Source organism: Hemicordylus capensis, chromosome 1, assembly GCF_027244095.1.
Source record: "Hemicordylus capensis ecotype Gifberg chromosome 1, rHemCap1.1.pri, whole genome shotgun sequence".
NCBI lineage: Eukaryota > Metazoa > Chordata > Lepidosauria > Squamata > Cordylidae > Hemicordylus > Hemicordylus capensis.
In genome coordinates this window covers 193,843,983-194,132,340 of record NC_069657.1, presented here as the reverse complement: position 1 = coordinate 194,132,340, position 288,358 = coordinate 193,843,983, and the positions used below count along the sequence as shown (strand labels likewise).

General features: G+C 43.9%; 1 protein-coding gene, 1 long non-coding RNA gene and 1 pseudogene across 6 annotated transcripts; all 3 read left to right on the top strand.

The window, feature by feature from the left end:
• Positions 1 to 13,243, top strand: part of LOC128330842 (uncharacterized) — a 13,693-nt pseudogene extending 450 nt beyond the window's left edge.
• Positions 13,244 to 39,731: 26,488 nt separating this feature from the next.
• On the top strand, positions 39,732 to 53,271 carry LOC128331444 (uncharacterized). The gene is made up of 4 exons (XR_008310304.1): positions 39,732 to 39,856; positions 42,991 to 43,172; positions 50,427 to 50,539; positions 52,197 to 53,271. It is a non-coding gene; the product is annotated as an uncharacterized LOC128331444 (long non-coding RNA).
• Positions 53,272 to 56,926: 3,655 nt separating this feature from the next.
• Positions 56,927 to 255,277, top strand: STK39 (serine/threonine kinase 39). Of its 5 annotated transcripts, none has more exons than XM_053264741.1 (18): positions 56,927 to 57,226; positions 120,413 to 120,525; positions 128,728 to 128,836; positions 129,938 to 130,079; positions 130,843 to 130,898; positions 139,004 to 139,113; positions 139,210 to 139,311; positions 140,816 to 140,949; positions 143,889 to 143,937; positions 144,047 to 144,112; positions 180,171 to 180,293; positions 180,389 to 180,421; positions 180,990 to 181,052; positions 182,519 to 182,586; positions 217,418 to 217,470; positions 222,764 to 222,832; positions 249,004 to 249,068; positions 253,720 to 255,277. In XM_053264741.1, exons 1-18 carry the CDS (start codon positions 57,067 to 57,069, stop codon positions 253,792 to 253,794), a joined length of 1,590 nt encoding a protein of 529 aa, XP_053120716.1. In that variant the 5' UTR covers positions 56,927 to 57,066; the 3' UTR covers positions 253,795 to 255,277. The 5 variants fall into 5 exon arrangements, with proteins under 5 accessions (XP_053120716.1, XP_053120733.1, XP_053120740.1 ...); XM_053264765.1 differs by having other exon boundaries at positions 57,086 to 57,219; XM_053264774.1 differs by lacking the exon at positions 56,927 to 57,226 and adding an exon at positions 57,247 to 57,268.
• Positions 255,278 to 288,358: the final 33,081 nt, after the last annotated feature.

Genomic DNA, 288,358 nt, shown 5'->3' with positions numbered 1-288,358 from the left:
CATTGTGCACTGGAAACTGCTGCAGTGGAACTGGTGGAGGTGTAGGATTGAAGTTCTGGGACGGCTCTCCGTATTGTGGCTGTTGGTTGCCTTGGTAACTTTGTCTGCCTTGTGTGTGGAAGGAGAGATTGGGGACCCCCTCAGAACTTTTGGGGTTAAAAGTGACGCTTTGGCTTCTATACAATGCGCAGGTGCAAAATCTGTTGATTACTCAGTATGAAAAGACTGATGAACTGGCAGGGGGGCTAGCAATAAATAAAGCTCTGTTTGAAACCTTGATACTGGTGTCCGATGAAATTACCTAACCAAGAAAACGAGCAACAGGGAGAATCTCTCCCTTCTAACATCTGATTTTATTCGATTCATTGAACCTGTTTTGTTGTAACTATACATTTGCTTTGTTATATCCTATGGTAGGTTCTATGCATGTTTACTCATATATTCCTAATGCATGTTTACTCATAAATGAGCCACAGTGAATTCTATGAGAATTACTCCCAAGTAAGTACATACAAGATTGTAGCTTTACTTGATTATAAAACAAAAACGCAAGAGAAACAAAAGGAAATAATTACATATTTAAGGCAATTTTGACAGTGATTCAAAAACATAATCCAATACTGAAAAAATATGTATGGTGTTCTGGTTATTTTTGGCATTTTTAAAGCATTATTTCCTTGATTTTCAGATGTTTTCACAATTGCGACTCCCCTAACCCCAATGGTTTCAATGCCTCACCAACCGAGAATTTGCCAGCCATGGGGTTTTGCTGGAATGTAACCCTAGCGGTTGGAAAGGGATGACTGTAACCAAATCCAGCTCCGAACTTTAAAAAAAGAAAAAGAAACACCTTGACAAAAATTTTAAGTACTGTAGATAATATGCACAGATGTGTGCTGTTCCATTGATCATTCCGATATGCAATTCTAGACAAACTTGTTGAATAGTTAGCTGACATACCTTACTAAAAAGTATCATTTAACTGAGACTATCTTCCCAAATTCTATTATACCAATAAGGTAAAGTTGAGATTATGCCTGCTTTTTCTTCTAATGATCATGGCTACTTCAGCAGTATATGAATTCTAGGTCACACATTTCAATATTCCCTTTCAAAAAGCTTAGCAGGTCATTTACTGGGTCCAATGGATTTCTTATTCTGTTTGGCTAGTATATTCTAAGTTTGCTGTTGGCTAAGGGATGGGATATAAATATTTCAAATGACTAAATATTTGAATTATCAAACTTAACTAGGCCAGCGTAATGTTTTACGGAGCCCTCAACAAACTGCCTTGCATGGCTCCCCATCTACCTGGGTAGACCCTGATATTCATTCTGTTGCCACCACATGAAGGCTCTGGGCACAAAGGTAGTGCCCAAAGGTGGTGTTTGCAATCAGCAGCGGATAGTGGGCCCTTGGCAGCTGCCCCACATTGCTGACCCCTGACACCAGACCTGCACTTCAATACCAAAAATGTGCTTATGATCTCCCTGTACAAATGCATATTTGCATTTGTAAATGTATGGCTCCTTCTCTTGTATGCATCTTCTCACACAAAGATATAGCCATCTCTTCAAACATCTTCCGCTACAGATAGCAACAAAATATTCCCCCAGCATGCCCCTAGAGAACTTCACATGAGAACAGCCCTGCTGGATCAGGCCCAAGGCCCATCTAGTACAGCATCCTGTTTCGCACAGTGGCCCACCAGATGCCGCTGGAAGCCACAGACAGGAGTTGAGGGCGTGCCCTCTCTCCTGCCATTACTCCCCTGCAACTGGTACTCAGAGACATCCTGCCTTTGAGGCTGGAGGTGGCCCACAGCCCTCCGACTAGTAGCCATTGATAGACCTCTCCTCCATGAAGTCGTCCAAACCCCTCTTAAAGCTATCCAGGTTGATGGCTGTCACCACATCCTGTGGCAGAGAGTTCCACAAGTAGATCATGCGTTGTGTGAAAAAGTACTTCTGTTTCTTGGTCCTAGCCCTCCTGGCAATCAATTTCATGGAGTGACCCCTGGTTCTAGTGTTGTGTGAGAGGGAAAAGAATTTCTCTCTCTCCACTTTCTCCACATCATGCATGATTTTATAGACCTCTATCATGTCTCCCCGCAGTCATCTTTTTTCTAAACTAAAAAGCCCCAGGTATTGTAGTCTTGCCTCATAAGAAAGGTGCTCTAGGCCCCTGATCATCTTGGTTGCCCTCTTCTGTACCTTCTCCAGTTCAGCAATGTCCTTTTTAAGATGTAGTGACCAGAATTGTACTCAGTACACCAAGTGTGGTCACACCATAGTTCTGTATGAGGGCATTATAATATTAGCAGTTTTATTTTCAATCCCCTTCCTAATGGTCCCTAGCATGGAATTGGCCTTTTTCACAGCTGCCGCACATTGAGTCGACACTTTCAACGAGCTGTCCACCACGACCCCAAGATCCCTCTCCTGGTCCGTCACCGACAGATCGGATCCCATCAGCATATACTTGAAGTTGGGGTTTTATGTCCCAATGTACATCACTTTACTAGGGATGTGCCCGGACCAGTTCAGAGGCCATTCTAAAGGCCTCCAGACCGGTCCGGACATGAGTGGTTCGGGTTCGGATAGATTGGGTGGGGGGTTGCTTTAAGGGTGGGGGAGCATTTACTTACCCCTCCCGTGCTTTCCAACCGCGGCGGCCATATTTCTTTTAGCTATGGGGCGGCAGGATATCTCCCTGCCACCCCTTCCCTGAACGGAGCTGTTGCTGCTTCAAAAGGCTTTAAGAAGCATTTTCCCCGCCGCCCCTTCCCCAAACGGAGCTGCTGCTGCAGCAAAAGACTTTAAGAAGCCTTTTCCCTGCCGCCCCTTCCCCGAATGGAGCTGCAAAGCCAACTATGTTGGGGAGCTGCAAAGCCAGCTACGTTTAGCTGCCGCCCCTTCCCCGAATGGAGCTGCTGCAGTAAAAGGCTTTAAGAAGCCTTTTCCCTGCCGCCCGCTCCCCGAACATAGCTGGCTTTGCAGCTACGTTCGGGGAAGGGGTGGCAGGGAAAAGGCTTCTTAAAGTCTTTTGCTGAAGCAGCAGCAGCTCCGTTTGGGGAAGGGACGGCAGCCAAAGGCTTCTTAAAGCCTTTTGAAGCAGCAACAGCTCCGTTTAGGGAAGGGGCGGCAGGGAGATATCCTGCCGCCCCATAGCTAAAAGAAATACAGCCGCCGCGGTTGGAAAGTGCGGGAGGGGTAAGTAAATGCTCCCCCACCCTTAAAGCAACCCCCCACCCCAGTGATGGACCACAGCTCCGCGGTTCCGTGCACACCCCTACACTTTACACTTGCCAACACTGAACCTCATTTGCCATTTTGTTGTCCACTCCCCCAGTTTGGAGAGATCCTTTTGGAGCTGCTCACAATCCATTTTGGATTTCACTATCCGGAAGAGTTTGGTATCATCTGCAAATCTGGCCACATCGCTGCTTACCCCTGCTTCTAGATCATTTATGAATAAATTTAAAAGCACCGGTCCCAGTACAGATCCCTGGGGGACCCCACTTCTTACCTCCCTCCATTGTGAAAACTCTCCATTTATCCCTACCCTCTGTTTCCTGTCTTTCAACCAGTTAACAATCCACACATGTACTTGTCCCCTTATCCCATGACTGCTAGGTTTCCTCAGGAGTCTTTGATGAGGAACTTTGTCGAAAGCTTTTTGGAAGTCCAGGTATACTATGTCAGCTGGAACATCTTGATCCACATACTTGTTGACACTCTCAGAGAAGTCCAAAAGGTTTGTGAGGCAAGATTTACCTTTGCGGAAGCCATGCTGGCTCACTCCCAGCAGGGCCTGTTCTTCTAGGTGCTTTAAAATTTTATCCTTCAGGATGCTTTCCATCAATTTGCCTGGAACGGACGTTAGGCTAATCGGCCTGTAATTTCCTGGATCGCCCCTGGATCCCTTTTTGAAAATCGGTGTTACATTTGCTACTCTCCAGTCCTCTGGTACAGAGCCCGATTTCAGGGATAAGTTAAATATTTTAGCAAGGATGTCGGCAATTTCACATTTGAGTTCTTTGAGGACTCTTGGATGGATGCCATCTGGCCCCGATGATTTGTTAGCTTTCAGTTTTTCCAGACAGTTTAGAACATCATCCCTTGTCACTTCCATCTGACTCAGCTCTCTAGCCTCCATCCCTAAAAAGGCTGGTTCAGGAACAGGTATATGCTCAGTATCCTCTGCCGTGAAGACAGATGCAATGAACTCATTCAGCTTCTCTGCAACCTCCATCTCCTCCTTAATAATCCCATTCACTCCCTCATTGTCTAATGGTCCAACCACCATTGGTCCCTGGCAGGTTTCCTGCTTCTGATATACTTAAAGAAGTTTTTGTTATTCCCCTTGATACTTTTGGCTAAATGTTCCTCAAACTCTCTTTTTGCCTCCCTTATTGTCACCTTGCATTTCTTTTGCCAGGTTTTGTGTTCCTTTCTGTTCTATTCATTTGGAAAGGCCTTCCAATTTTGGAAGGAAGTCTTCTTCCCTTTTATGGCTTCCTTGACGGTTCCTGTTAGCCATGCTGGCATCCTCTTGGACTCAATGGTACCTTTCCTCCTTTTGGGTATACAGTCTAACTGGGCTTCTAGTATTGTGGTTTTGAGTAAACCCCATGCACTCTGGAGCAAAATGACTCTCCTGATTTTCCCTTTCAGCTTTCTTTTCACTATACTCCTCATTATGGAGAAGTTTCCTCTTCTGAAATTCAAAATGTCCGTGTTAGACGTCCTTGGAGATTCTCTCCCCGCATGTATGCTGAATTTGATGGCACTGTGGTCACTGTTCCCTAAAGGGTCGATGACACTGACATCACGCACCAGGTCCTGGGTGTCACTCAAAATTAGGTCCAAGGTTGCCTTCTCTCTGGTTGGTTCCATGACCAACACAGTCATTTAGCGTATCTAGAAATTTGACCTCTTTGTCCTGACCTGAATGTGAATTTACCCAGTCTATGTGTGGGTTATTGAAGTCACCCATAATTACAGCCCTGCCTCTCCTTGACGCCTCCCTGATTTCCTCCTGCAACTCCCAGTCACTGTTGGCATTTTGATCCGGAGGGCGATAGCATGTCCCCAGTAGCACGTTCCCTTTCTGGCCTTGTATAGTCACCCACAGGATTTCTGTGGAGGACTCCAGTCCACCTAAGTTTTCTAGCTTGTTAGATTCTATCCCTTCTTTAACATACAGTGCTACCCCTCCTCCAAGGCACCCCTCCCTGTCCTTTCTATAGAGTTTATACCCAGGGATAACAGTGTCCCACTGGTTCTCACTGTTCCACCATGTTTCTGTTATGCCCACTATATCTATTTCTGCATTAGCAACCAAGCACTCCAGCTCACCCATCTTGGCTTGCAGGCTTCTGGCATTGGCATATAAGCACCTATACACTGAATCTCTCCCCTGATGTATGCTATTCTTTTGACTCTTTGACCTGCTGCCACAGGCTCCCGTCTGCTCTTTATGCATTCTGCTCTGTCCCCTTCTGTTTTATCTGAATTCTTTGCAGCCTCACACTTTAAAGGATGGCTTTTGCCAAACGGGATACTGCCCAGCTCCCATCGGCTGTTCCCCAGGTGTCATTTCACTTGCACTTCATTTGTATGTATGAATAAGCCGTGTCCACTCCTTTGCTCCCTTCTATCATATTCTACATTGATCCTAAACTATTTATTCTGTTAGGGTTACCACTTTTTATTTTCCTGATAAAAGTTCCTGATCCTTTAACTGCTGGCTGACAGCCAGACATTCAGTAGGCTCAGCTTTTCTTATTACTATCTCCTGGCCAGGAGATTCTTCACCAGTTAAGTGTCTACCTATCTCACAGCAACTATAAAAGTCACAATGCTTCTTTGGGGGCAGGGAGTGGCAGTCCTACCTAGAGTATAGTGTTTATTTGGCTCCTTATCTTGCCTCAGCTAAAGTCATAGCTTTCTTATAGGTACAAACATGGTCACTGTTCCCCATCTTGCAAAGATGGAGGATAATCCGCCATAGCTGCAGGAATTATTCAAAAAGTTTATGGTAAAATTCACAGGGTGACCTTGGGCCAATCACTTTCTCTCAGCCTAAATTACCTTAGAGGGTTATTGTCGTAAGGATAAAATTGGCTAGGGGAGATGGACATTGCCCTGCGTAACTTGACAGAAGGGCGGGATAAAAGTGCAATCCATGAACCGGTCAATCGTTTACATTTTAAAGCTATGAAATAATTACACCAAAATAGAGACATAATTTGCCCAGGGGGCCCGGTTATGTGGAGTATTTGTTATAATGGTTAATGTAGCTTTGAGGAGGGCACTAAGTACTGGTAGTATAGGAATCTAGACTTTTCCCAAATTCATCACTGTGTTCTCCCCATTTTTTTTTGGCTAAGTGCTCTCTTCTCCCCTCCCTCTTCACAATTCAAATTGTGAACAGTAAGGACAGCTCCACAACATGTTTGTTGTATGTACATTGGTGCTTCAGCAGGGTTTCCCTCAATGAATAATTACCATGTGAATGACATGTAGGTGTGTATCTGCACCATTAAACATCTGTATTTGTGCGCTTACTATCTCTAGCCCAGATGTGCATTACAGAGTTTAAAAGGGCATGCCTATACATGTATCTCATCCATGCTTAAAATCTCAAGTTTGGAGTTGCTTTGATTGAAACCAGGGCACTTTCCTGGCATAAACAATAGGGATATCAAGACTGTACTTTAAGCAAGTCTAGCATCCTGCCACAGGAGGTCACTGTGGTAAGCTAATACTCTAATCATTTCTAGAGGCATGCATTCTGCTGTTGTGGGTCTTTGAATCATACTCTTGCTGAGTTCAGGGGAGTCAATGTTTGCCGTTACTACATCAAAAGTAGGAGTAGGGCTCCTTGAAATCCAGTAACTTCAGTTCAGAGATGAACAGCACTGAATATTCTCATGTGTGAATTGCTTCCATTATAATTATATTATATATTCTGTTGTGAGTTGTGAGTTGTTATATAGTCTGTTATTCCATTATATTCACATATTATGTTGAATGCACATACAGGGGCTATTCTGACGATCAGCAAAAATCGGGCTAGCCTCCGCTAGCCTGATTTTTGCCGATCGTCAGAACCACCGGGCTCGGCTGCAAGCCCAGTGGTTCTTGAGCGGGTAACCCGCTCCAGAACTCCTGTCCCAAAACCAGGTTTGCGGAGTGAGTGCTCCGCAAACCTGGTTTTTAGAATTGTGAGTAGCCATGGCTACTCACGAGTAGACCCCCAGAGGGGAGGCAAAAAGCTGCCTCCCGGCTCCAGGGGTCTCCCCAGTATGCCCTGCGCGCTCGTACAGGGCATACTGGGGCTTCCGGGGGCCATGCGGCCCCCAAGCTCCCCAGCCCCTGCCAGCTCCGTCTTGGAGCCGGCAATCATGTGGGCGGCCGATGCAGCTGCCCAGGGCTCCCTCCCTGCTCATGCTCCCTGCTCCTTCCCACTCACCTCCCCAAACCGGGTCTCACGGATAGTGAGACCTGGTCCACAGTCTGTGTACGGTGTATGCAAATTAGCTCTATATGCATTAAGAGTTACTCATACATTATGCTCAATACATGTACAGTGGTACTCTTCCTATCTGTATCCTGCATTTGAAGGGACTATACCTAGATTTACATTTAAAATGATTGCACATACTGTTGTTCACACAATAACATGTACATGTGTACAGATATGTATGTACACAGTCAAAAAACAGATAACATCTTTGGATGGAAGACTGCTAGCAAACCCTGTGGATGCTGCCTTGAGTTCCATCCTGGAAGAAAAGTGGCTTAAAAGATAAAATCAAGTCAAAGATAACATTAATCTGAACTACAATAGGGAGCGAGTTACAAACTGAAATGCAGTTCTGAAAAAAACAAGGTACATCTACCAAATGCAGATGAACATTTCAGAATTGCAAAGTGAGATACCTAGATTCAAATATGCTGTTTCAGGGCATTCTTCACAGTTCAGGTTTGTCTCAAAGATTATACTAGATGGCGGGGGGGGGGGAGTATAGTAGTCTATGCTCCCCCATTTTTCTCTCAAAGTCTTTTCAGGTTTTGCTGAGAAAATTTGATTTTTGTGAAGAATAGTTCATGCAGTTTTCTAGGTGAGAGATGAAAGTTTTTCTGCCACACCCTGCAGAGAGAGAGAGAGAGAGAGAGCGCAAGAGAGAGAGGGCACAGTTGAAGGGTCTCGTTTTGTTTTTGTGCCCAGTTGTGAAGATATCTAAAGACTCTAAACCCCTGCTAACTGGGCAAAGAGACATCTTTCAAAGTAGCTTCAATTAAAAATATTAAGCCAAGGGAGAACAACTGTCCTTATTCAGCCCTCCAGTAGCTGTTGCTGCTGCCTCCCTTGCATTTCTTTTTAGACTGTGAGCTGTTTGGGAACAAGGAACTATCTATCTATCTATATTATTAATTCTCCAAGACGGGCCATGCGTGGGGACGTGGTAGAAAGGAGGGGATTGGCTGACAGAGTTTGCAAGCAGACGCACCTGATTGGGCAGTGGGGATTCCATATGCAGATAGGGAGGAGGAGCCTGTGGCACTGTGATGTTTGGGCAGTGGGGATTCCCTATGCAGCTAAGGAGGAGGAGCCTGTGATGGTTAAGGTCAGTTAGAATGCAACTGTTACTGGTTGGAAGATGTTCTTGATTGTAGAGGAGAGGAATCTCTCTCTATAAAAAGACAGCAGGCAGGGGTCTGCAAAAAGACGGGTTGTGAGGGAGGAAAGAGCCCCTTCAGGAGAAGAAGGATGCCTTTGTGTGAATTAAATGAGGAAACAAGATGAACAAAATCTGTTTACTCAGGGAGGGAGGGAGGGAGAGAAAAACATGAAGGGAGGAGGAAGAAAGAGTGGGGAAGAGCGAGTGGAGGAGAGAGAAAGAGAAAAATAAGGGAGGGGAAAGAGAGACAGAAGGAAGGGCAAGGGACGGGCCTGAGCCTGTCAGCAGCCTGAGGGGAGTGAGTGGCCATGGCAGCACTGGCAGCAAGGAAGGGCCCAGTAAACCACTGCTGCTGTTTGGGGCTACCAAGGTCATTGTCAGAGGGAGGCAGGCAAGGGACGGGCCGCGAGCCTGTCAGCGGCCTGAGGGAAACGAGCGGCCATGGTGGTGGCAGCAGTGAGGAACGGCCTGGTGAACCACTGCTGCTGCTCCTGGAGAAAGGAGCAGGAGCAGGGTTCAGGTGAGGGTGGGGACGAGGTCTCTGGGGATAGGGGGCTGCAGCTTGGCCAATAGGCAGCAGCAATGCTGAAGCCACGACCAAGAAGGGTGAGGGGGGTGGAAGCAACAGGACGAAGGAAGAGCAGGAGTTCAGCTCAGGTGAGGATGGGGAGATCTCTGAGGTGAGGGAAGTAATCAAGTGTTCCACGCAGATACCGTGCAGATGCTCTAGAGTGTGCAAGAGTTCCAGCATTGATGTGGAGAGAAATAATGGCAGCGGCCAGGATGCATAGGTGGAGGGCCGGCAGGCGAAGCCCCTCCGGCCAGAAGAGGTGAATGAACGGCGGGCGAAGCCCAGCCAGCCAGGAAGAAGAGCCGGTGGCAGGGAGAAATAATGGGGGCAGCAAGGAGGTGGGCAGATGGCGGGCAAAGCCCTACCAGCCAGGAGAAGGAGGTGGGATATGGCGGCGGGATGGCTTAGCCGTGGCCCACCCAATGGGGAGAGCTGCAGGGGGCGCTGCGGGGGGCGAGCGAGCGGGGGCGCTGCGGGGGGCAGAGCGAGCGGGGGCACTGCGGGGGGGCAGAGCGAGCGGGGGCGCTGCGGGGGGGCAGAGCGAGCGGGGGCGCTGCGGGGGGGCAGAGCGAGCGGCAGAGCGAGCAGGGGCACTGCGGGGGGCAGAGCGAGCGGGGGCGCTGCGGGCGGATGCCACAGGCTCTGTGCACAACTGCACAGATGCTCTGTGCAGGGTCAGCTAGTTTTCTTATTATTTTCCTATGTAAACTGCTTTGAAAACTTTTTTTAAAAAAGCACCATATAAACAATAATTTAAAAGCTGGCATTGAGACAAATGGAGGGGCAGGCACTGATGCTGCTACAGGTTTCCTGGTTCTATCCCAGCAGTTAAAAACCAGGGAGACTTTTCAGATACAGCAGAATGATGCTTTGTGAGTAACACAGACTATACAGCTTCCTTAGATGAACAGATCTCATGATTACACCAATATAAAGACATTTAACTATAAACATAAACAGGCATTTAACGGATCACATTCCAATCTGACACCCCCACAGTTTGTTCATGTTTAAGACCAACAGCCTGTCAGCCACTATGTTTCTGTGGGATGCAGCAGCAATTCTATAGCTGCTTATGTTCTGTAGTGGTGCTTTAAGTGCCTTTGGAACCATCCATTTGCTAACAGTGAACTATGGTGACAGAGCAGAAGCACTATGGTGATTGGGCAGTGGGGATTCCATATGTAGATAGGGAGGAGGAGCCTGTGATGGTTATGGTCAGTTGGAATGCAACTGTTACAAGTTGGAAGATGTGCTTGATTGTAGAGGAGAGAAGAATCTATCTATCTATCGATCTATCTGGATAGTGGGCAGGGGACTGAGGGAGGAAAGAGTCCCTTCAGGAGAAGGAGGCTGCCACTGTGCGAATTAGATGAGGAAACAAGATGAACAAGATCTGTTAACTCAGGAAAGGAGAGAGAGAGCCGGGTGGGGGGGAGAGCAAGTGGAGGAGAGAAAAAGAGAGAGAGAGAGAGAGAAGGGAGGGGAAGAGAGAAAGAAGGAAGGGCGAGGGATGGGCCCGGGCCTATCAGTGGCCTGAAGGGAACGAGCAGCCATGGCAGTGGCAGTGAGGAAGGGCCTTGTCAACCACCTCCGCTGCTGTTTGGGGCTACCAAGGCCATTGGCAGAGAGAGGGAGGCCAGCGAGGGAGTACAGGCCTGTCAGCATCCTGACGGGAATGAGCAGGAGGAGAAGCGCAACTCATGTAAGGGTGGAGAGATCTCTGAGGTGAGGAGGCTGTGGTGGTGGGGTGTGTGTGAAGGGAGCAATCGAGTACTAGCTCTGCGCAGGTTAAGCTAGTCCTCATGATTCCTTTTGAAAGGAGAAAGTGGGCTCCCTCGGTGGGTGGGGCTAGAATGCGGAGTGCTTCTACAGGCAGGCTTGGCCAGGCAGCTTGGCATTATTCAGAGCTCCAAAACATCACTGAGTGGCCAAAATCATAGTAGACCCAAATTGAGGCAGTTGTTAGACTACTTAATCATTATTGACTTTGAGTCTACATGCTGGAACGATGGCAGAAAACATACTCAAGAAATAATTGAATTTCCAGCAGTTCTGCTAAACACCTCAGATGGAGAGAGAATCTGAATCCCATGTGTATGTCCAGCCTCAGGAGCATCCATTTCTCTCTGAATTCTGCACCCTGACCCAGCTAATTGGCATAAAACAGAATCAAGTTGATGGAGTTCCTTTGCATATATGCCTATCTTGGTTTTCTGAATGGATTCAAAAACTACAAAAGGATAAGAACATTGTTTTCAGTTCAGTTCTCTCAAGCTGCACTGCTTCTGAAAGAAAACTATGTTCCTTTGTGACCAGACTAGGACCGGGGGACTTGTCTACAGTATGAATGTAAAAGCAAACAGCTGTAGAAACCAGATATTTTTAATTCCTGGATAGATCTCAGGGCAACTTACAAGCTCTTTTACTTTGGAAAGCCAAAAGGGTTAAATGGTGTTTTGCAAGACTTGTGAGTCATATTTGCAGGATGGGAGTATTCTGGGCTCCCGGAATACTGCTCACCTTGCCTGCAGGATAAGACACTTCCAGCACAGAATTCTGTTGCCAGATTTTTTAGTGTGAAGCCTTCTGATGGCAGCCCATTGGGAAGCAATGATGGTACAAAAACATCATATTTGGATGTCGCCAGGCATGGTGAAGCTGCCCCTGTAATTAAAAATAAATGAAAAACAGGAGTTCACATGGAAATACTCATTTATGTATTTATGTGGAAATACTCATGTTGCATTAAGAAACCCAAAAAAGGCTGATGCATCTGGCAGAGTCAAAAGTTGCTTGACCACATGCACCAGATGCCTCAGTTCCCCTCTTGGCTATCCTCAGCCTTCCTTCTTTGGGCCTCTAGAATGGACTCAGCAATGGATCTCTGATTTCTAAGTCCTCTCTGCATAACACAGCTGGTTCTGGTCTCTACTACTCTTCCTTCCATCAGTACTTCTGAGACATACATAAGTACAGTGGTCCCTCGACTTACGAAGTTAATCCGTTCCGAATGCACGTTCGGAGGTCGAAAATTTCGTAAGTCGAAAAGCGCACCCACGGAGGTTTAAAAAAATTCGTAAGTCGAGTAAGCCGCATCTAAAAATTCGTAAGTCGAGGAAACCGCATCTAAACCGCCAACGGTTTCCGTTCGTAGCTCAAAAAATTCGTAAGCGTGCGGCCATTTTTGTCGTTCGTAAGTCGAAAACATCGGATGTCGAGTAGTTCGTAAGTCGAGGGTCCACTGTATAAGCACCTTTCTTGTTGTTTATCAGTGCTGGCTGATTGGGAGGATGTAGCATTAATACCAGAATCACAAGATGATCAAAGTTCAGGATTTCTGCATTCTAAGGATGATCCAGTCAAAAAAAGTTGATTGACATTTGGAGAGACAGATGACATGAATGAATCTAATGTGATGGATTTGGGATCTGAAAATGTAAAAAAAAATTGAACATGGATCTCTCCAAGTCTTTTTTGTGCAAAAAACCCAATACAACAACTACTACTAACAAAAAATGATAACCCCAAGTACATTTTCAAGCATTCCTGTGTTTAAGCTTCCCACTGCAAAGAAATATGTGCCTTCCACTGAAGTGTTAAATGGAAATAATGTCACCTCTTCATCTCAAGCTCCTAAGAGGAAGTTTTGCAGTCCAAAACCTCTTCCTTCTGGGGGGGGGGGAGTGATGATATGATGATAAAGGTACATGACCTAGCAACCCCCTACTTTTCAGAAGCTCAGAAACACACTGTGTACCTTCCGGTATCTTAAACATCTCCAGCTTAAAACAATCTACTGAAACACAAAAAGTGACCTGTCTATGCAAATGTGGTCAAAATATTAGAAGGATTAAGGTTAGGATGATGGCAAAGCATTCTACAGCTGTTCGGGCAAAAAGCAAGAAGGGAACAGAAGGGGTTGTGGTTATTTCATGCAGAGCTGGAGGCCAATTGATTTTATGGAACTCTTAATGTAAAGTGGCTGAAGAGAATCATTGCACATCAGTGACCTGAAAGGATTTGACAATGCTATATGTGCTAATCTGAATGACGCCTCTCTTATGTTTGCCATCTTCCTTTTTTATGTTTCATGCTTTTTAATGGCTGTACACACTATATTGATACCATTAGAGAACTGCAAATAGATGCAAGGCTCTGTAAAAATCAGGTATATAAACCCTCCTGACCTTGTGCTATTTTAAGAAACGATACATAAACTATCATAAACTTTTACAAATCTTGATTCTTCATTAATTAAATAAAAGCATGATTCCCTTTGGAATCCTTTTCCATTGCTTTATTTCTATGAGAGATGCAAACTCTCATAGAAATTAGGGAATGGGGCCATAGCTCAGTAGTAGCGAACCTGCCTTGCATGCAGAAGGTCCCAGGTTCAATCCCTGGCATGGGACAGACTCCTGCCGGAAACCCTGGCGAGCTGCTGCCAGTCAGTGCCGGAAGTTTTGAATTTGAGAGGGTCTGACTCAATATAAAGGCTGTTTCCTATGTTCCTTTATTTCTAGACACTTGTTTGGTGTTAGGGCTGAACTGTCAGCTGTGGTCATCAGGGAGCCAGGGACCTCCTGGATCCAAGAGCTGTGCCAGGCAGTCAGAGAGCCCCAAAAGTTGGTAACATTTTTCAGACATTCATTGTCCCCTGCCAGTAATGGAGAGGTGCAAAAAAGGGCAGCCCCTATAAACAGACACATCAGGAGGCATACCACCTGTAGACAGGCTTGGGGTCATATCTAGAACTATTGCCTACATTAGCTGAGGAACACTCTCCAAAGTTTCTTAGGGTCACCATCCAAAGGTTTGGCCGGGGAAGAGGTGCAGACAAGAACAGCTGTGCCCAAGCTGTGCTTGAGAGGGCCCAGCAGACACTGAAGTTGTCACAGTGAGTCCTGCCCAGTGTAGTAAAGTATATTCAACAACAGGGTGGGAAGGAACTTAAAAGTTAAGAGTTGAAGGAAGGGCTTATAACACCTGGGTATAACAGTTCTCTTGTTGTCCTGGGAAGAACCAGGACCGTAGCCAGCGGGGTAGCTGACTTATTCAAACCAATTGCTGAAAATATCTGTGATGGTTAAAAATTTATTTCATAATTTTATGGACTTCTTTCCAGGTTGGGTAGGGATTTTCCAAGTTAAAAACCACTGTAATCCAAAGAGTAATCCCAATACTTCATGGTAAATGAAAAAAATACTTTTATCTAGCAAATACAAAGATGTATAGATAACAAAAGCAGATAACAAAAACAACAGAAGACAATCTTCATTTGCAGAAATGGGTTTGAAAATCATAAAGAAATGCAAAGCAAGGCCTAAGATAAACACATAAAAAACAATGCAAGGGAAGGAACATCACGTGTTGCACTTGCCTCGAAAAAGTGGAAAGCAGCGTAGATCACCCACCATCATGAAGGTAAGTCTTTAGCATGTTTTTATTGCCAAAGAAAGCAGATAATCATTTTTCCTAGCTGGCTGGGCTTTTCATACTAATTATTGAAAACATCTGTGGTGGTAAACATTTATTTGTTAATTCCTGAGCAGGGGCGTAACGATAGGGGGGACAGGCAGGGCACGTGCCCTGGGTACCACTTTGGTGGGTCACGTGGGGGGGCAAAAAGTGCCACAACCCCCCGATCCCCCCCTGGATCGGACGGCGGTGGCGGGCGGTGGCAGATCGTCATTGTGTGCCCCTGGGATCATGGCTTGTGGCGGTGAGCGTGGCGGTGGCGGGCGGCGGCGGATCGCACGGCGGCGGCGGGCGGCGGGGGGAGTGAACACGGCGGTGGCAGGCGGCGGCGGATCGCCGAGTGCAGCAGAGCGATGCCGAGGCCTGCTGTCTGTTGGGAAGCGACGCCGGGCCAGACGGCAGGCCTCGGTGTCGCTCTGCTGCACTCAGCGATCTGCCGCCGCCGTGCTCACTCCCGCCGCCGCCTGCCACCGCTACGCGATCCGCCGCCGCCCATCACCGCCGCGCTCATCGCCACAAGCCATGATCCCAGGGGCACACGATGATGATCCGCCGCCGCCCGCCGCCGCCGTGCGATCTGCTGCTGCCTGCCACTGCCACGCTCACTCCCACGCCGCCACAAGCCATGATCCCAGGGGCACACAATGACGATCCGCCGCCGCCTGCCACCACCGCGCTCACTCCAGCCAGGGCGCAGGTATGTGGGGAGGGGGCAGGGGGAGGGCGCAATTTCAGGGGCAGAGCTTGTCCTGGGCGCCGTTTTCCCCAGCTATGCCTCTGTTCCTGAGTCTTCTCTTTTGCAGATTGAAAGTGAAATTTCCAAGTTAAAAAGTCTATTATCTAATGATGCCTCTCCATTCTCTAAAGCTGTTACCAATTTCAGTGTTTAATATGCAATTAGTACACAACTTGGAGGCAAAGATTAGATTTGTATCTCTTAGGTGATTCCCCTAAAAATCAATTCAGCTTTCTTATGAAGTCAAGTGATTGTTTATCTTCAGACATGTTAACCACACAGGTTAACCTCTGCAGATGCCAGAGTTCAGGCTGAGGTAGAGCGCTGATGGGGCTTAGAGGAGCCGCTGCACCACTAATGAAGCCTGTAAGGTGCCCTTTTGCCGCTGCCCCACTGCCCTTAGAACACTTTTAAAGGATTCCCCCACCCTTTGCCTGTAAAGGGGAATCCTCACTGTGATGTGAATTCGGTTCATCCTGGGTCCGCCTTTTTGCCAATCAAACAGACTCAGTGGGAATCAATTAGAGGCATTTTATTGCACTGCAGTTGCAACAGGTAATCAGTGGATTTTGGCACTACACTGAATACAAATTGGTTATAGGTGCATCTTACATTTATACAGACAATCTGAATGGTGCTGACACCCTAGACATAGTATACATGGCAATAAAATGGTGGACTAAGTATCTAGTACGCATGCGAATGATTCATTGTTCATCTGGTGATTACTCCTTATTTGGTTACATCCTGTTTTCTTAATTGTCAGCAAAGAACAGTGAGAATCCTGTGAGAACCAAGTTTCCTTAGATACAATTTAGTGGAGAGAGATAATGATGTTGATCATGAGCGGCAGTAATGTCCCTGAGCTCAGCTGGGGTTACTTTGAGTTAGAATGTGGTATTCTGGGCAAACATGGAGTTTCTTTGGTTTTCTAAACACATCAACTGGATTCCCCTTTACAAGCATAGCCCTCGAACCAGGTTGAACTGGTCTGTATCAGACTGGGCCTGGTCCAGTTCAAACTTGGACCAGCCACCTTTTTTCTTTTCCTTTTAGGACAGTCTGGTTTGAGTGAGAACTGGTCAAACCAGGCTGATTCAAATTGAATCCTATTGGATTCAAACCAGTTCTGCAAACTCCTGTTACCTGTAAGATAGCATTAGTAACACCATTTTAGATTTCCTGCTACACAGAGCAAGGGTTACTCCTGCCATTTTGTGAATTGTTTGTCAGCACGTAGAAAGCATTTGGTTGGCATTTGTTTAGGTTCTCACCCTCTCCTGTTACAGCCTTGGAACTTGCAACAAATTGTTAATTGCCACACCTCCCTGTGTATGCTCAGTGATCAGAGGCAGGGACGAATTCTGATAAGGGCTAGCTCTGTAGGGAACCAACAGTTTAGGGTACTAACAAAGCCAGTATTGTGATCTTCAAAGAACTAATATGGTGATGTATCGCTGGACTACCTGTCAAGGTTGTTGTTGTTGCTGAATGTGCTAAATGTGTACCCATTTTGTATATAAACCCAGGGCAGTCTCCATTTTGCCCTGGTCTGCTTTGTGAAGCAATTCCCAGGGTTGCTCTTTCCTCTGCAGAGTCAAATAAAGCTTTTAAACCATCTCCACCTGGTGAGTTCAATTGGCTATTGAACACCAGGCTAATAACCCGGAATTTCAGTATCATTCCTAACAGGGATCACTTTATAGGTTTGTTGACATGTTCATATAAATCAATCAATTAAGGATCAATATATACATCAGAAATCTTGATTCGGTCTGTATTAGGATCTGTAGTTCTGTGTTTCAGTTTCTAATGGTTGGCACAAAGAACCTCTTATCCACAACATTCCATAATGCTGAGAGCTAGATTCTATTTAAGGCTGCAATCATGCTGTTAGTATAATATATGGGAAATAAGTCCCATTGAAATTGATACCTTACTTCTGAGTAAATTAGGATTGGGCTCTAAAGCTGCAATCCTATCTGCATTTCATGGAGAGTAAATTCTGTTGGAGTAAATTGGATGTACTTCTGAATAAACCTTCTTAGGATTGGCCACCATGGTTGTCATTACATCCATACTTTGAGAGTAAACCCCCACAATGAAATCAATAGGATGAACTCTCAGGTGGGTATGCAGTGTGAATAGGGCAACAGCTGAAATCTTACCTCAGCCAACCTGGAGAACTTTTCATCTTCTTCAAACTATAGCTAAGCACTATAAGTTAAGAGAGGGGTGTGGGGGAGGCTACTATCCGGCTGTCAGGGGCTCAGTATCTGGAAGAAAAGCAAGTACTTCCCCCAATACTTAAAATTCCAGTTTGCACATTAATTGAACAAATGCAGAGCCATCTCCCTCTCCCCCAGCTCTCAATCTCTCTTTTTGCCCTGTGTTGGTTAGGGAAACTAGTTAGACCACCTTGCACAGCTTCAGTTAAAGCTGGGGCAGGGTGGGGAGAGAGAGAGAGAGAGAGAGATGCAGCTGCAGCCTGCCATCTACCTGACCAGCCCTGACCTCTGCCCCTCCCCGCCCATCCAAGTGTTACCACCTGCCACTGTACTACAAGATGATGCTACTATTGTACTACAAACACTTATAGGCCCCATATCAACATAAATTCTCAGAGCAGTTTACCTAGGGGTGGGGGGAGATGTGAATCACAAACTAAAAAGAAACATAAGGTAGACACCAGCAACAGCCACTGGTGGGGTGGGGGGAGAGACACTCTGCTGGGTTGGATAAGGACAGTTGCTCCCCCTCGCTAAATATAAGAGAATCGTCACTTTAAAAGGTGCCTCTGCTCAGTTAGCAGGGGTAAACAGTGGAGAAACAGAAACGGGAGGATGTGAGGGAGAGGCAAGGTCAAGAGCCCCTGGTGGCGCAGTGGTAAAACTGCCGCCCTGTAACCAGAAGGTTACAAGTTCGATCCTGACCAGGGGCTCAAGGTTGACTCAGCCTTCCATCCTTCCAAGGTCGGTAAAATGAGTACCCAGAATGTTGGGGGCAATATGCTAAATCATTGTAAACCGCTTAGAGAGCTCCGGCTATAGAGCGGTATATAAATGTAAGTGCTATTGCTATTGCTATTGCTAAATGCCATTACACGTACTTCAAACTTGACCTGTAACTTGTGGCTTGAATACATTTCTTTTCAATTACCTCTGTTGACTCTGAGATTTCTGCCATGGACTTGCTGATTGTCCTTTATTTATTTATTTAGACTATTTATACCCCACCCCTTGAGTACCCTACTGCTTGGGGCAGCTCACAACATTTATAATATAGATACAATGTAAAATAAAAGATTAATCAATTCAAACTAGTTAAAAGACCAGGCTCAAAGGAGATCTAAAATTACAATTTCTTTAAAAAAAAAAAAAAAAACAGTTTCAAGTTAAAAATTATTAATAAAAAGCTAAAAGCTGAGGACTATAAAAACTAGTCCTTTGGACTAGGAACTTTCAGCCTCACTGTATTCAGTTTATTAAAATGGATCATTCTTGACCAGGGCCGGACTGGGGGCACTGAGAAGGCGGTGGAATGTATGTGGGGAGGGCGCTGGGTTTTGAGCAGAATGGTTACTTAAGGGTGGGAGTATTCACTGCTGCTGAGTGCGGCAGGGCACAGGGGCACTCTGCAGGTGGGGCGCACCGGGAATATGCCCTGTGGGCCAGTCCAAGCCCATTCTTGACCTGATATAATATATGGACATTCTGCTTGGTGGCAGGGGACTTGTAAGCACATGGAACTGTGCCGAACACTTTTTATGAACAAAGTGTTTCCCCAGGGGTATAATCTCTGTCCTGATGCTCTGCCAAGTCCTATCAGTTTACCCCATGGGGCTCTAATCTGCTGCATGATTCTCCTGGGCACCCCCCCCCCTCTGTGTTTCACCTCCAGCGCCCCAACAGGGTACCAGAATTTTGTTACAATGTTGATGTTGTACAATGTTGATGTGTAAATGTCCCATGCCAGGGGCATTCTATCATATGTGGTGGACGTGTAGTAAAGTGTAACAATTCGGGGGGGGGGGGGATCACCGTAAGATGCAAGAAATTTTGAACATAAAATTCTCTTATTCACCAGAGGGTTTTTCATTTGTTTGTTACATATGAGTAAATTTTATACTCCTACCAAATATACAGAGTTGTCTTTGTACAAGATTACTGCAGTTAAGATTTTATATGCTGCTAATTGGAGACAACAAATAATCCCGACTTTAGATGACTGGTTACTAAAGCTATGGGAATATGCCTCTATGGCTAAGATTACTGCTTATTGATGGGATATTCCAGACAAAACATTTGCTTTAATCTGGGAACCTTTTATAACTTACAATTTGGCACAGGGTCAACACCCACATCCAACATTTGGGTTTTCTTTTTAGAGCAGATGATTAATTAAAGCATTATTTCTGCTTTCTTATAATACTTGGTTTAAGGGTGGTCATTTGGAGGGTTGATAATGGAGGGCTGTTGAATTCCCGATTTATGTATGTGATTATGAGATGTTCAGGAGATGTGAATGTACGATAACTGCGAAGTTACTTTTATCTTCTTTCTCTTTCTATGTTCTTTTTCTATTTTTGTTGTCTTGTTGGAAAAATAATAAAAATATATTTTTGAAAAACCAATGTTGATGTTGTTGCTTTATACAGAGCTCGGCTTCTTTACACTTAGTTCTTGATACTTAAACCCAGTTCCTTCCTAGAACTATCCTTTTTACCCATTCCTTATCAGAGACTGCTTCTCACCAAGTCTTTGTTTTAGACTGTCCTAGTCCCCATCTTTATTGCAGACTGTCTTCACCTAGTCTTTACTATGGACTGTCCTAGTCCCCATCTTTATTGCAGACTGTCTTAAACCTTTGTCTCTTAGAGCATCTCCCTTTCAGATTGCTTCTCACAAGACTCAAAGATCCACTCCTCCTCTCTCCATAGTAACTCCCAACTCCCCAACTGTCACTCTCTAACTGCCACTTGTGATTGACAGCTCCACTGTGTTCTGCTCCATGTATCATTTCATCACAGGTGCCAACATCAAATTTCACTTAGGGGCCCCCAAATCCTAGGGCTGGCCCTGCTTAGATGCTACTACCCACATGGTTCACTAACACATGCAAGATAGGCTTTACATTTGAATAAGCCAGTAGAATTAATTAATACCCACTGGTGGCCCCGAACTAGATGGCAGTTCAAGCGAACAACACCAGGACTGGTCATCGCCTCTTGATAGGGCAGGTTGTTCTTGTACGGTTCACTCCCTATTTTCTAATATTGAAAGGCCTCATTATTAAGTCTGAACAAGTACTGCTATACTCATACTGTTACAACACAAAGCAGCATCTGAAACCTACTGACTTCATTTATTAAAATAGAAACTAAGCCCAAGACTCCTGATAGGTAGTCATCAGTTACAATAATGAGATGGATTTATGCATGAGCTTGACTCAGTCTAGGTAGGCTGATGAAAGAAACAAGTAAAGCAGAGTTCTGAGATAAAAAGTCAAGGCTTGCCTTTGAATTTCTGCCTCTGACATTCTCATCACTGTTTTGTTTTAATACGTTACGTAGTACTTTCTCTTGCACAGTAGGGTTTTCTTTTTTAAAATACTTATCATTGACTTCTTGGACTGCAAAAACACCAAAAATGTTATGGTGACCCATAGGCCAGGTTCACATGTAACGCCAAACCGGAGTTTAAAGTGGCAGAGGTATAACTTCAGTACATTTGAGCATGTGAAACTGCAGTTCCGGGAGGCTGAAAGCTAACTCAGGTTTGCCTCAGCAAACTCTAATTTGAACCCTCAGTTTGCCCAAAGGTTCACCACTGAGACCTGAGGTTTGGCCACCAAAGTATTGTGTCCAACTCCGGATGCCGCCATAACTGCAGTTTTGTGATGATTTCTAAACCACAATCATAGAGGCAGCGGTGCAGACCTGCCCAAGGATGTTCCAGCTCCATGCCTTTGGTACTTCTTGCTAGGGGTGTGCATGGAACCGGTTGATCCGGTTCAAATCCGGACCAGACCTGAACTGGACCAGGCCAGTTTGGTCTGGCACCCCTCAGAAACCCCTCCCCCCAGTTTGGTTCAGTCGGGGGGGGGGCATTGTGAACATTTAAATTTTTTTTTTACTTACCCCCTTGGGGGGAGTTGTTGGAGGTGGCGAGGGGGTGTTTCTGCAGAGTCCCCCCTCCCCCTTCTGGCTTCCCTTCATGCCTATACTGGCTGTTCAGCCGGCTCTTAGACCTGTTCAGGCCTTCCCCCTCTGGCACAGCGGCCATTTTGAAGCCACCATGTCTGTGCAATTGGCCTCTGTGTGACTCTGCATGACCTGATATAGGCATGAAGGGAGGATGGGGGGGGAGTGGGAACCTCCTCTGACCCCCCCCCCTCCACCTCCAACAACTCCCCTGAAGGGGGTAAGTTAAAATGTTATTTTATTTTATTTTTAAAAAAATGTCCATGAACCCCCCGAACAGTCATCAGGTGTTCGGTCCGGGGTTGGACCGAACAGGGGATGGTTCAACGTCAAACACGTTTGATATCGAACCTGTTTGCATATCCCTATTTCTCGCTGGCTGCCTTGGTTGGGGTTTATAAATTTTTTCTCTAGGCAGTTTTGCGAAAAGCTGCCACTAGGGGGAGCACCGTTGCGCAAACGACAATTCCTTGATTGCCTCTTGCCAGCCCTGGATTAACCATTAAGGGAAGGGGACCACAGAGTTTCCCCCCTAGCTATCATGCCCTTAACTCTTTCACTGCCACACTCAACTTTAGTCGATTTTTTGTAATTGTTTTTATCTGCTGTGTTCAACTTTACTCTGCATTGTTTTAAAAAAAAGTTTTCTTTGGCTCGGTGAGCGACTAAAATTTTGAGAAACTACTAAACTATGTATCTGAAGTAAAAACTCATTGATTTGCGAAAGATTACTGTAAAGAGCAGTACAAAATATTGATAAAACTTCACGGACTGCTCCGTTGCCTTGTAGTAAACATATGGGGCTGCACAGAAGTAAATGATCTAGTTCAATGGGGAAGCACAGCTCCTTCTGTGAAATGGGGCAGAAATATATTTTTTAGAAAAACATATGCCCTTACATATCAACAGATCCTTGATCTCCTGAATGATCCCGCCATGGGAGTTGCTAGGCAGTAGGGATGCCATGATGCCCCACTGCAGCCTTGTCATCCCTGCCCCATTTCCATCCCTTGTCCGCCCCCACCCCCCCCACACACCTGGCAAGCAAGAGGGAAAGGGGACAGGTTGACAGGACAGGCAGGACAGGCACTAAGTGCTTTGCTCCCCGATAAGGAAGCAACAGTGGTGTATGCCCACAAGCACAAAACACTCCAGGTGGGAACATATAATGAGAGATTATACACAACAAATGAGTGCCCCCCCCACTCCATCACAGTGGGGGGCACCCCATCACAGCACTGGGCGGGGAGCATAGGGCAAGGGGGATGCCCAGCTAAAAAAGGCAACAGCAGGCAGGAATTCTTGAGCAGCCGAGTTCTACTTTTATAACAGAAAAGTTGGGGAAGGGCAGCCCAGCCCCTTCCCCTTGAGTCCCTAGGCTTAGTTATGAGAAGAGCCATCTGGGAGAGAAAGAAGAGGGTAATCGGAAGTACCTTACACCTACAGACTGCTCTCTCACTTGAGCAGCCGACTTTGGGGATTCAATATGGACCCTGGATGTTCTACGCAGGAAAGCTGCAGGGACGGGTACTCAGGCAGCTGCTGTCATGGTCTTGCCAACTGCTGCCAAGTTGCTGTCAAACTGTGTGCCCTGTCAGTCTGTGCACCCACGTCAGGTTGTTCATAGAGCAGAGGGAATAGCATAGGGCAGTGGGGTTGCCCAGGTTTGGCTCCAAACGGCAACAGCAGGCAGGGATTCTTGATCAGCCGAGTTACATTTTTATAAAAGAAAGGTTGGGGAAGGGATAGCAGTGTGCCCGAACCGGTCCGGCGGCCATTCCAAAGAATGGCCGAACTGCCGGACCGGTCCGGCCCTGCCTGGTTCGGGTCCGGGTGGGGGGTATGCCTTTAAGGGCGGGAGGGCTTGCTTAGCCCTCCCGCCTCCTTGCCCCCGCCAGCGCCCGTATTGAACAGTATAGGGGCGCTGGAAACCAGCCGCCCCCCCCGCCGCGGCGAAATAACCCCCAAAGTCAGCCAGCCAGCCAGCCCTCCCTCCCTCCCAGCTAGCTGCCCTCCCACCCACCCACCCACCCACCCACCTGCTCGCTCACCCGCTCGAACACTGGATAAAAAACGAGAGGAGCTCCGGCACAGAGCTCCTCTCATTCGGAAGGCCTCCTGAAGAATGGCGGCTTGCGCGCGCGCGCGCATGTGCGCACCGCAAAGCACGCTGTTCTCCGGAGGCCCGGTCTACCCGGTGGGAAAGGGCCGGGTAGACCGGGCCTCCGATCGCTGAGTAGACCGGGCCTCCGATCGCCGGAGGCCCGGTCTACCCAGCGATCGGAGGCCCGGTCTACCCGGCGGGAAAGGGCCGGGTAGACCGGGCCTCCGATCGCTGGGTAGACCGGGCCTCCGGCGATTGGAGGCCCGGTCTACTCAGCGATCGGAGGCCCGGTCTACCCGGCCCTTTCCCGCCGGGTAGACCGGGCCTCCGGAGAATGGCGTGCTTTGCAGTGCGCGCATGCGCGCGCGCGCAAGCCGCCATTCTTCAGGAGGCCTTCCGAACGAGAGGAGCTCTGTGCCGGAACTCCTCTCGTTTTTTATCCAGTGTTCGAGCGGGTGAGCGAGCGGGTGGGTGGGTGGGTGGGAGGGCAGCTAGCTGGGAGGGAGGGAGGGCTGGCTGGCTGGCTGACCTTGGGGGTTATTTCGCCCGCGGCGGCGGCGGGGGGGGGTGGCTGGTTTCCAGCGCCCCTATACTGTTCAATACGGGCGCTGGCGGGGGCAAGGAGGCGGGAGGGCTAAGCAAGCCGTCCCCGCCCTAGAAACAAGGCCCCCCTTCGGTGCCGGTCCGGACTTCTCCGGACCGTGCACATCACTAGGAAGGGACCCCCAACCCCTTCCCCTTGGGGGTTTATCAGTCCCTAGGCTTGCTCATGAGAAGAACCATCTTGAGGAGAAGGCACTACCTTGTGGCATGCCTATACTCCCATGGACTGCTCTCTCACGAGAGTGGCAAACTTTGGGAATTTGCTATCGAGCCAGGATGCTCTATGCAGGAAAGCTATGGGGATGGGTACTGTGGCAACAACTGTCATGGTCTTGCCTAATGCCACCAAATAGTTGTCAAACTGTGCACCCTGCCAGCCCTGAAAGGTTGGGGAAGGGGGGGCAGCCCATTCCCTTTTGGGGGTTTGTCGTCCTTAGGCTTACTCATGAGCAGGGCCAGTTACCGAGGTTAGTAGTGCCCCAGTAGGCAGGAAGACCACTTCTGCTGCAAAGATAGGGCCACCCGATCAAGGGTGAACTGCTCAATAATGAGTATGAAAGGCCATGGGGACACCCCCTTCAGGATGATGAGAAGAAGCACCAGAGGGGAGGAGAGAGAATTGCTGAGCAAATTCCGTCATAATGCCCAATGGCAAAATATCCCCTTCTCCCACCAATCACTCCCTCATGAGAGTGCCAGGACACTTGGGCTCTATATCGAGCAAGATTGTTGTGTGGAGGCAAGCTGTGGGGAGGGGTACCCCAGTGACTGCTTCCTCTGTCTTAGCAACTGCCAACGAATGGAGAATGCCCCTGCCAGCCCATCTGCCCAGGTGGACATGTGCACCCATGTTCTCAAACGGCAATCCCATTGTTCTGGGGTAGCTTCAAAATGGGGTCCCTGGAATCCGCACGCCAGCAGATCTGCATATGGCACGATGCAGGACTGGGACCTTGGATTCAGAATGGGTAAAAAGGTCCATCCCAGTGTCTCCCCTCTGCATAAGCGGCCAGGCCATGGCACATGGAGTATCTACTGTAGATGTCCTTTGGGTGCATGAAAGTCTCCAAGGGGAGTGACGGTGGGGAGTTTTAGGGGCATCTGTTCTATCTTTTACCAGTAAGAGTTGCGGGCCCCACACAAGCATGGACCCCAGGGGGGTGGGGAGGGGGTCTGGCTAAACCCGTGAGCTCACAGTCTGTGGGTGGGGCAGTGCCCTTACTTGGCCACAGCCTTTCCCACTGGCCTTCGCATGAGAATGCAAGCCTGCTCAGCAGCAAGCTGCCAGCCAACAGGATTTCAGTTGGCTCTACCTGGACTGCTTTGCCAGGGTCACCCCTCATGACATTTCCCCAGGTTATGGTGAGGCAGACCCCCCAGCATTCTTTGCCCTCTTTCATCTACATATTCCCTCTTAGGACTTCTCCACCCCCACCCCCCGTAACAGCAGAATATCAACTCCCCACATCCCCCACCCCACCCCAACCCAGATTTGGTGCTTTTGTGGGAATATTAGGATACGGGACTTCTTGAGGGGTGGTGGTGCCATCTCTTGTTGCATAAGTGCTGCTGTGGCATGGCATGGTATTTCAGGGCATTTACTTAAATGCCCTTTCCATGCTGAGCGCGCTCAGAAAATGCACGATTGCGCTCGGCACACCCCCTTCAAGGTTGTGGCCAATAGCGTCCATCTTGCTGACATACCACAGTCTAGCCATGGAGCTTGCTGGGATTTGGCTCGGCTGCCGAACAGCAGGGAGGGGCTCTCCTCTCCGGGAACTGGAGTTTGGCAGGCTGTGGTTTGACAAACATCTGCGACTCGATTTGAAGTTACAAACTGAAACTGCGGCTTCTCGTTATGTGTGAATCTGGCCATAGACGGATAGTACAGTTTGTTTATTTGTTTTAAAAGGTATTGATGTGAAATGGACAGACTTAAAATTTAATGACTATAAAAATTAAGCATTTCGATATTGAGAACATAGAAGCCCTATTCACACATTAAGTTCAACATGGGTACTACAGGTATGCAGTGTACACAGATACAGATCTGTACACTGCTACAGTTATTCTCACATTATGTTGAACACAGGTATAATAGTACAGTTCCTGTCTGTGCCATGGATTTGAGGGGCCTGTATGCAGGTTCACTTTTAAAATGAATGTAGACATTCACACAAAAATATGAGAATGAAATGTATTTGAACTCTTTTGTTTGTGAGGGCTTAGTAATCTAGTGGCCAAGAGAACTGGATCCCAGCTCATGTGAGCAGAAGTTTCCACAAGCAATATTTCTGGCCCGCTTCTCTGCAGAGTCCTCGTACCTCCTGAAAATCCACTCCTGAGGGTTGGGGGACTCTCTGAAACCTAATTGTATGGAGTGTGGAGTGCTGCAGAGGGAGGGGGATTGGCCAAATGCACTACCCTCTTGTGCAAACAAAAGTCCAAGAATTCCTTAGGGCCCAACTCCCATAATACAATGCAGGAAAACCACGAATATCGACCCATTGGGGGCAATGGGGATTGGGGGTTAGGTTTTTGGAGGTGGTGGAGCCTTTTCAAATGGCCCATTTGAAATGGGCCATTTGTGGTGTGGTGGGGATGGCTTCGGAGGTGACCACAGTGATGGGGAAGGCAGCAGAGGCAGCAATGGGGACTCCTTCTCCCTCTCCAGTACAGTACCCTTTAAAGCCACCGTTGTGTGGCAAGGATGGCTGCGGAGGTGGCCGCAGCAGCAGGGATGGTGACGGAGGCAGCAGCGTGGACTCTTTCTCCCTCCCAACTGACTGTGCAGGCCAGCCTGCCTCCCATTTGGGGCCTTCTCTGAGCATGCTGAGTGACCCCCAGCGCTGTCACTTCCATTCTGCCATTTCATGCCATTCTCATTCTTATGTAGCACAAATGTTTTGAAGAATAATATTTGTACACAGGTGGAAAAATTCTTCTTTACAAAATGAAATACCACCATGCAAAGGCCCAAGAGGGACCTCTACATATCCTTTGAGCCTGTAGAGCAGGGATGTCAAACTTAGGCCCTCCTGCTGTTGTTGGTCTACAACTCCCATCATACCTGGCTATTGGCCGCTGTGACTGGGGATGCTGGGAGTTGTAGGCCAACAACAGTTGGAGGACTACGGTTATACATCTCTGCTGTAGAGGTTCTGCAGAATGCTGCATTCCCAGAAAGCAACACTGCGTTTCTAAGCAGACGTGTGGCAATTTCTGTTAAAATGAAGGAGGTTTCTGCTTAATGGTCATAACCCAGAGGGAATTAACTTATTTGAGAGATTAGTTCAATTCATTTGGAACCCTCTGTGTGAAGAAGGATCCTGCTGAGAGCTCCAGCAGATGGAGCTCCAGAGGTACTTCCCCGTTATAATTGACAATGGGAAGAGCCCACTTGTGTTCATAGGAGTTCTGTTCTCTTAATAATTTGTTCCCCACGCTGTTTAACATCTACGTGAAACCACTGGGAGAGTTCATCTGTAGGTATGGGCTATGGTGCCATCAGTATGCTGGTGATACCCAGCTCTACCTATCATTTAAGTCAGCTAACACCAGGGAAGCAGTGGATGTCCTGAACCAGTGTCTGAAGGCTGTTCTGGATTGGATGGAGGCAAACAAATTGAAACTTAACCCAGATAAGCCGGAAGTGCTCTGGGTTGGTAAAACTGATTCTCCGAGTGGTGAGGTAAATCTGGTCCCAGAAGGGTTCACACTTCCCCAGAAAGATCAAGTTCACAGCTTAGGAGTGCTTCTGCACCTGATGCTGTCCTTGGAGGCACAGATTATGGTGGTGTGTAGGATTGCCTTTCCCCCGCTATGGTTGATATGCCAACTGTGACCCTACTTAGAGAAGTCAGACCTGATCTCAGTCAATCATGCAAAGGTAACATCCAGATTGGGTTACTGCAGTGCACTGTACATGGGGCTGCCCTTGAAGATGGTTCCGAAGCTTCAGCTGGTCCAGATGCTGTCGCAAGGATGCTCGTGGGTGCTAGTCACTCCTTGAGGATCACACCTAGCCTGCAGCAGCTTCACTAGTTGCCAGTTTCCTTCCAGGTCTGATTCAAAGTGCTGGCCTTGACCTTTAAAGCCCTATATGTTTTGGGGCTGGGGTATCTGTTGGACTTCATTCACCCATACAAATCTGGCGGGGCTCATTTCGAGCCCTGTGGCCCCATCATTGACTGAGATTCGGTTAGTGGGGACAAGAGACGGGGCTTTCTTGTTTGTGGCCCCTCAGCTCTGTAAAGCCATCCCAGAAGAACTTTGTCATGCTCCCTCCCTTAGGGTTTTTAAAAAAGATATCTAAAAACTAGGGATGTGCATAGAACCGGAAGCCGACGCACGCGCGCTGGTCATTTCCGGGACACCGCTGACTGGGGTTGCAGGGAGGCATGCTGCAGCCCCACACACCCACTTTTTACAAGAGCGCTGGCAGGGGAATGTGGCGTGGCAGGGGCTGGCAGGTGGGCAGCACCTCCCCTGCCCCTTAATGGACTCCCCTGCCCTCCGAACTGGCTCAGACGTAGTGCACGGAACCGGTTCGGTGCTCCCAGAATGGAGTGCTGAACAGTTCCATGCACAACCCTACTCAAAACCCATCTATTTAGACTAGAGACTTTTAAAATCTTTTAACGATAAATTGATGGATCTGCCTGTTTTTAATTGCGTTTGTTTACATTGATTTTATTCTATACTGTGTTTTATTTGTTTTAAACTTTATATTAATTTTACTGTTGTGAGCCACCCCAAGCAGTATAGTACTGGAGGGACAGGGTGTAAATATTTTAAATAGATAGATAGATAGATAGATAGATAGATAGATAGATAGATAGATAGATAGATGTTTGATTTTTAAAAAATAAAATAAAATAAAATAATAATAATAGAAGTAGAAGTATTACTATGGTGGTCATGTATTTATGATCAGAGTGTAAGAAAGGTATTAATGCGCTATGAAAAATCCTTTTAATTAATATTAACCTTCTCATATAAGGTCCATAAATTTTAGGTGCATAAAAGGTGCTACAGGTGCTTCTACTTGTTACTGGTCTGTGTAACTGGACTATTCTCCAGTGTCCTTTCTGAATTTCTCTCTTCCTCTCCTTGTTTTCAGAAATTTTGCAAAGCACAGCAGGGCCAGGGTGGAGATGTTAGTGGACAAATATGAATGAAATAAATGAAATTCAAATATTAACTCAGCAGTCCTTTTTAATTAAAAAGCATTTGAGTGGAGGTTAAGCAATGACTGATTATTCATAGGCAGAGCTGTAGAAGAAACAGACAACGTATTCAAATTGATTAAAATGTAGGAAACATCTGCCCCCTCATTACAATTCCATTTGATATTAGCTATTAACAAAGTTATTAGCAAATATGAACACATGTATATGTGTTAAGATCTCACGGCAACCACCAGTGCAGGTGCCAGGTGTGTAGGGCCCTCAGTCAAGTTTCTTTGTGGGTCCCCTTAGCAGCAGTGCGGCAGCTAAAAAACTGACAGCTGCCATTGTTTTTTACCCATAATTCAGTGCAGCTGCTGAGAAGTGTCCCAAGCTGCTGCCTCCACCAGCACAGCTAAGCTAAGTTCCCACAAGAGTCTGCGGCTTACCTTGACAGTAGTAGTAGCAGCAGCAGCTTGGAGCGCTTCTCACCATTCTTTTTCACCAGGCCTCAGAGATCAGTCATGGGCCTTTGGGCGGGCCCTCAGCCAATGTCTAAGATGACCACTTCCTGACACTGGCCCTGGCAACCACTCCCATTCTGAGATGTGGCTGGGTACTGACTACACATCTATCCAAATTGTTAAGTCTCTGCATTCCCTGACTCATATTCTATCTCATGTCTGGAGGACAACATTTTCCGCAGCCTCTTTGTCTTTTGCATGGAAATTAGCCAACATCCCTTGGACTGAGCTGACCTTTCCTGCTGACAAAGTGTATATAACAATCATCACAGCAGTCAGAAGCTGAGGAGACCTACTTAGTAACCAGCTCCAACCCTCTCCAAAGCCAGACTACAATTCTGCAGTCCTGGCAGGTATGTCAGGGGAAACCAACTGGTCGAGAAACTGGGGGGCTGCAGAAACAGAACTGTGCTGGGACCACACAAGAATATCTGTTTTGAGTCTGTGAGAGAGCTGACAAGACTAGGCAATTGTTGAAAATCCCAAAGGCTCGTAACAAAACCATTTAATAGTTTTGTCATCTGTTTACTGTAAACAGGATTATCAAATCATTCTTCCTGAAAGCTATGCCTGATCAGAGTCTATTATTTGGCCAAAATAAAAATAAAAATGATAGCATTCCATAATGGTGAGATGTTTCTTCATCCAAGTTAAATGTTAGGAGATGGAGCCTGGGTACAAAGATCTCTCTGCATGTCTGGGATAGGAAAAGCCATTGGATTTTAGAAAAGATACACCCCACTCCAGCCTCCAGCTAAGGTGAGGGGGCTCATGTAAGAGGTGTGTGTGTGTGTGTGTGTGTGTGTGTGTGTGTGTGTGTGAGAGAGAGAGAGAGAGAGAGAGAGAGAGAGAGAGAGAGAGAGAGAGAGAGGTGGGGGCAGGCAGTCTTGGAATGAAGGGACCAGACTGAGAGAGAAGGCACCTTGGGTTGTAGGATCTCTCTTGGTCCTACAACCAGTGGATCTGCCATGGGGCAGCACATCTGGATCTGCCATGGGTAGATCTGCCATGGGGTAGCACATTTGCTCCCTGGTACAGGTACACATGATGTTTGCTGCTATTCATGATCCACTTGTATATTTGTAAATAAACCATGTGTTACAAAAGTACTATAAACTTCTAGTGTTCTCCCTTCCCCAAAGGGGGCCTAACCCAGGTAGTGCTGCCCTTGGACCTTTCCACCACTTGACGATGTGGGGAATGCATGACTGTATATACACCACCCTCTACATTGGAGACATGGTATGTGGAAATGCTGCATGTATATACAGTGATGCTGTTGATTTTCACACTCTTAAGTATTTGGCAGATGTGATGGGTTCACATCTTGACTAATGAAGCACTGGTGCAACAGGAGAGGCATCAATGTAGCACCAATGCTTCTGGAATGTTCCAGACTAATGCTGCACCAGTGCTAGTGTGTGTGGGTGATGTTTAATCCAGGCCTACAAATACGTGTATAAAAGTTTTGTTCAGGATTCTAAACAGAATGTAAGGCTAGTAGGCCTGAACAAGATTGTTTAAAAATGTGAGGCCCCTCGGCCAAGAGGTAGCAAATACCAGAGCCTGACAAGAGATATTGTATGTAGCCAAGGTCATGAGACAAATTCCCCACTCGGCAGAAAAAGAAACATAACTAGCACCAGAAGATACCGATAAGAAGTAGGGAGGGTGGATAGGCCAAACAGTAGCTCATGTCAAGGCTAATTGGCACCACATTAAAACATCTGTTTAATTACAAAGAAATGTATTGAAGCATTACTGATTCACTTGCTTTTAAAAAAATCTATATAAACTAGCAACTGCGTACCTTCGGGGCGCTGTGCTTCTCAGACTTATTTTTACTTGTACTCTGCCTTCATGATCATGAATAAAAGCTAATCTGAGCACACACCCTTGTTGAATATGACTCAATTCTGTCAGGTAACGAGCTCTATTGCGGGAACCTTGCCTAATCCTCTTTAATTCAGTAAGATGCCCCATTCTCTGTCAAATCTAATGGAAAGATGAATGCAAGGGGCTTAATTAAACAGGAGGGAAAGGTTCCAGAGGATTTTCTCACAACATGGGGATTTCAATGATCTCTCCTTTCCCTGGAAGCCCTCTGTGTCACCCAAAAATATGTCCCTGAGGGCAAAGCAACCCCCAGTTTGCACCATGCATATTAGAATTATTACCTAATACTCATCCAGGTTCTAGGATTCCACAGGACATTGCAATTGCCAAAACATATTCAAGAATTCCTAGGGGTGTGGCAAAACTGGTTTATAAGCAATATAGAAACGGAATTACAAACTATTAAAACTAAGGTCCAGTTCAGATGCTCAGCATCTTATCACAAGAACATAAGAACAACCCTGCTGGATCAGGCCCAAGGCCCATCTAGTCCAGCATCCTCTTTCACACAGTGGCCCACCAGATGCCACTGGAAGCCAGAGGTAGGAGTTGAGGGCATGCCCTCTCTCCTGCTGTTACTCCCCTGCAACTGGTACTCAGAGGCATCCTGCCTTTGAGGCTGGAGGTGGCCTACAGCCCAACTATTAGCCGTTGATAGACCGCTCCTCCATGAAGTTATCCAAACCCCTCTGAAAGCCTTCCAGGTTGTTGGCTGACACCACATCTTGTGGCAGAGAATTCCACAAGTGGATCACGCGTTGTGTGAAAAAGTACTTCTGTTTGTTGCTCCTAGATTTCCCGGCAATCAATTTCATGGGATGACCCCTGGTTCTAGTGTTATGGGAGAGGGAGAAGAATTTCTCTCTCTCCACTTTCTCCACACCATGCATGATTTTATAGATCTCTTTCATGTCTCCCCGCACTTGTCTTTTTTCTAAACTAAAAAGCCCCAGGTGTTGTAGCCTTGCCTCATAAGAAAGGTGCTCTAGGTGCCTGATCATCTTGGTTGTCCTCTTCTGCACCTTTTCCAGTTCTACAATGTCCTTTTTTAGATGTGGTGACCAGAATTATACGCAGTACTCCAAGTGTGGTCGCACCACAGTTTTGTATAAGGGCATTATAATATTAGCAGTTTTATTTTCAACCCCCTTCCTAATGATTCCTAGCACAGAATTGGCCTTTTTCACAGCTGCCACACATTGATTCAACACTTTCAATGAGCTGTCCACCATGACCCCAAGATCCCTCTTCTGGTCAGTCACTGACAGCTCAGATCCCACCAGCGTATACCTGAAGTTGGGGTTTTTTGTCCCAATGTGCATCACTTTACTTTTGCCAACATTGAACCGCATTTGCCATTTTGTCGCCCACTCAGCCAGTTTGGAGAGATCCTTTTGGAGCTGCTCACAATCTGTTTTGGATTTCACTACCCGAAAGAGTTTAGTATCATCTGCAAATCTGGCAACCTAACTGCTTACTCCTGCTTCTAGATCATTTATGAATAAATTAAAAAGCACCAGTCCTAGTACAGATCCCTGGGGGACCCCACTTCTTACCTCCCTCCATTGTGAAAACTCTCCATTTATCCCTACCTTCTGTTTCCTGTCTTTCAACCAGTTAACAATCCACACATGTACTTGTCCCCTTATCTCAAGACTGCTAAGTTTCCTCAGGAGTCTTTGATGAGGAACTTTGCCGAAAGCCTTTTGGAAGTCCAGGTATACTATGTCAACTGGAACACCTTGATCTACACACTTGTTGACACTCTCAAAGAACTCCAAAAGGTTTGTGAAGCAAGATTGACCTTTGCAGAAGCCATGCTGGTTCACTCCCAGCAGGGCCTGTTCTTCTATGTGCATTACAATTTTATCCTTGAGGATGCTTTCCATCAATTTGCCTGGAACGGACGTTAAGCTAACCGGCCTGTAATTTCCCAGATCGCCCCTGGATCCCTTTTTGAAAATCGGTGTTACATTTGCTACTCTCCAGTCCTCTGGTACAGAGCCCGATTTCAGGGATAAGTTAAATATTTTAGCAAGGAGGTCGGCAGTTCACATTTGAGTTGTTTGAGGACTCTTGGATGGATGCCATCCAGCCCTGGTGATTTGTTAGTTTTCAGTTCTTCCAGACAGTTTAGGACATCATCTCTTGTCAACTTCTATCTGATTCACTTCTTTAGCCTTCATCCCTAAAAAGCCTGGTTCAGGAACAGGTATATGCTCACTATCCTCTGCCGTGTAGACGGACACAAATAACTCATTTAGCTTCTCTGCAACCTCCATATCCTCCTTAATAATCCCTTTCACTCCCTCATTGTCTCATGGTCCAACCGCCTCCCTACAGTCGAGTCTACAGTAGCTCCTATTCTGGGGATTGTTATATGTATATAAAGATTACATGACACACAATTTGCCCATTTTCCACTTTCCTTTCCTCTTTGGGGAGATGGATCACAGAAATCAAGCATAGTATGCATACATTTGCACACAGACATTTACATGCATGTAGTGCAGATCTGAAAATGTTTGCTAGAATATGGTGGTGGGCATGGAATTCTTAAAGTTTTGTTGGGATGGGTCTTACTCCTGGTTAGTCACAGTGCATGTCCATTTTTATTTTTAAAAAACTATTTTATGTTGAGCCTCTGTGGGAAGCAGCAGTAGCACTGGAAACATGGGAGCTGTTCCTGATGGCTGGCTCCTAGAAGGGGAGCACTCTCTAAAAATGTAGAGCTTGAAACACTACAAAATGCAGACCTCCCCAGTCTTTCCAAAGGAGGTATTTAAAAAAAAATTGAAGAAGTAAAAAAAGAAAAGAAAATCAGCACAGCAGGTAAGAGGTTTAAGGTTCTAAAATACAAGATAGCATCAAGGAGAAGATTGACAAGGCAAAAGGGAAAAAAGAGTGGAGAACACCGTCCATGTATTGACACTTTAAGCACATCGAAAATCAAATTAAAATATTTGGAAGTTCCTATGTGCATCATTCAAAATCCATATCTAGTGGGCTAACCCTTTCCAAGTCACCACTTGCAATTGGAAAATAAGTGTTGCCAGGAAAGCCAGCATGGTGTAGTGGTTAGAGTGCTGGACTAGGACTGGGGAGACCCGAATTCAAATCCCCATTCAGCCATGAGACTTGCTGGGTGACTCTGGGCCAGTCACTTCTCTCTCAGCCTAATCTACTTCACAGGGTTGTTGTGAGGAGAAACTTAAGTATGTAGTACACCGCTCTGAACTCCTTGGAGGACGAGAGGGATATAAAATGTAAAATAATAAATAATTTAGACATATTGGACACCCTTCATAATGCAATGCTACACGTATATTTTTAATCTGTTTCAAGTTCAAAATATATCATGAAGCCTCCATTATAGTGCAGGAGGAAGCAAGAAAAGGAGCGCTGCTCCTGGAAATATTTATCTCAACCATGTACCTTATTATTATTTCAACAGGTTTACACAAGCAATTACAAGGCTTGCAAAGTCCACAGGTTAGTGTATAAATTGTTTTGATCAATGGACTCTGGCTCTGGATGTGATGATATTAAAAGCCATAAACAATGTTAAGTCAACACATTACGAGGAAATGCTACTGTAACATACATTACTGAGCCTGGTGTCTCGTTGAAAAGTGTCTCTATTTATGCTGCCAGTGAGCAGAGACATTCACATTGTGTTACAGGGTTCACAATTTCTCTTCACAGACAGAGGGTTTTATTAACTCGCAGTTACAAAACAGATAACCGCTTCAGCCCCGTCATCTAATTGAATCAGTTAGTTTGCTAGAGGGATATAGGTGCAGCCTCAGGAAAATGAATCACACTCGAAAAACGATCAATAATGGGTAGCTACGAAGGATGTCTTGATCCTGATTTGGAAGGCTTGTTGACACAAACCAGGGAGTTCGGGGGAACGAAAAAGATGTGTTCACTGCTTGGTGGTGCAGTTGGACCCAGTTTTACTCCTGAATTCCAAGGTGACAACTGTGACCCTGTGTGTCTTGGACCAACTTCAGCTGGTCTGACAGCTGCACTTTTTGCTGGAAGACAGAGACCTGACTATTGTCACCCATGCCTTAGTAACCTCAAAATTAGTTGACTGTGATGCACTCCACATGGGGCTGCCCATGAAGACAGTTTGGAAGCTGCAACAGGTACAAAATGCCAGTGTCTGACAGGTGTAGAATGTGAATCAGCGCCACCTTGAATAGCAGGTTTGAATGCTCCAGTTCTAAAACCGCTTAGGTGATTTGAAGGAGGCTCTCTTTGGGGACAATTGACTGAAAGGCAATTGGAGCTGGTCCAAGAGAATATTGAGCATTACCACTTTCCACAACAATGGGGGTTTCCCAACCTGGGTCTGCAGTGTGGCTGGTGAAGGATGGAGTTGTCATCCAAGAGCACCTGGGGACTCAAGTTTGAGAGCCCATGCAGGGGGGTGGGATCAGAATTTCTCTCCTTCTCTCTGCATGTAGGTCTGGGGAATTCTGATGTTCTTTCTTCACACCAAGGTTCTCATGCCATTTCATGCTGACCAGATTAAATTTGCCCTGATTAAAGCAGTGGTATCTGGGTATAATTTGCCTGCCTAAGGCTGCCAATTACTAAATAAAGAAGGCAAGTATAGGCACATGTACCAACAAAGAGAAAAAACCCTATATTTTAAGGTAAGTATTTCAAGTATAAATAACTTCACAATATATAATGTATGGAATTTCACTGCCACAAGATAGGATGGTGGCCATTGACTTTAAAAAGGGATCAGACAAATTCATGGAGGGGAGAGAGCTAACAATGGCTATTAGTCATGATTACTACATGGAACCTGCATGTTCAGAGATAGTAAACCTCTTAATACCAGTGTTGGGAGGGCAAACAGCAGGGAAGGACAATTGCCCTTATGTTCCGCTTGTGCATTTGCTGGAGTCATCTGGTTGGCCTTTGTTTGAAATAAGATGGACTAAATTGACCTTGTGTCCTTAAGTGAAAGATCTGGTTGAAAGCTAGGTTTTGTATACTAAAATGAGACGGAAGGTGTACTGGCACTTGTCTTAATGCATGAGTGCGGTAATAAAACTGGCATTTAAGCCTGCCTTGGCTGGCTGGTCTAAATGATCTGGTTCTATTCCTAAGACCAGGCCTGGTGGCTCTTAAGTGACTTGAGGGAGGACTTGGTTGAGCAGCTGGCCTGAAAAGGTACTTTCCAGCAGCTCTGGAAAGCTTGCAAGTAAACATCTACAGTATTGATGTAAAGAAGCCTCTCTGGACCTGAATTTCTCAACCAATCCACAGAACTATGTATTCATTTGGTAGAAAAGGATCCTCAAAATGAGCAATAGGAAGAGGAGGAGGTGCTGTGCAGCTGCAGCAAAAATGGCACTCATAGTGCCCCCAAAAGTGAACAGGGTGTGTGAAGGTGTTTGGAGAGGACCTCCCTGTATGCCAATAAAACCCGTTCTTCTCTTCTCTCTTCCATGGAGTTCTACCATGTGCACAAATGCAGGTGTCAGGGTCTCGACCGGACTTGGCTGCACGCTGTCAACATATAGTGACGAATGTTGTTTTTCAGCAGGGAGTAGCCGACTGACGACGTGATATATAGTGCAAGCCACGAGAGCTCCCAGCTGGCAGGGATTTAAGGCTTATCAGCCCTCTGCAATAGGCGTTCGCTTTCCCTAAGAGTCTTGTGACATGCCGCTGTTGGGGGGTCAGCGGGGGTTGGTTGCATAGCTCTTCTTCCGATTGGTCTTTCACGATTTCTGCTGCCTCAGGTTGTTGTGCCTGCTCAGAGTCATTATCCACAGCTGTTTCATGAATACTGACAGCCGGGCTCTGCCCCTCAGACACTCCTGCATCGCCTGGAAAGTTGACAGCTTCCCCTTCCTCCTCGCTGTTGGAGATCGAGGGCGTGACAGCAGAGAACCTGCTGCCAGTTATGGCTTCCCAGCCGGCATGCACATAGTCAATCTGAAGTTTGCATAGACTAGTGTATATTTTTACATAATATACTGGTACATATTTTAAGATAATATAAATTTAATATATTTAGAATACTGGTGCATATACTGGTATATACCTTTAAAACTTTTAAAACTACATTGAAAATACTTTAGTTTTAATCATTATTAATGTTGGGTTTTAAATTATTTTAATGTTTTATTTATTTTTAATTTGTACTGTTTTTGTTGTACACCACCCAGAGATGCAGGTTTTGGACGGTATATAAATATGTTGAATAAATAAATAAAAATTATAGTTGTGCAGGTAAAATGCCAGCTGTGAGAAAGTAGCTCACAGCTGCCATCTTAAAGTTTGCCAAGAGCTAACATAAGACTGAAAATTTGGGCAAAAAGAAGGCACAGAGATTTCTCCCTATCAGTGTTTTGACATATACACCTTAGCAAAACATTGTTCTAGAGCAGGAGAAAAACAATATCTGAAATACTGAATTTCATTAGTCTGGATCTTTGATATATGATATCACACATTTGGTTCTGACTTGATCCAGATAATTCCAATGCAAAGAATTATCCTTTGAGCAGAAGCTCAAAAGAAGGAAAGAAAAGACCCTCTTCAGGGTAGGGCAGAGACTGAGTAAGCTCCTGGAGCTTGCTGCATTATCTTCCAGTGTCGAAATGCTTCATCAGGAGAGTAAAGTAAAATAAAGTGTGCTGTCAAGTTGATGTCATCTCCTGGCAACCACAGAGCCCTGTGGTTGTCTTTGGTAGAATACAGGAGGGGTTTACCATTGCCATCTCCCACTTAGTATGAGATGATGCCTTTCAGCATCTTCCTATATCGCTGCTGCCCGATATAGGTATATCCCATAGTCTGGGAAACATACCAGCGGGAATTCAAACCGGCAACCTCTGGCTTGCTAGTCAAGTCATTTCCCCACTGCACCATTAGGTGACAAACTGCTTTTTAAAACTCTATATTCTTATTGAATAAGTTCAGCACATAAATGGTTCATAGAATCTTAGAACTGGAAGGGGCTTTGGAGGAATTCTGGTCCAACCCTACTGCTTAGTGCAAGAAACTGCTACCACATCTCTGACAGATAGCCATCCATAGGAACACAGGAAGCTGCTGTATACTGAGTCAGACCATTGGTCTATCTAGCTCAGTACTGTCTTCACAGACTGGCAGCGGCTTCTCCAAGGTTGCAGGCAGGAATCTCTCTCAGCCCTATCTTGGAGATGCCAGGGAGGGAACTTGGAACCTTCTGCTCTTTCCAGAGCGGCCCCATCCTCTGAGAGGAATATCTTACAGTGCGCACATGTGATCTCCCATTCAAATGCAACCAGGATGGACCCTGCTTAGCTAAGGGGACAAGTCATGCTTGCTACCACAAGATCCGCTCTCTTCTTCCAGCCTGCTTGAAAAAACTTTTCATGAAGGAGATCCCATCACAGCACCAAGGCAGAAAGTTCCATGGCCAAACTGCTATTACAGTTAGAAAATTATTCTTGTCTATCCTAAATCTCCTTTCTTGTAATGTCAAAACATGGGTTGTAGTCCACAGAAACAACTGAGGAAAAAGTGTTATAAATGCCTCCAGATTAGGGCCACACATCCGAGCACCCTATCCCAATGAATCTATAGGGATTCATTCTTCTCCCGCCCTCTGGTGCCACATGGAGGCAGCTACTCCCAGTATGGCCATCACCATGTACTTCCTCTCATTTCCAGCAGGGGGCCCTTTTCTACAGGAGCATGTGGGGATACTAGGAGGGCATGCACATAAGCCACATGAGGGCACCTGGGAACTGTAGTTCCTCCCAGAGTTATCCCCAGGGTACACGGTTCCCAAATGCTTTTCTGTTCTAAACAGGAACTGTAGAGCAGGAGGCAGATCCAGGTCAAAACCACTGCATAGGTAAGAGGGGTTTCAACCTGTTGTCCCCACTGTGGTCCCAGTCTGGATTGTGTCCCCTCTGTGGCTGCTATTTAATATAAAAGAGTGAAGCACATCCGCTCTAATAATGGGATTTGTAGTATGGCCTTAGATTGGGTTAAGGGCCAGCATTGGACTCATATTACCCACCCACCCCGCTTCTCCCCAGAGTCATCCAACATCATTCCACCCAAGGTAACGTTCTCAGTGGATCAGAGACAGGTAAAATGCTCATGCTAAAGAAATATTACAAAGTACGGACAGAAGTCAGTAGGTGGGGCCTCCATTTGAGTATCCTCTCGCATGCACGTAATGTGCTTCATCTCCAGGCCACAGACATTCCTGTGGCAGTGCGGTCTGAAGCAACAGACATCATGACATTTCCACTCTCAGTATTTACTGCAGTCGGATAAACCAGAATTGTTGCAGTTGATATTAATAACTGGAGGTTCCTAATGTTTTAAAGCAAATTGACAAGGAAGAGAATTGAGAGGGGAAAGGAAGGAAGAGGTTTAGTTTTCAGATCAGCGAATTTGACATCAGCCACAAAAGAACAACTGAGACTTGGCCTGGCCGGATCGTACTACTTTCTTTTACACTTTACAAATAAAAGAATTATTTGAAAGAAACTGGTTTGTTAAGTACACGCTCACAAAAGACTTAAATGTGTAATTTGTTGACAGAGGAAATGCCACCTGAAACTTGCTGAGAAATGCCAACAGTGCTATAAATCAATACCGCATATTTCTGTGATTAATGGTGTACGTGTCAAACTCTTGGTGCAAGGTCTGAATATAGCTTATTTAATGTCTCTGTCTGATGTGGATAAATGGAAAATTCAGAGTGGAAATCTGTACAAGATCCCTAATTTAGAACTATGCTCAGAATGTGTTAATTTTGTGGCTTAACGCTTCCAAAGCTCTCTCTTAATGGCATTTTGGTGCACTGTAAAGTTTGGATCCTGCACAAGGTTATCATTCCACAGAAATTAGGCTCTCCATTTTAAAGTTTCAGTTTAAATCTAGAAATAAGATTCTTTCAGATCAATCCAAAGACATCCCGTTCTGAATGTAAATGCCTCAGGTAACAGCTACACTCGCAGCATGGAAGGGAGGAGGATTATATTTGTATTGAAGGCCAATACATCACGGAAAATGGTTGGGATTATCTGTCAGTGTATATGAATTGTTAAGTAAAATGTTGGGTAATCTGTCATTTGCAAGATTTCAATCTAAGTTAAATAAAACATAACATGTAACTGCTGCAGATGTGATGCTTTTCCTGTGCACATATTGCTTATGCATAGGAAAAGAGCATGCAATCAGCATGTTGATTGCCATAAATACCAATTGCACATGTCTGTCTGTATCACTACAGTACTTGTATGGATGGCAAGGCACACATGATTGATGTGTATGTTTCACAGTAAACCACTAGAGGGCTCCAGTCCATGAATCAGCTCAGAGCAATCAATCAAAATAAAATGTCTGCCTAGTGAAATGCACCACTTTACTTCAGAGACGTGTCTGCCTTCTGGGTTAATGAAAGAGGACTAAAAATATGCAATCTGAGGACTAAAAGAGGACTAAAAATATGTGTTAAAACATGCAATATCATACATGCAAATAGCTATAGGTAGAAGAAAATGTCATTTTAAGAGACCCTGATATATTTTCAAGGATTCTCTTCTTGATTCTGACACAGGCAATCTGTAATGTTAAAAAAGCCCCCAAACCCACACCTAATAAACATTAAGATTTGCATATATAATCTTGACAGTGTAGCCGACAGTGTAGCCAATCACTGGGAATTTAAAAAATAAAAATCTGAAATATACTGGATCATCATCATTCAGATACAGAAGAAGCAGTATCAATTACAAACCCAAATTCTATGTAGCAAGGCCAGTAAAAAACTGCGGTCCCCTAAGGATGAACACACCAAGTGCCACTTTCTTTAGGACCGTATGGGTAAATATTTAGTTTGTGTTATTTATAGATCATCTTTCTACACAATAGTGCATGCAAAGTAGTCTATAAGTCAATAATAATAATTTGCCCCCTGCTAACTATGCAAAGAGGCACCTTTTAAAGTGGTCTTTTATACTGAGCAGAGGGACAGCACCTGTCCCTAATCATCCCAGCCAAACATCCCTCCAGTGGTTGCTGCTGGGGTTTCCCTTGCGATTCTCATTAGACTGTGAGCCCCTTTGGGACACAGAATCACCTTCTCTTTCCTTTTCCTATGTAAACTGCTTTGAGAAGTTTGCTGTTGGAATATAGAATAGAAATACTCTAAATAATTAAATAATAAAACATTTAAGCAAATTAATTAAAATTGCACAATAAAATAAAGAATAAATGGCAGCATGCAAGAAAACAATGATGAGGCGGCTTAACAACACTAAAATTAATTGCCCAAACTATGAATAAACAAGTCTTAATAGTTTGCTGGGTGGTGGACAAGGAAGGAGGACCAACTGATCTCTCTTGAATGATGGAATTCCCTCCTTGTGCCTCTCATGCTCGTTAGCTGTATGCCATGGTTTCCTGTATCACTCAGCAAAAGGTGCAAAAATTCTCATACTAAACAGAAAAGGGAAGAAAAGTGGGCAATAACTAGCACATCTTCTCTGAGTAAACTAATTGACTGTGCAGGAGTGTGAATGCAGGGGCAGAGGCAAGGATGCCATGCAAATATTGGAAGGAGCAAGGGAGGAAGCACAGGAGAGGAGATTCACCCATTCAGTCCATCTCCATGACCACATTTATATATACACATTCCCATTATTTAGTGAGTACCTCTCATTTCATTCTAACAAGGTCACAGGGACTGATTTCACAGTTTTGTGCATTCTTAACATCCAATACTTCCTCGCTGCATCTCCCTGAATTTTCTTTGCTGCCATAACTTTGCTTTTTTTTTTTTTTGCACATTGAGTGTGCATCTTTTTTTAGTAAACCACTTTCTCACACACACTGTTCAGTGAGCTCCATTCTGTGCTAAATAAATTCAGTGGCAAAAGGCTTTGGAAGAGGAGACCATTGATCACGAGTGTGATATTTCCCCATGCCATTAAAAATACACCCATCATCACTTCTTTCTTTTTCTTTCAGAGAGTGACAAGAATGACTGATCACCTGGATTATAGTCCATGCAGTGGGGAATGGTTAAAAACGGAGGAGTTATCTGGTTTGTTCACTCTGCAAAGTAGGAGTATGCCCAATTTTTGAGAGAAGAAATCTTTAACTGAACAGTGATTTTAAAAGCGAGAGGCTACAGTGCATCCCTGAGATAGGTGTGCTTAATACATTAATGGGATGTTGCAGGAGAATGCCGTCTGGCACCATTAAAATAATTGGGAGTTTTGTCACTGACTGCAGCTGAAGCAGAATTACACCTGATAGTATTAACCTAAGTATGCTTGGCCCACTGAATTAATGGGAGTAAGCATTCTTACAATTTCAGCTGTGGAAGCTATTCAACTTCTACTGTTAATGTTTTGAACAGTAGCAAAAATAGTTGAGCAGCATAGCTGCCCACTCTTCACTGTGGAGTGTTCTGGGTTCCTGATGTGAATGACTTCCACCCCCTGCCCCACCCACCCCCGCACATTAAAGCTTCAATGTATATGCGTGTTTTCAGACATGCATCTCACCTCCTCCATACCTTATTGTGGACAAACAGGAAGCGATTTTTCCTACAATATATGAATAATAAAATAATAACTTTATTTGTTGGCTGCCCCATAACAAATTGTTCTCTCGGTGACTCACCAATACAAAGCGGTCTTCAGGAGCCCTTACGGGCCAAATCAAACATTATGTAAAATGAATTGTTGGCCCTAGGTATGTGGGCTTAAAAAACACACTATGTAAATGGCAGCTGTGGGATGTGTGACTCAGATCTGAACTGTAATGGGAACATAGGAAGCTGTCATATACTGAGTCAGTCCATTGGTCTATCTAGCTCAGTATTGTCTACATAGTCTGGCAGTGGCTTCTCCAAGGTTGCAGGCAGGAATCTCTTGTCTTCAAAATGGCAGGAAGGGAACTTGGAACCTTCTGCTCTTCCCAGAGTGGCTCCATCCCCTGAGGGGAATATTTTACAGTGCTTACACATGTGGTCCCATTCAAATGCAACCAGGGCAGACCCTGCTTAGTTAAGGAGACAAGTCATGCTTGCTACTACAAGCAGGACTGCTCAACATAGCCCCCCCCCCGCTGATTTTGGACTTCAACTCCCAAAATCCCCAGTCAGTGGCCAATAGCCAGGGATTATGGGAATTGTAGGCTAACATCCACAGGAGGGCCGAAGTTGAGCAGGCCTGGGCTAAAGCCTCCTTCCCCAGTGTTCTGGTCCCGATTGCTATTTACATTGAGGGAAAACATACACATGCATGCAGCAGGGTCAAACTATGTGTTTCATGTAACATGTTAGCTCTGATCTAGAGCCTTTGGTGTGATTGGATGTACACATGCAGCAACCCCATTTACCAGAGCTGCACCATTTATTTCAATGGAGAGAGCCTTTACAGGTAAAGGGAACAAGTATGTGTGGTGCTCTCCCTCCATTGAAGTGACTGAGGCCTGGTCTACACATTCGGCAGAATGAGATGCTAGAATCGGTGGTAGAGTGGGCTGCTTCCACTGATATGACAACTGCAACCATACCTGGAGAGAGATAGCTTGGCCACAGTTACTCATGCTTGAGTAAACCTCTCACTTCGATTACTGCAATGCACTGTACGTGGGGGGCCTTTGAAAATGATCAGGAAACTGCAGCTGGTACAAAATAGGGCGGTACGATTATTAACTAGGGCTGGATGTTTTGGTCATATTATGCCAGTGCTTTGTCAGCTGCACTGGCTCCCAGTCCATTTCCAGGCCCAATTCAATGTGCTAGTTTTAACCTTTAAAGTCCTAAATGGCTTGGGACTGGGCTACCTGAGAGAGTGCCTTGCCCCATATGTCCCAACTTGGGCCTTAAGATCTTTTTTTGGAGGCCCCTGGCCAAAAGAGGGGAAGTGGGTGGCTACAAGGGATAGGGCCTTTTTGGTGCTTGCACCCAAAAATAGCTTCCTCAGTGAGGTTCACTTGGCTTCATCACTTTGTTCTTTTAGACACCAGGTAAAGATATTTTTGTTCACTCAAGCCTTTAAATTTTTTATTTTTAAATTTGATTTTAAAAACTGATTTTTTAAAAAAAGTTTCAATTGTTTTGTATTTTGTATCCTCCCCCCCCCCACCAGTGTGTTATGATTTTATGTATTCTGTGTTTTTATTTGATGTTTAATGCTGTCTTGTGGGCCACCCAGAGAACAATTTGTTATTGGGGTGGCTAACAAAGTTTATTTATTATATTACTACTACGACGACTACTACTACACCAGCTTCAGGCTGCAGGTGGATGGGTAAAAAACATAACCAAATTGGAAAAACAAATTCCCTGTAAATAAAATCTAGCATATCAGGGAGGAATGTTCCCTGCAAATAAAATCTAGCGTAGTCGGCATTCCGCTTTGCCGGTTTTCTATGTATAGAGTTGTTTTTTCAATGCAGCATTAAAAAAAGTGATCACACACCTTGAGTCTGGAGTGGCCCTGCCCATTGTACCACCTCAGAGTCAGGACTGTACCTCAGTCCACTACATGCATAGCCTAGGCCTTAAGCAGCCCTGACCATCTTGGAAAGCCATTGGACATAAGTGGTTTGTAATATCAAAAGGCAAATATTAGGGGTTGAAGAAACATTTTCAAGAGATATATTCAAAATGTAAAGCTTGTTTATGGTGGTGTTACTATTTAATATTTTACTGCATGGCGCACCTTAATTACAAAATATAATTCACTTTTTTTCTATATGAAGTCGGTTTGTCATATGATGTGCAGTATATAGAAGACAGAACTTGAATATAAAATATATTCTTCGTTTTTCTAATTGTTATCCATATACCATTTATTTAATTGGGATATAAAATGTAAAAAAAAATTGTTCAATATCTTGCTCCTTTCAAACAATGAATTATGAAGGAAGATTAATATATAAGCAGTCCATGCAAACAGCAGTCTTCTAAGCGCAGATACTTGAATGCATGCCAAGCAGCTAGGAAAGTGCCATCCATAAATCTAGAATTGTATGTAGCAGAAGAAAGAGGGAAACAACCCAAAGACTGACGTGACAAAATCGATCCTAGTACATTCAGGTTAGAATTTTTGGAATAAGTATTGTCTTAGGAAACTGCCATATACTGAGTCAGACCATTGGTCTATCTAGCTCAGTATTGTCTTCACAGACTGGCAGCGGCTTCTCCAAGGTTGCAGGCAGGAATCTCTCTCAGCCCTATCTTGGAGATGCTGCCAGGGAGAGAACTTGGAACCTAGATGCTCTTCCCAGAGCGGCTTCATCCCCTAAGGGGAATATCTTGCAGTGCTCACACATCAAGTCTCCCATTCATATGCAACCAGGGCAGACCCTGCTTAGCTATGGGGACAAGTCATGCTTGCTACCACAAGACCATGCATGGAGTCTCACAAAGGTACACCCAAGTCTCTTCTCGTCTCTTCAACAGTATGGCATTGCTGTCTTGGCCTCTGCCGATTACAAGTCCTCACACCCACAGCACACCACATCAAATCCTAGGCATTTTTATTTAAAAATAAGCCATATTGATTTAAGTGGAATGTATACCTTAGTAAGTATGAATAGGACCAACCCTCTCTGGAAATGCCTGGTACGGCATGGATGTCAGGGAACCATCCAAAAGTCCAGATAGAACGGGAAAGGGCGCTATCTGGGAATATCTTCCAGTACTCCACATCATCATAATTAATTAATTAATTAATTAAAGAAATTAAATAAAAAAGTAATTTCTTTATTTGATTTCTTTAAAATATTTCTATACCGCCTAAAACGTGTGTCTCTGGGTGGTTTAGTCTTTCTTAATTTAATTTGCTCTTTATTTCTTAACCCCACTTGCTCTCCTTTCAGTTTATAAGCCTTCCATGGTCTTTCCCACTAGTTCTTTCTTGCAATTTCTGGTTTGTGGAGATACAAGTCCTATTCACACATTATGTACAACAATTGTACAATCTGTGTACATGGGTGCACAAGTACAGTTATTCACATGTTATGTTGAACCAGGTAGTACAGTAGACTTCCTATCTGTAACATGCATTTGAGGGGCCTGTATCCAAATTTACCTTTAAAATGAATGCAGGTACACACAAACATGCATGAGTGTACAGATGTCTGTACACTCGTACAACATAATGTCTGAATGTCTATCAACAAGGCCACTTCTGAATTCTACCTGAGCCACAGATACCATTTCAGTGCATCTCAGCACAGCTCAACATCTGTTGACAGTCGAACTAAATGAGGTGCAGGAAATGTGCAAGGAACCATGGGAGCCCCTGACTTGGATCTGGGCTTTGGCAGGTTTGAGTTTTTTTGGGGGGACGACAGTCCTTTCCCACCTTATCATTTTACCAATCTAAAGCAGAAGTACTCAAAGCTATTTGCCCCCCTGTAAACACATACACAGGTATCCATATATTTCCCCCAGTGGGGGAACCTTCAGCAGGAACTACTGAAAGGGAGAGAAAAGTGTGTGTGTGTGTGTGTTGGGGGGGGGGTAACACCTCCTTCGCAGTGCTGTAGACCTGATTCAATTTATTCCAGCCCCAAGTCACTTTTTAAAAGAAAATACTTAGAGAGATCCAATTAGGGATCTCATCTCTTCTGGGCCAAAATAAACAAACTTCCTTGGGATTATTTTTGATGAATAAAACAAACATAATAAATAAGTCCCAGTATGTATCTTGGGGCCAAACTAGACAAGATACCATAGTTACCCACATCTAAGGCTAGGGTTTCCCCCCAGTTCTTGCACATTAAATATGGGTGGAGGTGGAGAGGTCATCTTGGATTCAGAGTCCTGTAGCTTTTATTTAACCTCTATCTTTTAAGGCACTGTCTTACATTCAAAGTCAATGAGCCAGGTCTCACGATCAGTGAGACCCGGTTTGGGAAGGGAAGCGGAGAGGGAGCCCTGGGTGGCTGCCCACACGATTACCCGCTCCATGACAGAGCCGGCGGGGGCTGGGGAGGCTGGGGGCCGCGCAGCCCCTGGAAGCTCCAGTATGCCCTGCATGAGTGCGCAGGGCATACTGGGGAGACCCCCCGGAGCCGGGAGGCAGCTTTTTGCCTGCCCGCTGGGGGTCTACTCATGAGTAGCTGTGGCACGGAGCCATGCCACGGCTACTCATGATCAGAAAAACTGGGTTTGCGGAGCACTCGCTCTGCAAATGCGGTTTAAGGGGAGGGGTATTTAGGTAGGTTAACCGCCGGGAGGCAACTGGGCTCAGCTGCGAGCCCGGTGGCTCCCATGATCATCCGAAATTGGGCTAGGCTCCCCTAGCCCGATTTCGGCTGATCGTGAGAATAGCCTCAGAGTCTATTTGGGTAAATATGGTAATCAACATCTAATCAGTGTAGGGGAGGGTTGGGACAGTCATGATCTCAACTGTGGCATGAGTGGAAAAGGATTTTAGTCTTTTGCTCCCCAGCCCAATTTGCCCCATTGATAACTGCTCCCTTGAAATGGCTGTGTGCCTCTGAAGGTGCCATGTGCTGCGATGGCACCTTCAGGAATAGCTACTTTGATGGGTGGGTTCTTAGTGAGAAAATGGGGTGGGGGGAAAAGGAGTTGAAGCCCCTTCCACTTGCACTGTGGTCACAATCCAAAATCCCCACCCCCACCCCCTGATTGCTATTCATTCATTCAATTTATATACCACCCTTCCTAAAGTGGCTCAGGTTGATTTTACATTAAAATCAAACACACATAAAACAATTTTTAAAAACACTTAAACCAGATATTTAAGGAGAAAAAGATACACAAGCAGAATATGATATTGTGCTAAACATCTCGTCTGGATTGGAGCTCAGAGTGCTAGATCACCTACTACACTGGCTCCTTTATAGCACATGACCTTAGTAAACACAAGTACAAATTGTCCCCACACCCCAGTCCCAAGGAGCATTCAGACCCAATAAGCTTGGGTAAAGGGGGCCAAATTTTATTGATGTGGTATAATCAGCAAACTGTGAGCAGCAACTCCACACACCCCCGTAGTGCGGTGAGGCCGGTTTGTGACATTGCTGTCCTCACCCAGGCCCCCTAATGAGCGACACACCCTGATTCAGGATAGAAGCGGGACTAAGCCTGCTTCATCCCCTTCCTTGTCAACCTGTCCAGGTCAGGGCAACTCCTAGGGTTTCCAGCACCCCAAGCCGTGCAGCCTTTGAGGCGTAGGAACCCCTGAAGCATGTTTTCTGGCAAATCAAGATCCCTGAGTCACCAAGCCTCTTGAGACTGATTGCCCAACCCACCTTTTTCCAAACTGCCCAAGGGTGCTCACCATTCTCAAGTCCATGAGTATCTCCACCCAGCCTGCACTGTACCTGCCTTGCCTGGCTAAGGCTGCTACTGAGCCCAGAAAGGCGCAGAACGGAGTAGACAAGTAAGACCCCTCAGCCCAAGCCAATATGCCAAGGGGACAAAAAATTCTTACTCGGCCCCCAAAAGGACGACCAGCAGAAGCTCATTCTGTGCTTAGGTGAGGAAAGGAGGGAAGCTGGCCGGAGCCCAAAGAGGAAGGGGAAGCGAGGAAGCCACGTGAAGAGCACACGGTCCCCACCCCCTTCACAGCCCCGACCAATCGGGGCTCTTCTTGAGCCTGTGCTTGGGGGTGGGACAAAAAGCCTGTCCCCCAGCACAGGGCTGCGACTGGGCCAATTCCAGAAGAGTAGCCATGTTAGTTTTTTGCAGAAAAAACAAGAAGGAGCCCATTGGCACCTTAAAAGACTCACTCATTAATTGTAAGCAAGAGTCTATTTGTTAGATGCATAAAGTGGGCAATGAAGGTGTTGGATCTCTCTCTCACACTCACTCAGCCAGTGAATGAGCCAGGCGACTTTATGCAAGGCAAGATTAAAAGCAAGTGTTATGAAACATGAATCCATTGATAAATGAGGGGGAGAAATGGTGACTGCATGTGAAGAAAGGGCTGTAGCTCAGTAGTAGAGCACCTGCTTTCCCCCATAAGTCTTTGCAGGTTCTCTGTCTCTCCATCTCCAGGTAGGGCAGAGAGAGATTCCTGCCTTAAACCTTGGAGAGCCATTGCCGGTCAGTCTAGACTAGGGGGAGGCAACCTGGACACTCTCCAGCTGTTCCTGAACTGCAACTTGCATCACCCCCAGCCAGAATTTATTGCGACTGGGGATGATGGGAGCTGCCATTCAACTCCAGATGGAGTGCCAAGGTTATCTAGCACTGGTGTAGACAATACTGGACTTCTGTAGCAGAAGGCAGCTTCCTGTGTTCCTGTGGCTAGAATCACGTCCCACAAATGTCTGTGGCCACCTCTCTGCTAGGCTTATCCAAGCCACTTCACTTGGAACAGTGGATAAACAAAGCAAGCCAGCCCAATCCAAACAAGCTCACAATATGGCATGACCTGCATAATAATTTATAGTTTTCTTTTAAGAAGTCTGAATGAAGATGGAGGAGCTGGCTGGTGTCCACTAAGCAGCGTAACCCACGTTTTTTCTACACTGATTGATTGTCCTGCTCTGTAGAGGCCTTGTGTAGTTTCTCCAGGTACCTCATTGGCAGAAAAGTATTATTTGGTTAAAACTGAGAATTGTGGATAGCTTCAATATGCACTTGTACAACATTTTAGCAGCCATGCTGCAATTTCTTACAGCCTTGTTCTGTACCAATGAAAGGGTTGGTATCTTGCAAACATTCCCTCTGTGCCACAAAATGACCATGCAGTTTCCCTTCGCTTCTTGCTAGTTGATGAGCAGGAGAGGTACTTTGTTGTGGATGTAATAGTGTTGCAATATTTTGATTTCTTTTGCAATTTTAGTGGAAATCCGATACAACCAGAAATTCAGAGAACTGGGGGAAAAAACATAACTTGTTTGTTTCTTTGTTATTCTGTTGAAGTCCAGACTTTCTGTCTCTAAAAGTACCCAACAAACTGCCAATGTTTGTTGGAAGGTATCATTCCCCATGCATTTCAAATGGGAGAGCAGAGTTTTTCTGCATTTCCTGGAAAATTAAGTACTTTTTCTGGAATTTTTGATTTTTCTGGTAGTTTGGGTGAGGTCTAGAACCTACCTGTGAAAATGGCATGTTTCTATCTCTTGTGGTTTGTTATGGGTGTTTTATGTCATTGAGTGAGGCCCAAGCAGCTTTATATATACAGACAGATATAGTTATGCAAGAGTCAATCCTACTGAGCTGAGTGGGGACTTATTCCCAGGAAAATGGCATAAGATTGCACTGGTCAACTTGTGTTACCTTTTGCTTATTTGTATTGGCTAGCATTCCTGATTCACATGTTTTAAAAAAATTGTCAGGGGATCCATATTATATTATATGAGATTTATAATGCGCTCTTTGGGGAGCTGCCTTTGTACGTAGTCCAGAAGCTACAATTAGTCCAGAATGTGGCGGCCAGATTGGTCTCTGGGTCATCTCGGAGAGACCATATCACTCCTATCTTAAAAGATCTACACTGGCTGCTGGTAAGTTTCCGGGCAGAGTACAAGGTGTTGGTTATAACCTATAAAGCCCTAAACAGCTTGGGCCCTGGGTATTTAAGAGAACGTCTTCTTTGCTATGAACCACACCACCCATTGAGATCATCTGGAGAGGTTCGTCTGCAGTTGCCACCGGCTCGTCTGGTGGCTACTCAGGGATGGGCCTTCTCCATTGCTGCCCCAAGGCTTTGGAACACACTTCCTGCTGAATTAAGAGCCTCCCCATCTCTTACATCTTTTAAAAGGACAGTCAAGCCGCATTTGTTCACCCAGGCTTTTAATTAAATAATGCTTTTATTATTTTAATTGCGTTTTAATAGTTTTAACTTTTTAATTTTAATTGTTGAAATGTTTTAATCTTTTTTGGCTATTTTTATTGTTTTGTAAACCGCCCAGAGAACTTGCATTTTGGGCGGTATAGAAATGTATTAAATAAATAAATATATCAGGTGGTATAAAAATATGATAGATAGATAGATAAATAATACTGCATTTATTCAAATAGTAGACAACCCTGAATTTAAGATGACCCCCTTAAAATATAGCTTATACTTGTATTTACTGAAATGAAACAGGACTCTGAATTGAAGATGATTCCCCAATGTTTAACACTGAAGAACTTGGAAGAAACCTAGTCTTGGATTCAGGTAAATACAGTATGTTTGTTTTTAACATGATATTTTTACTTCACCTTTCTATCTCTACAGGCCCCTCCAGACTACCAACTAAGTAAAAAACAGATAATACTTTCAACATCTTTATAAACAAACAATCTTCAGATGAATTCAGCAGAAAGAACAAAAAAACCAAAAAGGACCACATAAGAGGATCAAAGTCAACAAGCATTTTCCACCTAGGTCAAAAGAAAAGAATGTTGAAATGTCAGTGTTAGTGGTCTTAGTACGTATAATATACAAGAACTAAGGAAAACCATTGACTTGGTAAATCATGACTCTCCCTGAATGTGGTTTAGAATTGAACCTGCAATTCTGTAATCTCTGTGTGATGGAGAACACTCATGTTCTTGAAAACTCTGCAGATGAATATGCAGCTGGGCTCTTGGGGGGGGGGGATGGAAAATAAAGGGCACTAGTTCAGGTGCCTCCTTTCATCCTGACTGTGGTTGTATGCTCTCATTGCTCCTTCATTGCAACACCACATTTTAGAAATGCCATCTAATATTTGCTTTCATGCCCACCCCCTATTTATTTTTAATGTTCCTTAAGGCCACTGAAAACTCCACAAATGGGTAAACCTGAATTTTTGCCTGTCATGTAGCTGATAAAGGTATAAACTAGTCTCTGTCAAGAAAAACAAGATGGCGACCCAAGGACCATCAGAGCATAAACCACACAGGATATGAGTCAGTGGTGCCAAACTAAGACTCTCTTATGCACACACAGAAACAGAAGCATGGAGGTAGAAAAAAATTATTTCTTCACAGAAGCCCTCAAAGGTTTCTTAGAAAGGGTTCTCTTGTTTGAAGACTCAATAAAGTTTTGCTCTACCTCAAAACTTGACATACTTATGCAGAAATGTTATTTTTTTCTTTTCACCATCCTATTTATTTTTTCGTAGCACTCGTAGGCACTGCTTTAACATAGCCTTCCCTGTGCTTGATCTGTTTTATTAGAAACCGATATTCTATTATCATTTGTTCTCATCAGTGTCTCCATTTTGCTGTTGAGTCTCCTGATCCCTGCATTACGTCCAGGATTATTTTGATATTACTGACAGATTTTTGAAGGTTAGAAGTCAAATTAAAGCATTTGTCTTTCAACACATGGTTTGTATTACATTTTTAATAAGTGAATGTGATGCAGTAGAAGTCCATTAAGAAACAGAAAGAGATTTAAGAAATGTAGAACCGACAACGCATATTTCAACTTCCAATGGCTTTGAGGAATTATTAAGGTGAAAGGCTAATGTTCCTTACTAATAATCCTACAAACCCAATGTAACAGAAAAAGGACACCGAGAAGCTATTCCTTGAATTTAAATACACTATTGGAAGCCTTGTAGTAGAGCTTTAATCTTTCAAAAACCGTAGCTACACTTTTACCATCACACTCTCTCTCAAGTACTGGAGCACTCTTAGGCCCAGCAGTTAAAGGGTAAAGTGTGCTGTCGAGTTGGTGTTGACTCTTGGCGACCACAGAGCCCTGTGGTTGTCTTTGGTAGAATACAGGAGGGGCTTGCCATAACCATCTCCCGCACAGTATGAGATGATGCCTTTCAGCATCTTCCTATATCACTGCTGTCCGATATAGGTGTTTCCCATAGTCTGGGAGACATACCAGTGGGGATTCAAACCAGCAACCTCTGGCTTGCTAGTCAAGTCATTTCCCATCAGTTAACAGAGGGCTATATCTGTTACAGAGCACGAGTACTTCAGGAAGTACATATGTTGCACTATCTATTCTAAAATCTGTTTAAATGAAAGAACATTTCCTTGATGTGCACAAACCCATTTGATTAGGCTGGCATGAAAAAGCAAATACTGTATACAGGCTGAAGTAGAATGTCAAGACTACATTCACCTCCCAGGAAACGGGCCAGTTCTCAGCTTTCCATGCATGTGGCCCTTTTATCAAGGGCTAAGTTACAGCTACAACAGCAGCAAAATCGTGGCTCCAACCTTAAGTGTTGTCCCCCTGAAGCTATTGAAGTTGTTTTTGCAAATGTAAACATGGATGATATTGGTACATAGCTTGGAATGGCTGTGCTTGGTTTTATTTATTTCAATTTATTTGTTCAATTGGGTTCAACATTCAAAATTGGGGAAGATGCACCAATTGGATTTCATGGCTGTGGAAAGTATGAGAACCACACTGAAAGTAAGAGATGGCAACACTATTAAAAAATCAAGCTGTACTTTCAGATGTTCTGTTGTGCATCAAGACCTTCATCACCTGAATCCAGCTCTGGTAATGTATGGGAGCACCTCAGCTATAAAATAAAATCTGCAGGAATCTGCAGAGGATAGTTTCCCTACAGCATTGAAAACTGCTTACCCACAGCATTGCTGGACTCTCTAGGCTGCAATCCTATGGGCAGTTTCTGGAGATGAAGGATGCAACCCTAAACATACATCCTAGCAAGCAAATCCCATTGGATGCCGTGAACATATATGCTTAGGATTGCACTGCCAGTCCTACTGAATGCTCTTGGCCTTACTTCTGAATAAACATGTATAGGATTGGATTGCCAGAGTACAAGTGCCCACCTAAGTCATATGTCCACACATGGATGGAACCGATGGCAAGGCTGCTATGAACAAACAAAGCCAGATGCAGGGCATGATGTAACAAACGACATTGTATCATAATCATCATCATCGACTTGATTACATTTTTATCCCACACACCCTCTAAGAAGCTCAGGGCTTCTTTGGTCCCCACAACAAGCCTGAGAGAGAATGATGGGGCCCAAGTCATCCAGTGAGTTTCATGGCGGAATGGGAACTTAATCCTAGGTCTCCCGAATCCTGGTCAGTTCTCTATTTGCAACACCACACTGCCATTCTGCTTCTTGTGCTTGGGAGCTAATATAGGCAATTACTCCTCACCTGATCATGACCTTGTCTCCCCTGTCATGTGATACTGGAACAGCTACCCTATACTGGGGCTATGGCCTAATTTTAATTTACAGGCTGCTACAGAATTGCACCATACTAGGTCTCCCAATTTCTCCAGTAATCTTTACTGTAGCATTCTTAGCATAATAATTAATTCAGGCCTGCCAATAAGTAGATTTGAATGAAAACTGGTGGGGAATGAAGATGGAAGAATGGGCACATATAAATTACAAGAAAATTAAAGATTAGACTGGGTTTTTTAGAAAGAAATGAACACAATGTAAAGTGAACCATCACTTTCCAAAAAACTATTTTTAAAATAATGGTTCTGATTCATCCTGGAATAGACATGTTTTGCTCAAAGGGAAAAAGAAAAAGAGAAACCTTGTTCTATCTTCCAGTCTTAAGTGGAATGCAGGGGCTTCACAAATAGCAGGAAAAACACTTTTTGAATGACCACACCTCCAAAGTGACAGAGAGCAGAATGTGTGTTTGATTTAAAAATGGTCTTGGTCCTATGACACATTGACACCACTCACAAGTGATGCTACCCAGACTAAAAAGGGTGTTCTCTTGGCATCACTCATGAAAACATTGTCAAAAAATGCTTTTTACAAATGTGGCATGGGCTTTGAACTTCACAGTTACCAGATTGTCAGGTAATCAGGCTAATTGTCATATTGTATGGATCTAGAAATTCAACATAACATAAGGATTATTGGCACTGAATCACTTAGAAATTCACATCATGCAACATTCTCCTTTTTCCTACAATGTGTGTATCAATAACAAGCAAAATGATTGTGCAAACCTGGTGGTGGGGGCACTAATACAGGAACAAACCCTGCAAAATTCTGCACACACAGCTGTATGCTAAGGGAAATGTGCCATGTAAATCACATGATGTAACACTGCCCAGCTTCAGAAACTATCCCTTATAATACCACCAGCATCTTCCTCTATACTAACATGCCCGAAGCAGGGGTGGGGAGGACCGTCACCTAAGGCTATCGCACCCTCCCTTTTGAGTATTTTATGTCACACAGAATCAAGCTCTTGTGTTCCACATAACCTGAGAAGGAACAACCATCCTTTGGCTCCCTGCATGCAAACACGAATGGAGATTAAACCTCTCTACTGTAGTACTTCACTTGAATTGAGAGGCCAGCTCCACCCTTTTACCGCCCTACAACGGAACGATGAAAAGAAGTTCGAAGCGTTCTGACTGAGGAAATCTGAAATAAGCAATACTGAGTATCCATACTATTCCTAGAGTCCTACTACCGGTATATTCCTAATAATAGGGAAGTGGATGCTATTTGTGGAGCCTATTTTCCTTTCTCTAAACGAGTTACACACTGCGTAACAACATACGCTGTCCATTCATTTCTTTATGCAGTATCATCCTACGCATGTTTATTCAGAAGTAAGCCCTACCACAACTTGATAAGGCTGCCCGCTGGCGTGAGTTTCCTCCATCGCACTATGGGACTTGCTCCCGAGTAAACACATATTGAGAACAGGGAGTTGCTACACGACCCTCTAGGCGTTTGCTCGGAAGTAAGTCTCATTCTCTTCAATGGGGCTTACTCCTCGGTAAACATGCACAGACTTGTCGCCCCTCACGCTTTTAAATGTTCCCTCCTCACCATTCTGATCAAGAGTATTTGGCAAACCGAAATTTGCCCTTCTTTCCGGGGTCATTGTTACCTAATGCTTAAGGACTGTTCACTTGCTTAATTCGTTCTGTTCATTGCGTGCGGCTACTTCTCCTTCTAACGCTCTCGGGCTCGGCGGCCGCGTGTAGCAACAGCGGCAGCACAGCTCCCAGCCCAGCCTCCGCCCCCTCGGTGCGCTCCCTCCCCCGCCGTGTGGCCGGCTGGCAGGAAGGATGGGAGAGAGGGAGGGAGTGAATGAGCGAGCTGCGGATGAGGGTTAAAGGTGCTGCTGGCAGGGAAGTTTGAAGAAGGTCGCCGCTGCTTGTGCGCTCCAGCAGCATCATGGCGGAGCAGAGCGACTCGCCTATTCACGTTCAGGAGGAGACGCCCGCCGCCGCCGCTGTACCGGCGCCTCCGACTCCGGCTCCAGCTCCTGCTCCCACACCTCAAGCCATCGGCTGGCCCATTTGCCGGGACGCCTATGAACTGCAGGAGGTGATCGGTTAGTGGCATTCGAGGGAGCGGCTCCTACCGCCTTGGAGGGGTGGGTGACTAAGGGGAGAAGAGGGAGAGATGCTTCGTCAGCCGGCGTTGGGGCCTACCGGCGTTTTGCGTTTCTGAAGCCCAGAGGCGCTCATTGCGGCGGATGCGCCCGGCACTGCAGTGTCCGCTGCTGCAAACTTGACTTCCTTCTCCAGGCACCGGCGGCTGCGGCTTCGTTCGCACCTATTTCTCTTCCTCTGTTGCAACGTTCCATCCGTGGGGGGCTGGGCTTGTTCTAGAACACTCAGGGCCAGCTGCTTTTGCTTGCCTGCCTCACACCGGAGGGGCGCGGCATCAGCACCCGAGTATCCCCCACGCTCTCCCAGCCCTCTTTCTCGGCTCTCCCTTTTCACATGAGTATTGTGGTTCGTCGTACAACTAGCCAGATCGTCCCAAAGTTGCTAGGGCACTTTTGGTCTTTCTGGCGGAGTCCTGTGGGCTCCAAACTCTCTCTTTCTCTCTACTCTTAACATGCTTGAGTGGGGAGCTGTAATTAACCACTGGCCTTTCCTAATCTATTTTCCTCCTCCTCTGCCCACTCTCACGCCGCGCCCCTCTTTACATCGCCTGTTGTACAGCTGCAGTGTCTCGCTTATATTCAAAAGCATATATCTATTTTAGATTACAATGTTCTGTAAATCTCCCTACTTCTGCTGTGGCTCTCCTGTTTCCCCCCCTCAAATCTTTTAATCCCTGTCCTACCCTCTTTGGCTTAATTTTATGTTATTTCACTTATTAATAGGTTTCTTTTTGAATAGCATCCTTACTGCCATTATAGTTTATAGCTTAATTTGTAGAATTTCTCATTGCCATGCAACTCGCCCCCCCCCCATCACTGGTATACTCCTCTACTCTAATTTACTTCAAAGTAATATTAACAAAGTATGCTAAGCTTAGTTCGTGTTTGTTCTGTATTGCTCAGAGGTGACATGATGGACGTTGCTTAAAATAAGCCGGGTGGGGGGCAGGGTTATTTGGATGCTATCAGTTGGGCATTAGTTGGTTTGCAAGCAAGCTTATAGGCAACTCAGCTAAAAACCTGCAAATACAGCAGAAACTCAAGGCTAAATCCAGGACTACAGTTGCTTTGTAAGCTAGGCCACAACCAGCAGCTGTAACTCCAGCTGAGTGGTGGTGCTGCCTCAGGTTCACCTTGCTCTTTTGATATTGACGGCCACCAATTGCTGAAACTCTGAAAACGGCATACATGAGAACTAGAGCTGTCTTCTCCTTCTGCTGCTTTGACCTGGGCACGTATACTTTCCCTGTAGTCTTGGGAGACACAGCTGTCCTTACTCTTACACTAACAGCTAAGGGAGAAGCCCTGCCTTGCTCTCTCTTGTATTCCTTAGCATTGTAGCTGGGTCTGTTGTCATTCTTTTTATTTGTCTTCCCACGGTGACACTAAAATAGCTGAACGATGCTATGCAAGGTGTCTCGACTATCCTGCTTTCTGCTCTGATAGAAATCTAAAGCAAATGCCTTACTCTGAGTGTGCCAATCTGCGCTTATGAAGAATGGTAAATGAAGAATAACGGCAGAACACCTTGTAAACTGTGTGTGCCCACTTCTTTTGGCCTGACACTGAATTCACAGAATAAGTATTTGATGCATCCATACATAAACTTGTCTTTCAGATCAATGTAGAGGGAGAATTCACAGGCACAATGAGATATCATCTTGGTTGGGACTAACCAATGCTCACAAAGCAAGGTTGTGTGCAGCTCTTCCTTGGGCAGGAGTGGCGTTTTATTTCTAAATAAACTTAAAGGTCTTGTTTCAGTCTTAAAATGGTCATGGAGAAAGTTGTTGTAGACTAATTGGATTAGAACTGCTTCAGATCTCCCCATGCTGGAAGGCATCCCTGGAAAGAAAAGTAATCGGAGGACCTACCTTTTGGAAAAACAAATGCCAGAAGTTACTTTTCTCTAGCCCTTACAGGTTTCTTGTAGGGAAGAGAATGGTGGCTATATGTTGGGAGGAGTTAAAACTAATTACATTTATGCCAGTGTAATTTTAAACCGTTGAGATTGCATCACTCCAAGGAATTGGTCAGTGCTGTGTAGTGCAGTCTTAAGCATGTTTACTCAGAAGTATGTGCCATTGAGTTTAGTCATGCTAACTCCCTAGCAGGTGTGCTTGGGACTGCAACCATAGTTCCCCAGTGATGATCATTCCCAATCATTTGAGAAAGCTAAGCATGCCCAAGTCTTACTGATCTAAATAATTTGCAGATATTAACTTAAATCAAGGTGATCTTAAACTTGGTGACTTTCAGTCATCAGGGAAAAGGATAAATCCATGTATATACTGAACAAACATGCATATTAACTGGTGTGATCGCAATTAAAGCACATCCGTTTATAACGGAATAGAAGCTTTGTACCACCTAGGCGCATAAACCCAAAGCTCTTGTTCTTCAGCCCACAAGCCTGTTGCACTACAGCATTTGTACCTGCTTAGCGGAGGCAGTAGTTGTGAAACTACACATGTAAGGACACTCTGCAAGATCATTTACTTGAAGACTAAGTGCCCAGAGTTTTCCAGAAGCAAGATCTGATACAGTGAGATAGAAATCGAATTCTCATGCTTTCTAGTTGAGCCTTATATTTGTAGTAATATAATGCATAGCTATTGTGTTATTGCATCTAGTTCTATTACAGAGAAAAGCAAGCTTTTACTCATGCTAGAGGGTCATGAGTTTAGTGTTAAGACTCAGCATAGATTTAAACATGTTGGTTTGTATTAAACCCAGATGGTGGCTTGTGTTTTTTTTTTAAGGTATACTTACTGTAAATGAGCGTCTTTAAAAACACATACACAACCAAGCCTTATCTTTCACAGTTCTGTAACAATCCTGATGAATTGTGCCCTGTTCTGTGCCTTGCAGACAATGAAGGTGAGACTAGTCATGTTAAAAGCTCCCCCTCCCCCGGCATAAGGGGTTCTATAATGCATATCTTCAACTTTCAAAGAAGGATAAACTAGCACAGTGCAAGAAGTTCTGAACTCCTATTGATTTCAGGAATTTCCATCATGATGATTCTTCTAAATGCTATATTGTACCATGCTGATGTTATGATAGGCACTGAGGCTGAAAGCATTAATTGGTATAATTAATCAGTTCATTAACTGCAGATCAGACATGTGGATTTTTAATTTGAGCTTGATTGAAAGTGTCTTTTGAAAGAATGTTTGGTACTAAATAGCATGTTCGTGTAAATGATCCATGTCTATCTTTGTAGGTCCTGTATTTGAAAGGATCTTAATCTAGTTCAGAGCCATGGTGCCTAGATTAGGATATTCTGAGGTAATTTAATAAAATCTGTATTTGTCCCATGAAGCCCTGCTTCTGTTCTGGTATGTTGCTTTAAAGGGAATAAAAATAAGCCAATTTATGCTCCCCACCCCCCACAATGTCTGTCACTAAGTCCAGTAATTTTGTCAAGTGTTAATTGTCTTTTTTCGCTCGCTCCTAGATCCAAATAAAATTAGTCGGGGCTTGTTGTAGATAAGTACAAATTACTCACAAAGTTTACTCGCACAGAACGATGCATCACAAAGTAGTTGAACAGTTAATATGGCAGGTTACCAGGACGTAACAAGAGGTTTGCTCTAAAAGCACGATTTGAGTAAAGCAATCATGACTCTAAAAGTAAGTATATTTGACAGAAAAATGTGCAAGAAGTATGGCATCTTACTCTTTCAGGAGGCACTTGGTATACTGACAGCTTTTTGTTCTCCTTATGCAAGGGCTTGTAACTGCTAGCATTGACATGCACTCGTATTGACATCGTCCTGTGCTGGGGATAATGGTGATCATGGGCACTTGAACGGGCTCTTAAAAAAAAAAAAACCTTTTATAGCTGAAAACTAGAGTGCAGCTTACATACAATGTGAGGGACAACTTCTGACCATTAATCCTTTCTGGGTAGTCCTCAGTGTGACAAAGGCACCTGTGCCTATCACTGCTGACTCCTGGAATTAGTACATGTTATTGTCAAATGGTGGGCAGGGGTGGGTGCAGAAAAGACCAGTACAGTCAGAGTGGGGATCCACAGCACTGGTCCTACAACCCCCTCAGTTGCAAAGTGCTGCTCAAGAGGCTCAATAGCTCCTCCTCATAAGATCAGGACCTCAGTAGTTCAATCAACAGCTATGAAATTGAATATCTCAGTCTATAAAGGACTTGTTGATCTGGCCAAGTCCAGCACTTCTGTGAGAACTGCACTGGTTTTTGTATGAGATTCTATTTCATGTTTAGGAACCATGGGAAGCGATACAGGATCTGCTATAACTCTTTCCTCTCTCCACCCCACATGGTGGTCCAGGTAGTATGTAAGTTCTATGAAATTGTACTCCCAGAAAATTGTGCTGTTGCATCAGACTTGAGCATAGGTGCTCGAGTAGCTTCCTCTTAGAAGTTAGGTTAGACTTGCTGCCTGTAGTTCACTATAGCTACTTGAAGAGTTAGTGATCTCTCTTGTGGATTATTAAAACACATCTCCTAGGAGCTGTTAATACAGTTAGCAGACTGGTAGGTTACTTGTAGCTCAAAGAGGAGAAAAAGGCACTTTTCTATTAATAGGTTTCGTTAAACACACAGGAGTGACTTTGGGAGGAGGAAGAATCACTTGCAGCCTGGGGCTAGAAGATTACCTCTCAACCAGTGTATTATACCTTATTATATACCCCAGACGATATCCTTCACAGTTAGCATTAGGGTTCCAGCCCTGCAAGTAACATTTGTTCATCTCTTAAACAAGTGAGTAGTCATGGGGATTTTTCTCATGTTTGTAAAATTAAGCAAATAACTTTTATTAAGGTGGAGCTCAAGTGAGCTTCTTGATAATGTCAGCTTGTTAGTAAGTATAGAACACATTGCTGTAACTAATGGGATCTGATATTTACAGAGGACTTCCCTAGTCTTTTGTGTTTTGTATGGAGTTGTTCTCCCGAGTTGGTTACATCCTCTTCATAAGCTCAAAGGGAAATGGCATGATGTACTCCTAGAAGAGTGATTCAGGGGAGATGTTCTTAACCTTACATTGTTTGTACTCTACTATTGAACATATACTAGTCTCCTCCCCTGCCCTGCAACACCAAAAGAGGATAGGGACTGGTTTGGATGATGTTTTCCCTGACTGGCCCACCCCATGCAATAAAGTCATGAGTGTGTTGTGAGTACTCATCTCCCAGTATGCTTCTTTGTGTGGGAGGTGGTGCATCCATATCTTTCCTCTGCACACAGCCTAAATCAGGGCTGCATGACTTTGGCCCTCCAGTGGCCTATAGTCAGAGGGATGATGGGAGTTGTAGTCCAACAATATCTGGAGGGTTGAAGTTGTGCAGTCCTGCTGGTCTAAATGCTTTACAGAACAGAACAGAACATACTTTATTTCGGTCATTGACCAGAAACATTATCACACACAACAGAACGTAATTTGCATAAAATATAACAAAACTTAGCCACTGTGTCGGTGTATTTATGATTAAAATTTGACAATAAAATTTTTAAGAGTGACTCATCTGGATAACCAGGAAACATCACAAGATACGGCAAGATAAGTGTTGATCGATCATTCTTGTAGAGGTCACAATGTAAAATAACATGTTCAGTAGTCTCAATATTGCCTGAACCACAAGGGCAAAGTCGGGATGCGTAAGGAACCCCCCTAAACCTCCCTTGGAGCACCGCTATAGGGAGCGCATCTAAATGCTTTAAAGTAGTATTTGGACTGCATGTAGAGGTTTAGACCAGGGATTCTCAACGTTGGGTCCCTAGATGTTATTGGACTTCAACTCCCATAATCCCCAACCAAAGGCCACTGGGACTAGGGATTATGGGAGTTGAAGTCCAGTAACATCTGAGGACCCAACGTTGAGAATCCCTGGTTTAGACAACCCCATGCAATTAAGCACAATTAAGAATGGTGGGTGGATGGTGGTGGTGAGATGTGATAAGACTCATGTCTTTTATCATGTGGGTTCAGGCTCATCAGGCACAGTATTGTCTGAACTGGCCTTACATTAAAGCAGGGGTGGGGAACCTTGGCCCTCCAGCTGTTTTTGAACTACAACTCCCACCATCCCCAGCCACAATTGTGGCACAATTGTGGCTGGGGATGGTGGGAGTTGTAGTTCAAAAACAGCTGGAGGGCCAAGGTTCCTCACCCCTGCATTAAAGAATGAAGCCACATAGATTCCCAGAATTCTTCTCTGCTTTCTACAGAGAATGTAGGCTGCCTTTTATAATTGACAGAGGCAGCCTGGGAAGAGATGGGGTAGGCTTGGTGCTGGTAAAGACCTCATGAACAAATGAAGAGGTATGTGCTGATTAATTGGAGAAAATCTGTGCAGGCTTGGGTTGAGAACTGCAGTGTGTTTCCTTAGTTTAATTATTCACATTTACTCTGAGTCTTGTGATAGCAGCTGTTGCTATTAAAGACCTATCTCTTTGGTGCCTCAGCATCAGATAATGGCCTTAAAATGATACTCTGGCTATGCAAAAATTGAAGTACAATTTTGTGACACCAGCATTTCAATTTGCTTCGCAAGACGCCACTGTGCTCTGGGCTGCTGCCACTCCCTTTCCCCTGCTGGTTATCACTAGGGATGTGCATGAACGGGTTCATGCATTCCTGGGAGGCAGGGGTGTGTGTTATCTTTTATGGCACAAGGAGGGTGCTCATCTCTGCCCCACTGCATTTCCTCTGCCGGCGCTCTCCCCAAGATGGTGCAGGGCAGTAGCGCACCTCCTTGCCGCCCCAGTCAGCATTGTACCAGAAGTGGCTGGTGTGCATGTGTGATATGCACATGTGCACTGGCCACTTCCAGCACGAAGCTGACTGAGGCTGCAAGGAGGTATGTTGCTGCCCTTCGTCAGCAATTTTGGGGAGAGTGTTGGTGGAGGAAATGCAGTGGAGCGGGGATGAGCACCCTCCCTGCGCCTTAAAGGTAAGGCCCCTGCCTCCAACCCAATCTGAATGCTGGACCGCCAACCTGGTTCATGCACATCCCTAGTTATCACTCCAAATGGCAAGAGAGTTGTAAGTGCAGTGGCCACAATACTGTGTCAAATTCTCTTGCTGGAGGAAACAGCACTACCATGGCTTGAATGACAGTATGGGTGTAAAAGGGTAGGCAGGGACAAATGCAGTCTGCTAGCTGGCTGCCAAAGTTTCTCTCTCTCTCTCTAGATGCTAAAATGTAGGAAAAAGAGCTTACCTTGAGAAATACATCAACCTCTAAAATTGTCGTAATATAGAAAAACTTCTCTTGTTATTGATTTCTTTATCTTGTCTTAAAAAAGAAGCTGCTCATTGTTCTAGGTGATTTTGTGGTGGTATTGCAGTTCCTGTTCCTGCATCTATAGCTGGCAGTGTTGTGATGCAAAAGATGCACCTGGGAATTTGGAATAGAAGGAGAACGAGTCTAAAGTAGGCCTTGACCAATCTTGTTTGGGTTTAGGAGCCAGACTGCCCTCTGCACCATGGGGTGGGGAGTGCTGACTCTCTGCTTACCCCTAGCAATGCCCTTTGCTCCCTGCCTTGCTTACTCATCCTCATGTCCATCCATTGCTTGCTCAGACAATATGCTTAAATTTTCAGGCCCCATGGTGGTCTGGTGCCTGGGGATTACCAAGCCTTCCTCTAAAGTTTACTTGTGATATAAAAATTTGCTCTTGTCTAGTGCAACTTTCTAAAGGGAGTTGGCATTTCCTAATGTGTGAATTGTTGTTGACTCTTTCTCTTCTGCCCTTCTTCTTTCCTTAATGTTAGCAAGAAGACTAATTGTTGCTGTACAGTACAGGAACTAGTTTACCAACCCAAGACCTAGTCTTCCCTTCTGAGATTTGGACTTTTGTCCCATGTATCTTGGTCCCTTTTTAGTGGCTTGGATTATCTAGACTTATGAAAGTACATTTCCCAGTGTGAGGATTATACAAATCACCAGAGTTGCTCTTCCTTATAGCTCCTGAGTCTTGGTGCAAACTGAAACCATGGTATGTAGCTCAAAACCCTCTTTTCCCAGGCCATTAGATTCACTTAGGAAATACTGTACTTGCTATTTAATGGTAGATGTGGAAATGTAGTTAAGTTGAAGAAAAATGTATTTAAGGAAGTTCTACTGTAGATTTAACCTTTGAAAGGTTGTGCTCCTTGAGTGGTGTAACTTAGATCCATAGATGGCAGGCACCAATATCTGATGGCATAATTAACAATATTAAAATATAGTCATTGGAGAAAGGCCTGGGTTTCTGTTTTGAAATGCTTATTGGTGAGGGTTCAAACAGTACTGGGCTTTGCAAGGTTTGGCACTGGATAATGCCACAGGATTCTTCCTGACAGCTGCATCTGTAACCAGCTGCAGTGTCCTTGCTAATTACATTGTTTGAGGAAATGGCGGCCAGATGGAACTGGGTTTGGAAGGGCAATTGAATATTCAGTGATATTCTGGAGGGGAAGGATTAGCTGTCCTAAGATAATGACCTTCCTGAATGCACTTGGCCTCCGATGGGTTTAGTTACTAGTCAATTAGTAAACTATAAGCATACTTGGCATTTTATCTAGCACTTGAGTGTTCAAAAGACATTTATATTCCCAGTAATCTTTGTGACAGCCCCAAAGGCAGGCCAGTGTTTAGAATATTTATATACTGCTTTTCAACAATAACAAAAAATTACCAAGCAGTTTGCATAGCAAAAAGAATGAGAAGATAGTTTACTGTCCCAAAGAGGCTTGCAATATAAAGAGAGAGAGAGACAGTAAAGTCATTCACACAGTCAAAAACTGTGTTCTACCCTTCTTTGGGAGTTGTGTGTGCTCCCAATCTTCAGTTGTGTGGAAGCAAGGTAGGAGGAGAAGCTACCCAGGGTTTCCTCCTCCCTTGCTTCCACACAATCATTTCTACCCAGGTTTCTACCCATTTCTATCCATTTCTACCCAGAGCTCTGTGTGTGTGTGTGTGTGTGTGTGTGTTTAAAAAAGATCAGGTTTATATATATTTTTAGCTCAATATTTTAATGTATCTTTTTTATAATCTTGTTTTTACATTTTATTGTGAGCTGCCTTGGGATTTTCTTAATGAAAGGCAGGTTATAAATGTAACAATAAATAATAAAATTAAATTAAATAAAAGCTGGGTAGAACACAGTTTTGATTGTGTGGATTACCGCAGTGACAGCAATCACTGGAAGGAGTGATAAGATGCGATAAGAGTGATAAGATGAGATGAACAGGGACAGTGGCTCTCCCCTTGCTATATATGAGAGTGCCCCCATTTGAAAAGGTGCCTTTTTGCTCAGTTAGAACTGAGGTTATACTCCTATTGTAGGTGAGCTGTGGGTGGCTTGTTAAAGTGGGTAAGATTTGAACTGGGGAGCTTCCTGGTTCACAGCTCAGATGATTGGCTACTATGCTGCACTGGCTAAGCTCAGGGTTCATACAGACTGCAAACAGGAGCAAGTGCCTGCTCTTTTGCGGTACCATGAGCTCTGCTTCTAGCTCTGAGATCAGACTTTACTTCTCAAATGATGCACACGTTACCTCTGAACTGAATGCAAATTTCCTCTCTTGCCCCTCCCTTCAGGTGGGACACTTTTAAACCAGCAGCAAATACCTTACATTATGTCTGATCAAAACCTTCTTTGGAGCTTTGTTCTATTTTTGTTTTTGTGTTCCTTAATATTGGGGAAACTGCTGTGATAAAGGGACCAATGTTCCCTCTAAGGTCTGCGCTCAGAAGTTTTTTTTTTTAAAATGTCCGGTCAGTTAATTTTAGATCCCGCTCAGGTTGAATCAGGAAGGCCCTATTCTGAATGCACATGCGCACACACTGCCTTGATCCTCCTGCCCAGAACGAATCTCATTCCGCACACAGATGAAACAATTTAGAGAACACACCGAAAGGGACAAGAGTTGGTTGCCATTGGCCCAGTTAGAAAGGCAATGAGCTCTGTGCACAGCCTCTTGGGCTGCAAAGTGAAGGAACAGGTTTTGCCCTGAACTTTGTGTTCAGGGGCAGGACTTTGTGTCTGACTCAGACATGAGAGCACCCTTTCGTAGCAAGCTCATCGCTAAAATGATGTACATCTGAAGACACCCTTAATTAAGTTAACCATCCTTTGCAGTATCAGTGCGGTTAGCTTGTCTCCTTTTCTCATCCCATGCCAAGTCATTGTGATCAGTGGGTGAAGTTCACAGTTCTCTAAAAAGAACCTACTTGTGAGCAATCCAGAGTAGAGGGTGTGGATATAGGCCACTCGGATCCCACGTAACATGTTTATGTTCACAGATGGATACTGGTATACAAAATACTTGTACCTCATGCCAGTGGATGGCATGTGTATGCTAAAATATTTGCTGCTGCTCTTGACAAAATGCATTGAAGCAGGGGATCCCGGTCTCTTCTTGAATGCTTCAGTGTCTCCTGCTGAGGAAAAGGAGTGGGGTTTGTTGTTGTTGTTTTTTTGTAGAATTCACAGTTGATGCAAGGAGAAGTCAGGGGTTGCACTGAGAGCATGCCGATCATGATGTTGGCAGAGGATGTTGCAAATCACTCATGGGTGTGTGTGTGTGCGTGCGTGCACACCAGGTAACTTGCAGCTCATATAGAACGGCAATTCAACAATAATATCCGAACAGCCCCCCCCCCCCCCCGCCAATTAAAGGGATGTGCTTGCATATCCTCTGTTGATGTCATGGCGAGCCTGCTCTTGGTGTAACCCCTTTCTTCTTATTGTGTGTGCTGGGGTGGCATAATTCACACTGGCCCTATATATTTTTGTACTCCGATATCTGGATGCGAAATGTCAAGGAAGGAGCCCTAGAATTCAGTGATGTAGGTAAGCGTTTACTTAATCATGTCCCTTTCTTACTAAGTTGTTATCAGGATGAATTGTAGATCAGAGCATTTGGGTGAGGGGTAAAGGCAAATCTGGACCTGGGCAGTAGTGACAGCAGTAGCGCCAGTGGCAGCGTGAAGAAGGCAACGGAGGTGGTAGGGAGAAGCGACAGCAGGCCTAGGACAGGGGAAGGAAGCTCTGATGCTCTTATGCCTATCTCCAAATAAACGTTGAGTAGCTGTTGGAAATGATGCTAAAGAGCACAATGACCGGTTTCATTCAGAGGTTGTTGTTTGTTAACAAGCATGGCCAACTGGCAATGTTATGGTGACGAGTGATGATGGCCGGGAGCATCCAGCATAGAAGTCCAGGGGGAAACGCAGAGGATGTTGACACACACCACGCTTGCTGCCAGCAGAGTTGGTGCACAGCTGCCTTGCTGCCCTTGTTAACATCTGAATCAGCTGCTTGATGCTTCCCCTATATGTTTGGGAGAAGTGCTCTAGCGTTCCCTTTTCTGCTTTGGTAGAAGCTCTGGAAAGGTGGGGCTAGTTTCCTTTCAGAAGCTCTGAATCTGGGTGAAAACGTCAGTTATCAGATTAACTTGTATGGCATAGGTGGGGTTAACACTTCCAAACTCGATTCCCTGGGTATTTGACCTGACATGACTAGTCACAGTGCCCTGTATGCTGAATTAATATTGGCTTTATTCCTGTCGGATGATTAGTACCAACTTGTGAATCATCTCATTAGACTAATTACACCTCAATACTTTGTGGACAGATGCTGCCTTGTGAACCTTCTGATAGGATATAAATAGCAGCAGATTCAGGAGAGGGATGTTTTGGCTGGAAGGAAGTTACCTCCAGGGCTTTTCCAGACAATGGGGAAATGACTTCTGTCTTGGGGGGGGGGGCGTGTTGGAAATATACCTCACTGCCCCACATACTTGGTTATTGTTGGGCTCATTCTGACCTGGTGCCAGTAGCTCACTGGCCCCATATAATAAACTGGGAGGTGGGGAGGAGCAGAAGTGACGCTTCTTCTGTGAGGCAGTTATTTGCCCTCAAGCACCAGGTGTTTCAGAATGGCAGTGGGCAGTGTTCCCTCTAATTTATTTCATCTGTGCGCAGAATGAGTTTTGTCCTGGGTGGCAGTATCAACAGTGTGTACGCATGTGCATTCATACTGGGGCCTTCGTGATTCAGCGTGAGTGAGATTTAAAACTAACTGAGCAGACATAGAAAAACCTGTGAGCACACGTACATGTGCATACCTTGGAGGGAACACTGGCGCTGGGTGTGGGTGTGGGTATGCGTGCGCAGAAGCAATCTGTCACGAAATTATCCTGTGCAAGGCTCTCTGAAATGAATGGAATGTGCTCAGAAGCACCACACGGCACCTTTTCCCATTGCTCTCATGTAGCTCAGCAGTACTGGTGCAGAAGAACTTCATGAGGGCTTGTTCCCCTTCCTAACCAGCAGGGAGGATATGGCTATTTGGGTTGCTGTCTCTGCTACCTGTGCTGGAGCAGCCTCACTACCACAGGACATGGTTCTACTTTTCCCTTTCTCCCTATCAGTCTTGGCCATCTGACTTAGGCCCATACCACTCCTATATTCTGTACTGGGGTGGACAAACTTAAGGCTTCCAGGAGTTACTCTGTCTGTCTCTCTCTTTTTAGCTAGAGCCTTGGGAGCTACAAGCACTAAATAGCAGTTTGGGGAGTTGAAGTCCGTCACAAAATGTTGCCTTGAAGAGGAAGAGCTAGTACACAACTACAAAAACTCACACTGACAGAACAAGGGATGTTAACATCAAAACCCCTGAGTTTCTTGAGAATGTTGCTAGTGGATAGGAGGTGAGCAAGACAGATTAATTTGTAGTGGAAGAAACTGGAGAGAAGCTCACAGTAATCCTGAACTGGAGAGGGGGGAGACAGAAAGTGACATAGCCATGCTTCCACTCAGTCAACCAATCAGATTTGCTCTAGTGGCAGGCAGGGAGGGAGAAGAAAGTCCCCAAACCCTTGGAGAGCTCTTTCAGGTAAGCTGGGAAGCTGCCAGTAGTTTGTGAGCTACGTAATCCAACCCTAGCACAGCATCCTTCCAGTGGCTGTTGCTGCTGTCTTAAGTTTCTTTTTACATTGTGAGCCCTTTGAGCATAGGGAGCCATCTTCTTCTGTATTTCTTATTTCTCTATGTAAACCGCTTTTGGTATTTTTGTTGAAAAGCGGCATATAAAGATTCATAATAATAGTAATGCCCACTGCTGTTCTGTGCCATGTCTGTGATAAGTTTTACACTTACTAATAGTACTGCTGCTACAAGCAACAAAACTTGCATGGGAGGTTGCTGTGTCTGTGTAGGATCATAACATAAGATGTGATGGTGTATTAGATGTGTCACTGTAAATATGCAGGAGCAAGGGTGTAAGACAGATATTTAGTTGGGTTGTAACCCTTCCCACACCCAACAGTTCAATCTGGTGCATGTTTGTTCAAACATATGCATTATACACACACACACACACACACACACACACACACACACACACACTCTGAAATAACTTATTTATGTTTTATTTTACATTTATATCCTGCTTTTCCTCTAAGGAGCCCAGAGCGGTGTACATGGTTATGTTTATCCTCACAACAACCCTGTGAAGCAGGTTAGGCTGAGAGAGGAGCGAGTGGCCCAGAGTCACCCGGTGAGCTTCATGGCTGAAAATAAATTGGAGACAACACAATTTTCAGCAAAGCCTTCAAAATGTTAAACATGTTTTTCTTTCTCTGGGCTTCTCCCTCCCCCTTTTAAATGCATCCCAGAGATATTCTGGCTTCTCATTAAGAAGCAATGAGTCTAGAATTATTATAGTCTTGTGCTGTATTTGAATATTTTACAATACTCAAGTGAAAATCATTTGAGAATTGCAAGATGAAAGCATTTCTTTTTTCTTTTTAAAAAAAATTCTAATTTAAGTGTTTTTTTTAAAAAAATATGCAATACTTTTAAGATCTGTGAATCACCAGCACTTTAAAGAACTGATGTCTTGTGATGCCTACAATTATTTAGATGTCTCTTGATAATTCCTATAACTTGAAAAGTCTCTCTAGAAGACAAAAGTATATTTTTGGTACACTTACTCTAGCATAGTTAATCCTTAACTTATCTGCTGGTTTAAGTGGCTTGACGCATGCTGTCATAGTTGCTAAGGCCTCCTGTATTTGTCATTTGAAAGCTTTGAGTTTGGGTGGAAATGAAGCAAAACTGTGACTGTTTTCAGTACCTTGGGGGTTTCCCTCTTGTACAGAAGTCTTGTCTTCCCTGTCTCCAGTGGAGTTAATGTTTGTCTTTATGCATCAGTTTCCAGGGCCTCACTTTCACACTCCAGAAATTAACTATATCAGGACTTGACAAATCCCAAATGTCAGGGAGCCATGTCAGCTAGAAATTTAGCTGTGGCTCCTAGACTAGGATATTCAGAGGTAGTTTAATAAAATATGTATCTGTCCCAGGCAGTCCAGTTTTTGTTCTAAGTACAGTACGTTACTTGTAAAGCAGATAAAGAGAAGCCCATTTACCCTCCCTTTCCACAATGTTTGAGTCTGGTAATTTTGTCATTGTCTGGCTTCTCAATTTTTTGGGCTGGCTCCTGGTTCTAAAGAAAACGTGGCAAGGCCTTTGTACATCCTGCCACTGAAATTAGCTGAATGCACTACCTTTTACACTGGGGGAAAGGTTTTAATTTGTGTGTGTGTGAGTTCAGAATAAAGTTTGAATATAATGCATATATTATATTTATACAACAGCAGATTTTTAACTGTTCTCAACAGATTTTTAAGTAAATTAATTTAAAGTTAAATAGTTCAGTAATCAGATCAGTAATTTAAAAACATCATGCCCAAGAGAAGCATAAGATGTTTCTCAGATTCAGATTTCCTTTGATTCAAATGTAGCATATATGGTAATTATTCAGTTAAATGAATAATGCTTGAAGTGTATATTCTGCAACTTTCAACTGTTCTTTTACAGTACTTCCCTTTTTCAAGTACATTAATAAAATTTCTCTATCAGTGTAATCAATGCAAAATGACTTTGCTGGGAAAACAATGGGCCTCACCTGATTAAGTGCCGTCAAGTCTATATCGGCTCTTAGTGACCACATAGATTCTCTCCAGGATGATCTGTCCTCAGCTTGGCCTTTAAGGTCTCTTAGGCCTCACCTACTAGTATATAAATAAACTGAATGTATTCTGGATGTTTTCAGGTTGGCAGGAAAGCAACTTCTGTGTATAAAGATCTTGTGTCTCATACAGAACTGATCTATGCTGGAAAATACAATGGGTGAATTGACCTTTGGGCTGTTCATGGAGTGAGAACTTCTACCTTTCTGACTCTGTTCTTATCCTCTGCTGCACAGTGGCAGCACAAGAGAGCATTATGTGCTACCTGGGCTGGCAAATGGAGAGATCATGTGACATTGTCCTGCTGGATGCCAGGGGCAATGATTTTTTTGTGGCTGCTTGGAGAAGCACCAGTGTTGGAAACTTAAGGACTCGGGGGATGGAGCCACTCCATCCCTCAGGGGATGGAGCCGCTCTGGGAAGAGCAGAAGGTTCCAAGTTCCCTCCCTGGCTTCTTCAAGAGAGGGCTGAGAGAGATTCCTGCCTGCAACCTTGGAGAAGCCGCTGCCAGTCTGTGAAGACAATACTGAGCTAGATAGACCCATGGTCTGACTCAGTATATGGCAGCTTCCTATGTTCCTATGAAGTGCCCCCTACCTCTGTAGCAAAAGAGTAGGAAAATAGCTTTAAGAAGCAAGCTATACCACTCTAACTACCTCTGCTTACATCTAGATATGTAACCTGTACAATGATACATGCCAGCTTTGGAGTTGTACAATCCATCCTCTTGAAATTTTGCTCCTTCATTCTAGGCTCATGTATATGGGCAGCGGTGGCTTCATGACAGAGAGCTCTACGATGTACTTTTCCTTCCTTCTGTTTTGGCCCTGGCTGGTACATTGATTCATAGATAAGTGTGTAGCACAACAGCAACTGGAGGAAATATGTTCAGGCTGCCAACACTCCTACTTCACTTTCTGTTCCATTATTACTTCATGGCTTTTTTCAGGGTTGCTTGTATCTTATTAAAAACTTGCTGTTTTCCCTACCATGTACTTAATGTGGAAAGTGTTTAGCCCTGGCCCCTGGGAGATGAAGGTCAGGCAGGTAACTTCTGATCTATTGGACAGTTGGTAGGTCTGTCTGAAGCAGAACTGATAGTACTTCATATTTCTCTCTCAGTGCTCTTGAATAGAGTAATTTGGGGAGACTTTGGACTCTAAGCCTAATCTAGAATCTTAAAGGGGTCTGTGATTATGTGGTTCCTTTCCCCTTCCATTGGTGATGGGGCTGTGGCTCATGGGAGAGCATCTGCTTTGCATGCTGAAGGTCCCAGGTCCAGTCAATTGCAGCTGCAAGTAAGGCTGGGAAAGACTGCAACCTTGGAGAAGCCACTGCCAGTCAGTGTAGGCAATATTGAGCTAGATGGGCCAGTGGTTTGACTCGGTATAGGGCAGCTTCCTATGTTCTTCTTTTGACGGGGGACTGAGGCAACCCTTGTACTGTGTGGAAGACTGTCTCACTCTTTAAAAATCCACTGAGATAAACAGAAAAAGGCCAACTTCTCATTTTCAGGATGTAGTCCCTTGCCTTCTTAATAGTGCGTTTTATACTCGGTAAGCAGTGCCTGTGAAAAAAGACAGGAGGCTTCTACTGGCAGTAAGCCTAGAAGGCTAATTAACTAGAGGCGGGGCTAGTATTTTTCCAGTACCTCTCTCTCAGGGGAGTGGGCAGAGAGCTACATTTAGTATAAATGTTATAAAAGAAACATTATTTCAAGATTGTTTTCCCATGAAAGCTCCTCCTCTTCCTTGCACCTAGTGAAAAGACTTTGCTGCAAATAAGTGAGGCATGGATGTTCTGAAAAAGATTAGCATTTACTATGTAATATGTTTTAGATCATTATTCAGATGTCATACAGTTAAAGGGTATCTGTTTTAATAAGCACAGTACTTATTTAGCTCTCTGTGTACCAGCTACAAGGGTGTGCCTGATTTGTACCGATTACTGGAGCATATCGTCCAAAATTAAGTTGAATATCAGATTTTTTTTTTGTCCCCCTTGGGCGTGAGTCTAATAACTTTGCTAGTCTGCACTGAGGCTTGACAACTGGCAAATCATAAGTGCTGGGGGTTAGATATGTGTGATGTGTTGAACAGGGTGTATGTGTTCTCTTTTCGTTCTGCATGCGTGTTTCAAATTCTGGGTGCCAGGACAAGATATCTATTGCTTGAAGCTGATGTTTCAGGAAGCTGAGGTCTTGAGGCATTCCAGTTTTCAGAATTAATGGAAGCAGATTGTTCACACCATTTGTTTTTGTAGATAACCTGGAGAAGTGCACATTAAAAAAGGAGTTTTCATTTGACAAATACTGGATGGTATGATCTTCAAGCATCCCTCACCAAAAATCGGCATTGCTAATAAGTGAAAGTAGTCATCTATAATATAACTAGTTCAAATCAAACACAATTTTTAAAGATGAATATTAAAGGGGCCAGACTGGGGCATAGCCATAATAGTGCCCATATTTTAAAAAGGGGGTAGAAGTGATCCTGCCAACTATCACCCAGTTAGTCTGCTGCATGTTGTGAATAAGCTTTACGTGAGGCATTTAGATTGGAAGTTGCAAGACTGGATGGAGAATGAAGGTATTTGGGGTGATGAACAGGCTGGGTTTAAACAGGGCAACCATGGACCACTATGCCCTGGCATTATGCCACCTGATTGAGAAATATAGCAACAAACCCAAGTCCTTGTATGTGGTCTCTGTAGATTTCAAAGCAGCTTTTCATTCAATCTTGAGGATAAGCCTCTGGGGAAAACTCAGATACTAGTATTGATAGGCGTTTACTCTTTCTTATTCAGAAGCTCTACAATAACACCAGGGTAGGAGTGAGATGTGGCCCTCGCGGCTCACTTTCACATTTAATAACCACTAGTGAAGGAGTTAAAACAAGGGTGCATTTTGGCACCCTCCGTGTTCAATCTTTACATAAATACCCTAGCTAATAATCTCTCCGATCCAGTGCTACATTCCCCAACTATTGCGGGTGCAGCTTTCCCAATGCTGCTGTATACAGATGATACTGCTATCTCATGAACTCCTGTGGGCCTTAGGAGAACACTTGGGCTTTTGGCCACTTACTGCAAGGGCAATCACTTGGTAAATAACTTCCAGAAATCCAAAGTGATGTTCTTTGCAAAGAGGCCTAAGAGATTTAACTGGCATATAGAAGGTCATCATATAGAGCACGTCAATAGTTGTAAGTATCTGGGTGAGGTTTTTCATGCCACTGGGTCATGGAAGGCCCATGTAGACTACATTTCCAACAGGCACAAAGAAGCGCTGCAGCAACATTAAGATTCTTTCAATCCAAAGGTGGAGAGGTTATCCCTGCAGGGTTAGTTATTTGCTGCTAAATCATTGTCTCAACTTTTTTATGGTGCACGATTTGGCCCCTACCCTAATTATAAGCCGCTAGAGATAATCCAATTTAAGTTTATTAGAGCAGCATTCAGGGCCCCTTGATGTATCTCCAACACAGCATTGAGATTGGAAATGGGCCTTCGGAATGTGGAAACAAATGCATGGATTTTAATCCTCAGTTTTTGGCTTAGGATCCATTTCTCCCCTGTGAGATTGATCCCTCTTATAGGTTTCAGTCCACCTAGACACAAGCACTGATGGGTAAACTGTCACCACCTGGCCTTTTTGCTGAACATTTGTCATTACTAGGTTACAGTCAAGCCAAGGAGATCCTCAAACAGAGGGTCTTGGACATTGGACATCAGAACAATTTAAGCTCCATCCTGGAGACCATAAGAGGGTGCCTTGGTGACTTTAAGTGGGAACCTGCTATCTATCTATTGTCCCTTGCTTCACTGAGCCATCACAGGGTATTCCTCAGAACAAGATGCAATGCCTTACCGTCAGCAGTTTTATCTGGAAGGTTTTTGAAAACCCCTCTGGCCAGTTGGTTATGCCCCTGTGGCTCAAGTGAGGTAGAATCTGTCCACCATGTGCTGCTGTCTTGTCCTTTTTATAATGATAGCCAGTGCAGTCTTATTTCTCCCTTGCTATCATGCTTTCCCGGCCTGACTGCTGAATTTTACACCACACTCCTCCTTGCAGATAAGAAACCTTCTACTCCCTACAAGGTTGCCAAATTTTGTGCAGCTGCTGTTAAGATCCATTAACAGCTAATTTCCAGCCCTTCCTTTTAGATGCTGTTACAAGCGGTTTCTATGTTGGTGTATTCTGTATGATTTAATTCTTACCTGAATTCAGTATCATCTCTTTGCATATATAACTGATCAGTGATCGTAATAAAGACATTCATTCATTCATTCATTCATTCATTCATATGTCTTAATCGTCTGTTGTGAGCCATCCAAAGAACAACTTGTTATGGAGCAGCTAACAAATAAAGTTGGTTATTATTATTATTATTATTATTATTATTAAATCATGAATCCATCCATACTTTAGAACCTAACAAGCAGTGGGAAAACAGTAGTTGTGATGAGATTAAGCAGAATGAAAATGGGAGCTCTCCCCTTGTCCACCTGCTTCCGTATATTTAGGGAAATGTGCTTGCAATCTTGTTAGTTTGTAGTTTACTTAAAGGATTGACAAAACTTATAGAAGTTTAGAGTTGAAGACTTCAAAGGCTCCTTCTAGTCCAACAGGAAACTGCTCAGCATCCCTGATAGATGGATGTCATGCTTCTGAAAACCTCTAGTGAAGGAAGCTCATGACTGCATGAAGCAGATGGCTCCACTGTAAAACAGCTCTTGTGCACCTTGTGTGCTTCTGCTTGAGGTAGAAAGTGGATATTCTATCCTAGTAAGTGTGTGTGAGATTTCATGTCCTAACCACTCTACATGACCATGGAAATATTACTTTAATGTGGATTACTTAACCATAGTGCACCTAAAGCACCACTTTGTGCTCTGTGAGGGTGCTGAAATGCTATAATATTTTTCCCTTAAGCATATGGTTAGTGACTAGGTGAGTGGAATTTGGTGAGTAAGGGCTTAAACTATTTGAATTAATTACTATGGTAATGAAAGTGACTTTGTTTCCTTTGACTCCTTGGCCCCAGAATGAAGTATGATGGAGGAGCCATGGTCTTCATATATAAAGTGTGTGTATGTCCCTGATTTTTTAACAACCAAAAAGTATGTGTGGGTAGAGAATTCTGTCTGCTACCTCCATCACTGCCTTTCCTACCTCACTGCACTTTGTTGCTTGAAGTGCTTCCCCATGTGGAGAAAAGTACTCCAAGTAATAGAGCACAGCAATAGGAGCATTTGTTTGGTTTTGTACTGTGCCTATTCACACTCACCTTGCTTATGAAGTAAAAAAAATTAAGCAGCCAAGCAGCGATAACAAAACAAAAACCCAGTTGAGAAGCAGTCAAAAACCATTTAACGGCAATTAAAAAAACCAAAAAAAAAACCAAGCTGGCAAAATAGAGACCACCAAAGACCTGGGTGAACAAACCCCCTTAAAAAGTAGAGGTTAAATAGAGGCGATACCTGCATTTACTTGAAACCCCTGCTAACTGGGTAAAGAGGCACCTTTTTAACATGGTGATTCTCTTTATTTAGCAGGGGGAGAGTAACTGGCCCTCTCCACCCCCAGCACAGCATTCCTCCAGTGGCTGTTGCTGGTATCTGTCTTATGTTTCTTTTTAGACTGAGCCCTTTGGGGACAGGGATCCATCTTATTTATTTATTATTTATCTATGTGAACCGCTTTGGAAACTTTTGTTGAAAAGCGGTATATAAATATTTGTTGAAAGGAACAGGACTCTGAATTTAAGATGATCTCCTGATTTCTAATATCAAAGGGCTTGGATTCAGGTAAATACAGTAGATAACTTACACAAGTGCCTGAGGAAGGTATTCCATCACTAGGTAGGTCCTATTGGCTGAAATCACTCACCTGGCTAATGAAGGTGAAGATATGGGAATAGGGTCTCAGTATATAGGGCTGGTTCTTATGAGAGCAATATGTCCATGAGAAACTTCTGCCTCAGACCATTGGACCTAATATTTGGAAACTAATTAGTGGTCGGTTTAGTCAAACTGTGAGATAAGCTATCAGTTCTGTGTGATCCAGACAACAATCTATGCTTTAAACTATGCTTTAAACTATCTTTCTAAGTGGCTGCGTAAGACAACCACTTGGAAACCTCAATTAGCTCCATGTACAATACACTGGAATAGAATCTAACTTGAAGTTTACTAAACCATGGGTAAGATAAATATTGAAGATTTAATTTTTTAAATTTAAATCAGGTTTTTGGTTTTTTAAACTACTAAATTTTCATTTACATATTAACATAGCTAGAACTAAATCTCATCACCAACATGTTACACCTACATTTCTCTTAAAAATGAATTGGTGGGTCTCATACGCATATTGAGCTGCCTACCAATCAAACATAGGCATTCATTTTAGATTTTTCATCTCATGAAAATGGCCCAGCACTGCCTAGTAACTACCAGCTCTTTCTTCTGGAAAATTCTGGGCTTCTAATTTCTTTTAGCAGAAATTAGAATTAATTTCTGAAAGCAGACTAAAGTCCAAAGACACAAACTGGATAGTAGGGTTGTTTGTGGTGGGTCTGGGCTAAAACAGAAAAATTACTCAAGAAAGTAGGTATTATGTACAATTTCCTAAATTAATAACATTTTAAAACTAAAAAAATTACACAAAGTATACCCTCTCAGACATTGTAAATGCTCTATTGAGCTGTAAATTGACATGTTTTAATTGTTTTATTCTTTCTTTCTTTCTTTCTTTCTTTTCATTCATTCATTCATTCATTCATTCAACATATCTTTATAATGCCCAAAACTTACATCTCTGGGCGGTTTACAACAAAATGAAAAAGTAAAAAATTAGTTAAAAACAAAAAGTGTAAAACATTACAACAACTTAAAAATTTTAAAACAATATTTTAAAACCACATTAAAAAAATATTAATTAAAAGCCTGGGTGAACAGATGCATCTTTAAAGACTTTTAAAAAGCTGTCAGAGATGGGGAGGCTCTTATCTTGATCAGATTTGCATTTGGTCAAGAGATATGTGAAGGTGATGTATCAATGGGAAACATGATTTAAATAAATGATTTAAATTGGGGTTTTTCATTAGTGATTTTAAATAACTAATCAAACAGTCTTGAATTGAATTAAGCCACTCTGGTAGCAAGATCAACCCCCATCCCCTGGACACAAACCAAAACTTGTTGGATCATCTCCCATAACCCATGTGTACCATTCTTGGGATGGTGGGGGTGGGGAAAGACCCTTCTGCTTTATGTAAACTGAGCAGGTGTTTGAAGAACAATTGTGGCTGTCTCCATGTCTGGTTTGATCCTGAAAGGCAGATGGAAATTTTCTAAGAGTTTGGCATTTTAATTCATCATGCGAATTCTCTTCCATCAGGGAATGCAAGAATTCATGGAAATGAATCTTATCAAAATGTGTTGAATTTAAGCTTACAATTTCATGGTAAAGCAAAACTGAGTCTTGACAAAAATTATTTATTATGTTAATCTTACGTTAAGATTATATTAAGTTAACACACTTATAGTCACCCTTCTAAAAATGTATTTCCAAAGTGGCTAATATCCCCGCCCCCCATTACGTGTGTATGTGTGTGTATGTGCATGCGTACTATACACACGTCTGCTATAGAAAACGCCAAGTCTTAATCTACAAGTGGTGCTGTATGGGAGTTGGCACATTGGAGTAGATGGTAAACTTGTGAACCAGTCTTTTAAACACATGGACGATGGCGTAGGAAGGATGGCACACTTGAAGATTAGGTTGTAGCATTTCTGGAAAGAGAAGAATGAAACTGTTGCTGCAGCAAAGGATTTCATATTGGGGAAATCCTATTTCCAAACACTGCAAATGGGATGACTGGCTGTATTCTAATGCTTTTCAAAGCGTTCTTGAGTTTAAAAGGATGAGGGGTTGTGGGTTTTTTTTGGTTTTTTTAAAAAGTGGGATGTGGGTTTAAGTGTGGGTGATGAGGGATTTAATCCAAGTGTTCAAAGGCTTTGTTCTTCAATCAAACAGATAATGGGCTCACAACCTTAATCTACATAAATGAGGGGAATTTCAGGGTATTTCACTTGCATCACTACTGACTATCCTGAGTCATTCACAGGTCATGATATTTATTTGTGGAACAATGAGCTATATCGCCCAAGAACCCTGCTATTAAAGCAGTTGCATTATCTTTCCATCCTAGAATGAGTCAAGAGCATTTGATCTTGCCTGAGTGGGTGGTTGTCTTTCAGCTCATTTTTTATTACCCAGTTTACCCCTTGAATACATAAAAAGGCTGAAGCAAGTTGAGAATAATAATTGAGGGATAATTAAATATTTGTGTGTACAAAGGGAGTGACATAGAGGGACTCAGACTTGTTACTTTGAAGTTCCTGGGGCCACAGCTCAGTGATAGAGCATCTTCTGTGCATGGTGAAGGTCCCAGGTAGGGATGAAAAAGACTCCGGCTTGAAACCTTGGAGGGATGCTGCCATTGGTGTAGAAGCCAGTTCTCAGCTGGATTGGATCTCAGTCAGATTCTCAGTCTGACTTGGTATAAGGCAGCTTCCTATGTTCCTAATATTGCACCATGGGAAAAGCATAGAGGTCCTTTCCATTTTTACCCTTGGATTTACAGCACTTGTTACCAGTAGTGCCTTGATACATTGTAGGTAAGTACAGGTGGGCCTTGATATTTGCGGGGGTTCCGTTCCCAGATGTAGCCGTGGATATGGAAACTGCAAATATCGAAACATGAAAACAATGGGTTTGCAGGGCTTAGGTTCTCAGTTGGCCAAAAATCGGCTGATTTCCGGGGGGGGGGATATGTGGGGGGGAGCTCCTTACCCTGCTTTGCTGCTGTCTTGAGTTGTGCTGTGTCCTGGAATGCTCCCAAATCGTCTGAAAAGCACCAATTTTTTTCCTTTAAAAAAACCCACCTAAATGGAGCCATCTTGTGGCTCCAGTGAACAAAATGGTGGCCAGAAATGACCTTCCATGGTCATTTTTGGCCACCCCTGACCTGCGGATGTCTGTGGTCAATGTGTTTTCCCTTCTTCACGTGTATGCCAAGGTTGGGTGCCTTTTACCCGACCGCGGATATGCAAATCCCCGGATATGGAGGCTGTCCTGTATTTGGAATATTATCGACATGAGCCAAAGCCAGAGGCATATATTATAGCAAAGAGAGTAGGAGCCAATAGCCGGAGGCACTGATACAAAATTTTACAGTATTTATCTTGCATTTCCATGCTGGGGTTGCCATTAAGAATAGATCACATGGTTTACTTAAATTAGGATACTAGTAAAGTACAGTGGCTGAGAGACCTTGTTTACTTCTAGTCCTCTTGAGAAAGGGTAGAGATCTACTTTGAACACGAAATGTAAAATGAACCTGCGCATTCAGCTTCTTGTTCCAATCTCTCAACATAAATACTGTTGTAGGTTTGCATTTTTTTCTGACTTACTTTTAAACTGATTGATAAGCTTTGAAAACAGAATACTGAATGGGCCACTTTAAACCAAAAACCTTGCTTTGCTCAGCCAACAAATACCCAGAGGCAAGAAACCAGTGCACTCTTGACTAATTTCAGTGTTGTCTTGATGTGTGTTTGGAGCAAAGGAAACTTTTTATTTTGCAGTCATAGGTGCTACCTATTTTGGCTGGTGATAAGTTAGTAGGTTTCCTGTTGCACCAAGAACTTATGCCGTCTGTTAAACAGGCTGTGCATGTGAGAAATTAAGCGATTTCCCTGCAGATTAGAAGTCTGGAGAAAGACTGTGCACAGAGGCCCTATGTAGCCCAATTCACTGAGGCAGAGTGGAATTTTTCATATTGGCCAGCTTAAACAGGAAGGGGGCTTCATAAGGAAGATGATCTGAGAGAGCATCAAAGGCAAACTTAAAATGCATCTTTGCTCTGGTCTTTAAAATACAGGCATGTATTTGAAAGCACTTCTTGCATGTTGTGGCTTATGTCAGCAAATACTCCTCACTTTAGTACCAAACACAGTGGCAACATTGAATCTCAAATTCATATCTTTGTGCCATGGAGGAGTGGTGTTTTCCCCTGCTTTCCCTTTCCCTGTGAAGTTCTTACGTTTTTATCTGTGCAGCCATCCTAATTGTCTAGAGAAGACGGCGGCAGTGACTCAGCAGGCAACTCATAACAATAGTATTGTATTGTAACCAAGTCTTAGAGAACACCACCGAAGTAGTAATGTGTTGCTGAAACCAGAAGTCAGAAATGACTACAAGTCTGAAGGAACCAGTTTCAGGTCCACACAGCATGGCAGTTTTCTTGAGTGGCTTGCCTGTGGGCCGCTTCTGCGTCTGCATTAGGGTTGCCAACCCTCCAAGATGGGCTTGGAGTCTTCAGGAATCCGCTTAAATCTCCAGGTGACTATTGAAATCAGTTCTGGAGATCTTAATAGCTTGGTACCATGAAAAATATTGGGGGAGGAATCTGTAGAAATAGCTTCAGAGTTGGCAGCGCCAGTCTGCATACTGCTCCCCATGATAAGAGGCACATTCCTTCTTTTTTAACTTACATGTTTCAGTGTATGGAATCTACAGTAGCTTGTTCTGTGGTTAAAAGTGGAGCATGAGAGAGGGTTTATTAATCTTACTCAGTGTTCTCTCTAATTTTTTTTGTCTGTGTGCAGAGTGAGTTTTGTTCTGGGCAGTAGTATCAAGTAGGGATGTGCCTGAAAGTACTTCAGTGCCGGTGGGGGTGGTTCTTTAAGGGTGGGGGAGGGTGCACTTACCCCTCCCGCCACATTTTCCCCGCCGGCGCTCCGTTATTTTCAATCCCCTGGGTGTGTGTGTGTGCGTTCTTCCCTGCCGCCCTGTTGCCCTCATCGGCCGGAAGTACCGATCGCGTGTGCACCCATCTGCCATGCACGCGTGTGACGGGCGTACATGCGATCGGTACTTCTGGCCACTTCCGGCTGATGAGGGCAATGGGGCGGCAGGGAGGAATTCTGCTGCCCTGAAGGGGTTGAAAATAACGGAGCGCCAGTGGAGGAAATGCAGCAGGAGGGATGAGTACACCCTCCCTCGCCCTTAAAGAACCACCCCCACCGGCGCCGAAATGGCCTCCGGAGCTGAAATGTTTTGGAGGCCTTTATAATGGCCTCCGAAACATTTCGGGCTCAAGCCTAGTATCAAGACAGTGGGGGTGCACCTGCATTCAGAGTGGGACCTTCCTGATTAAACCTGAGCAGGATCTAAAATTAACTGAATGGACATCAAAAACCATGTGAGTGCGCATGCACACACATGTACGTCTTAGAGGGAATACTGATCTCACTCATTTCTCAGCCAGTTAACCTTAGCCTGTAACATTTTGCTCTTCAGCAAAACTCTCCACCTTTAGGGAATTGGAACACCAGAGTGGTGGCCTAGTTCAACTTGCTCAATCCTATTTCTGTTCAGTCCTGCCTCTAGTACGGTTTCCTTCCTTTCTTCATCTTCATTACTGTGTCTTCATTTCCCCCCATTACTTTTTAAATCTTGAGAGCAGTGGATTGCTTTCTACTGAGACATATAATTGTTGTTGTTGGTTACATTTTCTTTTTCTTTCTTTAAACTTAACAGTTGTATTCAGGTTTTCTCCATGTTTTTTTCATATGAAAATAAATCATTACAACAAAAAGGTGGAGGTATGATATAAAAACAGGAACAAAAAAGGGGGGGGGATGGAGGGGTTAAAACTATTATCAGTCTGAAATAAATAGAAGAAATAGCACAAATCTAAATGGCCTTTCCACATCTTGCCATGAGCGTTCCTTATAAAAGAAACATACAGGTGTCCACTAGGTACAGAATACCAATTTCTGCTGGATGAGGCTCGGTTTAAGATGTAGGGTGGAGGATTTTCTGTTGCTGGTTACATTTCTGCTCCAGCCTTCCTTGAAGGCGTTCAGAGTGGCATACAGAATTTGCCTTCCACCGTATTTTATCCCCACAGCAACTCTGTAAGTTAGGTTAGGCTGAAAGATGCTGATTGGCTCAGAATCACCCAGTGAACACCATGACGAAGCAGGGATTTGAATTTGAGTGTCTCTGGTCCTAGTCTAACCATTACATTACACTGTTTCAGCCTTTGATTAGGCAGGAAAGCTACACACACTCTCTCTCTCTCTCTCATTGGAAGATTTGGCTCCTCCCTCTTTTGTGCCACAAATGGCTGACTTGGACAGGTGGGCGAGCAAATCTCTTTGAACTTATTTGCAAGGTTGATGCATTCCTCCACTTAAAATTGTAGTTTCCTTCTGTCAGCCACTCCTTTGCATCCTGCTAAATGTAGTACCACACCTGTTCCTAGTACATGTGTTGTGACGCTTGGAACCATTTGTTCTAAGGCTACAGGAATCCACCAGGAAGTCTACTTATGGGCTATGCTGAGATAAGTTTTTGTAATTGCTCACAAACTCTGTTCTTGCCATACTTCATATAAGGGAGCTATTATTTATTTATTTATTTGTTCATTCATTAATCACATTTATATACTGCCCAAACATTTGTCTCTGGGCAGTTAACATAAAACAATTAAAACACATATAAAAAGTTAAAACAATTCAACAATTTAAAATCAATCACAAAATTAAAACCAACAAATTTTAAAAGGCTGAGAAAGCTTGGTTAAAAAGATGGGTTTTTAGATGTTTTTTAAAAATTGCCAGAGATGGGGAGGATCGTATATTAGTGGGGAGTGCATTTCACAATCTTAGGGCAGCAACCGAGAATGCCCATCTCAGATGAGTTGGCAGTAACTGGAGACTGACCTCAGATGACTTCAGTGGGCTGTGGGGCTCATAGTGAAGAAGACGCTCTCTTAAATACCGAGGGGGCCTAAGTCGTTTAGGGCTTTAAGTTATAACTAGCACTTTGTATTTTGCCTGGAAACCTATTGGCAGCCAGTGTAACTCCATCAGCAAAGGTGTAATATGGTCTTTCCAAGATGACCCAGAGACCAACCTGGTTGCCGCATTCTGAACCAACTGAAGTTTCCGGACTACATACAAAGGCAGCCCCACATAGAGCACATTACAAAAGTCAAGTCTGGAGGTCACCAACAGATGTGGGAGGAGAGCTGGTCTTGTGGTAGCAAGCATGACTTGTCCCCATAGCTAAGCAGGGTCTGCCCTGGTTGCATCTGAATGGGAGACTTGATTTGTGAGCACTGCAAGATATTCCCCTCAGTGGATGAAGCCACTCTGGGAAGAGCAGAAGGTTTCAAGTTCCCTCCCTGGCTTCTCCAAGATAGGGCTGAGGGAGATTCCTGCCTGCAACCTTGGAGAAGCTGTTGCCAGTCTGTGAAGACAATACTGAGCTAGATAGACCAATGGTCTGACTCAGTATATGGCAGTTTCCTATGTTTCCTATGTACCACTGTTTTGAGGTAATTGATCTTGAGAAACAGACGCAGCTGGCGTATCAGCCAAAGCTGATAGAAAGCACGCCTGGCCACAGCCTCAACCTGAGAAACCAGGGAGAGGTGTGGATACAGAAGTAATCCCAGACTCCGAACCTGTTCCTTTTGGGGAAGTGTGACCCCATCTAGAACAGGTAGATCAAAATTGTCTCTGGAGTTCTGACCCCGCACAATAAGTACCGCCATCTTATCTGGATTCAGCTTCAGTTTATTCTCCCTCATCTAGCTTCAGATAAATTTTATAGAAAAGCATGCTACTTGTGCAGAGTAGCATTTTTTAATTTTTATTTTGGCAATGTCTAGGTTCATCCATAACAAAATTTAATAGACTTGAGATTACCATGTCCTCCTGCTCTGTAACTTGCACAGGAAATGGGGCAGCTGAACTATTCCCAGGAGAGAGATTTAAACAATCCTATCTCTGACCAATAGGTTACTCTTTTTCCTTCCCCTCCTCTGTCCCCTGCAGTCAGCTTGTTATTTAAAATCATTTTTAAGACCAGAGATGGGGTAGTATCTAATATGCAAGCATTTTAGATACAACATACAGAAGTATTGAAAAGACGTATCTAAAATACTTTCCAGAAAAGACGTATCTAAAATACTTTTCATTTGCTCAGGTATCTTGTATTTTTAAAATACATTGCTGAAACCAAAATACATCTTAGCCAATCATTGCTTTGCTTTCTTGCTTCAGGAGCTGCCTTTTTATTGCAAGCAGGCAGCCCATTGGTTTCCAAGCATCCTCGTGTGTGTTCCCCACTCCCTGAAGTTTGGATGGTTTTACTCTGCTGCTGACTGGTCAGCCAGCCAAGTTTGAAAATCAAAGGGGAGAAAGAGAGAGACTGACCCTGTGAGTAAAATGGGAAATGTGGGGTGAGGGTGGCATGGGAGTCTGGGAAGAGGGGCAAGAGGAAGCAGCCCCCAGATTTTGGATGCAAGAGATCTCCCCACCTCTCAACTTACTTGCTTTAATGTTTGTTTGTCCCTCTAGCTGCAACTAGAAACCTGACCTCACTTGAAGAGGCTGAAGTTCTTCTAGTCCAGTCTTCTGAGTAAATCTGCAACTTGCCTAAGATTTAGGCTGGTTGTTTTGCATAGTAGTTTCAGATATCTCCCTGTCTGTGTTCTCTATTGTTTATTGTGGCTGACTGATAGTTGCAAATATCCCTTTCTTCTCTCTCTGTGAAACAAAGCATCAGCATACTTTTGTCTGAAGTTTACCTTAGAGAGCTTTGTGTTCAGATTGCTGGAGGACATGCAGAGTGCTTAGCTGGCTTTCCAGATTACCTGGCTGTAGTGGGACTGGGACACATGGAGGCTATTTTCATGATCGATGAGAGTGGGTAAGAAGGGCACAGGGGGAAGTCTGCTTTTAACTCACTCCCCCGTCCCCAGACAACCAAGTCCTGGGTTTTTGGCACACCTTCCCATGTGCCCAGATGAGCAGCGTTCCACGGGGAAGCGTGGAGTGATATGTGGCTGGAACTCACTGTGTCTCCCATCTCTGTGCCTCCTTGGGCTGCATGCAGCAAGGTTAAGGGTGTGTTTGCACCCTTAAGCTCGGCTAACAGGTGTCAGGCTGCACGGGAGCACCAGGATTCGCGAGTGGGTCGGGCTGCATGGGAGCACTAGGATCTGCGAGGATCCCGATGCTTCACACAACCAGCCTAACTCGGGCTGAGCTGCCTTATTCTGGGTTAAGCTGGTCGAGAGAATAGCCCTGATATCATTGTGGGACACACAGAACAATACAGGAAATCAAGCAGCCATGCTTAGACTGGATTAAAAGCTTCTCACGTTTAATAGCCACCTTTTCCCTCAGCCTGTAAAGTTGGTCACATTGAGAGACGGAGAAAGAAAGACTGCTTCACATGTACAGTATCCCAAGTTTATTTCCCCCCATTTTATCCTTGCAACAATCCTTTAAGGTAGGCTAGGCTGAGAAATAGTGAGTGATCACCCAGTGATCTGTCCGAGTGAGCGTTTCATGACTGAGTGAGGGCTTCAATTTGGGTCTCCCAGTCCTCATCCAGCAAACTAAGTTAAAATGTTCTTTGTTTTCTGACTTGTAGGAGGATAGGCAAATCAACCCTATTGTATATAAACTAGAAGCTTTCTTTAGCTTACTGAGTTAACAGCTTGGGATTAGAGGAATCCTTCTGAGTCACTCCTGTTTAAAACAACAACAATGAAACACCCCAAATTACATTACATTCTGCTTCAAGAATAGCAGAGAGAGGAGGAGGAGAGTGGATTACTTGAGGTAACTGTTCTCCGCATATGATTTGACCATATGACTGCTTCACTAGAAATACAACTCACTGCTCATTTGACTATGCCACAGGTATAGGATTACAGCCTTTGTCATGACTAACTATCACTTATTTCAGTGGGTCTACCCTAAGCAGGATTAACATTGGATACATCCTATTGTGTTTTGATTTCTTTTTACATACTTTGTGTATATTTTGCCCACTCTCCCCCTAAAAAGCCTGCAGATGCCCATGGTGGGTGGTAAGAATGGAGAAACATAGCAAAAAGAAATGGGGTATTATATTTGGAATTATGGATCTAATTGTTGAAAAACCAGTATGTTGTATGGGTCCGATGGCTTTCTTTTTTTAAGATATAATACAAATCTAACCGCAAGTGCTCCCATAGAACAGTTATTTCCCTTTGCTGGGAAGATTCCGAGCTTCAGAAGGCACAACTTGAGTGACTTAATCTTTGAAAAACTTGTTTCTCTCACCGTACGGTCATCTTGCAACAGAGATGTCTGAAATTTATATTATTGTACACATATGCCAAAGTGGTGCAAAGATTTCATACAAACGAAGCCATACAAATGCAGGCATGTTTGACTAGTAAACAATACTATTTAATTTAACTGTAAAGGATTGTAAAGAGGAGATTCCAAATTCTGTTATATTTGTGGTGTTATTCAGAATGAAGTTGTTAATTCTAAATGATTTTATTTTTGTAATTCTGGTCATTGGTTGTACTAATAAAGACTGACTGACTGACTGACTGACTGACTAGTAAACAATAGCTGTGGTGCTAATAAAGTCTTAATCAGAGATGGGCAAAATACTTCTTAAAAGTATTTTAGAAACAATACACAAAATACCTGAGCAAATTTATTTTAGATACAAAATAATGGTATACAAAATAGTTTTTTTCAAATACAAAATACAGTGCCTGAAAAGGCGGGGGGGGGGGGGGGCAATTTTGAGATGTTATTTACTTTACTTATCCAAGCTTGTTTCCATTTCATTTAAGCAATATGATCATATGGATTGATCCAATGAAGAACACCAAGTAGTGGAAAGGCAAAGAGATCAAGAAACCAAGTATAGATATTGAAGTATTGTGAAAGAATCATGCTGGGAATCTGTGGGGCAATTTAGGAAGTAGTGATACTGATATTGACAAAAGGGGAGGAATGATCGAATGCTGGAATACTTGGAAGTCTGCTGTATTATGTCAAAGATGACATACAGATGTGAGGCTTGGAATGTGGTGGCTAATCTTTTTGATGACAGCTAAAATAGCAGAACATTGAAACGCAACAAAATTCCTTCAGCCTTGGATTAACTAAAGTTTGCAGAGCAATTCACAGATCAATTTTTCACTGACTGTGAACACGACATAAGAATGAATACTTGTGCTGTCGAATAGATCTTCGAATAGGAAAACACTGCTTCACATATATGATTGCACTTGTTTATGTTATATATATTGGCAATATTGTGTGCTTAAACATCTACAGAATATAGCACCAGCAGTAAAAAAAAATTTAAAAAAAATTGCACCATGTGTTTATACTGGAAACCAAAAGCTTTCAGCTAAAGAACTGGCTGGTTAGTTCAAAGTATGTATGAACACCTTCTGCTTTGCAGCCCATTGTCTGCTTTGTTCAGTTGCTTTTAGATGCTCTGTGTTATGACAAACATCTCTAGTATGCTTAGTTTTTCTCCTTCTCCTTTCCCAACATTGACTACTCTGTACCTGCTTCCTCTGTAGTCCTATTCAAACATTATGTTGTACATGTACTTATGTGTGTGTGTTGGGTGAATGTTGTACATGCGGTCAACTTAAAATGAATCTGACTACGGTAGTTAATGTGCTACTACATGTGCATTTGAACATAATGTACGGATAATTGTACGTGAGTGTGTGTGTGTGTGTGTGTGTACGTACACAGATCCTGTGTGAATAGGGCCTGTGCCCCTCTCCCCCCCCCCCCCCCGCTTCAGGAAAGTTCCATACTATCACACCAGCTCAGCCAAATGGTTTTAGAAGCTTTATTAGTACCTCTACTATAAGATTAATGTCCTTGTCAACACAAGTTAATCCTCTTCCTTCCCACCTCACCCTCCCTCCCCCCGTAGCTTCAGTGTAAGGCAGAGTTCAGCTGCAGTATAAGGCAGGGCACAACTCTTTTTGTCTCAGTTGTGGCACTTTCTTTTCTATCTGCTGCAGGGTTAGGAGATGTCAATGGACTGAGGTGGTGTTCATGCTCCGCTCAGTGGGTGCAACCATGGCTTTGACCATGGTGCATCAGCCAAGCCGATATTGTTTGAAAAGGAGAGGGCCAACCTTCCTAATGCAGCGGCAGCCAACTCAAGGCTTTCTGGCTCTTTTTGGACTACAACTGCAGTTTATTGCAGCTGGGTGTGATAGGAGTTGTTGTCAAACAGCCAAAAAGCCTCAGGTTGGCCACAGCTGTTATAAAGGCTCCCTCACATCTTCACTCCTTTCCTTACTTCATCTGCTTGGGCTATTGGAAGGCAGAGTCATTGTTTCCTACCTGCTGTAGAACACCTTATGCAGAAACCATTATTGGGGTAGCAGGGCGTGTGTGTGAAGTGAAAGCTGTGAATCCAGGCTAGTTTTTGTGTTGCAGACTAGGTAGGTAGACTGCTTAGAGTATGGGATGGATTTACAGACTTCTGTATGTGGAAGCTCTTCTGTTCCTCCTCCAAAACAAACTAAACCCCTTTTAATGTTTATCTGCTGCAGGCTTTGATTCTCAATTTTAAAGCGGCACAGGGCTGCATGCCGAAAACAATCGCCAGACCCTGCCTAACCTGCACGCTCTTCCTGTCTGAGGAGGAGGTCTGGGAGAGAGATCTCCACAGTGAACACGCAGGCTAGCAAGAGCTTGAAACAAGCTGTAACTGTCTCTTTGTTTTTTCCAAAATTGATAAAGCAGCCTATTTAGGATGGTTTGGGGATTTATTTATTTTTTTTTGCAAGAGCACTAACTGTTAGACAAATGGGCTTTGTCTGCATGCTTTAGAACTGAAAGAACAGAATGTGACGGAATCTGAGCACCAGCCTCACTCTCTGCCTTCTAGAACTTCAAAAGCTTCCTGCCCTGATAGGCACTGCCTGGTCTTTTAGGTTGAGTGAAAGCTTTTACTTGTCTTGACATTCACGAGCAAACTGTGCAGGGGTTGGTCCAGGAGGGCGTGTCTGTCTTCTCTCCCATAAATATTTTAACACCTGTTTTAAGAATAGGAGTGCCAGTCTTGTGGTAGCAAGCATGCATTGTCCGCTTAGCTAAGCAGGGTCCACCCTGGTTTTCATTTAAATGGGAGACTACATGTGAGCACTGAAAGATAATTCCTCTCAGGAGATGGGGCCGCTTTGGGAAGAGAATCTACATGTAGAAGGTTCCAGGTTCCCTCCCTGGCTTCTCCAAGGTAGGGCCTAGGGAGAATCCTGCCTGCAACCTTGGAGAAGCTGCTGCCAGTCTGTGTAGGCAATAGTGAGCTAGGTGACCGATGGATGACTCGGTATAAGGCAGCTTCCTATGTTCCTATAATTATTTCTTTTCTCTTTCCCTATTCTCCCGCCGCCCCATCATAATAGGTGAAAACATGGGGTATCCCAGAATTCCTCTTGGTTCAGCTTACTATCATCTCTTGGAGACATGGCCATCCTGGAGAAGAGCTGTATTATCCCTCCCCGCCCCCCTTTCTCTTTAAAAGAAGCCTCCACTTCCTTTATTATTGCAAATTGCTTTCTGTAACAAACACAGTTACTGGAGAATGTTGAGGTGTTAAATGATAAGCAGCTGTTTATGTAAATGGTATGAAACTCTCCTAAATAGAGTTAGGCCATTGCTCCATCTGATTCAATATTGTTTACCCCAACTAGCAGCTGTTCTCCAGGATCATAGTCAGAGGTCCTTCGTTCTAATTAAATTGTTAAAAATGCAATGCGAGGTGCTGCATCCACTGTGCATGGGGATGTACCGCAGCAGCAGCAGAGCAAATAGAGTGAGGGATAGGTAGCTTCTGCCCGAGAACCGCTCTTGCCCAGTGCATTGCTAACCTTGTAGTAACCTACAGGAAGGGAGTACTCCACCCCAAAAAACTCACACAGCTAAGCAGAAAATAGAGCTCAAGTTTGTGTTAGATGGAGGATAAATTAAGCTGAATTCAAATGTCCAATACATTTTGAACCAATGTTGCCTTCCAGGGCAACTGTAAATGAAAAGATCCATACAATAAAACAAATGCAAAATCAAACGCTAGTATTAATATACACACACACACACACACACATACACATATACTAGTAGAAACTGTTTCATTCAAAAATAAAACTAAGTTCTAATAATATTGGTAGTCACAGGGGCCATTAATTTCATAGTTCTTTTTGTTCCTGGGCCACTTTGTTTAGAAGTACCTTGTTTCTTTCTTGACAAAGATGGCCCTGGATGAAACCAACTACTTGAATTACTAAACAACTGATTATGATGAACTGGATTAGTAACTGACTACTTAGCAGATACCAGGGAGAAGGTGGGTGTCCTAAACTAGATTTTGGAGGGTGTTCTGGCCTAGATAGGGTTAAACAAACTGAAATTTGATCCAGATCAGATGGAGATGCTCTGAGTTGATAACACAGATTATTTATTGTTAAATTTTCTATACCGCCTTTCATTAAAACAGTCTCAAAACAGTTCACACAAGTTAGAACAAGACTACAAAAATTACACATTTAAAATATCAGCTAGAATATAAAAATACAGATCTGATTAAAAAACAAACACAATATAACCATAAAAGATACAAAGCAGCAGCAATAGGGACAATCATATAAAAGCCTGGGTAAAAAGCCAAGCTTTCACATACTTTCTAAGAACTCTTTGCCCTGGGATGTGGTGATAGCCACCAGCTTGGACGGCTTTAAAAGGGGCTTAGACAGATTCCTGGAGGACAGGTCTATCAATGGCTACTAGTCTGGTGGCTGTGGGTCATCTCCAGCCTCAGAGGCATGATGCCTCTCAATACCAGTTGCAGGGGAGCAACAGCAGGAGAGAGGGCATGCACATACCTCTTGCCTGTGGGCTCCTCCCCAGAGGCATCTGGTGGGCTGCTGTGTGAAACAGGATGCTGGACTAGATGGGCCTTGTGCCTGATCCAGCAGGGCTGTTCTTAAGTTCTTATGTGATGGAGACTACCCCAATGGAATGGTGGGTTAAATCTGGTTTTGAATGGGGTCGTATGAAGCCAATGCAACCTCTGCTGGACCTTGTTGCAGGTAGCTCCGAAACAACAACAGGAAGCACCTGCCAGTTGGAACACAATGCCATAGCCCATGGAAGGGCTTTTTCTGTTGCCGCCCCTTCACTTTGGAATTCTCTCCCCCCCGCCGCCCCAGATTCGGTCTGCCTCCTCCCTCTCAGCCTTTAAGATCTTATTGAAGACGTTTCTTTTACGCCAGGTGTTTGCCATTTAAATCTCTCCCCCCCCTTCTTTTAAAATCTTTTAAAAATCTCAGATGCTGTCCCTGAGTCTGTGGATTGGGCGGCATATTAAATCTCTTAATAAATAAGTAAATAAATAAATAGTGACAGCTTCAAAAAACAAACAAACCCCAATTACTACAAATGGGTGGGGGGTCTGAAAGAAATGTTGGATTTCTAACCACATACAATACAACGTGACAGTTGGGAGGGGCCGACAGTGTTGCATCATATCGGGACCGAACATTGTGAGACATGCTTAGGCCTAGCAGGCCGAGAAACTATAAAGCTTTGTTATAGCTTTATAATAGACCCACTGGTGGCTTGTGTATATAGCAGCAACGTTTTGTCTGTGTGTGTGTGCGCGCAATATGGGAAATGACGTGCAAACTGAAAAGTGGTTGTATGAATCGGCTGCTAAGAGCTGACTGGCAGGAAGAAAAGGTGTGCTCTTGACACCAGAATTAGTGTGTTTTGTGGGTGAAATGGAGCCAGGAGTCTTCCAGCATGTTTCATTCTCCATTTTTCTTTTCCATTTTTTAGAAGGAAAGAACTGTGTGCTCTTCTTAATCTTGGAGGCAAATAGTGGAAAGCAAACACTGGATGCAGGATGTTTACTGCTTAAGTGAAACTTCAAGAAACACAAGTGGCTGTTATGCCAGTGTCTTCGTGATGGATCACTGCAAGACAAATTTCACTTTCTAAGAATGTTCCGGCATGTGTGCTAGTATAATGGTCTATTCTTTTTGCTTCAACCTGTTTAAGAAGTTGACTTGGCAAAAGTTCTCTTCTGCCAGCCTTACCCAAGGAAAGGGCCTTATGTTTGAAGGGCAGAGTTCCCGGTAGACAAGTCGAGTCACTTTTTTTGTATTTAGGAATAGGCCATTTCAGTGAGATGCACATTCTACGGGTAAAATACAAGGCAAAATTATTGGTTTCAGTAGACAATAGGATATTAAATCAGTCACTTAAAGAGTTTAGCAGCCTCTATTCAAAAGTTTTGCCAGACATGTCTCTCTTTTTGCCATACTGCAAAAAGCAGTACTCTGTGTGATATAGATATCTTTGTCTGATAATGAGATACAAATGATACCGAATGTAGGCCAACCTACTGAGTTACTGTATATGCTTCTGCTAAAAGAAAATGGCTGGCCAGTGTTGCAATCACATTGACATAAGTGAGTGATGTTCCGGTGCTCCTGTAAGACAGTGGTTCTGTTCAGCCATAACACTAAACCTTGGTTTAGCACTGTCACCCTGGAGAGTCACTGACTTGCACACTCCTCACTCACTCACGTGCAAAGAGAGTAAAAGCTTTTGCTTTAGGCTTTCCAGTAGGGGAAAACCTGAAGGATGAAGTGGTGGCAGGTAGAGGAAATATGTTGGTAGTAGTACAGGGTGACATAAATAAGATGGGACCAGCTCTCGTTTAAAAAGTCCTTTAATAAGACATGTATTGTTCATTAGTAACTTCTATTACAGTTGTTGCAATGAGTTACAAAAAATGTTGGAAATGTCCTTCATTAGTTTCCATGCATGATTCAACTCCTTTAACTAAGCTTCCAGAGAACTTCTCCAAAATTTGTGGATTTATTTTGTGTATAGCACTGGAGTTATTGTGGAGTTCATTTTTGGCACTCCAATAAAGATTGTTTTGAAATGAACATAGCCCGATAAATGGAAACAAGTTTCAGCAGTGAAGAATGTTGGGTCCATCAGATTTTGCTGAATCCAGCAGCAAAATGCCATGCGTTTTGCAAAGCCAGGCAGTCTTAATTCATGGACGACACTTATCTTGTATAGCTTTAACTTGAGTTGCTGAAGTGTTCTTCTGCAAATCTCCCTATTTACACTTGTTTTGCTAATTGTCAAGCAGATGTCTTCAGACTGCATATGATATACTCACATTTAATTTCTCTTTGTTCACACACCTCTTTTAGGATAATTCTGTTTCGGCAGGATAACTGATCCTGTGGTATGAAATCTTCTAACAAAGCTGGGTCTATCTAATTTGTGTTGCCCTGTAGAATGATGCTTTTCTGCAGTGTTCATAGCCCTTTGTGTACAGTGTATCAGTAGTCCTTAACTATCCTATGAAGTAAGTCAGTATGTATTTATTAAAACATTTATAGCTTTCTTTTCTGCCTCACTAGAAGCACCCAAGACCAGCTATCTACATTCATTGAAAAACTATGTTAAAATAAACCAGAATTGGACAGCATGGTTTGATTTGAAAGCCTGTTGCAAACCCAGGTTTTTTTTAGCTGGCATTGAAACACCATCAAGGTGGTTGACAGGTGGCTCTCCCTGGGCAGGGAGTTCCACAGTTTGGATGCTCAGGCAAAAAGGCCCCCCTCGTGTTCTTGCCAGCTGAACCACAGATGGTGGTAGGACTCACAGCAAGTTCTCCCCATCTGATCTTGGCAGATGAACAGGATAGTGTGGAAGGAGACACTTCTTGAAGTCTCCTGGTTTTAAGCAGTTTAAGGCTTTAAATAAGATAAACAACACTTTTAATGGAGCTTGGATATGGTTCAGTGCTATCACATTGCAGATGTGGGCCCTGAAACTGAGAGAAGGTAGCATAACAAGGACAACTTGGTGGGCTCATGGCAGTGATTACTTAGACTCTCACCTTTGGCCCTTGTACTGCAGTGACTCCCACTTTCTTCTCCCCCCCACATGTTGCATAATATAATCTTTTATTCAAAGAGGGCCCCTCCTGGCCATTTAGTTCAGGAATGGATTCCAAGTTATAGCAGCTCCACAACTTTGGAAAATCTCTTGTCTGGCTGGCTGGTGCACCAAGCACCTTCTCACTATAGAGTGTTTTGGTCTCTTTGGTTCATCGCTCAGCTTCACTTGTTCATGACTGGCAGTTGTTTGTGTTGCTTTGAAACAATTAGCAAAATAGCGAATTCCTTGTTTTGTGTGCAGTCGGGAGACATGAATACGAAGTTTCCAGCTGTGCTCCGTAGATTGTTATAGGTGTTGACAGCAGCAGATTTCAATGTGCCCAAGTGATAGTGTTAAGGAATTAATATGAAAATATCCTGTTCCACCCCCACCCCCCATTGAATTGGCTGAGAAGCTGACTTTAATTAGTATCTTGGGGGGAAAAATTCCACAGGGAAAGGAAGAAATCTCTGCTTGATTGCAATTATTTGGGTAAGAGACTAGTTCTGTATTGTGTCCGAATTCCTTCTGATCAGAAGAGTGCAAGCTAAATGTTTTAGCACATTGATTGAGAATGGAGGCGGCTTTTATTTTGATCTGAAAAATTTGTCACATATATTTTCCTCGAGCCTTTACAGTCTCCTTTCCCCTCCCTGCTATAGTGTCTTATATATATCATTTGGCAAGGTGGAAGATTACGCTTTTGAAATCTACCAGAAGAAAAGTTGTGCTGTATCAGGATAGGAATAAAAATATTAAGGATGCTTTTTGCGCAGAAGACCCCAGATCTGTTCTCTTGTATCTCCAGTTCAAGGGCCAAGTGGGAGGTGATGAGAGAGACCTCTTCCTTTTGATCCTGGAGAGCTGTTGCCAGCCAGAGTAGCTGGTACTGGGCTGGGTGAACCAGTGGTCTGACTCTGTACAGGGCAGCTCCATGTGTTCATGCAATGACCTTGCGGGGTGTGTGTGTTGCTCAGGCTTTTGATGTCTGACTGCTAGTAGCTAGCTTTCCTCCGAGATGCTGCAGACTGATCCGAAGATAGAAAATTTGCTTCGTTGCCTGATTTCCGTCCTCCCCTCCCCACCCCCACCCCTTGCAAGCTGGAGATCCATAATACTGTTTCAAATCTAGCTGACTCTGGATGCTAACACAAGCCTATTAATATTAAAACAGCATCAGTTCTCTGGTGGGGGAGCTAGCCAGCTAATGCAGGTAAATGAGAAGAGCTTCTGTTCCTCTTTCATAGCACTGTTGTATCCTTTTACAGCTGGAAGATCTCCTGTGTAAATGCCTTTGGGGTTGAACAGGAAGAACACTATTGTCTTTGCCAATGGATCATATGTTCCTCCTGTCAATACTACCTTCAGTTAGCAGGAAAAGAAGACAAAGAGCTACTGCAGAAGTTGGCTGGTGTATGCAAAATCGGAACACTGTGATGAGTGGCTGGCTCTGAGTCTGTGCTGTGCTTTCTCCACCAAGCTAAGCAGCGTCCTGGCCAAGATGGTGGTTGTACAGCCTGTCTCTGTTGCCGCAGGGCCAGAGAGCTGGACACTGAGTGTTCCTCATGTGGTGGTTTTGAGGATGTAATTGCCCATATGGAAGCTACGCTGAGAGGTGACTTGTATCTTTCTGTTTATGACTGGAGCAGAAAAATGGTGATTGGCATGTGTGAATGTAACTCTTCCACATTCAGTTTTCCCCTCCTTGGTGCTCACTGAACACAGGAAGATGGGATATGGGAGGATGCCAACTAATTATGCTCCCTGTCTCAACATGCTCACTGGCCATGCACCTAGACCACTGTATGTTGAGCACTTGTCTTAGGGTTGCCATATTCTGGCTTTCCAAATCCGGGTGCCTAATTTGCATATTCTGTAAAATGGCTTGAAAATAATTTTTGAGCAGAATAGGGACTGCATGTTTTGCTCCATAACTCTGCTTCTACGAGAGCCAGAGCTTAGCTTTTTTTTTTTTTTTTTTACAATGCAGGCTGAAATCCGGGCGAATCTGGCTGGGCTAAGCAATCTGGGTGAGATGCTTAAAATCCGGGTGAAACCTGAAATTCCAGGGGGCCTGACAACTCTAACTTAGTGCAGTTCTGAACTTGGAGGGTTCCACATGACAACTCTCCCAAGCGTTGCTGCTGCTCTCTGCAGACTACTGTTGAATGTGCAGAAGCCCGCGCAACCTAAATGAGCACAGTGGGGCTGGCTGCACGGTTTCCTCTAAGGCATGCACATGTGTGTGCACTCACAAGTTTTGGGATGTCAGCTCAGTTCAATTTAGATTTTGCTCAGGCTGAATCAGGAAGGCCCCATTCTGAATGCAGGTGTGCGTACACTGCCTTGATACTGCTGCCCAGAACAAAACTAATTCCCCACAGATATGAAAAAAAATTAGAGGGACCACTGCTGGCTAGCTGGTGTGCTCCCACTCTCCCACATTCATTGAAGGTGGGGGAGCTACTGATTCAGTAGGGCTAATATCCCAAGGTGCTTTTTTCATTGGAGTCCACTCACATGTTCAGATGTCGGTCATCATGACTAGAGAAAGCATGTACATGCATGGATGAACCACACATACTAAGTGCAATGAACTGAGCACATGTATAGTTGAAAGATCATTGTATTTGTGTGCTTCTGTGCTGTAGGAACCAGGGGCGTAGCAAGGTTGGAGTGGGCCCAGAGACAAGATTCTAAAATGGGCCCCTCGCTGATATACACACACAAGTGTGCTGATCCCCCACTCAAATCCCATGGAGGCTGACTGAGAATGGTTTGCAAAAGGAGGCTTGTGCAGCACAGTGTACGTTAGGAGCCACTTTGCGGCAAGACTGCAAGAGAAACTGAGATTCAGAGTGAGGCAGGGAACCAAGTCCCCACCTTTTTTAAAGGTGGTTTCCAAAGATGATCACCACCTCCTCCTCTTATCTCTTGGTTGTTGCCTCTTCTCCTCCTCATAACAGACAAGACTCCCCTGCAAAATCCCAGGGGGGCTGCAAATGACTCTCATCCAGAAAGGATTGAAAAAGGAAACTCACACAATGCAAACTAAGAGACAGCCACTTTGCAGCAGCCAGTAGTACTGCAGGAGAAGTTGGGAGTCGAGGGGAAACCATGTCTGCCTCTTTTTAAACAAGTTTCCCCAAAAGATGACCTGACCAACAGCTGTTTTTCCTGGGTTGCTGCCTCTTCTCAGTTAACAGCCTTTAGCACCCCCACCTGGGGGGGCTGAAAAGAGCTCAGAGGGGTTGCCAGAAGATCGGGCAATAACCATTTTCCAGTGGGGCTGTAGGAAAGCTGCACTTGTATTTGCTAACTTAAAACAACAACAACAACCCAGGCTTCGTTAACGTTGCTACGCTCCCTGGTCACATTTTAGCACCCACCCCCACACAGTCACAACATGGCAAAAAAATCAGAAGGAAACACACAAACAGTTTTTTGCTCTAGCAAAATTGAGAACAAAAGAAAGAAAGAAAGAAAGAAAGAAAGGGAAGCATCCAATGAAAAAGCAATAAGAAAGTAGAAGTCTTAGGATGCTGGGAATTGTGTGCAATCTTCTTTATCAATGTAGTAATAAATTATGTGCCCAACACATTTCCACTATAAACTTTCTTTAGGGACATTTATACAACCATCTTAGAGGAGATCAATTGAAAAAACAAAGCAAAACCCATCCCCAACAGTGGCTTCCAAATGAGGGAGAAAAGAAAATCTCTCTCGAAGAAAGGCACACAGAGATTAACTCAAACATGGGGGAGGGGGGAAAAACCCCATACATTCAGAAATCACACACAGAGAGAAATCACTCACACACACTCACACCACCAGGGAGAAAGTGATCTTATTACTTTCAGATACTAAGCAGTTTAGTATCTTCAGACCCAACAGCCAGTGCGTCCAACAATCTTTTTCTCAGTTTCTCGAGTGTCTAATCTCCTCTAGAATGACTCTGTTCTGTTGCAATGCAGATTTGCAGTTGCCCGCTCTCCCGCTCTGGCTCCGCCCCCTGGAGCACATGTGCCTCCAGCAGCCAATGAGAGAGAGCCTCTGGAAGGGGAGGAGGAGAGCCTACTGTTGTTCACACGGCAAAAGGGTGGTGGAGGGAGAGGAACGGCACGGCGAGACTTTTGGAAAGAAAAAATAATGAATGGAAGGCTAGGGAGAGTCGTGTGGGGGCCCCCAGGTAACCACCTCCCCTTGCCTAATTAAAGTTGCGCCCCTGGTAGGAACATATATTGGTGATGGGGAGGAAATCACAAAATAGGATCTCTTCTTCTTTTTTTCCCCTTCTTTTTTTTTGCATAGTCAGGCTTTCCATCATGGTGTCAAGAAGTGACTTTGGCACCCTAGTTTACAAGAACCATTGATTTTTGGTGGGGTGTGTGTGTGTGTGTGTGTGTGTACGTACGTACATACATACACACTCTCTTAATCTTTGGGGTATTTGCATCTTTCCCCAGCATGGCTTGCTTTTTCAATGTTTACTCTAACATTCTATATAACATTCTATTCATGGGCGGAACTACCATTAGGCAAGGGGAGACAGTTGTCTGGGGGCCCCACTGCCTTGGGGGCCTCCCCAGAGACATCTCACATGACTCCCCATTGCCCCCTGCCCAGCCCAGCCCAGCCCAGCCCCTTCAGCCACTTGCCCTGTTTGCCTTCTCTCCTGCTTGTCTTCCTGGCCGGCAATCTAAGCAGCAGGCAAGCTGCAAAGAGCTCCTTTCCTCCCCGCCTCTCAGCTGATTGGTGGGTGGGCCGTGCTTCTAGGGAGGCCTTCGTGTAGGCCTCAGTGAAGCCTGAACTGGAGTAGGCTTACAGGGAGGCCCCAAGCAAGCAAGGAAGGAGGCAGGCAGGCAGGCAGAGTGGCCCCCACAGCTCTCTGCAGCAGACCCTCTGCCCAGCCGAGCCAGCCCAGTATTTGCCAGGTAGCATGTGAACTCCTTTTTGTGGTCAGCACCCACCCCACAGATATATAGGGATCTGCTTGCCATAGGGCTTTGATACGGCGGGGGTGGGGGGGTGGAGACTGAGAAGTCTCTGAATATTTAATTTGAAACAGCTTGGAAAATTTGCTGGCTTTAAAAACTATCTAAAAAGTCCTATAAGTGGCTTGTTCCATGGCAGAAAATTATAAAAACTTCTGGAACAAACAATATTATATTTATTTTATTTATTCATTCATTCTTTTATAAATGCACTTATGTTCAAGTTGTTTTGCAACCCAGAAGGTCTGAGTGAGAACTGTGAAGCATGTGTGTTGTGCTTTTATTTTATTTTATTTTATTTTATTTTATTTTATTTTATTTTATTTTATTTTTCTTGTGTGTGAATTGCTCCCCAATAACTGGCAGGGACTTCAGGGTCAATCTGTCCAACATGTGAATGCAGCACCTCCATTCCAGAGGAGATGTGTGTTAAAGGGCTTTAAAAGCCTCGTGTGAAAAACCTCCTGGGATCGAACTTGACTGAATTTGTTCAGAATTCTGAGAAAACAAACATAGGCTCACCCTGCATGGTTGAAAGTCTCCTTTGCTAATCTGCAGCGAGGGTCCCATTTTAATAATTAGTGTTTCTAGTGTGTTCTAGGTATTAAAAGTAGCACAAATAAATAGTACTCAATGTATATCACTATATATTGTGAAGTGTGTGTGTATTCAGTGAAATGTATTTCTAGGCAGCATAATAAAGTGGTGGCCCACGACCTCTGTGCATCTGAGACATGGTACCAAATACCACCCTCCATCGTTCACATCTTCCACCCCACTCTCTCTCCCCCCCCCCAATTTTTAATTTTGCAAGCACATACCTTTGTTACTTCCTTCTCTGGAGCAATGGTAGCTGCACATATGTGCCTTCCACTTTTGTCCACTGCTAGACTAGTTATGAAAAGGAAGAAGAAACAATGAAAGGGCAGTATAGTCCTGGACACTGTATAGAGCATCTACTACACTAGTGCCTTTTCCACAAAGTACTGGAGATGCTTCGTGTCTCCAGTACTCTTGCCTTTTCCTCACTTCCTCTTCTGCTTCATCACCCTTTTCATAACCAATTCAGTGGTGCATAGAGGAGGAGGAGGTGCATGTGCCTTGCGCTAAGGCAGGCAGCAGAGAGGAAGAGGAGGAGGTCAGGAGGAGAGAAGTGAAGCAGCTCTTTGCTTAGTTCAGACTCTGTGCCACCAGCCAAGAGCTGCTCTGGTGGTAAGGAATAAAAGAGGAAGGCATGCTTATGCCCCCCCCCAATGGTCACTTCAGGAGGTTGCCTCGCCTCAGCTTGTGGAAGGACACCCCTGAAACTATACATGTAAAGAGCTGGGAAATCGCTGGTGGTGAGATATTTGATGTTTGCATCTTGTGTGATAGAGCGTCTGTATTGCTTTATCTGCTCATGAAATGTAATAAAGATGTTGATGACTGGAAGACCAGGATCACTTGAGGGATTTGCTTTCTGGGAGAGGAGGTGTGTAGTGCAATCCTGACTCCCCACGGAGTGAGCTTAACCTCCTAGTCCTCATAAAGGCATGAACCTTTGTTGTAGCTTCCATCCTCCTTCCAATCCACCCACCTTCCAGATCCCCTGCTCTGCTGAAGATAAAGTTATCAGGTGTAATGGTTTGACTGGAACTGGTGTTGCCCGTTGTCTTATGGTCTTGGAGAGGACGTTATGAATAACATCCGGCCATGTCTTGCAAGTGTTAGTGTTCTAGGTTGGCTCTGAAATGGTCCTTTCTGATAGCATTTCATATGCCGCTTGGCACCATCCCAAAGTTACAAGAAAGCTAGAGATACAGTTATAAACCAGTGGTGTGCAATATGTAGAACTGAAGAATAGTGGAGGAAAATTCTGGAGGATAGAAACAGTATTTTATGTATACTCCACTCTTCTGAAACAAGCTGCACCCAAAGTAGATTGCAAAACACAGAACCAACAGCACTATAAATACAGGCTACAGTAAAACAACAACAGTATAGTAATGCTTGGAGTACAGTCTCAAAGTCAAAGCAAGCTGGAAAGAGGATAAACCTGGCTACCATATTGATATGTTTTTTTTAATACCTTGTGTAAGATATTAGCTAATGACACTGCAATGAGGCCACAGTGAAAATTAAACGGCTAATACACTTTAAATCAGGGTTTCTTAACCTTGGGCCCCCAGATGATGTTGGACTACAACTCCCAGAATCCCCAGACATGGCCTTTGTGCTTGGGGATTTTGGGAGTTGTAGTCCAACAACATCTGGGGGCCCAAGGTTAAGAAACCCTACTTTAAACGGTTCCTTGAAGTGTGTGCTGCAGAATGCTATGAATTTGGTGGAGAAATGGCAGGGAGGAGGGGTCTTTAAGCCTTCCCCTCTCTCCAAGCACCCCTTTACCCTGTGGTTCCTCCAAGTCAAATTCTAAATCAAATTCACAGCTGTTCTTGTTGTGTGGTGTGTGTGTGTGTGTGTGTATTATTTATATAATATATGAATTCATAAAATATAGATTTAAAAGACCCTCAGGAGTTTTAAACCTCTCCCCTGTAACCTCTAGCTGGATCCCAAAGTTAGACAGGAGATTGCTTGGCTCTTCAAATATTTATCCCATTACTTATTAAGTGGAACTTCTGTGTATATATTGGCAAACAGATTGACTCTTGTTGTACTTAAGGTTACCCAAAGCACTTCCTTCTTCTTACATTAAATCCTGGCAACATGCACAAGATCTCTCAATGGACAATAGCATCTACTGACAAGATAGACAAAACTTACCCATCTTCATTCAGAATGGGCCTGGGCTTTCTGAACTCCCTGCCCCCTGGGAATTCCTGGAAAAGAATAGTGTTGAGGAGTGCTCTAGCATCCTTCTCTGCCCCAGTCTCTGCCTACTCACCCCCTTTCACAAGCGTGTGGAGAGTCCTTCTGACTGAATCAACTGAACTACGAGGCATTTACAGCAGCATCTCTCAGTGTTCTGGGTAGCATTTAGAAGTTTGGGTAAGTTTGGAAGCCTCCATTTTGTTACCAGGAACACAATGGAACTTTAAAACTGGGCCTCCTCTGTTGCTGGTTCATCCTCCCGCCCTCCCTGACTTTGGAAGGTTTGTCTTGGAAAGGGCAAAGAGGGGATAGGTGGCTGGCCCTGAGCTAACCTAACCCCAAGTCAAACCTTTTTTTTTTTAATTTAATAAGAATTTTTATTAAGAAGTAAACCAAAGGAGACGGAAACAAATCACCATAAAGACAATATAAAACCAATCATTTTTCATAATGAAAAACTTCATTTTTCTAATTAATTACATCAGTAAAGAAAAGATATCTAGTACAAGATAAAGCAAAAGAAATTCAGACTCTTAAAGTTGTAAAATCTGATCAGCTTCTTGTAAGTTACCTATCGAGAACACTATAAGTCAAATCCAGAAAACAGGAACAAAGTTTGACCATAATGGATATTATAATTTATAAAGGGTTCCCAAACAGACATGAATGATTCAGTAGATATACCATGTACATAAGCAGAGACTTTTGAAATTGAAACATAGTCCCACACTTTCAAAAAGCAATCGATTAAGGAAGGGATTTCCAAAATACGCCAGTTAGAAGCATATATAATCCTAGCCGCTGTAATCACATATAAGCGCAATTCATTTAATTTGGCAGGAATATAAGGTTTTATCATACTTAAAAGAAAAATTTCTGGAAGAAAGGGAATCTTAACTTCTAAGACTTGTTCAATTTTCATTCCCCTGCTAACTTGGCAAAGAGGCACCTTTTAACGTGGTCATTCTCTTTATTGAGCAGGGGGAGAGTAACTGGCCCTATCCACCTCCAGCACAGTACTTCCAGTGACTGTTGCTAGTGTCTATCTTAAGTTGATTTTAGATTGTAAGCCCTTTGGGGACAGAGATCCATCTTATTTATTTATTATTTCTCTGTGTAAACCACCCTGAGCCATTTTTGGAAGGGCAGTATAGAAATCAAATTAATAATAATAATAATAATAAATAATAATTAATAGTATTCTAAAGCATAGAAGGAGAAACTGCAAGAAACATAGAAACACCAAATAAAGAAGAAAAACTGCAATTCTGGCGGAAACTATGGGACAATCCAATAGACTCTAATGGGTGAAAGAGGTCGAAAAATGTAACCAATAAATGCAAGATTGAATAATAACACCAGAATTAATAAGTGAAAGAGCAAAGAAAATTAAAAATTGGACTGCACCAGGTGACAATGAACTGCATGGCTTTTGGCTTAAACACCTAACAAGCCTCCATAAACTATCAAAACAGTTCAATCACATTTTGCAAGGAGGTGATATTGAACAATGGTTAACAACTGGGAAAACTCATCTCATCATGAAAGATCCAGCAAAAGGTGTGGTTGCTAGTAATTATAGACTGATAACCTGCCTGCCAACCATGTTCAAATTATTAACTGGAATAATAACAGATGAAGTAATGCAACACTTATTAACTAACAAACAGCTTCCAGTTGAACAGAAGGGAAATTGCCCAAACACCAGAGGGACAAAAGACCACCTGCTGATTGACAACATGATTTTAGAAAATTGCAAGAGAAGAAAAACAAATCTAAGTGTTGCATGGATTAACTACAAGAAAGCCTTCTTGTACAAGAAACACATGGATACTAAAATGTTTAGAAACAACTGGTGTCAGCAAAAACGATCAGATATTTATTTAAAAAAAGCAATGAGCATGTGGAATACACAGTTAACAATCAATGACGAGACACTTGGACAGGTTAGCATTAGAAGAGGCATTTTCCAAGGGGACTTACTATCGCCTCTGTTGTTTGTAATCGCCATGACCCCACTTTCACAAGTACTCAACAAAACAGGTCTCGGATACCAAACATCTAAAACATCAAGTCAAATCAACCATCTACTATACATGGACGATCTGAAGTTGTATGGAAAGTCCCAGTCAGAAATCGAATCACTGCTAAACACTGTCTGTATATTCAGTAGCGATATAGCAATGGAGTTTGGACTAGACAAGTGTGCTGCATTAATAATGAACAGAGGGAAAATAACAAAAACAGAAGGAATAGAACTGCCCAATGGAAGCAAGATCAAGAACTTGGAAGAGAAAGAACCTTACAAATACTTAGGCATTCTCCAGGCTGATAACATCGCACACACTGAAGTGAAAAGAAAACTTGGAAGTGAATACATCAGGAGAGTTAGAAAAACCCTCAAGTCCAAACTCAATGGCGGGAACACCATACAAGCCATCAACACCTGGGCTATACCTGTTATCAGATACCCTGCAGGAATAATAGACTGGACCGAGGCACAGCTAGAGACGCTAGATCGTAAGACCAGGAAAATCATGACCATCAATCATGCTCTGCACCCCCGCAGTGATGTAGATAGGCTATGCCTCCCTCGCAGCTCAGGTGGAAGAGGAATGCTGCAAGTCCATCAAACAGTAGAGGAGGAGAAAAGAGGCCTTGAAGAATATATCAAGGACAGTGAAGAAGATGCACTTCAAATGGTCAATAATGCAAAACTATTAAACACCAATGAAACAAAGCAGGCCTACAAGAAAGAACAAGTCAAGAACCGAGCAGAAAAAATGGAAAAATAAGCCCCTGCATGGTCAATATTTGCACAATATAAGTGGGAAATCAGACATCACCAAGACCTGGCAATGGCTTAAGAATGGCAACTTGAAGAAAGAAACCACCTAATCAGCTGTTGTAAAAAGATCGCACAGACTGACTACAAACAAAGGCATGACAAGGTAGCAGGGATGATACACTGGAACATCTGCAAAGAATACAAGCTACCTGTAGCCAAAGATTGGTGGGACCATAAAATTGAAAAAGTTGTAGACAATGAAGATGTAAAAATATTATGGGACTTCCGACTACAAACAGACAAACATCTGTCACACAATACACCAGATATAACTGTAGTCGAGAAGAAAGAAAAACAAGTGAAAATAATCAACATAGCAATACCAGGGGATAGCAGAATAGAAGAAAAAGAAATAGAAAAACTCACCAAATACAAAGATCTACAAATTGAAATTGAAAAGCTGTGGCAGAAAAAGACCAAAATAATCCCAGTGGTCATTGGCGTCCGGGGTGCAGTTCCAAAAGACCTTGAAGAGCACCTCAGCACCATAGGGGCCACAGAAATCACCATCAGCCAATTACAAAAAGCAGCTTTACTGGGAACACCCTATATTCTGCGACGATATCTATAACAAGAGCAACAACATTGACAATACAATTCTGGCATCCCAGGTCCTTGGGAAGGACTCGATGTCTGGATAAAACAAACCAGTCAATAACACCTGTTTGACTGTGTAAACAATAACAATAATAATTAATATGAATTTGTTTCTAAAACTGTTGAGCTTTACCACAACTCCACCACATATGGTAGAATGAGCCTGAATGTGAGTTACATTTCCAACATTTCTTAGAAAAAGAATCATTTATTTTATTAATAATCAAAGGAGTTACATATCATCTGAAGAACATCTTATACCAATTTCCCCTTAGATTGGTACACAAAGTAAATTTCACATTCTTTTTCCATTGGTATTCCCAATCAGAGATATCGATTCAAGTCAAACCTTTTCAGGGGTTGACTCATCTTGCATTTGGGCTATGTTTTCCAAATGGGGGAAATTTCTGAACCCTCACATTTTCTGTGCTGTTACATTCCCGAGGAAAGCAGTGTGCTGGATGTTGCCCCTATAAATAGCAGGAATAGAGTACTGGAGAGAAGGCTACACTTCTGGCATTACTGTTGGTGTACAAACTGCACTTCCTATACTTCTGTCTTGCTCCATTGTCCAGTGCAGATTTGCAGGTAGCCCCATGCGCAATTCTTCATCCCCCTCAAACAACCTCTGCACATACATCCTCAAGCTATTGCAATACGTTGAAGGGTTGGCAGTTCATAGGCAGTATAAATCAAAGTGCCTAGATGATATGGTTTTGCTGAGCCTAGTGCTGTTTAATGCCCAGGTGTGCTTTTGGCACCCATCTGGGCCTCCTGCGCAATATCCTGTCATGTGAATTGGAGACCCTTTAGCAATCTCTAAACTCTAGCAGCCCTTTGTGTTCTATCATCATTATGATTAGAGAGTTGAGAAAATATGCTGCTATTTAAATTGCCACCGTTCAACTATGTTAGGGGTGTGGATATGGCAGTAATAAATACTCCAGAATGGATCCTGTGGAGCGAAGGAGGGAGCTGTTGAAGCCTCATATATATTGGTCATCTGTAGGAGTTTGTTGCTCTCAAAGAACCCTGGGAAGCTTGCCCACTTAGGGGTTGGTTATCAACTCCTGCCTGTGGGCTTCTCAGAGGCATCTGGTGGGCCACTGTGCGAAACAGGATGCTGGAGGAGATGGGCCTTGGACCTGATCCAGCAGGGCTGTTCTTATGTTCTTATCTATATCATCCCAAGTGGTAAGGAAGATTTTACCACATATTCGTGTGGAAGTGTGTGGCGAAATGCTTGTCTGTGTTCACTTGTTGGAGGAGTGAGCAGTGAATCTTCAGTAGTCTTGCTGAATTTGCTGATTGGTAAGTCCAAATTGTGCAGATACATTCTTCTCTGGGAACTTCCTCATCAAGTGACATTTATTTGACAGAGGCTTCATGAACAATAACCTCTTGTGGTCTATTGTTTATATCATGGTCTAATTACTTGCTGTTCTGGTGGTGTGCCAGGGCAATCCTTTTGTACCTTGCGAGGTGGAATATGTAACCAGTTCAAGCCTCTTGGAGCACCTGCAGATTGGGTGTGTGTTCAGGCCAACACATTGTTCACTAGCTTCAATTGTGGTATTTCTCAAGGAAGTATCTAAAGCCATATAAAACAGGCTTCACTGCAGACTTGCTGTCTATTTTAGCAGCTGCATGATAAATGGAAGCGCAACCTGCATCTTTAGATCGGTTCGTCCACACCAATCTGCTTGACATATTTCTGCCCCTCTCTATTAGGATAGGCTCCAGGTTCTTGTCAGTCTCTGGACAAGCGGCCTGCCCCCTTTCCAGTGGCAAGCTACTGCTCACTACTTGAATCTTCAGGAATTCGTTGACATAACTTCTTATATACCACTTTTCCTATGACATTTTAAATAGTCTGCCTTGAGAATTAGGTGCTCAAGGTGGTTTGCAATAAAAACAAAACACAATTCAGTAAAATATCAAAATGATATCGGCAAGCAAATTACAAAGCCAAAAGTACATCGGGCTCTGGGAGAATAAAACAAACTACAAGCTTGCCAAATGTATACCTAAACAAAACCTCTTAACTGGATGGAAAAAAACAAAAGGCAGGGCTAAATGGGATAGGGAATTCAGCAATCTGAATGTGTTTTCTTTTGCTCTTTCTCCTCTTCGCACCAATCACATGTCAGCCAGTGGTGGGAACCACAGAAGGACCTATTCTGATGACTGCATGGGCTGGGTTGGCACTTACAGGGGGAGACGGTCCTTAAGGCAGAGATTCTGAACCTTGGGCCCTAGATGTCGTTGGATTACAACTCCCATCATCCCCAGCCATTGTAGCCAACAACATTTGGGGTCCTGTGGTTGAGCTCCCTTGTCTTAAGGTATCCTAGCCATAAACCTTGTAGAACTTTAAATATAAAACCCATTTCTCTTAAATTGCTCTTATATTAAATTAAATATAATACCCATTTCTCTTAAATTAAGCAAGAAGTCAGTGCAGATGGAACAGGAATGGAGTGATATGCTTCCCACAAACCAGCTGTAGTTGGTAGCCTTGCCACAGCATTCTGCATCAGCTGAAGCTTCCAAATGCCCTAAGGGCAGCTTCACATTAAGCGTGTTAAGGTAGCAAAGCCTTGAAGGAATGTGTAGCTGTGGCCAGATCCTCATATCCTCTTTGCTGGTCTCCTGAGGGAATTTGCAGGAACAGAGATGATGCAGGTGGAATACCCGGAAGAGAGGGGAAGGCTTGCTCTCTGAATAAAGTGGAGAATTGCATTTGAGGAGCAGGCGACTTTCAGCAAGAGTGAAGGTGCCTCTCTTAGATTTTTGCAACCTTTAATCCCTCCACCATGCTGATTCCCAGCAGGGAGTGAATTGGAAATGATGCTGGAGGCTGATTCAGTGGGGCCTTCAAATGAGCAGGATGTACGTGCCAGCCATCCAGTTGTTTTGCTTTTCCTGTAAATACATAGTTTCTTCATCAAAAATTGTGGTTTCATAGGGGTGTTTGTTTCCCTCTCCCTCCTGCCCTCCATGCTAAGATATGCTGAATTTGTGCATCTGTTCCTGCATACCCAAACACAACATATTTGATGGATTGTACCAAAGAAAGATAAGGGTGATGATGGACATGGAGACTGTATTTAAAAGACTGGGTTTTGGGACTGTGGATGGTCTGGGGTTGGGGGTGGGGGTGGTTTGGATGGTGTTAAAAGAAAGCAGAAGAGATTAGCAATATGTCGACAGTGAATTAGCACAATAATACCAATAACATTTTTCCACTCCTAAAACGATAAAGGAGAATTTGGGCAATGCCCATGGAGCATAGCAGTGCTGGGTTTGACAATGGATGAACTGTGCATGTGCGGGGAGGCCTGTACCTCTCCAGTGAAGTACAACTCTTGCACAGAAAAGATCAGGAAAGAGAGCAATAAGTAGGGATGGATCTCGGAATGTGGTGGCTGGGTAGAGGCAACCAGATTTCCACATGGTAAATAAATACGTCATGACTTGATCGCTTCCCAGATCTGTGCTGACGTGTTGCATGCAGTTATTTTCTCCACTCCTAGCTACGGTTGCTGTGTAGTAAAGATGTTCATTTATCTCTTGCTCCATGCATTGCTACCATGTTCTGGCAGCACTTCAGGGTTTTTTGTTTATGGAAATAAATAGTTCAGTGTTGCCATGTGTTAAACTGAAAATGTTTTGGGGTGTGTGTGTGTTCTAGTGAGTCTCTTTAAAATTTAGCAATAGGTCTGGCTCTCTCCGTAATTTGAGGCAATTGTTTCTAGGCTCCCTTTAATTGTACAGTATCGTTAAGTTGGAGTGCTCTTGGTTTTGTGTTGGATGTCTTTCAAATGTTAATGAAAATGTTTTATAAACTGTTTTGTGTTTAGTCCTCAGTTGTTGTGTGCCAATGTACGTTTACTCACTAAATGCATGTTTTTTCCTAAGCTGCAGTCAGTCCTCCTCTTATGCAGTGTTCCGTCTAAGGCATGTGCGTGTGTGCGTACTCATATGTTTTTTTTTTAAAATGTCTGCTCTTATGGTATGTTTTTGTTGGTAGGTTGCTCTGCCGTTTTGACCCGTACAACCCACTAATAAAGAGGCAGAAATATTGAGGCAGAAATAAAAGCTGTTGTCAGTCTTAGTAATCTTCCCCACCTTATCACCTGAATCCACCTAAGGAAATACTAGGCATAATTCAGATCTGCCCCAAAACACATGCCAGAATGTGCGGCAAAGTATGTGGCTACTGTCTGTCCACTACACTGTCTTCAGTGGGCTGTGCACTTTAAATAAGCAAGCCCATCCTCATTCCAGCACAACAGGAGCGATATTGCTTATACGATTGAGTCGTGTGTGCAAGCTAGGGATGTGCACGGAACCATTCGGTGCTCCATTTTAGGAGTGCTGAGCCAGTGTTCGAGCCAGTTTGGGGGGTGGGGTGGTTTCTTTCAGGGGCAGGGGTGGCTCCTTGTGGCAGCCATTTGCATGGCAGTGTGGACCGGGGCTGCTGCATCCCTGCATGCCCACTTTTGGCAAGAGCGCTGGCAGGGGAAAAGTGGCAGGGTGGAGGCTGGCAGGTAGGCATCGCTTCCCCTGCTTCTTAAAGAACCCCCCCCCCGCCGCCCTCCCAGGAGTGCACGGAACCAATTCTGTGCACATCCCTAGTACAAGCTCCACGTTTGTTTTTAAATACATTGGGAACCAGAATGACGTGAGCATACTTGCCATCACGCTTGCCTAATGGCCACCTGGAGGAGAGAAGAGGTACTCCTCATAGCGCCAGTCAGACATATTATGTTCTACATGTGTTCAGGTGTCTGTATGCTTGTATGTTTTGTGTGTGTGTGTGAATGGTGTTACCAGCATTCACTTTAGAAGTGAACCAGGGTACATACTCTCTCAAAAGCTCTATTTACAAGATATGTTCAACACACATACAATCTTTGTTCTTTGTATTCATATCTGCTCAATGCATATACATCAGTAAACTTCCTCACTCTACCTGTATTTGAGAGGGTCTGTATGCATGTTCCCTGTTAAAATGAATGTGTATGCAGTCATTCACACAAACATCTATTTGTGTTCAGGTGTCTGGGGGCAAAATATAGGTACAGATGGAAAGTCTATGACTCTACGTGCATTCAGCATCGCATGTGCAGCTATTCACATGTTTACACTGTATGCCTATTGTATGCTCATTGAACATAATGTGTGAGTACGGTTGGTGCAATCATGAGAACTAAACTCTGTTGGAGGGGCAGATACTATGCCCAGAGTGATGACTGCCTTCAGCGGCAGCTACGTGCTCCTCTCCTGTGACTGGGTTAAGTGTTGGCCTTGGCAGGGGCGTAACGATAGGGGGGGCAGGGGGGGCACGTGCCCTGGGCGCCACTCTGTTTGATCATGTGGGGGGCGCCAAAAAGTGCCCCCACCAAGCCCCTGCCTTTCTGGAATTTTTTTTTTGTTCGGGTTTTTTAAATTATTATTATTTTGTGCACAGCAGGCAGTGTGGGACGCATTGAGCAGTCCCCCTCCCCGGGTCCCGGTGCCCCCCCCCATTGCTCCTGGGCGCCGCAGCGCGGGCGCCTAAAGTTGCACTGCAGTGCCTGCCTGCTTGCTGCTTGCTTCGGCGAATCGGCGTCACCGTCATTTCATTAATCATATATCACTCCGCTCGTTAACGCTCTCACTTCCCGCCCCGCGGCGCCGCCTTCCCCACCAGTCGCACATGCCTGTCTGGCCCTCCCCTCCCTTACAAAAAGGGCGCTTGGCGCTTGCCTTCGTTCGTTCTAACCTTGTGGAGTGGAGTTTATGATCAGGCCCTCTAGTGGCTTGCCGCTTGCCAGGGTCTCTCTCCCACTCGCACACGCACGCACGCAACTTTCTGAGCATGCGTGAGTCCTCCCAGCTCGCCTTCTGCACGTGGCATTGGCGACGAGGCAGGGTGGGACTGGGAGAGCATTGCTGCTGCTGGCTGGGCGCAGGCACAGGAGGACAACAACATTAAGAGGGATTCGAACAAGAAAAGGTTTGTGTGCCTTAAATTAATCTTTATTTGGTGCCGTTGCCTTGGCTGGGGCGGCGGTTGTTCTCCTTGCTGGGGCTCGAAGATGGTCTTAACGCGGCAGGGACAGTGCAGCCCCTGCCGTCATCGGTTGAGCAGCACCAGGCAGGCAGCAGTTCCTGGGTCTCCATCCTTTCCCTCAGGCGGAGGTGCAAACACTTGGGAGCCTAAGCCCTGTGTGTGTGTGTGTGTTGGTTCCCCCCCCGCCCCTTCCTCCACGCTGCTTCCCATTGCGTTCCTCCTCTAATCAATTTTAAATTAGCTGTAGGATGAGGGGTGCGCTCCTTCCTAAGCCGTGTGTGTGTGTGTGTGTGTGTGTGTTGGTTCCCCCCCCTTCCTCCACGCTGCTTCCCGTTGCGTTCCTCCTCTAATCAATTTTAAATTAGCTGTAGGATGAGGGGTGCTCTCCTTCCTAAGCCCTGTGTGTGTGTGTGTTGGTTCCTCCCCGCCCCTTCCTCCACGCTGCTTCCCGTTGTGTTCCTCCTTTAATTCATTTTAAATTAGCTGTAGGATGAGGGGTGCGCTCCTTCCTAAGCCCTCTGTGTGTGTGTGTGTGTGTTGGTCCCCCCCCCCCAGTTACGCCATTTTCCCTAGTTACGCCTCTGGGTGCGTGTGTGTGTGTGTGTAGGATCTTGATTATGGAAGTTGGCTGAGTGTCAGGATGGGACAGGTGTCTTGTGTGCGCGCTGCAGTAGTATTTAGGAACATAGGAAGCTGCCATATACTGAGTCAGACCATTGGTCTATCTAGCTCAGTATTGTCTACCCAGTCTGGCAGCGGCTTCTCCAAGGTTGCAGGCAGGAGTCTCTTGCAGCCCTATCTTGGAGATGCTGCCATGGAGGGAACTTGGGACCTAGATGCTCTTCCCAGAGTGGCTCCATCTCCTGAGGGGAATATCTTCCAGTGCTCACACTTCTAGTCTCCCATTCAAATGCAAACCAGGGTGGACCCTGCTTAGCTAAGGGGGCGGCGGGGGTGGGGTGGGCGCAATTTCAGTGCTTGCCCCGGGCGCCATTTTCCCTAGTTACGCCTCTGCGCCTTGGGGACTTTCAAGAACTTGATAAGAAAGGAGCAGGGCAGTGAACCTTTCAGAAAGCTGAATATCGAGGCCAAATGAGCCCAGAGCCCCAATGGTCAGTGCTGTTTGGAGTTAGGTGGCAAATGAAGCTGGACAAGAAGGGCAGTAAGCATAGGGGGTGAGGGTGGGCGGGCCATTTTTTAATTGGGAATGGAGCCTGGTATGTTTGACCATGAGGAAAGAAGGGTGTCTGCAGAACAAAAAGCAGACGTGGTCAAAGGAGGGTGCTAGCACTTTGGTTACTTGTTTCTAAAATAAAAGGCACCCTCACCCTTATCTCTGCCTCTTCATGTGATCTCTGGGGGAGTGAAGGGAGGAAAATGGAGTCTGACTCCACGAACCCCTTATATTACTCTAACTCCTAGCCGCCAGGTTCTGTCATTTTGGGTACTTGCATACTCATTTGACTCGGCTAACCACTGTTTTGGGGAATACAGACCACCATTTCATCTTGTGGGAACATTGCCACAGGACAGGCAGCTCTGGATTCACCAAGCAGAAAAGTATATGGCAGTAAAACCTGACACTGTGTATATTAAGCAGGGGCATAGCGAGACCCTCGGGGGCCAGGGGACAAAATCTGGGCAGCCTCCCCCCGATTGCGCGTGAGAAGCACACGAGAAGCATGTGTGTGCCCCAGGGCCCTAAGCCACACCCCTAAGCCACACTTCCTGCATCTGATGTCAGGTGCAAGGGGTGGGGCAACCAACATCTCCCTGCCGCTGCTCCTACCTCCTCCTGGGCCATCCCAACACCATGATGTCACAGGCATACGACGTCCGTAGTTGAACTGCGCAGGTGCGCAGTTTGGCCGGAGAGGCCTGCCAGCCACAGCGCCTGGTGCCGCCTCCACGGGGGGCAGCCTGCCTTGCTCAGCTCACCCCCCACCCCTGTGGCGGCCAACAAATAGTGGCAGGGCAGGGGTGGCATCCCTGCTCGTCCAATGGATACTATGCCTGTGGTATTAAGAAACAACAGTGTCTACACGATAGAAAACCTTACCATGTGGTAAGATGGCTGCCTGTATTGATGCTGTCGTGCTCTCTTGTGTTGGTCCTCTAGTGGCAAGTTTTATGCAAACAAACCAATCCTGCCTCAAAAGCTTTCATTTAATGAGCTTCATTGTGCTGATTTCACAGTCCCAGAGTGGCCCCCTACTATTCTGAGGATTGTACCAGTGAAGATTAGGATAAAATGGCCACTTCTCATTTGAGACTGGGTATTGTTTAATATGTGGGTGGGAGCATCCAGATATTTGGATAAACTAATATCTGTGTAGATGCTCAAGGTATGTTTATGTTGCCTTAGTTCTTGCCTTGTTGTAGCTAAGTTCATACCCACAGGAACTCTTCTGCTTTGGCTCAGTACATACTTCATTCACAGTTTTGACACTGTTGCTTGTGTGCTTCCCTATCCCATAATCCTTTGCTCGGATAAAAGAGGAAGGAAGTGTCATGGGGAGGAGCCTAGCCCTTTTGTGTGTCCAAGTTGGGAGTGCCTTTTGTTTTACGGCCTGCAGCTGTGAGATCAAGGAAGAATAAGTCATGCTGCAAATTTCCCCCCAGCACTTTATTTAAATCCTAAATAAGATGAAATCACCATTGCTGGATCTACAGAACTTTCACTTCCCTAGTGTGTAATTTCACTTCTGCAAGTATAATAAAGAGATACTGTTAAACAATAGGTTTGGTTTACATATATGTCCTGCAATATTCAATATGTCCAAACTTAATAGGGTCACTAGACCTGAAGCTTGCAAAGTTGTTCACAAAAAATATAAGCGTCTCCATGGCCCTGCTTCATTTCTGTATCTTGGGGTGTGTGTGTGTGTGAAGCAATTCTGAGGGTAGCTTTGGTCTCCTCCTGTTCTTGAGGAGCATAATATAAAGCTACCATAGTTCAGATCATTGTTCCATCTAACTCAGTATTATTATTACTATTATTTATTTAATTTTTATGCTGCCTAATATAGAAATCTCTATATTGACTGGTAGCATTTCTCCAGGGTTTCAGGCAGGGGTCTTTCTGCCCCCTACCTGGAGATAATCGGGGGTGGTGGTGGTGGTGGTTAATTCTGTGAGGACCTGATGCATGCAAAGCAAGTGCTATACAAAAGTTGGTTTGGAACATATCTCTGTGTTGCAGGGTCATTGTCTTGTAGCAATTCCTCGTTCTGTAACACACACACACACACACACACACACACACACACACACATGTGCGTGCACGCGCGCACACGTCCACTGAGTAATGTTAACTGAGCTTTCTTGGTGTTTTAATGTGGGGCAAAATCCACATGCTGGGATTTGAGATTTTTGTCTCTTTAGAGGCATACAATTATATCCTGCCTTTCTGTGATAAAATTGCACAATTTTAGTGGCCTACAATTTAAATAATGAAACATAAAATTATACAGCTGTATATACGGAATTAGTCGTGCTCTGACAGCTTAAGAGCTCCTGCCATGATGACTGTGTGATCCTCCATGCCAGGCATCTTCAGATCTTCTTGCCAGCTCACCAGTGTCGAGTGCCCCCAATTTTCTGGCGAGCAGGACACCCAGCACCACACAGATCTCCTCACCAGAGGTCTGATTTCCACTGCCATTTCTGAGAAGGTAAGAAACAGCAGGAATCCTTTCTGAGCAGTAGGAGAGGGCTCCCACTGTTTCTTACCATCTCCTTCTCTCAGAGCAAGTGACACAAGACCTGCTTCTCTCCAAAGCTTTCTGCCAGAAAATGCCAAAAAGAGAGGGGATTGGTGGCAGCTGCAGATGATGCCTGGCTAGTGAACTAAGCCTAAGTTTGTTCAGTGCATTTATGTTGCATTGTCCCATTATTTAGTGGGACTTCTAAAAAGAGGACTGGGATACATGCATTGTTCATATCTGTATGCTAAAGTGTTCTCCTCCAATACGCAACCAGAGTTGCAAAAGCAGTGCTCTCTTTTTTCGGCATGATGACCTGTTCCTCGTTACTGTTTTTTAAAAAAAGATTATTGGGGAGAAAAGGGCACAATTATCAAAGCACTTGTTGCGACACTGTGGTGCTGATTTTTTTTTTGACGTGTATTTTGATAATATAATTGAGTAGATATGCTGAGTTCAAAGCTTTGACTTCAAAGCATGACAGTACAAATTGCTTACAAAACATCCTACTCCTAAATAAGTAAGCAAACATCAATTAAAGCACAGACAATAACTTCCAGTCATGAGGCATTGTGTCAGTTCTGTTGTCAGATGGGAGGGAAGAGCGCCCTATTGTACTAGATTAGGCACGTAACTGAATTCCCATTGTAAAGCTTTGTTACAAGAGGCTTTTTGTGCACAAGTTGTATTAGTCTGGGACGTGCCAGTTTCACGGAGTGCAACTTTGTGTTTTGAGGAGGGCCAATTGAGGTATATCATAAGTGTGTCTGTTGGCCAGTTTGATAGAACTTTTTAAAAGTTTCATTTTGAAAAAGGGGGGCTTTGCTGGAAACATGGGTTGCATTCTGATGGACGAACCGACTCCTTCCTATAGGACAGTGCTGCACAACTTCAGCCCTCTGCTGTTGTAGTCAGACAACTCCCATTATCTTTGATTACTGGGCACTGTCGCTGGAGATGATGGGAGTTGTAGTCCAATAACAGTTGGAGGGCTGAGGTTGTATAGCATGGAGGATTGTGTGCTTCAGTAGGATTTGGTGTCTTCACAGAAAATCAAGTGCCTGTATAATGAGGGAGTGAGAGATTCCTATCTGTCTCTGTGAATTTATACCTCAAATTTTCCATTCATTTGGAAGCTCCCATTCTGGGATGCCTGCTTGGCAGAACTGTGCTCCCTGGTTAACAACCGGTGTTGAGTACTGAAACTCCTATCAAAATACCACTTGATAGCTTTTATACTGTGCTTCCATATTTTGCAGCTAAAGTAGCTATGTCAGTTCTCTTATGCAATGTCTGTTTTGTAAACTGTGTTTATAGTCAAAGGGACAAAAGAGCCCTTTGCCTAATCATCACTTCAGATGGTCCTAAACCTAACATGTCCCTCTTCCCAAATCAGCTTCGTTCACTGGGCTTTCTGCCTACAGTCAGGTAGGCAGGGATGTCCATGAAACCACCAGGTGTGAAACTTCAGGATATGCAGCCAAAGAAGGAGATGTTTAATAACCTGAAAATGAGCCCTCTCCTTTGGGCTGACCTAACTACTTTCAAGTGAGAGAGTGGAAAACTACTATAGAGATTAGCCATTACTCAAACAAGTTTGCGTAGTGTAAATGCTTTAGCTCTTGCTACCATACTATGTTAGGTGACACTCTAGCAAGCTCCTGCCTCGTTAATTGTGAAGTGGGGCTGGGAAGAAGGGCAAGACCAAACTATTTTAGTGCCCCGTGGTGGGAAAGTGCTAGAAGGCAGAGAATGAACAACATAATGGCCATGCCCTATTGTAGAAACTTTCCCAAATATCGCTAACATTTTTAAGCTGCTTCTTGAAATATCCCAGTATACGCAAAAGAGGATATGCAGACAAGATTCTTTAGCAGTAATATATTTGTATGATAACCAGAACCTCTACATGGCATATTTACACAATATAGAACAGTAACTTCCAGAGTTTCTAGCTTCAAGGAGTACTGAATATTTGCAATGGAACCCTCCCTTGTATACTGCAGAGTTTTAAGGTGTGTAGTTGGTTTGACTTGACTAGCAAGCCAGAGATTGCTGGTTCGAATCCCCACTGGTCTATTTCCCAGACTATGGGAAACACCAATACTGGACAGCAGCAATGTAGAAAGATGCTGAAAGGCATCATCTCATACTGTACGAGAGGAGGCAATGGTAAACCCCTCCTGTATTCTACCAAAAGACAACCATAGGGCTCTGTGGTCACCAGGAGTCGACACCGACTTAACGGTACACTTTAGTTTAGTTGGTTTGTGCAGAGTGAAGTTCTGCCCTGTAGGGCCTCACCATTTCTTCAATTGAGAAGTTACTCTAAGAAAAGTAAGAGTAGGCTGTCCAGTTTTTGATATGGTCTGTTGTTTTCTTCCTCCCATTCCCAATCCAAAAATATGTTAAATTTATGAGGTAGGAGGTCCTGCTGATGGATTGACACATACCTTCTGCCCATCCTTACTCAAGAGTGCACATGGCTGCATATTACAAAGCAACTTGGTCCTGTGATAGCAAGCATGACTTGTCCTCTTTGCTAAGCAGAGTCCACCCCGGTTGCATATGAATGGGAGACTTGATGCTTGAGCACTGTAAGATATTCCCCTCAGGGGATGGAGCCATTCTGGAAAGAGCAGAAGGTTCCAACTTCCTTCCCTGGCATCTCCAAGATAGGGCTGAGAGAGATTCCTGCCTGCAACCTTGGAGAAGCTGCTGCCAGGTGGTGTAGACAATATTGAGCTAGATGGATCAATGGTCTGACTCAGTATATCTGTCTGTTTATTCATTCATTCATTCATTCATTCATTCAATTTTTAGACCGCCCTTACAAAATAGCTCAGGGCAGTTCACAAACATTAAAGACCCTTTAAAACAATTTAAGAGCACTAGAAGGCCAGGCTGAACAGGTAGGTCTTTAGGGCTCTCCTAAATTCCAATAAAGAATTCAAATTACCGATGTCTGTAGGAAGCGCATTCCACAGTCCAGGAGTGGCTACAGAGAAGGCCCATATGGCAGCTTCCTGTGTTCCTAATGTGCAAACTGTCTTGCAGGGAAGCTTGTTTGCCTTTGTTGATCTTCTGCTTGAGAAGACTTCCTGACAAGTTTATGAGGAACCCCAGTTGTTGCAAGACACAGTTTGAAAATGACTTCACCTTAATATTGTACAATTCTTATGTGTGTTTCTTGCTTCTGTCTCTTTCAGGTAGTGGTGCTACAGCTGTAGTCCAAGCTGCGCTATGCAAACCCAGACAAGAACGCGTAGCAATAAAAAGAATCAACTTAGAAAAATGCCAGACCAGTATGGATGAATTGCTTGTAAGTAAACCCAGTGGGAAAACTAACCGGTTTCTATACCCTTTGAACGACTCAGTTGAATTGGCATATGTAGCTTTGTGCAGTTCCAAGATGCAGTTGGAAGGAAGATGGTTTCTTCTTGCCAAACGTTGTTTCCTCCACTCCTACATCGAGTGTCACTTCATGTTCCATTGAAAGACCAAACCGGTGGTGCATGCAGGGGCAGGCCAAGGTAGTGTGGTGCCTGAGGTGAGGTGCCAAATGCTTTCCTGCCCCATGCCCCTGGTGGAGGCCAGCCCCCTTTCATCATTGCCCTTTACCAGCTTCTTGCCAGTGTTGCAAGGAGCTTGAGGAATGGAGGGCTGCTTTCTTTCTTCTCCCTGCACTTCGTGCCAAGCTTGCAAGGGCCAGATGGCTCCCAAAGAGTTGCTGCAGTGGTGGAAGCAGGGAGCATGTTGGCGCCCTGCTGGTGTCCCAGTAATCTGCTTCCTGAGGCAACTGCCTTGCCTTGTGAAAGGGCTGCTCTGGATTCATGCTGGAAAATGCTTTCAGGTAATTGCATTGGAAGTATTTGCAGAGAATTCTTAGTTGCTCCAGTTCTTTATCTCTGAATGTATCCCTGGAGTCTCTTATTTCCCCTTCTACTCCGGAGCATGTGTTTAACAGCCTTTTCACAGGAGGGCACACCCTACCAAAGTCTTGAAACTGATGTTGGGAAGTGGACAGAGCATGCTGGTGTGTCAAGGCGGCCATCTGAGCAACTCCACTGGTTCATGGTGGCCTTGGTGCCCACCCAACGTGCTCAGATCAATGACTGCATTACTCCTGGATGTCATTTCAGTGCAGCTTCCATATGAAAAAGAGAGAGTGCAAAGATAAAAGAAGCCACAAGAAATGCGTGAAGACAAGGAGCCAGTAGTACAGTGAGCAAGGCAAACATAGCTTATGTCCACTGTTGTGGAAGGGGCATGTCCTTAGAACAGCTGTGTCCTGGCCCTTCTGCAGCATAGATCTTGTTTCACTTTATTGCCTGCTTAGTCATGGGGACTTGAATTAATAGCAATTCAAAAACAGACCAAATGAAAAATGCCAGACTAAAATGTTTTCTCCTAGTCTGCAAAAGCCCATGTAGATTCCTTTGCTGACTGCTGTGGTGAATGTTTGGTTAATGTCTAATATTAATTTCTTAGGTTTAATAAAGCATTCTGTTGCTCCAACTACAGAGACTGCAGTTGTAAGCTTGATGTTTTAAGGCTTTTGTTTGGAAACATTAATTATAAATTTTTAGTTTTTAAAATTCATTGTGTGTAGCCATTGCACCAAATAAAACCAACCACCAAATTCAATCACATACAATGCAGTACAGAACATGAACCATTAAATAAAAAGGTTCCCTTTATAGTTGATTGCCATAGCCTTGAAATAATTAGCCCATATCTTTAGAGCAGTGATATATGAAGCTACACGGTGGGATGTCCCAGCATCTTGATCTGAACATAAGAACAGCCCTGCTGGATCAGGCCCAAGGCCCATCTAGTCCAGCATCCTGTTTCGTACACTGGCCCACCAGATGTCACTGGAAGTCTACAGGCAGGAGTTGAGGGCATGCCCTCTCTCCTGCTCTTACTCCCCTGCAACTGGTACTCAGAGGCATCGTGCCTTTGAGGCTGGAGGTGGCCTATAGCCCTCCGACTAGTAGCCGTTGATAGACCTCTCCTCCATAAAGTTATCCAAACCCCTCTTAAAGCCATCCAGGTTGTTGGCTGTCACGACATCTCGTGGCAGAGAATTCCAGAAGTTGATTATGCGTTGTGTGAAAAAGCACTTCTGTTTGTTGGTCCTAGATTTCCTGGCAATCAATTTCATGGGATGACCCCTGGTTCTAGTGTTATGGGAGAGGGAGAAGAATGTCTCTCTATCCACTTTCTCCACACCATGCATGATTTTATAGACCTCTATCATGTCTCCCCACAGTCCTCTTTTTTCTAAACTAAATAGCCCCAGGTGTTGTAGCCTTGCCTCATAAGAAATGTGCTCTAGGCCCCTGATCATCTTGGTTGCCCTCTTCTGCACCTTTTCCAGTTCCACAATGTCTTTTTTTAGATGTGGTGAATTGTACACAGAACTCCAGGTTTGGCCGCACCATAGTTTTGTATAAGGGCATTATAATATTAGCCGTTTTATTTTCAATCCCCTTCCTAATGATCCCTAGCATGGAATTGGCCTTTTTCACAGCTGCCGCACATTGATTGACACTTCCAGTGAGCTGTCCACCACAACCCCAAGATCCCTCTCCTGGTCAGTCACGGACAGCTCAGATCAGATCAGCGAATACTTGATGTTGGGGTTTTTTGTCCCAATGTGCATCACTTTATACTTGCCAACATTGAATCGCATTTGCCATTTTGTTGCCCACTCCCCCAGTTTTTGGAGATCCTTTTGGAACTCCTCACAATCCGTTTTAGATTTCACTACCCGGAAGAGTTTGGTATCATCTTCAAATTTGGCCACCTCGCTGCTTACCCCTACTTCTAGATCATTTATGAATAAATTAAAAAGCACTGGTCCTAGTACAGATCCCTTGGGGACCTCACTTCTTACTTCTCTCCATTGTAAGAACTCTCAATTTATACCTACCCTCTGCTTTCTGTCTTTCAACCAGTTGGCAATCCACATATGTACTTGTCCCCTTATCCCATGACTGCTAAGTTTCCTCAGGAGTCTTTGATGAGGAACTTTGTCGAAAGCTTTTTGGAAGTCCAGGTATACTATGTCAGCTGGATCACCTTGATCCACACACTTGTTGACACTCTCAAAGAAGTCCAAAATGTTTGTGAGGCAAGATTTACCTTTGCAGAAGCCATGCTGGCTCACTCCCAGCAGGGCCTGTTCTTCTGTGTGCTTTATAATTTTATTCTTGAGGATGTTTTCCATCAATTTGTCTGGAATGGACGTTAAGCTAACCGGCCTGTAGTTTCCCGGATCCCCCTGAATCCCTTTTTGATAATCGGTGTTACATTTGCTGCTCTCTAGTCCTCTGGTACAGAGCCCGATTTCAGGGATAAGTTACATATTTTAGCAAGGAGGTCGGCAATTTCACCTTTGAATTCTTTGAGGAGTCCTGTGTGGATGCCATCTGGCCCTGGTGATTTGCTAGTTTTCAGTTTTTTCAGACAGTTTAGAACATCATCTCTTGTCACTTCTATCTGACTCAGTTCTTCTTTAGCCTCCATCCCCTAAAAGCCTGGCTCAGGAACAGTTATATGCTCAGTGTCCTCTGCTGTGAAGACGGACGCAAAGAGCTCGTTTAGCTTCTCTGCAACCTCCATCTCCTCCTTAATAATCCCTTTCACTCCCTCATTGTCTAATGGTCCAACCACCTCCCTGGCAGCTTTCCTGCATCTGATGTATTTAAAGAAGTTTTTGTTATTCCCCTTGATACTTTTAGCTAAATGTTCCCAAACTCTCTTTTTGCCTGCCTTATTGTCATCTTGCATTTCTTTTGCCAGAGTTTGTGTTCCTTTCTGTTCTCTTCATTTGGACATGCCTTCCAATTTTGGAAGGAAGTCTTTTTCCCTTTTATGGCTTCCTTGACGGTACCTTTTAGCCATGCTGGCATCTTCCTGGACTTAGTGGTACCTTTCCTCCTTTTGAGTATACAATCTAACTGGGCTTCTAGTATTGTGGTTTTGAGTAAACTCCATGCATTCTGGAGTGAAGTGACTCTCCTGATTTTCCCTTTCAGCTTTCTTTTCACCATACTCCTCATTTTGGAGAAGTTTCCTCTTCTGAAATTCAAAATGTCTGTGTTAGACTTCCTTGGTGATTCTTTCCCCGCATGTATGCTGAATTTGATGGCACTGTGGTCACTGTTCCTTAAAGGGTCGATGACACTGACATCACGCACCAGGTCCTGGGTGCCACTCAGAAATAAGTACAAGGTTGCCTTCTCTCTGATTGGTTCCAAGACCAACTCTTCTAGGGCACAGTCATTCAGCGTATCTAGAAATTTGACCTCTTTGTCATTACCTGACTGTGAATTTACCCAATCTTTGTGTGGGTAATTGAAGTCACCCATAATTACAGCCCTGCCTCTCCTTGACGCCTCCCTGATTTCCTCCTGCAACTCCCAATCACTGTCAGCGTTTTGATCCGGAGGGCGATAGCACGTCCCCAGTAGCACGTTTCCTTTCAGGCCTTGTACTGTCACCCACAGGGTTTCTGTGGAGGACTCCAGCCCACCTAGGTTTTCTACCTTGTTAGTTTCTATCCCTTCTTTAACATGCAGTGCTACTCCACCTCCAAGGTGCCCCTCCCTGTCCTTTCTATATAGCTTGTATCCCTGGATAACAGTGTCCCACTGGTTCTCACTGTTCCACCATGTTTCTGTTATTCCCACTATGTCTATTTCTGCGTTAGCAACCAAGCACTCCAGCTCACCCATCTTGGCTCAGAGGCTTCTGGCATTGGCATATAAAAACACCTATACACTGAATCTCTCACCTGATGTATGCTATCTTTCCTTTGACCAGCTGGCACAGCCTTCTGTCTACTCTTTATGTGGTTCTGCTCTGTCCCCTTCTGTTTTATATGAATCCTTTGCACCCTCTCACTTTAAAGAATGGCTTTTGCCAAACCGGATACTGCCCAGCTGTTGTCGGCTATTCCCAGACGTCATTTTAAAAGCTGCTTTGCAACCTTTTTGATTTTAGGCACCAGCAGTCTGGTTCCATCTTGGTTCAAGTGTAGCTCGTCCCTTTTGGACAGGCCTTTCTTGCCCCAAAATGTATCCCAGTGCCTAACAAATCTAAACCCCTCCTCCTGGCACCAACATCTCATCCACTCATTGAGAACCCTCAGCTCTGCCTGCCTCACTGTACCTGCATGTGGAACAGGTAGCATTTCTGAGAATGCTACCTTGGGGGTCCTGGACTTCAGTACACTGCCTATCAGCCTAAATTTGGCTTTCAAGACCTCCCGACTACATTTCCCCACATCGCTGGTGCCGACATGTACTCCAACAGCTGTCTCCTCCCCAGCACTACCTAGGAGCCTGTCTAGATGCTGTGTGATGTCTGCAACCTTCACACCAGGCAGGCAAGTCACTGTGCGGTCAGCATGTGGGTCACAAACCCATCTCTCTAAATCTGTAATGATCAAATCGCCCACTGCAAGGAGGCCCCCACCCCTCGGAGGAGTATCCCCTGTGGGAGACGATATGGGCTCAGCATCCATGGAAGGGGTCCTTTCTAAAGGAGCATTTCCCTCTTCCTCAGACCGATAATTGAAAAAGCAGGTTTTCTCTCCTGAATTTAGCTAGTGAGAAGACAACTCCTTTTTGAGAAATTGGTCTTTTTAAACTGACAGCTATAGGGAACAACGGAGCAAATCTTTGAGAATGGCCGCAGATATAAAACATTTGCATCAGAGGAATTTGATGGTATCTACTGTTTGTTATTGCTGTTGGCATAGTTTGAAATCTTAAGGCCGTAAATGCCTGATGCAGTATATGAGAAGTTTACGCTAATGAAGTAGCAGGCTCTCTGGTAGTCAGTTTTCAGCTTGCATACTGCAAAGATAATCTGGAGGCTACAGTAGATCTCCCATCTGCCTTGGAATCATGCCAGAAGATCCACTCTCTGCGCTTGCCAGAATTGTTCAGGGAGGACATATCTAAGGATGGAAGGGGAACGTGATTGAAGCAAACCATAAAAGGTAGTTTTCCATTTAAACCCTCATAATGAGGAACTTGTTTTTCCTTTAAGGAAAATAGAAGAGAGCTTTATGGATAAGGAGAGCTTATTATTATTATTACTATGTACTTATTTCACTGTGCAACTTTCCTGTGCTGCATAACTGAACATATCCCTATAGTCTTGTTAGTTCCTAGTCTCTCTATCTGAGTTCTGCAGCTTTATAGATTCACATTCATTTTTGCCAATGTTTTTCAGATAAGTTGGTTTGGCAGGAGAATGGGCATGCCAATTTGAATTTAAAAATGTGGAAATTTGGTTGATTTCCCTCTGCCCCCCAAAGCTGGTCTCTAAACCTACTGGTGCAAATACCAGCAGGCTAAATTTAAGTTCTGGAGCAGATACCAGCAGGCTAAATTTAATGCTGAGAACTGAAGTAAACATAAGGCCTATTAGAATTAGGCTTCATTCTCTTAAAATATGGAATGCTTTAATCTTATGAGAACTTGAAAGATTCATTGGAGTGAGTTGCTTCTACAGTGGGTCCTCTGACAGGTTGTCTCTGTTCTGGCTATGTGGGTTTTTGCTGCCACATACTCTCTCTGTCACTCAATTGTGCTCTGTATTACATATCAGTGTGCCTCTAAGCTCCAGGAATCCAGTACTCAGGGTTCTATGCCTTCCTTCTTTTCTATTACCTGCATCCTAATTGAACCCAAAATTGTCACTTCCTTCTAGTTCCTTTGGATAAGCAGGGTTTGTTTTTCCTTTGATGCGGTTTCTTTGGATCACTGGTGCATAGCATTGCATCTGAATGTCTTGGCGAAATCATTAATTGGAACTACCTGTCCTGGCATTTTGATTTCATTGTTTGACAGCTGAGATGTAATGTGCCTAGTAAATGACAGGATATCTAAAAAAGAGGTGTAATGGGCAACAAGCCTTTTGTTGTGACTGTGTGAAGAACCTTGTTTTCTCTATAGAATAAATTCATTTTGCTCTGTCTTGCCCTTGCTTCCACCCTCAGTGTTTCAGTTGATTGCTTGATTAAAAAAAAATTTTTTTAAGCAGTGTATGCACACTTAGCCCCTTCATTCATAAAACAAAACCACCACCACCCCAACTGTCTCTTTGGGGTGGGAGGGCAGAAAGTCATGTTTCTGGCATCATCAGCACCAGCCAATCAAGGCTATGCATAACTAGCTTTGCTACAAAATTACAAAACTCACTTTTTCAGAGTTTGATACTAGAGATAAAAAGGTACATTCTGAATTGAATATGGTGAAGTCTGTTCTGAACTGACCCCATTCATCTCTATTATTACTGTCTTCATCTGTGGAGGTATTTCCTCTTTTACAGGAAAGAATAACTTTAAGAGCTGAATGAAAAGCAAAAAAAGGTGAAAAGCCAGTCCCCAGGTGCTAGGAAAAACAAATTTATTGAACTTAAGAATTCTTAAGTATGTATGTTTTGAACTAGGAATACTTTGAACAACAGAAACAAATGTTAAAACCTAAAACAGAATCAAAACATTTAGATAGATTTCCTAAGGTGTGCTAATTCATTATAACATTTTGTCTAAGGTATAAAAGCTTTTTTAGCAAAAGATGTTGGTATTAAAAATCTATGGAATGCCATGATGGTATTATTTTATAAATCTCTTCAAAAGAAAACTGTTCATGTATTGGTTCTATTTCATGCTTTTTATCTCCAAGATGTCACTGCCCACTTGATAAATCCTTCATGGGACTGGGGAGAGAAATAACTCTATTTTACTTAAAACATAGCATTATAATCCTATCACAAAGAACTTGTGTTACCCCCAATCTTTTGTAATATAATGCAAGTAAGAACCAATTTACATCTAATTGATTTTATCTTTTTTTTTGCTATAAGAAAAGTTTTATTCTTAAAATTCAACTTTTTGTGCTCCGAAGCATTCAGTTTCCACTTATTCAACAGATTGTGAACTGATTCAGATGAGGCGCCAGGTGCAACATGTTGGGATGTCTTCCAGTGTTGTCGGCACAGGTGCACTCTCAGTGTGACCCTGTCCTGATCATGTGTTGCAACTGGCATCTCATCCGAACTGGTCCTATATCATTTTGAAAAGTAGAGAGCTATGGGTTGGAACCAGAGATGTGTGAGTTCTGTTTATGCTGTGGTGCTTCACCACTCCCTCCAATTCCTTACTGTAGCCCCAGTGCTACCTAAAAACCTGTCCTTGTTTAAGGATTGGTTGACCCTCATGGAATAGATTGTCTGTGTGGGATCCACAGAAATTGAGGAGGGGGCTTGCCCTACATAAGCGCCTTTATGCGCTTTTCAGTTTAATCCTATGTATGCATATGGGGTTTCTCTCTCTGAAAGCTGCAGATATGATGTACTAGTTTCTAAAAGATGCCCATTGCAGACATTAGTAGGTTGAGCATGATCTATAGATGTGGTGTGTATCTCAGCCTGAATTCATTTATAGAATATATTTGTTTCCATGACGGAATACCATGTCATATTTTGCATTCCTTTATAGAAAGAAATTCAAGCCATGAGTCAATGCAGTCATCCAAACATAGTTACATATTATACATCTTTTGTGGTCAAGGATGAGCTTTGGTTGGTTATGAAACTGCTAAGCGGAGGTAGGTCTTTGTACTATTAACTTCAAAATGATGCAGTACTATATTTGTATTTCCTTGCGTGTCTGTGTCTATGGCATTCAAGCACTTGAATGAAGTGTTGGATTTCTTCCCTGGCTGTTTTTCTTGCTATTATGCTGGTGTATCACATTATGCAGAACTGTTCAATAAATACAATAATACTATGAACTGTAGTAGTAGTTTTAAAAGTTGTGCTTATTTCAAAAGAAAATAACTTGCTACTTATTGCTAAGACTGAGCTGAAGGAGGGTGCTTTTCACAAGAGCTTTTATCATTTTGTGAAATAGGAGGTGGGTGCTTAGAAAAGGGGGAGAAATGGTCTAGCATTCAAAGTGAGAGCAGTGGTGATCTAGGAAGCAGTACCTTCATCCTGAATTGGCTTCGTGACCTTGTCACATAGCCAGAATTAGCCACCCAAGCCTTGTTGCTCGTTCAGTACAAGCATATTCTGAACATGTGAAGGAAGGAGCAGGGTTATGCCTTCTGGCCCCACAACTCAACCCCTGTGCATTTAGAGATGTGTAGAGGCTTCTACACATGTAGACTCTTGCATTCAATTGGGAATTGGTTGTGTAGGGTTCCCAGGTGTGGAGGAGCTTCCATGGGTACAGCAGTACACGTGCAGAAGCCCCTTTCACAATTCCCTTGCACACATGTTATTTGGATGGTGAAGCCAATTGGTATGATTTTACTCCCTCTTATGTGTTCAATATTCTGAATAAGTGAACCGGGCTGCTATTATAGCGATGTCACTACGTGATACAGGTAGGATCATTTCCCAGAAAGAAGCAGTTCCAATTCGAAAGGGGAAAAAAGTTGTAGAAGTAGCTTGCAAATGGGCAGAAAAAAGATGTGTGGGCGAGGAACAGCTTCACCCCTTGCAAGTTCCACTTTCACACTGAGAAAGTTCAAGAGGGAACATCCAGCATATTCCTGTTTGTTCCAGGTCCCTGCCTATATGAGATTGAGAAGTAACAAAGCTTAAGTATGGATAACTGACTTTAAATTTCTGAGTTAGGCACAAAGAATTGCAAGATGATTCCTAAGAGATTGTTTTCCTATAATCTTGTATTTAAATTTCAGGCTCAATGCTGGATATAATAAAATACGTTGTCAACAGAGGAGAGCACAAGAGTGGTGTTCTGGAAGAATCAATAATAGCAACCATTCTTAAAGAGGTTTTGGAAGGCTTAGATTATCTACACAGGAATGGGCAAATTCACAGGTATGAATATATAACCCTTGCTGATTGGGTCAGGAGGCACCATTTAAAATGGTGGTTCTCTTACGTTTAGTAGAGGAGGAGAAACTGTCCCTGTTAATCTGTGCATATAGCATCTTCCTGTGGTTATTGCTGGTCTGTCCTTTGTTTCTCTGTGAGCCCCTTTGGGACAGGAAGCCATCTTCTCATTCTTCTTCTGATGTAAACTGCTGCTGCTGTTTGTTGTTGAAAAGCAATATCTAAATATTAGTAATAATGTGGAGATAGCTGTAGTACTACTTCCCTGTCACAGATTTAGCTCTTTGTTTCTAATGAGGCCCTAGAAGTTGATGATATGGCTTTTTATGGGGAGAGGATCACATTGTCAGTGTGGGAGACTAGAAGACTGATCTTTCAAATATTGGTTATGTTTTTGTCTCCCTCCCATTAACACTTCTACAAAATTTAAACTGGGGAAACTCTTTTGCTTGCTCTAGTCTCTGATTTGTTATACCAGGTTGGGAGTAAGGAGGTTTTGGGCTAAGATATGTGGAGCCTTTGAGTCCCATATGTGGCCTAAATGATCAACTTTCTGTGGGTGGAAAAATACAAATTTTTCAGTTTATTCTTAAAGTGGCAATTTCTCTGTTAAGAAGATCACATAATTGTGTGTTGAGTGTTGAGTGGTTTTTAATTTTAACTTATTGTGCACTTCTCAATTAAAATTGTACTGAGTATGATCATATTCTTGCAATCTTAACAAATTACTTTTGTTCACTTCTTATAGGGATTTAAAAGCTGGTAATATTCTTTTGGGTGAAGATGGCTCGGTACAAATAGCAGGTAATAATAATCAGGTTTCAGAATGTATATGGGAAAACTTGAACCTGAGAGATTCAGTTTAATGTTAACCTGGCGCAGCAGGGAAATGCTTGACTAACAAGCAGAAGGTTGCCGGTTCAAATCCCCACTGGTATTTCCCCAGACTATGGGAAACACCTTTCCCGGGAAACACCTATCCCGGGCAGGCAGCAGCAATATAGGAATATGCTGAAAAGGCATCCAGTCATACCGCATGGGTGGAGGCAATGGAAAACCCCTCCTGTATTCTACCAAAGAAAACCACAGGGCTCTGTGGGCACCAGGAGTCAAAGTTGACTCAATGGCACATTTTACCTTTTACCGTTTAAAATGTTACCAGATTGACAGGTCACACACTGAAACATTCAAAGTACTTAGCAGAACTACTTCTGTGGATGATATCTGTTAACCTTGCTAGTATAGTTGCTAAGAGTGTGAATGGGCAACTTCATGGTTCAAATTTCACAGTCACAAACTCACTCGATGGCCTTTGGCAAGCTGCTGCCTTCTGTAGTGTGGCAATGATAATCTTGAATAGTCCTTGCCGATCTGTTGCCGTGCTTGCCAATAGAGTTTGGGTGTGTGCTTGGGAACTTTTTCGAAGTTGAAAAGTGAATTGTGGGAAACAATAATAATAAAAGCATAATATTAAAACAACAACAACAACACAATAACAAAATACTACAAAATAAATGAAGCAGTAGATTAAAAACAGCTTAAAAATCTAATATTCCAGGTGCCATAAAATCCAACACCCCCCAAAACAGAGGACTTAACCACTTATTATGAAAATCCTCCAGACACTAATCAATAAGTATTGACCTGGCACATAAACCTTAATAGCAGTGTCATCAAGTGAGTCTCCCTGAGGAGGGCATTCCCCAAATAGGTTGCAACCACCAAAAAGGCACTTTTCCTGGTTGCCACCTGCTTCACCCCCAAAGGAGGGGGCACTTGAAAAAGGATCTTTAATTCAGATCTTAATTCTTGGACGGAATATCTGAAGTGCTTTTTGGTGTACAAAATGCTATGTAACTGTGAAGTATTACTACTATGGCACCATCTCCCTAATGGGCAGAGGGGATGGGGGATTGGAAACATAAGAAGAATCCTGCTGGATCAGACCAAAGGTCCATCAAGATCAGCATCCTGTATTGCACAGCAGCCAATCAGATACCTCTGGAAAGCCCAGGAGTAGGGCATGTAGGCAAGTTGCTCTCTCCTGCTACTGCTTCCCATTGGCTGGTATTCAGATGCATACTGTCTCTGAACCTGGAGGCGACCTGTTCCCTAAGCATTCTAACTCTAAAGATGCATAGAGGAAGCTGCCATTGACAAGTCTAGACATTTAAGATAATATGACATGGCTCCTAATCCATCCCTTAACTTGTGTTCCACAATAAAGGGTGATGTATACTTTGCTCTTTAAAAAAATCTAAATTCTCCTACTGCCTTCCCTCGCTTCCCATTTGTTGACTGAGGCGACTAATGTAAAATATGTGTCATGTCTCTTCATTATCTTAGGGTTAAAATAAGTATAGAAGAAACTCTAATATATTCAGGGTACTGTGCCTCTCCCCCCACCCCCAGTCATAGATGTTTCCTCCTTCTCTTAAGTTCAGGAGCTTGTGTGTGATGTTCAAACTCAAAATTTTCAGAGATCTATTTAGGGATACTCAAATCTGTATGGAAGCAGTATTGGATTGATTCTGGTAACCTATTAAAGTATTGGTCTTAGTTTTGTTGGTAAAAATAGGTTGACCAGTATTATGTGGTTGTTTCCCCCCACCCCTGTAAATCCTAACTTTTCAGGGGTTTCCTTTTTCCTCTTCACACAACAAACGATTCTAACTGCGCCCAGAACTTTATCTCTTAATGTTCTGGGCAGGAACTTACTGCAATAAAATTCAGCTACTTAAAGGGCTGAGATTTATTTTTTGGGGTGTGTGTGTGTGTGTCCAAGAATCAGTGAGTGTGAACTAGTTAAAGTGGTTGCTTAAGTAGAGCAATTTCATTAGTGGAGACTGAAAAGAAGCCAATGCTGATAAAGATTATTTGCATCCAGTGAAAGTGAGTTGTGTTCTTTTGATCAAAGCTTTACAAAGAGCTTCTTGATAAAGCTGGTTTTTTATCTTGCTGAAGGGTTGCATTTTCCTCCTCCATTGTTGGTTTGGAATTCCTCCACTCTCCTGTTTCTGTTCTGCTTGGAGGCTTTTTGATATGAATTTCTTTGGAAAAATTAAGACAGTTAAGCCAAAAATAAAGCATACCTACAACTTTGTGGATGTGGTGTATCCTTGAGAGGACATCTTAAAAAAAGAAAAAGGTGTATTTCCTATCTTAATAGGATCAGTGTGTAAAATACTCCTTTTCTTTTCTTTTTTGAAAAACCAATCTGATGCTAACTACATGGCTTTAGTGGCCAGCCACAATTTTAGACTCTCCCACAACAGCATGAGGTGAGGTCATGTCTCAGTCACACTGAACTTTGGAGGTGTTCTCGGTGCCTCTGAAGCACAAAGTGATTGGAGGGATAAGCTTCCCAAGCTTAGTGCCAGAAGGGAAAAAGCAAACAAACTTGTCAGCAGAGAATTGATGTGTAGAGTACTTCTTAAAGCAGGTGATGGGATCTGCTTGTCAAAAATATCATACAATATATCTCTGTTGGGACTGTACTACTTCAGAATACAGGTGGGGGTTTGCACATTTGAATGTCTACGTATATCATAAGCTTGCTGCCTCGGGCTTATACGTCATAACACAAGAACAGTCCTACGGGATCAGGCCCAAGGGCTATCGAGTCCACCATCCTGTTTCACACAGTGGTCCACCAGATCTTGGGGAGGGACATTCTAGTCTAACTTTCTCCTGGGTGTGCTAGTTTGTTGATATTCGAATAAATAATAATAATTCAGACATGTGATTCTGCAGTGGTACTGCCCTGGGACTGTACTATTATGTGATCATTCTGAGCACATATTTCAGCTTTTGGGTGGGGGAGAAGTGCAGTGTGTACTCCAACATTTTATATTTGCATATGTCTTTAGAATGCCGTGAAGACTTGCAAGAGTACAGCCATGTATTAAACAACGAGGGAAGTATCTATGAGTTTGAATAAATCATTTTTCTTGCTCTTGTGGTTGGACAGCAGGAATGAAAAGCAGAGGTTCAGTGACTGCCCCAGTTAATGGCTGAAACTATAGTGGGTGTGTATAGTGACTGGAAGGCTGAAGTGGTTGGAGGTCTTCTAGCTCAGCGCCCCCCCCCGCAAAAAACAAAAACAAAACCAGGGCAGGAAGCTGCTCCAATAACTCTGACAGAGATCCATCCAGCCTCTCTTTATGAACCTCTGATGAGCCTACAGCTGCACAAGGCAGTCTGTTCCACTGTCAAACATTTCATACAGTTAGGAAATGATTCCTAATGTCTAGCTTAAATCTGATTCCCTTGTGATTTCAACCCATTGGTTCTAGTCCCACCCTCAGCAGCAACAGAGAACTTGTATGCTCCTTCTGTGTGACACCCCTTCAGATATTTGAAGACAACTATCCTATCTTTCATTAGTCTTTTCTTTGCCAGGTTAAATGTACCCTGCTCCTTTTAACCATAGTGCTTCAGTGATTCTATCTTTGAGTAAATAGAAGCTTTATCACTGTAGCCCCAGGTTGTCATAAAGGGACAGATTTGTTCCATTTTAACTGAGTGCAGTATTTAAAGCGAACAAACAAACCATGATGGTGTTATTGAAGCCACTGAGAGAACTTCCTCTATACACTTAGACTAAAATTCAGGCTTATCACTTCTGTGTTTATGAGGTTTGTTCCAAATCCCCAGATACAAAAGAGACTGAGTGAAGGTAAAGGCTGTTTTTTGCAGACTGTCTGGATCTCCTCCCCTCACCCCCGCTCCCCAGGCATGTACTGTAATCAATTCATTAAAAGGTAATTGCCTCTGAAGACTATTTTTAAGAATTACTGGCTTTTAGCCGCTCTTGTGGAAGAATAAATGGCTTACTGTGAAGGATGGCTTTATTACTTCCTTGCCTTAAGTTTACCAGCAGGATGTGTTTGTGATGCACAGTTCCATATTAATGGCTCTTAAAAGAGTGGTGAAATTCCAGGTCTACGCGACTCTTGTAAATCTTAAATACCTTGTCTGCCAAACTATAGTATGGGTGTGTTCTTGCAAGTTTGACTATTAATGTTGGTGAAGGTGATGTGCACACATATGTCTTGCCTCAGCTTCCAAGAATTGTTTCTCTTGAGGATTTTTTAAAGGTTCAAAATATGTAGAGCTCAAATATGAAGGAGCCACATGTGTTTCATAAGCAGACTTGCTTAAAATATGTGAAGGTGGATGCCCACAACTTGCCATTCCTAGATATTTCAAAGAAAGAGGCTGTGTGTTTGAAGTACTTGTTCACCCATCAGAAAGAATTCAGTGTATGCATTTTGTGCTCAAAGATCTGTATCTGAGTACAAAATCTGTTGAAGTGGCCCTTTTTACTCTTCTTTTCCAATTGTACCAAAAGAAAATTGCAAATCTCTGTTAGCGATGTGCACAAAATGGATTTTGCATTTCGTTTTGAGGTCAAAACAAAACGCAAATGGCCAAAACGTTTCATTGAAGCAGTGGTCGACCTAGCTGTTTTGATGAAACAAAATTCAAAATGTTTTGAGTGTCTCAGCCATAGGGAACGATGGCGAAGCTCGAAATGCCCCATTCCCCTTTAGGTAGCTCCTAGGGCACCAAATTAGGTTTTGTGGTAGGGCATGATGGGTGCTACCTACTATCCAACCCACCAGAGAAATGGGCAAGTGGGTGATAGTAAACAATTTTTTAACATTTCCCCCCAAAACTCCATAAGATACTATGGGGTTTTGGGGGAAAGGTTAAAAATTGGTTAGGGTTAGGTGGTAGGTAGCACCCATCGTGCCCTTCCAATGGGGCTACCCATGGGATGCAATGGGGTATTTTGAGTTTCCCCATTGTTCCCTATGGCCAGAAAAGCTGCACTCGGAGTACACACGTTTTGCATTGCAATTTGCAATGCATTTTGCAACCCTGCTTTGAAAAACACTGCAGGAACACACAGTGAAAGGGAACCTCTCCCTCCCACCACAGAGTACACATTTCAAACATAGTCCCAAAATGGCCAACAAAGAATTATTGACACAGAATCCACTGCCAGTCACAGTGTCTGCACTGCAATAACATCATTGGCACAAGTTGTTCTCTCACACAACTGATTCCTTACTTCCTAGCAGTGCAACAGCTGCCATAGCAGCACCATTTACCAATAAGCATAGCCATAAGCTCAACTAGAACAACTTCAGCCACATTTTGACTGAGTACACCTTGCAATGCAGATTGCAGAGCAGACCAGAGTAGTGAGTGAAGCATAAGTTAGTCTTAAGGTCAGACATGGAGCTCATCACAGCAATAACCAGAAATATTAGAGACGCACCTCTACCATTTCTCACCTCAACACTATCTCACAAACAAAACAAACCATAACTCAAGGCAGGCAGACACCCAAGTTCTGCCTTTGTCCAGCAAAACCAGTTCTGTCGTAGCAGTAGCACAGCATATTATACTCAGTGCTGAGAAAAACACAAAATCAAACTTTCCTTCCATCCGGATGTATGCTTTGCAGGAGAAGCACACTATATGGTCTCTCTTTATCTCCCAGTCCCTATACATTTTTGAACTGCTTCCTCCTCCTCTCTCTCCCCCACAGCCAATGGAGGCACAGTTGCACATGACAACACTTGATTTGTATGATAACAAGCCAACCAAGAAGCAAGGAAATCACAATCCAATCAGCAAGGGAAAAGCAGGCCTCCAAATTGGTGCTCCACAAATTTTGACTTGAAACAGGGCTGTTTTGTTCTGAGCTTGAAACAGGCCCTTTATTTAAAGGGTGTTTTTGTTTCAAACTCGAAACACTCAAAATGGCCTATTTCTAGTCGAAATGTTTCAACTGGGGAACATTCTGCACATCCCTAGTCTCGTAGCCTTATAGAGGTGAAACCCTAAAACTGAATCATAGCTCTCTGCATTTATAGCTGTGTAGCCCAGTATAAGTGGTTATGTCTAGGGTTATGCGACTGATACAAACATTTATGTACATGATTTAATACCTCATTACTGGATGAATGGCAGCTGCTTGTCTGAACAGATTCCATAGAAAGGTGCTAGAACGCTGCTAAAGTGAGGTTATAACAAAGCTCTGTCTGTGGAAGTTTGTTTGTTACAACATGTAGACCCTGTTTTTCATCTGTTGGATGTCTCAGGTGGATGACGACAATGATGAATATTTATATACCACTTTTCAACAAAAGTTCCCAAAGCGGATTATATAGATAGCTATAAATAATTGAATTGAATGGCTGACAGTATTCATAATTCATACCTGCCAACTTGTCCCTATTTTCCCCTTCAGGTGAATGGGAAAATAGGGACATTTTGGCAGGTATGATAGTGATAAAATTGATACAAGATTTAAAAAAACCCAAACAACCCTCAAATATAACAGTCTTAAGAAAAGAACAGACAATAAAATGCAATAAAACTAAAATCAGCAGCATAACAAAAAAGGGGGGGGGGGCAGTGTTAGTACAATAGTTAGTGTAGGACTAGTACTGGGGAACTTACATTCACATAACCCTCAAGCTCACTGGGTGACCTTGGACTCATCACTGTTCTCAGACTAAACTACCTCATCCATTTGATAAGATAAACTGGTGGTGTTGGGGGAGAAGAACCAAGTGGCTAAACAGGTACTTCATCAAATGGTGGGAGACCATCAAAGTGGTTTTCATCGCCGGTACTTTCACATGTGCAAGTTAATAATGTATGTCAGAGTTATGATGTGATGTACATGCACATGTGAATCTATACAGGAGACCCTCTTTTTTGTGGGTTCTCCTATCACGGTTTCTGTTTGTAGTTGGGCCGTAGAGACCCAGTTACTTTGTTTGCAGGCTAAAAATAGCTCTATTTTTGGCTATTCACAGTATAGAGACCTGGTTTCTTTGTTCATGTGCCTAAAACTAGGGTTATTTTCAGATATTTGTGGCCAAGTGCCACCCGTAAATGACTTCTAGTGTTGTCTCCAGTGGCCATCTTGTGACTCTTCCACCAAACAAACAAACAAACAAAAAAACCAAAATTGGAGGATTTGGGGGTTGGGGGGCATTGCTGGAGAGTAAGGTAAAATGTGCTTTACTACTCTTATTTCTTCCCCCGCTGCTTTTTTATGAGACTTGAGCACATAAGAGTGCTGAGAAACCTTAAACCCCGTCCACCCAGTCCTCATAGGCTCAAGGTTTCTTTTTTCATGACTTCCCTGTTCCCAGGATTAGGCCAGAACGGAACTCCCATGAAAAAAAGAGGGCCTCCTGTACTCTGTTTTGTCTAAGTACTTCTGACACATAAATGTTCTAAAACAAGGTACTAGAAATATTGGTAGGGTTTTCTTGTGTGCTGCACATAGCTATGGAAGTTGCATGTGAATTGATCTGTGGCAGACCTTATGTTGTCCATACTTGTAATTTGCCACCTTATTTTATAGTCACTCTTGACATTTTAATCAGTGAATTGCTGATCACAACTCTCCTCTGATGGTTAGTATACTTTCTCTGATCTTTTTCATAAGTAACTTGAAGCAGAATATGAAATAACTGTGCAAGCTGCTCCTTTTTGCACCTACATGGTTGAAACTTTGATGCATGCCTTAAAATAGCACTCCTTAAATCCTCAGTAGTGTGTGGAAATACTCGCTCAAAATGCCAGTTTGAAAGAAATAGCCCTCTTGTTTAGTGTCTGCGTATTTTATATTTTAATGCATAAGGGCAAATATTACTTCAAGGTGTGATTCATAAGAGGGAGTGGTGCCATGACTTGTACCACTTCTATAAATTGCTTAGTGCTACACCTAGTGAGAAAACATTAACTTTACAGTTTTACTTAAAGAGAAGTTTCATTTAAAAAAAAATCTAGAATCAAGGTTAAAATAGCAGAGTTACCTCAATATGGCAATGAAATACTGAAAAGCTTTCTGTGTCTTCCCTCCCTGTCCCTAGACTTTGGTGTTAGTGCATTTTTAGCCACGGGAGGAGATGTTACCCGTAACAAAGTAAGAAAGACATTTGTTGGTACTCCGTGTTGGATGGCGCCCGAAGTCATGGAGCAGGTATGTAGATAGGAATTAATTGCTTCTCTGTTAAGTTTAGTTAAGCATGTAAATGTCAAATTTACTTATCTGTTTCATTTCCCCCCCCATTTTTAGGTGAGAGGTTATGACTTCAAGGCTGACATGTGGAGCTTTGGAATAACAGCCATCGAATTAGCAACAGGAGCTGCACCTTATCACAAATATCCTCCAATGAAAGTAATTAAGAGTTGGAAAATAAGCCTATAGACTAATATTACCTAAAAAGTAATTCGGGTCTTTTACATTTAGTTTTAAAACAATATAGCTTTTTTTCAAAGCATGGTTCAGATTTAGGCCAGACTTAATGATCAAGGAGAACTGGTGCTAAACATAAGGAAAGTCCAGGGTTTGGGAGTTTCCAGTGCTGTTTTTTTCTCCCAGTTGAGTTACATGAACATCTTTCTTTACTTTCTCTGCCCGCCCGCCCACCCACCCCACTCTTCTGCAGAAGGATTGCGAACATAATGTTCAACAGTAGCCTGTATTGTATCTCCTTGTGTTCCAAAAAATAAAAAGAGAGAGGTGTTGTCAAGCTACCAAATAAAACACAAGCCATTTCCGAGCAAATCCAGAAAGTGAAGTTTGAGCTTTGCATTTCTGGGTTGTACAGCTTTGCTGTTCTTTGTTGTGTGAGACATGCATGACTGCCAAGCCCACTGAGATGCCAGCCTGATGTTTGTTTTGACTCTGGTGCCAGCAGGAGTCTATAAAACCTCATTCTGGGCTCTCTCTAAGTTGTCCTCCATGCTCAATAAGCTGCTTCCCTCCTGCGTATCTGCCTTCAGAAATCCTAGTACATACTCCATAAAATGATGTGAATCTCAAGAGTTTTGAATCTTCAACAAGTCATGAGAGCAAAGCTGAATATATAGACCAGGGCTGCAAACTTTGGCCGTCCAGCTGTTTTTGGATTACAATTTCCATAATTCCCAGCCACAGTGGCCAGTAGAGGTGATGGGAGTTGGAGTACAACATCTACAACAGGGTCACAGTTGTGCAGCCCTGGCATAGACTAAATTCATGTTATACTCAAATCAAATCAGTCTTTATTACAGTCATAGACCAGCATAAAGTACAAGGCAAGGATGATTTCAAGCAGTAAGAGGCTTAGAAAAAACATAAATGGCATAAGGGATAAATTGCAATACTAGATTGGAAGTAATGCAGCTATAAGGTTGTAAAATTGCAGAAATACAAAGGTTGAAAAAACTATATTGATTGTAAACAATAAACGTATGGGGTCATAAAAACATAAAAGGCATAGGAAGCATAAGAGGTATAAATGATAAAATTGCGAGTACTAGACTATGAAGCTATACAATTGTAGAAATAGAAAAACTATTGTTTATAAAACAGAGTATGGGGCCATATAGCTCTAAGGCTTTTGGAGTGCATCTGTTCAGTTTATTATGACCTTTGATCAAATAATAATTTCAACTCAGCAAGTCTTTCATGAGGCGCACTGTGGTAACGAGTGATGAGCGCGTTGGAACTCTGCTGTAAAGTTGGGCACTAAGCTAGAGCAAGTAGGACCTGCTACCCACCAGTATCTGATGGATTTTAGACGCTGCCACACAGAACCTGGCAACGCTATTTGTGATAGTGATTAATAGATGCTAGTTTAAAGCAGTGTTTAGTTGGCTAAGTCAATTTTTCTTGTCATCTTTTGATTTTAAAATAGGTGTTAATGCTGACACTGCAAAATGATCCGCCAACGTTGGAAACGGGTGTAGAAGATAAAGAAATGACAAAAAAGTATGGCAAGTCCTTTAGAAAACTAATTTCACTATGTCTTCAAAAAGATCCTTCTAAAAGGTAGGATTTTTAAAAAGAGTTTACTGAAGACTTGGCTGAGATTGTTGCTCTGAAACAGAGGGGAGAGTATTCTTAAAATTGGATTGGTAAAAGCCTTTTCCTTATTAAATGTTCTTTAATACCAAGTTCTTAAATGTGTCAAGGAGATAGTACTCCCAATAAAATGTAGAATTTGCTTTTGAAGGTATTTAATTTTATTATACCACAGTCAAAATGTTAAGCTTGGTGTCTCCTGTGATTACTGTGTACCTTACACTTGTTATGGGGGAGCCCAGTTGGTAAAGGGTCTTTGAACTTGGAGCAGTATAGCTGTATTGTGTGTCCTCTATACCAAGACAAAAGGTGACATTCCACTCATTCATTGCCTATGCTCCTTACCAGGGACAGAGTTGTAATAGTAATTATCAGGGGCGAGCTGTTGCCTGGGCTGCTGTGCTCGCCATGACAGGTTCCCAGGAGTGGCCTTCCACCCCCTGCATCTTTTCTCTCCCCGTTCCGTGAGTGCAAGGCACCCCTTTTCTACCTGCCACGTGTCCAGCGGTGGCCCTCATGGAGCAGCCTGGGGTAGGTGGAGTTCTGCCCCTGCTGTTCTCTCTCTGCTGCACATGCAGGGTGCCCCCTTTCTCCCCACCTTGGGCACAATGGCCAGCTGAGCGGTAGGGGCAAGGCAGCCTACTATCCCAGGCTGGCTTGTTAGGGCCACCGCACATGCAGTGAGGAGAAAAGGGGTGCCCCTGTGCACATCTAGGAAATAAGGGGTGCCACGGGGGGGGCACTGCTGGGCTGGGTGGTGGGGGGGCAGGCGGCCCAAACACAGGCCACTCGTGTCCTCCTAACGCCACTGGATCTTACACAGGTTAATTGGCCATCCCAAAAACTGCAAACAACAAGAATGGTAAAACAAGCCAAGTGTGTGTTGCGCGTGCTCTCTCTCTCCCTCTCTCCCAACTACAAAGAGCAGTTGTAATCACAACTGAGAGCTGGGTCTTGGGCTAAAAATTCATAGCTGTGTTGTGAACGTGTGTACTATAAACGAGCCTTCTGAATTCTTCAGGAGTATCTCCAGTTTCTTTTCTTTCTCTCTGGGGGCCACCTACATTCTGCCTTCAAATTCCTTGGCCTCTTGCAGTCTCTTATTAGCTCTAAATCCCTGAGGCACGTGCCTTAAGCAAAGGTCTGCCACTTGGCAGCAGATAACAATGTATTTAGTCTGAAATGCCCTAGAAGAGAACCCATTTTTTATCAAGCTGCAAACTGTGCGCAAATGGTCTATTGCTGGATTAAAATAAAGCAGACAAGCAATTATCTCCACAAAATACCATCAGGACTGTTTAAAAAACAGTTTTACAAATTTTATTGCCTATGTTACGTTACTCAGGTTCACAAAAGTATGATGGATATCTCACTAACATGGCCTTGAAAACGGGATGGAGTGTTTTCTTTACAGCTCGTGTTTCTACATGTAGCTGCCCACAAGGTGTCTCTGTGGTCATGCAATGGCCCCATCCTTTACTCTCTCCTCCGCCTGTCCCAGCCATCCAGTGCCCGAGAACTGCTCTGGAACTGGGAGCTCCTCCTCTGCTTGCTTGCTGAGAGTGCTTGTTGCCTTCCCAGCGGCCGCAGTGGCAGCGTGTTGCTGTATGTGCAACCAACTCCGTTTCAGACAACCCCACCTAAATTTATTGTGATTATTTATATATGCAACAAAAAAATCAGTAGTTTACAAAGTAAAAGGAATGGGAAGGTGGTTCCCTGTCCCAAAGCAACTCACAATCTATAGAGAAATACGAGGGAGACACCAGCAACAGTCCCTAAGAGAGAGGCTAAGCTGGACTGCCCCTATGGGCAGTTGCTGTTATTCCCGCCGCCGCCGCCAAAACTGAGGGGGTTGCCACTTTCAAGGGTGCCTCTTAGTCCAGTTGGCAGGGGGTTTTCAAGAGAGGCACCTATCAGCAGGATTCCACATCTTGGTGAGTGGGCTCCTGCCATCTGTTGAATGAGACGCATGACCCGCAGCCTTCCTCCCAACCTGGGTGCTGCAGAGCCAGAAAGCCTCTAGCACAATTTTTAGCACTAGAGCCACAGTGGGTGGCGGGTTGGCTTCCATTGTTGTGACCACAGTGCTTGGAGTGTCTTGGAGTGAGTGGACAGGGTCCCCGCCTCCTTTTATGGAAGGAGTAGCTTCCTAGTCTTCTGTACAGTGAGGTGCCTCTGTCGAGCAGTGGCCAAATGGGCACACCCCATGCTTTTCTTTCCCACGGAAATAAGGGACATGGGGCTTCCTTGGCTCCTGTTTGGCTGAGGTTCCTGAGCAGACACCCATAATTCTTGCCTTGGCAACCCAAGACAGCCAAGAATTGTGGACTCTTGTATATTGACTTGAACTACCCTTGTGGAGCTCATCAGTGAGATGGGATAAATAGGACTTAATGGGTTAAAAAGAAGAATAAAATCTTAAACTGTAAGTTTTGTGCTTGTTGTTTTTTTGGTCAACTTGGAACTTTGCCAAAAAAAAAAAAAAAAGGCGGACATTGCTGCTGCTTAAAACAATATAGTAGTTTTATTGGTGTGTTTGGAAACTATTACCCAAGCACATCATTACTCCCATGATCTTGGCCTTGCTTTCTAGATGTTTTAGTGTTCAGTGTGGGGCTGTAGATCATGGGTGGGGGGAGAAATCATTGAGCTCCAGAGAACATAGTCCAAATATCCTCATAGAGCCAGTGCTGTTTCCATAGTGCCATAGTTATATTTTCTCACTAGTGGCCAAGATGGTGGTCTCAGCTGCCCATGTTTCAACTACTATGATGTGCATCCATCGTGAAGTGAAGCGTTCTTCTAAGTGACGAACTCTATAGGATAATAATGTCTTGAACTGTATTAATTAGGATACATCTGTTGTGTCTGCTCAGTTATAACTTTTATTTCTTAACTTTCAGGCCTACAGCAGCAGAACTTTTAAAAAGCAAATTCTTCCAGAAAGCAAAGGTAAAATGTTTAATTCTATAAGTAAATCTGCTCTGTCATAAGATCCATGTTAATTTTTTCTGCTCTCTTGGGACTGGCCTTAATTATACCAACAATGTTGGTTTTACAGACAAGAGAATACTTGATTGAAAAGCTTCTTACAAAGACACCTGACATAGGACAAAGAGCAAAAAAGGTAAGGCTGCTCACACCTTTCATTCTATAGACAATGGCTACCTAGTGAGCTAGCATTGCTGGCTACCTAAAACTCTAGAAAGAGTGGTGGAAACAAAGTCACTATCAACAGTGGAGCAAGTCATACTCTCTTTAACACGGAGCATATCTAGATTTGGAATCCAGAATCCAGAACATCCTGTACATGGAAGATAGTGCCTGCAGGTCTGTCACCATGTTGATCATCTCTTTGGGGAAGTGAAGAGGCCTAGGATGCAAACCAGTGACTCTCAGTTTTGTAATGTGCTGGATGGAGGAGTGGGCAGCTGGACTCTTGTCATGACAACCCCTCTTGTATCTTAAGATCAGCATGAGGGCAGCTACTGCTGTTGGCACAACACTGAAATGCTAGGCAGGGTAAGAAGGGGTGCTGTGACGGGAGAGGAGAGCTGATCTTGTGGTAGCAAGCATGACTTGTCCCCATAGCTAAGCAGGGTCTGCCCTGGTTGCATATGAATGGGAGACTAGAAGTGTGAGCACTGGAAGATATTCCCCTCAGGGGATGAAGCCACTCTGGGAAGAGCAGAAGGTTTCAAGTTCCCTCCCTGGCTTCTCCAAGATAGGGCTGACTAGATAGGGAGACTAGAAGTGTGAGCCCTGTAAGATATTCCCCTCAGGGGATGAAGCCACTCTGGGAAGAGCAGAAGGTTTCAAGTTCCCTCCCTGGTTTCTCCGAGATAGGGCTGAGAGAGATTCCTGCCTGCAACCTTGGAGAAGCCGCTGCCAGTCTGTGAAGAAAATACTGAGCTAGATAGACCAGTAGTCTGACTCTGTATATGGCAGCTTCCTTGGCTTACCACCGTTTTATTGCTCAGACTGTTTGTGTGTTGGAAAAACAAGTGTTGAATGTAGGGTGGAAGCCATGTAGCACATAATTGCTAATATAGATCAGTGCCTTTCAGATTTTCAGGTAACACTTTCCATATGAATTTCTCTGCTGAGGATCCCTAGCACATTGCAGAGGATTCTGAAGTGCATGCAGTTCACTTGGAGGACTGGCCAAGCCTGTTGGACCTTGCCATTGCCCTATGTGAATGGAGAGCATACTGTAGAACTTGGCCAATATGCCTCTTGAGCTATGCATTGCAGACAAGTGGTGGCAGGGAATTAAGTCCAGTATTAAATGAACGTCTCACTTTGAGTCTTGACAAAGTTCTAAAGAACCCCAGGGTTCCTCAGAATCTGAAAATCACTGATCTAGACCAGGGATAGCTCTAGGCTAGACGTTCTGCCTCCTAATGGATAGAACATAAGAACAGCCCTGCTGGATCAGGTCCAAGGCCTGTCTAATCCAGCATCTTGTTTCACACAGTTGCCCACCAGATGCCTCTGAGAAGCCCACAGGCAAGAAGTGAGGGTATGCCCTCTCTCTTGCTGTTGCTCCTCTGCAACTGGTATTTAGAGGCATCTTGCCTATAGCCACCAGACTAGTAGCCATTGAGAGACCTGTCCTCTATGAATTTGCCTAAGGCCCTTTTAAAGCCATCCAAGCTAGTGGTCATTACAACTTCCCATGGCAAAGAATTCCATAGATTAATTATGCACTGTGTGAAAAAGTACTTCCTCTTGTCGGTCCAAAATTTCCCAACGTTCAGTTTCATGGGATGACCCCTGGTTCTAGTGTTGTGAGAGAGGGAGAAACATTTCTCTCTGTCCACTCTCTCTACTCCATGCATCATTTTATACACCTCTCATGTCTCCCCATAGTCGCCTCTCTTCCATACTAAAAAGCCTCAGATGCTGTAGCCTAGCCTCACAAGAAAGGTTTTCCAGGCCCCTGATGATCTCAGTGGCCCTTTTCTGCACCTTTTCCAGTTGTACAATGTCATTTTTAAAACATGGTGACCAGAACTGTACACAATACTTCAAATGTGGCCACACCATAGATTTGTGTAAGTGCATTATAAGATTTGCATTTTTATCTTCCTTATCATCCCTACTATGGAATTAGCCTTTTTCACAGCTGCCACACACTGAGTCAACACTTTCAACGAGCTGTTCACCGCAATCCCAAGATCTCTTTTTTGTCAGTCACCAATAGCTCAGGCCCCATCAGTGTATATGTGAAGTCTGGGGTTTTTGCCTCAATATGCACCACTTTACACTTGCTTATATTGAACTGCGTTTGCCATTTTGTCACCCACTCACTCAGTTTGTAGAGATCCTTTTGGAGCTCCTTACAATCTGTTGTGCATTTCACTATCCTAAATAGTTTAGTGTCATTTGCAAATTTGGCCGCTGTACTGGTTAGCCTGCATTTTAGATCATTTATGAACAAGTTAAAGAGCACTAGTCCCAGTACAGATCCCTGGGGAACCCCACTTCTTACTTCCCTCCATTGTGAAAACTGTCTTATCCCCCTGCCCCCGCCGCTCTGTTTCCTGTTGTTCAAGTTACTGATCCACACAAGAACCTGTTCCCTTATCCCATGACTGCTAAGTTTATTCAAGAGTCTTTGTCAAAGTTTTTGGAAGTCCAAGTATACTATGTCAGCTGGATCACCTTGATCCACATTCCTGTTGACACTCTCAAGAGAACTCCAAAAGGTTAGTGAGGCAATACTTGCCCTTACAGAAGCCATGCTGGTTCTCCTTCAACAAGGCCTTTTCTTCTTTATGCTTAACAGTTTTGTCTTTAAGTTTGCTTTCCATCAATTTGCCTGGCACAGAAGTTAAGCTAACCGGTCTGTAGTTTCCCAGATCCCCCCTGGATAGCTTTTTGGAAATTGGAGTTACATTAGCTACTTTCCAGTCCTCTGGTACAGAGCCTGATTGTAGGGACACGTTACATATTTTTGCTAGGAGATCAGTAATTTCACATTTGAGTTCCTTCAAAACTCTTGGGTGGATGCCATCTGGCCCTGGCAATTTGTTAATTTGTAGTTTCTCAAGACAGTTTAGAACATGCTCTCTCGTCACCTCAAATTGGCCCAGTTCTTCAGCTCCCAAGCCTGAGAAGCTAAGTTCCAGAGTGAGTATATGGTCAGAATCCTCCATTGTGAAAACAGATGCAATGAATTCATTCAGCTTCTCTGCAATCTCCTTAACCTCCTTAATGATACCTTTCACATCCTCGTCATCTAAGGGTTCAACTGCCTCCCTGGCAGGTTTTCTGCTTCTGATCTATCTATCAGGTTTGTACACCGCCCCAAACTTTCTTCTCTGGGCGATTAACAATAACATAAAAACAAGTTAAACACACACAAAAAAACTTAAAACAATGTAGATAATTTAAAATCAGACACAGAATAAAACCTTTTTTTTTAAAGCTTGGATAAAGAGGTGGGTTTTCAAATGCTTTTAAACAATTGTCAGAATTTAAAGCAGCTTTTGTTATTTCCTTTGACACTTTTAACTATATGCTCCTCAAACTCATTTTGCATCCCCTATTGTCTCCTTGCATTTCTTTTGCTAGAGTTTATGTTCCTTCCTGTTCTGCTCATTTGGGCAGGACTTCAATTTTCTGAAGGTCATCCCTTCCATTTTCTGAAGGTCATCCCTCTTACAGCTTCCTGACTCTACTTGTTAGCCACGCTGGCATCCTCCTGAACTTGATGGTACCTTTCCTCCTTCTTGGTATACATTCCAACTGAGCTTCATATTGTGGTTTTAAATAAGTTGCATGTTTTCTGGAGTGATTTGACCCTCCTGACTTTCCCTTTCAACTTCCTTTTTACTAGTCCCCTCATTTTTGAAAAGTTTCCTCTTCTGAATTCCAGCGCATCACTGTTGGACTTCCTTGGCAAAGCTCCACTTGCCTATAAGCTGAATTGGATCAAAATTATGGTCACTATTCCCCAGTAGTTCTACAACTCTGACATCTCACACCAGGTCCTGAGCACCACTCAGGATTAAGTCCAATCTCACCTTCTCTTGGGTTGGTTTCATGACCAGCTGTTCTAAGGCACAGTCATTTCGCATGTCTAGAAATTTGACCTCTCTGTCAATACCCGCATGTGAATTTGCCCAGCCTGTGTGCGGGTAATTGAAGTCACCCTTTATTAAAGTCCTGACTCTCTTTGACGCCTCTTTGATTTGCTTCTCCAGCTCCAGGTCACTCTTGGCATTTTGATCCGGAGGGTGATAGCACGTCCCTAGTAACACATTTCCTTGCAGTCCTCATGTTGTCACCCATAATGATTCTTTGGAGGACTCCGGTCCTCATAGGCTTTCTGGCTTGTTGGATTCTATCCCTTTCTTAATATACAGTGCTACTCCTACCCTAATCCTTCCCTCCCTGTCCTTTTTGTAGAGTTTATATCCAGGAATAAGTGTCCCACTGTTCTCACCATTCCACCAGGTTTCTCTTATGCCCACTATATTTATGTTTTCATTAGCAACCAAGCACTCCAGCTCACCCAACTTGACTTGGAGGCTTATGGAATTGGTATTAAAACACCTGGTGTTGGCGTGTGCTTAGTCTCTTATTGTCATTTGGCCTTTTTGACCAGCTGTCATGTGTTTCTGTCTGCTGTATTCCTGTTTCTACTCTGTCCCTTCTGGTTTATCTGAAACATTTGCACCCTTGCACCTTGGGGGATTTTGTTTGCCAAACCAGATAGCACCCACTTCCTGTTAGCAATCCCCCAGGGTATTGTTTTAAAAGCTGCTCTGTGACCTTTTTGATTTTAAGCGCCAGCAATCTGGTTCCATGTTGGTTCAGGTGGAGCCCGTCTCTTTTGTACAGGCTTTGCTTGCCCCAAAATGTATCCCAGTGCCTCTTCCTCCCAGCTCAACTGTTGATCCAGGCATTGAGACCCGTCTGCTCCACCTGTCTCGCTGGACCTGTGCTTGGAACAGGTTGTACTTCAGAGAATGGTACCCTGGGGGTCCTGGACTTCAGGTTATCCATCTCTTTCTGTCCCTAACGATTGAATCATTAACTACTAGGAGTCCACCAGACCCTGGCTGAGTATCCCCTGTGTGAGATGATATGGGTACATCACTCAAAGAAGGGTTCCTTTCTAAGGGAGCATTCCCCTCTTCCTCAAACTGATGTCTCCCTGAGACTTTCATACTCCATGATAGCAGAGGAGCTGTCGACCTGGGAGTGGGATGCCTCTATCACAGCCCTGAGGGTCTCATCCACTTATCTCTCTGTCTCCCTGAGCTTCTCTTGGTCAGCCACCTTGGCTTCGAGGGAACAAACTTGTTCCCTCAGAGCCACTGAGCGCACACCCATGACCTCTGCCCCTCAGGCAGATAGTTATACATGCAATATTCTGGGAAGCACCCATCCCCTGCTGGCATTCTACCTTCATAACTGGTTTTCTTGGCTTTTTAGAATATATATAGATCTTGCTTACTTGAAAGCTAGGTCTTAGCTGCAGTTATCAGCTAATTAAAGGTTTTATTTAAGTTCTGTCCTCCAAGAAAATTACAAAAATGGGGTAGTATTCACCTTCTCATTCTGGGTGTATCCTTTGTGATAAAGGGGTTTCCACTTGTGTGCCTCCCAGCACATATCCCCGCTAAACTCCATGCAAAACTCTCTCGATACCTGTTAGCAAGCACCTGTTCGCAAAGTTCCGGGTAGCAAAATTCTCCTGGTCTGAACCTTGTCTTCTTAAGATCTGCTTTAAAACTGAGCCACCTCAGGAATGTGACCCCTCCCACAGGCTGTATGACTCACCTGCAATGAATCCCCACCTGCTGTCTCTCTAGGCACAACTGAAACTGAATACGGGACTGCCCTGTTGAAAACAAAGCCCTACCCCGCCAGAAATCAAACCCTAGAAAAAGACTAACCCTAACACACTTACCTTGTTTCTCCCCCCCCACCATTTTCTTGTTGATTTATTTGTTTGCTTGCTGTCATCTTTAGGATATAAAACAAAAGCTTATTGCCTCCCCTGGTCCTAGCCTTGCCTTTTCAAGAGCTGCTTTCAAACTGGAAGATAAATATAAAAGCTGATGCCCATTGACTGAACTACTGTGAGCAAGCAACTAGGGCTACGGAGTTGTCTGAATCTGAGAGATATGTTGGACCCGATATGCCTTCTGTTGGGCTTTATCAGAAGAAGTTCTGTCGTGACAGGAGGGACCCCTAACAGATTTTTTTTCGGAGAGACAACTTCTGTTTCACCCAGTCGGGATTTAAACATTGAAGGGAAAATACCTTTATAACACACACACACACACACACACACACACACACACACACACACACACACCCCGACAGAAGTAAGATTTCTGATCTTAGCCAAAGGTTTGGGGGGGGGGGGGCGTGTTGGTCCCTTGCAACAGCTTTCCTGTTGGGTTGGATTGGATCCAACAATCTTCAGGATGCACAGGCCAGCAAACCTTACATTGATTGTAGTAACAGTTCTGCATCAGGTAATGACAAAGACTGGATGTTAGCAGACCATCTGTTATCATCTTGAAGATGAACAGCAGCACAGTTTGGTGACAAGTGGTTTTGAATTTGAAAGCCCTGACCCTCCAGTTTCCAAACAAAGGAAAGTTCCGAGGAGCCCCAGGACTCTTCAGAATACAGCATGAAGTCTGTTGATCTAGACCTGGAGTAACTCTAGGCTTATGTTCAGCATTGTGAATAAGAGAGTGAGCAGGGTAGAGGGTTGATGTCTTTAACATTGCCGAATAGCACTTAATTGGGTGGGTGGGACTTAAATAGAGTTTCCCACAGTTAAAACTAAATCAAGGTTTAAAAGCCTCTATGTTGGTTATGCAATACTTCCCCCCCCTTCCTCCTAAATGATTGAGCTCCTGTTTGAAGCAGACCCTCTAAAATTGGCACAAGACCTTTTTGCCTTTTCTTTACCTCCTCATGAGACATTTGCTGCCAAACAGAAACATTCTGTGCATGAGGGGACTGAACAAACAGGGGACTGACACATTTTGATTTGGCTAGCGGTTTCTTTCAGTGCTTCCCTTCTCCCTATTTCTGTGACACATGCAGAGAACCCTGGGGAAAGAGGGAATTAGTGCCCTTCTGCTCCAGCTTTTTTAGCCTTGCTGCTGTTGCTATTGCTGCCTTCCTACAAACCCCAGCAGGAAGGGAGAGCAACCCCAATTCACTCAACCTAAATTCTTCATCAGCTGCAGAAAACTTGTGTGGGGGAAAGGACTTATCTGCCTTTGCCTTTCCCTGAGCCTCTGCAGTGAGGGGGAGGGGCAGAGATCTTTCTGCTGAGCATGTGAGGCAGCATGTGACAGTGGTGACCAGTTGAGTGGATTATGGCAGTGTTTCCCAACCAGTATGCCATAGCACACTGGCCAGGGTGACTTGTTTAGAGCCAGCTCCAAATGTTTATACTCGCAGTTCTTGGAACTGACCCTTCCCATAAAGTATCAGGAAAGGCTTGCCTCATAATGTGCTGGGGAAGGACTCATCCTTCCTGGTGCATTATGGGGTCAGTCATCATGGCACACCACTAATTGCTGATTGTTGTGGTGACATTGGGCATCTTGGAACAGCTGACCTGGAGGGGGAAGGCAGCATAAATAAATGATCATGTGGCGGCTTCACCAGGGCAAAAAGAAAGCATGTCAGTATTGGGGGGGTAGTGTGCTTCATTTTTAAAAAATGCTAAGTGTGCCTCAGGATTGTTTTTCAAAAAGACTGGGAAATACTAGATTATGGAATTGTGTGAACAAATAAACTCGAAAGTTACAGTAATATACAAGCTGGCTTGTCCACTGACTGCCTGGGCCTGACATGAGAAGCAATAATCCTTCTTTACCATGGGATTCCGATTTCTTTCATATGTTGGGAGTTCAGGCACCTCTGCAATGTGTATTTTATTGTATCTGCTAACTGTAATGCCCCTGAATCACCAAGGAAAAGATGTCCCTATCTATAAAAACTATCAGCTGGTGTCCTGTCATCTTTGATAATTGTTTTATAGCCCTATTTTTTTAAATGTGGTGATACACCTTGGTTTCTCATGTTTTTGAATGCCTGTGACAATGTGTTGCTCTTGAAATTAGTATCCAGGAAACGTTAGGCACATGCAAGCTTTGTTGGTTTCAATAGAAGACAATTTAAGCACTTGCTTAACTCTCCAATTGAGTTAATAGAACTTGAAAGAATTCAACTTTGGCTTGATTAAGTGCTTTTTAATGATTCATGTGAAATGTCAGTCCAAGATAATCTGCAAACAATATATGAGTATACAAAGGGAAAGGAAGTAGGTGTTGTCAAGGCTTAAGAAGCTCAGAGACGGGCTTAAAAAATCCAGAGACGTGAGTTTTGGGCAGTATAGCTTTGTGTTAAATAAATAAATAAAATAAATAAAAATAATCTAGGTGTGAATCATGAGTCCTGTGACTCTGCAGTGGCTGCATCTTGGAACAGGTATTGCATACTCCAGTACCTGTTCCAAGGTTCATCCCATCTATAGTATGCCAGAGTAATTTGCCTTGTGCCTCACGCTTTTGGATTCAAACTTTTATTCTTATGCTGAATGGCCTAGTTTCTCATTGTCTTTGAATTTTCACATCAAGTGTGTGCTTTTAATGAGGAGAATATAAGAACATAAGAACAGCCCTGCTGGATCAGGCCCAAGGCCCATCTAGTCCAGCATCCTGTTTTGCACAGTGGCCCACCAGATGCTGCTGGAAGCCATAGACAGGAGTTGAGGGCGTGCCTTCTCTCCTGCCATTACTCCCCTGCAACTGGTATTCAGAGGCATCCCACAGCCCTCTGACTAGTAGCCATTGATAGACCTCTCCTCCATGGAGAAAATTCTACGTTTTAAAGGAGGGGAATTCTACGTTTTAAAAAGTGGTAAAAGATTAAATATTTGTAAGCTGCTTTGAACAATTTGGAGAAGTGGAATATAAATTTAATATATGTTCTGTCTACTTGGCATGCACCTATATCTTTATTTTAGTGTGTTTTAATACTATCTTTCCCTAAAATTAGAGTTCTCTCTTCACCTATGTTTGGCACCCTGAATATGTTTAGACTAGTGAGTACTTTCTTCAGTTACTGAGAAAGTAGATAACTTTTTTTTTGCAAAATGGGAACTGCAATAAGTATTGACCACGTCCCTATTTCATGGGATAATTGTGTATGTTGCTTCCCTATATCATGTGAGCTTTTGCAGTAGAAGACAGCCTGCTCAGAGTAGTGAGGGGCTGCCTTTGAGGAAGTGACTCCATGGCTGCTCTATACCTTGCTGTGTGTTATGTTGGCTACAACAAGCCTGTTTGGACTCGGCACATAGATATTTGAGGCTGCTTGCCTGATCCGAAGCTGCTTTTTGGAAAGAGATCTCAAAAGGCCAATTTAAATTTGAGGGATGCTACATGAAAGCAGTTGAAAAATGGTCATTGTTTTTCACATGGCAGGTGTTGCACTGAAAAAACAATTAGCCAGTGCTTTGTTCCATATATGTGCAGTGTTTGCATGCCAGAACTCTGTGACTAGCTGGCAACTGCACTAGCTTATGAATTCTGCATGTGTATAGAATGGGGCCTATAATGTTGTTTCTGCAACATCAGAATATGTTGCATATGTGTGGAATATCTATCACCATTTGGTGGCTTCCACATAGTGGTTCACATGTTCTGCAGCATTAGAAGCATGGAACAGGACCTGCGTTTTGGAGTTCGGTGAGATCATTGCTGAGCAGCCAAGCGCATGTAGTGAGGGAGTGGGGAGCAATTTTAGTTGATCTCTTCTACCTCTAAAAGTGCTACTTGGCTGCCAGGAATATGTCCCTGAGGGTCACTCTCTTTTTAGCCTACTTTCCAGTAGACTTATGAGGTCACCCAGCTTTCTGTGTGTGTATGTGTCCGTTCGTATGTAAGGATGTGCACAAGCCAGTTGGGTGCCGAACTGGCGCATGGTTCAGTGTTGGTAAGGAGCTCCTCCCTGCCTCTTTTCTGGGCATGGTGCCCATCCCCAAGGCTGTGGCACTGTCCTCTGCAGCCTCTGTGCAGCATCGGCACATGCGTCATGTGTGCGCTGATGCTACATGGAGGCTGCAGGCAACGGTGCCGCAGCCCCGCGTGGCAGGTTGGGGACTGGGTGCCGTACCCGGAAAAGGGTAAGGGCAGGGAGGAGCAAATAAGGAGCTCCTTACCATCTCCTTAAGGGAAGTGCTCCCTGCCAGCTGATGCACGAGCCATTTGTGCACATCTCTATCCATGTATCTGTTTCTCCGCTGTCAACTTCACAATGCTTGGACCAATATGAACCCAATCGGGTACAGTTGTGGGGACACCTCAGTGCCATAGTTTGTGATGATGTCATCCATCCCAATTCAAGATGGTGGATGCATGAACGTTTGAGTCGCAAGTGGGCTAACTTGTGAACTGCCTAACAGATTTGGACCAAATTTAGTCCAGCTGTGGGGATAGTGAAAGTGGGCATATTAGTTCTTACTAGAACAAGCGGTTATAATTATCTGTCCCTTGAGGGAATGATCTATATATGTTCCTAGGGAATATGCTTATAGGAAAAATATTCCTCCTCTTTATAGGGAGGAGAGATCAGTGAAAATCCCTCACCCTCTGGTGTACTTGTTTGCTCAGTAACAGTTTTGTTGTGCTCTGAAGCATCAGCCTCTTGCACAGATGCAGCTCCTGTTGTGTGCTTTTAATGCTGCAGAACATGTGAGCCCAATAGCCACTGGCTATTGTATTTTAAATTGCTCTTGGGTTACATAATGCATGTTTGCATTCTGTGCCAACTTTACCACTGTGAAAACTACAGTTTTAGTTAAAATATATTTTTATACGTACTCTTAACCTCAGTGCCTGACCCTCTGTGTTATTGTTGTGAGTCTTCCCAACGTAACCTTGCTTTGAAGACTTGTTCTAATAAGCTGGCCACTCCCAACTTTGCTCCTGAAAAAAGCTTTGTATTTAAGTATTGGGCTGGAGAGAGTTATTAAAGCATTGAGGATGTGCCCAGCAAATGAGCTGGGTTCTTCCCCTAAACCCCTGTAATTCCTCCTGCTTTGGTTGCTCATCTAGTATCTCCATCTGCCAGAGTAGCATGTCCCCCCACCCTTGATTTGGCCTCTTGATTTAGGCTAGGTATCTTATTGTTGGGTAAGGGTATCTTTTAAAATAGACTACTTACTGGATCGTTTAGTGTGAGTAGAATGCTGTTGTTATTGGTGACATTAATTATTGGTTTGTTTTATGCCTATTTAAATTTTTGCTGACACTATAGATGAACTGTTAATTGTTGAACTGCCAGTGCTACATTGTAATGTCTTACTCTACTGTCAGTGTTGTAATCCCTTTTTAATATTATATACTGTTACTATTGATATTATGGTTAGTGCTTTTGTATTCCGATTGCCATCTTATTTTCCATGAATTGTTTTGAGCACATTGTATTGTAGAGAATGCAGGGCACAAAGAGATTGCTGTGTAGTCATGAACAAGTAGTGGCAGCCAGGGTGGATTTGATTTAAATCAAACTGATTTAAATCACGATTTAAATCACTAGCAGGGTGGATAAAAATCAATTATTTTTTTTAAAAAATCAAAAAAATCCAACTTAAATAAAAAAAAATCTGATTTAAATCAAAAAAATCTGACTTTTTTGATTTTTTTTTAAAAAAATCATTGATTTTTATCCACCCTGCTAGTGATTTAAATCGTGATTTAAATCAGTTTGATATAAATCAAATCCACCCTGGTGGCAGCTGCTTTAAAACTAAAGTGAGACTGGCCTAAAATAGAAAATTGTCCTTTTCAATCCTGTCTGTGTTCTTGTACTTCTTCATACCTGGCATGGCTACTTTTTCATTTGGATGCTTGGCTCCGTGACACACTTCAGATTTGGCTTATGTCTACTGAAAAGCTTCAACTTGCCATATAACAAACCCAATCCAGTGTGTTCGTTGCTTTTCTTGACTTAGTATATGTTCTCACATTATTAAAGCCAAGAGCTAATTGACAGATATTAATTTCCATAAATCACTTAATGGGCCAAAGCAGACACTGATAATCTTGGATCATGAAAGCCAATATCAATTTATATATTTTAATTTCTACTTACAAATTCATACGACTTATCTGTGGCTTTCATATAGACAAGCAGCAGTGTATGACTGTATTTTAGTACTGACACAATACAGCAGAGGGCAGCAGTGCACTTCCTAGTGTTTTTATACTGGTTCAAATGAAAAGTAATAAAGGATATCATTTTTCATGTTAAAACTTAATAATTTTGTTCCAATAACCTTTCCTTTTGTTAGATTTTCCACCCTCCTTGCATTCTGTCTTATTGAATGCCATTGAGTCAGCAACACTATATTATACAGGTAATTTAAAGCACACAATACATTTGCAATAAAGCTTCCATTGTTGACCTAAAAAAGGCAGAGGGTTTTTTAAAATTAAAAATCATGTTCATAAACGTGGCTCCAAAGCTTGAGAAGCGCCTCTCCAGGAGAGAGGAAACTCCTTTTTTTGGTTTGTTTGTTTGTTTGTTTTTGTTCAGTTTCTATACTGCCCTTCCAAAATGGCTCAGGGTGGTTTACATTAAAACAAAACAAAATCAATTAGCAGTTAAAAACAGGTTGTAAAACACCATAAAATAACAGTTAAAACATTCAAAATGGTTTAAAAACCCTGAAAAACCAGGTTACAACATTAAAACCATTTATAACAATTAAAAAACCCTGGAAGGCCAGGCCAAACATATAGGTTTTAAGGGATCTCCTGAAGGCCAATAAAGAATTAAGATTATGGATTTCTGAGGGAGTGCATTCCACAGCCCAGGAGCAGCTACAGAGAAGGCCTGCCTCTGAGTCACCACCAAACGAACCGGTGGTAACTGGATATGGACCTCCCCAGATGACCTTAACGTGTGGTGGGGATCATGTAAAAGAAGGCGCTCTCTAAGATATCTTGGACCCAAGCCGTTCAGGGCTTTAAAGGTAATAACCAGCACTTTGTATTTTGCCCGGAAACATATCGGCAGCCAGTGCAAGTGCTTCAAAACAGGCATAATATGGTCTGTCTGGGTTGCCCCAGGGACCAATCTGGCTGCCGCATTTTGAACTAACTGAAGTTTCCGAACTACATACAAAGTCAGCCTCACATAGAACGCATTTCAATAGTCGAGCCTGGCGGTTACCAGCTGATGCACCACTGTTTTGAGGCCGTCCTCTTCAAGTTTAGAGCAGAAGAAGATTTCAGCGTGTTACAGTTTACATTTTGCATCTTGACCTTGATTCATCAAGATGCATTTAACCACGGTGTGTGCTTGCTTGTTAGATTAATTTATATTTCTCTCTCTCTCACACACACACTGCCCTGAGCTCCTTGGAGGAGTATGTGGCTATTGTTATCCTTGCAACAATTTTGTGAGGTAGGTTAGGCTGAGATTGGCCCCAAATCACCTAGTGAGCTTCATGGCTGAGTGGGGATTTGAACCTGGATCTCACTGGTCCTGTTCAGGTAGTCTAACCACTTCACTATGCTAGCTTATGTGTAAGATATGAGCATAGAACTCTTTATACAACTTCCCTAAAGTGACATAGAATAGCTTTTCAGCATTATAGCTTTCGGTCTTGTCATATTTGGCTCCATAGCAATGTGCTCTTAATTATATTTAGTTGCTTGTTGAAATGTTATTTAGATATTAAATCAGTTTGAACAGTGTCAGGAAGCTTGGCCTACAAAGCAATGTTGAGTACATGTCTTTTAAAAATGTCAACAGCCCTGTTTATCACTGCTGAGTTAAGGCTGAAGGCAAGGAATTTTTTCAAGTGTTAACATCTCTCTCTCTTTCCCTTTCTCTCTCTGTCTTGAGTAGTTGCCCTGTACCATCTTATTGTCTTTGTGCTCTTCCCATCTTTTGCTGTAGTGCTCTACTTCAGCAGGAGACAAGTCAATGGGACATAATTATATTCACCACTAGAGGGGGCAGTCAGAAAGGATAATTTCAGAGCTTTGAAAACTTGTTTTCTTTTCAGTCCTTCGGAATTTGCTGGTATAGGTAGAAAGTCTGATTCCTTGCACATCTTCCTTTCAGGTCCAGCTGTTTCACACAGACTTGCATGCTGGTGTCATGCATGCACGGTCACCTCTGTGAGGCGTGTGCATAGCTGTGCACAAAAGCCTAGCGTGGAAAGGGTAATGGATACACGGTCATGCTATGTATTAACTGATGAGAAGCATTCACCTTCAGAATCCCTGCTGAATGATAATGGTCTTTCACCACATAGCTTGATATCTTTTTTTAAAAAATACCGCCTGATATATAAATCTCTAGGTGGTGTAATGATAGAGTATGGTACCTAGAAGATCCAGACTTCAAAAGAGAGCATACTTGAAATTTTTGGCCACAAACCTGTTCAAATAATCAAGATCTTTTGATTCTTTATGGCTCTCAAAATGCAAAAAGCAGCGGTGTTCCACATTGTAGTTTAACTATAAAACAGTGGAAAGAGGTCATTGCTGACACCCATTATTTATATATCCTGTATTAAAAGGAAAAGTTCTTCAATGAAACTTGTAGCACCACTCTTGAGATATCTTATATTTTGGTTTTTTAAGATGGAGAAGTGGAATATTCAACTGCACAGAGATGGGGGTTTGGGATGAACTACAAATTTGAAAAAAATAATACTTGTAGTAAAACCCTTTGGATCCGAATAGATAGTTCAGTCAAGCACTCTTAGCTTTTCAGAGGCATTGCTATGTATAATGAATCATGCTCCAAATATTGGAAGCTTCCAGCTGGCTGGTTAAATCTGGTTGTTGGAAAAGGTCAGGAAAGAGAGTCCGCTAACATTGATGGCTGCCTGTCATATAGCTAGGGTAAAGTGTGTGCAGAACTTTGAGTGATAAGAACCTCAGTTTTGCAGCCGACTGCAAAAGCTTTGGGATTGTTTCTGAGATGAAGGTATGCTAGATTTTGATCCAGTGGCTGTTAAATTTTGCAGTGCTGCTACTTTAAACCAATAATCTTTGTTTAAATCATCATGGAATGTGGCCGCACCATAGATTTGTATAAGGGCATTCTAATATTAGCATTTTTTAATTTTCACTCCTCTTCCTAATGATGGAATTTGCCTTTTGAAGGTATGGAAGGAATGAAGGCATGGGATTTGCCTTTTTCACAGCTGCTGCGCACTGAGCAGCATGCTTTAATGAGGCTGTCTTTGGAAAGTGTTAGGAAACTTCAGTTGGTGTAGATAGTGGCACCAGTCTGTACAAGATCAACTAGTCCTTTAACACTGTGGTCTGTTAGGCTGGAGGCAGACTCTAGTTTTTTCTGGGGCGGTGGAAGTGGTTAGATAGAGGGATTGTTGTTTGTGGTATCTGGGATCGTCCCACTGGATTGAGCCAGTCTTTCAGTAGTGAGCTTGAATCACTCCTTTGCTAAACAGGGTTTGTGTTTGGATGGATGTCTACATGTTTGCACCATTTGTTTGTAAGATATTCCCCTTAAGGAATGGGGCTATAGCTCAGTAGTAGAATATCTGCTTTGTATGCAGAAGGTCCTAGGTTAAATCCCTGGCATCTCTAGGTAGGCCTGGGAAAGATTCCTGCCCGAAAACTTGGAGAGCCACTGCCAGTCAGTGTAGACAGTACAGAGCTAGATGGACCAATGGTCTGACTCAGTAGAAGGCCTCTTTCTATGTTTCACTGTGCCCCTAGTAAACAGAAGTTGCAGATTTTTGTTTGTTTGTTTGATAATGCTGGTCTCTAAAAGGAGACTATTTCTAATTCCAGATAATTAAAATGTGGTTTTTGTTTTGTGTGTTCTTATTTTCATGAATGGCAAAAGGTAAGAGGTGCCTAGGTACATCCAGCTGCAGTAAATTGCTGCTCCATCTTGAATGCTGGGTGGGAGATATTCATACCTTCAGCAGAGTTTTGCTGCATCATTGGAAGCAGCTTCTTTGAACGCAAGGAAAGTTTTACTGAGCCCCTAAGCAAGCAGGAGTGAGTGCAACTTTCCTTCTGTTTACAGAAAGCACTTCAGATGGCAGAGCAGCGCTGCGCTGGAGGTCTGGATGCCTCCTGATATACTTGATACTTGAATAAATCCTTTTTTAGATTGTGAGCCCTTTGGGGACAGGGAGCCATTTCATTTACTTCTTTATAGCTATGTAAACCGCTTTGGGAACTTGTATATAAATATTAGTCGTATTTGTAACTCAGGGATTTATCTTTGCATTTTATAAATATACCAAATATTACAATTTTATAAAGTGTGCTGTCAAGTCAATTTTGACTCCTGGCGCCCACAGAGCCCTGTGGTTTTCTTTGGTAGAATACAGGAGGGGTTTACCTTTGCCTCTTCCCATGCAGTATGAGATGATGCCTTTCAGCATCTTCCTATATCGCTGCTGCCCAATATAGTACCAGCAGGGATTTGAACCAGCAACCTTCTGCTTGTTAGTCAAGCATTTTGTGGATAGAAGGTGCTTCCATTCCCTTTCTGCCTCAGCCCCCTGTACCACATGCCATCTTGTTCTGGACGATCTCCCAACCCTCAGGAGCAGGGGGTTTTTTGGTTTCGTTTTTTTACGGGGGTGGGGGGGTTGCATAGAGAAGGTGGGAATGAAGGGAATTGCTCCTTCCCCCTTCATGCAATTCCCTTCTGTTCGTGGACCAACTTTAGAGTTGTATCCTAGAATCTTAAATAGTAAGTTTTTATATATAATAACATCATACTTCAGTAATAAGAAATATTTTGGGTATTTGCATTTCCCCCCAAAACCTACAGGGATAATTTTGTGAGGGGGGAAATGGTGGAAAGAAATGTGTTTCTATTGTGATGTTCTGAAAGTGTTGCATCCCTAGACTTTTGATCTGATGGTTTCTTGGTTTTGAGACATGTTTTCCTCCTTCCACTGCTTGGTTTTTAAAATGCTTCTTTGCTTCCTCCCCCCCCTAAGCTTTTTGAATCTTGTGTTCCGTGTTTTGCTGGCTGTTGTACCATTAATGCATTTTTATTCTGTTCTTTTGATTACTAGCTACCTTGAAGATCCATTGTAGATGGAAAGGTGGGACAGTAATGTTTTAATAAACCCTTGTTAGAATTACTTATTAGGTAATTGTTTTGTTCAGTGATGGTATGGTGCAGTGCATATTGTATTGGGTGTATGTAGACTCTTTCCCAAAAGACCTTGGTTTAAATTCCACCTCAGACCCAAACGTGCATGTGTAGCTGGATTTAGTTCTCCATCTGTAAATGGGAATATAATGACATATTTCACAGGCATTGTTGAAGATGAATGAGAAAAGGATGCTTACTCTTTCACTTGGCGTTTACGTTTGCAAAGAGGAAACCAAACCAGTATTTCAGAATGTCAAATTTACTTCCGAAACCAGGATTGCCAAGTATAGTAAAAATAGCCATTCATGTTTTGTTTCCTTTTAACTATTACTCTCTCTCTTACCTTTTTCTAAAGAGCTAGTAACAAGAAACTTGGTGTGACATAATCTGTATAAGAGAAAACTTTTAAAGCATTTTACTCCCTCCCCATAAATTCTCTTAATTGCCTTAATTAAATAGGATGATATTCATTTTTATAAACATCTTTTATGGTAATTATACGTATTTAATTATAATTGAACAATGAATATTTGATGAGCTGCTTGTAGTGCAACAATGGCTCCAATTTGTGCATACGCTGAACTGAATTGCAGTACTTTAAATCTGAATGTACTGTGTTGTATACTCCCAAACTGTATTTAAATCATATATTACTCATCAAATATCTTTCTAGTCTTGCAAATTAAAAAGAATGATATTGCTTGATGGTTCTTATGCTGCTGTTCAGAACCGACAGGTTTACACCCTTTTTAACAGATGAAAACGTGCCTGATTGTCCAAGTATCTTGTGTGTGTTGTTGCCTAAAATTTTGAAGTTTTTCCATCCATGCCTAGAGCTTTGACCTAAGTGGCAGTTATTACTGTTTTTGATTTTGATACATATGCACTTGGAATACTCTGCCTCCTTAATAACCCTGCTCACTAAATTTGGGGAAAGCAATGTGCAGAATTATCTTTATATCTTGTTGGATTCTAAGTTGCTTGCATAGTTTCCATGAGACTTTAGCCTGGACCAGTTTTGGTTGACTGACAGGTATCTGTCTCTCTGCCCCCTCCTTCCCTGATCCTGTATATTGTTACTTGTTGGCAGGGCACACTGAGCTCTTGTAAATGGACAACCCACCCTGTGGTAGCTCTCATGGTAAAGTTTGGTCACCGAAGGTAGAGAAGGGTTTTCTACACATTGAGTGTAGATCAGGGCTGCTCAACTTCGACCCTCCTGCAGATGTTGGCCTACAACTCCCATAATTCCTGGCTATTGGCCACTGTGGCTGGGAATTATGGGAGTTATAGTCCAAAAACTGCTGGGGGGCCTAAGTTGAGCAGGCCTGGTGTAGATGCATGGTAGAATGTGAGATAAAATGGTTGCCTGGTCTGAGATTGGCATGGCTTGGCATCTGACCATCTGTTGCTGAACTGAGGCAACATAAGCCTTGATACCGTATTTTATGGACTATAAGACGCTACGGACTATAAGACGCACCTTAATTTTAATCCAGTTTTTCAGAGTTTTAACATATTAAACTGTTAAAACATATAAGACGCACCTGAATTTTGGCGGATATTTTTCGAGGAAAAAAGTGAGTCTTATAGTCCATAAAATACGGTAATAATTTCGGAAAGCTAAGTGGTGTCTCTTCCTCCCTCTGCCACGCTGCCTGCATCATCCTGTAAGAAATGCAGGGGAAAGTGTACACACGGTTCAGTGACTCTTGACAACACCATAAGATAAGAAAGACACAGCAATCTGCTGCATTCTCCAGTTTCCCTTTTTACATTTAGACAAGTCTAGGTCTGAAAAGCCTAAGAGAAATGTGGCTGTAGCAGTGTAGAAAGGTTCTGTTGCAACAAGGGCTCATGTTGTTTTTCACTTTAAGTTGATGAAGCAAAGTATCTTGTATGCATTTGTTGTCTTATTGATGTCACTTGCTGTATCCATTGTCTTTGGGTTCTGCTTCATTTGAGGAGGGTTAGTTTCTGACAGGCTGCTTAGTCCTTAAGGTTACTTCTAGCATATTTCCACACTCTGAGGATAACCTGCAGTCATGCTTGCTATCCTGAATTATTGTCTTCTCCTTATAGTAACAGAATTTAATCCACAATGAGTTCTTCAAAATGACCTTTTGTTTAGAAAATTTCTGACACAGATCACTTGAATTCTAGTCAGAAAACACAAACCACACCGCATGTCTAAGCCTGGTAGAAGCTTATAAATCGTGTGTGAGAGTAACTTGCTTTTTGGCCGTTTTCTGTCTTTGTGTTGTATGTGTGTGGTTTTTGTTGTGTTTGCACCTTATAATTTTGTCCTGCATTCTCTGTTCCAGCTGACATTCAAATTGTCTTCCACAGCTGTGGCGGTGTTGGCAGTAGCTTGTTAGTTCTCCCTCCCTCCAGGAACAGCTTTGTTTGCAAATTACAATGTGCTGAACTGCTTTTGTGCTAGGTACAGTTTAAATGTCAGTCACTCAGATTAATTTTTATCACCTGTCCTTCCAATTCATATGAAATGTGTCTTCTAATAAGTATTAATTTTGTTATTGTAAAGCTGAAGGTTCTTCTTGTTTAATTATTAAAGTTACAAATAAGTTTGGCTTTCATGCTGGAAGCAGCTTTTGTTAATAGGAGATAAAAGAACCAAAATTAGAAGCCCTGGTTTTTGTTCCTTCTCTGCCAAAGCCATACTAATTGTGGTGCATGGTATAACACGTACTATTTCCAATATCTGAATTTCCTAAAACAAAGAACACCAAGAGGATGACAGTATAATGGTTAGAGCGTTAGATAAGGACTCTCCAGGGAGTAAAAGGAATACTGGAAAAATCTGTGACAGATCTGGCTGTTTGTTGCTCACCCTCTTCAAGAGACCTGCTTAAGAACCTGGCTTGTAGGGATGTGCACGCACCGGTTCGCAGGCCATGTTGGAGGCCTGCGAATCGGTTCACTGGTCCGGCAGGCCGACGAACCGTCGGAGTGTGTGTGTTGCTTTAAGGGTGGGGGACGCATGCGTGAGTGCTACTTCCGCATTTGGGCACCAACAAGGGGGCAGGGGCGGCAGGGAGGACTGCTGCTGCCCCGAAGATTTTGCCGAAAACTACAGCGCTGGAGGGGGGAAAGCGGCGCGAGGGGTGAGTACAACCCCTCACCCTTAAAGCAACGCCCCCCCCGGCGTTGGACTGCGCCTTCGCGGTCCCTGCACATCACTACTGGCTTGCCAAGGGTGTGAGCCTTTAAGGGCTCTTGGCCTGTTGTGTAGCCTGTGGTTAGATCTGTGTCTGTTTTATCTGATTGCTTGGTAGAAGTAGGTTTTTGGTAGTTAATTTTAGATCCTGCTCAGTTTGAATCGGGAAGGCCCAACTCTGAATGCATGTGCGCGCACACTGCCATGATGCTGCCGCCCAGAACAAAACTCATTCCGCACACAGATGAAAAAAATTAGAGAGAACACTGTCCCCACTGGAAATGAAATTGCCTTCAAGAAGGAAAAGACAAACTTTTCCCCACTAAAAGGTTGCACAGGCAGCAGACACTGAATCCTCTTCCAAGTCTGTTTTGGATTGGTCTTTAGACCATAGACTAGCAATACCTGAACCACAAATGGATGAAGGAACTATTGATTTGGCAACAGAAATGGCTCCTGCGGAAAGTATGTGTTGGTTGAGTAATTGGGAGAGTAAAAAAAAATTGGATGAACCAGTGAATAAAGAGATGGGCCATTTTGCTCATTCTGCCACCACAATTAACCATGTTGCCACTTGTTCTCAGGATATATTGGTCTCTAATGGCACAGCGGTGAAGTAACTTGCCTAGGAAACAAGAGGTTGCTGGTTCAAATCCCTGCTGGTATGTTTCCCAGACTATGGGAAACACCTATATCGGGCAGCAGCAATATAGGAAGATGCTGAAAGGCATCATCTCATACTGCACGGGAGATGGCAATGGTAAACCCCTCCTGTATTCTACCAAAGACAACCACAGGGCTCTGTGGTTGCCAGGAGTTGACACCAACTCGACAGCACAACTTTACTTTAAAGAGGGGGAAGGGCTAATAAAACAGTGTATACATATTATAAATAAGGAATAGGACTCAAGACATTTCTTTCTGAGTGTTATGGACTTTTGACAACAATTGCAGAGGTTTCTTTTAAGAAGGAAGGGCTTAGGTGTGAACACTGCCACAAGGACAGGACTGAACAATGAACAACTTAGCGATTCTAGTCCCATGGAGGAGTTTTGCATATCTCGGAAGTCTCGTAAGAAGTCCAAAAAGAGCAAAAATATTTAGAACATAAAGAAGGGCCAAAGACCTCAGCAGTCATAAGAAAATGAATTTTCAGAAGCTGTTCAATCTGTTATCCCTGCTAACTTGGCAAAGAGGCACCTTTTAACGTGGTGATTCTCTTTATTGAGCAGGGGGAGAGTAACTGGTCCTATCCACCCCCAGCACAGTACCTCCAGTGACTGTTGCTGGTGTCTGTCTTATGTTTCTTTTTAGATTTGTGAGCCCTTTGGGGACAGGGATCCATCTTATTTATTTATTATTTCTCTGTGTAAACTGCCCTGAGACATTTCTGGAAGGTGGTATAGAAATCAAATGAATGAATGAATCTGCTGGATGATAAAACAAAGATCGTTTAAAAAAAAAAAACCCACCACAATCTACAGAAAAGGAAATACAGATAGAGGATAAACCATTAATAGAAGGCCCTGTGAAGCCTTTAGCTGAAAGTCCTACCAGTTCCTCCTATTTTGTTAAAAATGAATCTGTAGATATGCAGGACCCTTGGCTTTATGTAAGGTAAGGCAAAGCGTGCCATCAAGTTGATTTCGACTCCTGGTGCCCACAGAGCCCTGTGATTTTATTTTGGTAGAATATAGGAGGGGTTTACCATTGCCTCATCCCTTTCATGCCTTTCAGCACCTGATCTTTTACCTAGTGTGGCAGAATCCAGATGAGGGGGAAAATGGAATTTAGTTTTGATATGTCATGAATTAGTTTTTATTAATTACCCAAAGCCCCAGGGTATGACTTCACAGTTGAAGCATAAGCAACATCTGATGTCTGTCTTAGAACCAATTATCCCTGGGATATTTACTATTGCTGATATTGTGCATGTAGAATATTTGTGTTTTAATTATAAAAATGCTCATTATATTGTTTGTTTTAAAATATGCAAACTGCTAGGAGGGTCTACCATAAAAAGAACAAGCTTATAAGTATAGGGCTATTGGTTTCCAGATTATTTGAAAATATGGCTTCACCTGTACCATTGGTATGGGGAAATCTAGAGCCAAGTCCTGATGCTAATTCCAGTTCCATATGTTAAGTTCACAGTGTGTGTGATGCAGTGTGCATTGACCTGAATAAGAGGCAATCTCCCCTAGTTTGTGATAATCAGCAATATAAGGAGTGGTTACAAAGAAGATTTTTAGAACCATCTGAGTTGAGTGAAGTTACATCTATCAGAAAGACAATCTGAGGAAACCATAAGGGTTGCCTCAGATATAATGGGATAAGAATAAGAATAATGGAGCTGTATATATTGTGGTTCGAATCCCTGCTGGTATGTTTCCCAGACTATGGGAAACACCTATATCAGGCAGCAGCGATACAGGAAGATGTTGAAAGGCATTATTATTATTATTATTATTATTATTTCAATTTTTATACCGCCCTTCCAAGCTGGCTCAGGGCGGTTTACAGTTAAAAAACAGAAATCATCAAAAACAATTAAAACAGAGATACAAATATAAACACCAATTTAGAAACATCTTAAAAAACAATTAAACGATCAAAACAATTAAAACCCTGAAAACCAGGTTAACATTAAAACAATTAAAACTAATTAAAAACCCTGAAAGGCCAGGCCAAACAGATGGGTTTTAAGGGCTTTCTTGAAGGTCAGTAAAGAATTAAGATTATGAATTTCTGCTGGGAGTGCATTCCACAGCCCAGGAGCAGCTACAGAGAAGGCCCGCCTCTGAGTCGCCACCAAACGAATCGGTGGTAACTGGAGACGGACCTCCCCAGATGATCTTAATGTGCGGTGGGGATCATGTAAAAGAAGGCGCTCTCTAAGATATCTCGGACCCAAGCCATTCAGGGCTTTAAAGGTAATAACCAGCACTTTGTATTTTGCCTGGAAACATATTGGCAGCCAGTGTAACTGTTTCAAAACAGGCATCATATGGTCTGTCTGGGTTGCCCCAGAGACCAATCTGGGTGCCGCATTCTGAACGAACTGAAGTTTCTGGACTATGTACAAAGGCAGCCCCACATAGAGCGCATTGCAATAGTCAAGCCGAGAGGTTACCAGCTGATGCACCACTGTTTTGAGGTCATCCTCTTCGAGGAATGGGCGCAGCTGTCGAATCAGCCGGAGCTGATAGAAAGCACTCCTGGCCATGGCCTCCACCTGAGATACCAGGGTGAGGCCTGGGTCCAGGAGTACTATCAAGCTATGCACCTGCTCCTTCTGGGGACTGTAACCCCATCCAGCACAGGAAGATCTAACTCTCACCCCTCAGATTCTGAGCCCCCACAATGAGCACCTCCGTCTTGCTTTGATTCAGCTTCAATTTGTTATCCCTCATCCAGCCCATTATTGCCTGTAGGCAGGCATTTAGAGAATGAGTGCCATTTCCTGAAGATGAAAAGGAGAAGTAGATTTGGGTGTCATCAGCATACTGATAACACCCAGCACCAAACCTCCTGATGATCTCACCCAGCGGTTTCATGTAGATGTTAAAAAGCATTGGTGACAGAATGGAGCCCTGAGGGACTCCATATAACAGCTCCCGTTTTGAGGAGCAACTGTCACCAAGCTCCACCATCTGGAATCTACCTGAGAGATAGGAATGGAACCACTGCGAAGCAGTGCCCCCTATCCCCAACTCCCCCAGGTGATCCAGAAGGATACCATGGTCGATGGTATTGAACGCCGCTGAGAGGTCCAGAAGAACCACAGTCACACTCCCTGTCGATTCCCTGGTAAAGGTCATCCATCAGGCCGACCAAGGCCGTCTCAACCCCATAGCCAGCTCTAAAACCAGTTTGAAATGGATCTAGATAATCAGTTTCCTCCAAGACTGCCTGGAGCTAGTCGGCCACCACCCTCTCAATCACCTTGCCCAACCAAGGGAGATTGGAGATTGGCCTGTAGCTGTCCATCGCTAAGGGGTCCAGGGAAGGCTTCTTCTAACCATTGCCTCCTTCAGTGGTCTAACCATTGCCTCCTTCAGGCAGGGGGGCATGCTACCCTCCCTCAGCGATGCATTTAGGATATTAACTAGGCCACCACCTCCAACAATCTCCCTGCTAGACAGACGCAGCCAAGTCGGGCAAGGATCCAGAGAACAGGTGGTAGGCCGCACCGCCCCAAGCAGCTTGTCCACATCCTCAGGAGTCACAGATTGAAACTGATCCTATCTAATACTGCAAGAGGGATTGCTGGACACCTCCTCCATAGACCTTGCAGAAATAGTGGAGTCCAAGTCAGCCCGAATACAGGAGATCTTATTCACAAAGAACCCATTAAAGGCATCACAGCAGAGCAAATCCGGGGACTGATTGGAAGTAGAAGGAGCAGAAACCAAACTCCTCACAACCCGGGATAGTTCCGCCGAGCGTGAACCTGCAGCCACAATGCGGGCAGACCAGAATCTCTTTTTCGCTGTGCGCACTGCCATCGTATAAGCCTTCAAATGGGTCACATGCTGAATCCTGTCAGATTCGAACCGAGTTCTCCTCCACTTGCGCTCTAGTCGCCTACCCAACCGCTTCAGCCCCCGCAGCTCCTCAGTATACCAAAGGGCCATTTTTGCAGCAGGTCAGAAGTACGCTTAGGAGCAATCGTGTCTACTACCCTGTTGAGTTCCCTGTTCCAGGTTCCTACCAGGGCATCAACAGAATCACTGGCCGCACCAACGTCAAAATCCTCCAAGGCCTTTTGAAATCCCACTGGGTCCAGCAGCCTTTTTGGACGGACCATCCTAATAGGTCCACCACCCCTGCAGGGGTGGATTGCGGCTGTGAGACCAACCTCATATCTCATACTGCGTGAGAGGAGGTAATCCAACTTGGCAGCACACCTTACCTTTATATATTGATGAGGAAGAGGAATTAAATGTGATTAGGAGGATGGATTGACACCTGGCCCCTAAAATTACCGCCTTTGAGGTTCGTGAAAACCACCTGGCATGGGAGATGGTTGGATGTGTGTGTGTGCCAGGGTGGGTTGGGCTAGTATTTAGCTTCTCATACTTACAGTCTTTGGTGTCTGGTCTTTGAGATTGTATTGTGTAAAATTGGTTTTAAACTGATTCATTTGATTTATTTTATTTTGTACATCACTCTGAATGGGTTTTTTTAAAAAAAGAAAAGCAGTTTTCTCAACAAATTAAGGTTATACCACACTGCTCAGTAAATATCCTAGCACTCTAAACACACAGAGGGCTTTCAGGCTTGATCTTCCTTCTCTTTGGGGGTGAGTGGGAATGCCCAGTACAACTTGTATGGTTGCTGTGTCTGTGTGGTAGCTCAGTGGTGGAGCACATGTGGGGAAGGATCATAGCTCAATGGAGGAGTGTCTCCTTTGCATGCAGGAGGTCCCAGGCTCAATCTCTTGCCTCTGCAGGGAGGGCTGGGATACACTCCTGTCTGAATGCCTGGAGAGCCGCTGCCAGTCCGTGCAGTCCTGTATTGAGCTGGCTAAACAAATAGTTTGACTTGGAATAAGGGAGCTTCCTATGGATAAACATAAATTCTCAACAAATCCATAATGGGTCTATTGCGTCATCTCTTTCTCCAGTTATCAGTAGGCACCATTGCCTAGCCTTGTAGCAGCTATTGCAGCTGACATTTTGCTCCAGGCACTTTTTCAGGGGATTGAGAGGAGTCAAAAGCACATGCCACCTGTTCCACCACTTCAGGATGTAGAGAGGTACTTGGAGGAGGAAAAAGCAGTATTGACCTCAGTGGCAGTATGAAGACGACAACCTGCTGAGGCAAATTGCTTCCTGGTAGCCAGATCTCCGTTGCCTTCCCCCTTCTAGATTTTCTTAATGGTATCTAAGTCGACCAAGACCTGTAGATTCCATCCATTTTGAGCTTTGCCTGGGATAGATCATTTCTATCCCATTTGTTTCTTGAGTCTGTGGAATAGTGCGGGAGAAGAAAAAGGATGCCTCAGGGATGAGGTGCAAGTAATTTTTCTACCTCCCGAAATAATAATAATAATAAAATTGAAAAGTGTGTTGTGATGTATCTTGGTATTAACTTGGTATTAAATTAACTTGTTATGCTCATTTCAAAGTTTCACAAGTTTTAGTTTACAATTCTGAAAACAGAACACGCTTTTCCTCTGTGCCCCCTCACCCCGCTATTCTTACAGATACAATCATTTATCATCATTATAGGTGTAAATATGGTGGCTACTGTTACCCCAAGTTTGGGTAGATGTTTTTGGCAATCTGAACAAATTAATTTAAAACCTTGTAAATCTGCTGCTGATTAGTGAACGGTGCTATTGGTCACCTTGTGAGTATGTGAATTCTTCTCAAGGGGTGTCAAGCATAGCCTGGTGATTTAATCAAGTGGGCAGAGTCATTTTCTTGGGGGGGAATTAATATGCTTAGGGTTAAGAAGCACCCTTTAAATACCACTGGGTACTTTCATAAGCATTAATACTGTGGGGTGTATCATTTTAGCCTGAATGATCCCCATGTTTTTGCCTAGTCAGCAGAGTGTTGCTCAGATGCCTTTTGTGAACATGAATGAATCTATTTTAAATGTTGTGCGTCATGTCCAGCTATTTATAGATACGCAGACTTGACAGGAAAGGTCAAAGCACCACTGAAAAGGCTTTATCGCTCTCCTGAGCTTGCCTGTATTTTTCTTGCTTTTATTTTTCCTTTGTTCAAGATACAAATACTTACATGGAAATGGGAAGGCAAACGGAGCTTTGTTATTACCTAGTGTTTGATATCTGTCTATCGCAAGGACAGCTGGAAATGCTTCAGGCTGAATTCTTTCTGTGTATGTGTGTTTGAGGGAAGGAAAGAAGAGAAGAGTGATTAGACACTGCAGAAACCATAGCTGAATCCCTGCAGAGACTCTAGTGGCTTAGTTATTTGTGTCGGGAAAAGTGCCCACACCTGAGGGGGTAATTGGTTCTGAGGAAAAGGTGATGGGCTAGAGCCAAAAGTGCTTGTTTTCTCTCTCTCTCTCTCTCTCTCTCCCCCCCCTCCCCCAATCCCGGTCCCAAACTAGAGATACAGAACAACTAGTTTCCTGTAGAAGCTACTGCAACTTAGGTTTCCTTCTCAGGTATTTTGTTTCACTTATCTGGAACTAACAGGTGCTCCAAGCCTTGGGTGCTGGCCCTTATGTGAGACCTGACTTGCATTGTATTGAAGGGGCTGCCTGAGGCTGAAATGGCTTTGTTCCTGTCTACTGCAAGAAGTAATATGAGTTCTTCACTGTGGAAGAGAGTACAGTACAGTAGCCTTGGGTTTGTTCCGTGAGGCATTCCATGCAAAATCAACAAATGACAGTTGCATCATAGTTATGGGTCTTGTTGAAATTTCTCGGAGTTGTCACACATCTATCTACAACAAAAAATAAAATTATAATAAAAATAATTTGTCAATGGGGGCAGGGCCACGTCTCTCCAATAATTTGTTTGTGCTTGCATTTCTCATTAAATGCACTCTTTCTTTTTGCCATAGAGTAAGATATACTCTACATCAGGGTGGATTTGATTTAAATCAAACTGATTTAAATGATGATTTAAATCACGATTTAAATCACTAGCAGGGTGGATAAAAATCAATGATTTTTTTTAAAAAATCAAAAAAATCCAATTTAAATTAAAAAAAATCGATTTAAATTAAAAAAATTTGATTGATTTTTATCCACCCTGCTAGTGATTTAAATCATCATTTAAATCGTCATTTAAATCAGTTTGATTTAAATCAAATCCACCCTGCTCTACATACAAGTCATTAGGGGCTCATTTTGAACCTCAAGATCTTTTTGAAGCCTGTAGAGTGCAGTGTGCCAAATGAGGAGAAATACAGCAGCTATTGACTGCCAAACATTTAGGAAGCTTCAAGATTTCCAGAGCTTCTGCTGCTATTATTATTTCTTGTTTGCACAGTCAGACAGGAGTTATTGACTGGTTTGTTTTCTCCAGACATCGAGTCCTTCCCAAGGACCTGGGATGGCTGAATTTTATTGTCAGTTGTTATAGATATAATCGCAGAATATAGGTTGTTCCCAGTAAAGCTGCTTTTTGTAATAGGCTGATGGTGATTTCTGTGGCCCCTATGGTGTTGAGGTGCTCTTCAAGGTCTTTTGGAACTGCACGCAGGGCGCCAATTACCGCTGGGATGATTTTGGTCTTTTTCTGCCAAAGCCTTTCAATTTCAATTTGTAGATCTTTGTATTTGGTGATTTTTTCTATTTTTTTGTCTTCTATTCTGCTATCCCCGGTATTGCTATGTCGATTATTTTGACTTGTTTTTCTTTCTTCTGGACTACAGTTATATCTGGTGTATTGTGTGGCAGATGTTTGTCTGTTTGTAGTCGGAAGTCCCATAATATTTTTACATCTTCATTTTCTTCAACTTTTTCAATTTTATGGTCTCACCAATGTTTGGCTACAGGTAGCTTGTATTTTTTGCAGATGTTCCAGTGTATCATCCCTGCTACCTTGTCATGCCTTTGTTTGTAGTCAGTCTGTCCGATCTTTTTACAACAGCTGATTAGGTGGTCCACTGTTTCATCTGCTTCTTTACAAAGGCGGCACTTGCTGTTTGATGTTGACTTTTCTAATTTTGCTCTTATTGCATTTGTTCTTAGTGCCTGTTCTTGTGCAGCCAGTATTAAACCCTCTGTTTCTTTCTTCAAGTTGCCATTCTTAAGCCATTGCCAGGTCTTGGTGATGTCTGTTTTCCCACTTATATTGTGCAAATATTGACCATGCAGGGGCTTATTTTTCCATTTTTTCTGCTCGGTTCTTGACTTGTTCTTTCTTGTAGGCCTGCTTTGTTTCATTGGTGTTGAATAGTTTCGCATTATTGACCATTTGAAGTGCATCTTCTTCACTGTCCTTGATATATTCTTCAAGGCCTCTTTTCTTCTCCTCTACTGTTTGATGGACTTGCAGCATTCCTCTTCCACCTGAGCCGCGAGGGAGGTATAGCCTATCTACATCACTGCAGGGGTGCAGAGCATGATTGATGGTCATGATTTTCCTGGTCTTACGATCCAGCGTCTCTAGCTCAGCCTGGGTCCAGTCTATTATTCCTGCAGTGTATCTGATAACAGGTATAGCCCAGGTGTTTATGGCTTGTATGGTATTCCCGCCATTGAGTTTGGACTTGAGGATTTTTCTAACTCTCTTGATGTATTTACTTCCAATTTTTCTTTTAACTTCAGTGTGTGTGATGTTATCAGCCTGGAGAATGCCCAAGTATTTGTAAGGTTCTTTCTCTTCCAGGTTCTTGATGTTGCTTCCATTGGGCAGTTCTAGTCCTTCTGTTTTTCTTATTTTTCCTCTGTTCATTATTAATGCAGCACACTTGTCTAGTCCAAACTCCATTGCTATATCGCTACTGAATATACGGACAGTGTTTAGCAGTGATTCAATTTCTGACTGGGACTTTCCATACAACTTCAGATCGTCCATGTACAGCAGATGGGTGATTTGACTTGATGTTTTAGATGTTTGGTATACAAGGCCTGTTTTGTTTAGTATTTGTGAAAGTGGGGTCATGGCGATTACAAACAACAGAGGGGATAGTGAGTCCCCTTGGAAAATGCCTCTTCTAATGCTAACCTGTCCAAGTGTCTCGCCATTGATTGTTAACTGTGTACTCCACATGCTCATTGCTTTTTTTAATAAATATCTGAATGTTTTTGCTGACACCAGTTGTTTCTAAACATTTTAGTATCCATGTGTGAGGCAATGAATCGAAGGCTTTCTTGTAGTCAATCCATGCAACACTTAGATTGGTTTTTCTTCTCTTGCAATTTTCTGAAATCATTTTGTCAATCAGCAGCTGGTCTTTTGTGCCTCTGGTGTTCGGGCAATTTCCTTTCTGTTCAACTGGAAGCTGTTTGTTAGTTAATAAGTGTTGCATGACTTCATCTGCTATTCCAGTTAATTATTTGAACATGGTTGGCAGGCAGGTTATTGGTCTATAATTACTTGGAACTGCACCTTTTTCTGGGTCTTTCATGATGAGATGAGTTTTCCCAGTTGTTAGCTTTTGTTCAATATCACCTCCTTGCAAAATGTGATTGGACTGTTTTGATAGTTGTTTATGAAGGCTTGTTAGGTGTTTAAGCCAAAAGCCATGCAGTTCATCGTCGCCTGGAGCAGTCCAATTTTTAATTTTCTTTGCTCTTTCACTTATTAATTCTGGTGTTATTATTAGATCTTGCATTTGTTGGTTACATTTTTCAACCTCTTTCATCCAGCCTGCTTTTTTATTATAATCTATTGGATTGTCCCATAATTTCCCCCAGAATTGCACTGTTTCTTCTTTATTTGGTGTTTCTACGTTTCTTGCAGTTTCTCCTTCTATGCTTTGGTAGAAACGTCTCTGATTGGATTGGAATTGGAGATTCTGCCTGTGTTGAGTAATTCTGGCTTCATACCTGCTAATCTTCTTTGAAACTGCTGTTATTTGCTGCTTTATTATTTCCAGGACCTCTCTAATTTTCCTTGAATATAGGTGGTATTTTTAGATCAGATACTGTTTGGTGTTTTCATTCTTCAGCTTCTTGTCTTTTATATCTTTCAGTTTACTAGCATCTGATCTAAGCCTGGAGATTTTATTTTCTAATCGAATCTTCCATTTAGGTGATGTACTGCTTTCTTTTTTTACAGGTCCACTGATCTTATATCCGAGCTCTTGTGTTGTTATTGTTGCTGCACTGTACATTAGTTGGTTTGTTTCTTGCAAATTCTTGGTTGTTATTTCTGCAAGTGCAGCATTGACATCTTTTAATGCCTGAGCGAGTTGTTTTTTGGCAACTGTTTTTAGAGCTGGAAGTCGAACCCTGGTGGTTGTTTGGGTCATGTGCTCAGTTATTTTTTGCTTTAGTTCTTGTTGCTTTTCTATTAAACGGCATTTGGGTTTTTGAGGTGAAGGCAAAGGGGTGGTTGCCTGGTTTTGATTTTGAAACAGTTCAGTAACAGTGGCATCCTCGATTTCCAACACCTCCTCCGCCTGCGCCTGAGCAACTTCTTCAATTGGTGGTAATTCTTCTTCCCTATCTTGAACCTGTGTTGCTCTTTGCAGTTCTTCCAGCTCAACTCCTGTGAATACTTTATTTCTTATTATGAATCTTCTCTGGTCTGCTAGCCTTTGTTCTGTTATTTCTGTATCTGGATGCTTCTCTTTCCAAATTTGATACATTCTTTTTAAATAACCTCTTCTAGTTGTACTAGACTTGTCATAGCAGATCATTATTTCCTTGTTGGCATTTTTCGTATATTTTTTTTCCGGTTAAGCGACGTTTCTTCCAGTAACTTTGCTGTCTTCAGCCCTGGTTGCTCAACTGAAGATCCTGAGTCCTGTTGCCCACTTGCCACCAGATGTCCAGGGACTATAGCACCTGGCGCGGTCCTTGTTGAATCGGGCGACGACCGATCCAGTATAGATTTATTAAAGTTACGCCTCACCATATTGTTGATGGGAGAGGCACTCTTTGTCTGGCTCCTCTGGTGAGACCTGTCCAGTATGGTTGGACCTCTGGCATAGCTCTCACCTTCCTCAGAACACACAAGCCCCACAACCATGCCAAGGTAGTGCCTCCCTGGGGGCTATTATTATTATTATTATTATTATTATTATTATTATTATTATTATTTCAATTTCTATACCGCCCTTCCAAAAATGGCTACACAGAGAAGTAATAAATAAATAAGATGGAGCCCAGTCCCCAAAGGGCTTACAATCTCATTGACTCCTGTATGCCAGAAGATCTGGCAATGGCTTGTTTTATTACGATTCCTCTATTCGTGATCAATTCACCCAGCACATTTCTTTCCAAGATTATCATGCACTCGTGATGCTGAATTTCCAAAATATGAAAACATCACCCACTTCTAGTCCCCTTTCCCTGCCCCGGGCTGACATGTGCGCAAGATAGTATAATATTCACAATACACATTTTAGTAATTCAGGATTTGTTTAGCAACTTCAAGAAAAATTGTCTTGCTAGCCCAGTCCATTGGATTGTATCCTAAGAAAGTCAGTTATTAGTAAGTCCCATTGGTTGTTATTTCTTAGAGGGCTAGAGCAATGGAGAAAGACCTGTAAAGACTTCTTCCAGCAAGAGGACAGGAACTTTCTTTTACATCCCAGCAGCAGAGGAGGAGAGGGGACAGTTTTCACTGCTTCCTTCTAAAGGATTATTCATTTGCAGGAACATGTCTCTGAGTGCTGCACATTCCTCAGAGGCATGTTCCTGTAACTGAGCGAGGAGAGAGCAGCAAAAATGGCCCCCTCTGCTGCTGCTGTGCTGCAGTGAAGGAAGTTGCACAATGAAGGTCCAACCTCTTTGTGTCCCTGCAGGGGTTCTTCTGTTGTCCTTTCACTGTGGGGAATGTCAGCCGATGAAATTAATAGGTCTTAAATTAATCATCAGTGAGACATGTTAATCGTCAGTGAGACATGACATAGCAAGTTATGGAATAGGGACTGTATATTTGATTGTTATATTTATATACCACCTTTCATCACAAAATCCCAAGGTGGTTCACAGCATATTAAAAACAGCTAACCAATAAAACAGTAAAAAATACAGGACAAAAATCAGCACCAATGATAAAAAGGAAAGCTGCACCCCTTTAAAATACAGAATTCTGAGTAATCAGTTGGGTATTTACTGGACTCTTCCCCCCCCCTTTAATATGTGTTTCAACATGTATAACAGCGCTACAAAATTGCAGCAAAATTCATGACACTGAGGCAACCCTTATGTGCCAAATAATTTTGTGTGTGTGTGTGAGGTTTTTTTGGGCATGAATGACCTCCCTGGGAGGCCAGCCTTTTGCTTCCTTTCCCACCCCACTTCTCACCCAATTTTTGCTTCCCTTCTCACCCCCATTTCCAGGATTTTCCCTCAAGACAGAGGCAGAGGCAACAACTACTATATCTGCCTAGAAAACATGAACCCTGGCTTGGGGGAAAAAGAAATTATCTGCTTATCCCCACATCTAGAACCTTGTAATGTTGCACTGTTGTTATACTGCTGACTTTAATGCTGGATGTGTTGCTTTTGGTTTTGGGATATCCTTGGCCAGCATTTACTCTTGAAGGCCCTGTGCACACAGTTCAGAAGTAGAGTATCTTGACTATTTATACCCTCAAAGGCAACCCTAGTTGAGCAGTGTGCCCATATCGCATGCTGTATTCTTCGTTGGCTTTATTTTAGTACACATTTTAAAAGTTATTTTTCTTTTTCAATGTGCTTTTATCCACTGTTGCTGTGAACTCTTAACCTATGCAAGAAACAAAATACAACTACAATAAAGGGTTTTTTTTGCATGTGATGTACTGTAATATATTCTCTCTCTCTCTCTCTCTGTGTGTATATGTGTGTGTGTATGTATGTATGTATGTGTATATATATATATATATATATATATATATATATATATATATATATATAACTCTGTCAACCTGGGATCTTGCTGTGCTTGTTAAATCCTTCAAGTTTTGTTACACCGGACTTGCAGTTCATAATAATAACACTGTTAGTTTTCTGTGAAACTGTTTATTTTAAAACATGGTGGTGTTCAATTTTTAAAAAAATGGTGGTGTGGCGCAGCAGGGAAATGTTTGACTAAAAAGCAGAAGGTTGCCAGTTCAAATCCCTGCTGGTACTATATCAGGCAACAGCGATATAGGAAGATACGGAAATACATCATCTGATACTTCATGGGAGGAGGCAATGGTAAAGCCATCCTGTATTATACCAAAATAAAACTACAGGGCTCTGTGGGCGCCAGGAGTTGAAATCGACTTGACGGCACACTTTACCTTACCACTATGTTAACCACACTAACACTGGGATATGCTTGACCATAGTGGTTTCTCTGTTGTAAAATTTCTGTACTGGCAAAGATACAGTTAATCCCTCCCCACAACAGCTAGTCTCATGATATCAAACTATTTTGGGAAGTGAAATCCAAGACAGATTGTGAGGATATCTCCAAACTGGGGGACTGGGCAACAAAATGGAAGATGTAGTTTAATGTTAGCGAGTGTAAAGTGATGCATATTGGGGCAAGAAAACCCCCAACTTCATGGGGTCGTGGGGACAGCTGATGGGGTCTGAGCTTTTGGTGAATGGCCAGGAGAGAGAACTTGGGATTGTGATGGACAGCTTGTTGAAAGTGTCAACCCAATGTGCTCCAGCTGTGAAGGCCAATTCCATGCTTGAAATCATTTGGAAGGGATTGAAAATAAAACTGCTAATGCCCTTATACAAATCCATGTTGTGGCCACTAGCCACATTTGGAGTACTGTGTACAGTTCTGGTCACCATATCTCAAAAGGACATTATAGAACTGGAGAAGGTGCAGAAGAAGGCAACCAAGATGATCAGGGGCCTAGAGCACCTTCCTTCCGAGGTAAGGCTACAATACCTGGGACTTTTTAGTTAGAAAAAAGACAACTGAGGACGACATGATAGAGGTCTATAAAATGCATGGTGTAGAAAGAGTGGGTAGAGAGAAATTTTTCTTCCTCTCACATAACACTTGAACTAGGGGTTATCACTTGAACCAGGGAAAATGATTGCCAAGAAATTTAGGACTGATAAAAGGAAGTCCTGTGCTAACTGAGCAAAGGGGCACCTTTTAAAAAGTGGTGATTCTCTTTATTTAACAGGGGAAGAGCAAGTGGCCATATCCAACCCTAGCACAGCATCTCTCCAGTGGCTGTTGCTGCTGCCTATTTTCCACCCATTCATTCCATTCTACTCATCCATTTAGTACATTTATATACCGCCCCATACAAGAAGGTCCCCAGGTTGTTCACAATGTAAAACCAATTAAAACATTAACATAATTAAAACAATATAAAATAGAATAAAAACTAGGGGTGTGCATGGAACCGCAGAGCTGCGGTCCGGCACTGGGGTGGGGGGTTCCAAAAAGAATAGGGGGGGCTTTACTTAACCCTCCCAACAACCGAGCCATATTTCCCCGAGTAATCGGGCGGCAGGATAGCTCCCTGCCGCCCCCTTCAAAGTCCTGCTCGGCTGGCGGCCACCCACAAGAAGACCCGTGCCGTTCAGACAGACCCATCGTGAAGCAAATCCATCGTTGAGAAGATCCGCTCTGTGTAGTCCCCGCTTGCAAGAAGTCAAGAACCCCCCCCCCATTCCAAGTCACAAGAGAGGGCGGCAGGAGAACTCCCCTGCCGTGCCCTTCCCCTTTGCCGGTCTGGCTGCAAATGGCTTCTAAGAAGCCATTTGCAGCCAGACCGGCAAAGGAAACGGCAGCCTGCAGGGAGTTCTCTGCTGCCCGCTCCTTTAAAATGAGAGAGAGGGCATGTACATACCTCTTGCCTGTAGGCTTCCCAGAGGCATCTGGTGGGCCACTGTGTGAAACAGAATGTTAGACTAGATAGGCCTTGGGCCTGATCCATCAGGGTTATTCTTATAATCTTATATCATGCTTAGTGCAACCCACACAGGCCGTAGTGGTAGTTCTTTCTGTGAATGACTTTGGGGTACATTTTGTCCCCACACTGCTTTAGGAAGTACACGTTTTGCTTAATTGAGGATTAACACCTGGATAATGAGATGGAAATGATTTTATGAAACTGCTGCTTTGGTCAGATTTTGTTTTGCCAGACTAATAATTCTGTAAACTGATTGTGGAATATAAATATTGTTTGTTTACTGTTTAAGTACTAACCAAACTACAAAGAAGAAGGGTTCAGAAGGAAAATGTAATAAAGAACATTTTTTTGTTTTCTTCTACTAGGTTAGAAGAGTGCCAGGTTCCAGTGGCCACCTCCACAAGACAGAAGATGGAGATTGGGAGTGGAGTGATGATGAGATGGATGAAAAGAGTGAAGAGGGCAAAGCTGCTTTTTCCCTAGAAAAGGTGATTCTTGGACACTGTGTGGCTGTTGCACCTCACTTATGTAAACCTTATTTATTTTAACATGCAAATAGTAACTATGGATACTTGTCTTCTAGTCACGAAGAGTAAAAGAGGAGGAGAACCCTGAGGTAAATGGCTGTGTTTGTCTCAAGTTTTGGGGTTGGTGGGTAGTCTTTTTGTTGGCATTTTCTTGCTGCATAGTTCTGGCTACTTGAGATTATGCCTAAAAAAAATAGCAGTTCAGAAGGCTATTTTAACATGAAGTATTTGTATCCAGTTAGTTAATCCAGTTAATATTTGTATCCACTTTTAAAAACCAAAGTAATTTACAACCTGTTAACTAAAACCTAGTAGAACACAATATAAGGCCACCTTAAAAAAAAAAAAATCAGAATACCACACTTTCCTAAATCAACAAAGAGAGACCAAATGCCTTTCTGAAAAGGGCTTTCCTAATAATAATGGCCTGTGAGCCGAACATAAACAAGCCTTCTCTAGGAATGGAGTTGCATAGAATTGGTGTCTATAGAAAATATTCAGCTGAAAATTTCTTATACCAAAATATGTCTTGTGTATGTGCTTTGATTGTAGTTACTGCATTAAAAAAATAAATCCTTGAATTCATATGATGATAATGTATAAAAACAAATGAAAACTGCTCTGTGCTTTCTTTAAAGATTTAACATCTTTTAATAGATTTCCACGAATTCCAGCAACATCCCTGATCAAATACAGAATTTATCAATAAAAGGTCCTCGGGTATGTCAGTATTTAAATTTAGCTACATGTGGGTGTGGATGGGTTTGAGAGCCAATGTGTATAGTCAAATTGTCATGGTTAGTGTGTGTTTTGAATGGACAGTACACGCAACTGGTATGCTCCATTCAGCTCGTGAAGTGGACTTATGTTAGCTTTCCAATCAATACAGCTTTCATAGTACAGGTGGCCCTTGTTATCCATGTGTGTTCTGTTCTCAGCTACAACCGCAGATAACAGAAATGTGGATAATGAGACCTTGAGGCAATAGGAATGGTGGGTGGGGTTAGGTTCCTGGAGGCTAAAGGCTAAAAACAGAAGAAATAGAGAAATAATGTGTCATACCATGATCTGTGGATCTCCAGCTGTCCAGCATTGCGCCTCTCCTCCCCATTTTAACTATTTTCTATGAAAAATAATGGGATTTAAAAACAAAACAAAACAAAACAAAACACAAGAGCCACACAATAGCTCCTTTCAGCAAAATGACAGCCGGAAATTCCCTCGGAAGTCATTTCCAGCCACCTAGGAACCACAGATAGGCAAATTTTAACACCACATATAACGAGGTTGGGTCTCCATTGCTTGACGGCCAATATGCGAAACCATGGGTGTCAGGACTGTGGATGATGAGGGCCACCTGAGTCCTTTGTTTACTATGCCACTGATTGAACAACTGGAGAGTGCCTGTGCTGCAATGCATCGTATGAATGCGTGGAGCTGCCTTCTACTTAGTCAAATTATTGGTTCATCTAATTCAGTATTGTCTTTGCTGACTGGCAGGGGTCTCTCCCAGCCCTGCCTGGAAATGCCAGGGATTGAACCTGGGGCCTTCTGCATGTGCTCTACCACTGAACTAAGGCCCCATAGCCTACATCTACATCCGATCTACATACACCAGATGATCGGATCATATATCAACTATGTGAAATTAGTTGTATGAATTGGCCTTAAGGAAAAATGGATAAGATGCTGAATGAGTAGAAATATACTTGCCCCTTGTAGAATGAGTAGAAATATACCTACCCGTGCATCTTCTGATAGCTGCTGCTGACTCTGAGTCTCCATTTATAAGCCTGAACCTTGTCTTTTAAAAATGTGGCAGAGATATAAACAATGCCCATTATTAGGTTTCTCTTTAAAAGCAATGATCTATTAAACCAGCGGGCTGCATGTTTAATACCGCTGTATTTAAGCTGTGAGTGGGCTAGAACAAGAACTCTTCAGTCTAATACATTGAGAAACTAATCTTGAGACAAGATTTGAAATGGCTGCACCTAATGTCATCTTTGATATCTGTTTTAAAGTGTTCTTTTTGCAAGGTTAGTGGAGTTAAACATGATCAGAGTTAAACATGATCACAAACTGGAATATTGTTGCTGCTTCAGTTTATAACTTGGTAACTCCTTCAATTATGATGTGTTGCAGTTCTTCCAAGTATCTCTTGCTTCCTCCTTTTTAAAAAATAGACTCAACCTGCTGTTAATAATGAATTTGGTGAAGTTCCATGTGCCGTGAATCTTGTTTTAAGACTAAGGTAAGAAGCTTAATCTATTTATTTTTGTATCTCTTTTTGGTCAGCTCAGTTATCCTTTATTCCCCCTCATTAAATTTTCCTAATATTAGCAGAAAATATGTATTAACATAAGTCAGTCTCCCAGTATGACCAATATGAATGATGCTGCTGTGACTAATTGCTCTCTCTTTTTAATTGCTTACTGAAATAGAAGGGAGGAATAAAAGAAAAACGGAATATTAATGTAGCCTCAGGCTAAGAGTACCCTTCATTAAGTATTTTCTTTTTCTCCTCCTTTTTCATTCCATTGCAGGATCACAGTGAGAGATTTTTAATGAGTTTCTTTCACACTTCAGCAGTCATCCTCTGATGTAATACAGCCATGGTTTATTTCCAACTTGCCTGCTCTGAAGGTTTTTTACTGAGCAGGTTTGATCAGCAGCTAAGGGGAAAATGACTGATATATTTTCAAAGAATGTTCAGCCTTTTAGTAAAATGATACAAATATGATGTCAGATGTCATAGTTCTTTGGCAATAGACAAAAGTTGATTTCCATTTTAATAAAATGAGTTTATATCCTGTTAATTGCTTCTTAAATATCAAGTTTTTCACCGGCCCCAATTAATTTCTCAGGCTAGCTTAATGTATTTCTTTTAATGGAGCCATAACCTACTTTTTGCTTTCAGCGGCTGGCTAATTCAAAACAAACTTTTGAAGAAGTTTTATTTTTTGAAGTTTTTTTGTCTCTCATTCCTGCTTTTATTGCTTCCCCCCCCCATTGACATTTTAATCTGTTACCAAGTGGGTAAGTATAATTGAGCAGGGTGACATGGAAACAAATGCATAGGCACCTGATGTCCTCACGCCACATCTGCTTTTGTTCCAATGTGGTGCACAGCCCCTAGCCTGCCCCGCCCCCAACACACACACTTGGTAGTTTTCACTGGCTAAGGCCCAGCACCAGATGTGGTGTTGAGCCCTTGCAGAGCTGCCACATCCCAGAGAGAGCAGGTGGCCCCTGTTCTTGTGCTGGCGTGGAGCAGCATGGTGGCAGCACCACCTTTCGCCTGCACCACCAGCACCTGTCAAAGGCAAGCTGGTGGGAGGCTGTCTGCAAAGGCAGGCTGCAGCTGAGGGCTCAACCTCTAATCTCGCCCCAGGGCCTCCTTCAGCCTTGCAACACCCCTGTACTCGGAGTGCTAGTTTCTTAGTAGTATTTTCCTGAAATGGAAGATCGGTTGTAGTCCTTGAAATTCTCATCACTAATGCTACTGCCACATCCTGACATGCCCAAATCATGCAGTGTCGCCCTGCACAAGCTCCCTCGGTCCAGCCTTGACAACAGGGCTTCTTTTTTGCATTTCTTGTGTAGGGAGGAATTAGATGTTCCTCTTATTGGAGATGATATGAGAGTTCAGGTGTATCGAGAATTTGTCATTACCATTGATGTGAATTCAGTTCGTCCCTGGGTCCGCCTTAAGCCAATCAAACAGACACAGTGGGAATCAATTAGAGGCTTGGTTTAATGCTCTGCAGAAGTAGGTAGACAATGGGGCTCACGCTCCACATTGAATACAAATTGGTTATAGGTGCATCTTACATTTATACAGACAATCTGAATGATGCTGACATAGTATACGTGGCAGTAAAATGGTGGACTAAGTATCTAGTATGCATGCGAATGATTCATTGTTCATCTGGTGATCACTCCTTATTTGGTTACATCCTGTTTTATTAACTTGTCAGCAAAGAACAATGAGAATCTTGTGAGAACCAAGTTAGATACATTTTAGTGGAGAGAGATAATGACATTGGCCATATGTCTCTGAGCTTGGCTGGGGTTACTTTAAGTTAGAATTAGGTTTTCTAAGCAAACTTGGAGATGCTTTGGTATTCTAAGTAAAATGGAGTTACTTTGGTTTTCTAAAACACATCAGTTAGGTTCATGTGATTTTTTACATGTGACACAAAAAAGAGGAAGTGAAAACCACTCAGGTTTGCTTGTCTTATTCTCTGTCCCCTCACCCACCTTTTCTAAAACACACACGAATCAAATAAGGGGGCTGGGAGCATTCAACAGGCTCCTCTTTCTGGTACATGCAAATGGAAGTGTGCCTAGCCAATTATCTTGGCAAAGCAAAATAATTCTATAGAGACACATCATTGCCCCACTCATTCCAGCTCCCCATCACTTATGTCTGCCTTCACTCAAATTGCTCCTCTGTCCTTAACCAGCCAGAGAATGGAGTTCTTCCACTCTCTTGTCCACATAAAACTTCAGGATAATTACTCTTTGGTTCTGTATAAGTTTTTGTAAATAACATTTGGAGCATTAGAAGCCAGTTTCGACATTCAGGAAGAGGACAGTAATGCCTCTGATATGTAGGCAGGGATTGCTTGATTGAAGTCATCCTCATGTCAAGAACTTCCTGAAGATGCTAGATCTTAACACTAGCTTTGTCCTTTATGGCTAGGTGGCCAGATTTGGCTTTTTAAAAAGCCAAATTCTGGCTTACGGCCCATTTGACTCATGAGTATACCCCTTAGGTTCTGGCAACCCTGCTATGGTGCTGTGTTCAGGAAGATCCTGTCATGCACGTGACCTCCCACATAGCAGAGATGGCATAGTCCCTTCTGTACCACGTACCTAGCCAATAGTTGAGATCTGCTCTGTTAGAAGTGCATCTTCTCTGTGTGAGTGTGGTTTGACTTCTCTTGTCCCATTTCCTCCTGCAAGTTCTTCGACGTGATCTCTGTCTTCTACACATATGGACTATGCGCCTGCGCAGAGACCTCGTTGGACTCTAACAAGCTTGTTTTCTCCTGCTTTGGGTGGGAACTCCGCCCCCAGCTGCTACATGCGGCTGTGCGACTCCTCATCCCCTCAGTCTTTCTTTGTCCGTGCTTCAGCGAAAATCGTGGAGTCTTCTGCTCAGCAACAAGTAGGATCAAAGATATCTCTTGTTGTTCTTTCTCCCTGCTCCCTTTCCTAACTTCTTAAATCCTTTCTTTGATTTTCGTGTAGTTGCATTTTTAATTTGGCATTTTAATTTTTATCGGGTTTCCCCTTTCCAAAGCTCCGATCCTGGCTGGGACGGAGCGTGGTGGCCTGCCAGCCTTCGACATGTATGCTGGGCACAAAGAACTTTAAGAAGTGTGTCCGCTGCAGATCGAAGATTCCTTCCCCCGATACGCACACTGAGTGCCTCTTGGGCTTGTGGGAATGCCATGTTGTCGAGACCTGTCCACACTGTCAGATGTTTACAAAACAGGCTTGCAGAAATAGGGCTTCTCGCTTGCGCACAGCTCTGTGGGATCTGGCTCTCCGTTCGTTGGAAGCCTTGTCATTGAAAAAGTCCTTGAAAATGGCTGCATCGATACTGTTGGACTGTGCGGCATCTGCTGCTGTGGAGACCGAAAACCAAGCCCCGGTACCAGTATCGACACCATCGAATGCTCGACCTTCGATGGATTTGAGTGAAAGGGCACAATCAGAAGAGGTTCCTTCATATCAGCCTCAGGCTGCACCGAAGACCTCCCCGAACTCTTCGGGATTGGCGTCAAAGATTAAGAAGAAGAAGCTGAAGTTACATAGACAGCTGCCAGCTGGTCAGCATCTCCCTCCGATTCCCAAAAAGAAGAAAGCGGAAGACATCCCGATATTGGAGGCTCCAGTGCCTAAGAAAACGAAGATGGCCATGGAACGTCCCGCACCAAAGTCATTGGTATCGATGCGCCCTGGTTCACCCATAGCAGAGTCGTTGGATGTGACCAACGGGCGGGTGCGGTCCAGCAGAGCATCGGTCGTGATGGATGAGCCGGTGTATGCTTCGTCTGAAGAAGAGGTCTACATTCTACCCAAACCTGAAGAAGGTGCTTCGTGGTTGCCCAGGGGAAGATCGCCCCCTCGGCGGCAGCACGAAGATTGCTCCTTATCTTATTGATAGGATCCTCGCTGGGAAAATCAAGATCAATATCGAGCACTTGAGTATCGCTTCCCCTTGTTGGAAGCTGAGTCTTCCTATGATGCTTGGCGCTGGGAGGCTGGATCTTATGATCGATACCAACCGGACTATAGATTGGACTACTCAGACTATACCCAACCTCATTATGGGTCCTACTAACCAGAAGTGTATGGACAGCCCATGGCAATGATGATTTGTGGTGAGCCCCACTCACATTCTGAAGGGTGACCGCATTCCTGCTCGCCACATTGTTCCCCGCAGGATTGAGCTGACCAAAGTGAACCCCTTCTGTCGATACTGGCGTTCCAGCGGGATTCCATACCAGCCCAGGGGTTGCCATCTGATTTTCCAGCTTCAATACCAGACAATCCCAGTAGCGCACCAGGCTCCCTTTCGGGTTCTATGCATGCAACACAAGACCAACTGGCGCCTCCGGACCCTGTGTGTGAGGGCTCTGAGGTTGTATCCATTGGGTTGTATCCTCACTTGATATCCATTCAGACTCTAAGCTGACAGGAGGATCTTAAACTGTATGTGGCCCATGTGGCCCGTATGGCTTCAGCTTTAGGTGTAAACCTGGGCAGCCAACAGAAGGGTGAGCTGGACCCCTTGTTCATTTTGATCGATTCAGAGGCCAAGGTACCAACTGCCTTGCCCTTGAATCTGGTCTTATTAAAGGTTATGAAAGCCCACTGGAAAAAACCTAATATACTCTCTCAACCAAACAGACAGCTAGAGCACTTCTACAGAGTGCAGTTCCAGGATGACATGGCCTTCTTGAAAAATCAGTCCATTTTTAATTCAATCGTCGTGGAGGTGTCCTTACAGAGGACCGGAGGTCATGGTCATAGTCAACACCAAGCGATAAGGAAGGCAAGAAATTGGACTCCTTTGGTTGAAGACTTTATTCGACTGCAGCCCTGCACTTGCGTGTGGCTAATTATCAGGCATATAACGCCCAATATAACCACTTTTTGTGGGAAAAGATGGGTCTTTTCCTGGTTCTCCTCCTGCAAGACAATAGGGATCCTGCGAGCGCTTTCTTCAAGGAAGCTATTCAAGTGGCTAAGCAAGAACTTTATTCAGCCCGACATTCAGCAGAGTGTGCTTCTAAGGTGATGGCCACTTCTGTGGCCCTCAGGTGCCATGCTTTGCTTTGGTTGTTGGGCCTACACTATGAAGCCCACGCCAGGGTGGAGGACCTGCTCTTTGAGGGCTCTAGCCTCTTCTCTGAACAAACTGATGATATGCTCCAGAAAGTCCAGAAGCTAAGGAGCACTGTGTGGTCAAAGTCATATACCTCACCAACTTCAAAACCTCAGAAGAATGCCAGGTGGTCACCTCTTCGAGCGCAGAGGGACCTGGCCCAGCATCAGATACCCTGAGGACACTCCTTTTGAGGTGCAAGTTCCCATTCAGATACAAGTCGGGAGGCCAGCCCGGTAAGCTGGCTTTCCAGAAACAGTGCCTGAGTGTCCCCCAAAATTAGCAGTGACTCAGTGCGCTTCGGGACTCAACTGGCCCCGTTCTCGGCAAGTTGGGACAAAGTGACTATAGATCAGTGGGTCCTGACAGTTATACATTTGGGCTACACCCTGAAGTTTTGCAGGCCACGTCCGGTGTCTGGGATTGTGGTGACTCCTTGCACCCCGGAGTTGGATCAGGAAGTTGCCACTCTCCTAGAAAAGGACGCGATCGAGAAAGTCTCCAGCTCCGACAGTCCTGGGTTCTACTCCTGGTATTTCCTTGTGCCCAGGCCGGATGGTGCTCAGAGCCCCACACTAGACCTGAGGGCTCTGAACAGACATTTGGTCTACAAGAGGTTCCGAATGCTTTCGGTACCAACCATCATGACCATCCTGGACAGAAACATGTGGTTGGTCTCACTGGACCTAAAGGATGCATATTATCATATTTCAATACGCCCTCAATATAGGCGCTTCCTGCGGTTCCAGATGGGGGGGATCCCCTATCAATTCAAGGCCTTGCCATTTGGTCTTACAACCGTACCGAGAATCTTTATGAAATGTCTGGCCCTGGTGGTGGCGTTTCTGTAGGAGCAAGGTTTACAGGTGCTGCCATAGCTAGAAGATTGGCTAATCGTGGCGAGCACCAGATGGGCAGTTCTGGCCACCCTCAAGATAGTGATCGATACCTTATAGGAGTTGGGCTTTCAGATAAACTTCAACAAATCTCAACTGGAGCCCACCCATCGAATTCAGTTCATTGGGCTGATCTTCGACACAACCTTGGAGAAGGTCTTTCTCCCGATGGGCCACATTGTCACTCTCCAGAGACCAGCTGCCGCTTTCCTAGCCGGGGGCCCACAGACCATGCGTTCCATACGCCTGTTGGGCCACATGGCATTGAATACATACGTTCTACCTCAAGTGCGCCTTTGGATGTGCGTTATTCAAAGATGGTTTTTGGACATGTTCGATCCTCTTCAGGATCCAGGCCATCTAGAACGCTCACCCCCTCCTTGGGTATGGGCTATGGCGCAATGGTGGATGGAGTTTTGGCACCTAAGTGTAGGTATTCCTTTCCAAACATCTCCAGCCAGCAGGATTGTTATGACGGACGCGTCGGAGCTTGGCTGGGGAGCTCACCTGGATGAATTTCATCTGAGTGGACATTGATACCCCGCGGAGCAGACTCAGCACATCAACTATTTGGAGCTGTTAGCCATTTTTAATGCTCTCAAAGGCTTCCTGCCCCTACTGGGGGATCATTCGGTGCTGATACAGACAGACAATACAACAGCTAAAGCCTGTATCAATCGCCAGGGCGGCACGTCCTTGAAGAGCCTTCTATTTCTGGCTCTGGACCTGTGGCATTGGTGCCTGGCACACGGGGCATCGCCTCAGGCAGTCCATATCCAAGATGTGTTGAATGTTCAGGCAGACACTCTGAGTAGGATGACTGTGGTTTCCCATGGGGACATATTTGTGGATTGGGGGGTTCCAACTCTGGACCTGTTTGCTTCCCAGGACAATACACGGTGTGCCCTCTAGTGCTCCAGGGGAGGTGAGGGTTCTATGGGAGATGCCTTTGTCTGGTCTTGGACGGGTACTCTTCTATATATGTTTTCTCTGTTTCCTCTCATTCTGAAGGTCTTGAGCAAACTGAGGGTGGATTGGGCCAGGGCAATCCTGATAGCCCCGTGGTGGTCCAGGAGGCCCTTGTTTCTGACCCTGAAGCGCATGGCACTGGACTGGCAACATCTACCTGTCCTGCCGAACCTGTTGTCACAAGAACAGGGACAGGTGCTACACCCAGATGTTCGGTCTCTCCACTTGACTGCATGGCGGGTCCTGCCAACATCCCCTTAAGACTGAAAGAGGTGTTGGTGGCTGCTAGGAAGCAGTCCACAAGAACATTGTGTGACTACAAATGGACTCATTTCATGTCCTTTGCTTCCCTGAACGGGTTTGATGCATTTAATCCATCTGTACAAGACATTTGTACGTATCTATTGTACCTTAAGGAGTCTGGGTTGAAACTGGCATCCCTTAAGGTATATTTGGCTGCCATTGTGGCACGTTCTTCCTCTGACTGCCATTTTTGGTTTGAAAATCCAGTGATTAAAAGTTTCCTGAAGGGTCTGACACACCTGTTCCTTGATGATCTGGTCATGTCACCGGTGTGGGACCTATCCGTGGTATTGGCTGGTCTTCTACAGTTGCCCTTTGAGCCTCTGGCTTCTATTGACCCTCGTCTTTTAACCTGGAAGGTCGCCTTTTTGGTGGCCGTTACCTCCGCCAGGATTGTGAGTGAGTTGAGGGCCCTGAGGGTCGACCAACCATACCTGCAGTTCCATAAAGACAAGGTTGTATGCAGGATGGATGTCAAGTTCCTACCAAAGGTGGTGCCCATGTTTCACCGCTCATCCCCACTCACTTTACTTGTGTTCTTTCCAAATCCTTCATTGGATGTGGAGAAATGGCTACACCATCTGGATGTTCGAAGGGCCTTGCCCTTCTACGTTCAGAGATCTGCTGAGTGGAGGAAGTCTCCCATCTTGTTTGTTCTATACGATGGGCCGCGTAAAGAGCTCCAAGCCTCAGCCCAATCTATGTCCAGGTGGATAGTCTGCACTATTTAACTTTGTTATCAGTTGGCCCATAAGCAGTTGCCTGCTACTCCGGGCGGCATCTGTGGCCTTTGATCGTGCGGTCCCATTGGACACTATATGTCAAGCAGCTACTTGGGCTTCACCCCATTCATTCATTCAGCATTATGCCATTGATGTTAGAGCGTGTAATGATGCTGTATTTCGCAGGAGTGTCCTGCAATCTATTTTCAGTTGATTCGTTTGTCATAAAGTGAAGTCTTTCTGGCTGTTTACATGTTGCCTCTGTTTCTTCTCTTCTCCTTGGATGCTTGCTTGCTATGCGCCCATATGTGTAGAAGACAGATACCACGTCGAAGAACTGCAGGTTACTTACCTGTAACGTTGGTTCTTCTAGTGGTCATCTGTACTTCTATTCACCCTCCTGTCATCCCCACAGGGTTTGCTGAAGCGGGACTCTGTGACTGAGGGGATGAGGAGTGGCGCAGCCGCATATAGCGGCTGGGGGCAGAGTTCCCGCCCAAAGCAGGAGAAATCAAGCTTCTTGGATTCTGACGAGGTCTCTGCGCAGGCGCATAGTCCATGTGTGTAGAAGTACAACTGACCACTAGAAGAACCAACGTTACAGGTGAGTAACCTGTAGTTTCCTCTTGGTGAAAGTTTGCAGGCAGCAATCACGTACTGTTAAGTCTTCCATTAAGTCATATTTCATCCTAGTAATATTCAAACCTTGTCTTATGAAATGAGGAGTGGAGAAGGAAACTGGGGAAGGAGACAGCAAAGGCCATGGACCCTTCAGTTCACACAGTTTGAATATGGAATTTATTTTTCTGTAACTTGGCAAGTTGTAGGAGGCAAATCTGTCTGTCTTCAATCCAGTGAAGCTTTCAGCCTGATGATCTTCACCAAGATAAATTGCCAGATATTGGTGAAAATAGTGTGAATCGGATGCCTCAATGGGCATCGACTGAAGACATGTCCTATAAGTTACTTATTGCATGTGTACCCCAACAGAGCTATGTATCCCATACAGAGTTTGGAATTTCTTTTAGCCTTACAGCAATCTTGTGAGGTAGGTTGGAATGTGAAAAGCTTAGCTGTAGAGCACAGTGGCGATTTGAAACCAGTCTGTCCACAACCAAGCCTCACACTCTGCTTTCTTTGTATAGGTCTGGGTCTTTGGGTTGTTCTCAGTTTTGTTCTCATTTCACCTTTTCCCCCAGAGTACTAGGCTTTCAGAACAAGGCTGAGCAGTGCTTGAAAGAGCTTTAATTTTGTGACGGTTACAAATTGTGGATTCCTGGAGAACTCAGTGTACATTCTTCTTCTAGCGGAAAGGGACAGCCGATATTTCAATTCCAGCAGAATTTACAGCAGCAGCACAAGATAACAGATTTTATTTGTGCTATTTTTCTATATGTTAAAGAAAGATTCTTCGCCTAGTGTAGAAATGGCATACCTATTTTGCAGCTTGCATATTGTGGTGGGCTTTTTTTTTAAAGGCCCCCCTAGTAAATCTGCTTGGTACAAACAAAAACTATGAGAGCACTATAAGAGATAACTATTCACACAAAAAAATTATTCAATTTTGCTCTTGCTTCCATCCCCTCCATTCTATCTGGAGAGAAGTGCTTATATTTTGTATCCACACTGGCAGGATCTCCTGGTTTTATGTGGGTTGCTTTGTAATGTGCTGCATTGAGTTGGTATTAACACAAGTTTAAGCAGCTCTCTTAGGATTTCTGGCTTTACCCATCTCAGCTGCTGCATTATTTCCCCCCAATAAATCTCTTAATACTACCTGCTGAGCTGATAGTTTAAACTAGTTGTTGATATTGCCTGGAGCACATCAGAGGATTTCTACTGGAGCTGCTAGGGACTGTGAAGATAAGAGCCATAGTTGCCAAAGAGTAACAAACCAGCCATGGCATATTAAACACATTCTCCTGAGAATTCATCTGGTATGGTAATGAGTCTTCACACACATATAGGGGAAGGGGATTGAGGTGGTTAGTTGATCAAATCCAGTTTGGACACCAGATTCTTAAACATCTGTTGCTCTATTCTAAACGATGAAAACACTTCTTTAAAATATTAGTTCATCCTTCAAGCATCAAGAGTGACAAAATCTCCTAAAGGCACCAGTAAAGCTCAAGTGAAACAGTTAAATACATTGTATTATTGTGCAACAGATAGGCTTTAGACCCTAGTTATTGCTTCTTATCTTCCAATTACAGATGGCCCTTGTTGTTTGCGGGGGTTCCGTTATCACTTATAGGTGCAAATATGGAAACCGTGAATAACGAAACTTTACTCCTGTGGGAATCCAGGGGTTAGGCTCCTACACAAAAAAACCAGGGCTAAAATTCAGGGAGGGAGGGGGGCAGAAATAAGAGAAATAAAGTATTGTACCTTGTTCTCCAGGTCTCCAGCAATGCCCCTCCCCTCTGATTTTCTACAAAAGATCACAGTGTCTGTTTTTTGGTGTTGTTGTTTTTTGGGGGAAAGGCACAAAATGGCTCTGCATTCTAAAATGGCAGCCAGAAATGATATCGGAAGTAATTTCCGGGTCATTTCTGGCCACTCAAAACCATGAATAGGCAGACTTTAGCCCATTTTTATACTGTGGATAAAGAAACTGGGTCTCTAAGACCCATCCATGGATATATGAAACCACAGATAATGAGGGCCACCTGTATTGCTATTTTAAAAAGGCCTTGGTATTTGGATGAAAGAAATACAAATGTTTCCTAGATCAGAGTTATTATTTATTTATCATATTTTATACTGCCTGATATGTACAGCTCTAGGCAGTATACAAAATTATTATTTTTATTTATTTAGAATATTTATTTAGCACTTTTCAACACAAACGTTTCCGAAGCAGTTTACACAGCAAAAGGAATGAGAAGACTCTTCCTTGTCCCAAAGGGATTCACAGTCTAGAAAGAGACACATAAGACAACAGAGAAAGTGGAGGAGAGGGGAAACAGAGGAAGAACATGTGCTGGCTTGATATCCTTGTATCTGTCTGTTGTTACTGTGCTGTATTGGGACTTGCCAGACCAATGGAAGGGCCTCACTGTCTTGCTTCTGCTGCTGCAGTCAATTGGAAATGGCCGTGGGAGGTACACACACAACAGTATTGCTGAAAAGCTGGCAAATTAGTCACTTAATGATTCGGAAGCCTAGTGTTAGTTCTCAGGGCAGATATAATGTGGACAGAAATGCAAATAGACATTTACTCCCAGCTTTCTACCAGGAGCCTTTATAGGCTCCATGGTGCAGTTCTCAATTGACTGCCAGTCTTGGGCAATCCATGCACAGAAATGTGGTGGTAAATCTGTACCTAGTACTTAGGGGTGTGAAGAACAGGTTAGATTCGAACCTGGTTTAAATAGAACAAGCCCAGTTCGGACTCAAACCAAACCCCTAAAAAGGGATGCTAGTCCGAATTTGAGGTGAACCAGAACCCAGTTCTAATGAAAGGGAAATCTGGCGGGGAGTCCGCTTTGCAAACAAAGGTGAGAATCCTGCCTACCCTAATAGGAGCAGCAAGGGGGCACCCGCACACTGAGCTGGCTGGTGGCGTGGCAGTGGTGGTGCAGCTCCAACTCTCCGGATTGGGCCTGGTGCTTCAGCATGGTCCATTTCTGGCCTCTGTGCATGCACAGAGGCTTTTTATGTGACCGCTGCACATGCATGAAGACCATTTGCGTGATGGCACAAATTTGTTGTCGGACTGAACTGGTTTGGCCCAGTTTGACTCAAACTGGCTTGCAGTCCATTTCACTTTCGGCTCGAATTGAAACCGAACTGCTGGATTCAGTTCCATGCACACCCCTACTAATACTCAACGCCTTGAATATATATTTGAATTGATGAGTCATGTGTAAGGGATAAATAAGCTGTGTTAAGGGATCTTGAGCTGTGGATCCCAGAATAAGTGTTTGCTGCTGCTTTGGGTGAAGATGCGGGTGTTCAGACAGCCATCTTCTGCCTTTAGGACTATGGGTTTTAATCAATGCATAGGTCCCCAATTCGGTCAAAAGAACCTCCTCCTGGTTTATGAGCAAAAAACAAAAAAGTCACATGCTAGAAACAAACAGACGAAAACCCTAGAATGTGCTCTCCCCCCCCCTTTTTTTAAAGGATTAAATAATCTTCATTTTTCTACTAGCTGAAAAGGCCCCCTTCTGAAAAGGGAACTTGTCGCCTCCTTGTTTCTTCAGTCAGTCAGAGGATTTACTCTGTTACAAGGCCCCCACTTTTGCATGTCAGAAGCTTTCACTTCATTATAAAGCACAATTCTTCATTAATGGTGGAACATGAGGAACTGTAGCTTATTCCAAAACACAGAATATAAAATATACAACTGGATTGTAACAAACCACAGTTGGAATGTGGAACAGTGGTTCATTCTAAAGCAGAAGCATTCGCTCTCCTGGTGCATGGAGGAGTGGGGGCGGGGAAGCATGTAAATGTGTGGGAAAACAGACGTGTGCATGCTGATCTAAACCATGGTGCAGATGATTGTCTTGAACTAGCCCACCCTCTCTACACTTTAGTAAGCTTTTTTAAGAGTCATAGTTAAAACCTTGCCCTTGATTTGAGGTATAGATGTTTAAGAACATAAGAACAGCCCTGCTGGATCAGGCCCAAGGCCCATCTAGTCCAGCATCCTGTTTCGCACAGTGGCCCACCAGATGCTGCTGGAAGCCACAGGCAGGAGTTGAGGGCGTGCCCTCTCTCCTGCCATTACTACCCTGGAACTGGTACTCAGAGGCATCCTGCCTTTGAGGCTGGAGATGGCCCAAAGCCCTCTGACTGGTAGCCATTGATAGACCTCTCCTCCATGAAGTTATTCAAACCCTTCTTAAAGCCATCCAGGTTGCTGGCTGTCACCACATCCTGTGGCAGAGAGTTCCACAAGTGGATCATGTGTTGTGTGGAAAAAGTACCTCAGTTTGTTGGTCCTAGATCTCCTGGCAATCAGTTTCATGGAGTGACCCCTGGTTCTAGTGTTGTGTGAGAAGGAAAAGAATTTCTCTCTCTCCACTTTCTCCACACCATGCATTATTTTATAGACCTCTATCATATCTCCCCGCAGCCATCTTTTTTCTAATCGAAAAAGCCCCAGGTGTTGTAGTCTTGCCTCATAATAAAGGTGCTCTAGGCCCCGATTGTCTTGGTTGCCCTCTTCTGTATCTTTTCCAGTTCTACAATGTCCTGTTTAAGATGTGGTGACCAGAATTGTACGCAGTACTCCAAGTGTGGTCGCACCATAGTTTTGTATAAGGGCATTATAATATTAGCCGTTTTATTTTCAATTCCCTTCCTAATGATCCCTAGCATGGAATTGGCCTTTTTCACAGCTGTCACACATTGAGTTGACACTTTCAACGAGCTGTCCACCACGACTCCAAGCTCCCTCTCCTGGTCCATCACCGACAGCTCAGATCCCATCAGCATATACTTGAAGTTGGGGTTTTTTTGTCCCAATGTTTTGTCCCAACATTGAACCACATTTGCCATTTTGTCGCCCACTCCTCCAGTCTGGAGAGATCCTTTTGGAGCTCCTCACAATCCGTTTTGGATTTCACTACCCAGAAACATTTAATAATGTTTCTACAGTGGATAGTAAGACATCCTTCCCGAGGTGATAGAAGTCCTGTATTTTTCTCCAGTGTGGTGTAGTGGTTAGAGTGCTGGACTAGGACTGGAGAGACCTGAGTTCAAATCCCCATTCAGCCATGATACTAGCTGGGTGACTCTGGGCCAGTCACTTCTCTCTCAGCCTAACCTACTTCACAGGTTTGTTGTGAAAGAGAAACTTAAGTATGTAGTACACTGCTCTGGGCTCCTTGGAAGAAGAGCGGGATATAAATGTAATAATAATTATTATTATTTTTAAGTGGAAAGTCCTGATCACAACTATTTACTTATTAACTGATGTAATTAAAAACAGCTAACACAATGCAACACAAGAATAAAAATGAAAACCAACAGCATAAAATGCCCATGAAGAAAAAACAGGCACATAAAATATCAACAGCAAAATACCTGTGGGGCCTTGTTTAAAAACCAGATTAATAAAAGGTCTGATGAAATAAAAAGGTTTTCAGTGGTTTCTTAAAGTTTGCCATTGATGGTGTTTGCATTTCCACATGAAGAGCATTCCTAAGAAGCACCACAACCACTGAAAAGCCTTGTCTCCTGGTCATGGGTTTGGAGTGCAAAGTCTGTGAGGCAAATCTCAAAGCTGGTTCATATGGGTGCAGGTGATCTTTAAGGTACAGTGGCCTCTCAGGCCATATAGACTGTAAAATCTGGTACACAACGGTCCCTCTAATTTTTTTCATTCCTGTGTGGAATGAGTTTTGTTCTGGGTGGCACTATCAAGGTGCTGTGTGCGCAGATGCATTCAGAGTGGGGCCTTCCTAATTCAACCTGAGTGGGATTTAAAAGTAACTGAGCAGACATCTGAAAACTTGTGAGCATGCGCACACCTTAGAGGAAGCAGTGCTGGTACACTTTCTAGACTTATGTATAGAAGTTATTTGGGCAGGACTACACTGTAGGCCATTCCTGATTTTTGTACTGCAGAAAACCCAATTAAGGGAATGTTGATTTTTAGGTGGCATTCCCGTTCTCAGGTCCTTGGTCTAGTGTGCAACCTCAATGTTTGCCTCAAAGAGTTCCCCTAAAGTAGCCAACAAAAACCCTGATAACTATAGATACCATCTGCCAGAGCAAGAAGCTCACTCTGAAGGTTAGCAGTATAGGCCACATGGAACCTCAATCAAAACCAAGAAGGAGCATCGATGGGCTCCATCTCTGAGACTGACACATTTTAGGGATTAAATAAACCTTGGAGCACTTCTATTTCCCTATCAAGATATTTGAAAAGATTCAAAGCCCTTGTCTCACTCCCATGCCCTGCTTCAAAATGATGTTGATTAGAGTCTCCAGTAAACATTTCTCCTGATTTCATAGGAAGCTATTCATACTGAGACTAACCTTTATCTGGCTCAGTATTGCTAAATTGGGCTGGCAACAGCTCTCCAGGGTTTCAGATAGGAGTCTCTTCCCAGCCCTACCCGGTGATGCCGGGGATTGAACTTGGGATCATCTGCATGTAAAGCAGATTCTTGACCACTAATTTATGGCAAAAATACATTTGGAAGTTTCCCCAGGTAGGTCCCACAAGACATAATATACTCATGGCATTTGGCAAGCAATAGAAACACCGCACTCTCTTAACAAAATTTTCTTAATACAAAATGGATATCAATATCAATCTACTTGTGGATTAACTTGAGTTGTATTGGCTATAGACCACCATTTAGATGCATATACATCTAGATGTTGGTGACTAACATCTTAATCAAGAAATATGTGTGCAGCGGTGGACCATTTGTGCACTTTTAGCTATTGAATGACTCAGCACTGTCCATCTTAAAAATGAAGAGTGCCACCATTGTAGGGCAGAGCCTCAACCCCTTACCTGCAATCAAGATTCTGCAACAATATCCCATGCTCCCCCGATCAAAACTACTAAGAGGTGGCTTGTGCCTGAATTGCATGGAGAAATGCATGAATTACTCTCTCAATTTCAAGATGAAGATCATTTATCAGGTTTACTAAGCTGCGTGGGCCCTTCAGTCTGGCATTTAGTCACCTGTGGGGCTGACTGAAAATGGATTTTTAGGGGTAGAACTCTTCTGGGAGTCTTATTTTCTTCTACAAACAGGAGGGCTGCTGTGTATGTTAAGCAGGCACACGTAGGAGCTGTGAATTTTCAGCATATATGTTTTGTTTTTAATTTCATCTGAAAATGTCACATTTCTATGACTATGGGTTAAATGACATGTTAGAGCAGATACTGGGTTGCTGCTAAAAAACCCATCGCTGCGTTGCATTCTCTTATGTCCTAGAACATGCTGTTTCACTAGGGTCTTGTCACATCATGTTTTCCTTCCTTGATCCATGTTGTGGATGGGGCAGCAGGGAAACACACGATGTGGCAACACCACAGGTAATGAAACAGAATGTTATGGGGTGGGGGACATGGCAGAATGCAACCCAGAGATGGTGTTTTTAGCAGCAACCCATTGCCTGCTGCATCATGTAGCTTAGCCCTCGGGTTCAGGGGCATGGCAAGGTTTATTTATTTATTTATTTATTTATTTATTTATTTTTACATTTTTATACCGCCTTTCGTTAAAAGAAAACCCCAAGGCGGTTTACAAAAATTAAAAACATACAGCAAAAAGCAGTAAAAACATCAAGCTAAAAACAAGCATAAAAACAAGACAACAGATAAAAACACACAAGAACAGCAGTAAAAGATGATTATGTAAAAGCCTGGGTAAAAAGCCAAGTCTTTAAAAGCTTTCTAAAAACTGTGATGGAGTCCGAGGAACGAATGGCCACCGGGAGAGCATTCCAGAGTCTAGGGGCAGCAACAGAGAAGGCCCTGTCCCGAGTGCACGACAGCCGGGCCTCCCTCATTGTCGGCACCCGGAGCAGGGCCCCCTCAGATGTCCTAGTCAAGCGGGCAGCAACCCGTGGAAGCAGGCGGTCCCTCAAATACTCCGGGCCCAAACTGTTTAGGGCTTTAAAGGTCAAAACCAGCACCTTGAATTGGACCCGGAAACAAACCGGCAGCCAGTGCAACTCTTTCAAAATGGGAGTGATATGTTCCCAACGGGCAGCTCCGGATAGAACCCTCGCTGCTGCATTTTGCACTAGCTGTAGTTTCCGGATATTCTTCAAGGGCAGCCCCACGTAGAGCGCATTACAGTAATCCAGCCGCGACGTGACTAAGGCGTGGGTAACCATGGCCAGATCTGCCTTCTCGAGAAAGGGACGCAACTGGCGCACCAGTCGAAGCCGTGCAAAGGCACCCCTGGCCACTGCCTCCACCTGAGCCTCCAAAAGCAGAGCCGGGTCCAGTAGTACCCCCAAGCTGCGTACTTGCTCCTTCAAGGGGAGTGCAACCCCATCCAGAACCAGTAAAATCTCCTCATCCCGATTGGCTCTCCTACTGACCAACAGTACCTCCGTCTTATCCGGATTCAATTTCAGTTTGTTAGCCCACATCCAACCCATCACGGCCTCCAGCCCCCGATTCAGGACATCCACCGCCTCCCTAGGATCAGATGACAAGGAGAGATAGCGCTGAGTGTCATCCGCATGTTGCTGACAACTCAGTCCAAATCCCCGGATGACCTCTCCCAGCGGCTTCATGTAGATGTTAAACAGCATGGGGGACAAGACCTAACCCTGCGGGACCCCACAGGCCAACGGCCACGGGGCCGAGCAGTAGTCCCCCAGCACCACCTTCTGGACCGTCCCCTCAAGAAAGGACCGGAACCACCGCAACGCAGTGCCTCCGATTCCCATACTCGAGAGGCGACCCAGAAGGATACCATGGTCGATGGTATCGAACGCCGCCGAGAGGTCCAGCAGAACCTCGTGTGAGTCCTAGGACAAAAAGTGAAGATGGGCCCCTGCGGCCCCCTTTTCAGAGAGGTGTGAGGGGGAGAGCAACAAACAAGCTGGCACACCCCCCCCCAGAAGTTCAGGGACATTTGTCCTCCCTCCCTTGTTTAATTGTAGCTATGTCTCTGCTCAGGTTTTTAGAAGAAAATGAGAGTCCTCCCTGCCATAAAAGCCTCTTTTCAATCAGCCGCAGTGCGGGGGCTTAACAAGTCATAACAAAGCGATGTTTTCAGATGTAATTGCAACAAAAAATATAAGTTGAAAACTTTGCTATGTATTACACAGCTCTCCTTATTTTTTGTATCAGATGTACTGTAACACAAACTTTTAGCAACCTGATAAATGTAATGCAAAGTTATCTTCAGTATACTTTCATTTGACTTCTACAGAGACTCTTCTCCCTCCTACCCGCCACTCAGCTATATTGCATCATTTTTTTATCAAGGTTTCCCTGAACAGTAAAACTTAAATCAAACTGTGATAACATATCTTATAGTAAAATTGGCTTTGTGACATTCCATCAGTAAATCATCAACCATAGAGACAGTGAACTCATTATAGTAGCCTTGAAATAGAAGCTGGAAGAATGGTAAAAGATTACTTTTATATGTTCCCATATTTGTTCTTGTGAGGGGAAAACTTTTTTTTGTGAGAATAGCCTCAATATGAGCTCCCTTAATACATTCATCGGCTCATATTGAGGCTATTCTCACGATGGGGGGAAACCAGGCTAAGGGAGCCCAGCCTGGTTTCCCCCCATCGGGAGAACCACCGGACTCGTGGGCGAGCCAGGTGCTTTCAACGGCAGCTAGCCTGCCAAAGTAGCCCTCCTCTAAAACCAAGTTAGCGGAGCGAGTGCACCACTAACCCAATTTTTTTTATTGTGAGACGTTGTGGCGAGGCTCCGTGCGAACTCACGAGTAGACCGCTGACTGGGAGGCTGCAGTAAGCCTCCCCGCATCGGGGGTCTACGCAGAATGTCCCATTCACTCACACAGGGCATGCTGGAACTTCCAGCCCCCAATGCCTGCCGTCCCTACCGGCTTTGTGACAGAGCCGGTAATTGTGTGGGCAGCTGATCTGGCTGCCTGGGGCGGGGGGGGGGGATGCTCATATGTGGGGAGAGCAGGTCAAGCCCTCTCTCCCTGCACAAGCCCTGAAGGCTCTCCACACTGCTCGTGTGGAGAGCTTCATTATGTAATAATGAGGATTGTGTTTAACTTCGGCAATTATTTCTAGAATGAATAGCAGAATGGGGAAAAGTAATGCAATTATAAAAGAGCTTTAGAAAAAATGAAAGAGGTGGAGTTTAAAAGCACAGTAATGCCTAAGAAAATCACTATTCTTGTTCTAAAAAGTTCCTGCTTATATGTAACTGAATACAGAAAGGAAGGGAATTGGAGGTGAGAAAGGAAGATGGAGGTAGATAACTCAAACTGGCTTTTCTCTGCCCCAGTGTCCAACTCCTCCTTCACATTGGCTGTTTCTGGGACAATGCTGTTGGACCAATTGAATCTTTAGGTGGGCTTTTGCAGGTCTTTCACAGTCCTTGGAGTGCATCATCTTTTGAGCTCTGTGGCTTTTCTTTTGAGCTGAAGCTGGAGTGGACTTTACCCGCTCCCCCCACCACCACTACCCACCCAGCTAGAGGTGGCGGGAACCAGCTTACCAGGCAGCACACTTTCCTCCAAGTCCTCTGCTTTTCTGCTGCTGCCACATTTTTTTTCTCCCCACCTGCTACAGCTACCCCACTCTCTCCTCCTCTTAAGGCAGCTGCTAAGCCTGCTGGCTTGAATAAGCTCTCCTCACTAGTGTCAATGCTGATGGGGATGGGAAACAGTGGGGTGGTTTGCTTAGTGGGAAAACCTGGTTTGTGAGTGGTGAGGGAATGTGGGACAAAAAGAAGAGATGAACCAGTGCAGGGAGCAGGGTGAAGGAGAGAGAGCCCTGGGAGGAACCCAGGGAGAGAAAGGGAGGGAAGCGGGAGCAGAGCAAACACTGGGAAGAAGATGAGGAAGGAGCCAGTAAAGGAACCAGTGGAATGCACAGGACAGAGAGGGTGGGGAAGAGTCGGGGAGAGGTGAAAGGAGGAAACAGCTTCTTTTACTGTTGAAGGAGAGACAACGATGTCCAGCCCAAGGAGCGTCACTGTGAGGGATAAATTTTGCTTACTCTAGAGCTAAGAATCAAGTTCATAAGATTGGGCCAGGAAAGAGTTGGAATGAGAAAACAGAGAATAAAAGAGGTGGAATATCTCTCTCTCTCTCTCTCTCTCTCTCTCTCTCTCTCAGATTGATGGGCATTTGGTGGAATGACAGCAGTGCTCTGCATGGTCTCCTTCTACACTTTCTTGTCACATTTATTATTGTTTTATTTAACACATTTTAATCCAGAACCTTGTCCATTTTATCTCTCATGGCATTTGTCCTGTCTTCCCAGCAAGTGCTCTCTTGTTGTGGCCAGTTCCTTTAGCTTACTATCTGTAAGCAAAGGAAGAGAATTGGTGCTGAAAGACCAAAGCAAAGTATGAATTCAGAGAGCCTTTAAGTTGCAAGTGGGCACAATATGAGGGGTTGTATGACATCTTTATTGTTTACATTAAGACCCTTAATTTCTGATTCTGTGCTTTTTGAAGTATGAGTGAACTTGTTAGAACCATTTCTCTTTAAAGGTTTGTTCTTTGGGCACAATTTCAGTGAAAGACCCAGGTAGGACTGCTATGCCCTAGATGGCATATTTAATTAATAGGGATGTGCACAAAATGGATTTAGCATTCTGTTCTGAGCTTGGGATGGAATGCTAAATCGATGGAATATTCTGCCGGAACAACCAGTTGAACCAGTTGTTCCAAGCGCCATTTTGGAATCCAAAATGGTGCTCTTCTGCCCTCTATGCACATGCGGTGGCCATTTGCATGGTGATGCTGACTATGCAAATAGCCGCCGTGTGTGTGTGCGTGCGCAGAGGCCAGAAGAGCACCATTTTGGATTTCAAAATGGTGTTTGGAATGTTCTGACTTGAAATGGGCTATTCCGTTCTGAGCTCAGAACAGGCCAGTCATTTGATGTGTGTGAATTCAGTTGGAGTATCCATGGTCTGAGCAACAGTCATCCTTTGTCATGGCAAGAAGAAAATCACTCATCCATCCCTAGTGGGTGGGCCCATGAGTTCCATATTATTAGGGCTATAATAGCCAGGCATCACAGTATGGATGCCTGCACTTGGCTGACAGATGTTTGCTACTTACTGCTCATCCATTTTCTGTATAGAGTCTGTGAAAGGTCCTGTAGCATTGATAACACATTTGGCTTTGACATCAAATTCCTACCCTGTTCTGAGCTTGGAACACTCGAAACGGTTCATATCAAGTGTGGAACATTCTGACTGCAGAACGTTCCTTGCATCCTTGTTAACTAAGGCATCCATTCATGGCAAAATAAAAATAAGCATGTGCACAAATCACAGCCTTCTCATCAAAACTGAGCTGGTTGAAATACTGCAGTGTGTCTTGCGTACTTTTGAAATATGTCCTCCCTAGAGTTGTGTGAATTTGAAAGCACTTGCTTAATTTGGTCTCGATTCTCTCATAACTGATTTTCTCATAATTTCTGGCATGAAGAAAAACCCTACACTTGCATGGAGAATGGAAGTTCTGTCTTCCGGAGATGTATACTTCAAGCCAAAATCTCCTGTTTCCCCCTCTAATTTCAATGGTAGTAAATTCCTTAATTTGATCCTGCAGACAGACAGGATCTTCTTCCCATTCGTAATTCCCAAAAAGTCAGTTCATTTCTTCCTGGAATGCCTTTGCTCTTTTGAAGATGAGAAGATTCCGATTTTGGGCACATTGGAGAGCACCAGTTCTTTATACAATCATATTATTCCATAGGTTTCCTTCTATATGGAGTGTGAATAAGCTTGTTGACTTGTTTAGGCTAAAGTAGTGGAAGACTCTTTGAATATTCCTTTGCTCAAAGCACTGAAAGCAAATTGACTTCATGAGTTACCACAGATGCTGTCAAAGTTGTAGAATTTTTTTACAAACCCAACCCTTTCCAAGAAGAATGACTTCAAAGAAAAAAATTTGCTCAAGGAGTCCTCAGAACAAGATAGATACCGTATGCTGCTAATTGTAAATCCCAGTGATCTGTGCAGACTTGGGAAATTCTCAAGACTGTTATGTACTCTGATATCCTTTATCACAAACCACTGATGTTAAGAATATTTAGGCAATGACTGTGCCAAATTAGGGTGACCTGATTAAAATGACATTTTAACATTTTAAAAAATTAGCAGGACTAAATGATAGTGCAACCAGCATTATGGAATCTTAGCACTGCTGAGCAAGCCAGTGTAATATCTACAGGCGATCTGCCACCTTCAATCATGGAGAACAGCCATCATCATAAGTGAGTAATTTAGAAAAATTAGAGTTCTCAGTCTAACACCCCCCACCCCACCATCTTAATGGTTGTAAGGGCCCAGTTATGATGAAGAATGAGTTTTTAGGGACCTTTCTGTGTTCATACAAAGGATCTTTTGTAAATAAGAAAAGAACAAGAACAAGTGTAGTAATTACATCGCGATTCTAATTGGTTCAGTCAGCTTAGTAGTGGTGGTGTAAACATTATTATATCTGTGCATTCACAGTGATGGGATCTGTGCTTGCAGATCAGAACCTTCTAGACCTCGACCTCAAGACTTTTTGCATGAGTCAGGACCCCTGTCCTTTCGTCCCTCCTATGTCTAGCCACCTCAAGACCATGTACTGCATCCAATCTCAGATTTGTTCTCCACCCACCAGCCCTTCTGCCATTCAGTCCAAGTCCATAGTAGTTGAAATGGCATTCTTCCCCAACTGCCAGAAGCCTCTCGCTGCACCTACTGGTTGTGAAGGATGCAAACTCAACTCCATGGACTGAAAGGCCTATTCCACAGCTGTCCTTCAACTCCCTGTTGCTAATTGCCAGATGCACATATTGCATTATTGGTACTTCCTGGAGAATCCTGCCACAACTGATCTTAAATGGATTCTATTCAAATTGAGGAAATCCTCCATTTACTGCTCCTACACCCATTAATGGGCTTGTCTCTTGTTTTTGTGACCTCTCTTTTAGTCTCCCTGGACATGGTTCCAATTCCCACCATGTTCTCCTAGGTCCTTTACCTTAAAAGCCCCAGTGCCTCCTTTCCTTGGGTCTACTTGGTAGTTATTACTGCCTTCCATCTCTCTCTCCCATTGGGCACCTTCTTCAGACTCTGTAGTGAAGTGCTTACTCAAGAGTGTGTCTCACATTTACCTTTCAGTGCCACAGCCTTTATTTATTTGTTAATTTGTTTATTTTATTCATTCATTCAGTTGATTTTTATACTGTCCTTCCTAAAGTGTCTCGGGGCAGTTTACACTAAAGTAAAAAATACAATTTTTTTTAAATTAAAAAAAACAAACACTTAAAAGCAGATTAAAATTAATATTAAAATAAAGTATTAAAAGCCAAGCTAAAAATATAGATCTTTGAGGCTCTCCTGAAGGCCTGCAAGGAAGATAATCCTCTCATATCTGTGGGGAGTGTGTTCCACAACTTAGGGGCGACAAATGAGAAGACCTGATCCAGGTCACCACAAGATGAACCAGTGGCACCTGAAAATGGACCCCTCCTGATGATCTCAGTGAGTGATGGGGATCTTGTTGAGAAAGGCACTCTTTCAGGTAACCTAGACCTAAGCTATTCAGGGCTTTATGCCCAGAAACATATTGGCAGCCAGTGCAACTTGGTCAACAACTGGTACAGACTCTGTACCTAGCCCACTCTACTAAAGCAACTATATTATAGCTATATCTGTACTGCTACCTTCAGTTGCAGTGTCCTATCTTTGAACTCTCCTGAACTATCACATGGTCTTAACCATCCATTTATGTCAAGCCTTGGGTACAATCCCATGCTGATGCAACGTTTGTCAGAATACCCTGTTTCCCCGAAAGTAAGACCTACCCCGAAAGTAAGACCTAGCAGTAATTTCTGATGTACCGCTAATTGCCCTAGTGCATTTTTGGGGGCTAAAATTAATATAAGACACTGTCTTATTTTCGGGGAAACACGGTAGTCCTGCATTCCTTATTTGGCCGACAATGTTGCATCCTCTTTCCAGCTTGCTAATATTTCATCAGTGTGCATGCATAGAGACCATTTAGAAAAAAGCAAACCCAAACCCCAGCTGATTACCTGGAACTGATGTTCTTCGAGGGGTCATTTGGGCAGTCACACAACTCCCTGCCCTGCCCCGTTGTAGTGCTTTCTTTTTGTTTGCTGCCTTGACATGCTGCAATGATCTATTTGAACTGAAGGTAGAGGCAAAGGTCATGTCAAATTGAGCATGTGCTATCTCTCCATAGGAGCATGGTTCACACTAAACCTTAGGGTTGTGCCATTGATTGATTGATTAAGTTCCGTGGTCGGTGTCGACTCTTAGCGACCACATAGAAAGTCCCTAAAGATGTGCAGTGCAACTCCCATCAGTGTGACTGGACACTGTAAGCGCATCAGTTAGAGTTAAGCATCTTGTTCTTGGCATGCTAAGGGTACATCTATACTACAGACCTTTATGGCCATTATGGGCATTTTTTGTACTCATGGCTTCTCCTCTAAAGAGCCCTGAGAACTTGTAATTAGTAATCCATAGCCTGCAAATTACAGATTTGCAAAGAGTGCAAGACATTAACTAGTTCAGATCTGTGTTGTAGACATGCCATAGGCGCCTTTTTAAATCCAGTTTAGATTTTACTGATCATTATAACTGCAGTAAAGGAGTACAATTATTCTGGAGGTGAATTAGTTCTTAAGTCTGTTTGTCCTGGATGACTTGAGCTGCTTGTATGTTAATAAACTTTTAGCTTCAAGCCTTTACATGTGGGGTCAGGATAGCTTTTTAGAGACCCATGTTTGGTGAAAAGAGGATTATATGTCTTCAGAGTTGGTAGTAAATGCAAGCACAAAAGGCAGATGGAACTTGTATGCAGTTGGTTTGTCACACAAATACACAAGTAGTAGAAAGTTTAGAATACCTTCACTTTTACCTAGACAGATGGTTTTTGGAGCAAAGTTGGTAAGAACCCAGTGTTGTAGAACACATTCATTGACTATGTATTCTGATATGCCAGGATATGTAATGCTGAAGCAAGGTCTCATTGAGTATGTTTTTGTTCTAATGAAATGTTCAAATGGGAGAAGTATTGCTTTTATCTCATCTGAAAAGTCTTGTACCTGTGGTATTCTGAAGAAATCTCCAGTTGGTGATGCCCATAGGGAGCTGTCTTGGAAACAAATAACACTTAACATTAAAATATGGCGGATGCTTTGATTACATTATATATCCCCAAATTCCTCCCCAGTCTGTCCAGCTGACATGGTTCCATATGATAAATCCATTTTGTGGATTTGCATAATTCTTTTTTTTTTTACTAGTTGTTAGACAGTTTACCTAGTCTAGTAACCTAATCTGATTCTGTTAACCTAATTATTTCTTTCAAGCTGTTGCTTAGGGAAGAAAAGCTCAGTCAGTGCCTTTAGCAGATTATAATCGCCTTGAATACAGAAGGGGTGGATTCAGCTATAGTTTGTAGTAGTGATTTCAGATAGCCATGTCAATCCCTCTGTAACTGGCACTGACAACAAGAGACATGTTCCTGGATGTGACTATCAGTCCACTGCTGTGAGGGGATTATGAGAAAATAGCTTTTATGTTCAGTGCACACAGTCTATGCTTTTCGTCATCCTTTATTCAGCTGGAACTAAACAAGAGGAAAGTATAAAGCTGTGTTCACACTAGCAATGCAGAAAACAATTCGTACCGGGAGAAATTTGCCGCAGGGCTGAGGTGCTGTGGCTACTATTGCTGATGGGTTCGTTCATAGCAGTACAAGAATACTTTCCAGCTGGTTGAGAGAGTTAATGAGTAGAGATTCATGGCAGCTGCAAACCTATCTTTCCCTTTAATTGGTGATTTTGTCTATTGAAATGATGCCATCTTTTCCCCAATTCCTTCAACACGTAATTCTCTAAAACAGATAATAAAGACACACATGGTAAGTGGCAGTCCTGCACTGAAACATAAAATTAGCCCACCGGGTCTGTATATAGCTTTTGGATATGGCGTGGTGGCATTCAGCGGCTGTTGTGTCTATTGTGCATACCCACCACTCTCTGCTTGGACAGAGGTTGCACTGCAAGTGGAAAATATAACCATTGTGTTATGTCATTACGTTCAACTTTAAAGATTCTTCCCTTGGCCTTGTATAGGGTGTGGAAAATATGAAATATTAAGTACACAAAGTTAGGCGTTTCATCCTGGTTATTCTGTTCCATGGAGACTCTAGACTAGAACATGGCATGTGTTCAGCTGGCCACAGACTCCAGCTTTTTGAGACAGGTTAGACTGAGATGTGGTTGCCTGTGGTGTGCATACTGCTATTGTCTCACACTTGTCTCTAGTCTGGCAGGTTTTGAAAACTTTTGAAATACTACAAAACCCTGCAAATCCATGTAGCCACATACAATAGAGCACATACATTTCATGCACAATTATTTCAGTTTGTTGCAGAGTTACCTGTCTGCAGCTGTTTGGTAGGGATGTGCACAAAATGGATTTTGGCCAAAATATTTTGTCGAAACAGCAGTCAAACCAGTTGTTTCGAAGAAACAAAACTTGAAACGTTTCGAGTGTTTCAGCCATAGGGAAGAATGGGAAAACTCAAAACACACCATTGTTCCCCAAGGGTAGATCCTAGGGACACTCAAGTGGGTTGAGTGGTAAGGCATGATGGGTGCTACGTACCACCAAACACACAAAGGAAATGGGCAAGTGAGTGATTTTAAATAAATGTTTAAGCTTTCTCCAAAAAAACTAATAGGATAGGGTTTGGAGGGAAAGTTAAAAATTGGCAGCAATAGCATAGCATATTATACTCAGGACTGAGGGGGGGGGAAACACAAAGTCAAACCTTCCTCCCTCTCTCCTCTCCTGATGTATCCTCTTGAACAAGGGCAGAGCCACCATTGGGCAAACGGGTTCAAAGAACCCGGACCGCACCCAATACATCCCCCGCGTCACACGCCAGACGCGGGGGCATTATTTCTAGCCGAAATCGACCTGCTCTGCATTGGTAGCGTAACCAGAGCGACTCTCCTGGGAGCAGCAGGGGCTGCTGCTTGTTGCTTGTGGCAGATGCACTGCCTTGGTGGAGAGCTGGTCTTGTGGTAGCAAGCATGACTTGTCCCCATAGCTAAGCAGGATCTGCCCTGGTTGCATATGAATGGGAGACTTGATGTGTGAGCACTGCAAGACATTCCCCTCGGGATGAAGCCGCTCTGGGAAGAGCAGAAGGTTTCAAGTTCCCTCCCTGGCTTCTTCAGGATAGGGCTGAGAGAGATTCCTGCCTGCAACCTTGGAGAAGCCACTGCCAGTCTGTGAAGACAATACTGAGCTAGATAGACCAGTGGTCTGACTCAGTATATGGCAGTTTCCTATGTTCCTATGCCAGAATAGCAGCAGCAGCCCGCAGGGTGGCGGTCTCCTCGAGAGAAGCAGGTTGAACGAGTGGCGGTAGACTTGAAGGGGGAAGAGGTACAGTTTCCCTTTAGATTCGAATTTGGCCTGCTTGACTCGTGGGCAGAAAAAAAAAGACCGCAAGGCAGGCAGACGGCAGGCTGCAAGTGGACGTGAGGCAGCAGCTGGGGTGGAGCGCTCCCCCCATGTTGGCTTCCCGGGAGGGAGCGCTCTGAAGAAGCACTTGTCTGCTTTTGTTCAAAGTTTATGGAGAGGGCTGGAGATGAAGGAAGAGGAGTCAGGGGGTGCTCCAAGGTGGGGGGATGGGAGGCGGTGTTGGTATTGCTGCAGCTGCTGCTCTGGGAGGATGTGTGGGTGGAGGCTTCTCCGCGCATTTGGAAATGGCACATTTGGCCGGTGGTGACCTGGCAGGGTGCTTCTCTGTGCTTGCCCAATGCCCGGCTGCAGACGTCACCGGCTCCCCAGTGCCTGCGGGCCAGGCCAGGCCAGGCCAGGCCCCGGCGCGGAGGTGGCAGCTGGGCAAGCAGGCTGGGCACCTGCTTGGCTGATCTTTCCTAATGGGGCCTCATGGCCTCAGGGAGACCTGGCCCCCATGTCTGACGTCGGACATGGCGGCATGGCTAGCCGGGTGTGTCTGACGTCAGACGTGGGAGGCAGGGCCAGGGGCCGCAGCAGCGACTGCACATGGGCCGCTGCCAGCCTGGCTCCGCTCCTGTTCTTCAAGGGAGGCTCCCTCTGCCTCCCAGTCCTTACATATTTTGAAACTCTCTCCTTTGGGGTTTTTCCTTCCCTCCCTTCCCCCAGCCAATGAGGGATCAGTTGCCAATGACAACACTTGATTTGTAGGATAAGGCAACCATGAAGCAAAGAGATCAGAAGCCAGTGCCAGAAAACCCATCAGCAAGCATTTAACGGGCTTCCAAAACAGCTCTTGAAACGTCAAAATGTTTTAAATTTGAAATGTTTTTGTTTGTTTTGAGCTCAAAACAGGCCCTTTATTTAGAGGGTGTTTCGTTTCGTGCTCAAAACACAACAGCCCGTTTTGATGTTGGAACATTTTGCAGATCCCTACTGTGCGGTTTGATCCCGAAGCATGTTGGCTTCGACACGTGCCACTGAAGTCAATGAAATTTTATTCTCTAGTAAGTGTTCTTAGGATTGCAGCTTATGCATGCTTATTCAGAAGTAAGCCCTGCTGTGTTCAGTGCTTATTTTGGGGGAAATTTACATAGGATTGTAGCCCCACTTGTACAAACTCTATACTGCCATGGGCTAGGTGAATCTTTTGTCCAGATACGTACATAATGATCTCTTGAAACTAACTTTTTTTTTCCTGGAAAGAAAAAAAAAGATAATTTTAACAATTAGTAATGTGGCTTCATTTATGCAACTTCTGTATAAATGTGGAAAAGGATACCCTGAATAGGGGGCGGGGAAACACAGCATACAAAAGTGCACATGTCCTCTATTTGTAAAGATTTATATATTAGAGCACACTCACACTTGTGCATACATGGGTTTCCATGTAGAAGGTCCATGTGGAAGGATTGTATTCTTAAAGTTAGCAAGAAGACCGTAGGAGTAGAACTCCTGCAGTGCTGCTGTTTGTGAAATCTGGGTTCTGCATGTCTTTTATGTGAAGTCTGTTTCTCAGTATTTTCAAAATGGGAACGGATGAGCCAATCTAAATAAAGCAAAGCCACAAAAATCACTAAACTCTTGATATTAAACTAAAATGAGCCATACTAATGCCATTCTCTACTAGACAATATATCATGATATGAATATGGGATCATCCCAGTAATATTTTTCTATTTCATCATCTTTAGATGAATTAAATTTGAATGTGACTCTTCATTTTTACCATTGGTTGTTTTTTTTAAAATTGTGTGTGTGTGTGTGTGTGTGTGTGTGTGTGTAAGTAAAAATAAGAGGACAGCTTTGATTCTCTGATGGATTTCCTCTGCTGCAATCAATGTTTTTCAAGTGGTTACAAAAGCTGAATTAATTTACTAAATGATGGAGCAGAATGCATATAGGACTACAGGTAACTTTATAAAACATCACAATTTCCACCACTCTTCTGAATACAGAAGGGTTTAACACAACTTGCATAGGTTTTCATTTGTAGCCATTCATTTTATTTATAGCCAAGTTTATAATATTGAAGTTTGGGGTGGGGGGAGTTCTTTGGTATGTTCCTAGAAGTTAGTGACTTTCTGAATACTAGGCTAAAGGATGGTTCCAGAGTTCCATGTAAGTATGTATGTTTGTTTGTTTTTGTTCAGTTTTTGTTCCGCCTTTCATAAGACATCTCAAGGCAGCTTACAAAAGCTAAAACACAATAAGACTCTACAAAAATCACATTTAAAACCTTAAAATCAGTTAAACAATAAAACCCATTACAAACACACAAATCCCCAAACAACAACAACCCCATAAAAAAGACACACAGAAGCAGGAAAGCGCTGAAAGACCTGACAGCCCTAAGGGGTAAAAGCTGGGCGGGGGGGGGGATCTTTATTTTTTTAAAAATGCAGCCACAGATGTCGAAGAGTGGACATTCACTGGGAAAGCATTCCAGAGCAACAGCAGAGGAGGCCTTGTTCCGCATGCACTACAATTTAGCTCCTCTCAACATCAGGGGGACTACCTTACAGTAGTCAGGGAAGCACATGGAGCAAAGGCCCCCCTGACTACCTTGTTGGGTGGGCAGAAACCCTCAGGAGGAGGCAGTCCTTCAGGTATCCAGGACCCAAACCCTGTAATGTATACTTTGATAGGTGGTAACAATAGTCTCTGCAGTTCGGCCAAGATGCATGGAAGAGAGCAAGAGTACAGCTACTCCATGTCAGATGTTAATGAGGGGGCATAATGTTTAAATATGGTCTGTGCTCATACAGTCCAGCCCTCATTTCATGCAGTTGATTCCTGGTAATTGACTGCGCAGTCTGGATCTTTGTGTATAAGTTGTATGCGAACATTGTGGGATTATTGTGTTTTCTCATACATAAGTGGTTTTTTAAAAATTTAATTGCATGAGTTTTGTAAATCAGTACATTAACCAAGTAACATTCCTTTTAATTGGGTGACAATCCAAGTTGTAATGTGATGTTTACTGGTAGCAAAGATTCGTTCACTGAGGACCTCGAACATGGCCGCATAACTTCAGTCCTCCGGCAGATGCTGGGCTACAACTTGTATCATCCCTGATTAATGGCCACTGTGGCTGGGGATGATAGGAGCTGCAGTTCACAAACAGTTGGAGGGCTGAAGTTGTGCAGGCTTGACCCTAGAGCCTACCTACCTCTAGCAGAATATGCATAGGGTACGTATGTCTTTGCAACAGAGCATATAAGCTTGCTGCCAAATCGGGTTTGAGATGCTCCTTTGTGTTACAAAGTAGGTAGGGCCTTTTGTATTTCCTTCTTTGAAACTTGATGATGGAATGTGTGCATTTCAAGTTGTACAACACTTCTATTCCAGTCTAATTTGAATATGTATTTAGGTAACTTAGTTTATGCTCCTATGCTCCAGTGGTCAGTCGTGTGTTCCAAAGTTTCTGTGTTTGAAGCTGACTACCAATGAGCTGTGCTTCAGACATGACACTCTTTGAAGGCATTTAAGGCATGCGATTGACCCTCATGCGTATGATACTGGGAAAGTATATTTGAACAAATCTTTAACGTCGCTTATTGTCTTTGATTTTCTTGCCCCAAATGTTGTGAACTCTTCGGGATCTATTGCATGCAGACTATTAAATATGTTTCACCTGTGTTGAATTACAACTCCAACTTCCTGAGGAGAGAGGAATGTGAAAGATTTGGGAAAGAGTATTTTTACAGTATGGCTGCCCCGTAGAGGCTTTCTGGCACTCTCTCTGTATAGCAACTGCACTATCTAGCTTACCACATATATTGGCCTCAACAATGTAGCATGGCTTTGTAGCAGGCAGTTTCAGGTGACCTCCACACAGCAGCCATTTTACAGGAGCTGAGACTCCCTTGAGTTGTACAGCACTGATAGCTTAAGGTGCTTACAGTGGGGTAAACTGACCACTGTGCTCATTAAACATCAGCCAATCATATGTAAGTTGGTAGGATGGAGAAACACTATTGTTTGCACTCTCATTGGCTTATAGGAGAGGAGAGCAGATTTATGTTCTGGCTTCTTGCCTGTTTTAAATCATTTTACAATTTCTGAGAGCAAAGTCCAAAACGAGTGCTCGGTTTTGAATAGTTACTGCTTCTATCTGTAGGGAGTTAGACCTTGCATTTTAAAGACTTCCATCTCTGCTCTCACTTAAGGTAGTTCAGGTGTCTGATAAATTGTGCTTTAAGAGGGTGGTTAAGATCATCTATTTCTGTTGACTCTTAAAGGATGCACAGTTAATATAGGCCTGGGGGAGGAGGGAGAAAGGCAAAAACATCCTACAAATGGCCTCTTCTGCTTTCCTTTCCAATCTGTTCAGAAGGACAGCTCTTAGCCAGTCTATGGTGCCTTCACTTGCCTCCCTCTCCTAGCTCTCTCCTGAGGCACTTGATGTTACATGGCTCTGAAGGTATGAGGGAAGAAATTGGTCCAGGAGAATATGTGTAAATTGTGTCTTTGTCTGCCTCCTTCTAGTTTCTTGTGGGGGTCTTATATTAGTTATATTGACTTTGAAGAGGATGGGTAAAAATAAAAATGGAAATTTCTACTTCTTTGCTTCAAAATAAGAGAAACTCCAGTTTATGCCAGGTGTTTATGCGCTGGATGCAAATACGTTCTTTTTAATGGTTTGAACTAGATTGTACCATTGCACGCTTAACAATCAGCACAGTTTTGTATGATCGTTTTGCTAATAAGATTACACTACCTAATTTTCATGTGTTTAACATAAAGAATGGGCATTATGGATTTATAAGATGTGAATTCTAGGGATGTGCATGGTTTGGTCCAAATTTGGACCGAACCGCGGCTCCCCAGACTGGTTCGGCCAAACCCATCAGCTGGGCCAGTTGGGTTTACTCACCAGTTTGAATCTGTTCACAATCAAACCGCTAGAATTGGCCCAGTTCGCATCAGACTGATTCACCATCGAGCCGGTTCTGCACATCCCTAATGAATTCACCTTTTTTGAATTGTGCCTGTGATAGCAGCTGGAGACTTCTTTTGCTCATTTTTTAAAAGTAGTATCTGTTGCCTTGCGAAGCCACTTTTTGTTCTTATGTGATTCTGTTTTTGTGACTGTGACATTTTCTTAATATGTATTTAGCAAGTGATAATAGTTCTGAATCATGTCTGAGTGTGCCTGACTGTTGGATTTAGTTTTACTACAGCAAGACTTCATGGCCTGGTACACTGAAATATGAGTCTGCTTACAGTTTCCATGCTGAGGAACAGAAGAATAATGGACCGCAAAACACATTTCACTGCTATTAGCTTTTCAAGTAGATTGAGCTATTCTCTAGGAAAAAAAGCATGCTGCAGCAATTATGTTTGTATCTGGTCTTTGCCCACTTGCTGTTTCCAAAAATGAGATGGCTGTTTTCTCTCCCCCTTCCCAGCCCCAACCTGGGGCAAAGGAGCTTGTTTGATCAAGAGTGGAAATTATCAACCAAGACTAATGTGGAAATGTAGATTAGCTAGGTTCTTAAAGAAATAGTTTATGATGTATGAAAGACCTTGTTAAACCAGCTCCATCATGCATGAGGCATGGACCTTAAATTGGGCAAAATGGTAAAATAGATTACAGAATTCAATAGAAAAATAGTTATCGAAACTACCTACTTGTCCACCCGCAGGCATATTGTAGAAAACATTGCCAGTATTATATCTATCCATCTGAAATATGCATAGGAAACAAGACGAGTGGGTCTATCAAGTTATTTATTTTGTACTACAAAAAAGCTTGTAACTGTGGCATGAGAAATGGAGGCAGAATGGACCCTGTATATTTCAGGGGCCCTTGGGGTGTGGATGTCTGTTTGCTATACATCTTCCTTTTAATGGAAGATGGGGAGGGAGAAAGTAGCTTTTGCTCCTAATGCAATATGCTCCCAAGAGCACTACTTTGCTTTCCCCCATATAAAAGGTGCTCCAAAAGACTGAAGAATAATGATAATAAAGGATGCTGGCCGACATGCAGAACAACAAACTGCATGCAGAATGAGCAAAGTTGTGTTAGAGCAAGAAGATGGCTTAGTGGCACTAATAAAGGGAAATTTGCAGAATGGTGCTCTAGCACTCTTGTGCAAAATTTCCCATTAAAGCAAATGAAGTGTTTTATTGCACATGCTTACATAAGAACAGCCCTGCTGGATCAGGCACAAGGCCCATCTAGTCCAGCATCCTGTTTCACACAGTGGCCCACCGGATGCCTCTGGGGAGGAGCCCACAGTCAAGAGGTATGTGCATGCCCTCTCCTGCTGTTGCTCCCCTGCAACTGGTATTGAGAGGCATCGTGGCTCTGAGGCTGGAGGTGGCCCACAGCCACCAGACTAGTAGCCATTGATAGACCTGTCCTCCATGAATCTGTCTAAACCTCTTTTAAAGCCATCCAAGGTGGTGGCCATCACCACATCCCATGGCAAGGAATTCCAGCTTGAGGCTGTGCAATGCTTGTCTGGAATGCAAGCTCCAGGCGCAGCACAGCTAGCTAGTGCAACAGCTTTGTGCTAGTTCAATGTTCTTCTGTATGCCATTTGTTGCTTTGGATATCGTCGACTCTTGGGAAGGAGCTAAATCCATAGACCCTAGGTGAGCCAGTTTTGCCTTTTCACCCTCCCTCTTGCTGATTCTGTAGTTCTTGAAGTGGCTTCAAGACTGTTTCCTGAGCCTGGTCCCAAATATATCTATTTGAAGTCAGCCCGATTGACATTAAAAGGGTTGAATCCTCAGTGGATATGTACACCACTTTGTCAATTTCATTTGAAAGCAGACTAAATCATAACTATTAAAAATGTCCTACTTATCAGCTGAACATAGCACAAGCTCTGTTAGATATCTGATCAGTTCCTTCTCTCCCCCTCCCCTCACCCGCACAAATAAAAAGCAACTTGGAAGTTTTCAACATCAAGGTTCAGATTGAAGCTGATCCAATCCAATAGTTTGCTGCCATCATCCTCATCAGTTCATTTGTTAATCCTTTTTCTTCAGTCCAATTATGATGTATAACAAAACAACCCTCAGGATAATATTTGAAAGCTGGCAAGGTGATGTGATGTTTGGAGTCAGTCCCTCACGACAGATTTCCCAGAGCTCAGTGGTAGAATAGAGTCTTTGCATGTATGAGGTTCCAAACATGCATGCAGTGCATGTAAAGCTGTTGGGCTGTGAGAGAACAAAAGAAATGCACAATGGAAGCCTTGTCCAGTTAAAAGAGCTGGGCTGGGGGAAAAGACATCTAGTTGCGATCTTAGTCCACACGCTACCATTCAGGGAAGACTGGGCTATATAGTAAAAATGGAATTTCTCTCTTAAACTAGATATTGCTTTCCCTCCTAAAGCTGAATGTAGACATGTGCATTTCTAGATTTAGCTCAAAAATGAAATGAAGTTAAACTTTCAGGGTTTTTCCTTGTATTGATGCCCTTGTGCACTTGTAATGCACTTGGGGAAAGACAAGAACATAAAACTGTAAAATTCTGCCTACGTATTAACAGCAACTTATTTATGAAGCTTGAATACATTTAGAGTGCACAAGGCGCACTTCATTACATTTTGATGTGTTTACTGTGGCTCTTTTTTCCCTCCCTCCAGGAATTCCAGAAAGGAACTTAATGACATACGATTTGAGTTTACTCCAGGCAGAGGTAAGACTTTTAATTGAAATTATGCTTTTTATGGCTCCAAATGGTATTTTGGAAATTGATTTCTGTTTATAGTTTAATATAAATTAGCAGTATGAAATCGCTTGTACTAACCAAATGTTTTATATTGCACTACTTAGCCAAAACAAAAATGGTGCCAAGTGTGTAAATGTTTAGTGGCATAGTTATGGAGTGTTTGTTCCATGGGGGTGGAAGTACCGTATACAGAGAGAGAACACATGGTCAGGTTTTTTCCAACTAAACCTTCTGAAAGATACAGTACAAAGCAATCCTGCTCATAGGTGACTTGGGTAGAGTTGTAGAACACACGAATTACTGTGGCATACTAGTAGGTGATTGCTTGTTAAAATGGTAACTGCGGGTGGAATAGAAAGTATGCAGAAGGTTTGGTAGTGAGAAGGTGACCTCTGAGAGAACAATCTAGTGGGCCCAACTAACATGAAGTGTGCCCTGTTCCATCATTTCTAATCTCTGGAGAGAGAGAGAGAGAGAGAGAGAGAGAGAGAGAGAGAGAGAGAGTGTGTTTAGAGCAATAGGCAGGGTCAAACTTGTAGACGCCTCCAAGGGGAGGGGCCACCCCGCCTTCCCCAGACAGGCCATGCCTATCAAGCAGATCAGTAGGGTTTTTGCAGTCCTCTACTGAGCCCTGAAGTTTCTCCTGTTTTTATCTGTCTCCTGCATCGCTCATAGTTAGGGCTGGGGCTCTACAAGGGGATAGGGGAGTATTCTTTTCGGGCCAGCAAAAGACAACCCGCAGTCCATCAAAGCCACACGCCGTTGGACCTTGCCACGCAGTTCTCGTGGCCGGGTGTGGCCTGCTGCATCATACCGCCTCTTCCACACCAAGGCTGTGTGCTCCAGCATGGCCCTTGAGTCCACCAGGGATGCCAGAGCTGCCCCTCGGGGCACTCAAAGCCATCTTGCTGGGGAGACCGTGGCAGAGTGTTCTCCCCACATTCAGAGAGAGCACATTGCCCCTGGCTGTGTAGCCTTGGCTGCTGCTGGTATATTCCTGCCATTTCCTGGGTGGGTGTGCCACACAGAGTTTTTGGGCCATAGCCCAGATGTTGCCCTACTCCCTCCCCCTTTGCAGGTCAGATTGTGGGTAAATGATGGAGGCGATGGGAGATTCCTCTGACGATAGTGTCTCCTCCTGTGCTTCCTCAGCTGCATTGGCACCAAATCTGCCAATGCAAATTATTACGGATGGGGTTAGTGAGTCTCTGAATACCCTCCTCCCTCCCTTTTCCCAATCACAGTGAGGTGGATGCCTGTCCTCACTTTACCAACTGGGTCAAGGAACTGCTGGTGGCTAGGGAAGCCAGGGGTGCCAAGTCTCATGGGAACCCTGGCTCCAAGTGTCCCTCTCGCTCTCTCAGTCTCCTGCTAAAAAGCATAAGGAGAAGAAGTGCAAGAGGAAGCATAGCCACAGGGGATGGAAAAAACATAGCTCCAAGAAATGCAGATCCAGCAGTTCCTCCCCATCTTCCTAGCCCTCTCCCTCCTCCTCCAAGCACCGCAAACACAAGCACAAGGTATCATCCGAGGGGAGGGTCTCTACCCCTGTCACAGGGTTGGTCACTCTGGGCACCGAAGGGGGCGAGAAAGCTCTCCTGGAATTCGACAGCTATGAGGTGTTTGTCACCAGCGGGAAGAGAAGAAGGCAGATTGTCAGAAGAGGAAGAAACCTTTCCCTCTGATTTCACACAGGTCAGGCTCTTTGATTCAGAGTTGTTTCTTACCCTCCTGGCTAAGGCTTCCCTGGTTTTGAAATTGTCCGGTTCAGCCATGGGGCCCACCAACCCTGGCACAGCCTCCTCTGTTAAAGGGGCCGCAGCGATTTCCCCCTAGCCACCCCCACCCCCGAATCTTTTGAAAGGGTTGGGAAGTCTGAATGGGATCTCCCAGCTAGGGAACGGCAGGCTTCCAAGATCCCTAAGAAACTGTATACTCTGCCAGACACAGACATGAACTCCCTCAAGGTTCCTGTTGTGGACCCGCCTGTTGCAGCCTTGCCATCCTCTGCAGTCCTCCACTCCGAAGGGGAGGTGGCCTTATATCAATCATCTGAGGCCTCAGCAGTGGCTTTTAGAGCATGTTACCAACTCCGTGTACTCCAAGGCTGCGGAGGAATTGGCCTCCAAAGACTGTCCTGAAGCCAGTCAAGGATGGTCTCAAGAAGATTGCCTTATCACTAAATGTACTAATCACTTTTTAGGATGTTATCTAAATCACAGTTTCTCAACCACCAGTCCCTGGACCGCTGCCGGTCCCCGAAGGGTTGAGTGCCGGTCCCTGACTGGGAGTCAACTCCCCCACCGCCACAACTGCAGTCAAGGCACTCACTTCCTCAGTTTTGCACATGGCATGGAAGAGGGAGAGGAGGAGTATCATGGAGGCACGGGACCCTGCTTCCGCCTTGCCTCCACGTGCTGCTGAGATCTTCCTACAGCTATCTTTATCTTTACAACTTCAAACTGTATGCGGCATGGGGGCATCGAGGAAAAGGTATGGCAGTGGGCGCCACTTGAAGGGCTGCTGGTTCTTGCAAGCTCATTATTTGCAGCCAAAGGTTGATTGATTGAAACCCAGCTGCCTGTTGTGGCCGAGGTGCCTTGAGAGGAAACTCTGTTTCCCTCTTGCATCGGTGGGGTGTTGTGGTCCCTCAGCCCCCTGTAACCACCTGGTCTGCAAAAGGTTCATTGGATGAATGGTACTGGAATGAAGTGATCTTGGGATTTGATGCCCAGCACGGTTCGTGTCCGATCCCAACCGATTTAAAACCAGCTGCCTGTTGCGGCCAAGGTACCTTGAGAGGGAATGCCGTTTCCCTCTTGCATTGGTGGGGCGTTGTGGTCCCTTGGCCCCCTATAACCCCCTGGTCTGCACCGCCGGTGGAAGATGGCAGTCTCCTTTATGACCTCGCCGGGCGGGGCGGGGGGGACAACCTCTGGCCGGGATCACGCTGCGGTGAGGGCTAAGCAGTGGAGGGAGGGAGGGAGGCTGCCTTGGCTTGCCTCGCAGCGACACACGGGCAGCATGTGGGACCACGTGAGCTGCGTGGCCCCAAAGGCAGGCTGGTGTGATTGGCGCATGCAGGGGAGTTGGGAGGGGGCATAGAGGCGTGCACTGCGAGAGAGAATGGGGGAACACCTGCTACACTCTGGTGTGCAAGCACAGCGGCAGCAGCTCTTGGACCTAGGCAACCTTCCGAGCGCGGTCCGGTGTACCATTGCCTCGCCCACCCTGAACAGTGCTTCATCTCCCCAGCAAGGAAGAGGAGCCATCCACCACTACAATGCCCCGCGCCCGCCATCTCAGAATTGCCCCCTTCCCTTTAACACCAGGTCCCCACCGCTCTTCTTCACGTTTTTTTTCACCATAAAAAACCCCCATTCCCAGCGCCTGCCACGTAACTATTTTTAAGGAGTTTTGGAGGAGCTGCGCGGGTTTCATGAGGTCCGCCTCACAAAGTGCACAATTAAGAGCAGGATCCAGATCAAGCCAGGTGATCATGACCAAGCAGCATTGACGCAAATGAGAGATGACTAAATTAATTTCATTGGGTGGTCCTGACTAACGTGGTCTGGATCCGGCCCTGCGACTACACAACTCCGGCTAAAACTCCACCTCCATCAAGAGAGGGTTAAACTGTAGACTTTGGGCTCTACTGACAACTTGCCCAGCAATCCGCTCCTCACCTCCTTTTTGCTTTGCTTGACATCCAGCCTGATGAAGAGTTTTGGGGAATTCAAAAGCTTGCTTGTATGTTGGCTTCGTAGTTTTTGAATTTTTCTAATGGCCCAACATCCCCTCTCCATTGAGTAATCACAAGCACCCCCACCCCGCACATACTGAAGACATACTGGAGGCATATTTGTTCACCCAGGCTTTTAGGCTTCAACTCCCATAACCCCCAGCCATAATGGCCAAATGCCATTGTGGTTGGGGGTTATGGGAGTTGAAGTCCACCAACATCTGGGGACCCAAGGTTGAGAACCCCTAATATTCCATGTTTGCAAAAGATTCCAAATGTAATGATTTTAATGCTTATATTATTTTAATTGTAAACTGCCCAGAGATTCAAGTTTTGGGCAGTATAGAAGTCTGTTAGGTAGGTAGGTAGGTAGGTAGGTAGATAGACTTAAACTTGAAACTCCTTTACTATCTGCTGGCCTGGGAAACTGTGCATGAAGAATGTAGCGGTCCTTGAAACTCTGCACGAGGAATTTAGCGGTCCTTGACTCCAAAAAGGTTGAGAAACACTGATCTAAATGGCTGCATTTTAGGTTTTTACCTAGTTAAATGGTTGCATGTATTTTAGGTTTTTACCTAGTTAAATGATGAACTTGGGCTACCGTCCAAAAAGCTATAGTACCCACATGTACATAGTTCTGGCAATCTTTCTTTAGAAGCTTTTGTTGTGGTGTGTCTGATAACTTAGACATGAGCTGCTTTGATTTGATTTTGTTTTTTTAAGGGGACAGCAGCACATGTCTCTAGCTGTCAGAGCTTTTTTTGGTGAGAACTGCTGAAAGATCCAGCTGTGAAGACGTTTCTCCTCTGCACATGCATGTAGCTTCTTTGGTTTGTGGCATCATGTCCTGTGCTGGTGTGTCAACGTGGCTGTCCTAATACAGGAAGTTGTTTCTTCTGGATGAATATTCTAGCTTTGAAAGGAAAAAACCACAGGCCAGGAAAAACACTAACAAGCCAAAAATATACAGCTGCTTTATATGCTAGTCAACACCTGTAGGCAGGATCACGTCTTCCTCTTTCCAGAATGTTAATTAATTTGGACACTATCTTTCCCTTGTAAATGTGATAGAGCATTTTTATGTAGACCCTGTATATATTTACTTCCCATGCTGTTTATGAGCTTCGGTCTAGAGTCTAAGGCTCCATTTAAAAAGTGAGGAAAGCGAGAAGACTTTGTTGCAACCAACCTCTGTTTTTTTAGGGATCCTCTTAGGTTACCACATTCACTCAGTAAGGATATCCAATTATGTAGCTGAGGAGACATTCCAGTGGCTAAATTAATTAGCTTTATAGGACTCATGAGGAATGAAATGATTAACCCTGTGAGTCCTACTGTGTAGAAAATGACAGTTCTCAATGGTGGAGCACATAGTGTGTTTAATGACAAGAGTTTGGATTTAAGCACACTTTGGTAATGGGTTATAAATTAAGTGTACTTCTTAACCCTGGCTTATTGATTTTTGTTTTTCCAGTTTTATCATGACTAATACATATTCATTTCACGTTTTTTGCACAGACACAGCGGATGGTGTATCTCAAGAGCTGTTCTCTGCAGGCCTGGTTGATGGCCACGATGTAGTTATAGGTAAATTACTTTTTTCTTTTGAAATTATACTGTTGCTACAATTCAATATGATAAATGGATACGGGCCCATTCACGATGTCTCCTGTTCTCCCACTTTCTACAAAAGGCCCTTGTTAGCAAAATCTCCCCCCACCCCTCCACTGCCCCCATCTATTCACAAGAGAATGGGCAGCACATTCTGATATAAATTGTGAATATTTCTAAACACATTGATGCAAGAAGACAGAGATTTTTTTCCAGCTCCAGTGATAGTCTCTGCTTCCTGGTGGAGTTCTTGCTATTCAGTAACCCATCTTTTATGTAAGCCTCAGGTCCTGTTTTACTTTAAAATGCTTTTTGTACCTGTTTTGTTAAGATCTATAACTTAGTTTTGAGTGAGAGGTTTGTTAAACTAACACATCTTTCTTTGCTCCTCTCACCTCAAGGGCCTTTAGTGGCCTTAAAAAAAAAAAAAAAGTTTACATCATGTTTGCCATATCAGTCCCAGCAGTTGGTACACTGATGTCAGCAAGGCGTCCTGCAAATCAGAGAGAATAACTTCCTCAGATTTGAAGGCAAGGCCTATTAGATGAAGTCACTCAATGGATGAAAAATCCTAACATGCTCCAATTTGGTCTGGTAGGGAACTTGGGTCTTGACTTTGTTTTAGTCTCCATCCAAAGGGGAGTTAAGGGTTTCCAACATCACTTTAAGTTGCAGGGAGGGCAAGAGCAAGAGATCTTTTACCAGTCTCTTAATCCTGGATAATATTGTTTGCACTGGGCCTTCCATGGGGCAAAAATTCCCCAGGCTCATTGATTTTGGCTCCTGTGCATGCAGATCCTGCCTCCTAGTAGAAGGATCAGCATCTCATAGTTCCTCATCAGCACCCTTCTCCTCATGAACTGAGACACTGTGTGTCCCTGAATGAAGGGACAAAACTTGTGATTCGGCCCCAAACCACTCCAGAAATAGAGGAGCAGCTTGAATTTGACTAAAATGAAAGTGAGTTCTGCATTTTGAACAAGTCAAAAGCTCATTCCTTTGGAACTACAGTTGAACCTGATCTCTGGGAAACTCGAAGCTAAGTGGAAACGATGTCAAATGTGCAAATTAAGCCCTGGCCATTTACTCATATTGATTTATTGACACTTCCCCCACCCCACCCCCGCACACACCTCCATATCTTGCCCTAGGTGTTTCTCACAGGCAGAGCTACAGAGATTAGTTTGGCCAACCTTGTTTTTCTGAAAATGAACAGCTTCCATTAGTTCCCTCCCTCCCTCCCTCCCCCCCCAACTTGAAAGCAGCTGACAAATTACATTCCACTTTTCAGCTGAAGCGTGCAGAAATTCAGCCTGTACATAATATGAGTAAAAACAAAACTCTATAAAATCCTTGTGAGATTTGATCTTGCTGTAGTGTTTTTTAAAAAATAAACCTTGAGAGTTACAGAGGTGGGAAGGTGGGGGGATGTGATGGTGGGTAGTATTTACCACTGGTACTTTCCTTGATGTTGTATCAACGCTTTTGTCGAGGGAAGCTGGAAACATGCCCCACCCTCTTCTGTGGAAAGCCTAGTCTGTTCGCACGGGTAAGGGCTGTTTAAATAAAATGTGTTGCGTGTTCTCCGCATAATGCTGATCAGTAGTGTGTGTCATTTTTTGAATGAGTTTAATTGAGAGTGCCTGTGCTCACACAAAGCATTCCTTGATGATGGAACAATAGCACCTGGCTGTTCCCCACCCCCACAAAAGGGGGCTCTTGCACATTTTCTGAGATTCGCTTCTTTCAACAGAAAATAGGGTAAAAAGCTGTGTTTGCCTGTACTCATAATTTGTGGAAGCGTGTTCCAAATTTGTCAGGGTAGGAATGTATCATTTGCTTATGATGCTTCATAAGGCAGGTTGTGGACTGATGGCATTATATAAAATATAAAAGTTCCAGTCTCGTTCCTAAGGCACGACCATTCATTTTTTTATCACTTGTGAATTTACTTTACAGATTAAATGTAAAGAGTGTCCCAGGAGATATGGCTCCAAGGGAAACATTAAAAAAATATATTCAAATCACTCAAGTAAGGGAGCCTAGGTTTGTGCTACAGGTAGTGAAGAGGGAGGAGAAACCCGTCTTCTCTTCTCCACCTCCAAAGGAAAAAGAATATCCAGATCCCCGTTCAGTCAGGCCTGGAAAGACTCCCAACAATCATGTTTAAAATTTTTAGCAACTTAGATCATTCTCTGAAGTGGAGCAGTTAACATTGTTGGGACCTAGGTCAGAAGTTTGACCCCAAGGAATGAAATCCCCCATGATGTCTCTGTCAGGGCATCAGGCTCTTATCTCTGCTTTCAGTCACAGCCAAAGAGGGTCGGGAGGAAAGAACAAGAACAGCAGCTTGTCAGCAACACAGTTTGGTCTTTGTACTTCAAGCTGTACTCCTGTTGGGTTAGATGGGTTGGGAAGAGCTAGTGCATTTCATATTCCATAATCTGCCTGCCAGTGTGATCACAACTTGACGACTCCTTGAGGCAATCCCATGATATAGTGCGGATATCTGTTTCCAGAAGCACTGGGACAGTTTTGTTTCTGAAATGTTCACTCTGCCTTTCTGCATAATAATACAACCAAGAGGGCTTTCAGTGGTTTTCTTCAAATAAAAACATAAAAACAGCATTAGATTAAGCTGCTTATCACAGAGGATGCAAATCCTGAAAGAGATGCCAGGACAAAATAGTCCTCATTATTCATACTTTAGTTATGTTGCTTCTTGTAGCAGTCTATTCCTTGAAACGAAGTAGGAAATCTGAAGGTGATGTGTTGAAACCATAGGATGAACTCTGAATGAAATACCATAATTTCCAATAGCTTTGCCCAGAGACATGAGCCTTGTTGAGGGGTAAATCCACAGCTTCCTTGTGGCGTACGTTGAGTGTCCATATCATATGCCTGAGAGAGTGGGTGCCAAATTTAAGTGCTACACCCAGATGTAGGATTTGCTGAAGTGCATCCAGGAACCTCTCGATCCAGTTGTCCCTGAATCTGTGCTAGAAGTGCAGCTGCCCAAAAGTCAGCTGTATATCTAGCTCTCCTTCCTTAATATTTATTAGAACTACTTGGCTGCTGGGTGAGGACATCTAATGTGGGTCATCTTTCCCCATGTGCTCCAGAGAGCAGGACAATCAGTGTGTATACCCAAAAGGAGGAAAGGTACCACTAAGTCCAGGAGGATGCCAGCATGGCTAACAGGTAACATCAAGGAAGCCATAAAGGGGAAGAAGACTTCCTTCCAAAATTGGAAGGCCTGCCTAAATGAGGAGAACAGAAAGGAACACAAACTCTGGCAAAAGAAATGCAAGGTGACAATAAGGGAGGCGAAAAGAGAGTTTGAGGAACATTTAGCTAAAAGCATCAAGGGGAATAACAAAAACTTCTTTAAATACATCAGAAGCAGGAAACCTGCCAGGGAGGCCGTTGGACCATTAGACAGTGATGAAGTGAAAGGGATTATTAAGGAGAATATGGAGGTTGACGCAAAGTTCTTGGCATCCGTCTTCACGGCAGAGGATACTGAGCCAGGCTTCCTGAACCAGGCATTTTGAGGAGGCTAAAGAACTGAGTCAGACAGAAGTGACAAGAGATGATGTTCTAAACTGTCTGGAAAAAGTGAAAACTAACAAATCGCCAAGGCCGGATAGCATCCATCCAAGAGTCCTCAAAGAACTAAAATGTGAAATTGCCAACCTCCTTCCTAAAATATATAGCTTATCCCCGCAATCAGGCTCTGAACCAGAGGACTGGAAAGTAGCAAATGTAACACCGATTTTCAAAAAGGGATCCAGGGGTGATCTGGGAAATTACAGGCCAATTAGCTTAATGTCCGTTCCAGGCAAATTGATGGAAAGCATCCTCAAGGTTAAAATTGTAAAGCACCTAGAAGAACAGGCCCTGCTGGGAGAGAACCAGCATGGCTTCTGCAAAGCTAAATCTTGCCTCACAAACATTTTAGAGTTCTTTGTGAGTGTCAACAAGTGTGTGGATCAAGGTGATCCAGTTGACATAGTATACCTGGACTTCCAAAAAGATTTTGACAAAGTTCCTCATCAAAGACTCTTGAGAAAACTTAGCAGTCATGGGATAAGGGGGCAAGTACATGTGTGGATTGCTAACTGGTTGAAGGACAGGAAACAGAGGGTAGAGAATAATTGAGAGTTTTCACAATGGAGGGAAGTAGAAGTGGGGTTCCCCAGGGATCTGTACGGGGACCTGTGCTTTTTAATTTATTCATAAATGATCTAGAAGTAGGGGTAAGCAGCGATGTGGCCAAATTTGCAGATGATACCAAACTCTTTCGGGTAGTGAAAACCAGAACAGATTGTGAGGAGCTCTAAAATGATCTCTCCAGATTGGGGGAGTGGGTGACAAAATGGCAAATGCGGTTCAATGTTGGCAAGTATAAAGTGATGTACATTGGGACATAAAACCCCAACTTCAGGTATATGTTGATGGGATCTGAGCTGTCTGTGACTGACCAGGAGAGGGATCTTGGGGTTGTGGCGAACAGCTCGTTGAAAGTGTCGACTCAATGTGCGACAGCTGTGAAAAAGGCCAGTTCCATGTTAGGGATCATTAGGAAGAGGATTGAAAATAAAACTGCTAATATTATAGTGCCCTTATACAAAACTATGGTGCAGTCACACCTGGAGTACTGTGTACAATTCTAGTCATTACATCTAAAAAAGGACATTGTAGAACTGGAAAAGGTGCAGAAGAAAGCAACCAAGATGATCAGAGGCCTAGAGCACCTTCCTTATGAGGCAGGGCTACAGCACCTGGGGCTATTTGTTTTTTTAAAAAAGACAACTGTGGGGAGACATGATAGAGGTCTATAAAATCATGCATGGTGTGGAGAAAGTGAATTGAGAGAAATTATTCTCCATCTCCAATAATACTAGAACCAGGGGTCATCCCATGAAATTGATTGCCGGGAAATTTAGGACCAGCAAAAGGAGGTACTTTTTCACACAATGCATAATCAACTTGTGGAATTATCTGCCACAGGATGTGGTAACAGCCAACAACCTGGAAGGCTTTAAGAGGGGTTTGGATAACTTCATGGAGGAGAGGTCTATCAACGGCTGCTAGTTAGAGGGCTGTAGGCCACCTCCAGCCTCAAAGGCAGGATGCCTCTGAGTACTAGTTGCAGGGGAGTAACAGCAGGAGAGAGGGCATGCCCCCAACTCCTGCCTGTAGGTTTCCAGTGGCATCTGGTGAGCCACTGTGTGAAACAGGATGCTGGACTAGATGGGCCTTGGGCCTGATACAGCAGGGCTGTTCTTATGTTAATTAGGCAAAACCTTTAAAAAGCGTGAGAGGAGAAGCACCTCCCAGTTAAGTTTGTCCTGCTACAGCTTCAGAGAAGGTCACACTAGCCTTACTTCTAGCTTTTCCTTCCGCAGTGTTTTTTCCTTATTTTTTTTCACTGCTCAATTTTCCTTTCTTCTCCATTTGCAACCTATCTCCTGCTTACCTCCTTCAATTCCCTTTCTCAGTAAGGGGGAAAAAACCCTTCTTTTTCTCTGCTCCTTTCCCTATTTACCCTCTTTCTCATCATCTCTCTCTCGCCTCAGAGGACAGGCATTTTGTGTGTACTCATGCCCAAGGGAAAGAAGCATGCCCAGCAACATAAGGCTCAACACCACACCGTGACCCACACAGCCCGCATCTGAGCGGGGGGAGGGCAGGGGGTGTCTATCCCTTTCAAAGAGATACTGTACAACCCCTTGATGTCCCTTATATCTGCCAATCGGCACTATCACCCCATATCCCCCATCGTCGTTCTGGATGATGCCCCTCCTGGGCCAGAAGTCCCAGCCAATCTCCCACTGAGCCTCCTGTGGGCCCCGACAGGCGGGAAGGCCTCAACCCAGACAGGACCACTCCGCCTCATGATGAGCCCTGCCTTCCGCCGCCAGAGGACAGCAAGGACAATGGTGCGCCCATGGGGCCTTTGAGCTCAAAGGAATCAGCTGATCCACCCACACTCCCTCCTTCCGCACTCCCATCCCCTGTGCGCAGCCAGGAGGCAACGGGGAGCCAAAAACTCCTCTTTCCTCCATCTCTTCCTGATGACAGCGGGGCTGGAGAAGCTCCAGGACCAGTGCTACCACCACAGGGACTGGTGAGTCCAGGGCCATCTGGTGCACTAACCCTGAACCGGCCCAGATTACCCCAGGGCCCCAATCCACTTCCTCAAAACCCAGCATCCTCCACCTTGCCAGGGAAAATGCCTGTAGCCTGGCAGGCTTGGTTTGTAGAGGACATCCACCTCTCTTTGGAGCAACACAAGCCCAAACAGCTGGATGGGAAACACCACAAAACCAGGGATGAATCACATCCTGCATCCTCTGAATTAGTTTCCTCTTCTGCTTATCGTCTGACTCTTACAAAAGCCCTCCTAAAAAGATAACAAAAAAGATCCACAAACGTAAGAGAAGTCCTTAAGACATAAGAAATAAGAAACCCCACGAAACAGCCAAAAAAAAGAAGAAGAAGAAAAGGTAAACATAAAGGGCATCTACTCATTCCTCTGATATTACTGACTATGATTCCTCTGATGCACACCCAGTGTGCCCAGCGGCTCCACTGAGAACCCTTGAGCCACCCAGCCCACAGGTCATCCAAGGGGGACTTCCAGCTGACCTGGGTAATGACCCAGATTCAAGGGAGGAGGGAGAATGGTCTGACAGTCAACAGGTTGAGCCATCTATGCACTCATGTAGACTATTCCCATCTGATTACTTCTCCCAATTATTGCTCAAGGCCCTACATACCCTTGGCTTTCAATGGGGTGCTTTAAAGGAGACCATGGTCTCTTCCAGGGAGTCCCTGGTTTTCTACATCCAATTCAATGAGCTCTTATTTCCTTTTCCTGAAACCTTTTCTGAGGTAGTGAAACAGGAGTGGCAGACGCCATCCATGCAGAAAAAGACTGCCTCACTCGTGGGTAAACATTATAACTTTGTTCCCTTAGCAGCTGACTTGTTTCAGACACCTTTTGATGCACTCTTGGCTGCTCTGACTTCTGGCCAGGGATGAAAAGTCTTTCTTAAAGGACTTCACTGAGAAAAGCTGGAGTCCCAGCAAAGAAAGAACACTGACACCATCTCGATTTGCATTTGAGCTTCTACTGCCGCTTATGTTAGATCAAGAGCAGTGCTCCTCTAGATGGATGAACTTCTACAGTCTCCACCTCCAGATCCATCATGACAACGAAAGATCCTTCTCAAGATCCAGAAGACCCAGGCATTTATTGCCGATTCTACCCTGGGCTCTGTCTGTTTCACAGCCCATGCCACAGCGACCAACATAGTGGTCAGACAGACCATGTGGCGCAAACACTGGCAGGTGGACCTTACCTCCCGAGCCAACCTAGTGAAGGTTCCATTCACAGCATCCAAACTATTTGGAGAGGAGGCCCTTCAGGAGATCATAACTGAAATTAAGGACAAGAAAAAGGCACTCGCATCTGTGTCTCGCAAGGACAACAGACGCACTACAAGTAAGTTTTTTCAGCCCTTTCGTTCCTTTTGCCTCAGCTTCTGACCCAGGAACAGAGATACCAGACAGTCACGTCCTCGCTGGATCCGAGCACATTTGAACCCAAGAAACAACACCTTGAAGCAGCAGTTCAGGCAACAGTCCAAACCTTGCCAGATCTCCTGACATTCTGCCACTAAGCGTAGGGGTCCATGTATCTCACTACTTTCACATTTGGAAGGCCTCCATTTTGGACAAATGGGTACTGGAGACCATTCTACCCAGTTGCCTGATAAAGTTAATGGCCCGCCGAAGGGTTCCTGCCCACACATCGGTTGAGATCACCACAAAAACACAAGGCTTTGCTTGTGGCAATTCAACACCTGCTCAACATCTCCTTGATAGAAAGAGTTCTGGCAGGTCAGGAGCGGTGGGCATTTACTCCCATCTTGTTTACTGTGCCCCCAAAAGACGGCTCCTTAAGGGCCATACTCAACCTAAAGTACCTCAACAAGCTGGTGAGGTGCAGAACATTCCACATGGAAACTCTCAAGTCCATCTCAGAAGCCCTACACCATGCGGACTTCTTGGCATCCATGGACCTCACAGAAGCCTACCTCCACATCCCCATGCAATTACAGAAAATCTGGGTTTTCCTGTATCTAGACAATCTACTCATTCAGTCACCATCATGGGCCTCAGCTGAAAGGGATCTCAGTGCCACCATGCCCATCCTGAACACATACGGCTTCTTAGAACATGGCAAGGAGCAACTTAACACCATCCAACCAAATACAGCACTTGGGAGTACTCATAGACACCATCAACAAACACCTATTTATCCCACAATGTTAGCAATCTGGCCACCCGGAAGAGAAGTCCAGGAAGATAGTTCACAATACAAACTGGGCTGCAGCAGCGAAACACAGCTCAGAAATAATTCTCTCTATCTGGCTCGGGCTGAAAGCTGTCGACATGAGGGATGACAAACGTTGTCTTCCAGCGGTTAACTGAAAGCTGTAGACGTGCTTTATAGTCCAAGCTGATAACTCTCATCTAGCCGGGATTCAAGGCTTATCAGCCCCTGCAAGAGGCGTTTACTTCTACTGATAGTTTCCAGCTGTGCCCTTCGTCTTGTGACACACCGCTGCTGTGGAGTCAGTGGACAGCATAGCTCATCTTCCGGTTTGTCCGTCGCGGTCTCTGCTGCCTCAGACTGCTATGCCTACTCTGAAACATCAGCTGGGCCTTCCTCAGCCGTCTCTTGGAAACTGACAGCCGGGCTCTGCCCCTCAGGTATCCCTGCATCGGCTGAAGGGCTGTCAGCTTCCCCTTCCTCCTCGCTATCTGAGAGCGAGGGCGTGACACACAAGACCAAATAAACAAACTACACACATTTCTTCAACAGGTTCTGACATCCAGGTCAGTGTTAATGTTCACTCTGGCTCAGCTGTTGGGCCTCATGGTCTCCTCCCTGGTAGTAGTACCCTGGACATGTTTTCACCTCTGCCAGCTTCAGTGGTTCGTACGACCACACCAAACATCAATTGCTCAAAGGCGCCACATCAGGCTAAGACTTATACCATCAGTCAAAGATTCCTTGCATTGGTGGCTTCAGCCTACACACCTAGCCCAGGGCCATCCATTACTGGAACCACCTCGCACCATTGTCACGATGGATGCCAGCTGGTCAGGTTGGGGAGCACAGTGCCTCAGCCGTTCAGCTCAAGGTTTGTGGTCACCACAGGAAACCAAAAACAGCATCAACTGGTTGGAACTGTGGGCCATCCACCTGGCACTCCTAGCCTTCCAGGACAAGTCACTCCATCACCATGTCCTCATTCACACCAACTACGCAAAGGCACATGTCAGTCGGCAAGGGGGGGCCCGTTCCAAGTCTCTCCACAACAAGAAAAGCGGTCCTTCTCCTCTGATGGGCAGAAACACATGTTGCCTTTCTCCTGGCCCACCACATCAACAGCTCTCTGAACTCCCAAGTGGACTATCTGAGCAGAAAAGAACTCAATGCAGTGGAATGGTGCCTCAAGCACCAGGTGTTCCAGATGATCACACATTACCTGGGTCAGACAAAGGTGGACCTCTTTGCCTCCCAAAACAATGCTCAGCTCTCAAGATTCTTCTCCCACTTCCTGTGCACCCAGGCAGAAGTGGTGGATGTCATGTCAACACCTTGGCATGGGAGCGCCTATATGCTTTTCCCCCAGTGCCACTCATCACTTGGCTCCTGCAGTCGATATACCTTCTGCAGGCAGAGGTGATCCTGCTAGGCCAGGAGCCTTGCAGGGAGGAAGAAACCTTAACATCTGCTCCTCAGAGATGGCTGCTGGTCAGTGGTGAGAGGCTGTGTAGCTGTCATCTGCTGTTGTCAGCCTGCCAGCCTGTGTACCCCCTAAAATGTGAGGCTGTGGCTGCTGCCTTGTGAATGAGTGTGTGGGATCAGGGCCAGGGGGAGTGAGTCAGCAGTTCCTGAGGACTATCTGTCCAGACTAATCATCTTTCTGGGCTTATAAAAGGGCTGCTGCCCTTTGGTGGCAGGCCTGTCATCGGTGGGGTCACCACCAAAGGCGTTGCCCCTTTGGGGGAGCCACTTTGGGGGACAATGAGGGCGAGAGTCAGATGGTATTATTTTGGCTTTTGTTGTTTTTAGGTCCTGGGAGTTTCAGATATCTTGGTTTGTCTGGGGATGAGGAGACAGGGGGCGTGTCCACTGACTATGGAGTGGTTATTCTGGTGGTGATGGGGAAGAGAAGAAGTAAAGTTGGCAGATCAGTAAGTCGTTCCAGGAGAAGGGAAGTCAGAACTCTGCCATTTCCCCTTCTGGCTGTCCTGCCAGCTCATTGACCTTGGGGAGCAGTGCCAACCTCCCACAGACCCTCACCTTGCTCCTCTGTAATGCCTGGTCTGTCCAGAATAAGTCAAAACCATCCATGATTTGATTCTGGATGAAGGGACATACCTGGTATATATTATATAGACTTGGTTGGGGGAGGCTGGTGGCCCAGTCTGGTCCCGGCTTTTCCCTTCAGGAGGCAGGTGTGGGGAGGAGGAGTGGCTGTGGTCTATAAGAATACCCTCTCCCTGACCACGATCCCTGTTGAAGTGTCTGACTATATTGTATGTGTGTACCTAAGTTTGGGGACCAGGGATAGACTGGGACTTCTGTTGGTGTCCCGATCACCCTGCTGACCAATGGAGTCCCTAACTGAGCTGATGGACTTGGTCTCGGGTTTGGTGTTGGAGTCCTCCAGGCTTGTGGTGCTGGGAGGCTTCAGTGTCTACTTTGGGACCGATTTTTCTGGGGCGGCTCAGGAGTTCATAGCAACCATGATAACGATGGGCCTATCCCAAGGGGTCTCGTGACAGACACACGTTGCTGGTCACATGCTTGATCGAGCCTTTCACTCTGATCAGATGGTGTTCCGTGAGTGGTGACTCCTTGGATTTCCCCATTGTCACGGACAGACCACCATCTGGTTAAGGTTGGACTCACAGTCACACCCCACCTTTGCAGGGGTGATGGGCCCATTAGAATGTCTACCCGAGAAGATTATTGGATCTAGTAAGGTTCCAAGAAGCCTTGGAGGTATTAAGTGTTGGCTCTGCAGGTGATCCTGCTGATGCCCTGGTGGAGAATTGGAACAGCAAACTCACCAGGTCAGTAGATATGATCGCTCACAAGTGTTCTCTCTGACCCGCTTCAAAATTGGCCCCTAGATATACAGAAGAACTATGGGGGCTGAAGCAGCAAGATGGATGACTGGAGCACAAGTGGAGGACTCGACTAGAATCCAATAGATTACAACATAGAACACATTTGAAGATCTATGTTCTGGCAACACGGGCAGCAAAGAAGCGATTCTTTTCAGCCCATATTGCGTCTTCAAGTTCACGTCCAGCGGATTTGTTCAGGGTTGTGAGAGGGCTAGTAAGTGTTCCTCCTCCCTTGAATCAGAACTTGGAACTATCTGTTATCCACTGTGACGTGTTTAATGAGTCTTTTGTGGATAAAATATCTTTTATTTGGGCCAACTTGGATTTAGACTCACAATTATTGCAGTATCTGAATCAGAGGTGTCCAGCAACTTCTCTTATGTGGTCAGGCTGGATCAGTTCCAGTTTGTGACTTGTGAGGATGTGGACAAGCTGCTTGTGGCCTACCACCTGTCCTCTTGACCCTTGCCCGATATGGCTTATACTATCTGGCAGGGAAGTTGTTGTAGAAGGCCTAGTAGAGATAATATATGCTTCTCTGAGAGAGGGTAGGATGTCTCCTTGCTTTAAGGAGGCAATTATTAAATCTCTTTTGAAGAAGCCTGTGTTGGATTCCTCAGAGTTAAGCAACTATTGTCCTGTCTCCAACCTTCCCTGGTTGGGCAAGGCTCAGAGGGTGGTGGCCTCCCCAGGCAGTCTTGGATGAAACTGATTATCTAGACCCGTTTCAGACTGCCTTGGTCGGCCTGATGGATGATCTCCAATTGGGAATTGACAAAGGAAGTATGATTCTGTTGGTACTTTTGGATGTCTCAGTGCTCTTGATACTACTGACCATAGTATCCTTCTGGAGTGTCTGAGGGGATTAGGAGGCACTGCTTTGCAATGGTTCCACTCTTACCTGTCAGTCAGATTCCAGATGGTGTCCATTGGGGACTGTTGTTCTTCAAAATCTGAACTTCGGTATGGTGCCCCTCACGGCTCTGTATTGTCTCCGATGTTGTTTATCATCTACATGAAACCGCTGGGAGAGATCATCAGGAGATTTGGTGCAGGGTGTTATCAGTATGCTGATGACACCCAAATCTTTTTCTCCATGTCAGCATCATCAGGAGAAGGCATAATGTCTCTAAATGCCTGCCTGGAGGCAGTGATGGGCTGGATGAGAGATGATAAACTGAGGCTGAATCAAGATAAGACGAAGGTACTTATTGTGTGGGGTCGTAACTCGGGAGATGATTTTGATCTGCAAGTTCTGGATGAGGTCATACTTCCCCAGAAGGTACGCAGTCTGGGGGTGCTTCTGGACACAAACCTCTCCCTGGTGTCCCAGGTTGAGGCGGTGGCCAGAGATGCCTTTTATCAGCTTCAGTTGATATACCAGCTGTGTCAATTTCTTGAGATAAATGACCACAGAACAGTAGTACGTCTGCTGGTCACCTCTAGACTTGACTACTGCAATGTGCATTATGTGGGGCTGCCTTTGTACGTTGTCCGGAAACTGCAGTTGGTCTAGAATGCGGCAGCCAGGTTGGTCTCTGGGTCATCTTGGAGAGACCACATCACTCGTAGTTTAAAAGATCTACACTGGTTGCCGATAGGTTTCCATGTAAAATACAAGGTCTTGGTTATAACCTATAAAGCCTTGAACAGTGTGGGCCCTGGATATTTAAGAGAATGTCTTCTTCGCTATGAACCACACTGCCTGTTGAGATAATCAGGAGAGGTTCATCTTCAGTTGCCACCGACTCGTCTGGTGGCTACTCAGGGACGTGCCTTCTCTATTGCTGCCCCGAGGCTTTGCAACGCTTCCTGCTGAAATAAGAGCCTCCCCATCTCTTACACCTATTAAAAAGGCAGTCAAAACACACTTGTTCAGCAAGGCTTTTAATTAGATAGTGTTTTAATTATTTGATTTTTAATAGTTTTAACCTTTCTAAATTTTAAATTGTGTAATGTTTTAACCTTTTTACTTGCTGTTTTTATTGGTTTTTTGTAAACCGCCCAGAGACTTGCTTTTTGGGCAGTATATAAATATGTTAAATACAATAATAAATAAAATAATAGCAACCTTCTGGTCATGACAACTCTGGTTTCCAGAAATCCCTCATCTCACTGTAAAAGGTCTCTGCTTCCTAATTGTATCACCAGATCTCCTCAGTACTTCACCACGACCAGGCATGGTTCAAGCTTGCTTCCTGGTGACTGAGTGCAACCTCCTGAGGCATCATGGATATGCTTCTAAAGTCATGGACACTATTCTAGCTTCCAGGAAGGCTTCAACCAACAGGATATATCAGAGTACATAGAGAACCTTCCTACATTGTTGTCACCTGTGCAAACTATCGCCAGCAAGCTGCGGTATTGCTCCACTTCTCATCTTCCTGCAGGATGGTCTAGACAAAGGCCTCAAAGCCAATACCATCAAGCACCATGCTGCTCCCCTAGCCAGCCTACCAGCACCATCCAAGGGGAAGAGTATCTAGTTTCATACTCACCTCAAGTGGTTCCTAAGAGGGGCGACTTTATCTTCCCCACCACTGGTACACATGTTTCCATATTGGAATCTCCACAAGGTACTCCGGGTCCTGCATGCACCTCCTTTCGAGCCCATTAAATCTATTTCCGTACATGTGCTCTCTTTGAAGCTAATCTTCCTTGCTGCCATCAAATCAGCACATCAGATCTCCAAGCTCAGGGCTCCTCTAATCCTAGATCCAGCTTTTTCTCTTAGGACATCATTCGTCTAATTCCTGATTTCCTCCATTCTTCCAAAGGTCACTTGGATTTATCACAGTTCTCAAGACATGGTCGTCCTCTTGTTCTGTCCCAAGCTGACCGCTGCCAAGGAGAAACAGTGGCACAAGCTCGAAGACATACCTTTCCAGAACAGCTTCCTTCAAGTCAACAGAGGCGCTCTTTGTATCCTTTTTTCCTGCAACCATGGGTCAGTAGGGTCATCAGCAACTCGGGCCCGCTGGATCAAGGCATGCAATGCCCTGGTCTGTGAAGTACCACTCCTCCCAACAGCACTCAGAATAACTGCTTATTCAACTCACTCAGCAGCCACAACTGCTCCTCTCTTCACAAACGCACCACTAGTCGAAATTTGCAGAGCAGCTATGTGGTCCTCTCCATTCACAAGACACTATAATTGGACCTCTTTAACTCAGCTCCGACCACATTTGGTAGGTGTGTCCTACAATAGGTCCTTCCACCCCAGGGTCTCTCAGCTGTGGCATATCCCACGTGAGATGTCCTCACCCAGCAGCCAAGAAAAGAGCATTGGTCACTCACCATGGAGGCTTTTTCTGGCTGCTGGTGTTGACATCTCGACCCACCCTTGAGTGTCCATGGCTACTGGTAATCATTTTCTTTTCTGTCATGCTTTTACTATACGATAACGTTTATATTTCTCTTTTTTCCCCCTTTACTGTAATTTACCTTTCAAGAAGCTTGGCTTGACTAAGCAGAGCTGGGAGAGGCTATTCTCTCCTGCCTTTTAAAGGCTTTGCCTAATTGATTTTCCTGCCCCCTGGAGCACGTGGGGAGGATAATCCATGTGGGATGTCCTCAACACCAGCAGCCAGAAGAAGCCTTCACAGTGAGTGACCCTGCTCCTTTCTCTGTGTTTTAACAATCACGATATTCTGAATTTTGCATGCTCCTGTTTCACAGCATTGACTGCTGCTGCTGGGGAAATGCAAGATGCTGTGATACAGGATATGGGTGGGTTCTGTACTCGAGGGCTGCCATTCTTTTAATTAGGGGCTCACTTGATTGAAATGTCGTTCATTTCAGTACAAACCTGTCCACATTAAAATAAACTAGGTTTAGGGTCAACTAGAACCCTTTGCTCCGACTTCTAGTTTACTTTATGGAGGAAACATTTTTGTACAGTGGACAATTTAATAACTTAAGTCTGACAGTGGTGTATCACATAGACAGTTCTGCTATCTCTGTGAGAAACGAGACCCTCATCTCCTGGGCCCCAAAAGAAACTTTTCTAGTGTTGGTAGTGAGTCTTTTGAGGAGAGAGAAGAATTGAGGAGAGAGAATAATATTTTATTATATAATCCCTATTTTACTATGAATCAGAGGAGATGAAGAAGGTAATTTCAGTTGATACTGACAAACTGAATATGGAATCTCCAGGGTAAAATAAATGTAAATATATTGCCAGAGGAAAGTTCTCCAATGTCCTGTTCTGCCTATGGAAATTGTACATCAGGCTTTGTATTTTGAACTGCAAAATTTGGTTGTAGGAGCTTATGCCTGAGTAAGCAAGTAAGGCTAAAATACATTATACACAACATATTTCTAGTGAGACTGGGTAATGAGGAATTGTTTGTTAGTCTTTTATGTAGTGTATTTTAAAAAGAAAATTGCAAAAGGTTAACTGAAACTACACACTGTAACAAAATTTCTCAGTGGTGCAGAAAGACCACCTGCAGTACATCGGTCAGATTGGTCAACTGCCTAAGAGCAGACTTGCTTAAGGATATTTTTTTTAAAAAAAAACTTTTTCTTTTGAAGAATCCCGTGGTGGCTTATTTGGTGACTTCATTTGCTTTTATATGTAAAAGTTGCTTGCTTTCATTTTTATATTGAAAGAAAGATCAAAGTGTCTCCATACTGCCTCTCCCTAATTTGCAATAGCATTTGTAGTTTTAAGCACAGGAGAGTATCACAAAGCTCCTGAAGGCTTGCCATTTTTACTTTCATCATTTTTCTCTGCCTGTTTATTCCCTCATCTTATACACCTCTGTCTCCCAAGACATTCATCTAGTTGAAGATTGAACTAAGATGTCTTTTGTGCGACTTCACATCCTGTTCCTTAATGTACTATGATTCATAAGATATATGGAAGCCATGAAACAATAACTAGTGGAATAATGAATGAAAAGGCAGACTGTTGCCAGGAGGGTGTGGATAGCTCTGTTTTATGAAGACTCTTGCTCTTTGTCTTAATACCTTTTTAGAAGATTTTAGATTAGGTTAGTTTTCTTGAGTTATAGTTCCAGTTGCTTCTTAGATAAAGCTACTGGATGAGCTGTTTTCCTACCTATTCCTTAGTCTTGATCTCCTCCCTTTTTTGTCTTCTACATACGGCATACATATTCACCACCAGGGTTTTAATACCAAAATGTCCCTTAGTGAGCATGCAAAGTCATGAGACTAGATATTGGATGGCATTTTCATGAACATCTGTGGAATAAAAACTAGCTGCAAGAGGCTGCCAGTTTTGAGCAGGGAGATTGCAGAAAGGGGCTGCTGCATGATCCTTCTTCTTCCTGCCCCCAGTAGAAAAGCAGGTTGGGGGGTGCCGATGACTTTAAGCCGAAAAATAGCCTGAAAGAAAAGAGTGAGGCAGCCTCCCCTACCATTTCTTTATTCAAGCTGTAAGAGCCTTTCTCTTACTGCTTGTAAGATCTGGCAGAGTAAGACCACCTCTTTCTTTTGCATCTGTTAAATTCTTAAATTTAATTTCTTTTCCCTTGCCAAACAAATTTAGTTATATCCTTTTGCCATTGTTTGAAACAAGTTAACGTATTAATTATAGGAATAGTCTGAAAAAGAAATAACATCTTAAGTAAGACATTCATCTTCACAACTGAATTTTTTTTTTTCCCCGGCGGCGTCCGGTGAGCTCTCGCTGGCCCTTGAAAATCCGGGGGCGAGGGTGTAAATCTCGCGCTGGGCCGTACCCAACCGAAATTCTTCTCATTAAAGATAAATTCATTCTACTCCATCTTTGCAAATCAGTTCTCACTGTATTCCATATTTTAATATAGTTAATTGAAAACAATAGAGTTTTTGTTTGTCAACCAGACGTCCAAATATTTAATTTTCTTTTCTACTTTCAATTCACTTATCTCATAATCATTTGATTGCTGGTCTATATTTTTTGTCAACTCCTTCGTTTTACTGATATAAAACCCGGCCAATTGGCCAAATTGTTCTATTTTTCCCCAAGATCCTTCCAACCTTTCCTGATGGATTTTCCAGAAAGAACACTACATCATCTGCAAAGGCTCGGAGTTTATACTCCTGTTTCCCTACTTTTGGACCTTGTATTTGGTCATCTTATCTAATATTTCTACAAAGCACTTCCAGAACTAATATAAAAAGTAATGGGGAAAGCGGACAACCTTGTCTAGTTCCTTTTTGTATTTTACAGTTATTTGATACTTTCCCATTTATAATAATTTTGGCATATTGCTCTGAATATATTGTCTTAATGGCCCTAATAAAATTATTACCAACTCCCATTACATCCAATACCTTCCACATAAACTGCCAGGAGACATTATCAAATGCTTTCTCTGCATCCAAAAAGATCATAGCTATCTGTTTATCACTTTGTTTTTCATAGTACTCCAGTACATTCAAGACTGTTCTCACATTGTATCTTAGTTGCCTTTTTGGCAAAAAACCTGCTTGATCTTCATGAATAAAAGCTCTTAATACAACCTTCATTCTTCTTGCCAAAATGGCAGCAAAAAGTTTATAATCATTATTTAACAGTGAAATTGGCCTGTAATTCTTGGCTGTCTCTCTTACAATATGACAAATATTTATATACTGCTTTTCAACAAAAGTTTCCCAAAGTGGTTTACATAGAAATAAATAAAAGGCTCACAATCTGAAAAAGAAGCATAAGGCAGAAACCAGCAACAGCCACTGGAGGAATGCTCTGCTGGGGATGGATAGGGCCAGTTGCCCTCCCCCTACTCAATAAAGAGAATCACCATTTTTAATAAGATCCCTGTCAGGGAACTGGCCCATATTGAGTGTCTGTACTTAAGTCTAGGGAGCAAGGATAGATTGGGACTACTGTTGGTGTGCAGATCACCCCATTGTTTAATGGAGTCCCTAACTGAGCTGACAGAACTGGTTGCAGGGTTGGCATTGGAGTCACCCAGACTGTTGTTGGTGGGGGGATTCAATGTTCACTATGGGACTGGTTTGTCAGGAGCGACTCAGGAGTTCATTGCAACCATGACAACTAAGGGCCTATTCCAAGTTGTTTCTGGACCTACGCATGTTGCTGGTCACTCATGCATGTTGCTGGTTCCTCATTGTCATGGATGGACCACCATCTGATTAGGGCAGAACTTGCAACCACAACTCTCCTCTGCAGGGATGAAGGATTGATAAGGTTATTGGATCCTGAGAATAACCCAAGAAGGTTATTGTATCCAATAGAATTCCAAGAAGCCTGGGAACAATTTCAGGTTGGCTCTGCCAATGATTCTGTCGATGCTCTGATACAAATTTGGAATAACGAACTCACTAGAGCAGTAGACAAAATTGCTCCTAAGCATCCTCTCTGACCTGCTTAAAAATTAGCCCCATGGTATTTGAAAAAATTACGGGAGCTGAAGCTGCAAGATAGACTGCTAGAGAGCAAATGGAGAAAGACTTGACACAAATGCTACAGGTTCCAATTTTTTTAAAATTTTAATTTATATATTGCGTGACTCCAAAGGCTCTAGGCGGTTCACAAAAATAAACACAAGAAAAGCAAAACAAAACTGTTAAAAACAGCAATTTAAAACATTCCGAGATTACTAAAAGTCTGGCTAAAAAAATGTGCCTTAAGGGCTCTTTGAAAGGCTGGCAAAGATGTTAAACCAGGAATGTCTATAGGGAGTGCATTCCAGAGCCTAGGATTGACTATGGAGAAGGCCAACTCCTGAGTCACCGCCAGACGAGCCGGCAGCCTATGGAGATGGACCTCTCTTGTTGATCTCAATGTGGGATGGAGATCATGTAGAAGAAGGCGCTCTCCCAGGTCCTAAACTGTTTAGGGTTTTAAAGGTAATCACCAGCACTTTGTATTTTGCCCGGAAACTTATTGGTAGCCAATGCAGTTGCTTTAAAACAGGCATAATACAGTCTCTCCGAGACACCCTAGAGACCAATCTAGCTGCAACATTTTGAACCCACTAAAGTTTCCAAACTACATACAAAGGCAGCCCCACGTAGAGTGCATTACAATAGTCAAGGCTAGAGGTCACCAGAGACTGCACCACAGTTCTGAGATCATTATCTTTAAGGAATGGACACAGCTGTCTTATCAACCAAAGTTGATATAAAGCGCTCCTGGCCATTGCCTCAACCTGAGAAACCAGAATGAGGCCTGGGTCTAGAAGCACTCTCAAGCGACAGACCTGTTCCTTCAGGGGGAGTACAACCACATCCAGAACAGGAAGATCTATCACATCCCTCGAAGTATTTATTTTATTTTATTTTATTTTACATATTTCTATACCACCCAAAACTTATGTCTCTGGGTGGTATGACACCTTATCATGAGTACCTCCATTTTGCTAGTATTCAGCTTCAATTTAGTATTCAGCTTTCAATTCAGCTTCCAGTCCATTACTGCCTGTAGGTAGGCATTTTTGTGGGGTGGGGTGGGAGGGTTATGCCATTTCCTGATGATGATGTCATGGAGAAGTAGATTTGACTGTCATCAGCATATTGATAACACCCTGCTCCAAATCCCCTGATGATCTCACCCAGCGGTTTCATGTAGATGTTAAAAAGCATCAGAGATAGGAAGGAGCCCTGAGGGACACCATACAATAGCTCTCGTTTCAGAGAGCAACTATCTCTGAGTGACATCATCTGGAATCCATCAGAAAGATAGAAACGAAACCACTGCAAAGCAGTGCCACCTATTCCCATATCCCACAGACGATCCAGAAGGATACCATGGCCGAAGGTATTGAAAGCCATAGAAATGTCCAAAAGAACCAACAGAGTCATACTCCCTCTGTCCATCTCCTGGTACAGATCATCCATCAAGCCAACCATGGCTGTCTCCACCCCATAGCCCACTCTAAAGCCAGTTTGAAATGGATCTAGATGATATTTTCCAAAACTGCCTGGAGTTGATCAGCCACCATCTTCTCAATTATCTTGCTCACCCAAGGGAGGTTGGCCTATAATTATCCATCACTGAGGGCTCTAGGGCAGGATTCTTAAGCAAAGGTCTCACAATTGCCTCCTTCAAACATGGAGGCATCCTGCCTTCCCTCAGCGAGGCATTTGTAATGTCAACTGGCCCATCTCTAACAGCCTCCCTGCTAGAATTTATCAGCCATGTTGGGCATGGGTCTAATGGAAAGGTGATAGGCCAAACACTTCCAAGGAGCTTGTCCACATCTGACAGATTGAAACTGATCCATTTGAATTGAGCTAGAGTTACTGGGCACTTTTACAATTGACCCCACCTGTGGAGTCCGTCAGCTTGAATGCAAGATTTTATCAGCAAAAAAGTTGTTAAAAGCATCACAGTGGTAGTGTGAAAAATCCAGATCTAAGTTCACAGAGGAGGGAACCTGAGTCAGTCCCCTCACAACTCTGAACAACTCTGCTGGACACAAACTTGCAGCTGCAATATGTGTAGAATAGAATCATTTCTTTGCTACACATATTGCCACAGAATAAGCCTTCAGATGGGCTTTGTGCTGTGTCTTATTGGATTCAAGTCGAGTCTTCCTCCACTTGCGCTCTAGTCTTCTCCCTTGCCGCTTCAGCTCTGGTAGCTGTTCAGTATACCATGGAGCTAGTTTTGAAGCAGAGTAGAGAAGACACTTAGGAGTAATATTGTCTACTGCCCTGGTAAACTTCCTATTCCAAGTCTCCACCAGAGCATCAACAGAATCACTGGCAGAACTAACTCTAAAACCCTTCAAGGTCTCTTGGAATCCAGTAGGATCCAATAGCCTTCTTGAGCAGACTATCCTAATGGGTCTAGCACCCCTGAAGAGAAGGCTTATGGCTACAAAACCAACCTTAACCAGATAGTGGTCTGTCCATGACAACTGAGACACTCTTGGAGTCCCTACTCTTGGAACACCACCCTGATCTGAGCAAAAGACCAAATCAAGAGTGTTACAGTGTGTGTTGGCCCTGTGACCAATTGGGATAGGCCCATAGTTGTCATGGCTGCTATGAAGTCCCGAGCTGCACCAGACAAGCCAGCCCCGAAGGGAAAATTGAAGTTGCCCAACACCAAAACCCTGGGCAACTCCAACACCAACTCCGCAACCAACTCCGTCAGCTGGTTGGGACTCGTTTGGGCAACAGGGTGCTTGGTACATCAATAGAATCCCCAGTCTATCCCAAGTCCCTAGGCCAAGATACACACACTCAATATGGTCCAATTGTCCCACAGGGATTCTGGTAAGGGAGATGTCATGCCGACAGATCACAGCCACTACACACACACACACACACGCACACACACACACACCCTTCCCCTAACCTGCTCCACCACAGACTACCCAGCTTGGAGGAACAGAGCCCATACCGGGCCACTAGCCTCCCGCAACCAGGTCTCAGTTATACAAGCCAAGTTGGCTTCCTCATCCATGATCAAATCCAACCTGGCATTGCAAAGGAGCAAGGTCAGTTTCTGAGAGTGGATGGGACTACACATCGTGGCCTGAGAGCTGAGAGGACAGCCAGAAGGGGAAATGACTATTATATTTCTGATCTCTCTTCCCATGTAACGGCCTCCTGACCTGACAATGCCAAATCTTCTATTCCCCACCACTATTGTGATAGTCACTTCAGAACTCCCAGAAGCGTCCCCTATTCCCACACCTGTACCAGAACCCTGACACATAGCTTGTAAATAGCCAGGCAATAAGAGGAAGCCTGGCACTATAGGGAAGGAGTCCCAAGACAGTAAATTGGCCTCAGCCCTCAATCCGACCCCTAAAGGCTGCAATCAAAGGCTTGGCCCCCTTTGCTAGCTGGCTTTGGCGGCCTCCTGCAAGCTGCCTGTGCCTCCTGGCTGCTGCCCACCTACTAAGGGGCAGGAGATCAGAAGCCCAATGGGTGAGGCTGCCACCAATCAGGCAGCTTGGTCAAGGTGCAGGATAGCAAAACATAATCAGAGTGAACTCAGCCCCAGATAGCTAACAGGCTTTAAAAAAGCGGAAAAAAGCACAAAAAATCCTTCCCATGTTTCTTCCCCCCCACTCAGAAGGAGAGTGGAGAGTAGAAGCCCGATAAAAATTCCTTATCCCACAGCATGTCTTCCAGTTAAGTTGTGACTCCTGAGGATGTAGTCAAGCCGCTTCGGACTGTCCGTCCTACCACCTGTTCTCTTGACCCTTGCACAACTTGGCTTATTTTATCTAACAATTAGATTATCGGAGAGGGTCTTGTAAACATAAATGCTTCTCTGAGGGAGGGTCAGATAGTCTTAAGGAGGCTATCATTAGACCATACTTGAAAAAATCTACATTGGATCCCTCAGAGTCAGGCAACTATAGGCCCATCTCTAATCTCCCATGGTTGGGTAAGGTGATGGACAGGGTCATGGCCTCTGAAGGCCTCTCCTGACAGTCCTGGAGGAAACTGATTATCCAGACCCATTTCAAACTGGCTTTTGAGTGGGCTCTGGAGTTGGGACTGCTTTGGTCGGCCTGATGGATGGTCTCCAACTAGGTATTGACAGAGGGAGTGTGACTCTGCTGATCCTTTTGGATAGTATCCTTCTGGATCGCCTAAGGAATTTGGGGATAGGAGGCACTGTTTTACAGTGGTTCCACTCCTATGTCTCTGGTAGATTCCAGATGGTGTCACTTGGAGACTGTTGCTCTGCAAAGTGAGAGTTACTGTATGGAGATACACAAGGCTGCAGTGTTCTTTAACATCTACATGAAACTGCTGGGAGAGATAATCAGGAGATTTGGTGCAGGGTGTTAACAATATGCTGATGACACCCAAATCTATTTCTCCATATCAACTTCATCACGAAATGGCATAACTTCCCTTAATGCCTGCCTAGAGGCAGTAAGGAGCTGAGGGACAACAAACTGAGGTTGAATCCAAATCAGTCTGAGTTACTGATTTGGGGTGGGGGGGCAAGACCATAAAGCAGGTTTCGCTCCTATCCCCAATTCCCTCAGGCGATCCAGAAGGATACCATGGTTGATGATGTCAAAAGATGCTGAGAGATCTAAAAGAACCAGCAGAGTCACACTCCCTTGGTCAATTCCTTGGTGAACTACCCTAAATTGAGTCTGAAATTGGTCGAGATAATTAGTTTCCTTCAAGAGCACTTTGAGCTGGTCAGCTACCACCCTCTCAATCATCTTACCCAACCAACCATGGGAGGTTAGAGACTGGCCTATCCATCAGCAGGGGATCCAGAGTGGGCTTCTTAAGAAGGGGTCTAACCACCGCCTCCTTCAAACAAAGTGGCATCCTACTCACCTTGTTATAAAAGGACTAGTATTTTTAAGGCCGTTATGATAACGGGCGCTAGCTTTCTATCCCGTCTTTTCTGTCTCTCTCTCTCTCTTTCTGTCTCTTTCCCCCCCCCCTTGTCCCCTCTCTCTTTTTGTTGTTGTTGTTGTTGTTGTCTCTGTTTTTGTTCTTCCTTATTTTGCTTATACTTTTGGGGGGGGGTGGATGAATAACGGCCAAAATGGCCCATGAGAAGGTGGCCGCCCCCGCCTATCGCCCTCCCGCGCACCCAGCTGCCGGAGCCCACCTTACCCGCTCCAGCCCGAAGGAGAAGAGAGGAACTCGGGAACAGAGCTACTCTCTGTGTTAAGCTGCTGCCCATACTGTCGCAATGGACGCAATAGGCGTCCTTTGCATCCATAGCGGCAGTTTGAGCAGTGACTTAGCACAGAGAGGAGCTCTGCTCGTGAGCTCCTCTCTTTTCCTTCGGGCTGGAGCGGGTAAGGTGGTCTTCGGCAGCTGGGTGGGCGGGAGGGCGATAGGCGGGGGCGGCGACCTTCTCATGGGCCATTTTGGCCCTTAATCTTTTTTGGGGGGGAGCGGGGAAGGTGATTTTGGGCAGCTGGGAGGGTGGGTGAGCAGGCGGGGGCGACGGCTGTGAGCGGGCGGGGGCCTCGTTGGCGGCTTCGCCGCCACCTCGCCCAGCTTCCCTGTCCCCCGTCTCGGTCTTCCCCCGCCGCCATTGCCCTCGCCTTTTTCAGGGCGGCCGCTTCTGGTTGCCTCGGCCTCCTCTCGCCGTGCCGCAGCTCATGGCCGAGGCGGCGGCTCTGCCGCCGCCTCGGCCACTTTCCCCCGCCGCCACACACCGGCTAATGGCTGCCCGTGGCTGTGGGACACTGGTGTCTGCAGTCCTGTGTCCCTTGGGCTCTTCTGGGCCTGCGCTTCGCGCAGGCCCAGAACAGCCCAGGGAGGCAGGGACGCAGATCCCCAACGTTCCAAAGCCACGGCCACTCACTTAGCCTTTTATTATATAGGATAGCATGTGAATAAGGCTTGATTCAGGCTGCTCTCGTGATGAGCATAATGTGTAGCTTGGCTCTTTACTCCTGCTGCTATAGAAGATGTTTTATGTCATAAATATAGTGTTGCTATTGGTTTCTTTTTTACCATTTGTCTTTTTGATATCTTGGGACCCATATGGCCCAGTTTTACTATTCTGTTAGAGATATTAGTTTATTGTAATGAAGAATAAGAGATAATTATATCAGCACATATGAGAAAGAAGAAACGAAATTACCATCATAAATGAATTAACAGGTTGCTTTCCCCCTTTTTAAAATAACCAAATAATATAAAGATTTTTCCATGATTTCAGTGAACAGAGAATTTGGGGGAGGAAGGTGCACTTGAGAGCAAAGTGGAGATTCTAAGATTATTAAATAAGACATTTTTAGATAAGAATATGTATAAGATCAAGCTCACAGCAGGCTTGGAGCAGAGCACATGTCTCATTTGAAACTGGGATGCTGCCAGATACCACAGCCTGGTTACAAGGTCTGCCTTGTGTGTCTCCTGTGACATTTGAAAATACTTTCCACCTTGGAGCCACCACCATGTTGTGATAAATACTTGTAATTGTTGTGGAGAGAGGAGGGTGTGGCTAGCTCATCACTGGGATACCGTTTGTGGTATCATCCCTAGTCCTTAAAGTAAACTGACACATTTGAAACCCACCAAGCCAAATGCAGAGCACCAAGTGCTTGACAAACTTCTCACCCAATATTTACTGTCCCAGGCAGGCAGCAGCAATAGGAAGTTTATCAAGTTCCTGGATAGGTCTCCATACCTAGCCAGTGGGCTGTGTTTGTGTTGATAGGCTGCAAATTGTTCAGTTGCATCTTAAAGATATAAAAGAGAGATTAACTCCAAAAGTAGCACTGAATAGATAAAAGTTCAGAATTGACTGCATCATCAGTTCACCAGTCTTTTTTCTCCCCTAGTAGAGGTTTCATAAAGTTCATCCTTTTAAATTAAAAAATCATACATCTTATTATTTTTTAAAACCAATCTTTTCAATTCTATGTACCAGGAATATTTTCTGTTGCCTAGTTTTCCTGACGTGCAAGCCTACAGAAAAGGGTGGTTTTCTGGGTTATGTGTGTTAATTACTATCATACTATGTTTGTCAAGCTAGTGAAATATCTGAATACAGGCTATAAAGAATAATGCTCTGTTTCCAAAATATTGGAAAGTATTTTCAAACGTCACAGCAGACACTGAATATCGAGGGATGCAATTGCCATTATATCCCCTAGTCCCGAGAACTGGATACAACTGTACCACTAATACGATGATCTTCCTCAGCTTTTTATTTACTTGATTCTAGAAAAAGAATCTCTCTGAAAATATCAGAGCAGAATGTAAAATCAATATGAAGTTTGAATTTAAGGCTAACGTATTCCATGCACCTTTCTCTGGGGAGGAGAATTATTACCAAATCCAGTAAAATAAGCGGGATACTTCCCATATCCTCCCATTTAGTGGACTCATACCATCCACAAGGAGTATGAATTGTTTCATTCTCGAGCTACAGCATTTTACAAGTGTCTTAGAGAATCAGGCATAATTCTGCTCCTCTATGAATAAATGCCTTCCATGATTAACTGTAAAACGTGATTTTTTTTCCCATGCTTTGTTTTCCACAGTTGCTGCTAATTTACAAAAAATAGTAGATGATCCCAAGGCCTTGAAAACATTAACCTTTAAGCTGGTAAGTACAAGTATGGGTGGCAACAAAATAATGTAGGTAAATAATCGCCGATCCTGTGAGCCAGGTTTTCTTAATTTCTGATGCTTTATTAGTTGTCTTCCTGTATTGAACATGGACCTTTTCAGCATTTTATTGCATCATACAAACTGAAAGAAGAAAGCAGATAACTGTTTTGTTAACTGTTTTGTTAACCCCCCCACCCCCCCCGGCCTTTTAAAGAAATTCACTAGTTAGAAAGTAAAATTTGCAAAAACAGCACAACTTCAGAGTGGGGTGAACTTGTACAGCTGGTATATATTGTATATCCACAGGTTCAGTAGTTGCTCTTGAATACTAATGCTGCATGGCAATGGGAAAGGTTTTCAGACTGGGACCAGTTGAATAAATTGGTCTACAGTATTTAAGACAGTGGAATCTGTGTATATAGCAGGAATTGCAGAAAGTATTGCATTTTTCATGAGGTCATAAGAACAGCTGTGCTGGATCAGGGCCAAGACCTATCTAGTCCAGTATCCTGTTTCACACGGTGGCCTACCAGATGCCTCTGAGAAGCCCATAGGCAAAAGATGAGAGCATGCCCTCTCTCTTGCTGTTTCTCCCCTGCGACTGGTATTTAGAGGCATCTTGCCTCTGAGGTTGGAGGTGGCCTATAGTCACCAGCCTAGTAAACATTGAAAGACCTGTCCTCCAGGAATTTGTCCAAGTCCCTTTTAAAGCCATCCAAGCTAGTGGCCATCACCACATCCTGTGGCAGATTAATTCCATAAATTATGCACTGTGTGAAAATGTACTTCCTTCTGTTGGTCCTAAATTTTCTTGGCCCTTAGTTTCATGGGATGACCCTGGTTCTATTGTTGTCAGGGAGGGAGAAAATTTTATCTCTGTCCGCTCTCTTTACACCATGCATAATTTTATGCACCTCAATCATGTACCCCTGTTGTCACTTCTTTTCCAAACTAAAAAGCACCAGATACAGTAGCCTTGCCTCATAAGGAAGGTACTCTAGGCCCTGATCATCTTGGTTGTGTTCTTCTGCACCTTTTCCAGGTCTACAATATGGACCTTCTTAAGAAATGGTGACCAGAACTGTATGCAGTACTCCAAACATGGCGCCACCATAGATTTGTATAAGGGCATTCTAATATTAGCATTTTTTTCCAGTCCCCTTTCTAATGATCCCTAGAATGGAATTTGCCTACCTCACAGCTGCCACGCACTGATATTTGACACTTTTTCAATGAGCTGTCCACCACGATCCAAAGATCTCTCTCCTGGTCATTCACTGACAGCTCAGCCCCCATCAGTGTATATGTGAAGTTGGGTTTTTTTGCCCCAATATGCATCACTTAACACTTCCTTATATTTAACCACATTTGCCATTTTGTCACCCACTCACCCAGTTTGGAGAGATCCTTTTGAAGTTCCCCACAATCTTTTGTGATTTGGATTTAACTACCCTAAATAGTTGAGTGTCATTTGTAAATATGGCCAATTCGCTGGTTACCCCATCTTCTAGATCATTTATTAATAGGCTAAAGAGTACTGTTGCCAGATCCCTGGGGAGACCCCATTTCTTTCTTCCCTCTATTGTGAAACCTGTCCATTTATTCCTATCCTCTGTTTCGGGGAGGCAGGGTCCAGAATGCAGGAATGATATTAATACTAGTAAGTGGTTATGTCCTAAGGAAGCATTTATTTATGGTTTTTGTTCTGGAATTGGAAACATTTGCCACTTCTTTGACTAGTACAGTTCTAAGTTCGTGAATATCAGCACCTGTTCTGGGGTACAGTCCAGACAAAGCCATTTGGATGCATTTGCAGTGCAGCATTGGTACTGACCTCCATTTAAGAACTCAGTACAAGGAAGTAGCACAGCTATTGCTTTATTAAGGTGAAGGCCAGTCTGTTCTACTACATTTCGTAAGGGGTGTGAAGGAAGCAGTTGGATTACACACACACACACACACACACACACACACACACACACACACAGACACAGACACCATGAATTCACATGACACTGTTCTTCCAGAGGCTGTTTCTTTTTGAAGCAGCTACTACAGGGTTGTGGAACGCCATGTGAATTTTGTGCAAGTAAAGATTGCTCTTGCAGTGCAATCTTTGTTTAATGGTGTATTTTACTGTACAAGAACCAAATTGGAGATCTTTGTTGAACACTATTTTCCTATTCGCTGGCAATGTAGCCTTAAATACATACATGAATTTTGAAATGGATCAAAACACTATTGTTCTAATAAAGATTTCCTGAAGAGCCACATTACCATGATCTGTTCTGGGAGGGGAACAGGAAGGAAAAATAAGAGCATGATTTGAGAGATGAATGTGCGGGGTGATGAAGAAAGAACGGTAGAATGGCTCAAGCAAAGGACTATTAAAGCAAGCCATCAAACCATTATAATTTCTTACGGCCAGGCTATATTTCAGTAGTATAAGAGCCAGTGAACAATAAATGTAATTGGTGTTTCAGGGGAATGTGGATGGCATTTGGGTTACTCCAAATCAACATGAAGTTAGGAAAATTTGTGAGGAATTGCATACAATCCAGTATAAGTGTGGAGAATGTCCTCAGGTGTTGAACGAGGTTATAGTGGAGTGGCCGCAGTTGCAACTTAAAAGCCAGTAAACATCAGCAGAAATGATTGTCCTCCTCCTGTTATTGACTGTGTACTCTAGATGGCTTGTGTACTGTACTTTTCAAACAAATTATATACTCTGGGTATTTGGCAAAAATGGAGTTCCTTTGCATAAAAATTTGATTATTTAGAGCTTTCAGTAGATCAGGTTTTGAGAGTAAGGGGTGTGGAAAAAGAGGGGGAGATGGTAGATATGAATGGGTATTTCCTTTCTAAGTAAGTCTTCACGGGGGAAATGTATTGTCCAGTAATGAAAAATAAACCAGTGTTTAGAAGGACAACTTCCAAATAGTCTCCTTCTGAATCTACCTTTATGAACTACTGAGTAATTGGAGATCTATTAAATAGCAGTGGAAGATACTGTGTAACTAATGTATTGCCTTTCCTGTATGTTCATTACACTTTATCTTGTAATAAGCAAACCCCAACTGCAATGTTGTACATAAAATAAATTCAAGTACCAAATAGATAAGGCATTTCTGTTGCTATGTTCTCCAAGCATCATAGCAACTGGTTAAACAGGTTGCAATTTATTGATGCAATCCCTTAAAAATGTTCTACTTTTATTACCATTTCTTGGTTTGCTAGAGCTTATTTGATGAATAGGAAACAAAAATGCATGAAAAGAAGAAAATTGTCCCCTTCATCAAAAAGAACAAACAGTTTCACACTTTTCTGAATGCTGTATAAGCTGCAAAAGTTTATTACTTTTAGCTTTATGGCAAAGGTCAGAAAAAAGCCCCTCATAGGAGCACACTAATCAAAAATCAGAGCCCGCTTTTAAAATGGGCAGGGGTTTTTTTGGTTTGTTTGTTTGTAATAGAAAATCTACTGCAGCAGAAAATAAGTTATTCTTATACCTCTGTATAAGAATGGCTTTAAATGTACATATTCACAGAGGAATTAAGACATGTTAACACTCCTGGGATCATTGACACAGAGTAGTTAATTGCAGAAGTGCTAAATTTTATATTCTTGACAAATGTATCAATCTCTGTGCTGGACGATTGCACCTTATTTATAGCTGCACAAGACTAGCTTGGCCTAGATAGGGAGAGTGGAGCATGTGTTTTCATGCTGTTGGTTTAATTAGTAGTAGTGATTGAAAGATCTCCCTTCCTGATAAAATAAATAGGAACTTCAGTTAATGAAGGTCAGCCACATTAACAAAATTGTATTCGCTAAGAACTTGGCTAAAGAAGACAGGGAGGGAACGAGGGGTCAAATATTGTTTAATGGTATAACCTTACATTTAAAAATAGAATGTCTTTTTCCATTCATACCCATCAAGCTCTCTTTCATAAGCACAAAGATCCTCATACAGAAGGATTACACATACAGAAACCTTGATTTGGAACGTTACATCCTGCATGTTTGAAGACATTCCTGCACCCTACGCCCATAATCAAGCAGATCTCTTTTTTTCCATCATCCATGCAAAAATGCCCTTCTATGCAAGGTGAATAAATGCCACCTCTTGGCAGTGACCATAGGAACATAGGAAGCTGCCATATACTGAGTCAGACCATTGGTCCATCTAGCTCAGTATTTTCTACACAGACTGGCAGCGGCTTCGCCAGGGTTGCAGGCAGGAATCTCTCTCAGCCCTATCTTGGAGATGCCAGGGAGGGAACTTGGAACCTAGATGCTCTTCCCAGAGCGGATCCATCCCCTAAGGGGAATATCTCACCATGCAGGGATGATCTAAACAACTTGGCATACCTATGCTACATTCATTTCATAAGTGCCAGTCAGGATGGAGATAGGAGGGAATAGAATGCAGGCCACAAGCAAAAATTTCTAGTAATCCCATGGCTACTTAATTAAACATTTCTGCTCCAGTGCTTGAGCCATGTTTAAGGCTCAAAGAATGTTTAACTGGTAGGTCTGTATTATTATAAGTTATGTGCTGACTGTAAAATAGTTCTCTGAATGCATACTGAATGTTTGTGGGGGTTTCCCCTTCCTTTCCCTGTGCTTCCCGCCCCACCCCCCAGGCTTCTGGCTGTGATGGTACCGAGATTCCTGATGAGGTAAAGCTGATTGGGTTTGCTCAGTTGAGTGTCAGCTGATGGCCAGTCACTTGACCCCCAGCAAAATGGTGAGATTGCAAAGAGGCCAGCTTTACATTGCGGAGGAAAACTTTCAAGCACCACCCACCGAGTTCTGCTTCATCCTATAGCAATTCACCAAGTTGGAACAAGCCAAGCCCACAGCGACTCTGCTCCTGCTAACATTCCAAAAGCTACTAAACGTGTCTCCAGCAATCAGATCGGATTTCCCTGAAGTGAAAACAGACAGATTGGAAATGCACTCAGGTGGCTGTATCCATTGGTTACAAAAGGAATTTTCTAACAGAATTATTTCTTCTTCTTTAATTTAAAAAAAAAATCCAGTAATAACTATTTTAGTTGATAATACTGACGCTCTTCTGTTGTATGTAGAAATAAGCATAATTAAAAATGCTAAGGTTTATTAGCCAAACTTGAATTCTAGTTTTAAAACCTACTGTGAATTTTATTTTTCCCTATATTTATGCATTATACATCCTAGCTATACAAAATTTAAAAAAAAAATTTTTTTTAGTTTCTTGATTTATGTGCTACTTGCAGTTAAACATGTTTGTTTGAAGAGTTTCTGGTTTATCTTTGAAGCATTTGTCACTATCTCTAGTTTCTGAACTGATGTAGGTATTTAGTTTTGGTTTTGTTTGGTTTGTGTATTTTTAAAAACAAAACAAAAGCATCCATAACCAGATTGTCAAGGGTGTGGGAGGTGCCTTGCGGATATTAATGTTCTGAGACTGTGCCTGAAGCTGTGTGAATCTGAACTTGTCTCGTTTTCTAGGCCCACCATGTCTGGATCTCTGAGTAATGAGCACGAGATTTACTGTAGCGGAGACTTGAGACAGTGTGGCCTACATTCTGCTTTGTGGGGGGCGGCTGGGGGGTAGGGGAGTCTACAAGCTGAAACTTCTTACAAACAGTTGCCATTAAGCTAAAATGCCTTTGTTTTGCCCATCTCTGATCTGGCTTCTCTTTAAGGGGTAGGAATTGTTTTGTGATGCTAAAACTTGAAGAGAATCTGAGCTTTACTTGAAATTCTGCAGAACACACCGTGGTGGAGTGCAAATAATAAGAAAGGGCTTTGTGCAATGACTTCAAGGTAAAAGAAACAAAATTCTGTTAACAGAAAATTAAAAAAATACTTTCAACTGAAGTAGTCCTACGCTTAACCTGTGGCATAGATATTCTGGAGCTTGTACATGTTAGAAGGATTCTCTAATCTGAAGCATATTTTCAGGGAAGTGGGTTTCTTGGATGTTACCATGTGAAACTTCCTTGCTAAACTTAGATAAATGGCAGCTCTCTGACATACAAAATAATGGCAATTGTGTTATTTAAGAGTTATTTATAATGCTTTGTCATAAATGTTTGAGGTGTTCTAGAGCCATTTGCATACAACTCAATGTAATTCCATTCCATTCTATTGTTTACACAATTACTCAAAGACTGACTGCAGAGGTAAAAGGAAAATAAAAGTGTATTGCACAAAGAGGTGGTTGCGTTTCCTTCAGTGGTGAGTACACAGTGTCTTAAGTCAGAAATACAAATAACAATCTGTTTGCTGGCCGGAAGGTGGTGATGAGCAGAAATTGCCCACCGATTACTATCTACTGGCTCATAGCCTCTGCTGCCAGTCCCTACAAGTGTGTAACAGCTTTTGGTCCATAGTACTAATATGCTGCCAGAAGCATGCTGCTTTGTTTTTCTCTGTTGAGTATAATTGCAACAGGCAGCTTCCTAGTTCTTCTTTCTGTTCACCTTTTCTGCTTGCCCTGCGGTTGAGTAATTGCTGGTTGGAAAGCAATTAGCTCTTACAGCCTGATCCTATGCATGCTTTATTTGGAAGCAAGTCCTTCTGTATTCAAGGGGATTGTCCTTCCAAGTAATAGGATTGTCACCCTTATGTGAAGTATCTGTCTGAGCATGGCAGGGGAGGGGAGGGAAGGAGAGAAGACCAGATCATTTAGTCTAGGGCAGGGATAGGCAAGCTTTGGCATTCCAGGTGGTGATGAACTACAACTCCCATCATCCCCAAGCACAATTGGGTGTGTGTATGGATGATGGGTGTTGTAGTTCAACAGCAGCTGGAGTGCCAAAGGTTGCCTATCCCGGCTCTCAAGTGTGTTTGCTTCCTTGTTCTAGCTGCTCTGTGTTGAGGAAATGTAAACTGCCCAGAGACAAAGGTTTGGGCAGTATAAAAGTTAAATAAACAAACAAACCTTGCATATTTTCCAGCCACCTTCTATTGTCAGGGCTGTGCCTTGACATTGAAAACAAGTGCTTTATTGAGGCAAGCAAGCCCTAGATATTGGGCCAGGGAGGAAGAATGTCCACTTTCAGCTGTAAAGCATATCACTTATTTTCACTTTCTTAATTCCACTTTCTCTCTTGACCCCCTACAATCTGCTTCTATTTCATTCATTCATTCAATTTTTATACCGCCCTTCCAGAAAGACTCAGGGTGGTTTTCTACACTCTACTGAAATTGCCCTCACCAAAATCTCTACTGATTTTCCTCACGGCCGAATCCAAAGGTCTCTATCCCACCCCCATCTTCTGTGCTATCTTGAATACAGTTGATCACCCTCTCCTGCTTTACTTCTTCCATGCTCTAGATTTCATTCACTCTGCCCACAGCTAGTTCTCTTTCTACTGGTCTCCTGCATTGACTGCTGCAACCTTCTCCTTGCTCTCTGGCCTTCTGTTGTTGTGCCCTGGCCTTCTCACCTCTCTGGAACTCTACAATCAAAATAATTCACCTCTCTCATTGTTCAGAGCATGTGAGACAGCTTACATTTCTACTCTAGCTAGGTATGACTAGGCAAGGGCCACACCCGTTTGAGTATGCACTCTCCATGAGAAGTGGCTCACACCAAAGGTCTTGAGGTGCAGGTCTAGAAAGTTCCAAGCGCGTGTAGCTAAGATCTAGTGCCTAGGAGAAGGCACTAGAAGGTGAGGGGCAGTTTAACCAGGAGAGACAATAGAACTATAGCTGTGAGAGGGAATGAAGCTGGGAGAGAGAAAAACGGGGAGAGCAAATGAGGAGAAAAACCGGAAAGGACCCCTCAAGAAGAGCTCAGGAAAGCTGTGATAGAAACGGAGTATAAGAAGAAACAAAGGCTGGAATGAGAGAGACTCACCTGATGAGGCCATTCCTGTGGCAGATCCTGAGCAGCAGTGTCAGGTCTGACTGAAGCAGTGAGGGTGCCTGGTGGGAGCGAGGACTTCTGGAAGTGGGGAAAGCCGAGTGTACATGGAAAAGTATATGTGCATATCCCTCGCTGTGGGTTTGTTTAAATTGAACTTTTGTAACTACTGTTGTTTTCTTACCTTAAATCTGCTTCTTATTTCCTCCCATTTGGGGGAGGGAGGTGCACTTGAGAGCAAAGTGGAGATTGTAAGATTATTAAATAAGACATTTTTAGATAAGAATATGTATAAGATCAAGCTCACAGCAGGCTTGGAGCAGAGCACATGTCTCATTTGAAACTGGTATGCTGGTTGCAAGTTCTGCCTTGTGTGTCTGCTGTGACATTTGAAAATACTTTCCACCTTGGAGCCACCACCATGTTGTGATAAATACTTGTAATTGTTGTGGAGAGAGGAGGGTGTGGCTAGCTCATCACTGGGATACCGTTTGTGGTATCATCCCTAGTCCTTAAAGTAGACTGACACATTTGAAACCCACCAAGCCAAATGCAGAGCACCAAGTGCTTGACAAACTTCTCACCCAATATTTACTGTCCCAGGCAGGCAGCAACAATAGGAAATTTATCAAGTTCCTGGATAGGTCTCCATACCTAGCCAGTGGGCTGTGTTTGTGTTGATAGGCTGCAAATTGTTCAGTTGCATCTTAGAGATATAAAAGAGAGATTAACTCCAAAAGTAGCATTGAATAGATAAAAGTTCAGAATTGACTGCATCATCAGTTCACCAGTCTTTTTTCTCCCCTAGTAGAGGTTGCATAAAGTTCATCCTTTTAAATTAAAAAATCATATTTTTATAATTTTTTAAAAACCAATCTTTCCAATTCTATGTACCAGGAATATTTTCTGTTGCCTAGTTTTCCTCACATACAAGCCTATGGAAAAGGGTGGTTTTCTGGGTTGTATGTGTTAATTACTATCCTACTGTGTTTGTATGATAGTATAAACTTTCCCCCATTAATTTCTGTTGATCTCGCCTGTTTGCTAGATCCCATTAATTGTTGGGACCCTGGGCCTGTTACACAAGGCTCTATGCAGGCACATAACCCACAGGTGTGAATGCACAGTGAGCACAAAGAGGGTAGGTCAGAGTTGTTTAAGGGAGTTCCAGACACAGGGTGCTGGAACTGAAGGGCCAAACATTATGGGCTCCTATAATAGCATAGGCTGGTGGTGAGGTAAGGGTGGAAAAGGCGACAGAGGACTTTGAAGAGAAAGACAAGGAGTCTAGGCTGGATCCAGAGCTGGCAGGAAGCTAAGAGGAATTTAAGTAGCATTGTGGTTCTGAGCGACAAGAGAGGGAAATTATTTTGGAAATTATTTTGGAGTTCTGGGAAGGTGAAAAGACCATGGTGCTACAGAAGGCCAGAGAGAAGGCAGTAGTAATAGAATGAGGTTCTGTGTGGACAAAGATCTCAGGCGTGACTGTGCAGTTGACCACTCAACCTTTATTCAGACATTATGTTGTACGAGTATACAAATTTCTACCGTACAACAGTTTTGCTTGTTATGGCAAGCAAAAATGTGGAATCCTAGTTTTGGAGACCTCTTTTGGACATCTTCAGTTGTGTCCCTGAGAGAATTATATGGGATGCGCATGGAATTTCATGTTAGCAGAAGCTTATTCAAACATTATGCTTATTTTTGTGTGTACTTTAAAAATGAACTCACCTGGAGTGCAATTCCCTCAGATACATGGAACAGATAGGAAATGTGCTACTGTGAATAGCTATGTTATTTACTCAGACCATCTGTGCTTGTGTACACTAATAATAATAGTACACTGTGCACAGATTGCACATGCATAAAACCTGACATGTGAATGGAGCTCAGATCTTATTTAATTCACTTCCATGTCAGGTCTCTTTACAGAACAAGAATATGGAAGCATTTTGCTGAGGTGGTGATAAATGGGAGAGCCTGTGCGTATATGTGCACATGTCTATCAAGGCCTCTACATCAGGGATTCTCAACGTTGGGTCCCCAGATATTTTGAACATCTGGGGACCCAACGTTGAGAATCCCTGCTCTACATTACCATCATGGAGAAGATACAGGACAGGCCTAGTAGCAGAGGTAAAAAAGTGAAGCTATTTAAATGCTGTTTTGAATGATAATTGGGACACCGCCAACTACCTCAGAACTGGATGAAAAGCTGTCGTCTGACACAAACAAATGATCAAGGAATAATGAAATGGATGAAGTGAGTGTGTGTGTAGGAAACCAACATATTGGCTTTTTAGTGAACCAGTTGACAAGGTTGTGTTACTGCTATTAGAACTTGCTTTTAAAACAAGAAGGGGGCGAGACGGTGAAGTCCAGATGACAAGCAGTGCTTGTGTTACTGGCACAGTAAACATTGCCACTGATATTGCATAAGAGCGTTCTGAACGGCAACTCTGCAGCTGTAAGGAGTCAAGCCAAATACAGGGATGCAGTCTATTGCAAAATGTATTGACTCACAAGTAAGTTTCTCTGTTCCAAGGAACTGACTGGGTGGCATCCACATTTCCCTTTCTCCAGAGCAAGGACTTCTTGTTCTGGAGGAAAGGAAACGGCTCACTGAACAAAGAGGCACCTTCTAGATTGGCGGTCCTCTCAGATTTGGCAGGGGAAGAGTAACTGCCCCTCCCCAGCCACAGCGCAGTGTTTCTGCCGTGGGTGTTGCTGGTGTCCACTTCTTACTATTATCATCACTCTCAGCCCTTTGGGGATGGGGAATATCCTTATTTATTTTTTCTGTGCAAACCCCTTTGTGGACTTTGGCGGGGGGGAGGTTGAAAAGCGGTATATAAGTTGGATAACCATAAAGTATATCAATATTCATAATAATAAATACCAAGGATGGCTACCCACTGCGTGCCTAGATTGTTGCTTTCTAACTGTTCATGCGTGGATAATCCAGAAGGCCCTAGGTTCTTTCAACTGCCACTTCTTGCAAGTTCAGCTTAAATTTCTACAGGTACTGTTCTGTTTTCTTCCTGTCCTTGGAATGTATGTAGACTTGTCCCCTTAGCTAAGCAGGGTCCACCCTGGTTGCATATGAATGGGAGACTAGAAGTGTGAGCACTGTAAGATATTCCCCTCAGGGGATGGAGCCGCTCTGGAAAGAGCAGAAGGTTCCAGTTTCCCTCCCTGGCATCTCCAAGACAGGGCTGAGAGAGATTCCTGCCTGCAAACTTGGAGAAGCCGCTGCCAGTCTGTGTACACAATACTGAAGAACATAGGAAACTGCCATATACTGAGTCAGACCATTGGTCCATCTAGCTAAGTCAGACCTTTGGTCCATCTGGCTTAGTATTGTCTACTTTGATTGGCAGCAGTTCTTCAGGGTTTCAAGAAGGAGTCTTTCCTAGCCGTACTTGGAGATGCCAGCTTTCAAACCTGGGGCTTTCTGCACACAAAGCAGATGCTACAGCCCCATCCCCAAAGATGGAATACATGGGCCTCATATCCAGGCATTGACCACACCCAGACCTCTTTAGCTTCAGCAAGGTGGCTGTATCATGCACGCTTAGCCCATGCTCTGGGACCAGTCACTGCTGGCACAAACTCCAAAGTATTTGCCAGGGCTAGCAAACTCCTGTGGCATCCAGTTTTTGTTTCTCCCTGCCTGGAGGGGATGCAGTCAGTAGGAGGCCACACATTCCTTTGAGCCACATCCTGTGTCTCAGTTTGAAACCTATTCTTTTCAAGGTGAAGAGAGGTGAAGGCTCGAGAGCATAGCGAACAAGGCATTGGAGTTTTGCAGGTGTTTAGTGGGAAGTGTGCACGGGAGCCTGGAACAAGCCCCTGTGATCACGAGCCCAGTGGAGAAGAGAAGGTATGTACAAATTCCTCCCTCATATTCCTGAGAAAGGCAGTTCAGACAGTTAAATAGTTTGTTAGGATAGGTCTCAGCTGTATTGGTCAGCTATCTCTAAATACTGTAAACTGCCAACAAAACCAGTTATGAAGACAGAAAGCCAGCAGGGGAGGGTGCACTTCCCAGTGTATTGCACAGAGTGTCACATGTATGACTATTTGCCCCATGGGCAGAAGTCATGGCTGTGTGCTCGGTGCAAGGAGCTCCTGGCTCTCAGAGAACAAGTTCATTCCCTCAAGACCAAGGTGGGGGATCTGGCGAAGCTCAGAGAGACAGGAATGCAGACGAGACCTTCAGGGACATGGTAGAGGCATTAAGGCCCGATAGCTCTTCTGCTGTCAGGGAGAATGAAGGTCTTGGGGAAGGAGGACATTGGTCTGAGGAAGAGGGAAATGCTCCTTTAGAAGGGACCCCTTCTGTGGAAGATGAGCCCATATCTTCTTGCACAGGGGATACTCCGGTGGGTGAAGGCCTCATTGTAGTGGGCGATTCAATCAGAGGTATAGAGATGGGTTTGTGACCCACGTGTTGACTTGCCTGCCTGGTTGCGAAGGTTGTGGACATCACACAGTGTCTAGATAGACTGTTAGACAATGCTGGGGAGGAGACAGCTGTCATGTACGTTGGCACCAGCGATGTGGGGAAATGTAGTCGGGAGGTCCTGGAAGCCAAATTCAGCCTGATTAGTAGCGTATTGAAGTCCAGGACCCCCAAGGTAGCATTCTCAGAAATGCTGTCTGATCCACGCACCGGTACCGGTACAGTGAGACAGGCAGAGCTGAAGGGTCTCAATGCATGGATGAGACGTTGGTGCCAGGAGGAGGGGTTTAGATTTGTTAGGCACTGGGATACATTTTGGGGCAAGCAAAGCCTGTACGAAAGGGATGGGCTGCACTTGAACCAAGATGGAACCAGACTGCTGGCACATAAAATCAAAAAGGTTGCAGAGCAGCTTTTAAAACGACGCCTGGAGAATAGCCGACAGGAGCTGGGTAGTATCCGGTTCGGCAAAAGCCATTCTTTAAAGTGCGAGGGTGCAAAGGATTCAGATAAAACAGAAGGGGACAGAGCAGAACCACATAAAGATCAGACAGAAGGCTGTGCCAGCTGGTCAAAGACTCAAAGGAAAGATAGCATACACCAGGTAAGAGATTCAGCTTATAGGTGCTTATATGCTAATGCCAGAAGCCTCTGAGCCAAGATGGGCAAGCTGGAGTGCTTGGTTGCTAGCACAGAAATAGATATAGTGGTCATGATAGAAACATGGTGGAACAGTGAGAACCAGTGGGACACTGTTATCCCGGGATATAAACTCTATAGAAAGGACAGGGACGGGCACCTTGGAGGTGGAGTAGCACTGTGTGTTAAAGAAGGGATAGAATCTAACAAGGTAGAAAACCTAGGTGGACCAGAATCCACCACAGAAACCCTGTGGGTGACAATACAAGGCCTGAAAGAAAACTTGCTACTGGGGACGTGCTATCGCCCTCTGGATCAAAATGCTGACAGTGACTGGGAGTTGCAGGAGGAAATCAGGGAGGCGTCAAGGAGAGACAGGTCAGTAATAATGGGTGATTTCAATTACCCACACATAGACTGGGTAAATTCACATTCAAGTCAGGACAAAGAGGTCAAATTTCTAGATACACTAAATGACTGTGCCCTAGAACAGTTGGTCATGGAACCAACCAGAGAGAAGGTAACCTTGGATCTAATTCTGAGTGACACCCAGGACCTGGTGCGTGATGTCAGTGTCATCGACCCTTTAGGGAACAGTGACCACACTGCCATCAAATTCAGCATACATGCGGGGAGAGAATCACCAAGGATGTCTAACACAGACATTTTGAATTTCAGAAGAGCAAACTTCTCCAAAATGAGGAGTATGGTGAAAAGAGGTCTGAGGGGGAAAATCAGGAGAGTAATTTCATTCTAGAATGCATGGAGTTTACTCAAAACCACAATACTAGAAGCCCAGTTAGATTGTATACCCAAAAGGAGGGAAAGTACCACTAAGTCCAGGAGGATGCCAGCATGGCTAACAGGTAAAGTCAAGGAACCCATTAAAGGGAAGAATACTTCCTTCCAAAATTGGAAGGCCTGTCCAAATGAAGAGAACAGAAAGGAACACAAACTCTGGCAAAAGAAATGCAAGGTGACAATAAAGGAGGTGAAAAGAAAGTTTGAGGAACATTTAGCTAAAAGCATCAAGGGGAATGACAAAAACTTCTTTAAATACATCAGAAGCAGGAAACCTGCAAGGGAGGCCTTTAGACTATTAGACAATGAAGGAGTAAAAGGGATTATTAAGGAGGAGGTGGAGGTTGCAGAAAAGCTAAATGAGTTCTTTGCGTCTGTCTTCACAGCAGAGGACACTGAGCATATACCTGTTCCTGAACCAGGCTTTTTGGGGATGGAGGCTAAAGAACTGAGTCAGATAGCAGTGACAAGAGATGATGTTCTAAACTGTTTGGAAAAACTGAAAACTAGCAGATCGCCAGGGCCAGATAGCATCCATCCAAGAGTCCTCAAAGAACTCAAATGTGAAATTGCCAACCTCCTTGCTAAAATATATAACTTATGCCTGAAATCAGGCTCTGTACCAGAGGACTTGCCTCACGAACCTTTTAGAGTTCTGAGAGAGTCAACAAGTGTGTGGATAAAGGTCCAGTTGACATAGTATACCTGGACTTCCAAAAAGCTTTCAACAAAGTTCCTCATCTAAGACTCCTGAGAAAATTTAGCAGTCATTGGATAAGGGGACAAGTACATGTGTGGATTGCTAACTGGTTGAAGAACAAAAAGCAGAAGGTAGGTATAAAGGGAGAGTTTTCACAATGGAGGAATTTAAGAAGTGGGGTCCCTAGGGATCTGTACTTGGATGGGTGCTTTTTAATTTATTCTTAAATGATCTAGAACATAGGAAGCTGCCATATACTGAGTCAGACCATTGGTCTATCTAGCTCAATATAGTCTTCATAGACTGGCAGCGTCTTCTCCAAGGTTGCAGGCAGGAATCTCTCTCAGCCCTATCTTGGAGAAGCCAGGGAGGGAAATTGAAACCTTCTGCTCTTCCCAGAGTGGTTCCATCCCCTGAGAGGAATATCTTACAGTGCTCACACTTCTAGTCTCCCATTCATATGCAACCAGGGTGGACCCTGCTTAGCTAAGGGGACAAGTCATACTTGCTACCAGAAGACCAGCTCTCCTTTAGAAGTTGGGGTTAGCAGTGAGGTGGCCAGATTTGCAGATGATACCAAACTCTTTAGGATAGTGAAATTAAAAAAAATAAAATTGTGAGGAGCTCCAAAAGGATCTCCACAATGGGGAAGTGAGCGACAAAATGGCAAATGCTCTTCAGTGTTTGCAAGTGTAAAGTGATGCACATTGGGACAAAAAAACCCCAACTTGAAGTATTCACTGATGGGATATTAGCAGTCAGAGACTGACAAGGAGAGGGATTTTGGGGTCGTGGTGGACAGCTTGTTGAAAATGTCAACTCAGTGTGCGGCAGATGTGAAAAAGGCCAATTGCATGCTAAGGATCATTAGGAAGGGGATTGAAAATAAAACTGCTAATGGTATAATGCCCTTATACAAAACTATGGTGTGGCCACACTTGGAGTACTGCGTACAATTCTGGTCACCACATCTAAAGAAGGACATTGTAGAACTGGAAAAGGTGCAGAAGAGGGCAAGCAAGATGACCAGGGGCCTTGAGCACCTTCCTTATGAGGCAAGACTACAACACCCAGGGAAAAAAGATGACTGTGAGGAGACATGATAGAAGTCTATAAAATAGTGCATGGTGTGGAGAAAGTGGATAGAGATAAATTCTTCTCCCTCTCACATAACACTAGAACCAGGGGTCATTCCATGAAATTGATTGCTGGGAAATTTAGGACCAGCAAACGGAGGTACTTTTCACACAATGCATAACCAGCTTGTGGAATTCTCTGCCACAAGATGTGACAGACAACAACCTGGATGGCTTTAAGAGGGGCTTGGATAACTTCATGGAGGAGAAGTCTATCAACGGCTACTAGTTGGAGGGCTATAGGCCACCTCCAGCCTTAGAGGCAGGATGCCTTTGAGTACCAGTTGCAGGAGAGTATCAGCAGGAGAAAGGGCATGCCCTCAACTTCTGTCATAGGAACATAGGAAACTGCCATATACTGAGTCAGACCATTGGTCTATCTAGCTCAGTATTGTCTTCACAGACTGGCAGTGGCTTCTCCAAGGTTGCAGGAAGGAATCTCTCTCAGCCCTATCTTGGAGAAGCCAGGGGGGGGATTTGAAACCTTCTGCTCTTCCCAGAGCAGCTTCATCCCCTGAGGAGAATATCTTGCAGTGCTCACACGTCAAGTCTCCCATTCATATGCAACCAGGGCAGACCCTGCTTAGCTATGGGGACAAGTTGTGCTTGCTACCACAAGACTAGCTCTCCTGTCTGTAGGCTTCCAACTGCATCTGGAAGGGGATTGGATAGTCCAGGATGCTGGACTAGATGAGCCTTGGGCCTGATCGAACAGGGCTGATCTTATGTTCAAAGTTTCCCTCTGCCCCTTGCTTGCTTGCTTGCCTGCCTGTCTGCTCACAAAGGAAAAAGTGCCTCTGCTATTGGGGTTTGATAGACTTTCTGGCAGAGAATGAGGAGGATAAAAATAGACATAGCCCAGTGTTTCCTGTAAGAGTGCTCTCTAGTTGCTGAGACAGCTGGGCACAATTTTATTTATTTGTTATTACATTCCTATACAATCCCATACATCTGTCTTGGAAGATGTCAAAACAAAGATTACAAGCTATCAAAGATTAAAGCCAAGAATTAAATACAACTGAATGCCCGAGCATAAGGATATCATCCAAAGCTGATACGAAGCAGTCCTACTTGTTGCCTCAGTTTGAGAAACCAGAAGGAGTCTTTTCTCCAGAAGTACTCCCAAACTGTGTATGTGGTCCTTCTATGGGAATGTAACCCCATCCAGGACAGGAAGATCTATCACAGGGCTGCACAATTTCACTTTCCCCAGCTATTGTTGGACTACATCTCCCATCATCCCTGACTATTGGCCACTGTCCATCAAGAGCTGGCGGGCCAAAGTTGTGCTGCTCTGACCTATTGCATTTCAAGTTATGACCCATTACAATAAGTGCCTCTGCTTTGTCTGGATTTAGCTTCAATGTATTGTCCCACATCCAGCCCATTACTACCTGCAGGCATTTAGGGAAGTTACACCATTTCCTGGTGAAGTTGCATTTAATACACCACACTTACTGGTAACACGCTGCCCCGGAAGTTTAATGTAGGTGGTTAAAAGCACTAGAAACAGAATGGAGCCCTGAAGGACTCCATACAGTTGTTGCTGTTTTGAAAAGTAACAAATTCCAAATAACCATGTCTGGAATCTTCCTGAGACAATGCCACTTTAAAACACAACAGCGTGCCTAATTTTGTGATCTACCTTTAATCAGGTTATTGACTCAGTGGCTGAACAGTTCTCTAACAAACAGACAACTGGAATTGGCGTCAGTATTACTAAAACCTGAGAACAGAGCTCATGCTGTTTTATTGCAAGAGGAATGAAAGTGCAGAAATATGAACATGAGAGTAAGAGAGAGTGGTTTCTAGGGGGGAAATGAGGAAACACTCTATGCAGTAATCCCACAGGAATAAGAATGTTTAGTTACTTGAGGCACTTATATTGTTACTGTTGACATTCATAGAAACCATACTAATATCCAGAGGAAGTATATCAGGTGAAAAGTCAACACCATTTTGAAAATTAAACTACAGCAGCCAGTGCTCAGTGGTGCATTAATGATCAACGTAGAGAGACCCGAAAGCTTTCAAAGGTTTTCCTGAATGCAAAGAAGGGAGTCATGTTGCTAAACTATTCACCTTAATAACCAATGTAGGAAAAAATAACCAATGCCTTATGAATATAAATCTGCACGGTTAATATATCGGAGGTAAAACAAAATTGTCTAAAGTTGAGGGTTGTTTCAAAATGTTGGGAAAAGGGCGGAAGCTTCATGGAGAGCTGAGCTAGTCAGCCTGTAGCCTATCCATGAACTGGCCTCTGAGGCAATTGCACCTGGCCTCTGGTGCCCTACCAAATGTTCAAGGTAGGGCGCAAAGTTTGCCCTTAGCTTCAGTCCAGGCAGGAGCTGGCATACAGAGGGACATTGCGCATGCCATGGAATTTACCATTTGCACCATTGCACAAAAGCAACTGCAAACATAGCCAGATATTTAGAAATAGGGCCTGATATCTCCGGGCCCGATCCTGGTGCTCCCACCCAGCCTCACCCTGCTTTTTGCCCTGCCTCGTAGCCGGGTTTAAGGGCACAAGCGCATCCTTAACCCTGGCACTTTAACCGGGCGTCCTTAACCCTGGTACTGGGTGCCTTAATCAGTGCACACAGCCCGAGCATACACAGAAATGGGCCCCTAGAGCAGCCGTTTCATGGGTGGTATCCCCCTCAAGGCACTGCGCTCATTGTGTGGTGCCTTGAGGGATATGTGGAGGCTGAGGAAATGAGTCCCGGCCTCCAGTGATCCATGCTGCTGGGAGCAGTGTGGATCATCTGGGCTCACGGTGGTGCACCTACGATTATACAAGTGATCATCTGGGGGGAAGGTATATGAAACCCTGCCTTCCCCATACCGCCACACTCCCCGCCTCAACGGGGAGTGTGTGCATAGTCTTGTGGACTTGTCCTCTGTTGCTCCCGAGGGCTGAACCAGGATAAAATGGTTGGAATTACCAGGAAACAGATTCAAGCTAGACAATCTTCTTCTATGTATTTAATTCTCTTAAACCTACCCGTCGCTAATCCCATGTGTGGTAGCTCTCGCGAGAGCAGCTGCCTGAAGATAACAGTGGGGATGGGAGACAATGGCGGTGGCCTGGCCTGGCCCAGCTGCCGGTCAGCCAGAGGAGGTGGTGGTGGACTGGCCTGGATCTGGCCCGGCTGCCGGTCAGCTAGAGGAGGCAGTGGGGGGCCGGCTTGGCCCAGCTGCCGGGAGGAGGCGGCAGGAGGAGGTGGTGGCAGCAGGCCGGCCTGGCCCTGGCCCAGCTGCCAGTCAGCTGGTTGAGGTGGTGGCAGACCGGCCTGGCCTTGCTGTCCACAGAGAGGAGGCGGCGGTGGTGGGCCAGCCTGGCCCTGGGCCGCCCGCCCGCCCACTGGGAAGTTGAGGTGGTGGCAGGCCAGCCTGGCCCTGGCCCGGCTGCCGATTGGCTGGAGGAGGCCTGTCCACCCACCAGGAGGAGGAGGCGGGAGAAGGTGATAGGCCAGCGTGGCCTGGCCACCGGGAAGAGGAGATGGGGGCGGGCTGGCTTTCCAGCCAGCCAGAAAGTGCAGGGCAGGGGGAGAAGCAGGCGGGGGGAGGGAGAGCGGCCAGCTGGCCAGCCAGAAAGCTGGACATGCCAGCGTGGGGGGACAGTGGTGGTGGGTGGGCCGGCTAGAGGCGCAGATGCTCTGTGCCTGGCCTAGCTAGTAAGAGGAATTTCCTAACTGTCAGAGCTTTTTGACAATGGAATAGTCTGCCTGATGCAGAGATAGGCTCTCTGCTGAAAGCTTTCAGGCAGCAGCTGGATGGCCATGTGTCAGGGATGTTGTGTCACAGGGGTTCTGCAATTTGGGTCCCCAGATGTTACTGGACTACAACCCCCCCCCCATAATCCCTAGCCCCAATGACGGAAGGGTGTTGTGGCTGGGGATGATGGGAGTTGTAGTCCAACAACATCTGGGAACCCAAGTTGGAGGGAACCCAAATGGGAGGAAACGCTTCTGTAGCAGTTTTTTGGACTGAATGGGGTTGGACTAGAAGACCCGCAAGGTGACTTCCAATTCTCACATATTATGCTTCTAAGGAGGTCAGTTTCTGGAGCAAAATCTGCTCAGCATCCTTGAGCACAAAGTTAGCCACCCCCGATGTAGAGGGTTAGGTTTAATGATCATACCTGTTACACTGTGTGCAGACCCTGGGAAGCTCTGACTGACTGCATGTGCAGTGCCCATACAGAAATAGGCATGGACATGATGATCATGTGGGGTGGCACCCCACCCCAGATTCACAGGAGTGTGTTCCATTAAGCGATGTGTCTTTCTGTGTAAGAAATTGTGACAGGCAACTCTACCAGCATGTAATAAACAGACAAGGTAGGAATAATATTAGCAGGTTGGCATTCCAAAGTGGAGGACCTTCCAAATGCCAAATTTACATATCTCAGTGGTGAAGTGGAAGAGCGGTGAGGTCACTTGAGTGACAATCAGCCCCAAAATGTGGACAGTCGCTCAGCCTGGATAATTGCAAGCATTCTTCTAGTTCAGCTGGGGCTAATGAGCCTGTTGTGCAATTAGAACAAAATTTGGCCCTGCTGCTTCGCATAAGCATTTAATCAATCAAGAACTGGATAAAGGTCAACAGGAAAAGCCAACTCCTGGCGATACTGTCAATGTGCCAGTCTTTCTCTGGGAGGGGGCTTGCTTGCCAGAGTCGTGAGTACTTTTGAGGTCACTGTTTCCCCCAACATTGTTCCTGTCCGGCTACATGTCCCTGTCCCCTTCACCAAGCCTAGCTGCGCTTACCAGGTCCGGGAGGAGGTTAAGCATCCATCTGTGCCTTCTCCGTCCCAGGCTGCTTGCTCCTTATGTCTGCTGCTTTCCGGGGGCCCCACACTCACCACCAGCCAGCCTCTCAACCCCGGCCGGCTCCTCATATGCCTCCTCACAGGATGTGCATCGCCCACCCCTAATTACGGGGCCAACACCCTCTTTATTCCCTGTAATTGTCTACCCTTTATAGCTGCTGACAATGTCTCTCTCCCCTTCTCCCTCCTCCTGCTCAGACCCTCTCCCTTTGAGAGTTGTGCTACTGATGTTATCCTTCCATGCCTCCCCTTCGGCTTTTTCAGGGCTCTGCCCCTCCTCATTGGCAGTCTTTCCTCCACTTCTCCCCAGCTGCCACCTATTCCTGACTCCTTGGGCCCCCTCACCACTCCGTCCTCGGGGGTGAGGACAGCCAGCCTCGCTGGATAGTTCCTCTCCCCCATAAGAGTGAGTGGCAGCCTCTTGCATTGATAAGCGACAATGAGCATCTTTGGATGGGGGCCTTACCAGTGCCTGGGTTTGTGGGGCAGGTGTTCCACACCTGTTGCCTCAGCTTGGCCAGAAAAGCCTAATAGGTACTCTTCAGGACAGCCACACCCTATCTGCATGGTTTTGCTCTTACCTCTTCATCTGCACAGTCTGCCTGTTGGTACTGCTTCCGGGCGGGCGGGGGGGGGTGCACAAGAATGTGACAAAATCATGCACTTGACTTTATCCATTTAGCTAGTGAAATGCTGGTCCTGACGAGAGGTGGGCGGGGCAGCCTGTGTCTTGTACAGATGCCCACTCTGCTGTTGGGAACACTGTCCCTGGGGGCCAGGCTTTGCACTCACCACCATGTTACTCCTAGAGCATCTGCTTTCCATGTAGAAGGTCCCAGATCCAGTCCCTGGCATCTCCAGATAGGCTGGGAAGGACTCCTGCCTGGAACCTTGGAGAAGCCTCTGTCATCAGTGCAGATGGTGTGGAAGAGATGGACCAAAGGTTGGACTCGGTGTGAGGCATATTCCAATGTGTGTGCTTTACTCTTCCCTGCCTGAGGAAATGACTAGGTGTGTGTGCAAACTGTTAGATGACAAACCGGTTTGCATCTAACTGGACTGGTTCAGCGGCTCAATTGTGGACCGAACTGGTGCTAGTTCGATCTGTGATTGAACCAAACTCAACCCAGTTTGAACGGACCGGTTCAGCATCAAAGGGGTGGCAAGAAAGGTAGTTTGAGGTGCTTACTGGCCTGGCACAGCTTCCTGCGCCATAGCTCACCACCCCCTGGTGCAGCCCAATTGCCTGTTCTAGATGGAGTCACACTTCCACAAACGGAGCAGGTTCGCAGTCTGGGAGTAATTCTGGATTCACACCTCTCCCTGGTTTCTCAGGTTGAGGCGGTGGCCAGGGGTGCTTTCTATCAGCTCCGGCTGATACGCCAGCTGCACCCATTTCTCGAGATCAATGAGCTCAAAACTGTGGTACATCTGTTGGTAACCTCCAGACTGGACTTTTGTAATAGGTCTACGTGGGGCTGCCTTTGTACGTAGTCTGGAAACTTCAGTTGGTTCAGAACACGGCAGCCAGGTTGGTCTCTGGGTCATCTCGGAGAGACCATGCTACTCCTTTACTGAGGAAGTTACACTGGCTGCCAATAGGTTCCCGGACAAAATCCAAAGTGCTAGTTATAACTTACAAAGCCCTAAATGACTTAGGCCCTGGGCATCTAAGAGAGCGTCTTCTTCATTATGAGCCCCACCGCCCATTGAGGTCATCTGAGGAGGTCCATCTCAAGTTACCGCCAACTCATTTGGTGGCTACACAGAGACTGGCCTTCTCGGTCGCTGCCCCGAGATTGTGGAATACGCTGCCTGCTGAGATACGATCCCCCCCATCTCTGGCAATGTTCAAAAAACACCCAAAAACCCATCTTTTCACCCAAGCTTTCTCAGCTTCTTAAATTCGGAGTTTTTTAATATCTGGTTTATTTTAAAATTAAAAACCCAATTTTGGGATTTTAATCACTGTAATTGTTTAATTGTTGTTTTAAAATGTTTTTAAATTGTTAATTGTTATATTTTTAAATTTGTTTTAGCTCTTTACTGTTTTAGTGGTTTGTTTTAATTGTAAACCGCCCTGAGCCATTTTGGAAGGGCAGTATACAAATCAAATCAAATAAATAAATAAAATAAATTGTGTGGTGATCCCTCTTTAAGCAAGCTGCCTGGTTCTGGCCTCTGTGCATCGGTGGAGGCCAAAACTGTGCTGGTGCCACATGGGCAGCCTGCTTAAAGAGGGGTCACCAGTGGGCTGAACTGGGGGATGTCCAATGGCTGCACCAGGCCTGGCTGGGCTAGTAAGCACCTTAAACTACTTCCCTCACGGCCCCCCACTGCCTCCTTCAGTGGATTCTGACATCCCTTTACTTGTAAAGAGGAATCCTTACCGGATTCCCCTTTACAAGTATTGCCACTCAAACTGTTGAACCGGTTTGGTCAAAGGTACTGGATTGCCCAGTTGGTTCAACCCAACCAGATCAGCTACATGCAGTTCAGTTCAAATTCAATCCGAAATTGAACCAAACTGCAATTTTTGGTTTGTGCACACCTCTAGAAATTAGTCATGCAATTTTTATATGGGATAAACTAAAAGGGTGCACATCAGAATACCACTGAGATGTGGGATACACCTCCCCTCCCCCTGGCCTCTGGTTGCTGCACCAACCATGTCCCAGATTACAGCCTGCTTGTTCTGTTCCATAGAACATCATGCAAGACAATGGGTTGGTCTGGATGATACTTCCCCAGTCCATGTTACTAAAAGAGGGATGCGCAGAGAATGTCCCCAACTTGACATCTTTTGCAGGCACCCCGACGTCATCCTGGCATGTTGCTTTGTTGCATGTAGGGGCGGATGGCCCAAACGATCCCTCTACATCTGCCTCAAGTACTAGTAGTATTTGCAGACACTCCCCACACACCATAAATGAACACACCAAGAGGATGTTGGAATGTTTATGAAAGACTTAAGCATGGGTGTGCTTTTGGCGCAACCCCCTTTTTATCACACGGGTTGAGAAAGTATCATTCAAACTGGCCCATTTAAAATTGAGCCTGCTGTGTGCACAGCCTCAGCCTCATCCTGGACTCAGTTTCTTGGTTATTTTATTCACCAACAGCCAAGGGTAAGTCTGTTAGAAGCCAAGAACTAGCTATACAGTAGATGCTTTCGTAATAGAAGTGGAAACCTATGGTACTCTTGTGGCTTACTCCTAGAAGATCTATATATATTCACAAACACTAGAGGTGCACTGAAATTTCTTCAGTTTATATTTCTGGACAAAAATTAGCAATTTCAGAGATTAGGATTGAGATTTTAGCTGAAGATCACTTTTGATTGTGTGACTATTTACTTTTTAAAATCCAGTTTGACAGCACTGCATGTGACTCATCCTTTCTGGGTTAGTCACGTGCATGATCCCTACCCAATTGGGTATCTTCACATTGTGGACAGGATATAGATCGATACAGAGTTTCTGTACCATTTTTCTGAACTAACTGCACATGTAGGCTCTGTTTGTTCCTGAATTTGTGTCCATTAAACTTTGTGTTTATGCTTCCTTAGTTCTCTGCTAATGAACTGCAGGATTTGCCCATCTAAGCAGAAAAAAGCTTTTTCGAGTGTGAGAAAATTATTTTGTTTTTACTGGTCTTTCATTTACATGATGGCCTAACTGATTAGATATCCAGATTTAATAGCTGAGCATTGTGACACTTCTGTAATTCATTTTGCCATTGTGAATAAACTCAACCTTACTGGGTACATCAAAACGGTGGTTTTATGGCTGCATTTATGATTGCTAGATTGCTACTTGTCAAGCTATCTGCCTAGCCAAGGCAATCAGACCTGCTGAATCAAACCATGTTAACAAAGAATTCCACAATTATGGGAGGCCAGGGCAGTGCTGGATCATCGTGCAGATGAGATGCCGAAGGAGTTCATCCGGAAAAGCTCGTGCCCAGAAGAAAGAAGTTTTGAACTACAAAAGGAAAGCACTGTGTTGCCTTCCTCCTTTATTAGCCACACTTGGATAAGCTCCTGCCCCCTAGTTTGGGCACATACATGCCTTTGAAAATGGCATCGTTCTTTTATTTCAGCAGGGCACAGAAGGCCATTATGACTGCCGAAATGGAGCTGTGGAGTCACAGGGCAATTCTGCTCTGCTAGATTATTTTGTTCTCTTTCCTCCCATCCACCTGTTTCCCTGTCTGTCTGTCTGCCTCTCCTTTTGTTTACAGTTGTGAATTCTATTGAGTGCCAAATGGGATTAGGAAGTTGGCATTATTCACGTTTATGCTAAACTCTGACAACTCTATTGCACACTCTACCCATGTATCTGCAGCGAATGTGGTTAAAGCTGCTTTGCCACTTTGCAGGATAACGCAGATAATCTTGCTACGCCTGAGCGAGAGAGCACAACCACAGGGCGGTTTGTCTCTCTGTCTGTTCAGAGATACATGGAAATCACATTTAAATAGAAAGAAGTTTTGATTTTGGTAGTCCCTTAATGTATCTATGACAAGGAATTTCAAAAAGTTTTAGTTGAGTCTTTCCATTCCAGATTTCTAGATTTGTTTTCCATCCCTATTTTCCGGGCTAAAGAATGGAAAAGGAATTTAAGGTAAGTCAGGAAAGCATCCAACTTTGGAGAAGAACAGGCTTGGCTTTCCATCTGAAATATTAAAGATAATCCAGAGGTAATGAAGCGGGCCAAGTCATTATTTATAGGAGAGATCTTAAGTTATTTTAAAGATTAATAGGGACAAACTATAAATCATTATTCCCACTTGCAAAACACTCTGTGGGAGTTGGGGCAAATTAATGATTCGAGAAGAAGCCAGTGTTTGTGTGCTCATGTTGCTGAAAAGCTTGAGCGAGATCTCATGCTGGGTACAGCAATTTGGCATGCTTTGCCACAAGACACTTCTCAGCTGCTCAGTTGCCTTTAACTTGGTATATTTTGCTTTGGTACTGAAAGTCTAATACCAATCTTGTAATATAACGAAAGCAGAATCTCCTCTTTTGAAGTGGTGGCTCTCTTAAATTAGCAAAGGAGTGCAACAGTCCCTATTCAGACCAACACAGTGCATTTCCAGTTCTTGTTGCTAGTATGGCATATAGGAAGCTGCCATATAGCGAGTCAGATGATTGGTCCATCTGGCTCAGATGGTCAGACTATTGGTCCATCTCCTCTACACATATATTTTAAGAAGAAGGGTGTGGCGGGGTGGGTGGGGGGTTAGAATGCTGAACTCAGACTTTTGCTTTCCTCAAACATCAAAGTTCACTAAAGTGCTTCACTTGGCATCAGATCTTCCCTTTCTTACATTTACCCTTTCAGTTGAATGGAGCCCTTGATCTTAAATCATTCATTGCCTCTGGGGATTCTAGTTTTCAGTTGGTGGATCAGTGGCTTGAGCCAGGAGGAAATGACAACTAGTTTTCTGGTTCCTGATATGAACAGATTCTTTCAAGTGTACTCAGACCTCCAGTGCTGCTAGGAATCTAAGGATGAGGCCTCTGCCATCAGCCTTCTTCATCAGCTCTTTCCCCCTATCCTTTTAAAGGAAGGTTTGTGGGAGTAAGAGGGAGGAATAGGAAGGCTTGTATGGAGGGGTACAATTCCTTTAGGCCAAAGCCCAACATTCTGGGCTTTGTTGAAGAATTGATCCAGAAACATTGAGCCAGTTATAAAGCAATTGGACAGGGTTGCTTCAGGGAGCTTGCCTATCACTAATGAAAACTGGAGTTCTGCTGAATATCCTGTAGTTCCCATTTTGACACAGAAACTGCCCATAAACATAAACAGATCTGCTTTCATCATGTTTGCACCATGTTTCTCCTGGCTCCTTCTCCTTTCCTGGGCTAGTCACATCCATGATCCTGCCCAATAGGGGATGTTCATACTGAGCAGGATGACAATGAAATATTACATAGTCAGTCAGATTTGACTACACACTCATGGCACTGAAGGGAATTAAGATGAATAAAACAAACATTTTTGTGTGCAACATTATACCAAAAAACATGAGTAGTTTTGTCTCGGTGCTAATCAAAACTGAAACGTGTATCCTTGAGTTAGTTTTATATTACAGTTTCGATCCTTTTCTTAATGGCTCAATATAGAAGCTTATCTGGTTCAATATATAAACCAATCCCAAAGGCTTAGGGAACTCTGAATGGTACCTCCTAATAAATATTTCAGGATTGCAGCATGGTTTCTAACATAATGAAATCTGTTCCATTCCACTATGTGAACGTTTGGTGTGTGTGGTCCAGTTCTACATTGGGTCCATTCCCCGTGAAGAGGAGAGGCAATTATTGTGGTGATAAGTCTTGGGGATTATCCCTTTATAGTTGGTGCATCTCTTGATAAGGATTTCAATTATGGGTTATTAATTTCTTTGATATGCACTATACTGAAGTGTCAGTGTGTGTGTGTGTGTGTGTGTGTGTGTGTGTGTGTGTGCGCTTGTGTGTGCTTGTGCATGTTTATATAGAATTTTTTTGCTTTTTGTTTTGGAGTGTGTGTGTGTGTGAGAGAGAGAGAGAGAGAGAGAGAGAGAATACGGCTGTGCATCACATTAGACCAATAATTGGAACTGATGAGATGCAAGCTTTATCAGACAATTTTTCATTGGATACGATTTGATGAAAGATTTGTCTGATATACAAATTATAATTTGCTACAGTACAATATTGTACTGTATCTTGTCAATCTGGATCGATGGGCTGGGAGTCTGAGCAGCTGCTTCTGTCTTGTAACTAGAAATCAGCTTCTTTCCCGGCAGCTGCTGCAGTGGTGCTGCTTTAAAACACCACATCCCCCCGCCGCCCAACAGATGCCCCGCAGTGTCTGAGGGGCAAAAAAGCAACATCACAATGTGTCTGTTATGGGGTGGGGTGGGGGGTGGGGGAGGTGGCCTGCCACTTGCCAGTCTAGAGGGTGGCCATTCCCCGCACCCCCAGTAAAGCCTGGAGGAAAAGATGTAGTGTCATGACATCGCATTCTTTCCTGAAATTGTGGGCCAGTGGCCAGGGGTGGGAGGCAGCATTTTAAAGCATTGCCACTGCAGTTGCTCAGAAGGCAGCTGAAAATAACCATTCTTCCAAGTAAACATCGCGGGCTTGAATTCTAACCTTAGTGCACAGGGAAGAAAGTTTCCACAAGGGAACTCCCCCCACCCCCAGGAGCTCTCTCTGTTCCCCACAGATCCGCTCTGGAATGTCAGGGGACTCTTCAGAGCAGTGTTCTCTATAATTTTTTTCATCTGTGTGCAGAATGAGTTTTGTTCTGGGCAGCCGTATCAAGGCAGTGTGTGCACACATTCATTTAGAGGAGGGCTGTCCTGATTCAACCTGAGCGGGATCTAAAATGAACTGAGTGGACATCAACAAATCTGTGAGTGCACACACCTTAGAGTGTGTTGGGATATGCAACAGCTGCAGCCTAAGTTTTTGTGCCGTTTGTATGTAATCTACTGTGAAGCCAGAGGGGGCACTATAGTTTCCTCTGTATGGGTTGGGCTGGCTGGGAGTTTCTACTCTCCTTCCTGGTTTGTTCCTGTTCATGTGTGTCTCAGTAAGTTCTGTACTGACCTGTAAGTGTTTGTCCCACAAGTAAAGTTGTCTTAAACCGTGCACTGGTGTATGTTCTGAAAGCCACACAGACCACTCACATTCTACAACAGAGGGAACCCTGATTCAGAGTGGGATGAGATGCTGCACAGGGGACTGATGAAAATCTCCCCATTGGACAAAAAGGAGACCCTTCTATAAACACAAGAGGGCGTTTGTAACTTCTTCTATTCCCTGGTAAGGAGGGGGCAATGGTAAACCCCTCCTGTATTCTACCAAAGAAAACCACAGGGCTCTGCGGGTGCCAGGAGTTGAAATAGACTTGACGGCACACTTTACCTTTATAAATGAAATGAAATCCACAGTTTTGTGGTACTGACAAATATGCCCTCTGCTCCTAGTTCTGCAGACAGATACATATTAGGCCTATGCAAAGTTGGATTGGAATCAAATCAGATCTCTATTACGGTCAATGACCAGCTTCATGTAGTAAATCAGCAGTAACAACAGTAACAGCGGAACAAGAAACTGTGCATACCAACATATGGTAAAACTCTAAAGTATGTAACTAAATCAAATTAAACCAAATTAGCTAGAGTGTAATTGGCTACTGTTGTTATTAGTACACAATTTATGAATTTCGCAAGCTGCTGTGCAGAATTTAGCAGCATTGTTTGTGATGTCAGACTGCTGATCAGAAAGGAGAAACATAATGTAAAAATCATCGGTTCTTCCTGGATACTTAACTAAAGAAACTGATATGAAGTAATATCATATATCCCAATAGAAGGGGCAGTATAAGAGAATATGGCCCCCAGCAGAAGGAAGGACATCAAAACATCTCTTTGTGTGAAGGCTCTCCTCAATTTTGGTATTGTTAAGTTGTAAAGATAGTTAGCTGGTTTAAGAGATGTTCTAATGTCCCCCAGTCCTGCAAACCTAGGACCAAGCTTAAATCTTTTTGGTGGTCTACAGCATAAATGTGCTGTCTTAGTAAGGATTTGGCAGCATCATATCCTAAAGTACCCAGATATTCCATGGAAAAGCCATGTGTCCGTAGTTTCTCAATGAGTATTTTTTTGCCAGAGTGGTAATCATAAGCTAGGATCAAAGGAGCCAAACTGGATGGACAGAAAATTAGTTTCAGCCTTAAATGGAAGGAGTAAAGCCATAAACGGGACTCCGCCCTCAATACGCCCACCTCCAGGCACAAGATGGCACTTGGAATGCACTGGGGGACAGCAAATATAGATCTAAGAAATTTTGATTGCACTGCGTCCCAAGAATAAAAATCTCAATAAGTGTATATCTTATTGTTAACCACCCAGAGATGAAAGTTTGGGGCAGTGTACTAATTTGACAAAATAAATATCTGAGAGCCATATAGCAATTGGGCGATCACTTTGGCTTCAAAAACTTTGGTGGCAGATAGAATATCATTGCCCCATTGGAGCCAAAGAATCTAAGAATGGCATCAGAGGTTCTTTGTGTGTTCCCAACAGTGTATTTAATCTGCGCATTCCAACTTCCTGTTGCCTGAAAAATATCTCCATGATATTTATAATGCTTTCCCTAGTCTGTCAGGACACCATTAATTTGCCATTTGTGAGAAGGGCTCTGAGCAAAGACCACTACCTTTACTTTCTGATAATTAATCGTTAGAAGGTCTTCCTTACAGAATGCTGCTAAGGTGCACAACATCCTTCTCATCCCTACAGGGGTCAGTGACAAGTATTAGACATCTAGCAACTTTACTATATGCTGATGATGCTTCACCTAATTTGGGGTGATGGAATCTTATATTCATTAACCTATTATTCATAGAGTTGATGTAGAAGTTAAATAATGTTGGTGCTAATATACATCCCTGCCTCACCACTTTCTCAACAGCTATTGGTTTAGTCAAATGTGGGTTACTGTTGGAACTGGGACCCTAGTAGCATCTGTTTTCAGCTGCAATGTCTCATAGTAACCATTGGGGGTTTTAAGGGTCAGGTATGAAAAGTGCTGGACTCCCCCCCTCTTTGTTCTCACAGAGTTTGTAGTCTCCATTTTGTCTCTCCCAGAGATGGCTGTTTGTTTTAGTTTCTCTCTCTCTTCAGCCATGAGCTGCACTAAAATAAGCTGCAGGCGCTCTTTCCATTTGTTTGCAACCTTCTTAAATAAATCCTTCAATATTAAGGAACTGTCTCAAGACCTCCTGCTTTGCTGCTTTCTCACCAAACTGGTTTTGTTCTGCTATTTGGGGACTGAACTGCCATCCTTCTCCTACAGGTACACTGTACTCTATGATAAGTATTCTCATAGGCTGCATTCAGACATAACACCAACTGTGCCAGAGGTTCAAGACTGTGGTCATTCAAATGCGTGAACCTGCAGTTTTGTCACTGAACTGTGGGTCAGTTTTTTACCCCAAAACTGAATTTGAACCTTTGAGTTTTGCAGCTGAAACTTCAGGTCCAAAAGCAGCATCGTGTTGTCCAAAAGCAGACATTGTGTCCTCTGGTTTGTGCAAGCTGAAAGAACTGGAGCTAAGGGTAGAAAGCAACTCCCTGTCTCCTTGGTTGGCTGCCATGGCTTTCCATCATACAAAGGAGGAAGCCCGCGCAGCCAGTTCCTTCCCCTGTGCAAGGGATTGCAGATCAAGGTTGTCTGGGGGCACAGCAGGGGGAATGGAGGCAAACTGCAGATCTGTTGGACCTGCAGTTTTCCATTATGTCCGAAGGTGGCCATAGAGTTTTTGGATAAGTAGGAGTAATCTCTGGTCAATGGATGCATCTGCAAAGTTTCTCTGTAATCTGTCTGGATATATTATCAAAAGCCACTTTGAGTCAACAGTGATAGCATACAATGCCCCCTTTGACTTATTTATATTCTTATTCACCAGGTGTTGCAGGACTAGTCAAGGGTGGTCCAACCAGCTCTAAAACCTGCTTGATCATTGTCCAGCCAGCTCAATAATTTCCAATATGGATGCCTAGCAAACGATTTACTTATTACACTTAAAAGACTGATTGGCCTATAATTAGATGGATCAGCTCAATTTCCCTTCTTAAAGATTGGTTGGATTATCACCAGGCCCCAGTACTTAGGCATGTAAGCCAACTGATCAATGAATGTAAACAGCACTACCAAAACTGGTGCCCACCAGTTGATATTGGTTTTATTAAATTCTATAGGGATATAATCGCCCCCAGGAGCCATCTCTGATTTTTGTTGACCTCCCAGATCAACAATTTCCATTGGTGAAGCTAGGGGCCATTCCAGCAAAGAAGCACTATTGTTAATTGGGTAATATCTATGTCAGCCTTAAAGTCTATATGAAAATATGTTTCCCAGGCATTGGGGGATATCTGGGAAATAATTCTGTTCTTTCGAAAGTTAAGCCCACCTCTTATCATATACCAGAAGCTAGACGAATCCCCCAACCTGCAAGCCCTGTATCAGTGATTTCCATGACTCTTTTCTTTTATTGCTGCCCTTTAAAAAAAAACTGGTGTGTGTGTGTGCGTCTCTCTCTCTCTCTCTCTGTCTATTTAGTGAGAACATTAATTGGAATGATACCTTGGGGTCCCTTGATCTACAGTGCCTGTACTTATCCACCAAGAAGTTTTTAGCTGTCATACATTCCTGGTGCTCAAACCAAGATTTTGACCTACAGTTATTCATTTGCATTTTCTTAGATCCCTTAAAAGTTAGGAACCCTTGTAGATGCTGTATAAGATTATAATACTGAGCCATATCTACATTAGATGATCCCGCTACTATGATGGCAGATCGAAGCTGGATAGATTCTTCTATTTCAAACAAGTTTAGCAAAGATTTTTCAAGATCATTGGATCATCTAATGTATGTGGGTACTTCATCATCCACATTAATAAAAGGGGGTTCTATCATAAATATTCCCTGCTCAGGGGGTTTCAAAGCTAGATTCAGGGGGAAATAATCACTCTCACGACAATGTACCCCATTTAGCTGGGAGGCAAGATCTAATAGGTTCCACGAGACCACTGTGTGAAACAGGATGCTGGACTAGATGGGCCTTGGGCCTGATCCAGCAGGGTTGTTCTTATGTTCTTATGAGACCTGCCACAATTTCCCAGTCGCAGACACCCAAATCCACGATTGGGAAACCCGCAGTTGGTGAGGGACAACAGTACTGGTCTCTCACGGTTTTCTCTCTTATTTGCAGTAGACCTTAAGCCTCTTCTCACAATCCATGCAAAGGGCTTGTGGACGGGCTGTGAGGAAGGTGGGTTAAATCTACCTTCCCCACAGACAATTGTCCTCCCTTCCCTGGGCGGGCAGATCTCCTTCCCAGGTGACCAGCAGCTCTCCCAGCAGCTCTGAGGGTTGGGGTACTGGGATGTGCTGCCATGGGATGCACTGCCACATGTTGCCCCGCCCCCTGAAGCTCTGATAATACACCACATGAGTGCATGGTGCATTATGGGAATCAGTGGGAGCTATGTACTTCAGGCCAGAAGGATTCATTCTGGGCTTAACCCTTTGATGAATCAGTGGGCATTTTACAGTTTCTTTAAATACTATCCAAATGGCAGTAAGAAGAGTATCCAGATACAATCCCATTTTAAAGAGCATTGGTGGAATGATTGGCTGCTCAAACATTAGTAGAACTCTCTTAGAATTAGGAAAACTTGGCATCCACTCAATAGATATCATATCCACCTGTCATATTTGGTATCTAAGTAGTTGACTAAGATAAAATTTAACCAGGTCACGTGTTACCCACTGCCCATCATTAATTTGATTAAGTGCTATTTGCAAAACTATCTGAGTAGGTTGTAAAATCTGAGTGCAGTTCATTATTTCACCCTCCTTAGCAGCTTGCTTTAGTGGGTGAGAATTCATAGAGTGAAATGTCATTATAGAGTTAACATTCTGCAGGGGATCTGGCTTACATCCTCCTCCACAGCAATTTCCTAGGTATTTCTGTACAAATGAATTGAAAGATGTTTCAATTAAGTCCATTTTTTTTGGCAATTAAGTTATTTCCCCACAATGTTTAACACAGTTTGTGGCATTAATAGGCATTGTTTAAGCTTCAATCACCGAGTACAATGATATGTCTTGAAAAGCTTTAGAACTGTATTTAAAATCCCCTGTATTTAAAATCCCAGCCCAGATTCTTATGAGGTTCTGCTATTCTTACTTCTATCGACCTCCAGAAGGGCTTGAATTTGATTTTCCTATTTTTAATCAAGATTTTAAAAAATGTGCTTCAGTACAGAAGAGCATGAGCAGCTACAGAGTTCGGGTATTTCTCATTTCAGCTGTGTTTGCCCAATATTTAAATCTGGCAAAGGGTTAGGTTTAAATACGGACCATAGGCTTGGCCTGCTCTTGGAGAAGTTCAAAGATAAATTGTGAAAAAGGACTAGGGTACATCCACACTAATACCCCATCAACAGAAACTCCTTCTATGAATTGGAAGGAGCTACTACTGATGGAGCACTACTCCATGAATGATGTCGATACCACATGGTGGTCCACAAGTGCTGCATAACTCAGGAGATTCTGAGCTGACTGCACTGCTGACAGACATGCATTAATGTGCAAGAGTGTGAAGACTTAAAGTTGTACACCCACATTTGGGAACAATGTAAGTAGTGCTCCCAGAATGTGGGCATGCTACTTTAAGTATTTGCACTCTTCTGCAAAATTGCAAGCCCGCCAACAGTTCCTTAGGAACCTGCAGCAACATGTGCGGCTCAGAACCACCTGTGTTATGCTGCAAAACATGTGGGCCAGTGTAATTTTGAGAGCATTCATTGTTGGTTTTCACATTCTTTTTCAACAGCTCATAATTATAGCAATGATTTCAACACAAGGAGGGAAAAGTTGGTTTTTGAAGCAGGAGGATTTGCTATCCATATCTGGTACACTATAGTACAATTTTAATTGTTTGCCAATAATTATTCAATAAGTAGAAGCCACAGGCCAGCCAAAGGTGGGTAGGGATGTGCACAAAACTGGTTTTCCTGGCTCAGTTCAGATCCAAACCAGATTCGAATTGGACTGGGCCGGCTTGTTTTCGGCACCTTTGAGCCGGCTTCCAGTTCGGTTCGACCTTGTACTGGTTCAGAGCTGGCTTGAACCAGTATCAGAACCTACTGGCAAAGGGGTGGGTGACTGTTGCTGGTGTCTATCTTAACATTTCTTTTTAGATTTTGAGCCCTTTGGGGACAGGGATCCATCTTATTTGTTTTTTGTTTCTCTGTGTAAACTGCTTTGGAAACTTTGGTTGAAAAGTGGTATATAAATATCTGTAGTTGTTGTAGAGGATAGTAGAAACAGAGTACTTGCCAGTCGGCTCCAATGGTGGCGACTGTGGTGACCACAGGGTGGCGTTGGATCCCCCAACCCCCGCCGGCCTCTCACAGAGTCTCCTGGGTTGGCAGTGGGCCATTTTGGGGCTCTGCAGCAGTGTGGGGGCCTAAACCAGGCACAAATTAGGCCACCACTGACCCAGGAGACTCTGGGGAATTCCAGTGGGGGTTGGGAGAGCTGCTGCCGCCCCCCACAAGAACTGCTTCCACTGAAGTGACTGGCTAGTTCTCTGTCTTTACTATCCTTTATGGTTAGGGAAGCCGCACCCTCCATCCTCCTCGCCAGATTCTCCTTTGCCAGTAGGGCTTTGAGCCAGCTCCAAGCCTGCCAGCCTGGTTCTGTTCGAGCTAGAACTGAACCAGGTCAGGTTGGGCTCAACATCAAGCCTTTGAGCCGAGCCAATTCGGTCAAGCCGGCTTGCACATCCCTAAAGGTGGGCACCTCTGAGGCATAATTGTATGCGATCTGAAATAAAGTAGGACTACCTTCCTGCCCCTACCTTGACTGCCTTCCTTAAATGGTGCTCTTTGTTAGTATTCTGCACAAGTTCCGATTTTTAAAACTACGTGATACACAAGCATAACTTAGGAGCTTTGCTTTTAAAGCAATTTGTACACCTTAGCTAAACTGATAGCTATGAAGAGATTATTTTAGCATGCTTGCTACTTCATGTACAAGTTGAATATTCCCAAGACATTTTGACCACAGCTGTGAACTACTGGATTAGGTGGTATAAAAATGCAATAAACAAGTAAATTAAATTTGCTGGATTTCAGCAACAGCTCCATTTTGCTCTTCAAGGCAGTTTCATTTGTTAGTCCCACATATATATATATATATATATACATCAGTGCCTCTTTGTGAGCACCTCAGCGATAATATCTTACTTCTGTTTGCCCCTTGCTCTGATTTACAGAGCATCTATACTCACTTGGTGGTACTTAACTTTGTTTATCTGTGAGAGCTGAGACTTGCCTAACTTTAATCCCTGTCAGTTCTTTCTCCCTTTTTCTGCTACCTTATTCTCCATAATGACCCATTTAATGTTCTCATTAGTGTCTTTCTGTTTTATTAGAATTCCCCAACATTTCATTTCCTATCTCCTGTGGAGGCACAAACAGTCAGTATGGATTCTTCCTCAAAATTAAAACTACCCACATCTTGGTAACATTCTCTACTCTCATTTCCCCAGAGAATCCTCATACTCTGCAGTGAGTGACTACATTATTTCTTTCTTTTTTTTAAAGCTTCCACAGTCGAGATTCAGTTCCCATTACATGAAGATTTTTCTTTTAAAATATGTTCCTGTACTGTACTCTTTTTAAAATTTGTAATCAAGTATCTGACATTGGATTCTTCATACTCATTTTAGCAGTGGGGAAGCAGCTTGCCTAGGGAGCAAGAGGCTGTTAGTTCAAATCCTTGATAGTGTGCTCCCCAAACTGTGCCTAGTAAATATATATTTGTAGTCACGTATATCGGGCAGCAGCGATATAGGAAGGTGCTGGAGGCAGATGCTCACTTCAGTGACAGTGGCAAAGGCATCATCTCATACTGCGTGGAAGAAAGGCAATGGTAAACCACTCGTGTATTCTTCCAAGAAAACCACATGGCTCTGTGGTCACCAGGAGTCGGCATTGACTTGATGGCACAATCTCTCCTTTCCTGTAAAAGACTGCCAACTTCCCTTCCTTGGAGGTCTTCAAGGTAAGGTTGGACAAATATCAGTATTTAGGCAGTAGAAATTTTGCATCAGGGCAGAGAGTTTAACTCGATAATTCTCTGAAGCTTTTCCAGCTCTTCATTTCTAGGATTCAACTGTTCAGTACAGATGGACCCCATTATCCGTGGGGATTCTGTTCCTGTAGATTTCTGTGGGTAATGAAACCGTAGATAATGAGGCATTGGGGCAATGGGAATTGGGGGATTAGATTTCTGCATGGGAGGGGGGAGTCCAAAAAATGGCAAAAACAATGGAAAGAAAATGCCATACTGTGCTCCATGGGTCTCTATCTGTCCAGCAATGCCCCCCAAACTCACCAGTTTGGCCAATTTCCCACAAAAACCATGGGGAAATCCTTCCCCCCCCAATAGAAGAGCCATAAAATAGCTCCTCAGAACAAAATGGTGCCTGGAAATGACCTCAGAAGTCACTTCTGGCCATAGGAACCACAGATACATGGGTATTAACCTTTTCTGTATCTACATATGCTGAGGTCGGGTGCCTATTTTCGGAAGCATATTCGCTATATGTGAATACCGGTACTGCATATAGCGAGGTCCACCTGTACTTGTGATGACAGAGCTACTAGGAAGCAGGAAGTACAACATTCCCTGGGTCTGTTTATTCAATTTTTTGTTCATGTGTTGCAGTTAATGTTTTTAACATCCTGCAATTATTTTATTATTTTATTTATCAAATTTATACTCCACCCAGACTTACGTCTCTGGATATTTCGTATTACATGGCACTGCTCTAGGTACAGTCAAGAACAAAAAAGTGGTGAAGTTATTTTGCACATCTAGATACAAGGTATCCAATGTGATCTCCATCAAGCTGTGCTCAATTTGGATTGGTTCATTTCCATCTGTCCTGCAATTCAAATATATATTCAGTTCGGTTCAAGGTTTATTACAGTCTAAGACCAGCACAACAAGGAAATAGAATAGAACATATAACACAGTTATAAAAACATAATACCACTTATATCACAATACCCTAGGGTATATTACTGGAACCACCAAAAGCCTCCTAATCTTAAGGAGGGAGTTAATTACTAGAACTCAAAAAATTATAAATAAGACAGAGTGAATATACAATTGAAATAAAAACATAAATAACAATTAAAAAGATAACAGGTCAACAGTCTCAAAACCCACCAACTACACTATAACTAAAAAGCTATAGGGCAGTACTGGATTTATTAATTAGAAGCCGACGCAATCTTCGAGCTGCCGCACAGAAGCCCATCACTTTCCAAGAAATGGCAGGAATACTATCCTCAAGCAGGAAGGCCACTTGTAGGCTCGGCGAATTTCCTGGGGAATGAGCTAGCAATGGAGATATTAATTCTAGACCCAAGTCCCTATAAAAGGAGCAATGAAGCAGAACATGTTTGATTGATTCAACTTCCCCATCACCACAAGGGCATAGACGCTCCGCATAAGGAGTCCCACTGTAGCGAACTTCAAGAACAGCAGAGGGAAGGCATCTACATCTAGCCTGTGTGAAAGCCAACCTATATTTGGGGGTGTCTAATTAAGTTAAAGGAGCAACAAGGTACCTTGTGGTATCATTACAATAAAAACCTGGGGACTTAGATAAATCTTCCTGCCACTCCGTGTCTAATATTTTCTGTTTCACCAAGGCATGGGCTTGTTGTACTTCCATTTTAAGCAGGGTAAGCGGAAACAACCCCAATGTTGCCAATTTAGTAAGTATTTTTACGTTCCCAGGAGGCATGAAATGAATCTTGTAATGTAAGAGATACCTGACTACCATGGGAATTATGGATCTTAATACAGTAAAAAATGGTAAGTATCCAATATCTAGCCTCCACCTTGACTAGACCCGTCTCCAGTCTCAATCTGGCATTAGAGACACAATGGGGGATCGAAAGTACAGCTCTAAGAAATTTAGATTGAATTCTCTCCACCTACTGAAAACTAGATAAGGGCCCTAGCTGTGCACCATATGTAAGCTGAGCAAGAGATTTGGCAAGAAAAAGTTCAGTGGCAGAAGGTGTAAAATGCGCCCCCTTACTCCAGAAGAACCTGAGAACAGCAGACACACTCCTCCGAGCATTCTGGGACACATAGTAGCATGTGGCTTCCTAGAGCCCGAGGCATGGAAAAGGACCCCCAAATAGTTGAAGGTAGAAACTTGCTAAATAGGGTGGTCATCAATTCTCCAATTATGATGTTTAGGGTTTTTTTTTACCAAGGGCAAAAATATTTTTATACCACCTGATATGTACATCTCTAGGTGGTAAATCTCTTTGGCAAATTTGTTCTTTTTCATCTCCCAATTCCAAGTTGCTGCTGGGCACCAGACCGAAAGCATGTTTCAACAAGGACCAGGCCTAATAGTAGGTCAGAGATTGACCACTTGTCCTGAGACCAATGTTTAAAAGCCACCTGAGTCTATATTTTGCAGCACCATCACTAGTATTTTTGCACAAACCATATAAATAGCTTCCAATAACATACAGTATGTGTAAAATTCACGCACATTACTTTGCATAGCAGGCAGGAGACAAATGCAACATGTGGGTTTTGTATACAGATGTAGCCACAGGCCATAATCCAACAAAGGGTTAGGTGCACTTAAGCCCAATGAAATGAACTAGGGCTGGAAGCATTCAGTATATCCAGATACTTGTTTTTGCATCTTGCCATTGCTGTTAAGACAGCAAAATTCTAAGATGGAAATACTTTAATTGGTCCCTATCTACCAAGGGAGATGGAAGTAACTTCTAAGCAAATGGTTATCTCTTCCATTATGTTTCTTCTTATTAACATTCTACAGCTATTCTGAAGTCTAAGTGTACTGAATGGCATAAGCATGCTTAGTTTTAAATAAGATGCTGTATAAATGAGCTGTGAGTGAATAACTCAGGGACACTTTATTTTAAAAAGCATTGTCACACAGAAGAGGTACTCAATGAATACTGCATTTCATTGGTGAATGGGAAGATAAAAGAAAACCTATTTCTCCATGAGTGTATTGTGGAGTATTTTTTGACCAGCTATTTGAGAACTACCAGGTGCTACAAATGTGTGCTTCAATACCTATCATGATATGTGGTTATCTAGATGAGTGTTCTAGATGAATTACAATATGAATCAAAAACAATTGAAGGTTGTGCCAAATACTCCCTATCTAAGCATAACACTACATTTCAAGCTTT

Excerpts from the sequence above, each read along its gene's own strand:
- STK39 (XM_053264741.1), top strand. The coding sequence starts at position 57,067 with ATGGCGGAGCAGAGCGACTCGCCTATTCACGTTCAGGAGGAGACGCCC. Across the intron at positions 128,837-129,937 it reads TATGAAACTGCTAAGCGGAG|GCTCAATGCTGGATATAATA; the intron begins GTAGGTCTTTGT and ends TTTAAATTTCAG. Across the intron at positions 181,053-182,518 it reads TATCAATAAAAGGTCCTCGG|ACTCAACCTGCTGTTAATAA; the intron begins GTATGTCAGTAT and ends TTTAAAAAATAG.